Raw genomic sequence first — 288,358 nt, forward strand, 5'->3', positions numbered from 1 at the left:
GCGATCAGTATAAATTGCGCGACTGAGATTCGGCAGCCTGTGCGTGCGTTTATGCGCAATTGCTTACAGAGGGCGAACGAAGCGGACGCAAATGTTCCATCGTGTTTCATCTGCCTTGAGTAATCTATAACGCAAGTCGCGGGTCTCTATTTACACTGTCCTCACTCTGCACCCCTTCGGCCAGTTTCGTTTCAGTTATCTCGGCAGCGCGTTTTGTCGGCGCAGCATGCGTCGCCCTAAAGCATGTTCCGCGTCACGAGACAAACTCATTTCGAGACATGTAAATTGTTGTGCTTGGCAGCTTTGAATCGATGAAAAGAAAAAAAAAAGAAGAAGGCAGCTCCAACAACGGCTTCGGAGAGCCGGCGGCATTGTTTGCTCCCGCTTTTCGCACGGTTAGGCAAAGAACGAGGCACGCCCTCTCGACAAACTGGGACCGAGACTACCCCAAGCGAATGCGAGTACGTTTTCCGGCAGCTCAGCACCTAATTAAAGACACAAAGTGAAGCCTGAGCGGGCAAGCAAAGCAATCAAGACGAGTTCTGCTGCTCCGCGACACTGTACCACACTGTGCCATTGCGACTTTTACTATACCGAGCCAATTTATCTGTTAGCCACCAACTTGCATCATAGTGCGCTTGAAATTTTCGGGCCACAGGCCCAAGCTAATCGGCGAAAACGTGCTTTAGCACCACACGACCTTCCCTCATAGCCTGTGTGGTGTTTTGGGACGGTAAATCCCGTAGTTTGAACTTTTTTCCTTTACCGTTTGCCTCTCCCCCCTCGGCCCCCTTTTTCCCCCGCATTATTACAACAAAAAAAGACTGGTGCTCGCGTTCAATTTGTGCGAGAAGTTATTGTTTGTAGTGTATTAATCCTCTCCCAGCGTTCCTAGAAGTTTGTTGCCCAACGTTCCCAGCTATATATTAACTTGTTGATTAAATCTCTTTTGTTTGAGAGCACAGGACGGGATGACCATACTTGCTGACCTCGGGCATATCTAATGTCAAGAAGAACCGCCACTGCCTTAAGGCCAGAATACATGGAGCGAACTTTCACGACGAAGTTCGGGCGGCAGAAAATCTGCCACGCCGCGACGCCGTATGTTCGTCGGGCTGCGCTACATGGAGCGAAGACACGGCGGCCGCCGCCGGTGAGTCGCTGCGTTGTTATCGGTGTGGCTAGGCAGTTTAATTCGCGCTAAGCCACTACTTCAAATATAGACGAGGCAAATGCGCTGTAGTGAAACACATGAAACAAAAAAAAATAACTTTAACGACAACTATTATCGCTTTTGAATTGCGGAACACTCTAAAAACGCGTAAAATTTTGTTTAGAAATGATTTCTAATGTTTTTTATGTGTTTGAGACAGTCATGTGCCGATGTAGTTTTTAAAGAGAGCGGCGATGCTATGCGTTGTGGCAACACTGGGCGGGTAAACAACTTTCGCCTTTCGAACTCCGCGGCTCTGTTCTGTGGCTCAACGCGCGCGCGGCCGAAGCAAGCAGACCCGAAAGTAGCGCACGTGAGCTTGTCTAACCATGGCTGTTATTAACTTATTAACCGCTTTGGATGCCATGAATACGAAAAGCGGGAGACCGGCGTGAACGATAGAGCGGGATCGGGATACACGAACAAGCGGGGAAGCCTAGCCGGAAGTCGGGGCGGATAGTGAGACCTGATTGGCTCGCTTTGGGGCGCCGCTCGTTTGCCGCTTCCGGTATCGTCGCCGCCCGACGAACTTTTCTGCACCAACTGGATCGGCGGCGAACGACGTTTTCTTCGCCGCCGCGCGTCGCGCGTACGCCGCCGGGCGTCGAACGCCGACTATTCGTCGCATATTCGCTCCATGTATTCTGGCCTTTATACAGAAGACCTCCTCTCAGTGAACACATCCCATCGCGGGAAACAAATCGTCTCGAAGCGCTACGGCTGCATTTCGAAGTTTAGCGCATTCATTTCACGCAAATGCTGCCTTGGGGGAATCCGGCGCCTCTTCGTTATCTTTCCAATCGATAGAAGCCATCCAAGTGGAAACTATGCAGAAATGTATGCATTTCATTATTTTACTGCGTCGAGAAGTTTGTTGAACTAAGCGAAATTTCCGGTGAGCTAGAGCGCCGCAAAATGGAACTGCAGGTTTGCGCAAGCGTTTGCTCTTGCTCTACTTGTAAGACAGCACAAGTCTGTTCACCTAAGATGTTGCTACGCTCTGCTTTCTTTTCGTTTTCGCTTGGTAGAACGCCTGGATTTAAAGACGAGCAGTTCTGCACGCGTATTTTGAGATAGAAAACCAGGATTCATACACTCACAACTTCGGTTTTCTGTTTTTTCTCCTGCGTTTGCTTTGTTTGCACGAACTAGGCACATGTTTGTTCTTCTTTTTTTTTTTCGTTAGTGTGCGTCATTAGACCGCAGGTAATTTCTTAAGGAGAGAAAAAAAAAACATGGACAGACCCTGATAACACGTGTTGCAAGATCACAAGGCGATGGGAATAACTTCTCACGCTTTATCGTTATGTTTCCAGTACTCATTCGAGTAACGCTTTATTCATTTAAAACAACGGTCGCATGTGCACAGGAAGTATAGTCACTTCCTGCCTTCAGGCATAAAATTGTATGCTTGAAAGCCACTGATTTCCCCGTACTGATAACAACAATTTAAACTGACATGAACATATGCATTATTAAAATGATCTACAAATCATTTTATGCAGCATCTCCAACTCCATTTGATGTTCGCAAGTTGGCCCACGAACCTGTTTTCTATAATGAAAGACTCCTCTGGATCGCACTCTTTGCTCATTTATGCATTGGATCATCGCGGTAGACCATATTGCACTCAACGAAAGTCTTGCTGCATTGATGCATGCATGCGTACACCTTAGCGACGATGCGAGGTCCAAAGATTACAAGGCTGCCGGAATTCAAAGGAACCGTGGCAGGCAGCGATGTCGAAAGGCGGTGGAACGCCCAGCGAGGAAGTGCGCGCAGACCAACTGTCTGCAACACCGTGCCCTGCCTCAGGTCATGAAATATTCGCACAGTGTTCCGCCCCGAGCCTTGGTTCGCCAGCGAGACCTAATCAGCACGAGTCAGGAACTGCAACGCGGCTCGCATCGACGCTAGGTAAGCACTCCTCAGCGGCTATAGCCCCGCTTTTTCCATTAGTCGCGCTGCTGACTCAGGAATGCGGAATCCGAACGGCAGAACGAATGACCAGCCCGAGAATAACGGAGGCCCCGGAGGTAGTTGCACGCAGTGCGTGCAGGCGCGGCGTCCATTGCAACTCGTTCTGCCGGCGAACTGCGGCTGTTCCACGAGGACGCGAATTCTGGCAATCTCGGCCTCGTCGTATATCTGCGCGCAGGAAAGCCGAAGCTAACGGTCTCAGGTGGCGCTTTCGTGTATATGGCTGTCCCCCCCCCCCCCCCCTCCAGCAGTGGCTCAGTCACTGTGGCATTCTGCTGCTGAACGCGAGGTAGCGAGTTCGATACCCCGCCGGTGCGGCCGCGTTTCGATGACGTGAGACTGGGAAATGCTGAAAAGATTGAGGTGGGCGTTAACGAACTCGAGAAGGTCAAAATTGCTCCAGAGTTCGCACAAAAAACAGAATAAGAAAAAATATTCATGAAACAGGAAAGAAAGAAGGAAAGGAGAGAGGAAGCAAATGCGGCATGCATAAAAGCAATAACGGAGGGATGGAGGAAATCCTGGGGTAAGAGAAGGAATAAGTAATAAGGAAAAACAGGAAATGGTCGGGAGGCATTCAGAGGTGTGAAGTTTGGAAGAGGCGGCTGCGTTGATAGAGGTAGAAGACGGGAAACCAAAGTAAGGCTTCATTTGTATCTTTGTATCATACGTGCCTGCTATATCCTCCCGAGACCAACTGCCTACAATCTTTCTAAAAAATAACTATGAAGCGATTGCGTAACATGTTCACCGCTGATTATGATGTAAGATCAGACTTGTACACGTTACAGAAAAAAAAATGTTACCCATTACAATTACATAAACTTCATTCAAAATTGTATTCCACTGCACCGCCCAATCACTGCCCCACCAAAGTAATTGAGTAATCACTAAAATGTAATCGATTAATTTTGCACTACTTTCAACATTTGATAACATCGCACGAATGCAATAAACCCAACAAGCTGGCCTGGATCTTTCACTGAATCATCCGAAGCTGTTCACGTTTTTCAAGTGCACTAACAATTGCTTTTCAATATCTTCGTCGGTCATCTTCCCTCTGTTGCGGCTCGGGGTAGCGTTTAAGTCAGGAAACCACCGGGCACATTGATGAGTACGTCCGGTAGCAGGAATGAAGGGGGAAAAATGTTTATTGTACATTATTTACATTGGCTCTAAGTAGGGCAGCCCACTCCGTGTAGGGGCCTAATAGACGTCTGAGCTCACTTCAAGACACCTCAGAATCCCCTCACTGCACCAAAGGTATCCGCTTTTAAAACCGTCGTCTTTCCTAGGAGACTAGACTGGGGAATCTGATGACTGCATCTCAGCCACTCACAATTGCCGAATCGGTCGCAATCACCCTTCCCATGTTGTCGCACCATTCCGCCGGACTCCGCCTCCTAGACTGCACCCTCGCCCCCGCATAACGAGCCAACCACGTCACAACTGGGAAACTCAAGTCGACGCTGTTCCCGCGGTAGTCCTCGGCGTTGGCCCCTTTCATCAATTAGTTCAGCTTGTCAGGGTCAGGTAGAGAGGTCTCCGCGCTAATTACCGCCTCCACGGAGGACGGCAGTTGCTGTCGCGTCGAAGTGAGCGCCTTTGTTTACGTGTCGCAGTCCATGTTGGTCTTCGTCGCCGTCTGGGCGCGCGCTGATGAAAGGACGACCTCGTGGGAAACGTCCAAGGAATGCTCGTCGCCGTATTGAGACGCAACGCCTCCTTTTCTAGTGAAGGCGGCGGTAGCGACACTAAATGCTCGCTCAGTGCTCGCGGGAAGGGCGAGGTTGCAACTTACGGCCACCTTGCGCGCGAGGTGTCGGTGTGCTGCGATGCTCGCGTCTGGGTCCTCTATGGAGCTCGGGGCTTCATTGGTGCATGGGCTATGGGAAGACGCTTTCGATGGGACTAGCGAAAAACGAAAAAATCCTTCATCGGCGATTTCACGGCATCCAACGCCTTAAGTGGCCATGGCTATCGGCCCATAGAAGCGCCGTTTCAATTCCTTGGCCACAATATGGCGGATCTCGACCCTGGCAGCGCCCTTCAATAGTTAGCCGTTTAGACTTGAACGAGCAATCCTAACGTACGTCAGCAGACGCTCACCTTCCTCGAAAAGCTGGCCAAATCTGTAATTTAAAATAAAGCTGCAAATTGCTGAGTCACAAACATTGTGTTAGTGTATTACAATCGCAAAATTAGGTGTATATGAGTAATGCATGCGATAGGTAAGAGCACGCACATTTAACGGTCATAAACTTGTGTTTATATCAGAGAACTCATAAAATGCACTAAGCGAAGAATACACTAAGCCAGCCTTGTTCAGGTGATCACGAGGCGTACCTGCAGGACGCTAATTGCGGGAAGGACGTAGTCAATGTACTAGTTTCCATACCTTAGGACGATGCGATTGCAGACCGCGAGTATGTTGCTTAACTACTGTCGAATTCTGAGTACTTCCGCAGGAATCAATTTCAATAAATGTTTTAGGGCTCAAATGTGTGTTGTCTGTTACAGTTTGTTCCGTCAATAAAGTATAACCGCTTACATGCAATTAGCTATAGAAAAAAAAAGTAATTGGGTTACAGTGAGCATTACAGATTAAACAAATTAATTATCATATTACAAATTTACAAAGAAATATGTAATTGATTGCAATTAATTATTTAGGCGTAATTCGTTATGTAAAAGTCTGTAAGAGATGCATGCCGAACTGTATGAACGTGACTTAATCATGTTCTTGCCGTAATATTTCGAGAAAATTTATACTAATTTGATGCGGTGAATCCCGGATAAACGAAACGATCGAGAGCGCCAACATTGTTTTGCCAGCCATATGCACAGCGCTAATAAACTTCTGTTATAAACGAAGCGCTTCTTGCTGTGAACTACAGTTAAACAGAACTAGAACCGACAAACTACCGCCTATTTCATCGTACGTTACACCGCATATGAAACCGGAAAAGCCCGACAACGACGTCAAATAGTTATGCTAAATAAAATTCAGGAAATACAGTCCATCGCGCAGTTGCAGGTAATTTAAAGCAAATTAATAATAATAATAATAATATTTGGGGTTTTACGTGCCAAAACCACTTTCTGATTATGAGGCACGCCGTAGTGGAGGACTCCGGAAATTTTGACCACCTGGGGTTCTTTAACGTGCACCTAAATCTAAGCACACGGGTGTTTTCGCATTTCGCCCCCATCGAAATGCGGCCGCCGTGGCCGGGATTCGATCCCGCGACCTCGTGCTCAGCAGCCGAACACCATATCCACTGAGCAACCACGGGCAAATTAACATCGCTTGTTGAAAGTGCAAAGGAGTTCACACCATATGGCGAAGGCTTCGCTAAGCAAGAAGCGGTTCATTGGGAGGAAGAAAAAAAAAAACGCTGCAAATTCAGGTTGCCACTACTGCTTCGTTTCACGCCGCAAGAACACTCTACTTTAGACGTTGTCTTTGATACCTGCTCTGACAAGACCGCTGGGGTATTATCGCAGAAGTTGACCGCGAAGGATTCTAGCGACAATGACTTATTAGACATTTGTGTTCCAGTGCGCGTTACTGTTTTGGATCAGACGGCAAGAGATAAAAGATCGAAGTATTCGGGCTCATTAGAACGCGAAGGCTGCGCAGAACGGGTAAAAAAATATTTTGCACATGAACAGATGAATTGTAAATTGTGCACAAGCTGCGATATTCGAAGCATTGCAGAATAACGCCTCTTTTGTCCCACAGGCAGTAAAATTAGAACACTCAAAAGTTTTTTTCAAAAAATTAAACAGTTATTGGCGATATTTCGTGATCTTTGATTCCTTCGCTGAAACTAAACTTCAGATGCATGGAACACTTTTTTTTTTCTTCCCGTTGTGTCGCCGCTGACGATGAAAAGAAACCACGAAGCAGGTCTCCGATACCGCGAGATGACTTGAAGCTAAAGGATTGAGCGTCAACACGACAACCTACAAAACGTCGCGTTTATGCAAATATATCTGCGTTTATGCAAATAAAAGCATACCTTACCATATGAAACACGGCTGATTTGCCCACGTACATTGAGGTGCTGCTTCTGACATCTAACTGTGGAATGTGAAAGAAAAACAAAGTCCCCCCCACTTTTTTTTAACATTGGTAACACATCAGTTCGTAATAAGAACCGACGATAATGTCCCTGGACTGTTGTCTGGTCTCGGGAAGATATATTGCTACCGATATACAATAAAGGCTATCATTCAGCGACAGTGTATGTGGTTCAATCTTTATTTACGAAGACTTGATTCAGAGATGTGAACCCTTGTCACGTTGAAACATTACCCCCCCCCCCCTGGCCTCCCCAAAAAACACGCCTACTTTCTTCCCTGTCAGCTTATTATTTTTTCGTCGTGTGCACGCTTCAAATGCTTTCACAAAACATTCCTCGCAAATCATTCATTCCCGTTTGTCGGCACCTTCATCACATTTGCCTGCTGTTGTCTTTGGCAAGCGAACAAGAAACGTTCGCGCAAGCTCCTACAGCGTTTTTCCAACTCTTTTTCACCGAGAAGCTTACCACACAGTCAACGTTTGTTGATGACCACGCGTGGAATACAGGCGCGAAATTAATGCGCGCGGATGTGACAGGCGCGCGGCTTCCCAAAATTACTGCGCCGTTTATACCTGCGGGAAATCGGGTCTCGAGATGCACAAATAAGAGAAAGCCGTATCCGACTGGCTCAGTTCGTGTTGATCGACGAAGAGTTTATGCCGGCAAGCGCTTTCATCGAGAGAACTCGAGAGGCTATACCTGTCAGAACAGAACGCACGTCATTACTCACGAAGTATATTGCTACGCGTCACCGCGCCAAAATCGCCCGACGGTAAGTCTGCGAAATATTGCAGGCAGCGTGAATGGTAATGGGACGCGTGCCCCTGAGAGAGAGAGAGAGAGAGAGAGAGAGAGAGAGAGAGAGAGAGAGGAAAAAGCAGAGGGCTCCACCAGAAGCAAGTCTCCGGCTTGCTACCCTGCACGTGGCTTGGAGAAAGCGGTTAGAAAGAAGAGTGGAGAAAAAAAAGAATGAAAGTATCCTTGGTGATTGTCTATGTCATGCGAAGCATTTATGAATGGTGTAGACACAAATGTGTCGGCAGCCTTTTTATTCATTAAGTGCTATATTTTCTTTGATGCCTCTTCTTCCGCATAGGTACTACCCATTACACAGGTGCATTTCTCCCTCTCTCTTCTCTTTTTTTTTTTTTATTGCTGCACAGAACTTTAATAATTCGCCTGGGGCAGGTAGCAGAATTCTAGTCATTGAGCTGGATTACTTAAAGAGGCAGACATTACTTGCACGGGAAATCCGAATTCATTATAAACTAACTAAAAAATCAGTAATTACCTTTTTAACAAATAATTTTACGGCACATATTGCGATTTACGAATTGCAGCCCGTGAGTTCGGCAGGCGTATCCACTCGGAACGAATTTTCGGGATGTTCATTGCTTCACGATATTCGTTCCCAAAGTGTGCGACTAAATAGATGTGCGTTCCAGCTACTTATGCGCCTCACTGCATTAAACGGTGTTCTTTTTAAAAAAAAGCAAGTCGAACAACGCTGCATCTTTACCGCAAGTTTCACGGCGCATATCTCGAAACCCGTGCGATCGTTAGATTTAGTGCAAATAATAAATACAATTAAAATAAAATTTCGCCCACCGGGTGATATTGCGACTTGTTAGCGAACGAAACGAAACGGCATTTACGGCCAAAAATCTTCGTGAACTCGTCCTTTCATTATCAGGACCTGCGAGCAAAGCACTGTCTCGGTGTGAATAACGTATCACGTGTTTAAAAAGTTAAATATCAAAATTATCAAAATTCTTCAACACGCCTTCCGCAATCCCCACATATTTACGAGTACCAAATATTATCCAGAACTTGACCTTAATAATTCCAGTAGACGAACATTGCAATTGTGGAATTCAATGCAGTCATTAGAAATATGTACATATTGTTAGGATCGGCCTGCAGGGGTACTGCTCTGCAAAGCCATTTCAGCCCGCTGCACGTGCTTCGATCGACCCGCGGTGGTGGAGCCCTTCGGAGAACCAGCGAGGACGACAGCGCTAACCGACCATGAACTTCCTTCAGAGAACTGCGGACTACGGCATGCGCCTCGTTCGGAGAATCGGTGAAGGCAGCAGGGCGGGCCACGTTTGGCGCCCAACGTATTGTTGATTGATTTGCCGGGTCTTCATTGTCTCTCTCGGCAGCAAGAAGAGCTTCCCTAACAAAAGGGTGCTTTGCGGTACGTGGGCCCTAGGATTCGTCACAGCCTGCCGACACTCGTGGCGACTACAGGAGAAAGGCAGCTCTGGAATTTAGAGGCGCAAGACAATGGGCCACAGGCGGCCGCGCTGCGGGGGTCAGCTCGGGGAACCGACGCGCCTTTCAAGACTCAAGGTAATGGACAACCGGCGGGTCAACTGCGTTGAGGGTTGATGCTGCGAATCGGTGGTGAACTGCCGTTTTTCCCTCACCTAGGGATCTAGGAAGCACGGAGTGTTTATAAGCGGCTGTTTGTCGCTGCTAGTGTGTGCTCGTTATCGTGCTCTGTACTGCGTGTTTGAAGCTTCGTGCTCGCATGCTGCATGCTTCGTCTTGCGGGCTCCATTTGGGAGTCACGCTAGACTGTGTAAATGTATCCTATGTTCTAACGTAAATAACATGTAAATAAATCCTGCTCGCCTACTCCTGTCCTCCCAGGTTCCTCCCTACGACCTACAACCCTTACAAATGGTCGCAGCGGCGAGATCGTCCGGCAACTCCTACAACTGTATGCCAGCGGTGGGATCGTCCGACAAATCTTAGAACTGGTTGACAGCGGCAGGTCGACCTCTCAAGCTCTATTTGCCAGAAACCCACACATTAACACCCGTTTTGGAGACTTTCGTCACCAACGTGTACGGCGAAATGACGTAACGTTCTACGCATAGATATTACGCTCAATGCCAACAGTAAGCGCAAATTTATGTCACGGACTGTCACTCTCGCTCGATCGTTCGGGCTATTCGTTCACAATGACAATCATCGTCGATGGTTTCTGCAAACTTTTTTTTATTATTTTAATTTCCCACTTTCTAACATCTGTGCATAAAAAAGTGAAGGGCTAAATTGGAAATATGCTTCTTACATTCACTAGATTTTAGCTCATTTTACTTCAGTGCAATAGACCCAATTAATTTCGGCGCAGCAGTTGTTGCGGAGAAAAGCTATAAAACCTATTTCTCCGTGCTCACGTTTAAATATATACCCCCCGCTAAAGCTTCCAAAGTGATACGAGTGCCCGATGTACCGCTATAGCGCAAGGATAGAGCTGCGTCCTTTAGATTCGGCGCATTCGACGACGGTTTAATCTTCTTTAGTGAAGTCGTGCGGTCGAGGCAAGTCGACCACCGCAGACTGGTTGACTTCATTCAGTCGGTTTCTCTTGCTCGGTTTCTGCTGCAGAAAATAAAAGGCAGAGTCAAGAAGAAAGAGGGGGGCTAAATGAAAATGCACGATGCCGCGCTACTTACCTGCACAAAGTTGCACGCGAGTTGAAGGATGTGACCGACCTGAACGCGCAACGTGCCTATTGGGCGCCTTTTCTGCCGAAAGCAAGAAGGCTGGCTTACGCGCTCGCAAGTCTCGCAACGAGACGCGACGCCCTCGCGCGGGAAGAAGCGCGCCAGGCCTTACGTCGGCTGCGCGGTTGCTGCGGTCTCACGTTCCACAGGCGTGCGGAACCGGACACTGGCCAGACTGGCCGGTGAAACAATTACCTAGCCCGGGAACGTCAATTATCGATTAAGAATAGTGCTTCACGACATCTACAGACACACGCATAATGTAAAGCATGCACATGCGACACTGATGATTGCGTTCGTGACACATCATTTATTTCGCTGAGCGGAAAATACAGCTGCTCTTTCTTTTCTGATGTTGTTAAGAGTATCGATGAACAATAATATAGAGATTTAACAGTGCTTTTTGCTGGTTTCCTTTTCTGTTTCTCCGCGTTTTATGTGGTTTCCGAGCACTGCGATTTCGGCACAAGATTCCCGTGACGCTTGCCTTGTTAACTTCGCTGCGGTGTTGTCTTAACTAGCACGGAGAAGAATCGTAAAATACCATCATGTTCGGATTTTCAGCCAACGAGGGAGGGCGTAGCCGTAGACGACTTAATTTTGAACCAATTAAAGTTGCTAAGATAAAGGAATCGACAGCATGGCTACGTAGGCTGACATGGCGGAACGCGAGCACGCTGCACACATCGAACCCATTCTTTCGTCCGTCGCTCTGCGCTTCACCGCACGTGGCCTGCGAGGTCGGGCGGCGTGCTCGGAAGCCTTCCTTTAAATTCGCCACGGGATGAGTGAAAACCTCCTAGAAAAGTCTGGCTAAGAGTTGTTGAATGTTCAGGGTGTGGGCACGTGACCACCCCCCTCCTCTCTTCTAAATTTGTTAGCACGAAGCCTGCCCCAGCACCTCCGAAAAAATTCTATGGGCACCTTGCCGAGCTAAACCGCTATTGGCCTCGAGCTCCACCACTGGAAAAGCTGGCGCCACCATCGGCATGACGTGCTAGGAGGGATCACGTGGCATAGCGGCCGCGTCGGCTGGTTCGGGCGCGCCGAAGCGAGCTGAAAACGAGTTTAAATTCCCTCGTACGCGGCGGTCCTCATTTAGTGGCGAAATTTTCCCGCTTCGAGTGTCTCCTTTACAACGCTTGAAAAAAACACTACAATAGGTAGTGGCTGCCTTTGAAGGCGCGCAACATGGTAGGCTACTGCTCGGTGCCGCAGGGCCGGACGAACGTAACGGAGGCTGGTGTCAGCCTTATTCACACGTAACCGCAGGAGAAGCTGCGTGAAGCTTGGCTCGCGAAACATAAAACCAGCAAACAGTCATCGTCTACAACTCGGTTATGCAGCAAGCAAAGACGCGAGGAAGATTTCTGCTACGGCGCCCGGTCTGCGATGTTCTGAAAACGCGCACCGAGACGCTCGTTCGAGTCCGCTGCCCGACTAATGACATGGCGGTTTGGTCTATGAACTTGTCGATGCTATAGATACTGGCAAGTTCAGTGGAGTGGAAATGCAGCGGTAAGAAGCACATTTAAAAAAAACATGGCTTTCGGTCATGTTTGTGTTATGAATTAATGCACTGGATTACAAAAAAGGAGCAGCGGGAAACTGCACGCTGAGAATACCGATAAACATACAGTGCGACGCAACTCAAGAAATTATATTGAAAGGTCAAATAATTTAGAAGAAAAAAAAAGATTGAATCGTCGCGACGGCACATCACAGTCCCCGTAGGCGTCGAAGTCTCTACAATGAAATTATTTTTGAACAGGTCTGATAGCGCCCAAGCAACAATGGTTGCTTGTATACTGTCCAATGCACATATTATGCGGCCTAAAGCTCATGGCACTGAGCGAAAATGCGCACGCGGCGAAAGCGAAACAGTGCGCGGACAAGCATGCAGACGCGCAGTCGGTCGCTGCGAATCTGCGCGATCGTTCATTGAGGCTTCGTTCTATTACACTCCATTTAGTTATACAAACACTATAAGAACATATTTCACATAGTTTGCTCTCAGCGTATACCTACCATACGATGGAGACTCCATCGCGGCGACCGCGCGCAGTGGCGTTCACTGTACGTATTCGGTAAACAGATAGCGTCTGTAAACGATTGTGCGCTTTCAGTTTGCCCAAGATTATTATTTAGACAGTACAAAACTTCTCTCGTTTCGAAAGTACTTACAGAAATGTGCGGGAGAGCTCGCGCGTGGTGTTTTCAGTGAGCGCTGACAGCAAAACTTGTGAGGAGCGCGCCGCGTGATCCCTTACACTACGCCACCGAGGTGCTTCCGATAGATGGCGACTCCGTAACTCCTCGCCGCCAATAGGCGAAAGCCTATCTATGACTGCCTCTGTTGCGGTTGTCTGAACTGTTCTGCGAACGGACGCCGGGGTGGCCGCGAGCATTGGATGCAATTACAGCCATATGGCTGCAATGTTCGTCGCCTATGTGCGCGCACCCCCCACGCGCATGTCCGCGCTCTCCCACGCACCCACTTGCACAGCGCTACTGGCATGGCGCCTCCTCTCCTTGCTCCGCTGGCCGGCGATCACCGCTTTCCTGCGTCCACCACGGACTGTGCCCGGACAACCATGAGCCAGCCACTAAAGGCTTACGCCTTAAAAAAAAAAAAAAAAAATTCTGGCTAAGCCACTGCCCCTATTACCGCAATTACGCCGCCGCCTTCGACACGGGTCGTGGTGCGTGCGACTGCTACGCAGGGCCGACGGGAGCGCGCGTGCCAGCCGTTTGCGATACCACGTGATCACCACCTCAGACATCTATGATGTTGCAAGGAGATGCTTCAAGCCCAGAGCCACACTGTGACTGGCGCACGTTTTTGAAACAGTCTCGTTAATATACGATGCAACAAGTTGCTGTACTATCGAGAACTCAAGGCTTCATACATTAATTTTTGGGTCCATAGCTATTCATTTAAAGAATAATTCTGTGCCTGCACTCCCTTAAATTGTTGACAGAAAGCATCTGTTTTAGTGGCTTTACCAAGACCAGAAACAAATATACCACTTGATATACATGAGGGTCGATACTGCAAATTCCAAGATTAGGCATGCCTACATAAAGTTATGGGTTCTGACGTGGCTAAATTGCAGTTTATTTTCAAGAGGTTCGAATGCCACAAATGATTTAAAAGGCTGGAACATGCCTGTAAATAAAAACACGGTTTTATTAAAAGCATCACTACAATTTGTAAAGCACACACTTAATGTATATGTATAAAAATGTCAATTTCTGAGCAATATGCTTAGAGTCACTGTTCAACAATGCATAGTCCACACACATATGTACAGGAGGCAAGCAAACATGCACTGTAAGGTGACATTGTGGCTGACTGACTGGCTGCCACGAAAAGAAGCAAAAGAAAGATCATCTGCTCAATATTTCAATTAGTCATGTAACCGATAAACCAAAAGGGAATAAAGGTACTACAAGATAAATCAGAGCTCTGATATCACAAAGGTGTCCCACCTCTTTAAAAAATTGCACATAGTGAATACTGGCGGCATAAACCATTTCACATCTGTGATGTGCCACAATTGAGGACAATGCGTTCAGGCTTACAAATATTGCAATTCTGGTCAAAAAGTAGTCCGAAACACAGTGAGGTGGGCACATCCATGAACTTGGCATAATAACACAGTACCTAACCACTAAGGTTATCAGGTAGGGCACCTCTGTAATGCTACTTGTAATTTTGAGATCTCTCTGGAAAGAAAAATAACTATTTAACGCCTTAGGCGACTGACACCCAAGCAGTGTTTGGCATGTAACATCTAGCGACTTTGGTTCTAAAAGACTCGAGTACCAAATCTTTGAAACACGATCAGCTCAAATGAAAAAGAAACGTGAAAGAAGATAACTAGAAATTACAAAAAAAATGAACGGTGCCAAATTAGTTACGAGTCGTGCTAAATTCAAGCAAACATGCTGCACAATCATCAAATAAAAGTTAATAGAAAGATCTACATGCAGTCACTGTTCCTCCACAAATCACAGTAGCCAGCCAGCAAGCTGCTTCTAAAATAGGCTTGAAGAAAAGCATTTCTGACAAAAACACATACACACACACACCATTTAGCCACAGCAGAAAATGCTTCACAAGCTCTTCTAAAAAATTATAATCCATACATATTTGCATAAGTTGACGATAATGAAAGGAAGGCACTTTAAATTTGATTCAATCACCACAATAGTAAAAAAATTAAATGTCCCTGATGTAGGACATACAGTGGCATGGTTATCATCAGTGCATTCCATCGGAAAGGTTGCTTCATAACAGCCTATAGCGTTCACACAGTTCACAGCCTATAGCGTTCACACAGTTCAAAGCAATGCTATTACATCATGCACCGAGTTCCACAAAAGATTATCAACCACAAGTCAAATTGCACTGCACATTTACAAGCAGTAAGCTGCTAAACAACTTACACTGTTCATGCTCATGAACAAACACAAGCCTGAATCACCTGCCCTACAAATGTTTGGCAGAAATTTTAAAAATTATTACAATAGTTGTTACTCAGCTATAGGAGTCCAAAACAACATATGAGCACACTAAAGTGAGAACTGGCCATAGACAGTTCTGGACTTGGCAGTTATTTAGAAGCTGCAGTTGTGCAAGAGATCTGCAAAAGCAGCATGGATCTAAATTTATACATGGTGCAAAACACACATAGAAAATAGTGGCAAGCAAAGAGAGAAACCTGGAGCAATTTGCATGCCCCGTTGAAAACCGAGAATACTAAGAGCACTTTCCAATGTTGAGCAGGAGGCCTTGGAACTACTCTAAAACAACCTTGCACCATGGCCTCCGAGATTGCATAGCATGCACGCCACCAATCTCGCAGGCCAACCTTGCACAACAGTTTTCTAATGCAAGTACAAGAGGGAAACATTGCACTAGCATCTGCGTGTGCTGGCAGTATTGCGGATTTCCTGTTGCAACTTTTTGTATGGCAGTAATTAATCAGCCTCAGATTTGTACCATTTGAACGTTTGCAGCCATTAAAGATAAAAAACTATTTCAAGTACCAAAAGTAAGTACCTGCACTGAGCACAAACTGCCAAAGTATACTGCATATTTAGTACTCGTATATGTCGAGAGTTAAGCACTGAGAAATGAGTAATAAAATATGTGTAGTTTTATATTTAAAATAAAAGTTACCTGTTACACGGTTGTGAAGCCAGTATTAGGCATAATTTCACCATAAAAGTAACTAACAGAATGTGCAATGTGCTTTACGGTCTTGCAAGAACACTTTTAGTGCAGTTCAGAGTGTTTTTGTACACCCACTGGCAAGCACCTCAGTTATTTCAGTGAATCTCTCTAATACTTGTATATTTTTGCTTATTGTGTTTTCCCAAGTTGAACTAACTTGAGCAAGCATACAGCCCACAATTGACACAATTTCTCAATAAAACAAATAACAGCAAAAATCTATGTGGCCACACTCAAGCTAAAGAGACCAGTGAGGCCAAAAGGCCTTGTCATAGCCTTTCTTTAAGGCAGTGTAAAACATAAATAAATTTAATCCCTCCACAACAATAAGAAGGTGGGCGACAGGAAGCTACATAAACAAGTGTGAATTAGGACCAGGCTGGCCTGCATTGCCAAGCTTTGTTAGGTTGCTCGGGGCCATGGAGTGCACACAGTGGTACAAGCTTTGTTATGTGGCATTATAACAATGCTTGCAGATGCTGCACATTTCGTGGATTTAAAAATGGGCGCACTAAAATCTTCACAGTGCAAGAAAGAAAAAATGTTTTGATACATGCATCCAAAAACAACGGGAGACAGACATGGCCACAGCCTGCAGGGAACATGTGATCATAGAGTATGATACATAATGGTAAACTCTTTCAATAACAAGACAGGTGTGACCTCTCAGCACAGTTGGTGTAAGATTAAATCAATGGAAAGGAGCACATGGCGCATAAGAAATGTTTGGTTTATATAAACATTTATGTAAAAAAAAAATGGGTTAGGAGGGGGGTGGAGGGTGAAGCAGAGGCTACAAAGACCTGAATCATGATTTAGCTTACAACATGCAATAAACATACATCTTAAACATAAAGCAGCAAAAGTGTGCCCTTACACTGCAAGTGCTATATATGGGCCCAAACGAACATATGTTTAGAAAACATTTTTTTTTTCTTAAAATCTGCGCACTTGTTACATGCTGCAGAGATAGGCTGTTGAACAGAAGGCACCCTCCCCCCCCCCCCCCAACTCTCTTCATACCAAAATAAATTATTGAATTTCGGTATAAATTTGAAAGGAGAATTTTCTTGATCAGCTAGTGCAAATTTTGTTTCTTAAAATCGGGGTATCATTCTTTCAGCCTGGATGCTAGTCTTAGTTAATGAATACAATCAAAAAGTATTGCTGAGAAATAGGGTTCAGTGTTATCATTGCAAATCCACTGGTATTATCAGTGCTGTCAAAACCTCACTATTGGTTTTTGAGACCACTATGCTACCTTCCTTGAGAGAGGAATAAGCAGAAAACTTCCGTTATCATACACTTTCCTTTTCCAGCAGTTTTGTAAGTGCCAACATTACCCCAGCCAGCACAGTGCAAAAAAGAAACAATGCACAACTATTAACATGTACTCCTCGCGCCACTTCCCCTGAATATGCTACTTGTTGAATGTGTTACATGAATATACAAACTGGCAGGTTATTCTTATCAGCATCTGGATCCAAGTAAGCTGCACTTCCACCTTCAAGCTGAACTTGTCCCCGGCCATACTGGTACACCACGTTTAAGACAAGTTGCATGCTCTTTAACACACTTCTGATTAAACCCAGGCTGCAACATAAGTGCTGGAAGATGGGTATCATGCTGGCAAATGTGTGCAAAGAAAGAAAGAAAGAAAGAAAGAAGAAAACACAAGGCAGACAGATGTGTGCTTGTTGAAACTACAGTCAAATCTAGATAGTTCAAACTCAAAGGCACCCTAAAATTTGTTTGAATTACAGGAAGCTAATTGAATGGAGGACTTACTTGCAGCGGCGCATGCGAACTGAGCTAACACGTGAGTGGGAAGCTCCGGAAGATTTATCCACATGTATTTACAAATTACAGTCGACGTCCGAAAAAATTGGGTGGTCCGAAAAAAATAAAAATGCCTCTTACTGCCCAAGGGCTCAAATCGCCACAGGCACGGCCAAAATAGCTGTAAAAGCTTGTCAGTACACTTATTAGGCATATCGGTGCTTGTACTGCGATAGGATACGGCGGATGCACGCATGTATAATTATACGAAAGATACCGAGTCCCAGGAAAATTGCCCTCCTAACTTTGGGTATGCTTCAATGCGTACCATTGATGTAGTGGGGCAAACCTGACTTACAAGAACTGGCATTATGCAACGCGCCATATCTTCCTCGCTCCGAAACCAGTGGCGAGGATTACAAAGACAGAGTAGGCATCATTGCTAACAGCGGCGAATTGTTTCAAAGAAAAACACGGCGCCAAACAGTAAGAAGCTTAGCAAAAAAACGTCGAAGTAGCTCGGCCTAGTGTTGCCGCGGTGTGGCTACAGCTGCTAACGGATTTGCTAGTCTGAGGTGCCGCTGCATGATTTGGCGCGCTGCTGAAAATATTGTTGGAGCACAGTATGTTTGAATTAACCGTTGCAAATGCTAGCGCATTTGAATTACCAGGTGTTTTTGCTTATTGGAATAGATATACGTTTAACGGGACCACAGAGTCAGTTTGAATAAACAGAAAGTTCGAATTAAGCGTGTTCAAATTATCGAGATTTGACTGTACTAGTTGTGTAGTAATGCACCGAGATCTGCCCTTCTGTCTTTCTTTTTCTAGTAATTCATTGCATTGTGCAATTTTCTGAATATGGCAGAAGTCTTCCACGTACACTGCATTAAAAACACTCAACTTGATTACAATAATACCTAAAATGTATGTCAAGGTTCACGTGTAGATTATACATTATCAGAAGCATGAAAACTAAGACATTTTTGCTTCGGACTTCTGGTGCCTTTTCTTGACACTGGAGGCGAGCCGAAGAGGTTACAAAAGATTTTTAAGAGAAGGAATTAAATGGTGCTTGAAGGGGATATGTTATGTACAAAACAGTGCAACTTTTCATGGAATGACCAGGGAAAGTGTTCAGACACATTCATACATGCAAACAAGGTTTTGGCACTTACAGGTAATGTAGATACACGCATTCAAAACGTGCTAATTTTTATTTGAATATAATGCACTGCCTTAGATATATCAGTGTTTAATGAGCAGTGAAGCGTAATGCAAGTGCAACAATTCCAGAAATATGAGAACTAATGAATGATCATTAGAAAAAAGTACTATAGTAAAATACCACAACTTGGAAAGTCAGGTTTTTCACATACCGACAGCAACGTTTATGTCTTTTTGCTGGCCATCTCGATTTCACAACATATCAGTTCCGAGTTCCCACATGCTGACGGGATGCTTAAGCAATAGTAAGCCAGATTCTGACAACATGTTGGTGCATCATCATCTATTAGATAACAATGCTCCATGAACACTTTCCAATAAGACTGAACATTCCTACAAACTTGCACAGCTGCTTCTCTTAAGCGCACAGATTCCAGTTGTCATCACTGCAATGTCAATTTCTTTAAAGGGTGCTATAAGGTACGAGATGGTTTGTCTCCCAAGTCAAAGGACGCTAGAATCAGAAAACATGCATATCAAGGTATCATATTGCACCAGACGCCCATTAAAAAAAGTTTTTTGTAACAAGCCCACAAAATTTCACTCGGGACAGCGAATGGTGTGAAACTTTTTGATGCCCAAACTTCATATGCAAGCAATCTTAAGTGAAATATATATTTTTTCCCCCTTTTCAAAATTGGAATGCAAAAAATTATGAAATTAAGAAATTAAAGATTGCACTGCCTGGTGTGCAAAATGTTGTGTAACTGGTTCAAACACAGGAGCACAGCACTTAAGGTGGCTCAATTAGTGGAATGTAATTAAAACACAGCAGAGCATATAGAAACGGGGATGTGGGTCAGTGGCTGCCACAAAGAGTGCTTTGCCCTCCCTATGGCAGTCTCCCACTTAATGAAATAACATACAGTTGATAGTGGTACACAGGCTAACACCATATGCCATTCCCATAACCAAGAGGATGTTCTTTCATGGTCTAGAGCTTGATGAGAATGGTTGGGAAATACTTATACAAGGATTAAGAGAGATACATAAAAAAAAAAAATTAATGCGGCAAAGTGATATACCATGGACAGGGCAGACGCACGCAACACACCTTGAGCAAGGCTAAAATATGTCCCCTGACATTGCTGCTTTATATAATGTAGTTTCTGAGGATGAAATTGCTGTTGTAACATTTTTGCAGCCTGCAAACCACTCCCTCTGGTGGCACTGGTGCTTTGCACGTTTGTCAGCTGAATTTTGTACTGGCAGGTAAGAAGGCTACTGGTACTGGTGATAAAGGCTACTGGTGATAAGGCAGTAGTGCTCTATTTTAGGCTGCCCAAGCATGCAGCGTGACAGAAAGAGAACCAGGGGTGATATGCGTTAACTGACGATAAACAAACATTAGGACTATGTAAAGGAACAGGAACTGCCAGTGATTCACTAGTGAAATGTAAGACTCGTTTATCAAGCCTATTCATTTGAGAAAAGTGGCTGGTACTGAGAGCACATAATTGTGTCCTCTGATAATCAGTGACCGCACTTACCTTTTTGTGCCCCACACCAGTTGTAACTACAATGAAATCAAAGAATGCTAGTCACACAGCTTCACTCCAGCAACAAATGCGCATCACCTGTCACCACTGGCGGGCTTTGTGAAACTTGACTGATAACCTATGTGATCATATCAAGACAGTTCTGCAGGTAATGCTGACTACATACCGACCTGTTCCCCTTAAGATCCTACAGGTCTGAACAGCCATTTGTGCAGAGAAATGAAGTCGCTTTGCGGGTTACTGCAGCCGATCCGGGGCTGTTTAGTCAGCCTTGTACTCCTCCATTGGCACTGCCCAAGAGCACAGAACCTCATGAAGCGAGAAGTTGACGACACTCATGTTGAAAGTGGCTTCATTTCTTTTGACAAAGACTGTATAATGTCTGTCATTCATGGGACAGGCATGCAGTGCACATAGTGCAATTAGCCTGACGCCCCCCCCCCCCTCCCTTCTATCTCCACGCTGCTAAACCTGAAGCCTGAAATCCCTATCATGCAAAAATGCATGGATGACTGCCAGTTTGGACAGTTTGGATAAGTACATCTGTTCAAAACTTCATCTAATAAATGAAAATGCACTAGCTTAATAAATAAAATGATAAGGAAGCAAAAAGGTTGCATCTGAAGTTTTCATAAACACATGCACATTTCAACAGATCTCATGAAGCCAGTCATAAAACTGTGTAAAATGTGGGGGGGAAAAGAAAAAAAAAGAAAGCTTGAAAAGGAGGAATATTGCCAAAAAACTTTGTTAAGCTCCTCTCCTTATGCCCTTATATAGAAGGTTCAGGCAACATTAACGGCACCATTAACGGCACCACATAATTTGAATAGAAAATGCATTAAATAGGAGACTAACATTTCGGCTATCATTCGCAGCTCCTTTGGCACCATTGCAGTCATTTAAGATACTGCCCCTGTCAAAATGGCACAGTTCCTTTGGACAACTGAGCGCTAGCTAATAGGAAAGTTGTTGAGCAATTGCACTGAGCAGCTCACAGCACAAATGTCCAAACACAGCCATGTAGATTGGACCATGCTCAGTGGCCTTTCAAGATGATTCAAACAGTGACCCACCAAATTGCTGATCCAGGCCACCGACAGAGCACGACACAGTTAAACTGCACTGAATTGCTAGTTGTGGAAACGCATCACCCACCTAGCTTCTCGTGGCACGATTCGATGCAGCTGAGCCACATCACACTTGTTCCACAGACTGAATGAGCTGCTGTTTCCCCATGGGAATAGACTTTCAGCAGCAATACCTTGGAGGTTAGTCAAAGCAGTGCTGTTATTAATTACCAAAATATGGCAAGGTCAGTCAAGCAAAACAATGTTATGTCCTCGGAACAGCAAAGATGGCAAGCCTCTCTTTCAACTTCAGGGAATAAGCAGCTTGCCACATATTTTTTTTTTTAAATAAGTCGCTGCTTAACACTTACTTTCTATCACATGTGATCATCACGCAGAATGTGCACATGCTCAGGGCATGAGCTGATGTGCTTTGTGCACTTCCATAGTAATTCAGCTAGGTGAATCCAACAACTGGCAGCATTGACCGAACAGACCGGTCAATGATGACTTAAACAGAATTACAATGCGAGAATTTCAACTCGGGAACCTTTGGAAGCGCTTCCACCAAGTTGGAAAAGAAGTGGGAACAGATGAAAGCACTTCACATGAACAGGTGAACAGAATAGTAATGCCTGTATGCCAAGCTGCACATTGCTTGGGTCTTCCTTCACAATGCAACTATAGGCAAAATGAAGCAAACAAAAACAAAAAACAAAAAAACTATAGAATAGTCAGCTCTCCCTCGCTTGAGCAGCAGCCAACTTGTTGAGCACATACAGGATCCCCGAGTCATCGACAGTGACAAACGTATTGAAATCAGGTGATGCAAACAGGGCCACGGCCTTAGAGCTTTGCAGCTGGAATCTCTGCAGCTGACGGTGACAGCTGGGCTGAGCCAGTGACTCAAAGGACGCTATGCTACCGTCTTCCAAAGAGCTGAGCGCTGACGCAAACTCCAAGGAGTCCAGGGACCACCAGCAGATGGATTCTGAGAGCGATGCAAGCTGCTGGCCATCGGGGGAAAAGGCAAGGTCGTAGACCCAAAGCTTGTGCTGGCCTATCTTCTGGAGTAAGTCCTCTTCCAAGAGATAGACCTTTGAGCATAAAAGAGAATTTCAGTTCATTTCATTCACCCTTTGTGTCCTGGCAGAGTGTACTTAAACAAGTCCTTATGCATATGCAATTAGACTTTGATATAACGAAGTTGGCAAGATCGGCTATTTGCTTCATTGTACCGAAATCTCATTATACTGAAATCCAACCTTCTTTACAAATAAGTGAACTCGCAGATTGATTTTTCTTATATCAAGGGGGCCACAAAATTTTCTGTAATTAATAGGCAATCGGAAAAAGCAAATTTGAATGAAAAAGAAAATAATTTTGTTAAATTTGAGAGTCTGAGATGAAAAATACAGTTTTATGCCGTGTGGACGATACCTTCACATCGGCGGTACGAAGAGGACCCAGCTATGCTTTCACGTCCACTCCGCCCCCACGGCTTATAGTATTGCCAGCCGGGGGACAGACAACGCTGTTATGAAAATCACCGGTGGCAGGAAGCAAATGCTTCGTCTGCCGCTCACCTTCAACGCATCTCCAAAACTCGAGATTACGCAACCTCCAGTACTAAATGCACTGGAAGATCGTGAAACTTCATTACTACAAACACCACATTAACAAACTTTTCAGATCATGAGGAAGCTTTAGCTGGAGGAACAACTCAAATGCCGCAAATTCAAACAAGTGAAAAACAGAAACGCTTTTCCGAGATAACTTCAGGGGTGATTTTAATGAAATTTGTTGCATTTGAGAGAGGAAGTTAAATTCTAGTGATTGTTGGAAGCGGAATTGCGATTTAAGGCCTTCATTGCTTATAAGTAATTTTCAAAGATTGGCAAGCCTGAAAAAAATAGAAGCATTACGTTTACAATTTCGTAGCTCTACACCAAGAACAGATATCGCAGTTCTGTAAACTGCATCCTTTAGAGCACTCAAACTGGACAAATTTTGTATATCAATTTATATCTTAGGTGAATTTGTTACATTGTCTACAAAGGTTTTGCAAAAGTCCTACTCACACATTAGTGGTCTATTTGAAAGCCATGTGTAATACAACAATGTTGTTCGCTTTAGATGTGCTATTAGATGCTATCTGAACAATTGTGATATCAATTATCATTGCTAGGTTACACTATTGTAAACTTGATAGTATTCAGAAATCTGGGGATTTTTAGATCTCCGTGTATCCTTCATGGCAGCCAGAACAGTAGGCTAGCAGACATCAAGGCGCAGAAAGTGGACGCCGCAGCACTTGCGTTCAGAAGACCTCCCAAGGCAGCTGAGAAAAAAAGCACGAGAAATCTTTTTTTTTCTAAATTTATTGTGGAGGCGACAAAGCTTCAGGTTTCACGAGCGCATGCTCTGCCCAGGCAAGTGTCGCCTAGCAATGCAGGCGCGTCTCTTCCTTCTTTCTGCGGCCGTACATCTTCCTATCCCCCCCACTCCTTCCCCAAGGCACTGAGCCGTGCTTCCTAAAGGGTTGAAAAAAAAATAACACCTCTTCCTCTTCCCAATCACTCTCTCTCATACCAGCTATGCACGCGGAAAAATGCAACGTCTGTACTCGCAGCAATGCCGCACAGGAACTTGGCACTTTCCGGAGGATGTCGTTTACGCGCACTTGCGCTTTGGAATAATTCAGGCGCCTGCCTTGAGCGAGACAATTGTGGTGCACACGACAAGGATTGTGAAAAACAAACAAACAATTAGAAACATTGCACTTTCGAGGTGACAGGGTGCTTGCTTGTTAGTGGTAGTTCTCTCAGTGTCAGTGTCTGTTTTGCGCACGTCATTCTTATTATACGGTGCTTCGGTGGTGAGGTGGCGTAATCTATGAAGAATAGCAAGAGTGGGAGCCAAGAGCCAACAGCAACATTTTTATGGATAGCTTATGGTGATAACTTGCCCATATTTTCGAGACTCTAAGCAGCTCTCTCTTACTCATGGGTGAATTATAAAGCAGAGATAAATAAATGTACTTACATAGACAGATCCTTCATCAGTGCCAGCTGCTATCGTAACACTTTGGGTGTCTGGACCAAACCGGCAGCAACGAACGCATTCGTTAAGTGTCTGGACCTTCAGCAGCTCGCCTGTTTCAGCATTCCACAACTGTGAAATGGAAAAAGAACCTTTGTGCAAACTTGAAAATGTTTACATGAAAACTAGATGAAGGAAGTAAATGAAACTTTATTTGAGTAACAGCACATGAGACAGGACGAACAGAAGGAAACAAACAAAGCACTGTGTACGTTTTATTCTGTTCGCACATAATAGCAGTAGTTGTTTAACATTATTTACAGTTGAACCTCACAATAACGAAATCGACGGGGAACACGAAAAAGTTCCCTTTTGCGAGGAATTCAATTGTTGTAAAATGAGACAGTACAGCTAGGTAATGGGTCACAGAACAAAACTTTACTGTCAAAATTCTGTTAGTCTATGTTGGCAAGCTTTACTCAAGGATATAGAACCACAATGCTGACAGTACAAAGTGCACCGCATGTGTCGATCAGCAGTGTCAGCACTGCCGTGGAGCAGTATTCCGATGCGTTGGGTGCCGAGCATGAAAGTGATCGTATCTTGTATACTGGAAGGCAATCGACTGAGATGACAGCCCCTTCACGCAAATTCACATCCGGCACGAATTTGCATGCAATGCCCGTCGTGTGGCACTAAAACCAGCACTCTTGAACCAAGGGATGCATATTCCCGGACGACTGCTCAATCATGGCCCAATGCGTGGCCTTGAGATGGCGACTGCCATTTCAAGCGCCATAAACAATTCCATGTTGGTGGGACGTGGATTTCCTTGCTTTTGCTGCCTTTTTCCCACTGAGGCACACATTATGCATTGCACTAGGTGTGCAAAGACTGTCGTCACATGTCAGTAGCAACATGAATGCCACTTCAAATAGCCAATCAACAAACAAGATGGCGGCCATGACGCGTTTCCAGCACCTGCGATCGCTTCCGGTGCTTGGCTGTTTTACAGCGAAGCTGCATATGCCTAGGCGAAACACTCGTGGTCCAACCACAGAAAGCCTACTGCTGGGTTATAAGCCATTGTTTAGGGGAGTATGAGTCATTGCATTTGTCTTAGGTGACGGACGGACAAGTTTCTCGTTGGGTAGGCATAGAAATGCTTACGCATTTAGAACATATACATTTAACAACGTATTATTGCAGAGAAGGGACACAAAGGGTGACGGGGTTAAGACAATATCGTGATGACATAATTATCTCTCAGCAAAGGTGTGGCACACCATTGGCTTCGCCAATAGTGGCATCGTTTCTCTCTCACAGTAGAGCGCGCATGCAGCAGTCTCTTTCTGACTTCGCAATAGGTTCAAAAATGTGTCCCTGTGTTTAAATGAAATGTGCAGCTCCAGTGTGTCACTTGTTAACTACAGTGCATAACTGAGTCAAACACCATGATTAATACATTATGAAACACAAATGCGCAAGATAATTCAGAAAGACATTGATGAACTCACTAGATTAACACAATGAACCGCTCATTGCACCCTTCCATGATGGTGATTATGTGAAGTGCAATGTGTGGCATTTCAAATAAACAATTTGATAAATACAAGTCAAATGTGTGTAACTTTATTAAGAAACATAAAGATGTAACTAATATTCGAGAAAGAGTTTAATAAACCATCATAATTAACCCAGCAATAAACACCGGGGCCACACATTTCAGCTTTGCTGGTTTACCATCTGTACGGGGTGCATGGGTGGTAATTTTTGTAAAACAAGAATGGCGGTGCCAATGCAAGTTTAATGTGGTGGTATTTTACGCAATTTTAGCACAAAGCAATTCATACCTGCCAACCTGGCGAGATCAAAAATCGGCAGACTTTATTCGCACCAACGGGGGAGGGGGGGGGGGGGTTGCATCACTGTTTCAACTTCTGGTGGCCTTAGCAATTTGGTGAAACATGTTTTCCATCAGTGTTTTTCATTTTTCCAACCATAGACACTGCATGTCCCACCTTTCTTCATTAAGAATTTCCTCTGGAAGACTGTATGCCTGTGGTGTGGCAAATTCAGCTTCGAGAGCACCTGACGCGTCGTCTTCAGTAGATTCACTGGCGTCTCGGGGCAGCAGCTGAGGGAAACTCTGAATAAAGAAACGAAGCCTCGAGAGCGATGCCTGTGAAATTTCAGGTTGGCCACCTCCGCATTCTTCATAGTTGCTTTTCAGAGTTGCATCTACATCCATAGCGCTTCGCCTTGTCTCGTTTCGGAAATATTTTCCGTGGAAGAGGCCCAACGTAGTCGCTGACACTAAGGGGTAGGTTGTGCTCGACGCGGAATCCCGTAAACAGGCACTCCACACGTATGACACTGTCGTTGCACTTGTTCCCGAGAAAGTTCACTATGTTGCTTTGCTGCTCAGCGGTATTCAGAAGTTTGTAATAACTTCTGCAAATACCTTTTCCTCAACTTTGGTAGCGCCATGCCATCAAGCACACGAGAAATCTAACTTTACACAGTGCACCACACACACGGCCTAACCAACACTAATCATATACAAAAGCAGCAGCAACAAGATGCACCATGGAGGAAGACATGCATGGAATTCAAGAACTACATTGGCTCTGGCTTTGGTCGGCTTACTAGGCGCTGTAGTCGGCTGCTTGGTCGATGATACCGATGGGGCTAGTGCTGCCGTTGTTGGTGATGCTGACAATTACGATGCGGCTGCAGCTTCCGCGGTGCCGGTTTCGCAAAAACCATTATTGCACGAACAGAGACCACTTTTCGGGAGATATAGGATAGTGATTGTACAATCGGAAAGTTCAGTCAAAAATCGGGAGTCTCCCGGGCGAATAGGGAGGGTTGGCAGGTATGGCAATTGCATTTGAGTACATTTTGGAGTCTGCGAGCCTTGCGCAAGTAGGCAATACAGTAGAACCCCGCTGTTACGTTCCTCACTGCTGCGTTTTCCCGGCTGCTACGTCGTTTTCATCCGGTCCCGGCATAGCTTTCGTAGGATCCAATGTATAAGGAACCCCGCTTTTACGTAGTAGCTGTGAAAACGTTCCCGCATGATGCGTTGCAACCCGAACCCGCCTGGGCTAAAGTCGGCAACGCGCTCCAACCGCCATTTTGGTTTTTGATGAGTTTTGACCGGGCTTGGCCGGGCTTGGCTATGGAACTGGCTGCAAGAAGCCGTACGCCAGTTTGAGAGGCTGCCAATAGATGGCCATACGTGAAAAATGCTCTCACTATCACTGTGATTACGGTCACCACATGGTTTGTTGGACGCGTCGACTCACGGAGGAAGGAAACTCAGGAGAGGCCCTGACGTCACTCTTTGTGAAGCTATAGCTAAAGGGAAGCCGGAAGTTGGCGTTGCTCATGGCGTTGCTCCGCCTATCGGGCCAGCTCTCCTCTCTTGTTTACATTTCTCGCGAAACCACGCCGCGCTGCGCACAACCGGGCTGCTCGGATGCGCGCGCTTCGCAGCAATACTAAACAATCGTTAGCACGTTAGCATGATTACGCTAAAGAGGGCAAAATTTCCCGCGGATATTCCTTCGTCCGTTGCCATTGCCGTGGCGCGGTGACGACGAGGAGCACGAGCCGCATGATGCCGGGGAGTTGCCAAACCCTAGCTTTGGAGAAGCCGTCGCGGCCCTTGACCGCCTCCGCAGGTACGTCGCACCTCACAGCGACGCTGACAGCAATGCGGCCTTCCAGGCTATTGAGAAACGTGTGGTGATTTCTAGCGAGCGAAAGAAACGGCAGGTAACCATTCTAGACTTTTGTTAAGTTCTAAACGCACTCTGTGGAAATAAATTGTCTATAGTTGAAGCTGCACTTTTTTCATTCATTTTCGGAGTTTTCCTCACTGTTGTGTTTTCCCGGCTGTTACGTTTTTTTTCCTCAATCCGGTGAAAAACGTATGAACGGGGTTCCACTGTACACGGGCTTACGCTCCAGTAACTTTCGTTGATGCGGGATGGTAGCACAGCAAGGTACAATATGGTACAAGAGGTACGAAGTGCATTGAATACTATGGGCGTTAGTCGGGGATACGAAAATATATCGTTGTCATGAGAATTTCCTTGTCGTGGGATTTCGTTATTATGGCTTTCAAATATATAATGAGAGGAGACAGTTGCATAAACAGATCACATAGGCAGCTACACACTGCAAACAAATAGCTCAGCGGGCTACTAAAGCAACCAACATACGACACAAGACGATGAAAGTGTAGTCACTGAAAAAAATTATCATAGTTTGGCCATAAGGGCGAAGCAATGGATGTGATAACAACATGTTAGAATATTACATGAAGTGCAAGACTCATAGCTGCAGTGGCACTATGAATTGAAAGTAAAACGTAAGCTGACTAAGTAAAATTGAGATGTTATGCTAGGGGTCCTGTTTGAATCCTCCTATCGGACAATTTCGTTTACGTATATTATTTATAGCCAACATATTTCTTAGCGAATTTATGCCCCCTTTTCCATATCGGATATGTTTCAAACCCCTTCTGGGCCAATCCCAGAGGTAGTGCACAGCCGTGTCAATAAAGTTACACCATTCTCACGTTTAAGCTCCGTTATTGTTTCGCACTTTTAATATTTAAGTCTGAGGTCATTTAAGATAAAAGGCACATACTGTCGATGTTTTGTTTCGTGAGATTTGTTTGTGGACTGCCATTCTCAATGTTCTGAGGAATAACTTTGTCAATAGTGTAACACCTGGTGTGAGAACTTTTAGTGATAGAATGGTGTAGCAATACAACCCGCATATACTGCATGACACATAGCATGGTATGGCGTATACCGTACACATACCTAAATATATACAGAACCTCACGGCAGCACCACCGATGGCAAAAATTCGCTTGGTGTCCATAGGATTGCTATCACTATAAACAAAATGAAGGCACTGATTCATGCTCTGCAGGAAACTACTTTAACTTGGCATGTGAAACTGCACTTGGCAGATAGGCATCTGAGTGTTTTAGTTGAGCATCTTTACGGTCCGCTCCCTTCCGAATTGTCCCGAAAGTCCACAGCGGGGCGGTGGGCAATTTTCACATTTTAGTTATACGTTTAGCGGAGCGGAGCGGACCTTTCGTAGTTGCAGCACCCCCTGGCCAAATTCAGGGTAATGAAATAAAATAATAACACCCATTGATCACTTTTATAAAGTAAAACGAATATATGTAACTTATTTGTCCATGAAGTATCTAGACATGCACTTGTAATGTGTTACCGGTCCATTTTATCCAGAAGACTGAAAATTTTACATTTTCAGTCTTTTGACCTAAACTTCTGAGAAAGCTGGTGCCGCATCACTCCATAATGCTAGCCTTGGACAAAAGCTTCTTGAACAGTCACCAAAACTTTATTTACACCATATAGCCTACACATTGTCTAAAAGGTTTGCATATTCCAAGAAGATATCGAGAGAGCCTATCAACCATTATGTTACAAAATATGCACGAGAAAGATGACGTTTAATGATAAATGATAACTGGAGAGCTTAGCAACGAGACAAGCTTGGCACACTACTCGAAGTATAATCGACAATGACGGATGAAAGAAAGAAAGTAAAAAGAAGAAGTGCATGCGCATTAGCTCAAGAATGTGAGTCACACTGAGCACCATGATATGACCAAAGCAGAAAGAGGAGCTATGGCAGTGGCAGTAAACAAAATGTCTTATCATAATACCCCTCGTGGTGGCGGGGAAGAGGGAGTTTATATCTTAGAAAGAGGTTTGGGTATCCAAAGGGACCTGTGTGTATGCAAAGCACTGCACCCAGCTTCCATCCTTTTGTACATTTTTGGGTGTTTTTTGCTATAGCTCCTTGCATTCTTTTGTAAGCCTGGCAGTTTGCACGCCCTAACTTTGCCTACACGAAAGCTAAAGCTCCCTAATATCCTGTATGACATAAAAAAAAAGGAAAACAAAAACCTGCAGCTTAGAAATATACTAGGTAATGAATTCTTTGTACAAAACCACAATGATACTTTTTTTAGTGTTCGCTGCTGTATGTGTCGAATGCTGACACATGTGAATCAGTACAGCAAGCTTTATTACAGCCAGAGTGCAAATGTGAGGCAACACTATCTTCACAACCTTCCCATAATCACAACAGTGCAAGGCAATATAAGACTAAAAGCAATTTACCTGAATGGTCTTGTCAGTAGATCCAGAGAGGAGCCACTGTCCATCGGACGATACATCACAGCACAACACTGGGTTTCTATTGTGAGCCTCAATCTGGACAGACGGATGGCTGCACTGCTTCAAGTTCCACACCTAGGGGAAATAAAAAACAAACAATGGCAGTTGATCAACCAGGTTCAACATCCTACAGTGATACAGAGGCACAGCAGTGGAGAGCTCCCAATTATTTCTCAATTCTGACTGCTTGGGCTTTTTTAACATGCACCTTAATTTAAGCGCACTCTTGGATTCTGCACCCAATAAGATGTGACCCTCATGGGCATGAATTGGAACTCTCAACCTTGAGCTCGGCAGCCAACCACCATAACCACTGAGCTGCTGCAGTGGGGTGGACATGGTTTACATCACGCACACTAATAGTTGAATATAAATAGTTGCCATATTTAAATAACTTTGCTTTGCAAACACAATACTAAAGGTTGTCTTTCTATAAGTGTTTCAATTTCTCCGAAAAATGAACAGTGAAAAACACTATGAATGCACAGAAAGCAGCCTTCCTTATCTATGGAGCTTCCACTGGGGCAGCACATAAAGCAGGCTTCAAGACTTCCAATTAAAAGAGAAGAAAGAAGCAAATGCCGATAAACATCTATTCAAAACTTGTGTGAAATCAGTTTATTAAACTAAAGAAAATGGTGGTATTGTGGACGCTTTTGGCACCTGCAAATTTTGATTTTGTTCGCCAAGGCCAGTTAACATGACAGAGACACTTGCAAGCAAAAGTGTGAAGTGGCAAGTGTACGGGCTGCATAGCTGGGGCATTTCACTAAACTGTATGTGATGAAGTGGGTGGAGAGCTCCCTTACCATGAGCTCGCCCTTGTCTGATGAGGATAGAAGCTTGAAGCCACCTCCAAACAGGCGGCATGGTGCTGTGATTTGACCCCTATGGCCAATGAGCGTGCTGTGAGAACCGTCGCCATGCCAGATCTGGAAAGAAGCCAGCCACCAGTCAATGTGGGAGAATCTTCATCCAAAGCAAAACTCAAGAGCGAGGACCATGCAACAATCAATGCAACAAGATGGAAGTTCCCACGCATAGTATTGGCAAGCCGAAGGGCATGATGTCACAAAGATGCAGCAGCACTCTGTGACGAAAATTTTTTTTTACAAGCTCTACTGGGCTAAATTTTCTCAGTAGGCAAAATAAATAGGCATGGCAAGTTTACAAATGTTAGCAAGAATTGACTAGCAGGCTATCTGGTTCGTGATTACAGAAACGCTGAGCTAGAAGACAGTATACCGTAAAAACCCGCGTATAGTACGAGGTTTTTTTCCTGTTATTAGCGTCCCAAATTTCCGCCTCGTACTATATGCGGATCCGGAAAAAAATTTCAAAGTTCGGCTCGAAGTTTTGGTTTCGTTATTGCTCTGTGGCTACGGCTTGGCTTCGTGATATTTGCATGGCTACGACTTGGCTTTGTTATTGCTGCCTGGCAACGGTTTGCCTTCGCTATTGCAGCGTGGCTACGGCATTGTTTCTTTCTTTGTTGAGTGCAGACCTTGGCAGTTCACGTGTTAACCGCGCTTCGCGAAGTGCATCGTTTTTAGTGAAGGAGCACGATGTCGGGGGCACGGAAGCAGTACTCGGCAGCTTTCAAGCGAAATGTGATTTTAGCGGCAGAGGAAATCGGCAACAGTGCGGCTGGGAGGCAGTTTGGCGTCACCGTGGGAAGCATCCGCGGATGGCGACGGCAAAAAGAAGCACTTTTTGAGTGCAGCGGAACGCGAAGAAACTTTCGCGGCCCGAAGACTGGGACATTCCCGGAAATTGAACTCAAACTGACGGAATTCGTCCGAGAACAACGAGCCGCGCATCTTGCTGTGAGCGTGGAGCTCATGCAGGCAAAAGCTAGGGAGCTTGCGAGCGAAAAAGGCCTAACGAGCTCCACCTTCAAAGCACGCAAGCATTGGATTTATCGGTATATGTGCCGTGCAGGATTTTCATTGCGCCAGAGAACTTCAATTTCGCAAAAGCTGCCGGAATCGTTTGAAGAGTTACTGGTGGCTTTCCAGCGCCACATTATTTCGTTGCGCAAGTTGAAGAAGAACTTTCAGCTAGGGCAAATCGGCAATGCTGACCAAACACCAGTTTATCTGGACATGCCATCGCCCCTCACCGTGCACGAAAAGGGCTCGAAACAAGTTTGTGTCCGGTCCACTGGGAACGAGAAGACGCGTGTTACCGTCATGTTGTCATGCACGGCAGACGGCCGCAAGCTCCCGCCCTATGTCGTCTTCAAGCGCAAGACAATGCCGAAAGGTGAGCTGCCGAAAAATGTCATAGTTAAATGCCATGAGAAAGGGTGGATGAATGAGAGTCTTGTGCTCGACTGGATAAAGTCCGTTTGGTGTAGGCGGCCCGGTGCACTGTTGTCGTTCCCGTCCATCATCGTGCTGGACGCGTTTCGTGGCCATTTGGCCGACTCGGTGAAGAACCTGTTGCGTGATTGTAATACTGAACTCGTCGTTATCCCGGGTGGGATGACGTCTCAGCTGCAGCCTCTAGATGTTTGCGTTAACAAGCCTTTCAAGGACGCGGTGAATCGGTGCTACGCAGAGTGGATGCGGTCAGGTGAACCTGCAGTGACGCCGACTGGGCGGCTGAAGCGGGCATCGCCAGCCACGCTGTGCAAGTGGATCGTGGACGCATGGGCGAGCATCCCAGAAGACCTTGTGCGTTGCGCTTTCAAGAAGTGCGGGATCTCGAACGCGCTCGATGGCACCGAGGACGAGTACCTCTGGGCGGATATGTCAGACAAGGAATTGCCCGATGAAAGCGCAGCGGAGGACGACAGTGAATGAAGTGCTGAGTCCGATTTAAATAAATGTTTTCCCCGAGTTTCTCTCACTCGTATTATACACGGGTAAAACTTTTTTTTTCCATTTCTCGTCCCAGAAATTTCACCTCGTATTATATTCGGGTTCGTATTATACACGGGTTTTTACGGTAAGACGGGAAGGGTTTCAGGAAAGAGTGCATGTGGGGTTCTCCTCCGTGCTCTTGGGACAAAGGAACGACAACACAGTAGTGCAAACAATCACAAGAGCATTTATTGCACCTTTCATAGATCAATGCCTGCTAGCAGAGTTGCTATCCACAAAACATGCCGATGGGCGCGCGACAAATCTAGAAGTCCGACTTACCGCGACCTGATAGCGAGCGAATATGTTCGCCCCATGCTGGATCCCAACGCCTGGTCGTTCACGCGTTTACTGTCACGCGAACGGTGTCCAAGGCGGCCACGCGAGACGGTCTCACAGAAGCATGGGTCGGCGCATGCGCAGCACGGCACGTCCGTCCCGCTTGCTTCCCGAACCCAAAGAAAGAGCGCCTTCCGCTCCTGCACCCAAGTAACCCCGCCGGTAACAGCGCAACGCTCGCGCCATCTCTCGCGCTGCGCTTCAACCAACTCGACCGCCGCGGGTGTCACGCAGGCCACGCGGCGAAGCGGGATTGCAGGAGATGGGGGAAAACAAGATATCTGGGGACGCGCGTGAGTCGCGCATCCCCACATGCAGTGTCCGCGTCCTTCCTATCATCTTGTCCCCTCTTCCAGCACTGCTTTTCTGTGGTTACAAATGTTACTGTGCAAAGACTATTATTGTTCAATGTGTCAAAGAGCGATGAAAAGAAATGCCAATGTAGTCGTCTGCTCGTTTTGCCTGTACTATGTTTGTTTGTTTGCAAACATGCACCATGTCCAAAAAAGCCAGCTAATTCAGGAAAGTGGTAACAGGCAATTGCCAGGGGAGGTCTCCATACTGCCTGGGTGAAAGGATGGGATGACGACAACACAACTCACTTCGGCCAAAGACGTCCAGGAGTTCGTACCATCGCGAAATTCGTACCAACACTGATTGCATAGAGACACAACTGTATTCTTTTGGAGCACATCTCCATCTAAAGTGCCAGCTGTGGCATGAAGCTCTGGTGTCAATCGGTACCTCTAATGTTGTCCCTTGAGGAATGTTCACAAGCCAAGGTGTAAAAATGAGGAAAGGCCATAGAAGTTAACTGCTTTTCAATCAGAAAACAATGCCTACCTTCACTGTTGTATCCAGGGATGCTGAAATTGCCACACCTTCTGGCCATGCCTGTAGTGATGTGACACTGTCATTATGGTTGCCCAAAGCACTACACTTCGTTGTGTCCAAATGAAACAGCTGCAAACCAGAAAAAAAAAAAAATATTCAGTGAACAAGGAAGCTACTACATAAATTGGGATATAGGTTTAAACAAAACAGGTTGACTCCTGCTTTTAGACAAAAAAGCAGGTGTAAGCTTTCCACGAAAGCGCACACAGAAAAATGAAATATAGTTTAGTTTTCTCTTTAGTTCATATAATCATTTACTCATAAAAACTAGGAGCAAAATAAGTGATCCACCGCAGCAACCTACGACAGTTGCAGCGATTATACATTCACATAGACATGCTTCCGGCGGCTCTATGCAAAACCACACTAGGAACATTAAAGGGACACTGTAAGGAGAAACACTTTTCAGTTTTGTGGTATTAGGTAGATTATTAGAACAGCAAATGAAGGTCACAGTCCTCAATACCAGCGCTAGCTTGACGACACGGATTTTGAAGTACTTTTTCGTATGTGGGCCAGTGTGGGACTGTAAAAGCTATTGAAATTTACTAAGTAGTGTGCTACTCTTTTAGGATGGAATGTAGTACAACTCTACCAAAGAACAGCTAACTGGGTCTGAGCAGTTGCCATCAAAATCTATGGCATCATGGTGAGCTGGGGTGGGAAATCCAAGGTAGGGTGACCACTTGCTTTCATTCTAGTCTCTTCTTTCTGGTTACGAAGCCTGTTTTCAGGCTAAGGGGAGTCTCTTGTTATTTATATAAGTAATTTAGAAGTGCAGCTGAAATTAGTTTTCTTTTATTTTTCCATTAAGCAAGGACCACTTCGTAGGTTTGATATTGTGCATTTAAATTTTGTTTTACGAATCTTATCATGGCAGTGTGAGCATGTAATGTTCTTTATTGCAACACTGATTTGCACTCGCAGGAAAGGCGTATGGGCTAGATTACTTGCCGTTAGCGTTCAACGTTTTCACCCCGACCTTTACCAAAGGCACATGTATTACCAAAGACATAGTTGACAAAGAGCATGAACCGTGGTCTAGTATCTGATCACCGTGCATTTAGTTGTAATGCCAAATGCTCAATTCAACGACCTCAATTTCTCTAGAAAAAAAATAATAATCGTACAGTGAAACTAACAAAGTTGCAAGCAAGCAAAACAAATAAGTACTGTGGACACTGATTAGCTTTTTATCTACAAAGCGTTATCACTCATCAGCCCTCGATGCGTAAAACTACTGCACTGATCATGCTATCCCAAGGCTAGCATGGCCACCCAACTCATTATAGCCTCATACATGCCTCACGGTTGGCGCATAAAAATAGGGATCAATTCTATCACCTGTCACAGCGCCAGTCTCGCTGGCTGGAATGATCCTAAACGAATGCAGTCAATGAATGCAATGGCACCAGGACTTCTTTTGTATTGCGTGGTAGCTTCCCATTTTTCACACCACCGAAACTACACTGTGGCACAGCAGTGTCGCAACTTAGGTGAAAAAGACCCTTTTGGAGCGGTATGGAGCCACTAATTCCAGTCGGCGCAGATTGGCACAATTGGCGCAACTGCCATTGTGTCTGTCTTTCTTTCTCTCTCTCTCTCTTTAATAAAAAAGGTTTGTCCCCCCTTCAAGAGCTGTGAAGACCACTAGCTGCCAGGTGCCACAGGCGTAAGCAAGTAAGCAACACTGTGTCAAAAGTAACGAGGGTGGAGATGGTGCGAGGAAAGCACCCGATCTTGCAAATGCTCATCATTCTGCAGTTATTTCTATTAAAGGATGCGATAGAAAAAAATGACACCACTGTTCAAAGTGAAGGCATAAACAATGGTCACTCACGCTGACACAACCATTCTTGGTACCCAAGACGACACCCTTTCTGTCGTGAGTGAAACAGCAGCACGACACTTCTTCGCACCTGTTCTCAGTGCCAACAAAGGCATGCTCGACTTCCTGCTTGGTCTTGAGCCCTGATGAAATCTGTTCAACAAAGTCACAGCCTCTCTTAGTCACAGTTCATGGAAGAATAACCAAAGGGCAATGATGTGCAAAGGCATTGGGAATGAAGTACAACTGCATCAGTCATTAACTTTTTGAGGGCAAATGCCGTAAATATACGGCACTGCAAGGAAGTCCCAAATGGTCGGTGCTGTATATTTATGACGCCATCTGTATGTTTGAAAAATGCACCAATTTTTTAACCCTTTGTTGCCCAGCAAGTGCTGCCACCCTGTGTGGACACAAGAAAATTTTTTTTCACTCCGTAGTCTCTTAGTTTTCATGCCACAGCTTCTTTACATTGGCATTTCAGCGACTGCTTGCGTATTCGCGCATGCGGGGGTACAAGACGGTTAGTTTTGGTTTCATCTTGCAAGCTGTTTACGTTCCTTGCGCTCGTAAAAACTGATATTTACCTATTTTGTGACCTCTCAAAAGGTCACCACTAGATGCTTCGCTTGTCTGTTGCTCACAGGGATGCTATTACACGTGGTGACAGGTGATCGGCTGGCATATTACAAGCGATGCTGCCCTATACAAACGATGCTGCCATGCCTGCGTTTCTTTCCTCGAGACTTGGCTCGTGAAAACTGACTGCCCCTCATTGGCGACGGAACAAAGGATTCATCATTTCTGACGGGTTCACAACCATACTTTTCTTGCATGCACTCACACACATGGTTCGATTACATTATGGGAATGTGCGCTGGTTGCTCTGGTGCAAGTGAGTCGAGTGGCAATTCCTTCGATGTGGACTACTACCCAAGTGCCAAATCAGAATATATCTATTCCAGTGTATCTACCTTTTCATTCTTATTACAGTTAAACCTCAATGTAACACAGTCGGTAAAATCTGCAATTTACTTCATTATATCAAAATTTCATTGTATAGAAATGCAACCTTTTATGCAAATAAGTACAGTCGCCGATCGAGTTTTCTTACATGGAATGGGTCTGCAGAATTTTATGAATTATCGGGCAATCAATAAAAGCAAATTTGAATGAGAAAACAATATATTTTGATTAATTTAGGAGTTGACGACGAATGATACGGTTTCATGCCATGTTGACGATATCTTCACATCAGCGGTACAAATAAAGCGAAGCCAGCCATGCTTTCGCATGCACTCCGCCACCGCAGATGATAGCGCCGCCCACATTTGCACGACGCTATCATGAAAAGCGTTGGCAGCGGGGACCGAATGGTTCGTCTCTCGCTCCAACAAGTCACTGAAACTCGAGATTATGCAACCTCCAACAGTAAAAGCACAAGAAGACTGCTTACATAATGCCCCGTCGTTCAAAGACTGGACGTGCTGAGACATGTGGCAGATTACCTCTAAAACAGGGTGTCGGGTGCATACGAGCTCTGCCGCGCTTACAGCCATGCGCAGCCACTCCCGCGCTTGAGTGCATTACCACGAGCTTACTCCCCTCCCCCTCTTTCCCTTTGCTCGTGCAGGAAGGTGGCACTAGTGAAGCCGCCATCTTTCTTGTCTCACCCTCGCACGATAGGATCTTGCCACAGTTGGACTTTATACGGGACATGATGCGGCTCCAATATGGCGGTCGCTCTTGATGCACGGGGCGCAATTTAAGAGGTGTGTTTGCAAGCAGCCGCATCTTGGCGTGATCTCGGTGAACAGCTTCTCTCTGTTATCGTGCACTTGGGCCGCCTCGCAACGGCACAGCTGGCTATGCAGCTTCGGCACAGTACATTTAACTCTCAGTAAAGCTGACTTATATAATGCAAAAAAGTGTATCTTTCCTTTTTATGCTGATCTAACAGCTCTAAATATATAACAATTATGTTTGTAGATATGGAAGCATTTTGAAACATTGTCAATAACGAAGTACGAAGTGGCGCCTTCCAAGGCATCTATGAGTGAGCCCAGTGAGTGCGCGCTGTCGCATGTGCATCCACCATTTCTCGCGGGGCGCGGCAAACGTCAAGCACGTAGACGCGGGCATGCACGCATCCAAAAGCGTATCTGTGGTCTGGGTTTTACACGTTTCTAAAACATCCGTAATGCATTGTATAGCACAAAACGGTTTTCATTTTCTTCAGTTACTATTATGCCACCAAACATACTGCACTCCAAACACGCCAATGCTGAAACGGATTGCTTAAGCTTCATTATGCAAAAAAAAAAAGAGGTGAGGCGTGCAGAACAGGACACAAGAGAAGTGGACAACATGAACGCCGACGATCAATTGAAGGGAGCACTGAAGCAAAAAAAAAAAAAAAAAAAAGACACTAAAATTAACCGGGCAAGCTCTGGAATGGTATCACCATGCGTCAGTCGAGCACATGTGCCGATCTATGTGAGATTTTCTTTTTTTTTTTTTTTTGCATAACGAATCCTTACCAACTAGCTCAGCTTTCTGTCTTTCTATGCTTAAGCTTGGATTGCAGGGCTAAGCGCTACCCAATGCATGCCTATGGCTGTGTGGTTGCCACTGACCACGCACATCCTGCTAAATTTGGCAACTTAATTTTTAAATTAGTGTTTTGGCGCAGGTTGGCGCAGCTCTATGGTTTGGTGTAAGATGGCACAATGGGCACAGTACTTCCATCCCTGTCTTCAGGATTAATGTGTACCTCTCCACTGTATACATTAAGCAGTTATTGGATAATTTCACCATGGTGGAATACGGACAATTTCATGAGCTTTCCAACATTAGTTTAGACCTAGCTTAAATGGATGGTGCACAAAAGAAAATGCAAGCTTGGCCTACCTGTATCACACCACTTTCATCGAAAGTGGCCACCAGAGGGCTCTGGTCCTCAAAGGCTACGGCAAGTATTGGCATGAGTGCCACTCGAGAGCATCTACGGTAATTGTCCACGTCCCAAATGACGACCGTGCCATCTGATGAAGAGGACACCAGCTGGCTGCCATTGTGGGAGAAGCGCACAGACTTCACATCTTCAGCATCCCCTGTGTATGGCATACAAGAAAATTAATTAGCCACTATAAAGCCTTGATGTCAGGTTCAGTGCAGATCACTTTTAAAGATACCACTTATGCCAATGACCAACTGTAATGACGGGGCTTCGCGTACACCATTTATCAAAGGTGTGCAAAAGCAATCTGGATGCAATGGGATATTATCACATGACTGACTAGGCTCAATAGTTAAAATTATCTGAGAATTCCAAGTTACACTATCTTGAATTAACTGGACTGCCCCACTTTTCACCTGCATAATCTCGTCTTCCCAGTATTCATCCAGCACACATAGGCTCTCTATGGCGCCCATACGAACTGTACAACAAAGCTGTTTAATTTTTTTTCTTATGCTGGCCACCAACTTTTGTTTGCCCAAAGAGAGTTTTACTGCAATGCTCTTTTTTCTTCCGCATACCGTATTTACTCGAATCTAGGCAGACTCCGATTCTAAGCCGATCCCCTAAAGTCCGAAGCCAACAACAAAGAAATATATTACCTAGAATGTAGGCCAAACAAAAAAAGCGAGGACAGCATTCACAAAATGCAAACAGCATTTATTCAATTTGAATGTGCAGAGCTCATTGAACGTCGTCGCCACTGCTAGACTCGTCGCTGTGTTCCTTGTCACTGTCTCCTTCAAACAGTGCACTATCTTCGGTACCGTCAAGTGCATTAGATATGCTGCACTTTTTAAAGACGCACACAATCAAAGTACCTGGGATGTCGTCCCACGCTGCAGCTACCCAGCCCGCCAGCTGCGATAGCGATGCACGTTTGATGCGGCCCGTTGCCGTTAGCATGTGGTCTTCGTCAGTCAACCAGTCCGTGTAATATTTCCGCAGACTATCCTTGAAAGGTTTGTTGATGCAGACATCAAGTGGCTGCAACTGGCCTGTCATGCCGCCCTGTATGACAGCGAAGTCCGTGTTCGCTTGGGCGAGCGCAGCCTTCACGTTGTAGGTCAAGTGTCCACGGTAAGAGTCGATGACAAGGAGCGAGTTCTTTGTCAAAAGGGCTCCTGGATGCCATCGCCACACAATCTTAACCCACTCTTCCACCATCGCACCCGTCATCCACCTGTTCTCATTTGCCCGCACAATGACATTTCTTGGGAAAGTTTCTCGAGCAGGCAGTGTCTTCCTTTTAAATATCGTATAAGAAGGGAGTTCATGTCCATCAGCTGTGCAGCCCAGCATCACAGTTGCGCGCTGCTTCTCGTAGCCCGCAGAGCGCACCTTAACCTCCTTGGCACTCTTTTCATTTACGGTGTACGCCACTGGCATATAAAAATACACAGCCGTCTGGTCGGCGCTGCCAATCTGCCCAAGGTTGTAGCCTGCCACTTCTCTCTTTCGCAGCACATAGCACTGAAAAGCTATCAGCTTTTCTTCAAAATCGCTTGGCAGCTTCTGGGTGACTGAAGTGCGACGTCGGAGGCTGAAGCCGAAGAGCTTCATGAATTTCTGAAGCCTGCCCTGGCTTTGAAATCCTTTGGCGTTAGGCCTCGCTCCCTCGGAAGTTCCTTAGCTTTCACTTGGAGCACTTCTGTTGTCACTGGAAGGGCAGCTGCTCTCTGCGTCCAAACAAAGTTGGCCAAAACTGTCTCCATTTCGTGGTGACGGCCTTTCTTTGGTCTGCTAAATGCCATCCTCGTTGAGGCACACGCAAAAAGCTGCTTTCGTCCCCTCCAATGAAGGACGTTTTTCTTGTCGATGCCGGAGTCCAGCCCGGCTTGAAGGTTCGACGATGCCTCTGCAGCTATCAGAGCTTTCCACTTGAAAGCGCCACTGTAGTGGCATCTCCTGCTTGGTGCCATCGCGATAACACCACGCCGCACACCGATACTGGCTACACGACACAGGTCAAAATGGCGACCTCGCTTGTCCACGGTTGGCTACTGGCATGGTTAGTAGAGGCTGCGATACTGACTTTTCTAGATGGAACTAGCTATGCACCATATTTAGCAGTTTCAATGAAAAACTGGCGATTTTTTAAAATCCTCGAATCTAAGCCGACCCTAGAGTTTGGAATATGATTATTTGAAAAGAACTATCGGCATAGATTTGAATAAATACAGTAGTGATGCACCACGTTCCTTTTCCACAAACTTAAATGCAATGCTGGTGCTGCCTGCATTATGTCACAATGCCTTGTGTGTGCTAGCTTGGCAAGCTGCCTGCGCATGAACTGATGGTGAAGGAATAGTCCCTGCTGCTAATAGAAAGATGCACAGAGAAGCTGGCTTCTAAGTTATAAAAGGAGTCTCACACTATGTTGCCATTCGGCTGTAAAAATGAAAGAATGCAAAAATTAAGGAAAGGTCCCAACATCCCTCATCATGATGCTGCACTGAAGCGTCTTGCTTTAACAAAATCCTATCTATGTCCACTGCACGACAAAGGCCCCTTCCAGTGATCTCCAATTACCCTTGTCTTGTGTCGACTGACTATCTTATGCTTGCAAATTTCCCAATTTGATTACAACACCTACTTCTCTCCTCTCTTGAACTGCAGTTCCCTTCCCTAGGCACCCATTTAACTAACAAAACTACTGGTTATCTGCCCCATGCATTACATGGCCAGCCCTACTCCACAAGTTACTTTTAATTTCAACTAGAATATAAACTAGTGCCGTTTGCTCTTTAATCCGCACCGCTGTCTTCCGGTCTCTTAATTTTTTCTGCCTATCATTTTTCGTTCCATCGCTCAAAGTGTGCTTCTTAGCTTCTGCTCAAGCTTCTTCAGTAACCTCTTAAATTTCTGCCCCATATGTTAGTACCAGTAGAATGCATGAGTGCACACTTTTCTGTCTCTGCTTGTGGGACAGCTATTCACCTCTGCCTCAACAATTTCTTTGCGCAGCTAGGGAGAGCAGACCTCAGTGTCTTGGATGCGTAACGTTGGCACACCAAGCCGATGCTCCCTCTTACTCATTGGCCAATATTTCGCGGACTATGTACTCACACTTATCGACACTCACTCACACCTACTCATACTCGTCAGCACACTCACACAGTAGAACCTCGTTGATATGATCCCATTTTGTACGATTTTATGGCATCAACGTTCGCGGTCAAGAACACAATAAATGACCCAATACAGCTTCTTTTATACAGATTAATATGTTCCCGGAAAACACCAACATTCAGCACATTGCCAAACTGCAATCATATGATACGTTTTCTGGCCACTAGATCCAATGTGAAAAAGAAACAGCGTGAGGCATGCGCAACTGGGAGCAGTAGGTGCCTGTCATGGCAGCTTTCCTGCAGTACTTGCCTACCTGTGCGACGTGAAAATGCCGGCACACATCCATAGTTTCCTGTTTCAGTACCAGTAAATTTCCTTGTGGGTCGCCAAACGTTGCATTCACAGCTACCTTCCAACCCTACTGCAATAAGCATCTTCACCTATCTGTTTCAGAGCAATACTGTTAGAAGCATACTGCGTGCCTTTGATAAGCAATAACCCAAACACACCACCTGCAGCAGGGAATGGTGACGTGTTTGGATTATTGCCTATTTCCTGCTGCAGGCAGCACAATGTGAGTGACATACTTCGTTATGGCAGCATTGTATTCCAGCATTGCCCAGTAGCTTGATCTCGTTTAGTTTTCTTGTCAATCTTAAAACACCAGGCAAAAAAAAATAATTAAATTCTGGGGTTTTAAGTGCCAAAACCACTTTCTGATTATGAGGCACGCTGTAGTGGAGGAATCTGGAAATTTCGACCACCTGGGGTCCTTTAACGTGCACCTAAATCTAAGTACACGGGTGTTTTCGCATTTAGCCCCCATCGAAATGTGGCTGCCGCGGCCGGGATTCGATCCTGCGATCTGATGCTCAGCAGCCCAACACCATAGCCCCTGAGCAATCACAGCACTGTTAAAACACTATGCAATAGGAAAGCAAAAAAGCTCGTCTTGGGCCGCTCGAGCCCTACCAGCTTGACATGTGTCGGCGTCTTGTGCTGCAACAATTTTCACCAATAAACCATATCAAGTGGTAAGGAGGCTGCGCCTGAGCACGCCGAGGCTGCACAGCACAGGGGGAGGGCGGCAGGAGGCAGCCGATAACACAGCGGCAACTGCACACACTGTACGGAGTGGAAATGGTCTGGCAGTGGCAGTCTCTCCCACGTCTTGCTGTTTTCAAGGCTTGCACTCTGTGCTGCATCCAACATTCTCGCGAAGCCGATTTTGTTAAGTTTGCATAAAACTTCCAGAATAAACTGCTAGTTGACCTGACAAAGGAAAAAGACAACAAGGGCATCCAGGACTTCTTCCATTGTGAATAAATTTCTAAAAATGAGTTTCTGGCTCTTCAACAAGCTGATTTCAGTTGGTTTTTGGTGATACGAATTTCGGGTGATACCAATATTTTACGCAACCCCTTGAGATTTGTATCACCGAGGTTTTACTCTATTAGGTCCAAAATAGCATGCAACTACCGCCACATTTTCTGCAAGGCACCTGTGATTGTTAAAGGGACACTAAAGGTTACTATTAAGTCAACGTGGACTGTTGAAATACCATCACAGAAACCTCGAAACGCTTGTTTCGTGCCAAGGAGAGACTTATTTTAAGAGAAAATGCGTTCTGAAGCGTCCGCGTACCTCTAGCGCAGTTCAAATCACCCGCCCTCCGATCGAGGAGTACTGACATCATGGTCTCATAGTGATGTTGCGCCATCGGTGAGTAGAACGGCGTCCGCAGACGGCGCTACGGCTTTTCTGCGCAAAACGCGAACGCGCGGCCAGAAACAGAGCCAAGACAGAGCCGACAGCAGAGCGAAAGCGGGAGTATGGTGGCTAGCAGAAGGAGAAACGAATTACGTCCCACATTACGTCCCACGGCACACGGAGAGTCCGTTTTCGTTAAACTATAGGCTGCGGCGAGCTCGCAGCGTGGTCAGCGTGGTCTATGAGAAGCGACGAGCCTTTTCGCACTCGCAACAGGGCATAAAAATGTGCGAATCGACGCAAAACTCGGTCTAGAAACGTGCTTCGCCACAGCCAGGGCTCAATACGACCCAAGCTGGCACGACCCAGATGTCGTTTCCCGCACCGCCACCAGGCGCCGCTACTATACCTCAAACTCCAGCGCAAGACGCCCATAAGCTGGTACTTCATTCTATGACGCTAACTTCGACGCTCGTCGCAATGGACCCTGACACCGACAGATTGGGCCGCGATGGTGGGCTCAACTTCAGCGATTTGAGCACCGACGAGCGCGACCTGCTGCTGAGGGCTCGCACTGCCGGCGTCGTTGCGTACTACGACGGCGGCCTCGACACCGGCTCTCCGGAGCGGGAAAGCAACGAGGGCTTCCCACTACATCACATGGACGTGGCATTCTCGCTGCTTGTTCCAAATGAAAGTTTCGCGAGCCAGCAGAACCCTCACAGCACGACGCGATAACGAAACTATTGAAACTCCAAAGCATGCGCGGCGCAGAGTCGAGCGCGCAGAGTCGAGCGAAAACGAAACCTTTCAAACACCCATATTACTGAAGGGTAACGTCAAAATTTTATTTTTTCTTAGAATCGAATAGACGTAGACAAATAACATTTTTTTCCGTCTTATAATCGAATGAAATGATATTTTTAATACGAGTAGTTGAGTATTAGTAACACAAATTATGAGGAGTCCTTTCGTCATCGGGCTAGTACCGGAATGTCGCTGGGGGGTCTCAAATTGTGTCATGCATTTACCTCAATTTCTCGGTTACTAAAGCTCTGTTCACGCTTATATTGACGCCTTAGACGTTCTAGGACATTGCTCTACCACTTTAACTTGAGTTTCTGGTAACCTTTAGTGTCCCTTTAAGCCCTCTATTTTAGTTTTCCCTCCCATGTGGCTGTGAACGTGCATCCACAGTGGTGCAAGAAAATTTAAAGTCTAAAAGCACACCTTTGAAGCTGCCCAAAGTTGCTCCAGTGTCTGCATTCCAGAGCAAGATGGCATGCAGTGACGTCCCAGCTGCAATCAGAGTTTTGTCTGGCGAGACTGCGCAGCATGTCAAGTTGTAGCTCATCCAGAAGCCGTTGTAGCGTTTGACACTTTCTGCTGATGGGTTACGCAGGTCCCAGGTCCATATGTGCTGCCCAGCGGCTGATATAGCTTGCTGTCTCACACCAAGAGCGCCCCGGTGGACATGCGTGAGGCAGCAATCCACAACAGCATTGTCAAGGTGGTCAAGAACTTGTGGCTTTTCCAGCGGCTCTGTCTGAGCTGTCAGGCAGAAAAGGTTTGAGAAAAACAGAATAATGCTATGAGATTGGGGGCACCAGTAGTGACTGCACAAGACCAGCCTTTTGCTTCAAATGTCTTCGAAAGCATGGTTTATAATAGGTGGTGTTTATATCCATACCCAAGCAACAGCTCTCTCTGGGTAATAAACAGGTCTCAAAGGCTATGTTTATGCTAACTGCATGCGCTGGAGGCAATTACGGAAGTCAGAAACGCTTCATAGATGCCACATTTATCACCTACTATGGCACAAGCCACCATAGACTTCATATCTAAGTTTTCAGAGATTAAAGGTGCTGCAACATCATTGTCGAACTATCTTCAGTTTATCATAGGGGTGGGAGTGGCCAAAGTAATTTCGTAGCAATTTTTGGACCAGATAAAGTTTCCTTTCGGAGCAGTCAAATTCTAATTTTGGAGCAGTCTGTAGCCCATATATCTCATTATTGGAGCAGTCTCGGACATTCAAATTTTAAATTAGAGCCTTATTATAAACAAGGGGGGTAACCAGTCACAAAATTATTGTGCAGCATTAAAAAAATGTTTTAAGAGCAGCAAGACTGCATTTCTCATACTATTTTTGTATTAAGCGCTCGCAAAGTGACTACTTTCCAAGAGAAGTTTTTGAAAAAGCTAGGTTTAGTGAACACCACAGTGGTCTATTCAAACACATTTCTAGGTAATGTGACGGCACCAACTATTTGAAACCAAGATTCTTCAGGTGATTGACTTCACTTTGACACTCACTAGACAACCCAGAAGCCCCCTGAATAGGCTTAAGGAAGCGATATTCCTCCTCTCTTGGGCTCCTCTATTGCTAGTCCTGCACGATGTGCACCTTACTTTGCCGCTCACCCTCTCAGTTTACACTTTTTGATCGCAGCAATCATGCTGCGCAACAATGCGATCGATGTGGTATCATGATCGTGAGATTGTGCACTGCGATTATGAGCAACTGCCATGGTGCAGGCATGATTCAAAAGAAAAAAAAAAGGAAACAAAAGGCATGGCCAGCAGTGCACGAACAACTGCATGCAGGTTTCTACAAAAACAGCGCCAGCACAACCATGCGACTCTGCTCCACCTACAGGGAGGCACAGATAAGCCCTGGAGTTCTTTGCTCGCCAGCTCAAGTGGCAAGATAAGAGAATGTTGCTATCTTTAGTTTTGTTCAGAGGGATTAGGTGCGGTTGTCCACGCCCACTAGCTGCAAGAATAAAAAAAAATACTTTTACATGCCTTCCGAGACCAAAGACACAATGCCCTACAACATATTGGTGATTTTTCGTTGATTACTGCCAATGATAAAGCGCCAAAGATGTTCTGGCACAGCATGGAACAATTTCAGACATTTTTCCAATTTCGGCACAATTTGGTGCAGCAATTTGCTTGGGTATCAAAATGACACAAGTGGCACAGGATTCCCAACCCTATTATCACTGTAACAGAGTAGGGACACCAATATGGTTATACACACTAATTATGCTCACAGCACACATTTTAATGCGAAATTACAATTTAAAATCACTGCCTCTAAGCCCCTGTCACCAACATTGACTGCCACTTTGGCATGGCCTGTGTGGTGTCAAGAAGTGTGGGGTGCGATCCAAGCATTAAAAACCCATCTTTGTGCGGTGCCAGACTCTCCTTGGTTTGCAAACTCTGTCACCCAACGGTGCAGCAAGGGCATCATGGTTGCATTGTGCTCACAATTCTTTCACTTTCACAAAAAGAACAGTACATACAAGAGAAAACATGCAGAAACTATTTTCAGCTAACCACTTAGAGACACATGAAACTGGGCATATACAGCACACATCGACCATGCAGAATACACTTCGTTTCATCAACCATCAGCCTTACCAGACGGCTGTATATCGTTCCATTGCAATATAAAAAATTTAAATTATCTTGAGCTAACCACTTATAGACTCATGAAACTGGGCATATACAGCATACATAGACCATGCAGAAGGCACTTCATTTCACCAACCATCAGCGCTACCAGAGAGCTGTATGGTGCAATATAAAAAATTCAAATAGAAATTTTATATCACACAGAATATGTTCAAATTTTGGCAAATTGCTGCACACCTGCGGTTTAACATGCAATGCATACAGTAAAACCTTGTTACTTCGACCTTGGTTAATTCGCACTTGTCCTCTTGTCCCAGCAGGCATATGCATTAATTAATGCAATCAAACACGTTAATTTTGATATATTTGTCCGCACATCGGCTAATTCGTACAACCCTCGGAGCTCGGCACGCGCAGGAAATGTGCGACGCAAGCGAGCAAGAACGGCGCTAACATCCAACTGAAACAAAGTAGGGAGGAGTCTGCGGAATTCATATGCGAACGACAAGAACACCGGAGCGTTTCTTGCTTATTTGCGCATTTATATCCTTTACTTTTGTGTTTACCACCATGCATAACACCTCTTTGGTCATGTGCCTTCATAACTGCGTAATCTCCAATCATGATCACGTTGATGGCGGCGGCAGTTTTGTCCGTAACGGTTGCTGCAAACAGTAGTTTCACTTTGACTCAGTCCAACGGCTGCGTATGCAATGCCACAAACACAGCGGAAGCTGTTGAGGATGAAGAGTATTGGCTTCACCATGATGGTAGGATGATGTCACAAAAGTGCGCGTAATCAAAGCACATGCCACGTATCACCCAAGCCAGCAAAGCAGCACCATGGCCCCACGACAGCTTCGACGAAGGGAGAGAGCACATACGCCACAGACAACCAACGTGATCAACGGCGACTAGAAGTTTCGAAGAGAGAGAGGGCGTGTGCCTAAACACCCTCTCACATCTCGACACATGGCGAGTAAGGCGAGAAAGAGAGGGACAGCCTGAGCGTGCGCCGACGGACGAGTCACTGCGGCCGCGACTGAAAAGGCGAGGAATGTCTAAGATTCCCAGGCTTTGTTCATGCTATGGGAGCACGACTCCGTCAGAAAGTTCCGAGAAACGCCAGCGGAGGATATAAAAGCGCTGTACTGGGATCAGAGAAGAGATCAAATCACAATGTGCCGGTGAAGAGATGTGACGCGTGGACTGACCGTCTGCAGAAGAAAGGGATTTCCCGACAAGCTGGCCGACGAGTTTCTTGACCATTTGCATTTCTGGAAGAAGTTCCTTCTTCGAGATTTGCCATGAGCTACGCTGAGGACGTCTGGCTTAACACCAACACAGGTGAATATGAGAGGACAGTTGGTGTTCCTATTCATTCTGTACTGTACATGTTGAACTCTTAGTAGTTGTCGCTCATTATTTGCCAGAGTTTTGTTAACCCTTTCAAGGTCGATTTGTTTTATTGCAGATTTAAATTCTTCAGAGGGACCTATTTCAGAAATAGTGGCTAGCCGGGCTTGTTGGTATGAACACATTCTTTTGCAAACAGCGTGAATACCGGGAATGTCGTGTGCCTTTTTCTGTGTCCTGTTATTCGCACTGTTTGGAAAAGAATGTATTTAAAAAGAATTTACCGTAATTGTTCTAGGGTGACCGTAAAGTGAGAAAAAAATATTTTGCATTTGTATATATGTACTGTTTATTCATGAATAAAAAGAACAAAAAAAGGAAATAAACTTATAAGAATTCGAAATTTGATGCATTATTATACACATCGTTGAAGGCTTAGAAAATGCACACACGAGCAAACAAACTAGCTCTAAAACAAACCATGCAACGAAAACCGAGAAAGGGAGGCACGAGAAAAAAATTCTGTGTATTCCCACATAGTGGCAGCACAGGCCAGGAAAGAAAAAAGTTAGGAAATTGGCGCACTTTTTAAATGTACAGATGGCGCCGTAAATATACAGCATCGACCATTTTGGAATTGTTCGCAGCGCCGTATATTTACGTCATTGACCCTGAAAGGGTTGATACCCATCTGAATTGCACTGTGATGTACCGAGCCGAAGTGTGCACGTGTGACCGTAACTGCCTTATTTGAAGAACATTTTTTGTTGAGTTTTGACAACTCTGAGCTCTGACTCTGTCCTTTAGACCACAGCTGGCATTCACTGGCGTGCCAGAAGGCCTCTTATTAATTGTCCGTGCTCTTGTGAGCTTATTTTTGAAGGCTGATAAGACAGCTTTGGAATTTGGCCCGGCATTGGCGCCTCATTCACGAGGTGCGCAACAATATTTCTGGCGTCCGTGACAGGACCTTCTGGTGCAGTGTGTTCATAGTAGGGAGAACGAGCCTTGGGTCGTTTACATTGCCATTGTACATGATTTTGAGTGTTGCACTAAGTTTCGCTGACTTGTGTGCAGAAAGCAGTTCAATAATTGAAATCTAGGCAGATATTTTTTGTAGGCAGCTAGATTTTGAAGGGCATCATAGATCTCAAGAAATTAGTCGGCCTCGGTGAGAAGATGGGTCTTTCCGGAGCTGAACTATGGCAGTGGGTTAGCCAGAAGGAAAAAGAAGCTGCAGTAAGAGAAGAACGAGAGGCAAAGGAATGACAGATAAAAGAACAAAGAGAGGCTGAAACAACTGAGAGGGAAAGACAAAGGCAGCACAAGTTAGAACTCAAACGACTTCGTTTGCAGCAGCGCACAGATGCTCACGCTCAGGCAAGAGTCGATAGCACTGAAAGGGAAAAAACTAGCTTCCGTCTGAACACAAGCAAGCTACTTGTGGCATTTTATGAAAGAAAAGATGACCTGGATGTTTACTTGCACAGACCTGAGACAGTTGCTAAAAGCCAGAATCGGCCAAAGGATCAATGGGCCACTGCATTGAGCATGTGTTTGAGTGGCGAAGCACTTAGTGTGTATGGTAAGCTGATGCCAACAAATGCTTCTAATTACGGAAGGGTGAAAGCCACTATACTAAAAAGATTTAGGTTCACCGTAGAAGGCTTCCGAGACAAGTTTAGGACCGGAAAGCCCGCCAATGGCGGGACTGCTACGCAATTTGCCGCGCGGCTCAGCCACTATTTTGATAGGTGGACTGAAATTTCAGAAACTGCATCGGAGTACAGAGCGCTTAGAGACCTTCTGATCAAGGAGCAATTCCTCATCAATTGTCACCCGAGCCTTTCACTCTACCACAGAGAAAGGAAAGCTATGTTACTTCAAGATATTCTGGAATTGGCCGACCAATTTTTGGAAATGCAGAGAGGCACCAAGCTCTCCAAGATCAAACAAGAGGGGCCAGAAGACGCAAAGAAACCGGTATCCAACGGAAGGAGAAATCATCAGAAGGCTGTTCCGAGGTGTTGGCTTTGTAACAGACTGGGCCACCATGCTATCAATTGCCGGGGAAATTTTATGCGCCCCAATGAAATAAAATGTTTTAATTGTGGGCGAACTGGTCACAAAGCCGACACGTGTCACAACGGACGGAAGGAAGCTCCCCAGGCCTCGTGTGTATGCTCCGACAAAAACCTAAGTAGAAGACGCAGGTGGCGGCTTTGTAGAACTCTGAAACAGGAAAAGCATTCTGGTCATTAATGCTGTGATGACACCACGCCCAGAATTGCTCGTTAAGGGAATGCCTGTACGTGCCAGAAAAATGGCAGGAAAATAAATCAGGGTGTTGAGAGATACCAGCAAAAGCACAGTGATTGTGTGAAGGGACTTGGTCAACGACAATGAGCTCACAGGCGAAACCAGTTTAGTTTACCTGGTCGATGGTACGACTAGGAAGCTAACCGATTTCCAAGATCGTTCAAACTTTCAGGCAGTGTTCGATGAGTCCTTTTGCAGGAACCTTGCAGTAGCAGACTTTGCTCACTTCAAAAATTTGTTCGCGTAGCTTTGCTCAAAACATGGTCCAGACTGACGGCCCTCCACTAGCAGCAGGTGTTTGAGGGTTGTGTTGCACATTGACGAGCGGAATTCAGTCCTAGTTTTTCGTGCCGTGCTAAAAATCCTCTCACACTCTGCCTTGCTATGCAGTATCACGAGTAAATCAAGCATCACCATAGCAACACAGTGAAATATGTTTTCCATCAGTGTTTTTCATTTTTCTAACCATAAACCACTGCACATCCCACCTTTCTTCATTCAGAACGTCCTCTTGAAGACTGTATGCCTGTAGTGTGGCAAACTCAGCTTCAAGAGCATTTAAAGCATCTTCAGCAGATTCATTGGAATCTCGAGGCAGCAGCTGAGGGAAACTGAAGAAAGAAACAAAGACTCGAGAGCGATACCTGTGAAATAAATTTCAGGCTTCAGAGTTGCATTTCAGAGTTGCATCCACATCCGTAACGCTCCACCTCGTCGCATTTCGGAAACATTTTCCGCAGAAGAGGCCCAACGTGGTCGCTGACACTAAGGGGTAAGTCGTGTTCGACGAGGAATCCTGTAAACAGGCACTCCACACATATGACACTGTCGCCGCAGTTTTTCCAGATAAAGTTCACTATGTTGTCTTGCTGCTCAGCGGTGCGAACATAGCTTTGATGCTTCGCAGTGGAAATGGAGTTTCAAGTCACCTTTGCCATAGTGAGACACGCTGACGTCGCATCCACACGTTGTACAGAATGCAAAATGTTCTCCTTTTCTTGATGTCAAAAAGCATAAAAATTCAGAAGTATAAGATCGCAAAAACTTCTGCAAATACCTTTTCTTGGGCTTTGATAGTGCCATGGCATCAAGCACACGAGGACTGTAACTTTACATGTTGCACCGCACACACACGGCCTAGCCAACACCCATCATACACACAAGCAGCAGCAACAAGGTGCACCATGGTGGAAGGCATGCCTGAAATGCAATAGCTACATTGGCTCTGGCTTAGGTCGGCTTACTAGGCACCGTAGTCGGCTGCTTAGTCGATGATACCGATGGCACCAATGTGGCCGTTGTTGGTGATGCTGACGATTACGATGTGGCTGTAGATTCCGTGGTGCCGGTTTCGCAAAAACCATTATTGCGTGAACAGAGACCACTTTTCAGAAGATATAAGACAGTGATCGTACAATCGGACAGTTCAGTAAAAAATCGGGAGACTCCCGGGCGAATCGGGAGGGTTGGCAGGTATGCAATATTCTTAAAGTGCGGGGCAGCGTCTCAAAAGTGAGTGGAATCAAAGCACACACCACGTATCACCCAAGCCAGCAAAGCAGCACCTCGGCCCCATGACAGCTTAGACGGAGGGAGAGAGCACATACGCCACAGACAACTGATGTTATCAAGGCCAACTAGAAGTTTCGAAGAGAGAGAGGGAGTGTGCCTAAACACCCTGTCATATCTCAACAGATGGCGGAGAATGAGAAAGAGGGACAGCCGGAGTGTGCACCAAAGGGTAAGTCACTGTGGCCGCGGCTGAAAACGCAAGAAATGTCTAGAAGATTCCGAGGCTTTGTTCATGCTGTGGGAGCACAACTCCATCAGAAAGTTCGAGAAATGCCGGTGGAGGATATAAAATTGCCATACTGGGATCAGAGAAGAGATCAGATAAGAACGCGCCAGTAAAGAGATGTGACATGTAGACGAACCTTCTGCAGAAGACGGGGATTCCCTGACAAGCTGGTTGACGAGTTTCTCGAGCGTCTGCAAGAAGTTCCGGAAGAAGTTTCTTCTTAGAGATTTACCACAAGCTATGCAGAGGACATCTGGCTCAAGACCAACACGGGTGAATACGAGTGGACACTTGGTGCTCCATTGATTCTGTACCATATTTGTTGCACTCTTAGTGCTTGTCGTTAATTATTTTCAATAGTTTTGTTAATACCCATTTGAACTGCATTGTGATGTGCCTAGCCGAGGTATGCATGTGTGAACGGAACTGCCTTATTTGAAGAATATATTTTGTTGAGTTTTGACAGCTCTGGGTACTGACTTAATCTTTGGACCCCAACCGGCATTCACTGGCGCACCAGAAGGCCTCTTATTAATTGTCCATGCTTTTGTGGGATTATTTTCGGATGCTAAGTCAGCTCTGGAATTTAGCCTGGCATCGGCACCTCATTCACAAAGTGTGCGACAGATGATCTGTTGGTGAACAGCTGACTGACAAAAAAATAATTGGGATGTGCGCATGGTAGTGAAAAGCATGTCTTAAATGGAGGCGCGCACTGTGGCCATGCTGCGAAAGAAGTCGCGAGGCTAATTTGTCAGGCAATTTGTCAGGTGGTTTGATCAGGTGTGATCAAATCAGGTGTGATCAGGTGATTTGAATTTGTAAAGCACTAATTTATCAGGAGATGATGAGAAGGGCAGCTTCTGTATTGCTTTTGTATAAAATATAAATGCGATTTGTTAATTCATACAGTAAATAAAAGCGTGTCGATGCAGTAAGAATTTTTTGTTTTCTTGATACTCTTGATAATTGGGAATTCAGTTAACTCAGACTATATTCAGTCCCGTGAAATCTGAATTAAAGAGGTTTTACAATACCTTGAGCTCTAAAGCTTGGTGTATAACCCCTATACTGAAACAGAATCCCAATAAAAGCTGAATCCCCTCTCAACTCAAGTAACCAGAACAGCTCACATGATTTTTAACAAGAGAACTGCTTTTGTTCATTTATAAATTACAAGTCGTAATTCTTCCTGTTAGGGTTAAGACTTTTCTATTTAAACTGGAAAAAATAATTGAAAAGGTATGCCAGTTTTCTCGCCCTGCATTTGGTTTTAATAAAGAAGTAAAAGTAAGTCAGAGAAAGTAAACTGACGCGAGAGCTAAGTCAGTGAATGGCACACACCTGCAAGCCAAAACTAGTCCTAAAGAATTATTCACTGCAGCTTCATCTGAAAAATCACCAGAAAAAACACTTTCGGGGGGGAAATAAAAGCTGGTAACGCTGACCTGCATTTGTAACCAATCGCTCCAACCAACCATCCAAACGCTCTCCCTACCGTGACTGCGCTGCATCGGGCGAGCCGTCGGCACCACCCTGCAAAAAATGATCCTGGCCCACCCTCAACGCTCGCTCAGACAGTCAATCAGAAGCTCTTGTGCCCTCGTCGTGCAAGATGTGCTTGTTGTCTCACTGCTTTTCTGGTTCATTGCTTTTGCACCTCAAGGGCCTTCTCCCGCAGTGTTGCCGTGATGAAGCGGGAGAATTTGATTTTCGCCGTGAAGCTTGAAATCGTAAATCGGGTTGAACGCGGTGAGAAGTTGGATGACCGCGCAACATGCAAGATTCCGAGGAGCACTCTCAGCACGATCTTGTATAAGGGGGAGATTAAGGTTAAAGCAGACAAACTCGCGACCTGGTGCCCGTGGCGCCTGACACGTACGCACGGTCATGTACAAGTGGTGCAGCCCAAATTGCTTCAGACATGCCGGCTTTTGCGTGCCCGGTGGTGACTGTAAATTCTGATGAGTGCGAAGAAGCTGTTGCCAGTGTTGCTTAAGTTTGGAGCAAGCTGTCAGAATTTCCAGAAGCTGCTGACGAGTCAACGGTCAATAAGTTTGTGAGTGCAGATGATGGTGTTACAACCATGGGAGAGCCTGAAAACGAAGACTACATTGCCGACATCGTACCAAGTACAAGTGAAAGTGGGCACAATAAAGAAAGCAACGATGGTCCTTTGCCCACATCCTCTGAGGTGATTGGTGCACTCGCACTAGTCCGGTGCTTCTGCGGGAATGTGGAAGGCTGCGGCCTCAGCCGCTCAGACTCTTTAGACAACGTGGAGAAGTGCGTGCGTCGCAGGCAGCGAAATTGCCCAAGCAGAAGAAAATGCAGGAATATCATGCGAAACTAAGCTAGTTTCGTCAAAAAAGTGGGTTTATAAATATATACGCTTTTATGATGTTCAATTATTTAGCAGGCTTATATTGAATTATGCTCTATATCGAACTGACAAGTGTTTTTTTTTTGCCGGTTCGATATAGCCGGGTTCGACTACACTACTACAGTAAAAGCTTATTAATTCGGATCTCACGGGACCGGGAAAAATGGCCGGATTATCTGAATGCCGAATTAACGAATGAACAAGAAAAAAAATTTAAAATAAAGTTGGAGAAGCATACCTTTATTTACTGAAGTATTTCGCAATAGTCCTGCTTTTTCGCGCAGATTCCGGCTGACATCACAATTTTTCTTAACTCTTCCAAGTGGCCAACAGCCCGCAAACTGTCGGAAGTGCTCAGGCAAACGTCCTCCAATATCAAAAGCGCCTCCACGACTTCTCGTGAGGTGCGATGAGGTCGCGGATGCATCTCCTCGCATGACTCTTCGTCTGAATCACGGTCTTCCTGGGCACCCGTGACATCATTAATAATTTCTTCATCGGTCAGGAGACCAGTCGTGGCGACACAATCATCAATTGCGATGTAGTACTGAAGGGTCACATCTGTGGGAAGGACAGCATCGAAGGTCGGGCAGTCATCATCGGTGGACTCGGCTAACACCTCGTCGGCTACTGCCGCATACTCGGACCTCACAATACCGCTCTGCCAAAATCAGTTGGCGATGACTTGCGGAGGTGTATTTTTCCACACGTGGGCGATGATGTGCACTGCACAGAGTAAGTCTACTTCATACAGCTTTCCAACTTCTGAGCATACGATCATTCGCTGTCGTAGGTGCTTTCAGTACTTCGACTTCACCTAGTGAATGAAACCCTGGTCTATCGGCTAAAGGGCAGATGTAGTGTTGGGCGGCCAAAAAACTACCTTGACGCTCTTCAGTTCGACTGTACAGTTATGTGCACTGCAGTTGTCAACAACCATAATTAACTTGCAGTCCTTAGACGTGAAGTGCCGGTCTAACTGCTGCAGCCAGCGTAGAAAAATGTCCGAGGTCATCCAAGCCTTCCTGTTCGCTATGTACTCGAAAGGAAGGCTTTTGATGTTTTTAAAACAACGTGGCTTATGCGCGCGCCTTCCCGATGACAAGTGGCAAGCGCTCCGTGCCAGTCGTATTGGCGGCAAGAAGCACAGTTATCCTTTGCTTGCACTTCTTGCCACCAATGCACGGGTCCCCTCTGAAGGTCATCGTCTTATCGGGCAGAGCTCTGAAAAATAGAGCAGTTTCGTCTGCATTGAACATGTCACTTGGTTTATATGCGGCGATGTGCTCAAGCAGCTTCACATTTTTCCACTGGGTGGTCATGCTTTCGTCAACGCTGGCCTTTTTGCCACACACACTTCTGAAGACGAGTTCGTGTCTTTCCCGAAACCTCACAAACCACCCTTCTGAAGCTCTGAACAATTCAATGTTCATCACTGCAGCGTACTTCTCACCTTGTGCCATGATGAGAGGCCCGCTCAAAGGCAGATGCGCGTTGCGACAGTCAGTAACGCACTGGAGCAAAGCTTCTTCGTGCTGGGGACTAGCTGCGGTTCGCAACCACTTTCTTGATGCATGAAACTTCTCGCTTTCGAAGGCTTGAACAACATGTTGTTCATTTTTCACGTACGTTCCCAACGTGCTCCGCTTCACGTTGTACTTGGTCATAACGTGCTGTCGCGATTCACCATTCTTCAAAGCCTGCAAAATTTCCACCTTAGTCGGCATGTTCTTGGCTTCCTACTTCTGCCGCTTCGCCGGCGATGCCATCACTGTAGTGCACGATGGTTGTGGCATGCAAAATACGGTCACAACGAAAAAAGAAAATTCCGCAATAGATGATGCTGACTTGACAACACAAGAGAAAATGGTGTTGAAGGCGCAGTGAAGCGAAGAAAGAAGACACCGACGTTCACTGACGCTGCTAATGCCCCCAATAATTGATGACGATGGCGATGCCTCTCAGGTTTCGGTTTCACTCCAGTGGTGCCAGCGCTGCTTTACCACACTTTCGCGTAGCGGCAGCCATCAGCATTTGTCCGAATTGAGCGGTGCGGGGCCAAAATCTGACGAATTAACGAAGGTTTGGTCCCATAGACTAACATGCACTTTGGCTGGGACCAATAGAGCCGTCCGTATTATCCTAATTTCCTAATTAACGGGTGTCAAATTAACGAGCTTTTACTGTAGTCACTTGTTCTTGCCTTTTTCCTAGATTGCCACTCAAAGTAAGACTGATTGATACTATTCATGGTATTCCAGAAGAGTAATTCATTCACCAATACAGCTTAACCTAATGTTCCTCTTTACTATCCCTTTAATATAATGTTCCCTATTTGATCTGAAAATTTCACTACCTGTACACCCTTACAGGTGAATCTGAAGGCACCATACAAACAGCCTGGCTCAGCTCACCTGTGCGAGTATCAGATGGCACCTTCCATATCACTACATACTGGGAGTTCAGGGCCAACACAAGGCGACGAGAGTCACTTGTGAATGAGCAGCTGCGGATGGCCTTCTCCTGTTGTGGGATCGCCTGCATAATCTCTTCCCCAAGCTCACCTTTGAAGATACGGTGGATCTGAAAGGCAGAAAGGTACAATTTGATGCAAGTGTTCTAAGTTACCTATTCTGTGTTCAAGATTGCACAGCTTGTTTCTCTTACTTAACAGCATAAGTTTCTAAGTATGCCCCCATTAGAACAAACTCATTTAGACAGCAAACTTCTTTGAAGAAGTTGTTCCATGCAGATGATGAGACCAGTGCATTCAATAAAACTTTATCACAAGTTTCAAACAACCTGAAAATCGCTAACTTTTCTTTGTGCATTCCCAATGACAGGGGACCCCAACCCACGAATGTACACACTGCACCAGCAGGGTGTCTACCAAGCTGACATTTGCAAATTCCCTGAGTTTTCCAGGCTTTCGCTGAGCACCTTTGCAAAATTCCCTGAATGAGCCAGAACTTTGTTTTATGTCAAGATGGGCTGACACCATGTTGCCCGATACTGTCGCTCTCTAGTAAGCATGTTGAAACAAAAAATTATTTAATCCAGTTTCAATAGTAAGGAGTAATATCTATTTTATTCAAAAAGAAAACAGAAAGAAGGTGATAGTAAAATGCACAGTGGAAAGAATGGCAAAACCCATTCTGAATCGAGTCAAACACCTTCAAATACGCATGAAAAGGAGATGCATACAGAAGTAAAAATTTTCAAATATGAGCTATTTCTATCAACTGATAGCAAGCTCATCGGTATGAGGCCTGAACTTTGTCACAATTAAGATTCTCTCTCAGCAGCTGGGAAGTCAACCTCAACTGTCCTGACATACTCTCAGCCCGTACACAATATCTGAGTGTTGGGTTTCACTGCTTTAAAGACTTTAGTTTGGTTTGTATGAGGGACACCTGCATCTCGGTGTCAGCCAACACTTTTTTTTTTTTAGCTCAAGCAGCTTCAAAGAGGTGGTGGCGGCAGTGAAATTTCATTATACAGTCAAAGCTCGTTAATTCGAACATGCTTAATTTAAACTGCCGGTTTCTTCGAACTTACGCTGTGATTCCATCAAAGTTATGTGTATTCCAACAGGCAAAAGCAAAACGCCTGGTAATGAGGGCAAAAACGCCCGGTAATTCAAACGCGCAAGCATTTGCGATGGTTGATTCGAACATACTGCCGTCCGACAATGCTCTCAGCAGCACGCCGAATCACGCGGCGGCGCCTCCAACCAGAATTGCTCTGACCTTGCCATAGACCACTCAATGCCACACAAGAGAAAAAGAAAAAAAAGAACAGTGGTGGAAACTTTACCTTCTCTCAAATGGCAAGGTCGCCGTTTCTGCATCGCGCCGTAATGCCTCAGCCACACTAGTAGTAAAACGCGTGCTGCGATAAGGATCGGTCCTGGGCCGATTTTTCACGGCTTGCCGCAGCGGCAAGTGAGCCGCGAGTGGAGGAGACCAATAAGAGTGGCCCCTACAGTGATGTACGCACAGGAAACTAGTACCATGCAGACCCACCTGACCGCTCTATTCACACTCGCGTCTGGTTCAGCTGGACCACTTGTTTCACACTATCGTCTGCCCGCGTCAGCTCTCACTCGCGCTTGTTTTGGTTGGCTTGGTTGGTCTCGTTCCTCATCATCATCATCATCATCATCATCAACATCAACAACTTATTTTAAGTCCAATGCAGGACGAAGACCTCTAACTCTGATCTCCAATTAGCCCCTGTGCTGCGCCAACCAATTCCAACTTCCACCTGCGAATTTCTTGATTTCATCACCCCTAGTCTTTTGCTGTCCTTGACTGCATTTCCCTTCTCTTGGCACCCATTCTGTAACCCTAACAGTCCACCAGTTATCTAACCTACACATTACATGACCTGCCCAGTTCCATTTCTTTCTCTTAATGTCGATTAGAATATCGGCTATGCCTGTTTGCTCTCTGATCATGATCACGGTCGCGTTTACGCTTGTTTTTTTTACAATGACGCATCTAAACCGAGATGTCCTGATGGAAAGGCTGTTGGAGACAGTGCGCCCTATCCGATTCTGTATGACAAGAAAGACCCTGAATACAAGGCCGCAAAGATGACACCTATTACCTGATTCTCCTTGTCTTTTGAATGCAGTAACGCCGCAACAGAAGGGAGCACACCAACATGATTATGATCAGCAGCAACAACTTCATCATCTTGATAAGTAGGTCATATGACTCACATTAAGAATGCAGGACGAACGTAAACACAGCGCCGATCTGCCAGCAGATGAAGGAAAAAACACATGACCACGCAGAGGGAAGCAGCAACGGAGGCCCAGTCTGGCCTCGGCAACTCCGCTGCTTTGATTGCAGTAGGTGGCAGAGGTAATTAGCACCATCCAGCAAGCTGGCAGGAAAGCAAATCTGCTTCCCTCCCGCCTTTCCTCATGACTACGCTCCCCTCGCCCTTCCTCTCAACTCCTTCGTAACCTCCCTCCTTTTTGAAGGTCTCCGCGCGTGCGTGCCCCTACACCGGCACCGCCAGCCCCGCCGGCTCGGCACCAGCTTAGCCCGCTGTTTTCTGCCGTTATCAGGAAGTGAGTATTGGCTGGCGTGGGCAGTTTCGTGGTCCTCACTCGCCCCGTGCTTGCACGCTGCGATATTTCACGACTCACACCATATCGTGCTATGGTGCACGAATACTTTAAAAGTAAGTCATTCTTTTAATTAGAACTTTTAACTTGAACTAATTTTCAGGCCCCTTAGGGTTCAAATTGTCGAGATTTGACTGTATTTCAGAAAATTATTGGCCGAAAATACCACTCAATAACGTAGATCAGGACAAGATGAACCAACAGCAGCCTTAACTAAATCATGCTCTGTTGGCACATCGTGACAGCAGTGACACTAGGTCTGACGGCTCTGATGGTAGTCTGTTGCTGATGCAGTGAACTCGGTTCTAGTTTCCTATCCGATTATAATGTGCAGGTCATTTTTGGACTCATTTTCTAGTAAAGACGGTGCACATTGGATTCGGGTATGTAGAGTACAGCAAAACCTTGTTGATGTGTTCCTCTTACGTACGTTTTCCTGGGGTCAACGTTCGCAATCGAGAACATAAAAAATGACCCAAAAAGTTTTGCTCATTTTCTACCGGTTCATACGTTCCTGGAATACACGATTTTTTAGCACCAACGTTCAGTACGTCGCCAAACTGAGATCGCATGAACGATAAGTTTTCCGGCTGCCAGATGCCAGATCCCATGTAAACAAGCAAATGGGCAAGGCATGAGCGATTGAGAACGGTATATAGCTCCTCATTGTGGCAGCATCACCGCAATACTCACCCACCCGTCTCACGCGAAAACAGCAGCACGCAGTGAGTTTCTAATTTCAGTACCAGCAAATCTCCGCCTGGGTGGTTGCATGCTGCATTCACAGCTATCACCGCAAGAACTACTGCGATAAGCATCTTCACCTATCTGTTTTACAGCGCATGGTGCGTGTGCCATTGGTAGCGTACTGCACACTTTTAGTAGGTGATAATCCAAATGTGCCGCCGTTCCCTGCTGCAGGCAGCGCGATAAGGGCATAACGTTTCGCTTTGGTGGCATCTGGCATTACCCACCAGCTCAATTTTGTCTCAGTTTCCCATTGCCCTCTTAAAACACCACACAAGAGGAAAACAAAACACCCGCCAGAGCACCATCAGCTCGACATATGTCGGCGTCTCACGCGGCAACGATCCAATCGTATTACGTAAATATCATCGAGGTTCTACTGTATATTGAACTACAACACTGAGCAAAAGTTTTTAAATGGATTTTGTGCACTGCTGGCTCTACTGCTGGCATCTAAAAAGGAATTGCGCTTTTGCATGAAGATATCTCAATAACAGCACTGAAAAACTGCTTCTCGAGATGCCACTGCTTCCAAGTTTGCAAGTGACATGCACGTGATGGGAGGAGTTGATGCCGTAGTTAGTTATGCAGATGCTGTGGTGTGAGTGTTCCGATGCGAGTCTAAACGGTAGTACTGCTTAACCGAAATTGCATGAGATCGCCCACTTACCTGCCAAAAACAGAAGAGAGAGTTCGATTAAAGGGGAATAAACATGCAGTATTTATTTACTTCGCGCGACAAAAGTTATTTTCGTTTGATGCCGCGGCAGCCTTAGCAGCGACGACAGAGGCCTCAAACTTACTGAAGCTGCAAGCCAGTTTTTCAACCAGCCACCTCTTCTCGGCAAACACTCGCATTGCAGATTCCTCGTTAGCGTTGCAGATTCTCCGTGCACAGGCGCGGTAGCGTTGCAGAAGTCGCGGGGCACCTTTTCATTGCGGGGTGCTGTTCTAGTTCCGACGATTGCATTCATGAGGCTGATGTAACCCGCAGCTTCTGCCACTTTTGGGCCTGAATCGCCCATGCTATCGCTTTCCGTGTCATCCTTATCACTGTCGCTAGGCGACACTTGGGCAAAATAGAGGCAACGATGGCGAAAAGTCGAACACCGCAGCTGACATCTCTAAGTGTCGCAGCAGTACTGCCGAGCAACTTCTTCGCTTTGCAAATGCCACACACTGTAGTCAACAGTAGACCCATGCCGCATGCCAGCACAGACTTCTTCGTGTCACGTTCAACAGCACGAACAATGTCTAATTTTTCTTCTATGCTGAGCACTCGGCGTCTTTTTTTATCCAAGCTTCGGCATGATGCGAGTCCTCGCTTACACGACGCCACAATGCTCTCTGGGACGGCGCCGAAATGATGTTGATGTTGATTTGGCGTCAGGCACAAATGTACAGGGCACTTGGAGGCCGTTGTTCAGATCACTGAGGTTTGTTATTCTGCCGAGCCGCTCTATGGAGACGAAGCACCACCGTGTTTGCGTGACGAAAAGTAGAAACACTAAGTGTTAACTGATACGTACACAATAGGCTGGTACGGTTTATGCGGATACAAAACACATTATGGTCAATGGCCGCTGAGTCGGGGATTTGACTACTTTTAAAACGGAACTGCTGTTTAAGCAGGTACAGTTTAACGAGGTTTTACTGTACTATACTCGCTTCCTCTACACCTGCGGGACGTAGGCGCATGGACCAACCGTGCACTTGTTGGGCTTCGCTGGACTGTCCCACGAAAAGCTTTCTAGTGAACTCTGGAGACCAGCACCAGCGCGGGCTACAGGCAAACAAGATCATTTGGATGCACTTCCAGTGGTGGGACCACACTCGAAAACGACTTAGGCGTCGTTGTTGGGCATGGGGGAACATTCGCTCGATAAAATTGCAAGGTGAATGGGTTGGTTTGCGGTTACGGTGTTAATTACGGCAGTGTTAGGTGAAGCTTAGGAAAGTGAACTTTGTTTTCCATTGGTGTTCCCACTACAGTTTACTGTGTCCTTTCTTTATCAGACTCTATAATTGCAAAATGACAAAGCAAGTTACCTTGACGAACCCATGTGCATCCCCAGAAGCCAGCAGCTTGCCATCAAGTGAGAACGTACAGCAAAGAACAGCAGCATCATGTGTCACAGAGGCAGATTTAGTGCAGCGAGAGCTCCGGCGCCCATTCAGCCGGCCGGCTTTGGATGATGCACTCAAGGGAGATGCTGAAAGATACAAAGCAAGGATTTCCACATAATTTAAGATTCAAGGTCAAGTGATGGACTTGAGGATACTCAAGGTGAAAGTCCAAAAGAGCGAAGCAGGCTATGCAGGGTGTTTCACTTAACTTCAGCCAAACTTTTAAAATATGCAAATGCTACGTAGTTGGACAGAACCAAGGTAATGTTATTTGCCATCGCTTGAAGATACTTCGATTATTTTTACATTCCACCTAATTCGTTAATCAGTCTTAATTAATCAACTTCTAGATGAAAAGTGTCAATGAGAAAATTGTAGAGCAACATGAGAAACTCCCAGTACAGCTTTCTGTTACTCAATATGTGCTACATAAGAGTGTTTTTCCAAGCGTGAAAGCCCATGAATACATGCCAAGTGCCTCGAGCGGACAGTCCCACAGCAACAGCGGCTTGCAGGATATTCATGGTGATAACAGCAGCAGGCTCGAGGCTTTGGTTTTAGATTTGCTGCCGAGGCATCATCAATGAAAGGCGGCTTTCGTTCTCATGCTTTCTTTAAACCAGGACAGTGCAAAGGCCCTTTGCACAATTTCCGCAGCTGTTTTACCACTACAGTAAAATATTTGGCTTCGCATGACTCCTTTTAAGACAGCCTTCATGATAGCTGCCTTCTGTTCCAATGTGATGGTCTTTCTCCTCCCCTTTCCACTTGGCTCTTCCCTATTGCCATGAATCCAGTTTAACAGTTTAACAGTGGCACGGCTGAAGATAACAGCTTGTAAATGCAAAGTGAATGAAATCCATCATGGTAGAGCAGCACGTGGCACTCAATATGGTGCACTGACTACGGCTAATCCAGGCTGATAAGCCACTCTCACATGGGTCACACTGTGTGATTTAGGAGGCCTGTAGGCTTCACTTAGTTTGGCCAGCCGACGTGGTTTCGGTGACCACACCTACCTGCAACAAGCCCTCATTGCGCGCTGCATGCAAGCACTGTTCACCATTGCACTTATCTCTCCACTGCTGAGCACAGCACAGATTGGTGCAGGTGGGGCGCAGCTATGTGTAGCCTCCGAGATTGCGCCTGAGTAATTTCGGAGGCCACGTTTCGGCCATGCTCCAGCCTCACCCAGCTGCGCGCTGCAATGAGAGAGAAAAGGCCAATGGCAGTGCGCATAGAGGAAGACGGTGAGCTGCTGCTTGAGTGTGGTGGGAATAAAGACCAGTGTTGCTTGGCAGAATATTCGACAAAAGGATGCAAGAGTTTTGAACTGCCACGCCAAACGAGTGCTGAACCCTGTGGAAAGTGGTATATCTGGCATGTGATGGTAGGGCATTTTTTTGCTTCAAAGACAAATATAGTTCATTATATTCATTCGCAAGACAATATTTCTTCCTTAAATCAAGGATGCATGGATACCTTGGAGGAATTCGAGGGCAACTGCATTTACTTCGTTATATTATTCATTGTCATATCCTGTTTCGTTACAAGGTCCGAGTGTACATACTTCACGTTCCCAAGGTTTTTTAATGAAATGCAGTAAAACTTCGTTAATTTGGAAAACCAGATAATTCAGAATCGTTAAGTTCCGGCAGGAGTATGCATTATCTAATGCAATGAAACTCTTGTTAATTTGGACGTATCTGGCCACACATCGGTTAATTCGAACAACTCTTGTAGCTTGGCGAGCGCTAGAGTGTCGCAAATGTACGCCGCAAAAGAGCAGAAATTGCATTAGCACAGCGCTAGTCTGGATCGCCATAGTCACAGGTCAAAATCTCACGTGAATGACAGCAATGTACGAACGCTTTGTGTCTATTTGTGTGTTTAAAGCCTTTATTCCACCGCGCAGAGCACTGCATTTGCCGCGTGCCTTCATGATTGCGTAGTTGCCATGCATGATCACGTCGATAGCGGCTGCGGTTTCGTCCGCGGCAGTTGTGGCAAACAGTAGTTTTGCTTCGACTGAGTGCGCCCGTCGGCCGCGTGCTTTTATGACTGCGTAATCGCCATTCGTGATCGCATCGATAGCGGCCACGGTTTCACCTGCAGTGATGGCGGCAAACAGTGGTTTCGTTTTGACTCAGTACGCACATCAGTCATGTGTCTTCATAACTGCGTAGTAGCCATCCATGATTGCATCAATAGCAACCGTGGCTTCGTCCGCAATTGAACCCAGGCCACACCTAGCTGTGCCTGGAAAAGCTGACCCTGAAGTGCAAGCGTTAACAGTGATGGAACAGACATTTCACCTTTCGGCACATGTCCTGGCGCAGGCAAAAAGCCAATATGGTGCAGCAGCAAGCACTTTTGGCACAGGGTCAGACGCACGTATGCTTACCATATACCATGCAAATTTGAACTGATATAGTCGATATGTTGTGGAAATAGGTTTGTGCAAGGCTTACCTTGAGAGTGCGGTCATAAAAGGATGCGACGCTTATTCACACCGCGATGCACAATGGGCGCTGTGGCCAGGTTCATCAACTTTCCGATATGGCGCAAAAGTACCACAGACAGACCGAAACAAATGCAGGTTTATGAACTGAGGATGCAAAGCAGTGCGACAGTCACGTCTTGTGAGCAAAGGCTCAATGCAAGACTGATCGACAATGTGCGCTTGCGTTGAACATGGCATCATGCAATACACTCAAGTGCAATGGCAGTGAGCATAGGCATTAGGGAGTTTTTGAACAAAGAAATAGCACCAGTGAAACTGCGCATGCATGAGATGCGAAGAGGGTTTTGCATTTGCATCGGCTATGCTATTTCGTTGACATAGCGGAGCAACCCAAACTAGAGACAATAGTTTTGAGTCAACAAATACAGCACCCATCAAAGTGGCAGCTCTCGCAATGTAACACATTCAACCTCTGTCCTCGTAAATCTGCAGCTGTCAAAAGCAATAAACAGCGTCATAGGTTCTCACTTTCTCTCATTTGATTCAATAAAGCACGGCACAACATAAAAAAGTAGTGCAAACAAATTTTATTTTTGCACCTTTGCAATTTTTGCATTAAAAGCGTTCTTGCATCAAGTATAAACCCCATGCAAGCCGATCTTGCACGCGACAGTGACAAGTGACACGATGGAGATGGCTGTCGCATTCGCTTGCCGCCTAAAGGTTGCACTCTACTCGAGCGATGACTTTGAGTGACGTCTTCCCAGTGTTGCTGGTATGAGGGCAGAAAATACGCGCCGAAACTGGTGTGATGCGTGCTTTATTAATTTACGTTGATGTGTTTTAGTGTAAACAGCAGCATAAAATATTTCTGAAGGTCTTGCAGTAGGTTCTAATCCTTGCATGTATCACAATTTAGTCCTTTGCTTATTCCGTATGACAATCAGTAGTACTTGACGGATGCACATCTGGTCCCCACTTTTACTTAATTGACTAGTCGCTCATAACAGTTCCAGGCTAAGAACCGAGCGATCGAGCGACAAGAACAAGCTATCTGTTCAAGTGACGGCCCATTTCGGCACTCAAAGCCGTCGCTCGTAGCCATTGCGCACAAAATTGTTCTCATGGGGTTTGGGCTACTCCCTCATTAATGTGTGACCGCCGCAGCCGCAAGCAAGCCTGCAATCTCAAGCTCAGCAGTGCAACACCATAGCCATTGTAAAGGCTACCCCTATGGGTCACGAAGTTCGGGGCGCACTGATAGCTAAGACGCAAATGCGAAATGACGTTGCGAAAATCGTCGCAATACCTGGTCATAAGAAATAAGTTCAAGAATACATACAAAATGTCACTGTACCACACATTTAAGCCAGCGACGAATACTCACATGGTCCTCTTTTTCTGTTTTCTTTCTCAATGGCCTTCCCGTGTTCACGCTGAGTGCTTATAAGTAATGCCAAAATTAACAACCTGGCCCATATCCATGCGAGAAGTATGCCCATATCTATGCGAGAAGCACACGCTGTCACCTGTAGGCACCAACACGTCTGGTGCCAAGTGCGAAAGTTATCTTGTATACCTTATCTCGTATACCTTAAGCTATCTCCTAAATCCGCACACACTGCCTGTTGGGCAGCACCAAAACCAGCGTTTTTGAAGCAAGGAATGCGTATTTCTGGACGATCGCTTAATCACAGCCCGATGCGTGGCACTCCATGCTGCAACTGCCATCTCAAGCGCCATAAACAATTCCACATCGGTGGGACGCAAATTTCCTTGCTTGTGCTGCATTTTTTCCTCCAAGGCGCACATTACGCACTGCACTAGATGTGCAAAAACTGTCTTCACATGCCAGTAGCAACATGTTGTCACTTCAAACGGGCAATCAATAAACGAGATGGTGGCCATGACGTGTTTCCGGCGCGATCGCTTCCCGTGCTTGGTTGTTTTTGCAAACAAAAATGTCGATGCCCAAGCAAGTGTAATGTGGTGGTATTTTACGCAATTTTAGTGCAAAGTAATCGCACTTGAGCACATTTTGAAACCTGTTAACCTTGCACGAGTAGCTAATATGCGGGGCTATGTTCCGGCAAATTTTGTTGATGCGGGATTGTAGTACAGTGACATTTCGTTGTCGAAAGGTACGAAATGCATTGAATCCTATGGGCATTCGCCGGGGATACGAAAATATTTCGTAGCTGCGGGATTTTGTTATTGCAGGTTTCAACTGTATCATAAATCATAATCTGTTCACTAAATCAGACATGCGGAAGCCGACATGTGCTCGTTAATATCATTCTATTCCCCACATGTGATTCAGATAACAGAGGCTCTTTTACAAAACCCCGTTAGCACACAAACACCTAAAAAGCTAACGTTTAATCCTAGAATGTGATATCCTCTTTCATCAAACTCCACGGTACCACGCGGGTTCAATGAACACCGAAATAAAGCGCTTGCAAGACGGTAGAGCGGCAATGCATTGTGCAGTAAACCCTCGTTAACTCGAAGTTGTAAAATCCAGGAAAAATTTCGAGATAAGCAGAGTTTCGAGTTAAGCAAAATGCCAAAAATTTCAGTGACCGGGTCACTTAAAGAGCCAGTGACTAACTGCACTGCTAACAAAGGCTCCACAGCACGAGGGGAGCTTTTGCAGTAAATGCAGAATTCCCAGGAAAAACTGAATTTTATTGTTTTGGAAAGAACTGGGTGATGCTTGCTTGCTTGGCGTTGGCATTCGGCTCGAGAAAAGCATCTTCGAGCTGCTGAACGCACCACATGAGCCGCTGTTCGCCGCCGCTGCATTCAACTTTCTTGCGGAGCAAACGTAGCAAGTTCCTTGTTTCTGCAGTTGTCGGCACTTCTCTAGGTGGTTCTTCGTCAGCGTGATCACCGTCGTTCACTGCCATTTCAACAATGTCGACATCGGACAACATTCCGGTAACGGGCACGTCCGACTCGTAGAGCGCGTACTCTTCAAAAGTGATTTCGCCGTCTTCGGCATCGCTGGCGCAGCTGGCAGCTTTGAGGACTACGTCGCAAAGTTCATCGCAATCACTGAACTCGTCAGTGTCTGGCTCGAGCGATTTCTCGGCGCGCGAAAATCCTGCGTGCGCGAAACTGGCAATCGTCAATGGACGCACTTGACGACAGGCTTCGGCGATCAGGTGGACTGCACCCAGTAAATCTATTTCGTACTTCTTACCACTGTCATATTAGCAGGCAGGAACTCTAGCGTGACTGCCTCCAAGTTGTTGATTTTTCCGTGGCCGGGGCAATTGTCCACAACAAACAACACTTTCCGGCCGTCCCTTGCCTTTTTTCGGTCAAGAGCACGTACATACTCTTCAAAGAGTGCTGCAGTCATCCAGGCCGTTTTATTGGCGCGGTAAGTCGCATCTCTCGGGAGCCATGCATTTCGGATGCACCTTGGATTGAGCGACTTACCGATAACAAGCTGCGGCAGTTTTTCATCGCCGGTGGAGTTGGCTCCGAACAGTATCGTCACTCAGTCTTTGCGCTGCTTAGCGCCTGAGCACGCTTCTCCCTTCGGCGTGTATGTGCGGCTAGGCAGCATCTTATAGAACAGTGCTGCTTCATCGAGGTTGAAAATGTCCTTGTCCGCGTAAGCCTTTTGCAGCTCAGCGAGGCGGTGGTTGCGCCAGGTGTCTGCAGCCCCTTCATTAACAGTGCCGCTTTCGCCGTGGATAGGCTTCGAGGCCACGTTATTTCTTTTTTTAAATCGTTCAAACCAGCCATTGCTGCAACTGAAGTCTGTGTGGCCCATCTGCAACGCCAGAGCGTCTGCCTTCTCCATCATAATTTGGGTTGTCACGGGAAGGTTGGCTGCCCTGACATTCCGGAGCCACAGCATGAGTGCAGCTTCGACGTCTGGGAATTTCGAGGCCCGAATCCGCTTCCGCTCGCTGGAAAAACTTTGCTCGAAGCCATCGAAGACCTTCGGCCAATTTTTTAAAACTGTAGAAAGCGTCGACAAGGGGATGCCGAATTCTTTGGCGATGCTTGTTTTGGATCTTCCCGCTTTCTCCACTTCCTTGATTAACGCGACTTTTTTCTCCAGCGTCAGAGACTTACACTGCTTGAGGCGGGACATCGTTGTCGTCCTTTGACCACACACCACACACACAAAAAAAAATCGCAGTCAATGCGTCGTGCGCACAGCACGACGAAACAAAGAACTAACAGAATCACACACGCACAATAACGTTCGCACGTGCGAAATGCGGTGGCGCGACTACCCAATAAAACCCATGAGCCCCCTCGCGCAAGCGGCGCACACCACGTGACTGCTTCCAAGGTTACTTGACGTGGCTGACGGAAAACGGCTGCATCCGCGGGAATTATGTATTCGCCCTTAGATCGTGACCGCGTTCGGCACTTTAGTAGGAACCAAGCGCTCGCTCGGAGCCTGTATCACCTTTTGGTAACGGCCTTTGCCTTCAGCCGTCCTGGTCGAAATTTCGAGATATCCGTATTACGCCCGAAAAATGCTTCGAGATAAATGGGCGCGAATACATAACACCTATGGGTGGGGAAGGTGCGGCGTGGAAAACTTTCAACTTAACCGATATTTCGAGATATGCGAGTTCGTGTTAACGAGGGTTTACTGTACATCCGCCAAGAAAAATGCGGGACTAACGAACCGGATGACTCCGAGGGGCCTCTGCTCTCTTCTATGATGATGATGGTAGAGTGCTGTTGGTCTTGATATAAGTTTTGATAGCTGCGAAGCATCAACGGAAAAAGAGTTTCGCTTGTATGCTTGCTTTGCCACAGGTAAGGCGCAATTTCTCGCTAAAATGCCGTTTTCACACAGGATAACGCAAAGGCCCACTCTCTGCGCAGTTTGGCACGAATGGTACAGCTGTTCCACCAATGCATTAACCTTTCAATGTTTGCAAATTTAAAAGGATACAAAACTCTTGTTGAACGCTTCGATTGTCAGATACACGTGGGTGCTTTGTCTATATGTCCTGCAACTGTACATACTTTGAAAAGTGTGCTTTAATTGTAGCTTAGTACTGCTTACAGTCCGGATATTCGCAACTACAGCAACTTAAGTTATATGTAGTGTGCCTGCACTAATGCCTTTTGCCTTAATAACATGCCTTTTGCTTCTGTCCCTTTTTTTGTGTGTATGCAAGAAAGAAATGAAGATACTGCCACTACTAACTACTGTACTCTTCTGCTTATAATGCAACCCCTACACAACCAGCCGACTGACTAATTTGCAGCTTGCCGTTTACAAAACAGGGAAATCTGTTGACTAGGAACATGAGGAGAGCTAATTATAAGATACACATATATTGCAGAACCTTACCTGGAGTTGCCTGGAAGCTTTCGCAAACATTCCACAGAAATACTTGGTGGTCAGAAGAAGCTGATGCAAGCACACGGCCATCAGGGCTGAAGGTGCAGTAGTTGACAGCCTTTCTGTGGCCAGCCAATGCTTGTAGCTCATTGCCAGAGTGCGTCTCCCACAGCTACACATAAAAATTTTGAAAAGAAGAGCAGAGGTGCAGAAACGAATTGTAAAAGTGAAGTTGCAAAAAAAAGTTTGAACTAAAGCAAGTATGTTTGAACAGAAATACAGCCAACACCACATTTCCAGACACACAATGTTTCAGACATGCCTGATAATTTGGATGCCTGCGCAGCACTGCCATATATCCCATAGAGCCAATGTATAAGGATGTGTGAAATTACATACATTGAAGGTCTTCACAGTCCCGGCTTTCCCGACGTTTTGCCCTGACTGCAGGTTTAAAACGCCGTGAATTGAAGCCACCACTGCCACCATTTTCATTATCTTGCAGTGTCGAACTAACGCTCTTCTTTGCTGATCCACTGGTAGCCGCGGCAACGCTAGGCCTATCTTTGACATTCACTACCTTAATTGAAAGAATTCGTCGCTGTCAGCAATGGTACCAACTCCACCTTTCCCATCCTTGCGAACAGCTTCAAAGCACGGCAAGGGTCAGGCATAGCATAATGATGGATTCCAAGAGTCAGCTTCTCTGTAATACAGTTGTGTTAAGCGGTAAAGCATAGTGTAGTGTGGTGAAGCATACCATGACTGGAAAGGCGCCACTGTCACGAGCAGGCAGTCGGAACAAAATGTTTTTCGTTCTGGTTTTAGTTTCGTTCCACTGAAAAACATTCCGTTCCAGTTCTGCTCCGGAACAAAAAAAAATAATGATCCATAATGGTTCATAACGATCTTCGTTCGCATGCAAAAATTTTCAAAGCAATGTAACAATAAAAAATTTAGAGGACACTTAAATTTTGCCTTTAAGGGTGTAACACAATAGCATTCAAAGAACCCTGACTGCTTCTCATGCTTCCTGGCAACTGCAGCTTATGTAACCGTAATGTTTTCCTGAAAATGCTGGTGGTGAACACTATGTACAAAGGTGAGCTTTCTGGGGCGCATCACTCCTATTAAGACAAACGTCAAACGGCAGCTGGAAAAGGGGTTTATGGAAATTATGTTTTCTCGTTTATTCAAATTACAATCTGATGCTATCATGTCTGGAGGTAGCATGTAAGTCATACTATATGAAATTTCTGATGGATTTTGAGAAATTCAATTAGATCAGTAATGCCTATGAGCAATGCGGAAGGCCTTCGTGGATAGGGATGATTTTTGTCATAAAGACAATGTCGCCGCCATCAATGCCAACGCTAGATTTTCTGCGACACGGGACCCTTAATGCTGTAGCATTAAAGCATGGTGTTTATTTTTGTCAATAAGTGAATTATGGATTCTGCGATCATGCTCAGTGCCTTGACTTAAGGCACTGAGTGTGATATCAGAAGCAGAACTTTATAGTCTACTCGGCGAAATGAGACCGCTGTTCCGATAAAACAAACTTCAACAAACATAAACGAACGGTAAAACTTCAGTAACAAAGCGTTGCAGCCATAGAAAACGAAACAATAAGCTCTTCAGCGTACAATCCCTGGGTTTTGCAATGAGCAGAATGAGTGGAGCGCTCGACAGGCTATCACTTGCACTTTACCTGCTTGAGATACGCACCTATGTGGACCCCTGAGATACACGCTAGTTCTAACGCTGCCCGAGATCGGCTGTTTCAGATTGCAGACTTTCCCTTTGAATCGAAAAGTGATCAAAAATGTTTAAGTTTTGCTAGGAAACGAAATTATAAATATAATGTTTCGGCTACGTTCTCGTTCGGGACAAAAATATACATATTATATATATATATATATATATATATATATATATATATATATATATATATATATATATATATATATATATATATATTTATTTATTTATTTATTTATTTATTTATTTGCCCCCCCCCACCGTTTCTGTTTTTGTTATGTTCTGACATACTGGTCACGAGACACTATGTTAGTTATTCTTCTTTAATTATACACACTTGCAGCCGCCATCATCTATTGCAATACAAGCACCAATATGCCTAATACGTGTACCGGCAGGCTTTCACAGCTATTTCAGACATGCCTGTGGTGATTTGAGAGCTGAGGGGCAGTAAAAAGCATGCATTCATTTTTCCCAGACAATCCATTTTTTAAAATTTTTTTTTACATTTCTGGGGTACCTAGGGAGTCTGAAAAATTCTGCACTGACAGTACCCACTTCAGCCGTAAGAAACTCAACTAAATCACAGCTAAAGTTTAATTTCTATCTAGCCCAGGGTTTAACAGTATGGCCTTAGGGAACCCTGCCAGCCTACCAAAACTGCTGCCATGCTGATTCGTGAAATCTTGAAGAAAATTTTTTCACTGCTTTGTCAACTTGCCAACAAATTGACTTGGTAGCCAATGCAGGTGTCTATTTAGCAGACAGCAAATAACAGCAAACAGTTCAGACTTTCAAAGTGCCTATGTAGCACCACACTTATAAGTACTGAAAGTTGGTTGAGTTGGTAGCTATTCATTACGCACAACAAACGAGACACAAAGCAAAGGCAACACACAAGCACTGACTTGCAACTCAGTTTATTTTTGGAAAGGAAGTTACACATATATATACAGTAGAACTGCGTTCATACGTTCTGGAAAAAGAAAAGGACGAAGAAACATACTAACGGGGAAAACGTACAATCTGAAGTAACTAAAACATTTTGACAGACACAACTATTGTTGACATCTATGTAATGCGAAGCATCGCACGGATCATTGTGGCATGAGATGCCGACACGCGCCTAGTGGTGCTTCGGCAGCCTGAGATGTGTTTTGTTGTTTTCCTGTTACGTGGTGTGGTTCACATGGTGTTTTAAGAGGGCTACAGGAAACCGAAACGAAGTCGAGCTGGTGGGCGACGCGGGATCCAGTATGCCACCAATGGCACTATGCACCACGCACTTTCAAACATATAGGTGGAGATGCTTATCATAATAGGTTTGGCGGTGATAGCTGTGAATAGGGCATGCAACGACCCGGGTGGAGATTTGCTACTGGAGAAAGAAACTGTGCGTGCAGTTGTCTTCACGTGAGATAGGTGGCTATATACTGTTCACGATAGTGGGTGCCTTGCACCTTTTCTTGTTCACATGGGTAGATGTAGCGACCGGAAAATGTATATGATGGCAGTCTGCAGCAGGAAACGGCGGCGTGTTTTGGTTACTACCTGCGCTACACTTCCAACGCCACCAGGCGCTGTGAAACAGGTAGGGAAAGATGCTTATCACAACAGAATTGCCAGTAATAGCTGTGAATACCGTGTGCGACTACCCCGGAGAAGATTTGCTGGTACGGAAATAAGAAACTGAGTGCGCGCCGCCATTTTCAAATGACACAGGCAGGCGAGTATTGCAGCGAAGCTGCCGTGGCGGGCAGGTATATTTAGTAAAACCTCGTTAATTCGAACTCGGTTAATTCGACATCCCGGATAATTTGAAGGTTTTCTGCAGTCCCGTATTTTCCAATGTAAATTTGACCAGATAATTAGAACCGGCCGCCTAGGCCAACCCGGTTAATACGAAGATTTGGGGTGCTATGCGGCGATTCCCGATCCCCATTTCAAGGCAACACCACATAGCAATTGCGATTATTTATAGATGAAGCGCCCAATCCATAGTACTGCTAGCACAAAAATCGGTCTACGTTACGCCCCGCACACAGCCAAAACGCGTGCCTGCAGAGAAGACGTGCTTCCTGCAATGCAACAGGCATACTGGTTTTTGTCACGTGCTCTCGTCCCCCACTCGCAGCGGTCGCAGCCTCAGCGCATTTTCCGTGCCACTGCCCCTGGCTGCCGTTTGCCCATTCTCTCTCTACACCTGCGGAGACGTGTGTGCGTTCAATGCTGGTCTGCGCCGTTTCTTTGTGCGCGGTGGTTAGGGGTGTTGCAGCTAGTGTGTTGTTCTTCTTCTTTTTTTTCCTGAACTGTGCAGAAGTGCCAGTGAAGGAAGATGCCAAAGTATAAGACTGCAGCAGAAGTTCTGCTTGATCCATGAAGCGGGTAAGAACACGTGTTCCAAGACCGAGTTGGCTGAAAGGCACAGCGTGCCCCTCTTGACGTCCACAAAATTGAAGATTAAGTCCAACATACTGGAGGCCTACAGCAAGACATATTCTACGAAGCGGCCGCGAGTAGGGGGCTCCCACGTACCAAGATGTGGAATCACCTTTACTTCGCTGGCTGCAGAAAGCAAACGCAGCCCACCTTCCCATCAATGAAACGATACTGCGGGAGAAGGCCTACGACTTGGCTCTACAACTTGGGCACGAAGAGTCCAAGTGTAGCAATGGATGGCTCAGTCGTTTTAAGAGCGCAATAATTTTACCTTTGTAGCCGTCTGTGGCGAGAGCAGCAGTGGAAACGAGAGCGTCGACGATGACTGGAAGAAACACACACGCTGGCTCCCTTGCTTATGATGGATCCACACGACCGACGGCTCTGCCAAAATCTGTTCCACGGATGCCTATTCCGCCGCCCGTCAGGCTGCGAAGCGCATCCAGATGACGGGCGGAATGAGCAAACCGTGCCGGAAAAATAAAGATGACGGCACCGCCCGAAGCGACTGCCATCCGCCTCGAACCTGTCAAGTCGTCGTCCACTGTGTGGCCTTAACTTTCAAACTGAGGTTTGTATTTGGTTTAAATTTGTGTCCAAAAGGCTTCGACAGCAAAGTATTCGTGATGAGTGGGCACCGTTTCCAAAAGCCATACTCAGATTCTCGGCGTGTAGACTTAGAGTGGCTGTATTGGCTGAACATGACCTCGAAGATGTTGCGGCGGCCCAGGCAGATCTCAGTGGCCGTAAGTTACAAATGTTTGCTCGTTTCTACTCACTCTAGATGGCGCCATTGGTGTAATAAAGACTTTGTCATACTTTTTTTTCACTCTGAATGAAGATGGAGATCGAAAGGAAACGACGGTTGGCCAAATTTGTTTTGTCCGAATTAGATGATGAGTACTTGTTTCATCGAAAAAGGTCTTGTTGGCAAAAGGGCTATATCGCCAACAAGCACCTCGGTACGCAAAACCACTTGTACCGAGAGCTGTTGGTCAGAGACATTGAAGAATACCGGAGGCTGCTTCGAGTGACAAGAGAGCAGTTTCTTCAGTTGCTGCCAAATTGTCTCTTTCACTGTCGTGTCCGCGTAATCGGCGTAATCGGTGAAAGTCATGTCCCACAACGCTGGGAACTGCTCCACGAGATACAAGAAGAAACTTGCCTCGTCGCTCAAGTTCATTGCAGTTGCTCTTGTGCGAGTCACGCGCGCAAACAAGCATGAATGGTGTCAATAGTGACGAAGCTGTTTCAGAAAGATCCCAAAGGCACGCTTGTTGCCAGACTGAAGAGCATGCTAGGCTAAATCTGCAGCATTCAAACCCCAGAATCCGGATGCGAAAAATAGCTCGGCATTTTCCGTCCAAGGGGGTCACAGACGACGCGCAGAGGCATGAATTCGTGACGCGTAGTCACGGGATACGTCGTCCGTCGTGGAAAATATGGATTTAGTCCATCGTGTGGATCCACCATTAGCGAGTACAGTGCAGACGATGTGTACAACTTTGACGAGTCAGCCCTTTTTTAAGATGCTGCCCACAAAAACGTTTGCAGCGAAGGACACTGCGATCAAGGGTCGAAAGCAGGGCAAGGAAATAACTACCGCTCTGTTCAGCACGAACATGTACGGTAAACACCACCTGCCGCTACTCGTAGTTGGAAAGAGTGGAAAGCCTAGCTGCTTTAAATATGCACGGCTGCCGCCAAAGGATGAGCTTACCTACCGGCACAACAAGAAAGCCTGGGTCACAGGCGCAATATTTGAAGATTACGTTCGGGAGCTAGACCGCAACTTCGCGGCCACAGGCAGGAATGTACTCTTTGTTGTTGTTAATTACCCGGCGCATGGTGACATCCCACACCTGAAAGCTATCAGGATGGTATTTCTTCCTCAGAACACCACGTTGATCTCGCAGCCAATGGACCAAGGCGTCATTCACCCCACAAGGAAGATTTACCGCCACCACCTGCTCAAGCGCATGCTCCTTTGCTACGACAATGGCAAGGAGTACTCCATGGACCTCCTCAAGGACATATGTCTTATTGTGTATGCATGGAAGCAAGTGGAACTCACTTTGATCATGCGGTGTTTTGAGCATGCTGGCTTCTCAAAGGAAAGCACCGTCGATGCTGATGCTGACTATTCATGTGCACCTGATGAAGAAGGAGCCAAGTATTGTGACCGCATCAATGCACTCTGGGCAGAGGATAGCGAATCCAGTGCAATCGGCTTCGCCGAGTATCTGAACTTTGAAAATGATCAACAAACGTGCTACTCAGACTTGGAGAGTGAAGCTACCGCTGATGCGACCACGGTGCGATGACGGCGATGACGACAACGCTAACGAGCCCTCCCGAGCATCCGCTCTCAGGGAAGTTATCGGATTGCTGAACGTTATCCACAGTTTTGCTGAGTGCCACGGTGGAAATTCTCAAATGCTGCATATAGTTGGCCAACTAGAAAACATAACCCTTGGAGCCTCGAACTACAGGACGCGGCAAGCGAGCATCTCTGATTACTGTAAGTAATCCAAAAATCTCCGAATAAAGGTAGCGCATTCTTGCAGCGAAATTCTTTCCTGGGTTGCATTTTTTTGAGTGTTTGGTTAATTTGAAAACTTGCTTAATTCGAAGATTTTTTTTCGGTCCCAATGACTTCAAATTAACGAGGTTTTACTGCATTGTTCTCGATCATGCGTGCCTCAAGCATTTTCTTGTTTGCATGAGATCTAGTGGCCGGAAAACGTATCACACGATCGCAGTTTGGCGACGTGCTGAACGTTGGTGGCAGAAAATCGTGTTTTCCAGGAACAATATGATCCGGTCCAAAACGAGCGTAACTCTATTGGGTCATTTTCTGTGCTCTTGATTGCGAACCTTTGCGCCGGGAAAACGTGTGTAAAGGGAGCGTATCAACAAGCTTCTACTGTATACCCAGGATAACTAAAGTGAGCATGCGCAAGAGAATATAGAATAACACACACACACACTATTTACACAACTGTAAGTCGACCTATTTTAATTTTTAAATCTGAAGTGGGGGGGTTGACTTACAATCGAAACTAAAACATGGCACCGCCAAAAAAGCGAGACCAACGAGATATCAGGGGAGCTACAACATAGTTACAATTTTATGTTTGCTCTATGGCCCTACCCGTAGGTTTTCACTATCCCGCACGTTCATTCGCTTTTCGGAAGGGTTTTTCAACATTTTTGAGTTTTACAGTGCACACAACACTCATGGGGGGAGGGGTAGTTGATGGAAGTGCCGTTGTTCCATTCGCGGCGGCACCCTCAGAACGGTGGCACTTGCGGGGAGTATCGATAGTTCATGGAAGAGCAGACACCGCTCACGTGTTTCTCTGTCCCTGTAGCTCTTAGTTTGAAGAGTACGACTTGAGTGCCGGCTACATGCTACTAGCATGCTTCCTCAGTCGTCACGAGTGCTCCAGGCCCACTAAACATTCGGTGCTCGTTCACAGCAGCATTCAAGAGGGCTGCCATCCTTTACGTTGAAGAAACAAATCACTGCGCAGCGGGCCGTAAGTTCGATGTTTCTGAACGGGTGGCGTGATAGTGGCGAATGCAGCACAAAGAAAAATTTTCACCTGTGAAGGCAAGTGAAGAATTTCCCTTGGGCCGAAGTCTGAACATGCTTTCCAGAGCTGTAGGCTAAGCTTGCGGCAACGGCGCTGAAATGCGTGATCGGTCCCTGCCAGTGAAGTGTGACATGGTCATGAAACAAACCCGGATCTTCGCCTTTTAAGGACCTGCTCCACCGTAAGTATGAGTGGCTGGCAGCAGAAGACTGCAAACTTACGCCAGCCAGACCTGTCAAAAGAGCCTCCCTGACAACTGCATGTGGTTGGGTGCATTCGGCGTGGGCTGCTGTTCCACAAGATGTTGTGGTGCAGTCATTCGCCAAATGTGGAATTTCACTGGACAACGACGTGCTGTGGGACCATAGCAGTGAGGACGATGGCACAAGTGAAGACGAGTAGTCCAGTGACCATGTCAGCTACTAATAAATTTTCGTTATCGAATGTGCATTCGGGTATGCTTTTCTTTTTTTTTTTTTTCCGTGTCACATGCGATATGGGGGGTCGACTTACACTCGAGTCGACTTACAATCGTGTACATACAGTATGTATAAAAAACACAGTGCTTGTACACATTTTAAAAACTCACGTGGCATTCAAAAAGGCAAATTCCTTGTCAGTTAGTAACACAGTTGGCTCACTTATGCACAGTTGCAAGTTAGCGCTTGAGTGTTTGCTTTGCGTCTCGTTTGTTGTGGATGCTGCAGTTTCATAATGAACACTTATAAGACAACCCTTTACCTCTCATTGACGAGTATAGTCGCCATAAAATTTTGTACCAATATAACCAATGACGACTATAGTCCTCATAAACAAAAAATTGTCACACAGTGAACCTATGGTGACTATACTCGTCCTATTGCATCTTGTTGAGATTGCTGGCACTAGATGGCCACACTTGTCCATGCTGTGCCATTTGTGCCTCGCCTTTCATCATATTGCTGCCCCTGACACCCTGCATAAAGCATGGCTGCCTCCACGAAGCAAGGCAATGAAAGCATGCATGAAAGGTAGTATTTTGACGACTCCTCATTACACCACAGCTCTGTAGAGTTTTCTTGGAAAGGGAAGGTGATGTGTTCTTATCTGAGGAGTGTGATGGCAACTATTTTATGGATGGCCCGGAGGACCGTGCACCTGCCCGTGAGTCTACCATACTAAGATGGCCTACTAATTGCTTTAGAAGCTGTGTAAAAGTAGCCACTATTCATGTGCATGTTTTTGCAATATTAAGGTTATTTTTTCTTCGTATTCTCTTTTTTCAGCGTATCAAGCCCTGCAAAACCCTTTTTTGCAAGACACCACGGCCATGCAGTGAAGCCGTCTTCAAAGTATCTTTTTGCGCAATTTGTGAAATAAAGAAACCCTATTGAATTGAAATAATGGTGCCGTATCATTTAGAAAAGAAAGCTCTACAAACTGAGTGAAAAAAAAATTCCGGTATATTTGGTAAAATTTTCTTTTTTCACGGTAGGGAAAGGGTTAAAATTTGATATCTTAAATCCACCATTTAATGCTAATAATGTGGTGTACATTAAAGCTCCTTAGATTCTGCATGAAGCAGTCTCGTAGGATCAGCACTCACCCTGACGATGCTGTCATTCCCAGCTGAGGCAATGATGGTGTCATCTGGACTGAACTCTGCATGGTTCACACCGCTGTTCAGAGTTTTCATCCTGACTTCAGCCTGGGACCAGTTGTCTGGCATATTCCTGACAATACAGGAAGAGTCATATTGCATTTGCTTTTAGAAGCAGACCACGCAACACTTTGGATCATATTTAATAATACAGATAGACTGCACCAAAGTTGCAAGCGAGAAACCAGTTGGTGACAGGGCGAGTTATATCTGGACTCGCAAGGTTGCAGTGTTTAATTTTAGTAAAATTTAGTAAACGAGATGCGTGACGTCCCAGGAATCATTGCACTTGACCTCACTAATGCCTTTGATAAGGTGGCTCACGAATACATATTGAACAAAATTTCCTCTCTCAACCTAGGGCAGAAATTCTTTCATTTCCCTCTCTCATTCCTATTGGAAAGGAAAGCGTTCGTTCAGCTGGGCACGATCTCAGGCGGTCCTTACAAACTGGGCAACTGCGGAACCCCTCAGGGCTCAGTCCTATCCCCGTTACTATTTAATATCGCCATGCATAAACTCTCCGAAAGGCTGGCCAAACTCCCAAAAATAGGCCACGCAATTTATGCAGACGACATCACAATCTGGTTCCCTGGGGGATCTCTGGCCGATCTAGAGCAGTCCCTCCAGGCAGCCATAGAGGTAACGGAAGAATTTCTTACATGCACGAGTCTAAAGCTTTCACCAACCAAATCCGAACTTCTAATCTACAGGCAGTCGAGGCAAGGCGTTAAGAATCTCGAGCCTCTGGAAATGCTGCCATTCGAAATTACGACATGAGAAGAGCGCCCCATTCCAAGGGTGAACTCCATCAAAATTTAGGACTTTTAATCAATGCCAAAGGCTATAATGCAGATGCTCTAAACAAGCTAGGCGCGCAGGTGAACAATATACTAAGGCTCATCACTAGAATCACAAGCGAAAGGGGAGGACTCAAGAACAACCTACTCAGGGTCTTCCAAGCTTTTATTTTCATGTCATATTACTTACACGGCACCATTCCTCAAATGGAGCAAAGTCGAAAAGAATAAACTCGACATGCTCATCAGGTCCAGTGTCAAAAGAACACTCGGTTTTTTGCAGTCCACTAGCACGGTAAAACTACTCAAACACGGAATTCACAACACCAATGACGAATTAATCGAAGCACGGTTTATTGCAGATCTCCAGGCTTTTGTGAACTAAACCGGGCATTAAGATGAAGCTGGTATGCTCCCTATACAGGCACTGCTTTACAGATACCCCCCGGTCTAAATTAGCCCAGGAGGGTATAAAGATAGAGCCCATACCGAGGAACGTCCACCTGATACTTAACGAAGGTCGCAAAAGAGCACGGGCTAGAACTGTTCTTCAATGAATCGATCCTTACGGGGCAGATACATTCTTCATTGACGATGCCAAATACGGCAGCAAAGACAGGTTTGCAATCTCGGTCGATGCGCATGGAGCACTTATCAGCGCCGCGTCAATCTACGCTGAACAAGCAAACGAGGCAGAGGAAACTGCGATAGCCTTGGCTCTTCAGGCTGCAATAGGCCCGATGACCATTTTCACCAACTCGGGCACGGCAGTCAGGGTTTTCTCACGCACTCTAGTTTCTAAACATGCAGCCTGCATCGTCAACAGATCCTTTTGTAGTACTACGGGCAAAGAAACTGGAGGTCATAGCATAGCGTAGTTCCCGGCCCACATGGACAATATAACTAACCAAGCGGTTAGTGCCTGAAGCGGGTTGCAACCCTAATGAACAGGCCAACTGCCTGGCACACGAATTCACAAACCGCACCCAAGCTAACGGTTCGGGTCTCCCACAGGATTGCCCCTTCAAAGATCCTCTTACCACCTATCATGAAATTACGTCGCATTACAGACAAGGCAGGAAAACATTCCCTCCCCCCAGTCTGAAACTGAACAGGGGCTCAGACATTACTTTCAGGCTCTTACAGACGAGATCATACCTCACCACCAGAGCGCTTAGTTGGATATACCCACACTTCTCGCAGTCATGCTCCAATTGCGGTCACGCATGCTGCTCCTTCGACCACATGCTCTGGCTGTGCCCCTACAACGCGGGCTCCGAACTTCAACATAAATCCAAGTGGGATGCCTTGCTGAAGAGTTCGGAATTCACACACCGACTACAGGCCATCCAGAGGGCCCGCAACGTCACAGAGAGTTACCTCCTCCCACTCCCGTCGCGGGCGGAGCCACCAACTTGATTGGGGTGCCGAACATGTTCATCAGGACACTTCAATAAAGTTCTTGTCAATTGTCAATGCCTTTTACTGACCCTAAGGGCTCCAATCGCCACAGGCACATGCAAAATAATTCTGGAAGTTTGCCACTACACTTATTATGCATAGTGGTGCTCATAATATGACAAGAGACAGTGGGCACATTTGTATAATTAAGGACTACATACTGTGTCCTGTGACACTAGCCCCTTTCCACTCTTGATACGCTTTGCAGCAATCCACTGTGTACGCTTCACTGCATAACGACGCTCTATTGCGGCGAAGATAACTTTTGAGAACCAGCATTACTCAACGCTCGACTTCTTGTACTTTCTGCACTTCTAAGCCATTGGCAAGGATGACAAAGGTGAAGTCGGCACTACTGCTGACAGCAGAGAATTTTTCAATTAAGAACACGGCACCTAACAGCAAGAAGCTTGGCAGCGAACGTCAAAAGCCTCTAGGCCTAGCGTTGCCGTGGCAGTAGATATGGCTTAAATCGAATCAGCATGCAAGAGCGCTAGTTCAAGGCTGCAAGATAATAAAAATGGCGGCAGTGGTGGCTTCTATTAGTGCCATTTTAGACCTGTGCTCACACCAAAATGTCCGGAAAATTGAACAGTGAAGGGTTTCAGGGTCCTAAATTTCAGACGTTCTTATATACTGAATCTCACCCATTCAGGGTCAATGACATAAATATACAGCGCCGCGAACAAGTCCACAATGGTCGAAGCTGTATATTCACAGCACCATCTGTATGTTCAAAAAGCGCGCCAATTTCCCAATTTTTTCTTTCCTGGCATGTGCTGCCACTATGTGGGAATACAGGAAATTTTTTTCTCGCACCTCCCTCCCTCGGTTTTCGTTGCATGGTTTGTTTTAGAACTAGTTTGCTCCGGCAAGTCTATAGACCGTTTTTTCGTAGGCGCCGCCATATTGTGAGCGCAGTGGCGCCGCCTATGAGCAGCGCCATACTGGCTTGGGTGAAAGCGGTCTTTTGCGTGGCAGATATACGCTCGGCAGTAGGTTCTGGCGTTTGTTTTCGCGGTCGTGCGGTCTGTTTAGTATGACGTGCGTATTCTACGTGGTAAACGGATTTGTGAGACGTGCTGAAGTGGTTTAAGGCGTCATGGCCGGAATTTCTGCTGGCGTTGAGGTGCACGGAACACGCAGCGCGATGTGTGCGCGCGTATTCGAGTCTACAATCAGCCTCGGAGATCAATTGTGCATTTCTGAATGTTCCAATCACTAATGTGACCGTATTGCAGTATTAGCCTCTATTTCTAAGCTGAGGTTTAGGAGCCATGAAACATAAGCGACGATCGTAACAGCGTGAGCGTGGGTACCGTTCTGCTACGATAGGAGCTGTGATGTTATACTTTGACAAGCGTTCAAACTGTTCGCTGCAGGTTACATTGCGTGACTACTTGGTTCGATGGATGAGGTTTCTGCCCCTGAATAAAATAGTTTTGGTAAGTAATAGCAGCATACCTTACAGTCTGAATTAAGCTTGTCCAGCAAAGGGACTGTTTACGAACTGCGCGAGCGTCCTAAGCAGTGGTAGGTGCTGGATTACATATATCTTTGTTCTATATACTGCATGGTCCAAGCATACGGCATCAGCGGTTATATATTTATAAATGTTGTGCGGCGTGACTATGCGAGGCCCTATTGAGGCGTTAGCCCGTTTTCTCTTGCTTTTTCGAGAAGGAGGATGATAACCGATTTTTTTTTTTCAGTTGTGTTCGTTCCGTTCTTTGCGACGCACTCACACGTATTACGGAAATTTTGTCCTCAAAAATAGGCATCGCATTCTTTTTATGAGATCTCTCATATATTATGGCTGTATGCAAGCCAAAAAGGCAATGCCGAAGCGCACAGCTTACATATGTACCTTGCTGGTTCACCAACCGCAGTTATCGCTGTGTTGAGCAGCGCCATCGGCCTCATGCAGGAAGGCTAGCGTAGACATGTGGTAATTTGGAGCCTACTAGACTTGAAATGCGCGAGAATGATGCCGGTGCATCACAAATATTTGATAGCGCCTGCCGCTTAAATGCTTCGTGGTTGCCTTAGGTTGGCCGTGCACTAGCATTCGCTCTTATGCTTTGTTTTACTCCCTACGCCAAGCGATCAGATATTGAGCAGATTTACCATTTCATGCTGCTAATACAGTCACCGGTTTTCTTTGCTGAATTTTAAACCGATATAAGCAACACATACACACACCGTGACTGATAATGTGCGTACACCGCGGTTGATAAAACGCGTTACATTTTTGCGCCCCCAAGAGATATTTTCGCCTACTGTAGTTACCGATGCACCGAAAGGCTTCCCTGACGACCTTATATGAACAGACATGGCGTAAATTTCACAAAGTACCATCTAAAATATCTCGAAATCGTTCCGCTGCACGCGACAGCAATACTTTCAAGCAGCGCCGCGCCGGATCACCCAAGCCAGAGAGGAGGAAAGGCTCTCCGCGCGCCCTATCCTCCTCGCCCGATGAAACGGTCTATATACTACCGCTCGCGCATTGGCGCGCACCCGGGCGGGCAGTGGTTTGGGTTTCGTTCCGTGGGCGTTTTCAGCTTCTTGTCTCTCAAAACTGATGGCTATTTCGTTACTAATCGCTCAAAGGGCTGCCTGTTTCTCACTCGTTTAGTGCTCACAGGGGTGAGCATAGGAAGGATGCCGCCGTGCATGCGTTTCCTTTTCTTTTTTGGGGGAAGACTCGCGATATCTAATTGTGTCTGGTTGGTGATAAGATGAAGATTAGCGGAAGTTTGTCATACGTTTTGCTTTTTGGCGGGCACGCCACCACACAATTTTCTTGGGCTATGGACGTAAATATTAGTATAAGACCAGGAACATTTGAGACTTGCGAAATATTTGCGTGTGCGCATATTCTAAGTCTTGAACTATAACAATGCATCAAAAATTTTAATTATAAGTTTATTTCCTTTTTTATTGTTATTTATGAATAAAGAGTGCATATATACCAATGCAAAATAATTTTTTCTCCCTTTACGGTCATCCTAGAACAATTACGGTAAATTTTTTTCGAAACAGGTCTCTAGAAGAACCGGAATCTGCAATAAAAAAAATCGACCCTGGGCAGTCGCATATGGCGAAAAAAATCTACCCTGATAGGGCAAATGGAGATGTTCGAAAATTGGTCACTGACTGAATAGTCTCTCTGCACAGCAGACGCAACCACACACAAAGTAAAAGGCAGCGAAATACTGCTCCCCTGAACAAGCCTTACATCCACTCGAAGTAAGGAGTCTGATGGTCCGCTTCAGCAGCACGTTCCCTAGCGAGGGCCAAGGCCTTCTGATGTACCGTGGAGCTCCGTGGTTGACTCAGGGCAAGCTGGATGACATCTGTGTCTCTATCAGACAGCAAATGAGCGTTGGGCTGCAAGAACCTCAGCATGTCCAGCCTTTCTTTTGCAACCTGGGTATATTAGATGCAGCCACAGTTTCTTATGTAGCACAGTACAGACTGCATAGCAGACTAGCAGCAATATAGGGGTGTGCATATACAGAATAGTAGATTTCGAATCGAATATTGAATCGAATAAAAAAAAAAAAAAGAGTACTGAATCGAATATCAGAAAATTATCACAAAATTGATTACAAATTTTGTGCACGAAAAGACAGTGCTGTACATGCTCAGGGGTCTCCTAGCATTGCATAACACATTGCATAACAAGCTATTAATAACTTGGGTGAACAGAAATCAAGATATACAGTACAATCTATTCTTATTAAAAGGAACTCCAAAGTCTGGAAAATACTTTTTTAACAATGGAATGTCTGTTGAATAGAGTGGTGTTCAATTCCCTTTGTATGAGGTTCTCAGTTTAATAGTGGGCATGTGTTTTGTGGCAATCTCTGTTTTTATGTTCTACTGTACATCAATGAAGTTCTCAGTTTATTAGTGGGCCTGTATTTTATGGCAATTTTTTATTACATAGAAAGTCTTGCTTTTCAGTTTTCACCCAAAATACAAAAGGGCTTTTCCATCTTTACGGCAGGTCAGTTATCATAAAACCAAAGCACGGACCGAACATCAAGTGACTTGATTACTGTTCTATGTGTTGGAGCTGTGCGGGGTCGACCACAGTCAGTGCTGATGGTAAACAGCAAGCGCCACTTCATTCTTAGGTTTGGCGTAATTTGTCACCTATCAAAGATTTTGAAATCAAGAGTCACGGCAAGTTTGCACGACGCAAGTTGTTGCCACATATCTAATACGATCTGCGTGCCTTCCGGATTCGCAAGCACCATGTGAAAATAGCCTATAGTAACTCGCAGTGTCATGCAAAAGTCACTGTATGCTTGCATGAAGCACTCAACATTGCTGTGATCGAGGTGTAGGAATGAAAAGCTACAGTCAAACCCCACCATAACGAAATGTTTGGGCTTGTAAAGAAATGTCATCACGGAACATCGTAGACGAGAACTCTACCAATAATTGAAACATATGGTTGAGTGATACAGAAAAGAACGTCTAATTCCAAAAGTATAATATTGGGTTGCTTGAACTTATTGGCAAGCAGCATTGTGATGCTGCTTTTGCGTTCCATCAGCTGAGCCACTGTGATACTGACATGAACTCTGACGAAACTTTCGATTGCATCAAAGGCGTCCACTACACGAGCCGCCATCAAAATGCACTCATATTCTGTGGCGGCACCTTCACCATCTGTTGAAGTAAAACTATTGTGAACTCTCCAGGTGATGCCATCATTGCTCACTCCTTCATGATCAATAACGTCAGAGTTGGCCTCAATGGTCCCGGGGTTGCAAGTACAGTGATCGCATGACAACAAATTTAGTTACTTTCTGAAGTACGAATGTCTCCAGAACACAGATAAAAAGTGATACGCTGTTGCCGGTAGCTTAGCAAGTAAAATCATTTATCTTTTGAATGAAATTTGTTGTCATTGCAAACGACAGAGAGTACGTGAAAAACTGTTCTGTCACCATCTTGTGATGACATGAAAATAGCTATGACACTGGCTCTGCCACTCAGCTGTTACAGTTTTTTACTAAAATTAAAGGTAAATTTGATTTTCCTGCACTTTCTGAGCTAGTTCCTGAAGTGCTGCACTTTGCTATTTGTTTCACTAGTTCATCATAACGGCATCTGCATATCGCGATTTGTTTCACTGAATGCAGGCTTAATGCAGTAAGAGTTCACAGCATTCCCTGCACTCGTGAGAAATGTAGCACAAGGTTTGTGCAGGAAAAGTGTCATGCCAGTTTCGCACCTGCAAAAACTGAAACTGAACTGGCGGAACTAGCTGCTGAAGTGCAGCGCCAGTCGAATGAACCTTACATGCGAGAACTCTGGCACTGCAATTGTTCAGCTATTACGAAAATGACGGATGGTGTACTAGAGGTTGTCTAAAGATGTTTTTCACTGGTCGATCTGGAGTGGCCGCCGAAATCCTCGAGCGAGCACTCGGGTTTCACAAATCCGAATCGGCTAGCAGAGCGCAAAAACGCTCGACGGGGGATCACACAGAAAGTCTGCGTACATGTGACACAAACCGGTTCCAGAAACCATGCCCAACTTCCGCTCTGTACGTTTCCACGGCAACCAAAGTCGCCGGCCCCCATGCGTAATTTCACCGCAGCAGCCTACATCAAGGGTCTGAATAAGCAGGGTGCCTACCAAGTTGACATTTCCAAATTCCCTGAGGTTTCCAAGTTTTCCCTGAGTGCCTTTCCAAAATTCTCTGAGTGACCCAGAAATTTGTTTTATGTAAAGATGGGCTGACACCATGTCACCCAATGCTCTCACTCTCTAGCAAGCATGTTAAAAAAAATGACTTAGTCCAGTTTGAATAGTAAGGAGCAGCATTTATTTTGCTCCAAAAGAAAACAGAAGGCAGGTGTTAGCAAAATGCACAGCGAATAAAATATCTTCGAAAAATGGTAAAACCCATTGCAAATTGAGTCAAGTATTCTCAAATACGAATAAAAAGGAGATGCATACAGAAGCAAATATTTTCAAATATGAGCAATTTCTATCAACTTATAGCAAGCTCATTGGTATGAGGCCCAAACTTCGTAACAAGTGAGATTCTCCCTCAGCAGCTGGAAAGTCAACCTCAACTGTCTTGGCATACTCTCAGCCCGCATACAATGCCTCACTGTTGCGTTTCACTGCTTTTTAAGTGTTTATTTGGTTTGGATGACGGTCACCTGCATCTCGGCGTCAGCCACCACTTTGTTTTTTGAGCTCAAGCTCCTTGAAAGAAGCGATGGCATGCTTCCTTTCTCGTTCATTCCTCAATGCATAGGTCCTTTGTGTTCTCGTCCTCCTTGTTGTACAGTCAAAGTCTGATTTTTCGAACTCCCTAGGGGTCGCGAAAACGTCCGAAAAATCGGGCAGTTCGAAAAAAAGAATGCATGTATTTTATTGCCCTTATGGGTTTAGATTGCCACAAGCACATCCGGAAAAGCTCTGAAGGCCTGCCAGTACACTTATTAGGCATATCGGTGCTCCTACTGTGACAGGAGATGACGGGTGCATGCGTGTTAAGGAATACATCATGTGTTCAAGAGAACAGACTCATGGGCTAGTTGGTACTACATAACTAGCGCTGCGTCTTCGTTTCCTTCTCTTGTCCTCGTGTTGCTGTTTTTTTTTGCGCTTTGTCTCAACACAATGTGTCCCGTAAGAATTGCCCCTTCCCAAACTTGTTATGCTTCATCACAATACATCTGCAAATGCTTCACCGCATGGCACAATTGTACTAAGGTAAAACTAACTTTCAGAAACTGGCTTTATGCAACGCATTGTGCTTTCCGAACGTTGAAGCCATGGAATTGCAATGGCCACAAAGGCAGAATCAGTGCCATTGCTGACAGCAGTAATTCTTTCAATAAAAAACATGGCATCGAACGGCCAGAAGCTTAATAGTGAACGTCGAAGCAGCTGGGCCTAGTGTTGCGGCAGTGGTGGCTACGGCTGCCATTGGATCTGCGTGCGACAGCGCCGGTTCGAGGCGGCGAGGCAATCAAAACGGCAGCGATGGTGGCTTTGATTAGTGTCGTTTCGAACCTTCGGTCATGGCAAAAAGTCCGGAAAATCGGACGACGAAGGGTTCTTGCATCCGAAATTTCAGACACATTTTCAGTAACATTCTATAGGGTGCGCATTGGTGCTGCGAATCCATCCGAATTATCGGGCATCCGGAAAGTCGGCAGTTTGACTGTAAACTGGCAACTCCTCCAGCCGATGACACAGCGTCAAAGACAATTCATTGCGATTCCCTCTTACTCGAGCCAGCATTACAGCGACTTTCATTCCCTTCCAATAAAGTTACAGCTAATTTTCCCTGACAGAAGCACAAATTCCCCGAGTTTTCCCTGAGTATTTCCAGGCTACTCAAAATCCCTGAGAATTCCCAGTTTTCCTGGTTTTCTCCGTTGGTAGACACCCTGATAAGTCTTATGATGAAAAACGAAGTGACGAAGTGCATGGCAGCAACTGAAGTTAAGTCTGTTATAAATGGCTGCAGTGCAATAAATGTATACTGCCATTCTTGTGCCTATTCTAATGCACTGTGTTAATTTTTGAATTAATGTACAAATAAGAAATTGGTTTTGAATAATGCGAATGTTTCCATAATAATGTTTCCACGTCTGATGGGAGAAATGGGAAACAGCTGGGAGAAATGGGAAACAATATGTGTATAGTAAAGTTGTATTTCTTCAATGCCACCCGTAAACCGAAGGTAGAGTGAGCTCCCAAACATTCAAATGGTGTATTGGCAAAAGCAATTATGTATTCAAAACTAGTCTATCTTGTCGCATCTGCGATGCGACAAGTTGTCATACTAGGGCAGCAGTGACTGCAAAGTAGCAGCCACTAAAAGCTGGAAGAGAAAGAGTGATCACGTAATAGCTGCCTACTAAGTATACATGGAAGTGAGCTACAGTTTTTAACATGTTGACATGTAAATTTAAAGCGATGCTAAGATTTTTTTTGATCGAATAGTGTTTTACATGCCAGCCCGGCCAGTTGCGTGCACAGAACTGCTGAAATAAAGGGATGGTACAGTGTGCACGTAGTCAAGTCATTTTGCACAAAGAACAGAAAACTTGAGAAAAAGAATGGGTGCAAGGAAATATGATAGAATGTCTGGTGGCTGCATGGCAATGACCACCCGGCCATTCATACGTGAATGGCTGTTAATGGTGCCGGTTACTGTAACAGCCCCATTTGCGTATAGCATTGAAGAAATCAGCCAAGCTGCTTTAAATATACTTCAGGCACCTCGCATTAACGAGCGCATCCGTGCAGATGCACTTTCCTTACAAACAGCTGAACTATAGCTGAAGTACAGTGAACTCGCTAAACCAACGCACCCCGTTTTTGTTCCTAGCTTAGAACTGATACAAGGGACACGGAAACATTTCATCGTTTTGTGTGTGTATATGAACATTTTCTTTTGTTGTTTCCTTCCGAAGTACCGGTTAGCGAGTTTCTCGCAAGAAACCCCCTTCAGTATAATGCTGTGCCACTGCAGGCTGCAGTGCAGCCGGCGGCATTTGTCAAGAGTGGTCGACTCCAGCGCTGCCACATCATTCCACACTGAAAGGCCCGTTCCCAGGAAGCTGCTCGGGCCACTAGAAAGACTTCGAGTTCACTGTAACAGAACGCAGCCATTTTGCAAAGCAACACAATGTTGTGTGTACGAACTGGGTACCGATTTCGCTTGAAGACGGAAGTGACGCAAGCTATTTCTGCTCAAATATGTGCCTCGGTGGCAGAGCAAGTGCGAGCAATCCGGCGCGGAGCGACTTGATGCAAAACAACCAGCGGAAAGCGCGAACCCGCTCCAGATCGACCAGTGAAAAACGCCATAATCCCCGTGCTTATTTTTCAAAATTGGGAGTGAGAGAAAAACAGCCATACCTGTGGGTCACAGCGGAAGTGGTGCTCATAACGGTGCAAGTCAGTCACGAGGTCACTATGACAGTTGCATTGAACTTTGCGCTCAACAAAGCGCAGGTTGAGGAAGATGTCCCGAAACTTCTGATCCATTCCGGCTTCATCCAGATGGTAGCCCAGGTACCAGTAGAAGTAGCCACGGCTACAGGGCATTGTCCAAGGCTCCCAGCGCTCGAGCAGCTTTTCTACAAACTGCCGGTGGAGATCCTGATGGCACAAGACCAGATCCAGCAAGGGATAAATCACTAAATTTGCAACCTTCCTCTTTCAGTCAGAAAAATCTGTTCTACTGGCTTTGAAACCTACTACATTCTAAAACACTGAGAAAGGCAGATAAAACATTTTTTTAAGATAGTGCTAGCTTAGAATATCTTATAATGGTGAAATTTCACTGATGGATCTAGACATAGTCATGGCTAAACACAATTGTAGAAGACATACACTCAGTCATCATAGAAACTGCTCTATTGTATAACCACTTGGGGGTTGCAATGGATGCTCGCTAATGTGTACTATACAGTTAAACCTGGATATAACGAAATTGACAAATGCTCGAAAAGTTTCATTACAAAGAGGTTATCGTTATATGCAGTTTCGGCATGAAAATCTGAAAAAGAAATGCACAAATTGAACAAAGTGGAAAGTGGAGGTATTTACCCAAAACACATTTATTTAGCAGCAAAAAAATTGTTATTTTGCTCGGTTGCTTGTTCGTGAGAGATGACAACGCTGAATGCTCATAAGACATCAAGGAACACCACGCTGCGCCATCATCGTCTAGCAAGCCTGTGACGCAGCGCAATATGTCAATGGCATCCAGTGCTTCCTTTGCAGAAGGCAAAGCACATGATGAATAGACTTCTGAAGATTCATTGTTGTCACTGTGATATCGGACAATTTCCACCAGCACCTCAGATCTCTTCAGAATGCGCAGTCGTCCGCATACAAAAAAATTGCAAAGCTGCATGTCATCCGGGGCTGCTTCATTCGTACGCAGTGAAACCCAAGCTTCAGCGAGATCAGGCGGGCCTGAAAGCTCCTCCTCTCCGCTGTCAGTTTCCACACCCTGAACCAGTTTCCGAGCCTGAACTAGCTGGGATGCCAAATTTGGGAGCTACATCCTTTTTTTTTCGCCTTCAGAAACAGCGTCCAAGATGACCATTTTGTCTTCAAGAGTGAATATATTATGTTTCTTCATAGAGCACTCATCCTTGGAGTGATACACCGAAGTGACTGGATGCATGGACACAGGAGCCAACTCGAGCGCACGCACGGCGCCAAAAATGAAGAAAGAGACAAAGAGAGACCACAAGCCCACAAGACACAAAAAGCTACAGTCCTTTTCTTCTTAGTAGTGTCACTTGGTGTCAGGTTAACGAAGTGAAGTACAGAGACTTCTGCAGCTATCAAAGAGTGGAGTGGCATTGCTGCAGCACCGCTGGAAATAATCAAGGGGCTTTAGCTGCAGGCGAGCCACAAGTGGCAGCTTGTTCTGAGTAACGTTGCTGCCACTTGCGGCTCGCCGGCAGCTAAAGCCCCTTGATTATTTCCAGCGGTGCTTCAGCAAGCGGCGGGAAGTTTGAAGGGAGGAGGAAACAAGGACACGGCCGCAGCAGCAAGAATTGCATTGCCGACTGGTGCAAGGGCCACAGGGGATGCCTCAATGCGTACACGCAGACACGCGTGGACAAACATCGTCACTCCTTACTCTCTGCGCCGGCGGCACTCCGCGGAAGCCTCGCTATCGCCATAGTGTGTTGCGCCATGCTTTCGTGCATGCTGCGAGAATGCATGCTTTGGCACTCTGCCAAAGCCTTGCCGTTGTGCGTGCCAAGCGCGATGAAACCACTTTATACTATGTCAGCAGCGGGGCAACCGCAGGAGCTGCATGCAGCTGCTGCTCGCGCTAAAATAACAAAATTTGGGCTAAAATCACTAGGTGGTCAGCAGGGGGAATTCGTTATTTCCAGGGTGTCTCCCACCGCCACTTTGTTACAAGAGGTCACAAATATATGTGCTTTTATGGAGTGACGGCAGGGAATAGAAAAACTTCGGAATATTGAGGAATTCATCGTATGGAGGCTCGTTATAGGCGGGTTTAACTGTATTCACTTTTTGTTGTGTACAGGTTAAATACACTACCTTGACTAACAACGCGGTTGATGTGGCAGCGTGCCAGAAAACATACTTCTGCCTTTTCGTAATGTGCACTCGAAGCAGACACCAGTGATTAAGGTAAATTATTCTGACTACTTGAGGGTGGCAACACCTATATCAATGAAAAAAACAAAAGTGTGTACTTTTTACATGTATAAATATCCCTTGGATACTGTAAATGTTTACTCGCAAATTGAATGTACTTCATTTTTTCTTCAAAACCCCCAATCCAAAGTCAGGGGCGCGTTCATTATGTGGGTTAATTTTTATGGGAACTTTTTCGAGAAAGCAAAAATTGAAGAGCAAGAGAAACAGTCAAGCACAAGGAGAGAGAGGAGAAGCAGGGTGCAAGGTAGCCTTCTCCAGACAGCCTGCACCCAATCAGCTATTAAATCAGCAGGCATCCAACTTTTCCTGTTGGGCTCATACATGTGTGCCTGCTGGGAAGTTGGCCTTCAGTATAATCTTCCTCAAGAAAAGAAAAGAAAATGTAGATTCCATGCACTGAGGGAACCAGTTTAGGCGAAGCTTTTATTGGTGTTTGCAAGGATGCGTCTCTTCTACAGCGACCATTGAGAAGTACAAAGCACACAAGTAAGTTGGACGCATTTTCAACGGGAAACAGCTGCCTCAATGTGAACTTGTGGCACTCTAACATGAAGATCCCGCACATGAAGATGAAGGAACGACGATGATGATAAAATGATGATGACACAACAATTGCATAATGGCAAATGCATGACAACAATGGAATGATGACTTAACCCTTTCAGGGTTCATTTTTTTCACCATATGCGACTGCCCAGGGTTGATTTTTTTTTATTGCAGATTCCAATTCTTCTGAGGGACCTATTTCAAAAAAAAATTACCGTAATTCTTCTAGGGCGACTGCAAAGTGAGAAAAAAATATTTTGCATTGGTATACATGTACTGTTCATTCATGAATAACAACAATAAAAGAAGGAAATAAACTTATAAGAATTACAAATTTTATGCGTTGTTATACACATAGTTCAAGGCTTAGAAAATGCGCACGAGAACATTTCACAAGTCTCAAATGTTCCTGCTCTTACACTAATATTTACGTCCATAGTGTAATGAAATTACGTAGGTGAGTGCACTCAAGAAAACTGTGGTTGTGTGCCCGTCAAGAAAGCAAAACATGTGACAAACTTCCGCTAATCTTCATCTTATCGCCAACCAGAGACAATCAGTTTTCGCACAACAAAAAAGAAAAAAGAAAAGGAAACGCATGCACAGCGGCATCCTCCCTATCCACACCCCTGTGAGCACTAATGGAGCGAGAAACTGGCGGTCACCCTTTGAGCGATTAGTAAAGAGATAGCCATCAGTTTTGCGAGCGCAAGAAACTGAAACTGCCTGCAGAACAAAACATAAACCGCCGGCCGGCCGCCCGCGTGCCAATGTGAAGAACTGGAAGACAAAGTTGCGGAGTTCGTCCGGGAGTTTCGTGTAAGATCGTTGCCTGTTACTGAAAATGCATCCGTTTGAAAGCAGTAGAGATTGCGCGCGCCTCTGGACTGGGCAGCGAGAAGCCCTCGTCATCCGACTCTAGTTCGGACGACTCTGATCAAAGGCGTTGCTCCGATTCGAAGTAGCCCTTGCGCACTTCGTGCCCTTCTGTGTACTGTACACCCGGCCAATTTTTAACAGTATCGCGTGACCATCGACCCGCGTGTTTGTCAGCACCTTATCATCACGGCAGGAGCAGCGAAATAGCGAAAGTAAGCGCATGTGTATGTACACATGCGCATATCTCATTTGTTTTGCCGCTCAGTGCCATTAATAAGGTGCCGACAAGCGTGCGGGTCGATGGTCGCGCAATACTGTTAAAAACCTGGCGAAGTGCATGTGTTAGCAGCATTTAAATAAATAGTGTCACCATCGTGCAACCAGCTGAGTCGCATTTGTTTCAAGGTAAGGGTGTCTTTCGGTAGTTTGGCCTTTAAAAAAGATTTTTTCCATATTTAGAATTCAGTAGTTGGGGGATCGACCTATATTCTGGTCCGACCTATAGTCTGGTTTTTACGGTAGCATACACTGCACTATAGCGCACAGCGTACGCAAATATAACGTACACTATGCTTTGACTGTCTATTAAGAGTGACGCACGCAAAACAGAGGCCGACACCGAGAAAACTACCGACAAAAACATAGCTCCATGTCGCCTCCAAAGTGCAATGTTGGTTTTTTACATTTCTTGACATGGACACTGCAACCGTCTCGCTCGAGGCGGATACTTGAACTATGCCAAAGCGCAAGCGCACATAAACGACACCATCTGGAAAGTGCAAAGTGCAATCATGTGGCATCCCCGCATGTATGGAGGTTACATTTCACAGCATGTGTAGCTACAGTCAACGACTGAATTTTCGGACGGCCAAATTTTCGGACATGCCTAATATTTCGGACGTCTTTGCGGCACCGCCACAAGCCCCATAGAATCAATGTATAAGGACATCTGAAGTTTCGGACGCTCGAACCCCCCGCCGTCCAATTTTCCGGACTTTTTGACGCGACGGAAGGTTCTTTGGCTCCTCGCGCAGCGCCCTTGCGAAGGAAATCGACTTGCAGCCGAAGCATATCACCGCCATGAACCACAACTAGCCAAATCTAGCCGTCACACACCGATTTGGTCTGGCCACGCCGGCTGTGTTCATCGCCGCACTTCCGCCTCCGGCGGAGTTTCCGGAGCGGCACCATTTCGTTTGCGCAGGCCACGTTTTGGCGAGGGGGTTGTGTGGTTGTGCTAATGTGTCAAGTGTGCTCTGCGTCACTAGGCCTAGGTGCTTCGACGGTCGTCAGCGAACTCCACTGTTTGCAACTTGAGGATTACGCTTGCCTTCGATGGCTCCCACTCCGTCTTCGTCGTCCTCGCCGATGGCATCGAAGCGCGGAAAGCAGTACCGTCGGTTTGTTGTTGACAGTCTGTTGACGCTGACAACGAGCTCGACTTCTGCGCACAACTGACTGACGAGGAAATAGTCCGTCAGGTTGTGGGGGATTCAGAAGACACCGATGCTGAAAATGAGGAGCCAATGCCTGCGCCGCCTACAAGCGCCGAGCTGACGCGAGCACTGTTGACTCTTTCGTCGGTGTACAGTGCTGACATGACCCTTGCTCAGATCGAGGCGAATATGATCGCATGCAACCGGAACGCCGTGCAAACAACAATCAACAAGTTCAAGCCACTGCAGCAATAACACCGGCTGCCCGACGATGCACATGTACATAATAAACCGGCAGTCGGCTGCATACAGAGTTTTTGAATGCCTCTTTTTGTAGCCACTTCACTGATGCTTTGGCAGGGTTTGGGAAGCCTGGTACTTCGCCCTTTACCTCTAGATCCGAGAAAAAAAGAAAAAAGAAATGAGTTTTTTTGCATGCATTCATTTTTTCGGACTGCCTGTATTTTCTGACGTTTTTACGTTCCCTAGAGGGTCCGAAAAATCGGTCGTTGACTGTAGTATGACCACAGAAAGAAGTGCAAAAGAAAGAGGTGTGAGCAGAAAGAAGAGTGAAAGAAGGAAGATATGCACCTCTGTTGTTAGGCGACACTTTTCTGGGAGGAACATGCGCTCACAAAACTTGATGCGTCGTTGCCTCCCCTCACCCGCATTCTTTTTTTCTCGGGTGCTGTCTCAGGTTTTCCAAACCCATGTGCACCAACATCCGCTCTCTGTGCCTTGCCTGCTAGCCTACTGTTTTGGCTGCCGTGAAGGATACACGGAAATTTAAGAAACCCCAGATTTCGGAATATTAGCTCATAGTACTGAGGCATTGTTAACATCACAGGGAAACTACGATCGTTATTCTGAAACTTCATTATTCTGAAGTTTGTAGTACTGAAATATTTTTAGATTGAGACTATAAGCCAGCAGGGTATTTCTGAACATTTGTTAATCTGAAAAGTTCGTTAATGTGGTGTTCGTAGTAACAACGCTTCACTGTATAGCAGTTTACTGGTACTTGCTCACTGTTACCAATTTGTGACAGGATAAACTCTTTGCCCCGCCACAAACATGTCATAAATCAGTGACACCTTTTCAAAGCAAAACGGCAGCTGTTGGCAAGGTGATGTGCACCTTCTCAAACACAGTTTGCTGCACTGCATAAACCGTGTGGACCACCCACTGCTAGATTTGAAATCTGTGGAAGTGATGCCATGCTTTCTTGCAGTGGCTTGCATGTTTCCTGAACGTGTGAAATGACCCAGCCTTCCTTTTGCAAGTTCTCAACACAGAAAACTTTTCAGCCTTCAGTCCCTGGAATGCAACGCACCTGATTCATATTGAGCAGCTTGTTGTGCTGCTTCTACCAGTAGTGCACACTAACTTCTTCAACACCGAAATGCTCTCCAACTGCAAGATTCCCATGCTGCACCCCATACTCTGTGCCTTTTGACTTAAAACTGATCATGTAACTGAAATCAAGGCCCATAGCCCACAGCATAATGCAAGTCAGGAAGAAAAGTAGCAACAGACAACATTTACTGTATGGTCGCCTTCAAACAAAACATAAGTAGAGCTAATGTATGGCTCACAGGTTCACTTGCTTCTAGCTGTGCAATTGTCTAGGCTTCGTTTTGGTTGGCTGTAGCACTGGAATTACAGCAAAGAGTGTTCATTTTTCCGTAGAGAGAAGGCTCTAACCAGGGGTGCTATCCTGGATATTGTGTAATCACACCATATTGTAAGTCTGCCGTTGTGGCGTTCTGAACCAATCAGAGATACCGTAGCAGCACTCCAGCCAATCAGAGCTGACAATATGACAAATTCAGCAATATGGCAGAATTTAGCAATGTTCAGAATTAGCACACCCTGGGAAACTACAGCACGGCCGTTCATTCATGTGATTGCACAAGACCAAAGACGGGGCCGAGATTATTATGAGGAGGGAAAAGATCCTAATTTTGATGAAGACAGGGATGCATCTATTATGTGAGTGTGTTCATTGTGCAGTAAATGCGGGATAAAAAATTTCTTCAATCAAACAATAAAGTATATACATTTAACATAAGAACCACCAAAGAAGATTCAACAAGCACAACAGACCTTCAGGGAGGTGGCTTTTCTCTTGAGGAAGTTGAGGTAGAGGTCGTGTATCCCATAGGTGTAAGAATTGTGCACAGGCTCCATGCGCACAAGTGACTTCTGCACCAAGCCAGCCATGGCATGCTCCACATCGCCAGCATTCATATCCCACAACACCTCAAACACCTGCAAGACGGTTCAACTGTATTTCAAGCAAAACTTCAGAATGACAAAGGAAAAAGAAGCAAAAGTGGAACAACAGACTAGTTTGCTGGTGGTTAGAACCAAGAGTGCAATGATGAAGGTTTTACCCCAGAAGCACAGGAGCAGCACCTCACAGCCTCGGCCTTCATCAATAGGACTGTGGTAAAGCCCCTCCATGCACACTCTACTCTCCCTTTTGCTAAGTAAAGCCAACCTTTGATGTGCGCCGCTGTTCCCCGATTCCTACCTCGCACCAGTGCTGCTTTCGATTTTCACTTCCAGGGCTCTCATTTCTAGTAGTTCCACTTCCAAGATTTCCGATTCCTGAATTTTTGCTTCTTGCAGGCTCACACTTCTACGAAGGAGTACTTAACTGACAGCAGTAACATCATTTCGCTCAGAACCATAAGCTCACTCTTAAAACAGTTGCACCCTTTGAGCTGTATATATTGGTCCCACAATTATCGTGATCTGCCTTGATTGCATTTCCATTCTTGCAAAATGCTGGGCTCGCTACTTTCCTGTAGAGAATACTATGTCGCATTGATAACAAACATGCCGTTCGTGACTTGTACCGGGCTTGCAGCGTTAAAGAAATGAAATGAGTGCAAGACAGATGACAATTATTTGTCTGAGACGAGATACGTCCCAAAGGGCAAAAATTTTTTTTTAGGATTGTTGGGGCTATGTAAGGTTCCCCTTGAAGCCTGAAGCTGACGGGTTGAGTGAGAGAGAAGCATGGAGGAGGAGGGTAGGTTGGTGGTACTTAACCTGATCAGCGAAAGCGTTTTGAAGGAGCTTTAGGCTGTGGCAGAATAGAGCAAGTACAGGAATCACTCACTGAGCTTGGGATGTCGACGTCTTCGAGAAAGAGAGCGAAGCTTTGCAAGTATCCGAGCTGTTCGGAGTCCAGGCTACTGATGATGAGCTCCAAAGGTGCATCGTAGGTGCTGCCGGAACCATGCCTCACTCGACCTTTGACGCGGGCATCTTCGATGTATGGCCTCCACTTGTCAGGCCGCTTGGCATTGGGGATCAGCACTGCCGCTATGTTGGCCATCAAGAGGGGCAACCCTGTGCACACAAGATGATACAAAATAATAATAATATTTGGGGTTTTACGTGCCAAAACCACTTTCTGATTATGAGGCACGCCGTAGTGGAGGACTCCGGAAATTTTGACCACCTGGGGTTCTTTAACGTGCACCTAAATCTAAGCACACGGGTGTTTTCGCATTTCGCCCCCATCGAAATGCGGCCGCCGTGGCCGGGATTCGATCCCGCGACCTCGTGCTCAGCAGCCCAACACCATAGCCACTGAGCAACCACGGCGGGTCAAGATGATACAAAAGGCAAGTGTACTATAATCTAGACCTTGAAAGCTTCAATCAAGCTACAGCCTTCTTTGTTTTAGATGAGCTTAGCTTGTCAACACAATTTAACCAATACAGAAAAATCTCACTAATTTGAATTTCATGTCACCAGATAGAATGCCAGAATTAACAGAACGTCAAATGTACCAAGAAAGCAAAAAACAAATGCTTACTACATCAATGCACCTTTATTTGCCAAAGAAACCCACTACCCTCCTTCATATTTTGCACAATATCAGTGCAGAAACTGCAATTTATATCTTTTGTGGCTGACTGATAAGTAATCGCAGTGACACGAAATGCATGTCTTCAACTCAATAGATGCGATTTTCACTACTGCACGGCCATGCAGATAACAATCATTTTTCACCAGCGAGCCGGCCAGCAGTCAGTCGTTGATCGTGATGTAGACAGCAGATGTGAAATTAGCATGCGGTTCACAGTAAAACACTTTTTATCCTCAACGGCACCCTTGCCATTTGTGACATTGCATTCTCTTGCACCAAACCAAAACAAAACTCGCTGCAACCATTGCTGATGAATACGCGGCTGCTATTCTCACGAGCGCAAATAGCGACGACGCAGACCCAATGAAACGTGACCAATGTGGTGTCACGTGTGGCATTAAGCAAAATGCAGTAGAATCTCAGGGATAAAATCATGCTTGATACAAATGCTCAAAAGTCCTGGCTCAAGTCCATTAGCTTACAACACACTAAATTTCAAATGTTGCGAATTGCTTTTTCCGCCGTGGCGGAATATATGAACAACCAAGCCAACGTGCCGGTAGCACCATGTCAGGCTGTTATCAGGCTGATGAAGACGCTGAATTTCTCGAGACATGCTGTGGATGATCACAAAGCGCAATCGCCACTTCTGTCGAGAAGTAATGCTCCCTACTTTCTTGAGTCAAGGTGGAGTGTTGAGAGGAGGGACGTTCTAGAATGCGGGGGTTAGAGCACCTAAAACCTGCCTGGACAGTAGTCCTTTGCCAGTGAGGTCGTGCTTTTTTATATTTCTATGCAATCCTTGGTTTTCTTCAGCAGGTTCATGCAGCTTGCTGGCCGTTTTCCAACGCTCTGCAACTTCATTGCGAGCTGGCAATCACACGAGACCTAGTCTTGCCACATCAGCAAGATCGGTGGCACTCACTTCCATGGGTAGCCTTATCTCTGTATTCCACACCTTCCGTTGTCTTCAGCCACCGCAAAGGAAAGTAAATGGATTCCAGTACCTCATGCATATCATGCCCTTATCACCACTAAGCAGCAACTAGGATGCAGCAACAAAAACTCCAGATAACCAGGCAGATCTTAAAATGATGGCCTTGGAAAACAAACAGTGCATAGCTCACGGCTACCAAAATGTGCGCAAAACAAGCACGCGAATTATTCAAAGGGGCGTCAGCCAACAGATGCGCTCCCTGCATGCAATGTGACTGCAGTAACGAATCATAACATTAGTTTTCCCTTCTTGAACTAGCTTTTTTCCACATAAAGAAATATAGCACTGCAGCTAACTGAAGCTTTAATCTCTTGTGTTTATGGCAATATCAAGATGGTGATGCTGCATCAACGGAAAGCCGCACCATCATAGTGCGATATGCCCTCCTGAAGCCCAATTTTTTTTCCAATTTCAAAGCCAACACACTAAAAAAGTGCAATTTACTCAAATTATGCAACATGTTCTTTTATAATATTTCACCATGACATAAAAAAAGTATTGGGATTGCAGAAAAAATAAGAAATAAAACATTTTGACCACGTTGGCCATTTCATTGCCGTGTCCCCCTTATAGGGGCCTTGAACGACCTTTTCTTAAATTTTTTTAAAGCTTCAAAGATGCCATGGACCACATATGATGCTTCCCAGGAACACCTATATTACCGAAATAATTTTTCAGGAAGATCTGGTTCAAGGGGACATACTACGAGTGCAATATTTACCTTTCCCATTCCTGGTCGTAAGCAGCGGAGCAGAGCCAGTGGCGTTGCCTTGCTTCTTACGACCGTTGCCTTGCTTTTTACGAGCATTGCCTTGCTTCTTACGACCAGTCCTATTATCAACAACACTGGTCATATGACTGGGGCTGGGTGATCATGCGAAAGGTACAAAGCGATGTAGCTGCTTAGTACTGTCATTGACTAGGTGCCGTGGAACATGCAATTTTTTTTTTAATGACTTTCCCAATCTGGGTCTACTAAGGAGATATTCTTGAGCGGACACCACAGACAACTACTGAAGGGATTCTGATCCAACCCTCAGGCATGGTGAAAAAACACAGTACTCGGATTGCATACGCTGCTGTGAACATTTCAGCCAAATTTTGCGGCCTTGTACAACGCAATTTTTCCCCAAATGCTCTCTTTTAACAGAAGACTGCTCCTTACTCTTTCTGTGCTGCCATATTTTGTCATATCGCATTTTCCCAGCTGCTACTGGTCAATAGCCAACATCAAGAAGGGTGTTTGGATCAGTGAGCTTCTTCCTACTGTTACTGCGCTTATTTATTGACGCAGTTAAATAAACAGACAGTACTAAGCGAAAATCTGCATGTCGAATTCAATAGGAATTACATTCTTCCGGAAGTATGACTATCATTGGCTAACATTTGGCTACGCGCACCTTGTGTACGAATGAAACTTTCGCCACATTACTTATCAGTGTAGTAGCTGCCATGTCGCGCTAATTTCTGTTAGTTTTGAACACTCAACTAGCTTCGAACCACACTATACTTAAGCTCAGACCAGACATACATTTGAAAGTGCATACTCACTTCTCATCACTCCTGGCTAGATGCCTAGGCCAGACATCATTTTGTTTTGAGCTGTGCATGGGACTTGAAAATGCACAATTTATATATAGCTACTATCCAATGGTCAAACTAGTGCACAACAAAGCTGGTTTGCACCACATAGCATGGACAGACTGGAGCACATGAACGCGAGCATGCACTCCTGCCGTGTCGTGCACATAGTTGGCCACTACAGTTGCACATAGCTGCATCTGCAGTGTAGCATAAATACTGCAACCGCCGTGGGGTGCCGCGACGAGTCTGCTTGCCAAGCTCCTGTAGCTCGCTGAGGACAGCATTAATTGGTATCTGTGGGTGGCTCCGATTGGTATCTGTGGGTGATGCTGTGGTATCCTGTGTTGGCTTCCAGTTTTGGTTTCAAATCGTTTACGTCAGGACGCCACTCAGCGCTAAACGCTGCAAGTTGCCTGCTGTGTTTCTCCACGTTGAAATAAAATAATTCTTGGTCTGGTCCCCGATTTGAACAGTCCGGCTCTTTCTTGCGGCACTGTGCACACCGGCCGTTTAGACCTCATGCCGTAGGTCCTCCATCCAGCCGCCCCGTCGATGCTACAACAAACTGGCGACGAGGTAAACCGTTTACTCTTTTCCTACGTGCCCTGGTCGTTCTACTCCTGCTCTTGTCCTGCTTCGGGCATGCCAGACACTACGTCTACTTCTGCTCCGTCCACCTCAACTCCCACGCCTTTGTCCTCGGTGCCAAGCATGGCATTTGCACCCCCCATGCTGCCTTTCCTTGCATTACCCGGTACTCCTTCTGTACCGTGGCTTACATGGAGACGCTCCTTTTGCATGTTTCTCCAGGCAACCGGACACGAAGCACTACAAGACGACAGGAAGAAAGCCATTTTACTCAGTAACTTGGGCTTCGAGGGGCAGCGTCTCTACTACGATCTCGGGTCGCAACCGGACCTGACAACTACTACGTTTGAAGACATTCTTCGCATCTCCGACCAGCACTATGAAGAAAGCACCAATCCCCTGGTGCACCGCATTAGCTTCCGGGACAGGAAGCAACTACCCGGGACTTCGTCACCGCGCTACAAAGGCTGGCGCCTGCTTGTGCGTTCGGCGCGAGGAAATCGGACAAAGCATGGAGCAAGTTGACAGGAACTTCAAGTCTTCAACAGCTCGTCTGTTCAGCGAGTCTCGACGCAACGCCAAGATGGCGTCGACATTCATCACCTTTCTCGCCGAGGCGCGCAAGATGATGGTCCCCACCACCCTTCTCCCTCAACTCAGTGGCTTCAAGATGGGGCTCAACAGTATGGCGGACAGTCGCATCCTCCGGAGGCTGGCCAACGTGATGCCTGACCTGAACTCCGCGAAGCCAGTCGAGACATCGCAGTCCATTGCTACCGATGTGGTTCACCTCGCCACATCGCATCCGATCCAGCCTGTCCGGCAAAGCATGTTACTTTCCATGCTTGCGGAAAAGTGGGACATAACGCTTAGGTTTGCCGTTCGAGGAACCAAATACAGCGACCGTCTCCTGCTGGAGCGCAGCTTGCTTCCGCTACCGCTGATACAGAATCAGCCACTACAGTCCCATTTGTGCTTACAATTCAAGCACTGAATTTTCGTCCGACAACAATTCACGCCGAAGTGCTCATTGCGAATACTTCACTCATGTTGCTTGTGGATACGGGAACTATGGTGTCGCTGATGAACAGCTCCCTGTACAAAGCACATTTCAAGGTTTTTTCCTTATCTCTGAGTGTTCGACTCCATAATTATTTGCAGCAAGAAATTCTGCATTCAGGACATTTCTCCGTGCTCATCAAGTATCGCAACAAGGCTGCAGTACTGATATTTGACGTCACGAACCAAGGCACTTCTCTTCTGGGCTTAGATGCCATTCAAGCTTTGGGCATTGACATTTAAGGGTCTTTGCTCGGATGTCAACAAGTGTCAGGAGTTCCAGCTGACCCAAGCGTTCGGCTTCCGTCTCTTCCACACAACACTCCAACAGAGTTCGCCCATCTGTTCTCAGGACAATTGGGACTTGTAAAGGGCTTCATCCACGACATTCGTCTTCGAGCTTCAGTGCAACCAGTCTCGGCAAAACTGCGTCCTTTACCTCTGGTTCTCCGTGAGCAAGTCTCCGCCGAGCTGCAATGGCTGAAATCAACTGATATCATCAAACGAGTCTCAGCGTCCCAGTGGATTTCTCCGCTCGTCGTCATTCGGAAGAAGGACAATTCCATTCGACTTTGCGTCAATCTTCAAGACCCTAACAAGGCTATTGTCATCGACGCCTTTCCGCTAATGAGAGCTGACGAACTGTTGCATCAACTCGCTGGTGCTACTGTCTTTAGTAAGTTGGACTTGCAATCCATTTATCATCAGGTTTTATTGTCCGAGAAAAGCCGTGAGCTTACTACTTTTATTACTCATGACAGTCTCTTTCGCTTCAAGCTTGTGGTTTCGGTTTGGCATCTGCGCCATCTGCTTTCCAGCAGATCATGTCATCTGTTTTAAAAGACTGTCCAGGCACTTTATGCTACCTTGATGATGTTCTTGTATGGGAACACACTCAACGTGACCATGACAGAAATTTGCAAACCGTCCTGTCTAGAATAAGTAATGCAGGCATGCAGCTTAACCACAAGTGCGTATTCAGTATCCCAGAATTAACTTTCCTAGGACATAAAACTTCCGCAAACGGCATTTCCCCGATGGATAGCAAAATTCAGGCAATCGTGGAGGCACCACCGCCTAAGGACAAAAAGGCTCTAGATTTATTTCTGGGCCTCACGAGATATTATGCTAAATTTATCCCGCAGTATGCCGACGTAGTGGAACCGCTAAGGAAACTCCTAAGGCAAGGAAAAGCCTTTGTCTGGGATCGGGATACTGAATACAGCTTTCAGGCAATTAAAGACGTACTTGCATCACGCCCGGTGGTACGCATGTTTCAACCGCATCTTCCTATTGTTGTGACGGTTGATTCTTCTGACATTGGCATAGGAGCCATCCTACAGCAAAAATGCAGAAATGAGCTCTTTACAGTAGCTTTTGCTTCTCGTACATTATCTTCCACAGAACGATGGTATTCCATAGGCGAACAGGAAGCATTTGCATCTCTGTTTGCGTGTGAACACTGGCATGGTTACTTGTGGGGTCGACAGTTCACTCTACGAACAGATCACCAAGCTCTAGTCGCATTGCTATCTTCAAAAGGTCCTGGACAGCGACCATTAAGAATTTCAAGGTTGAGTGCAAGATTGCTATTGGGGGCGAGCTCCACCATTGGAAAAGCTGGCGCCACCGTCGGTGTGACGTGGCATGAGGGATCACGTGGACACAGCGAATGCGTCGCCTGCTTCAGAAGCACCGAAGCAAGCTGAAAATGAAAGTTCAATTCAATTCAATTATTAAGTACCAGTAATTTCCCCTATGTTGTCATTGGTGTCTTTGTAGGGTTCTTATGATATGATTAATAAAAATCGGGCCCCTCGGTTAACCCCCTTTCTTCTCGTTCATTACATAATGAGGGTCTCAAATCTGGCAATACTGATGCCTTCAGGTAGCATGTGCAGGTTTATTGACCAGTTGCCTTCACCCAGAAAGACCACATACTCGTGATGCCTGAGGTAGAAAAGGTTTGCAAGTGGTGGCGCTGGCTAACACTCCCAAGGTTAGTTCTAGTAGTAACACATAAATACCCAAGGAAGTAGATGGGGAAACTGCGCAACGGTAGCCCAATTGGTAGAGCACCGCGCGCGTATTGCAAAGACGTGGGATCGTTCCCCACCAGCGGCAAATTGTTTTTTCATCCACTTCCATTGCCATTAATTTATCATTTCTTTAATTCAATTTGTAAGTACAAGTAATTTCCCCTAAGTTTTTCTTGGCATCTTTGTTTATTGGCTTCTCGTGATATGTTTTTATCTACTGGTAGCAAAAATGGCGGTTTCTAGTATTTGTATGTTTTACCTAATTTTTTTTGTTTGGCAACATATCTTTTTGGAAAGAGCATGTCATTATGCACAATATGCTATGCTGCAATGTGTGCTGGAATATTATTTGTAGTGGCAAATAATTTTTTTTGTGAGACATATAAAAAATGACCATTTTCTAGCAGTCATGGAAAAGGAACAAATTTAATATTTAGTGACAGTGCCCACTTTGCACTCTTGGTATGCTTCACCGCAATACTTGCACATGCTTGACCATGTAACAAAGTTGTATTGCGGCAGGGCTGACTTTCGGAAACTGGCATTATGCAATGTTTCATAGGGGCCCTGAAACACATTTAGAACTATGGTAATCATAGAATGGCCTCACTATTTTAAAGTTTTGTCGTCCCGCGAATCTCATGCTGAAAAATTTTTTTGATCATTTAACTGAGTTATCGCACCGATGTACGGCTTTCTCTCTTTTTATCTCCACTAGCACAGTGGAAGCTACACAGCAGAGAAGCCAAGAGGGCAAAGCTCCGGCCAGAAGTTTAGTGTCGCAGCAGCAGAGGGGTTCTTCGTGGCACCCTGTGGTGGCCGCATTCAACTATGCTACACAGCACACCACTGCCATCTTCGAGGCCAAGTGCAGCAGACACAGCTGTGCGCAGTGCAAAGCTGAAATTATTTTTTTGTCTTTTTGAGATCACAGATATATAAATTTATAACTTACTGCTTTTGGCCGTTGCCCAACTGCTTTCAATTACATTTTCGATGCAAGACCAAGCGACTGTTCCCTGCTTTTGACACAAGATTGTAAATTCTCTGCTGCATGCATTGCAATAATATTTGGCTCACCTGTTCACAGAGTCTTGTTAACAGATTAGCAACGGTTTTTTACTATGTTCAAGAAGTGCTTCAGGGCCCCTTTAAGGTACCTCAGTGCTCATACTACAACAGGAGATTGTAAACGCACACATGTATAATTAAGGAACGAATTTTATGTTCAATGACACTTTGCACTCTTGGTAAGCTTCATCGCAATACACTGCATATGCTTGACCACATAGCACCACTGTATTGTGGCAAATCTGGCTTTCAGTAACCAGCATCATGCAACACTTTAGACCCTTGTTGTGCTTTTCGCGCTTCGACACCATTGGTAGCGACGACAAAGGCAGAGTCAGCACCATTGCCAACAGCAGGGTATCATTTACATGAAAAATACGGCATCGAACAGCAGGAGGCTTAACAGTGAACATCGAAGCAGCTGGGCCTATTGACAGCACAAGATGACTACCATAGCTGCCAGCGAATCAGCATGCGAGAGTGCAGGTTTGAGGTTGCAAGATAATCAATGTAGTGGCAGCTTCAATTAATGCCGTTTCGGACCCACGGTCATGTCAAAAAGTCATATAAATTCAATGACAAAGGGTTTCAGGATATTAAATTTCAAACGTGCTTATACATTGGCTCTGTGGGGCATGTAGCAGTGCTGCAAAGGCATCCGAAAAATCTGTCATTGATGGTAATTCTTATCGAAATTCTAAACAGATTTTTGCTTCAGCTTGTTTCATTCAATACATTAACTATTATACACAATAACTGAAGGAAGAAGCGCACTGATGAGTGCACCCTTGTTGACTGATGTCAAGTATTGGCTAATGGCAGCGCTTTATTAACAAGGGTTGAATTAACGAGGGTTGAATCGATGAGATCTTATTGAGTAACTAACTGTTTAGGCCAAGTACACCTCTTCCACTGCAACTAGCTTCATTTCACTGCTTCAGGCATGCCGGAGTTGCCTTATCACTTGAACACATGACGTTCCATGCGAACCACCTTGTTCTCTCTTGAGGATTGCCAAGGACCTGTAGACCAGTTTTAACACCCCTATAGAAAAACAAGCGCTGTGCCCTTTAACACAGCCTGAGGTCAACTGAGACACGATGCTTTCACAGCAGCTGCTGCAGGTGCCAGGGAAGAAAATCACACTTGCTGAAATGGAAAAGTAAGCACAGCAGCTGACAAGGTATGCGACGTACCTCGATGAGCCTTCCATATCTCTTCAACCTCTGGAGGCAGTTCTTGCTCAGGTATTTTCAGGACGCTGGCAAAAAGTTCCCGAGTTTCGTTGAGAGTGAGCCCTTCATCGATCTGAAGGGATTGCTTGTACATGTGCATGTCATTCACAACAGAGTCGTCCCGAGTGGTCACCAGCAGAGGACAGCCCACAGTAAATGCCTCCACAACTCGAGCGGACCAGACATCGTCAAGCACCAGCAAAGCCTACAAAAACCATGAAGAAATCTAAACTTTCACAAGAATTGACACAACCAATGCTGTGGTAAGACAGGCATAAAAACTAACAAGTGTTCATAAATTGTACATTAGTTGAGGTTTGAAAGAAAAAGATATTAACCAGGAGACTGCGATGCTGAATAGCAGATTTCAAATCAAATATCTAATCGAATCAAGAAAAAAAGAATTACACATAGAACCTCCTGTGGGAGTTACTTAAATGATGCATAAGCATTTGCTACTAACCACCTTATGTTTTGCCGTTGTAGGCTGCCATGTTTGGTATAATTGCGAGAAACACTGCGAAAGAATTGTGAAATGGAGAAGCATCGCTGCAACAGCAAATGTTGACTGAAACCAACATGAGACGATGAAGAGGCTAGTAGTAGCAATGTTCATTCATGTTATATGATGGTGCAGTTGGATGATACCACTGCTTCATGTAAGATGAGCACTGGCCAATGCATGCTTTAGAATGTGATGCAATTGAACAGTCACATTTAGTAGACCTTGTACGTAGGCATGATCGATGGCGCTGCCTCCTCTCGATGCGAATTATTATCAACTGTGGTCAACCATACTCCGGCGACGGCCGCGCGGGCCTTATCTTGAAAGCGATTTGCGATGGGGACAAAGTTTGCAGAGTGCTGATAGCTTCGTGCACACTCTGTTCTCGCCACTTACCGTATTTACTCGAATCCAACGCACACCTTTTTTTCGATGAAACGAGTCCAAAGATTGCATGCGCATTAGAATCGAGTTCGACCCTAAATCCGCTTTGCCATATCGCCATTGGCATTCGAAAAATGGCCGCCTCGTACGCGCTTCTAACCTAGCTGTCGTAGCTTCCTCCATGTGCATACCTCCATGTTGTACGTGTAACCAGGTGCTGGTGTAACCTAGTCTACTGCCTGTCTTCCCGTTTTCTGCGTTTATTCAATCAGCATGGAAACGCCGACTACGAAGACATGCCGAGGCCACCATGATGCCGCATTTAAAAGGAAAGTTATTGTGTGCGCGGAGACGGACGGAAATCGGGCCGCATCACAAGCATTCGCAGTTCCCAAAACTTGCGTGCGGGACTGGCGCAAACAGAAGGATAATATTTTCGCCAGTAATGCAAAGGAAGTGCTTCCGTGGACCGAAGCAGGGCCACTTCGCCGAAATAGAAGAGCTGCTCGCGGAATACGTGCAACAGCAGCGAGCGACCCGGCGGCATGTGAACCTCAAAGTATGTTCATTCAGCTCAAAGTATGGGCGATAAGAGCTCCTCGCGGAATACGTGCAAGAGCAGCGGGCGGCACAGCGTCAAAATACGCTCATTCTGCTCAAAGTACGGGCAATGCAGTTAGCCCTACAGAAAGGGCCAATGCAGAGTGACTTCAAAGCAAGCATGTGCTGGCTATCAAATTTTATGAAAAGAAAGGTTTTTCTCTTTGAAGGCGGACAGGGATATGCCAAAAATTTCCCAAAGAATATGAAGAGAAATTGCACAGTTTTCAGCGGTACGTTCTGAAGTTGCGCCATAGAAACAGCTACCACTTCGGACAGATTGGAAATGCCGATCAGACACCGCTCTACTTTGACATGTCTGCCACCACAACCTGCTGAAAAGAAGGAGGCGAAGCAAGTGCACATTTTGTCTTCTGGCCACGAAAAAAATTGAGTCGCCGCAATGCTTTGTTGCACTGCAGATGGGCACAAGCTGCCCCCTTATCTTATATTCAGACGGAAGACGCTCCCGAAAGGAATAGTGTTTCCGAGTGGCGTGATTGTGTGTGCAAATGAAAAAGGTTGGATGACCACGGACTTGGTCGCTGACTGGATTGATAACGTTTGGCGGAAGAGACCCAGTGGCAGTTTGGGTCTGCGTGGGATGCTTGTGTTCGACGTGTTCAGGTGCCACCTTGACCAGCGCATCAAGGACTGGCTGCATGCGACACTGACCTTGTTGTGATACCCGGCGGCATGACATTGCAGCTCCAGCCGCTCAATGTTTGTTTGAACAAGCCAGTGAAAGATAGAATTCGGGTGCTCTAGACCGAATGGCTTGTCAGTGGCTGCCACGAATTCACGCCCGCCAATAAAATGAAACGTGCCTCCCTGCAGGACTTTACTAGATGGATGAAAGATGCATGGTGCACGATCTTGTCTGCCATGGTCAACAATGCCTTTAAAAAGTGTGGGATTTCGAATGCCATGGAAAGCACGAAGGATGAACTGCTTTGGTCTGTTGATAGCGAGGAGTTGTCTGATAGCAAGAACGAGTGATATCTATTGCCCCACGCAACTCGTACCGGCGCAGTAAAAATCTTGGCGGCAAGGTATGCCGCTTCCATTTGTGTTTTTATTCATCGCAACTTTAGTGTATTGGGAAAATTTTTTTTCGGATTTTTTTCGAATTTTTTCGAATATCGAATTTTTTCGAAGTTTTTTTTCGAATGAGAGAAAACAGTATTTCTATATGAAAGCACAAGGTGCACGGTATTGTACTCTTTTTCTTTTTTTTGGTCACAGAAAACAGGTGTGCATTACAATTGAGGGTGCATTGGAATATAGTAAATACGGTAGTTTGCATTGAAGTGAGAGGCAGCAAGAAGGTCAATTTGCTCACAGCTGTGGGCCCTGTCATGGAAGCGATCGTCTTACATTACGGACGGACGTATTTTCTCGTTGGGTAGGCACAGAAATGATTAAGCATTTAAAGAAAGCAGAATATTGTCACGTGGTAGTGACGGTGAAGAAAGCAGCAATACGGTGGAATACAAACAAGTTCTTATTGGGCGAACCTGTGCCCACAAAAACAGGCTAGACTTATAGCACAACGATAGCGGCGAACACGGTCGGCGATTGTCGGAAATCTGATCAGCGGGTCAAGCGCGTTGGATTTTATAGAGCAGTCGTCGAATGTTCCAGACTAATCGTTGGGACCCGCGTGCCTTCCACAAAGTTCTACACCATTCGCGTCAGGCGATGAAATCAGATAACACAAGGTTCGGCGACAACAGACAGCCAGGTAGAAGCATTGATAACTTTCCAGAAACTTCGGATACATGCAGGCGCGTCCCGCGCTGTGCGATTACATTTGTTAGGCGGCAAAACGTGGTCGCCCGATAAAGATAAGTACACTTGTCAATATCAAATTGAATATTGAATATCAACATATTTTTCACCAAATTTAAAGCTTGCAAATTTTGGGCCAAGAGATACGATGCTGCACATGCTCGATGTCTCCTTGTATTGCATAACAAAAATGTATCAAGCTGTCAACAACATCGGTAGATAGAAATCCAAGATATAGTGTATGGACTACTATTATAAAAGGAAACACCAAATTAGTATGCCAGCACTGATTACAGCTCGTTTCTAGTATGTGTGTAAAGGTCTGGAAAATATCTTTTTATCAATAAAATTTCTGCTGAAGAGAATCAAGTGCTTTTTTCCTAGAAACTAATAAATTAGTGGCATTCTGTTGTACTCACTACCAATGGGGTTCTCAGTTTAATAGTGTCGCCATATTTATTTACTGCATAAAAAGTTTTGCTTTCCAGTTTTTCTCCGAAATACAGAAGGGTTATTCCAACTTTACGACAGGTGGGTTGTCTTCACTGAGGTATCTATTTGGGCCTGTTGGTATGCCGTAAGTATGTACAGAGTTGTGCATAAAGGACACGGACACAAGAAAGAACGATGGGACACACAAGGTGCATCCCATCATTGTTTCTTGTGTATGTGTCCTTTATGCACAACTCTGTACATACTTAGGTCGGTTTTCGTAAGGCCAATCTGCACAACAGATGAAGGCACCATGCATCACATGACTCGATCACAGCTCCGTGCGTAGCGTTCGCCGACAGTAAAAAGCAGGCATTCACACGGTTTCATTGTTAGGTTCGGCCTGATTTGCCACCTGTCAAAGATGCTGAAACCAGCAGGGTCACAGAAAGATCGCTCTACGCTCACGCTATGTTTACCAAATGCAGACATCCCAAATGCAGAAATTAAAAACACAGCCATAGCTAAATATACATGAAGCCATAATAAGAAAACCAACACAACACAATCTTTCAAGATTAACTATACTAATTTCACTCTACAAATTTTTTGTTTCGTCATCCCCAAGTACTTGATATTGACAATCCCTGCATGCTCTTGAGTGTGATTTCAAAAGGAGAAAAACATTTCCCCAGGGTTAAAAAATAAGCATATGCTCATACACCCATTATTTTTTCAGCCACGAACCACGGTTTGATTCTAAACACGTACTTAGTTACTTAAAGGAGTACCGAGAGAAACCCTTGTGACAGAAAATGTTTGCCTCATTTTTATTGCTCTATTAGATAGCCATCGACTTGATACTAATTGCACTATGAAGCCTTGGTTCCCCAAGAGTGCAACAAATAATTCATTACGTTACCTTTCAATGCGACGAGTTTAAAATGTGTACCAACAGCAATGCGGCTTTGGCAGTGAAAAACTCATGACATCACTGAAGCCTGTTGCGGTGGTTTCGTGGTACCAGATACCACTGACACGTAAACACACACACACACACTACGGCCGTGCTGCCAAAAGCCGAGTCCATTCTATACTCAAGGGGACAAGAAAGGAGAGCATGTCCCCCTGTGTTTCCAAGAGAAGTGCACAAATGGAAGGGCCAATTTGGCAGCTCTTGGCCACACAGTCACTGTATGGCCCCTCCAATCACCACACCAGGCAGACTAGTGAGCTCCGTTAAGTTGTTTGTGATACCACACGACTAGACAATCTCTGCTTTCAGTGGCATGATGAGCCTCCTTTTCCACATTCAAAGCAACGCTGTGCTCGACGAGCATTTTGAACGAGTCGTATAAAAGGTACTGTAAATATTTGGGGCGCTCTCGAGTAATTGATGCTTCGTATCATAATTATAGAGTCGATAGCTTAAGAAGAATGAAAGACGAGCTACGAAATTTTCGCATCCGCACACTCTTTTAAGGAAGTCCAGTTTTCAAACCATGTCTGTGTCACACTGATTTCACTCATGGCTGAGTGACATGGTGCTGGCTGTGGCACATTATTACTCAGAAGGTCATCTTTGTGTCGCCACGGATCCACGTGAAGAGCCCAGGTACACCTCTCATGTTTAACTAAAGCCTCACATAATGACGTGCCTGCAACAAGCAGTAGACGGGGCCATTACAGACAAGAAGGAGCGGGGATGAAAGACAGACGGAGTGGGTGAACTGAGCCCCTTAAAGGGTCGCTCACCAGGCCTCGACATTTTGAGCTGACAAGCGCAGTGCATACGATGTGCACTAACGATCGTGTCTACTAAGTATTACAGTGCTAAGCGTCACAGAAAGAGCTGAAATTTCACACTAAATGCCCTTTGCCCTTCTCCTCGCAGGTGCCACGTTCCCAGCCGGAGAGGTGAAGTATATGTGCAAGTGCACCTATGTACATGCATGTGCAGTGACGTTGCTCATGGAGACACGTGACTTCGAGAGTTATTCAGGGCAACATTTGTTATTTGTGTAATCTGTTGCTTCAAACGAATTAAAGTTTAGCACAATAATAAAACACACAAACCTAATGTCTGCATGCTTTTGTTTTACTTCATATCGTTGCAAGAGAGATGTACTTCCATTTCGTCTGCTTGTTCCCACATTGTGCAGTCACGTGCGCAGATAACGAAACTATGTAATTTTCTACCGGGTTCCAGCACACACTCATGCTCTGTGATCCGCTTGTGTCTGCATCAATGTTCATATATATATTTACCACTAGTCAGATGTTCTCGTGCACAGTGTGCAAAGTTGCGCGCTGCACAAAATTAGACAAATGCAACAGCTCGCACGCGGCACCAAGAGCAGAAGTGCACCGTGCAGCAAGAAAGGGAGGAAAAAAAAAAAACAAGACAGGGCCTTTGACGTATGCATCAGGCCATTCTCGAGCTCTGATATGGAGAACACAAGGAAGGAATTTCGCTTGCGGAGGCTAAACAGGGCAAGCGGAGAGAGTTTTATGTTGGCGGTGATGCTCACCTCCTAAAATCATGGGTCCGCAGCATTGAAATATTTTTAGCTCAGCTTTTAAAAAACCAATTTGAAAAATTCTTGATGTAGAACGCTCCCTAGAGGGCACATAACCTCCAGCGTATAACAAATTTTCTATGAATCCTGCCTGGTGAGGGGCCCTTTCAAAACATGACCATACCAGTTCTTACAATTCAGTTTGAAACCCCTGCGCAACAAAAATCATTTGCACTTGTCTCACACTCTCCAAACAAGCTGTCTTTGCATCACAAAACTCGCATCAAATCACTACCTTTGTACTTGAGCATCATATCCCCAAAACTGTTTTAATTTTTTTTAAGTGGAGCTCTTAGGCACCTGTTCCAGTGGTAAGCTTCAGTGGCAGCATTGTCCCTCATAACCAAGCGAACGAATATAGCGAAGGATGAAAGCGAATGCAGAACACAGCGGGAGATGAAAGATGCCAATAGCGAAGAGACTGCAAGTAGAAAAGCAGAGGAGGAGGGTTCAGCAAAACTATGAGGTGGAAAGCACAGAAGGAGGGTATGGCAAAAGCGAGAGAAGCGCGGTGCTGCGAAAAACAGGCTTTGCGGCGACGATGGCTACGAGATGGCACCAGAGTAGCACGGACTGTGTGTATGGAAACAAAGCGCTGCATGAGCGGAGGGCTGCTGTGAATCGCGCCCATACATAGCGCCACCTCTCAAGATCTCCTTATTAGCGAGGCAGTCATGCCACACATTGCTCTGTTTGCAAGATGCTGCACAATCAAGATTAAATTAAATTATGGGGTTCTACGTGCCAAAACGACTTTGATTATGAGGCACGCTGTAATGGGGGACTCCGGAAATTTCGACCACCTGGGGTTCTTTAACGTGCACCTAAATTTAAGTACACAGGTGTTTTCGCATTTCGCCCCCATCGAAATGCGGCCACCGTGGCCGGGATTCGATCCCACGACCTCGTGCTCAGCAGCCAAACACCATAGCCACTGAGCAACCACGGCGGGTACAATCAAGATTGTCCACACCAGCCAATATACTGCGAAATGAAAACATGTATACAGCTGCACTCAAATTTCGGATTACGGAGTATCGTAATCGTCAATGAATTTTTTTCCGCATGTGCAGATTCATGTTTGACACTCACTTTGACGTCGTTCAGACTCCATCGCTTCAACCGACAGGTCGCCATTTCAATGGTGCTGACATCCTTGTGCGAGCCAAGATTCAAGCGGTCGAGCTGAAGATGCATCTTGAGCAGCACATCGCTTTGCTCACGCAGTTTGCCAATTGGCAGCCAGTAGACCCCATCTGGGAAGCAGTCGACTAGCAGGCTATAGTCCCTCAGGGCCTCTGCGGCCAGGATCGACTTGCCGCAACCTATCATGCCATGCAGAACCACAGCTCCATTGCAACGGTACCCACTGGAGCAGAGAGACCGCAATGCATCTCTTATCTCTTGCACAGCTCTTCTTCGTTTCACCAGGTGCACGAGACGAAATGGCACTCCCCCATTTTGAAGTACCTGCAAAGTAAGGTAAATAAACGTGTTGATATTGATACACATACTTGTATATATTTTTTCGGCGACCATGTTTCATCGGCTAACAAATGTTAAACATTATTTGCTCACCACAAGGTGCATCTGCATATATCACAACATTCTCAATCATTCTTGCTGATTGTACCCGTCGTCCATGTTGTAGCAAAAGCTTTTGTAATCGAATTACATACACAACGTGAATAGTGTTGCACAATTTGGAAGACACGGAGGACCAGCGATTATGCTGGCATCTTCTACTAGACGTGTATAAGCAGCTGTCACGTTTGACCAGCAGATAAGATTTCGACGATTGATTCATGTGCTCGTTACTTTCGTTATGTCTAAGCGTAACTTGTTTTTGTGGGCATAGGTTCATTCAATAAAGAGTGTTTTGCGACTCATCATTCTGCCACATTTTGATTATTCACGGTCACAACGAGCCAATATTGTAGAAAAGTGACACTTGAATTGCAGCCTGGGCCCTTTGGTTTCAGAATGACATCTGTCTACTGACAAAACCATCACACTTAATGTAGTTTTGCTGATTGCTTTTGAGTGCTCTGGAGCACAATGAAAGGCAGCTGCATGTTGAGATGGTTGAAACCTCCCACAATACTCTCATTTTTGGGGTTAAAGTGAGCTTCAGAGATTTGGCCTGGGTCTGGTCAGCGGACACAGGCCTCTTTCATCATATGGAGGCATGTCCTGAGGTGGCAAAATCTGGTTGGGCAGATGGAGAAGTAGTTATCTCTTGGTGTTCATTTCTGTTGCTCACACCACTCTGCAAAGACTAACGGTACATTTGGCTGGTCATGTTTTAGCACTCCACTCTAGCAGCGAGCATCACATTCGGCTGGTCGAAATTGAGAACTCGAAACACATTTGGCTGGTTCTTTCAGAGTGCCGTGCTTCAGATCAGAGTGCTTGGAGGCACTCTCCACCTTCAACCAGGGAGCTCAACGAAGATTTGGTGGAGTTCTGGTCATGAGGCTACTGAAGCTTCCACTGCTGGCGTGGCATCTGCGTGTTAGCTTACAACATAAGATCCCATTAATATCAGGCTCTGCATCGTTGCAATCCGAGTCGTAGAGCAGCAGAGACCAGCCAAATGTACAGTCGCGATCTTTTCGAGCGTGAACATAGGAGCGTGTGACTATCCATACTGCCAGCACAGTTTAGAGGCGCCATCGAGAAGCAGTGCTCATGCACCGTGGGTCTGGCGTACAAGAATTTTACTTTCGCACACATTGCATCGTGCAAGCATGCACGTGTCGTCTGCTACACGCGTACTGCAATGAGGGAGGTATACACTTCAAGAGTGGTAACAATGTTGAACTTGCAATCATATTTCACACAATATATGGAAGTCTGAAACTATGCTACTATTTGCTGAAGTTCCCAAGATCAATGTTTGTATGTAGCTAGGCTATTGCCATGCATGTGTATTATACTTGTGGGCGTATTGTAGAAGCGACTCCCTCTGTGTTTGTGGGAGATATATATATATATATATATATATATATATATATATATATATTCGTTCAAATTACCATCTTGACCGGGGTAGCTGCTGAACCTCTCAGCATAACCAGTGTTTCTGAAGAAGAGAGGTGGGACATAGTCAAACTTTCGCTCAAGAAAGGGATATTCTCAGCGCTCCATCAGCGCCCTGATGCTGATGGCACTAAAGACTGTGAATTGGATTATCCAAGCATTCAGCAAGGAAGGCCACATTTTTTATGTCCCACATAGGCGTTGACTAAAGGCAACGACGGATGAAGAGCACGTGCTTGTGGTAGCTGCAACTGTGGAGAAATCATTTCAGACAGAAGTGCAGGAGCTGCTGGATGTGAATGCTTCCATTCTTAATATTGCGATTAACTCAAGTTGTGTGGCTGCGCTAAAGCCTGTCCTCACTGCTTCAAATAAGGCATCATGACTGTGATTTGGCGAAGTGCACGTCTCATGCAGATCTGTTGACTGGGGTCGAGTAATCTTCTAGGACGAGTTTACTTTTTCAACATGACAAAACCAACGCGTGCGAGTGTGGCGACAAGAGGAACATGGCAAGAGCTTTTTCTGAATGAACTTTATTTTAGATGAAGGACTGAAATTAATACGATTTCCATGCAGTTATGAGCCAGCCAATGTGCAGGGAGTCGCCGCAAGCCGATGCACCTGCGTGAACGTGTGGGCGCAGTGTCAAGGCATGGTCTCGGGCCTCTACACAGCATTGATGGCGCTCTTACTTTGCAGCGCTACTGTAGCGAAATTCTGGAGAAAGTGCTCCTCCCTTACACCCACATACACCCACACTGCTTCCCAGATGCTAATTTCGTGCTCAAGCATGACCTTGTGCCGGTGCATACTGCGAAGGTTCTGAATGAGCACTTAGAAACTCACAGGATCTATCTGCTGTCCTGGCCAGGCAAGGGCACTGACATGAACATCTGCGAAAATGTATAGCGGCGCATAAAAGCATTCATGTTGTGACAGCCTATTTATTCGGCTACTGTGGACGAGCTGTAGGAAGCTGTTTGCCGAGAATGGGATCATGTTAGAGCAAATAATAACTTTGTGCCTGCCGTGAACTCTTTCGCGTCATTAACGAAGCAGCCCAAGCCACAACCGTAGTGAACTCTTCACTACCATCTAGAATGGTAGTAGTGGTTGCTGCAAAAGGGCATATGACAAAATATTAACTGAAATCAAACAGCGAGTAATTGCAGTTTACCGTTGTTCCTTCTCTAAGTGTTTTAATATTTTGTTATGACAAGAACAAAAAAAAGTTCGGACATTTGTGTTTCTTAGCCTGTTTTCTGCATTGTGTGACTAAAGGCACGTTCACACTGAAGGCGGAGCGGCCAAAGCGGGCAAGCAGACAAGCGGAAAGCAGGCAAACCTCCTCGCCAGGAAGGTAATAGCGGACGGAAAATTAGGCGGCGAGCCCAATCGCTCGCAGACCATTTTTTTTCCGCCCGCCGGAGCTTTCCGCTTTCCCACGGCCAATCAAAATGCCAGACGACGGTGGCACGGTGACGACACTCACACACGCACGCATTGAGGACGGACAACCGGTGCCAAGAGATGGCGACACGCGAGTCACGAAAACGCTAGATGCTCCGCCTTCTCTGCGGTGTGGGCCGCCAGCCAAGCCGTCCAGTCTAAAGAGGCGCGCGCTCACCGCCTCGCCGCATTGAAAATCCGCTTGGCCGCTTCCACGCTCCACTTTCAGTGTGAATGTGCCTTAAGGGAACCCAGGAGAAAAGAAAAAGAGAAAAGAAACCTAGATAACGATTTTCAGGTAAGTAAGGTGGCTCTAAGCATGAGGAAGACAGCGTTTGAAGTGGAAGCATACCAATTTCGGTTACAGTAATAATGCGGTTACCATCGAGAAAAAAAAATCGGCTAGCAGATGACAACCCAGTGATCTGATCTGACAACCCAACGAGTAGCACTGGCCCAGTGGGCTGGAGCCTCACCAGGTCAGTCAGTGGGAGAAGACCCAGGCAGAAATGAGGCAACATACCAAAATAATAAAATTTTTAATTACACTGCTACGTAAAAAGCAGTAAGCTGGACAAGCTACTCTTATTGAAGAGGAAATGTGAACGCTGTCACTGGTGGTGGTGGTTGTCTTTTTATAGCTTTCCGGCAATACTCTCATCCAGGAGAGGGAGGAAATCATCACTGCCTACACTTGTGGCTTGGCGCGGCCAACTTGTCCAGGCATGTTGGCTAACTCCCGCCCCACGGCATGAGTCAAGAGAGAAGGGAAGAAGGCTTCGCATGGCATCGGAGCAAAACAGATACACTGATGCCAATGCACGCGGGCATGCCTGTTCATGTTTCACACTTGTTTCAAGCTCTGACTTTCAGTGTTTTTGACTGTCCCAATTGTCATCGTTGTTCAAGCAATAACTTGAAGACCTTGGCGTCAGTTTTGGCCATGTGACATGAATCTTCATCATAAAGCAAATTATAACAACAGTCACAATGACAGCAACCACGAATGACAACTACAGAGTCCTAAAAACAAAAAAACGCAATGTCATTTGTGAAGCTAAATGAAAGAATAAAAAGGTATGAAGCATTCCTACAGCTTCTTTATGGTTCCCTTTAATGGCTACGGCAATGTGGATTGTACTACCACTATATTTCAGTTGGATGCTATAGACCTTTTCATCGGGCAAGGAGGATAGGGCGCGCGGAAGCCTTTCCTCCTCTCTGGCTTGGGCAATCCGGCGCGGCGCTGCTTGCAAGTATTGCTGTCGCGTGTTGCGGAATGATTTTGAGATGTTTTAGATTGTACTTTGTGAAATTTATGCCATGTCCATTCATATAAGCTCGTCAGGGAAGCCTTTCGGTGCATCGGTAACTACAGTAGGTGGAAATATGTCTTGGGGGCGCAAAAATGTGACACGCTTTATCAGCCACAGGGTAGACACATTATCAGTCATGGTGTGTGTATGCGTTGTGAACTATTTTGCTTATATCTGTTTCAATTCAACAAAGAAAACCGTTGTCTCTGTATCACAAGCATTAAATGACAAATCAGCTCACTGTCTGATGGCTTGGCGTAGGGAGTAAAACAAAGCATAAGAATGCATGCTCGTGCACGGCCAACCTGAGGCAACCACGAAGCATGTAAGTGGCAGGCGCTATCAAATATTAATGATGCACCGGCATCGTTCTCACTCATTTCAAGTCTAGTAGGCTTGAAATTACTATATGTCTATGCTAGCCTTCCTGCATAAGGCTGATGGTGCTGCTCAACACAGCGATCACTGCGGTTGGTGAACCAGCACTATACATATGTAAGCTGTGCGCTTTGGCATTGCCTTTTTGGTCTGCATGCAGACGTAATATATGAGAGGGATCGCATAAAAAGAATGCGATGGCTATTCTTGAGGACAAAATTTCCGTAATACGTGTGAGTGCATCGTAGAGAATGGAACGAACACAACCAAAAAAAAAATTCGGTTATCATCCTCTTTCTCAAAAAAGCAAGAGAAAATGGGCTAACGCCGCAATACGACCTCGCATAGTCACGCCGCACAATGTTTATAGATACATAACCGCTGATGCCGTATGCTTGGACCATGCGGTATATGGAACAAAGATATCTGTAATCCGGCACATATATCACTGCTTAGGATGCTCGCGCAGTTCGTAAACAGTCCCTTTGCAGGACAAGCTTAATTCAGACTATAAGGTATGCTGCTATTACTTGCCAAAACTATTTTATTCAGGGGCAGAAACCTCATCCATCGAACCAAGTAGTCAAGCAATGTAACCTGCAGCTAACAGTTTGAACGCATGTCAAAGTATAACATCACAGCTCCTATTGTAGCAGAACGGTACCCACGCTGTTACGATCGGCGTATATGTTTCATGGCTCCTAAACCGCAGCTTAGAAATAGAGGATAATATTGCAATAAGGTCACATCAGTGAATGGAACATTCAGAACTACACAATTGATCTCCGAGGCTGATTGTAGGCTCAAATATGCGCACACATCGCGCTGCGTGTTCCGTCCACTTCAACGGCAGCAGAAACTCCGGCCTTGATGCCTTAAACCACTCCTTCACGGCTCACAGAACTATTTACCACATAGAAGGCGCACACATCATACTAAACAGACCGCACGACCGTGAAAACAAATGCCAGAACCTACCGCCGAGCGTATACCTGCCATGCAAAACACCACTTTCACCCAAGCCAGTATGGCGCTGCTCATAGGCAGCACCACTGCGTTCACAATATGGCGGCGCCTACGAAAAAACAGTGTACATTTGGGGCAACTTTCTGTGGTAATGAAAGGAAAGCTATGGGGGCGGAGCTTTTGCACATGTCTCACTGCAACAAGTGCCGATAGCATTTGGCAGCGCTTTTCACTTCTTGGAACACATAATGAATCAGTGTAGCTTCCACATGCAACTGTTTCACATTTGCCCAAATGCAGAAGAGGAAAGCAGACAAATAAGTCAAACTTAACACTGAGTGGTGCATTTCATCTTCTTTTGCTGTTGTTTGTTTTACGTTTACGTCATTTATGTGTTCTCTTCCCCTAGTCTAAACTAACACAGGAGTGTGAGACATCTTTCAGGAGCACTCTTGCTTATGAATGCTTTGCCTCTGTAGGTTTTCTTTCATTGACAAAGAAAGTGGTTCGTGACTACAGCACCGTCTTTTCTCTTTCGTGTTGCACATTTGAAGTGCTCCACACACACTGTGGGTTGTCTAAACAACCAGTGCACAGCACAATATTGCCCAATTAGCAAGCCTGAAGCCTTTAATTTAATGATTATGTTTTCCAGAACTAGAGCAAGAGTTCAAATGATTTAATTTACTAAAATGACGAGAGCAAAACTAATGAGATATTACTGTAGTTGCTCAAATGCAAAATACTGCTAGATTCAGCAACAGTGGTTACAGTACACTGGTTATGATGAAAAGAACAACGTACTGGTAGGCACAGTGACAATGAAGCAGCAAGTTCATTGGTTTTCAGTGGCTTCACCATCATGACCACTGCAGTTACAACTGTGCCTTGTAAAAATCTCATGTAAGCATACTTCCTTCCACTTCTCCACAAGGTCAGTAACCATATCAACTCAACTAAGCTCCTACTCAAAGGGTCCTTGAAACATCAGTAAGATCTGTGAATGTCGCCCAGTGCACACAAAAATGGCACAACTAACAATGTGCGCTGCCTGCAGGGTTCTTTACGTTTCACCCATCGACACCAGAGGCAGTGTTCCCAGTCAATCACTTTTAGAGGAATGACCACTTTCGCAAGATTTCGCATGACTTGGCAGCGCAAGCATCAGCGCCTATTGGCAACAGTGTTCCACATACAGTGCTGAAAGTGGTCTTGGCACTATGTGAGGAATGCTGTCGGCCGTAGAAATCAACGTCTCCGGTAACAAGTCCCGTCAAATTTTGCAAAAGTGATTGCATCTCAGGAAGTGGTCGACCAAGAGTATTAGTAGCCCCAGGCATGACAAGTGCTTACATCCTGCCAAGCTACAAGCACCACGAATCATCCCTGAAGTGATGGCAGCCTTACCTTGTGCACATGAACATTCTCTTTCTTGATGTTATTATGCTCCATGCGAAGCTTCTGTGCAATCCACCCGTAGGCATTGTCATGTTCTAGGGCCTTGATGAACACATTATAGCCAGCTTCACCTTTGCAACACAAAACGTCCAGAAGGCGTCTGACCTTGTTTTCGACAGAATCCTGCAGTATATATAAATGCATACATAATGAGTTATGCAATGCACTACGCTTGCTTGAGATGTCCGTCATGGGAGGATTCATAAGACAGTCAAACAATTGCTGGAAGCCTAATTACATGTGCTATGCCAATATGACAAAAGGGTGTATAAAGCATACATTACTGATCTAAACCAGTGCATGTGAGCGCACACGCACACAGCTTACTATGAGTATGCACCTATCTCATTCCTATTGCAGTACTATATGCTTTTCATATGGCTTTTCAATAAATTTCCATTTTGATAGTACTGCATATTTATGCAATTTTGATTCTACTATCTTTTACTGTGTTTCATTTTTACCATTAAAGCATACTTTTTTTTCTTTATTACTACTTTCCCTCTTAATCCTGTAGGTCTCCTATTTAATGCTGCAGGGGTATCCAGGTGTCCACTGAAACATGAGACAGTTACGATGCTTGCGGCCTTTCTTTCTGATCATTCCATTTCCATTTGAAATAACTATGCCATCAACATATCCCTACAACAGAGCTCAGATGGACTCAATGCATTAAAACTGCATTTGAAATCTACTTGGATCAACCAAATATTGTTGCAAATCTACTAAAAACATTTTAAAGAAACTTCTTCAATCAAAATTTGCAAACAAGATAAAATCTGTAATTCAGTAAAACGCATTTTCACCGCTGCAAAGGTTGAAGTTATACTAAAATGGCAACAGTGAAACTGACGGTGTCATTTTTCTCACCTGTTTCAGGATATCTTCATGCTCTTCCTTCGAGAAGATGTCTGCTGCTTCAATGTAGGGTAGCACAAACTTGACCTCCACATCTGCAACTATGGCGTCCCGAAGCTTTGTGAGGCATATCTTCTCTGCTGTGTCCAATTCATGCATAATGCTTCCAAGTTCTAGACCTAGTGCAACATAAAAATGCAAACACAGTCACACTCTAAAACACTCTGACGCACACAGCGATGCTGAAAATGCTTGCAGTGAACAAAGTTGGTAAGCTGGATCAATACAGTGTGTTAATATGCATTCATTTGTAATATCATTGATAGAAACAAGTCATGAAGCCAATGCAAATACAGACTTGCATAGCCATTTTTTATACCTTTCCGAGTCCCACCATATGTTTACCAATGTTCAGTCTTTGTTCTGTAATAAAGGGATAAACAACAAACGTCTGAAGCTGGGTTCCTCACAATTTAACTTGAAGCTTATACTAAAGGGCACAGAACAGCTAAACTAATTTTGACAACAAAAGAAAGAAAGCAATTTTTCCCGCTTATCAAAACACCACTCTCAGCCTGTGGAAGCCACAGTTTGTTTTGGGAGGATATAATGAGTCACAGCCACAACGGTAAGAAGGAATGCACAAACACCACTAACACAGATTAGCAACTATTTGTCATCACAATGGAGCCCATCACAACTCAAACATGCATTAAAGTTAAAGCACACACACTTTGCTTTTTATCTATGATGCAATACAATGAAGTCAAGGTGTAACAACACAGTGCACACAGTGGAAATTCGATGCCCAACATTAACGTCTGACAACACACACACACACGCGCATGCATGCACGCACACATGCACGCATGCACACATGCGCGCATGCACACACACATTCAAAACAAAAGTAACACTACTGTCATGCTAACAAGCCTCACATACATCTTTCTTTAGAGGGCTCATTCAGAGGCACCATAAATATTCAGAGATCTGAACAGCATCATGTTAGCTTATGTCTAAATCAACTGACTAGTATTTTTAAAAGCCTTGCTTCTTGGCAAAGAAACTGGTCACCATATGACCCAGCAAGCACAAGCATCATAGGTGGCTGGCTCTTTGCCTCCAATGCACTTGCAGATGGCAACCAGAAAAAAAAAAGATAAAGCCACAGAGCAGCTTTTGGAGGCATAATGCATTTAAAGAATATAAAAAGTTAAGACAAAAACTTGGTGCAAGACATGACATGTTGGTCATGACATGTTGGTCATGATAGTGGGGCATGGTGTCATGGGGCATGGTGTCATAGGGCCGCCTATGACACCACTTCCCAACACCCTAGATGGGAACATGAAACAATGTTTTCACTCTGCACTGATTTCAGCAACTGAGGTCCATGTAAAGAACCTTTCATATAAGGTTGAATTTTTCCAAGTTTAATATTACCAGAAAGTTCCTTTTTAACCTTTTGTTCACTCATGTAAGGAATCACAGCAATAACAATATTGAGTGTTGTCCATAATTAATGACGTGAAATTTAATGTGACAGTAAAAGAAGGTGTGATCTGCATACTGGCACTGAACCTATCTGCAGAAGCATGGCTAAGGCAGCCAACTAGAGGAGATAAACTCTGGTGCTGCCACGCTACCTTCTTTGCAATGCAACTACAAGAGGGAGTGCCAAAAGGACGGCCAGTTATGTGCAACAAATTCAGTAGCAGAGTTCCCTCAGTAGAGAATTTGTATGAACATACTTGGCAACCCTCGTGATTTGGGAGATTTGCCGGAGGGGGATTCGCTTTTCTTTTTCTGGGGCACAGTAATGTCACCAATAGCTTAAATGGCTAGCAGTAGAGTTTGATTGATTGATTTGTAGAGTTTATTGGCGCAAGGGCCAGATGTGGCCAAAGAGCGCCAAGTCGATGATCCGTGCTTCTCAATGATATACGAGTGTTAATTGCGGAGAGTAATGAAACACAGCTGTATAGTGGCCTAAAAATATTGCTAAAAAGTGCAAAATATACAATGTGGCTGTAAAAGGACCTAAAATTTATTCGCTCTAAAGTGCGTAAAATACAAGTATATACATATTAAAAATGACAGTGATTGGTCATTTCTGCGATGACAATAGATGTTTCACGAGATCAGTAAAATATGTAGTACTGTATCTGTAGCACTAGTGCCTCAGCAAGACCTTGAAAGCAAGGGCTGGGAGGCAGGTGCTCTAGAAAATGGTTTCATTGCAGCTACGACCTCCAGAAGGAGGCCGTGCTACAAATAGCCTGGCCAAATCACATTTAGGGTGTCAGTTTCAAATGAAAAGTTTAATGCTGATTGAAAAGTAAAAAGGGGTTCATTGCTCAGAAAGAATGCTGGATGTAACAGCATGTGTTGGAGATAAGCGGAGGGAAAGTATTTTTTTCTTTCTGCCTCTATTTTAGTGCATTGGATAAGGACATGAATAACTGTAAGCCTGTTGCCACATTTGGTACATGTCGGAGGTTCGCTTCCCGTCAAAAGGTAGGAGTGAGTGGAATATGTCCTATTCTTAATCTACAAAGAAGCACTTCCTTATGTCTTGCTGTTCTTTCAGATAACCAGTTCCCTAATTTTGTTTTGATAATGTGTAGCTTATTCACTACTGCATTATCCCACTGGCCCTGCCAGTACTTCTTCAGTTTGTGGCGTAAGAAGGGCTTAAGTTCTGTTGCTGGTATGGGTCTACTTATATCTGTTTCATTAAAGGCGACTGACGTTGCATTTTTGTCAGCAGTTACATTACCTTTTATGCCCCTATGGCCAGGTACCCAACATGGGACGATGTTTTGGTTGTACATTAAGGCTAAGCATAGTTGTGTGTATAGTTCATTAAAAACAGGGTTCTTATGTTTTCGAAAACTCATTAATGCCCTTATTACGCTTAATAAATCTGTGAAAATGATGGACTTATTGAGATTTCTCTGTCTGATGTGTTTTACAGCTGAGAGTATCGCGTATGCTTCAGCCGTGAAAATACTTGTGTTGGGATTTAGAGCACCGGATGTGGAAAAAAATGGCCCAAGAGCTGCACACGCAACACCAGCAGATGATTTGGAAGCATCGGTATAAAACTCGGCACAGCAGTACTTCGCTTGGAGTTCGAGGAAGTGTGATCGTACATGTGTCTCAGGTGCAAGTTTCATTATTTCGACAAAAGAGATATCGCACTCCATGGTCTGCCATTCCCAAGGCGGTGGAAGGCGAGTGGGAGGCATTAGAATATTTTCTGGGAAATGGATGTCTGTTTCTTCTGCCATTGCTTCCAAGCGCAGGCTCAAAGGAGTTCTAATAAGTGAGCGGTTACGGTAAAGTCTGGCAGCGGACAGGTCACTAACAATGGAATGACATGGATGCTCGGTGTCCAATTTTACCTTAGTGTAATATGTCCTGCATAGATGTAAGGACTATTCGTTGGACTCGACGTACAGAATTTCAACAGGGCTCGTTCTAAAGGCGCCTGTTGCCAGTCGCATACCGAGGTTGTGGACAGGTTCGAGAATTTTTAGCGCACTCTCAGTTGCGGAGTGGTACACCACGGCGCCGTAGTCGAGGCGTGATTGTACGAGACTCTTATATAAGCTAAGCAGACACTTCCTGTCAGTGCCCCAGTTTGTTCGAGAAAGCAGCTTGAGGAGGTTCATGGTCTTCAGGCACTTTTCTTTAAGAAATTTTAAGTGGGGAATGAAGTTAAGTTTTGCGTCCAGGATAACACCTAAGAGAGAGAGAGAAACTTTTATTGACAAACGATTTACGTGCAGTGGTCGGAGACCCTTTAGTCCAAGGCCCCGCTGGCCTCGGCCGCCAGCTTGACCTGTCTTATGAAGGACTGTTATCCCGCCAGGTCTGAGCTGGTTAGCTGTGCCTCCCATTGCTCCATTGTGTGGTGTGTTTTATCAAACGGGTGTGATTCACAATCCCAAGTAATGTGTTGTAGTGTTGGTATGCCTCCGCACCACGGGCAGTCGGGCCTGTAGCGAATGGGAAACATGGCATTCTGTAATTTAAGGTGGGGGAATACCCCAGTCTGAATTTTGCGCCAGCTGGCGGCTTCCTCTCCACTGAGTTGTGGGTGAGGGGGAGGGTACTTTTTTCTGGTTGCACGCTGATGAGCGAGAATCTCCCGGGCATTCGTTGGATTGGGGTCATTACAGCGGCTACTTGGGACCGCCCCAGTCGAGTCGGCCCGGTTAATAATACCTTGGGCTAGCGAATCGGCCAGTTCGTTACCCTCAAGGCCTGTATGACCTGGACACCATAGGATCCGGTGATGATGGGCAAATTTCGTCGGTATTATTGAGTGACATGTTTTGGTCACGTGGCCCTTGAGAAAAAGGCGACATGCTTCTTGTGAATCTGTTATTATGGTGACGCTCTTTTGCGTGCGTTCCGCGTGAGCGAGGGCCATTGCCACGGCAAAAGTTTCGGCAGCCGCGGGAGTACCTGCCCTAACGGAAGCCGTAAATTGTTGCTGTGCTTTCGTGTCGACGATTGCCACTGCGTACCTCCTGATGTTCATTTGGGCATCACTGGCGTTCGAGTGCACGTTCGAATACGCGGCTGCGTCTGTGTATATTGTGTTGTACGTGGGATTATTTTCATACATTGTTCTAATATGTTGTACACGTGCTTTTCGCCTTGCTTTATTGTATTCAGGGTGCATGTTTTTGGGTATGGGTGCCACTGTTATTCGAGCTCGTGTTGAGGTTGGTAGTGGTAATAACTGTTCGCTGATAAATTGTGGGTGTGGGGAAATACGTACCCTTGTCAGTAGGGCCCGTCCTGCGTGAGTGTAGCTCAAGCGTTCCCTCTGGGAGATTAGTGTGGCTTGTTTTAGTTCTTCGAATGTGTTGTGTACTCCTAAGGCTAGCAGGCGATCTGTGGGCGTCCCCTTGGGTAGTCCGAGGGCCGCTTTATATGCTGATCTTATTATGATGTCGACCTGCCTTTCCTCCTCGCGACTAAGGAAGTGGTAGGGCAGGCCGTACGTGACTCTGCTTATTACTAGTGCTTGGACGAGCCTCAGCGTGTCGTGTTCTTGCATGCCCACTTTCCTATAAGTTACACGACGGATCATTTGCGCAATGTTATTTGCGGTGGTTTTCAATGTTTTGATGGTGTGGGATGCGTTTCCGCTACTTTGGAGCCAGAAACCCATGATACGCATCGCTTTAACTTCTTGGACCGTGTGTCCTTCCACAACGATGTTGACAGGTCCGTTGGATATGTAGCCCCTCGAGTGCACCCGAATGACCTGCGATTTTTCGGGGGCACATTTGAGGCCACTACTCCTCGAGAATTTGTCTACTTCCTCGGCTGCTTGTTGTAGCACTTGTTCTTTGTGTCCCAGAGAGCCCCCTGCTGCCCATAGCGTTATGTCGTCTGCGTACAGTGTGTAACCCAAATCGGGGATTTAGTCCAGCTGTCGCGCAAGGCGACACATCGCTATATTGAACAGCAAAGGTGAGATTATCGCCCCTTGGGGTGTTCCTCTACCGGGCATATTGAACTTTTGGGAAGCGAGTTGACCGATTCCTATCGTGGCGGTGCGGTTGGCGAGAAAAGCCCGCACGTAGTTGTACGTTCGTTCTCCACATCCCGTCAATTCGAGTTCCTCCAATATTGTTTTGTGTGAAACGTTATCAAATGCTCCCTTGAGGTCTAGTGCGAGCACTAGTCTTTCCTCTCCGCGGGCGATGTTAGCTATAACTTCTTCTCTGATCAGTAAGAATGCGTCTTGACAGGATAGCCCCATACGGAACCCTATCATGGTGTTTGGAAACCATCTTATTTCTTCGAGGTACCGCTGCAGTCTTGTTTGTACTACTCGTTCGTACAGTTTACCCAGGCAGGACGTGAGAGAAATGGGCCTCAGAGCGCCTATTGAAGGGGTCTTTTTAGGTTTGGGGATCATGATAATTTTAGCGTGTTTCCATTCCGGGGGCAATTGGCCTTTGAGCCAGCTCTCGCCGTTGAACACTTCTGTGATTTTAGTCAGGACTCCAGCGTCCAGGTTCCAAAGCATCGCGTTCGTGATGGCATCAGGGCCAGGAGCCGAGTTTCTGGCGGCTGTTTGAGCTGCCTCAAAGACTTCTGCATATGTGAAAGGTTCATCTAATTTGGAATTCGCCTTTCCAAGGTATGGTCGCATATCGTTTGGGGCGCCTGTGTTTAGTGGTGGTCCTATGTATCGTTCTTTCAGTTTCTCTAGTAGTTCCGCGTCTGTGCCTGGAAAACTGTCCGATATGATTTGGATTCGTTTATTGTTTTCCGTGCGTGTGCTATCCGGGTCAAGCATTCCACGAAGGATGCGCCACGTGCCAGCCGTTCCCAAGGTCCCCGAGAGGGACCCGCAGAACGTAGCCCACTCGTTTTTCGCTAATTCGTCAGCGTGTCGTTGCGCCTCTTCCGCCAGAAGTGTTATGCGGGCACGTAGCTGTTTGTTAAGGCGTTGCTTTTTCCAACGCTTAACTAATCTGTGTCTTTCGTCCCACAAGTTTACTAGGTGGGAATCTACCACGGGGGCGTCCGACGTACGCTCTATGGTTTTGGTAGTGTCCTTGTGTGTTGATTGGATGAGTTTTGTCCATTCTTGTATGTTGTCGGGAGTCGTTGCTGTGTCAAGGTTCCGTTGGAGCTCCCTGTATTTTGACCAGTCGGTTAATTTCGTTGTGCCAATCGTTCTACGCAATTTGGGGGTCGAGAGTGAAATACGAATCAGATCATGATCACTTCCCAAGTTTTCGTTTAGCGATGCCCACTGTGCGTCTTTGATGTTTAGCGAGTACGCGCGATCGGGTGTTGTGTCCCTGCTCACGCTGTTACCTGTGCGTGTGGGCGTGCCTATGTGGTTTGCTGTCTGCATGCCGAGGTTCTCAACCGATTGCTCAAGTAGGGCTCCTTTAGGGGATGTGGACGCGTAGCCCCACATTGTATGTGGCGCGTTGAAATCGCCCAATATCACCATCCTGTCTTTGGTTCCCGCTATGGTTTTAGTGTCCGATAAAATTTGGGGTAGGTCCAGACCTTTGCTTTTAGGAGGGCTGTAAATGTTTGTTATGATGCTGTGTGCTTTGCCTCTTTTCCGCGGTAGCACGCTGATAGTTACGGAATTTGTTTCCCCGGTACGTTGGGGGAGGAATATCATTTGTGCCGTGATTGTCTTGCTCACCAGCGTGGCAACTTTAGGATTTTGGGGGTCGCTCAGAACATAATAGCCCTGTAGTCGGGCCGGTTTGGGCCCAACCTCCTGAAGACATATTATGTCCGGAGCTACCCGAGAGCTTTTAATAAATTGCTGGAGGGCTGCCGCCTTTCTAGCGAAGGATCGGCAGTTCCATTGCCAGATCTCTAATTGTTCCGGGTTGTTTGGTTTTGTTTTATCTTTAAGTGTAGTAGCCATGGTTCCCACTCGTTATTTATGCTTTTGACATCTCGGTGTCCGAGCCGTCCGTATCAATTATGCGGTGGGCCGTCTTGGTCTTGGCCGATCCGGCTCCGACAGCTATGGCACGTTTCTTAGTGGTTGTGGTTTTGGCTGCGGTCTTTAGCTGCTCCGTCACTTGTTGTTTGTGCTAAGAATTTTTGTTCAAGGCTGGCAGTTAGTCTTCCTCCATTAAGGTTAATATCTGGTTCTAGTAGTACACCTCTTTTGTTTGAGAACAGGACACATGTGCTTTTTTGAGGGTTCAATCTAACACCATTCTTGTCCGCCCACATTGAGAATCTATTCAAGCCAAGCTGTAGCTGCCTCTCTCAAATGCTAAGTTACACGACCTGAACCCTATCTGTACATCGTCCACATAGACGGAGTAGAAGAATGTGCGAGGTAATATGGTGCGTAGGGAGTTCATTTTAACAATAAATAGCGTTGTGGGGATGCGCGACTCTCGCGCGTCCCCTGATATGTTTTTCCCGCATGGCGCGTCTCCTGTAATCCGGCTTCGCCGCGTGGCCTGCGTGATGCCCGCGGCGGTCGATGTGGTTGGGGCGCAGTGCGAGAGTTGGCGCGAGTGTTGCGTTGCTAACGCCGCCTCACGGCAGGGTTACTTGGGGGCGCAGGGGAGGACGGGCTGCCTCTTCCCTGGCGGGTCGGCGAAGAGCGTGGACATCCCGCGCGCCGCCGACCCATGCTTCTGCGAGACCGCCTCGCGTGGCCACCTTGGAACGCGCCACCGTCCGCGTGACCGTACGCGCAAATGACCAGGCGTTGGGATCCAGCATGGGGCGAACATATTCGCTCGTTTTCCGGTCGCGGTGAGTCGGACTTCTAGATTTGTCGCGCGCCCATCGGCATGTTTTGTGGATAGCAACTCGGCTAGCAGGCATTGATCTATGAAAGGTGCAATAAATTCCCTTGTGATTGTTTGCACTACTGTGTTTCGTTCCTTTGTCCCAAGAGCATGAGTGTGAGAGACCCGGATCTGGCTGCCCAACGTGGGGCTCTTGGGGCATCGGACGATAGATTTAACAGTTTTGCTTCGTTCGAGACCTTTGTTTGAACCGAAGCGTAGGCCTAGCGTGAATTTTGATCGCTAGCGTCGGCGGCGTGCTTTCTTGAGCGAGGTGACGGTGGCTGTAGTGTGTTTGAACATGTCAACATGCTAAGCCTTTTCGCAAGTGTTTTTTTAATGCCATTCGTCAGTACGAGAGCCACGTGGTCTGCATCCTGGGAGAGCGAGGCTGAGCGCCCGCGGAGCAGTGGCAAGCCTGAAGCGAGCGAGTACGGAAGCCTCGTGGGTGGTCCGAATTTCTTATGTAAATAGCTTCTTCTATCTCTTTGACTTGGATGAAGTCGCGGCTCTGGGAGACGGGTGGCCGCGGGCCACGGGTGCCACTACGGGCTGTCTGGTATTGCGGCCTGGCACCGGGCGCTCCGACACCGTCTAGGACGGTGGGCGCCGTCAACTCGGATGCTGTGTGCACCGAGCGGAGTAGGACCACCTCACAGAGCTGACGTCTCCTCGCGGCTGCCTGTTTTGCGCTCATTTTGGGTGTTGTTTTTGGATGCCGGTTGTTGTCAGGGTAGCGACGCTTTAGGCCTAAGGCTTTACGAAGCTGCCTGTCGCACGTGGAGGGACACAACCTGGTGGACCGTGGCGTTGAGGGGTTGCAATTTGCTTTCCTCATTCTATTTCGCCTCGTACGAATTGAAATTACTCGTTCGACTCAAGGAAGCGAGCTTCGTTCACGTGAACTTAGCATGTGAGTATCTGCCTGATATTTTGCTAGCAGAGTTGAACATCGTACCACGTGGGCGATGCGCATGCAGACTTCCTCTCCCTTGCACTACTTTAGTGTTTGCCGTGTGTGTTGAGTGTATGCAGCGTGAGTGGAGTCACCCCTGGTTTGCTGCCACCTGCACATCGCCTGCGCTGTTGCCCTGGACTACGATCGAGCCACCCCGGGCGATGGTGATGCTGTGGCCAGTTCGGCGCAGCGACTTCGGCGGGCACCTGTCTCCAGCTCACAACCCTCGGCGGCGGACAAAAGAGCCGGCGGTCACCGACGGCTACGGCGGCTCTTGCCAGCAGGGCGCGTCGGCGCGAGCGACGCTTGCTCGTACCGACTACTGTGTCGTCGTTTCCGGAGTCCTGGCCTGGCATCGTGCCGTCGATTCTGCAAAGCTGCTGCTGTGACCGGCGGACGCCAGCGGTGTACCCAGGGACAATGTCGGCTCGCATGCTATGGACAGCGTGGACAATTCCTCGGCGCGGCCACTGTTGCGTTGATGTTAGACCGTGGGACATGTCTCGCCGGAATATGTGGTGATTTAAGGTTGGGGGGATGTGGGGATGCGCGACTCTCGCGCGTCCCCTGATATGTTTTTCCCGCATGGCGCGTCTCCTGTAATCCGGCTTCGCCGCGTGGCCTGCGTGATGCCCGCGGCGGTCGATGTGGTTGGGGCGCAGTGCGAGAGTTGGCGCGAGTGTTGCGTTGCTAACGCCGCCTCACGGCAGGGTTACTTGGGGGCGCAGGGGAGGACGGGCTGCCTCTTCCCTGGCGGGTCGGCGAAGAGCGTGGACATCCCGCGCGCCGCCGACCCATGCTTCTGCGAGACCGCCTCGCGTGGCCACCTTGGAACGCGCCACCGTCCGCGTGACCGTACACGCAAATGACCAGGCGTTGGGATCCAGCATGGGGCGAACATATTCGCTCGTTTTCCGGTCGCGGTGAGTCGGACTTCTAGATTTGTCGCGCGCCCATCGGCATGTTTTGTGGATAGCAACTGGGCTAGCAGGCATTGATCTATGAAAGGTGCAATAAATGCCCTTGTGATTGTTTGCACTACTGTGTTGTCGTTCCTTTGTCCCAAGAGCATGGGTGTGAGAGACCCCACAGCGTACAGCTCATTACTCCACCCTGCGGTACACCTGTCTCCTGTATGAATGGCCGAGACTGCACGTTTAACACGAAATGTCCTGCCAGAGAGATAACTTTCAATTATTCTCAGCAGGTTGCCGCGAATGCCCACTGCAGAAAGATCCTGAAGGATCCCGAAGTGCCACGTAGTATCATACGCCTTCTCCATGTCAAGAAACACTGATAATACAAGCTGTTTGTGGACAAAGGCATCACTAATGTACATTTCCACGTGCACAAGCTGATCTGTCGTCGATCTGCCTTCTCTGGAACCGCATTGATATGGGTATAATTTCTTGTTTATTTCTAGATAGTGGACCAGGTGGCTCTTTACCATCTTCTCAAAAACTTTGCATAAGCAGCTTGTCAATGCTATAGGCCTATAATTATTTGCCAAAGAAGGGTCCTTACCCTGTTTCAATATGGGAATTATGATGGCCTCTTTCCAAGCAGAAGGAATTTGGCCGGAAGACTATATAGAATTCTAGAGACAAAGAAGGGCTTTTCTGTATTTCAGACGGCAAGTGTTTTAGCATTTCATATAGGATGCGGTCAGAACCTGGGGCAGATTTGTTGCAGCTATTTAGTGCTGCCTGAAGCTTTGCCATGCAAAAAGATCTACTGTATGCCTTGCATTTTGTGCTTTTCCGTTCTAATGGTTGTCTTTCTACTTGCCTTTTGTATCTTTGGAATGTTTCAGAGTAGTGCGATGAGCTGGATATCTGTTCGAAATGTGCGCCAAGAAAGTTTGCCTGATCTTCCATGCTGTCGCCTTGAGTATTCAGCAAAGGCAGCGAGTAAGGCTGTCGACCCTTTATTCTCTTCACTCTATTCCAAACCTTTCTTTCATCAGTGTAAAAGTTAATACCCGATACGTATATACTTTCTCCAACTCTCTCTTATAGCTTGTCGCAGCGTTCTCCGACTGTGGGATTTGACCTGCTTGAAATTGACTAGATTTTCTGCCGTCGGAGAATCTCGAAGTAAACCCCATGCGTTGTTCTGCTTCTTACGCGCTATTCAACACTCAACGTTCCACCATGGAAGACGGCATTTTGTGGACAATCCACTTGTTACAGGGATACATTTGGAGGAGGTGTCAAGGAGAAAAACCGTAAAATATTTAACCGCAGCGTCTATGCTTAAAGCACACGTCGTCCTAGGATAACGAAGCAAGATTATTGAACTTTTCCCAGTCAGCTGAGTCAGTTTTCCAGCGAGGTGTGGAAGGCATTCATTAGACATTGGTATGCTTAGAACTATAGGGAAATGGTCACTCCTGTAAGGGTTTTTAATAACTTTCCATTTAAAGTAAAGTAGAAGAGTAGGAGATGCAATGCTAAGATCTATTGAGGAGTATGTTTTGTTTGCCAGATTATAGTATGTGGGCTCCTTCCCATTCAAAAGACATGCACCTGAAGAAAAAAAGGAACTGTTCAATCAAACGACCTCTCGCATCGCAGCGCGAGTCGCCCCATAGGTTGTTGTGTGCATTTAAATCTCCAAGCACAACATATGGTTCAGGTAACTGATCTATTGATGTTTGGAATTCTTGTTTGTGAAGCTGGAAATGCGGTGGTATATATAAAGAGCAGATGGTTATCAGTTTATCTAAAAGTATAGCTCGAACGGCCACTGCCTCAAGGAATGTTTGTAGCTGTAAGTGTTGACAGGCTATAGATTTGTCAGCTATGATGGTTATGCTGCCAGATGATGCGAGGGCATCATTACAATCCTTCTGAAATATAACATAGCGATGAAGGAAGTGTTTATGTTTAGATTTCAAATGAGTCTCTTGGACACACAGCACTTTTGGAGTTAGTTCATTAAAGATTTCTTGGACATCATCAAGGTTGCAAAACAGGCCTCTGATATTCCAGTGAATAATAAGTGTATCCATATTAAAATAAATGTTGTGCTATGTGTCAAAGAGAACGAACTTGGTTTAGCTTACAGTGCCCTTTTGGGGTCCTGTAATTGGAGTTTTGTCTTTCCTGGAGCGGTTGACAAAATCGCGCCGCTCCTTAGGCATCAACTGCGCCTTCTGACTGGGTGTTGTGTCCATGGCCTCTTGCGAGGCACTGGACATGCACTCTTGCGAGCGGTCTGTTTTCCGGGAAGGCCTTGTCTCGGAAGACAAGGCCTTGGAGCCCACCATCCTGGTAGTTGATCGGCTTGTCTTGACCTCTGAGCTGCGCTGACTGGTGCCAGCACTAGCAGAGGCCTCCGCTGTGGTCAAATTCGGGAAAGGTAGGGCAGCCTTCGCTGCTCCCATCATGGGGGCGGGTGGCATTGCCGCACACTCGCTATGCGTGGCGCTGGCGTCCACCAAGTGCCGTTGTGGTACTGCCCCCCCCCCGACATACCGCTTCGGCGAAAGATTCTCTCTGTGCAAATGTTGGTGAGATGCGTTGCCTTGCTTCTCTGAAAGTTATGTTTTCTTTTACCTTTATCACAATTATCTTTTTTCTTTTTTCCAGACTGTGCATGATCGAGAATATGCAGGGTGGTCACCATTACAATTGCTACAACAGGGCTCAGCCTTAAAGTCATCTGCAGAGTGATCATTGATGCCACATTTCACACATGTTAGCTGCCCTCGGCAGCTCTGGGAAGCGTGACCAAACCTCTGGCATTTAAAACAATGTCGCGGGTCTGGGATGTACGGTCGTACTCTGATTTTGGTATATCCAGTTTCTAATGTCTCTGGTAACGTGCTAGAGCCAAAGGTAACTATCAGGCGCTTAGTTGTCACGTCTGATCTTTATTCGTTGTACACTTATTACGTTTTCATCCTTCCAGGAGTCCTTCTTCGGTGAAGTACATCAAATCAATGTCAGAGATTACGCCTTTGGCCGTATTCATGGTTCGGTGTGCTGTTACACTGACAGCGATGTCCCCATGTTGTACAAGGTTTGTTAGCTTTTCATGTTGTGCTTTGTCTTTCAGTTCAAGTAATAGGTCCCCAGTGGCCAGCTTGGTGATCTTATAGCCACCTCCAATGGTCTCTGTGAGATACTTCGCCACAACGAATTGTGAAATCGTTTTTGCTTTCTTGTCAGGTTTATCACTGTGGACAACGTGAACTTTCGGCAAAGTCTGAGTGCCTTTTAGAAAAAACTGAACTGTAGCATCGGTGCGCCCCCTTTTAGAGGGACGATCGATTGAGAAGGGGTAGGAAGTTCCCATGAAATATGTTGAGTATTCAGCGACGATGCCAGTCACTCACCACCGAGCCCAACAAGGGGACAAGGCAGGGTATGTGGTGAAACAAGCCCTACCATGCCAACTGTACATCGTCACTATAACCACATATGTTAGAACCAAGGTAGGTCATAGCACACCAGGTTAATCCTCACCGCCAGGAATGTTGGAAGTTGTCAGAAGAAAAAAGAAGAAAGGAAAGACTAAAAGTGAGAGGGAAAGATGAAGGTGTGTGAAGAGAGAGACAGGAAAAGGCGACTGCCGATTTTCTCCGGGTGGGTCAGTCCGGAGGTGCCGTCTACGTGAAGCGGAGGCCAAAGAGGTGTGTTGCTTCGGCTGAGGGGCCTTAAAGGTCCAAACACTCGGCATCGGCTCAACCCCCAGGACCCTCTTTTCCCCGGACACGGCTAAGCCGTGCACAGCTACACGCGGGGGGGTCCAACCCTCATGTGTTCGGGTATGTGGTGTCGCAACACACCAAACACCTGCTGACACCCCTGTGAAGTAGCAGTTTAGTTATCAGATGTCCCAGGAGACTGTGCATGTTCACTTGTACAATTAAGGAACACATACTATGACCTGTGACAGTGGCCCCTTTCCACTCTAATATACTTGCTGTGTAGCAGCGAAGCTATCTTAAAGAAGCCGGCCATTATCTAATGAATATTATACCTTTGCCTCACACCACTCCTTAACGCTCGTCTCGATCTGAAGCAAAAATCTACTTTGCCTACATACAAATGGCATGGACTTAAATTTGACTCTGGCTAGCTACTTAGTGCATAATGTCAATTATGATTCAGCTGTGCTACATGACTCCCCCACCCAACCTCCGATTCCGCAGTGGGGTCAAGGCAGTTTTTCAGATTTATGACCGTGTCCATATACAGTTGGGATTGGTCAGAAATCAGGAGTCTCACAGACAAATCAGTAGAGTTGGCAGGTAGGTATACATGTGCCAGCTAGCTGCCTTTGCTGTCAGCATGGCAAAGTGTGGACGAAGAATGTACAGAGGCAAACAGTACAGCTTTGCATGTATCTCATGTCCTGTCTGTGGTGCTTGCCACATTGCCAAACTTAGTACTCTTGTGTCTTTTCCATCCAACCCCTTGGAATTCATCTCTATACCTTTTTATAAGAGGGCAATGACATGAACCTTACAAAACAGAAGATTATTTATTTAATAGGCACGAATGGGCACTGCCGCTCGGTGTTAAGTAGTGCACCTCCTTAGTGGCTGCATGAGTGAATGACGATATTGTCCGGAAAACGAAGAGCGGGTTCTCTAAAACTGGTTAAGGATAATCACTCCCCAGATTCATCTAGATTTTTCCGTGTGGCTCCTGTAGCAAGTTGGCCACCTTCTCCGAAGCTTTTCATCCATGCATTGCCTGCACTTGTGGCTTAACCATGCTACCTCACTTGTAAATTCACATGAGCTGGTGGTCAATTCAAAAGTGACATCACCACTAGTGTGCTTTTCAATGTGTCACTTCAGCAGGCAGCCATAATTAATAACACACTTGTCAGCATTTGAAACTGGTGACTGTCAAATAGTTATCATGTGGTGGGCAACTTTTACAGTATAATAACTGAAATGAAGTGCTCCATTGCCGAGTAGTCGCTTTTGATTATACTGCTATACAAACCGAAGTAGGTGTGACATATAACATACTGCTTCTGAGGTGTGCTTCTATATGACTTCTTTTTGTATGTACGTCTGACTTGAAGAACAGCACGCATACTTTTTATGTCTCTATGCAGTTCAGGAGCATAGCTGAGCTTTCGTGAAAAACAAATTTATGATGCTTTTCTGTAATTGTTCTCAGGTTATATGCAAGACAGCATGAGCGAGCACGAGCTTGCTCTAAACCACTTCAAACCATTATTTATTTTTTTTTCTTTTGCTCCACAATTGAACAGAAAGTGAACCATTTTTGCTGAACCAGAATGCAAAGGTTTTGGTTCAACACTGACCACTACGACACCTCCTCTAATTGTGCTTTGACTCTTATTCTAATTTTACTCTGCAATTCTAATCTTATCATTTGTTGTAATAGCATTGTATCTCATTGTCTGGTTGACTTAATGTGCTAATCACTGTGAATCAGTGGTTTCAGTTTATATATATTTTCTTTCTTTCTTTTTGTTTGCTCTTACTTCTAAAGTAATGAATGCTTCTGCTTTTCCTTCTACTGCTATTACTGTGCATAATTATAACGCCAAAAATTTAGTTCTTCATTGTATTCACTTTATTTCAATTAGTGTGTCTAATTCATTCATTTTTCAAATTTCCCCGACATTTGCATGTTTCCCATGCCTTACCGCATAGAAATTCCATGATAGAAGAAAAAAAACTTTAGAAGGGAGCTACCCTTCTTTCAACACAATTTTCTTTATTTCTAAAATATTGGGCAATACTGACGAAACAAAACTGTGGAAAAAATTTCAGCTCACACTTGCATCAGGGAAAATCGAAGTATAGTAGACTTCCATTAATTCGACTCCGGCTAATTCAATTTATTTGTTAATTCGCAGTGTCACAGTGGCACATACCTATTATGGAGGATTAACAAAGAATGGGCACATACACAGTCACTATCAAATATAAGGAATGTCAGAAAACTAAAGAAGCAGTTGAACATCATGTGTCTGTGGACTTCACAAGAAAGCTATAAGCCAGCATTTATGCACAGGTTAAGTCGTGCTTTAATGTGCGATTATGCTTCTAGAACAGAGAGGCCCTCACTGGTCCTAGTTAAACTGTTAAAATTCCATGCTATATAAGCCAGAGCATCCAGTGCTACATACCAAAATGGTGTACCCCAAATACTGGAAATCAATATCACGCGCTATTCCATGAAGAGGTCTCGGTGCCTTGGAGATGCCTATGAGCTGACATCATATAGGTGTTAAATTTATTGAATTGATTATATTGAAATGAGTTGCTAGGGTTCGCACTAAGTCTGTCGATCATACTACTCAGAATGCAGCAAAATTCGAGACATGTAACCGTGTGAAAGAACTCAAGAACAGAGCCCAATAGCATTCCGTCATAAAACGGGAGGTTCACAAAATATATAACATATCTAAACAGCTCGAACACCAAATGTGCGCGCGCGCGCACACACACGCAATGTAGCACAAACACACAGATGAAGTAGGGATAAAAAGAAGGCCTTGACAATGCACTTGTACCGGAAAACACTGGTGAGCGACCGCGTTCCCGATCCCAGTCACCTTGCTAATGAAAACAGACAAAGCATCACTGCTTCCAAGTACGCTTGTTTTTCCCCTACGGGTATTACGGTGACTAAACTAGCGTTTTTTCTTTCTCCGATCTGGACCTGATAATACGATAACTATAGTATTATCTTCATTAAGACCAATGGACGTCAAAAATGTCATAAGAGCGCGAGCGTGTTTTCCTGCTTGGCAACTTCGAAAAATTTTGAACAAAGCCAGAAAACCAAGCAGAAACGGTCATTACAAAAACCTTTCGACGTCACGGCAATCTGTTCGAATAATCAGTTGTATGGCTCGCAATATTTGAAGTTGTGATATGAACACATCAATGCCACAACGATGACTAAACCTTGCACGCACGCTTTATTTAGTTTTTACACCGTGACTGCTATTTACACCGTGACTACGCTGCGACCATTGGAATCAGATGGTTGGCGAAGCCTTCGAATAAGAAGGTCAATGGCAGCTCGAAATAATCATAACAAAACGGAATGCGCGCAAGTGAAAGCACGACCTTTCTCTTAACAAAATGCGCAACCTGGGTTGCGAGAACGAATTACGCGCCTTTAATTAAGCCTTTCGAGACAGCGCAGAGGTGTTCTGCGGCAGCCCTTTGTAAGAACAGCGGTGGATGAAGATGTGTTTTTATCCGTTTCACAATACAGCGCAATGACCACCGTTATACGAGTGGGAAAACGGAATACACTCGTTCACTTACCTGTTGTCATAGGTGAACCACTGCAAAGATGCAAACCATAGCAGTTGCTCGGATTTTCATAATTCTCGTACTCCCATTTGCAAGTCTCAACATGCACTGGCTAACTTGTCACGCGCACGGACAACTACAGCAGCCTACCACGGCAAAAGCACAGAGCACATACACACAACCGCACACAACTCAAGTTTGGTGCGATTGGTACGAATTGTAGCGTAGCCAGCGGAGTGTGGCACTGGTCGTGCGCGCAATATCGATAGGATATCAACAGGTGTCGCTTACATCGCATTCGATTTGAAGGCATTAACGGTACATTTTTACCATTGACTCTATGTTTTTTACTCACCATGAAGGTTTACCTGGTAGTTATCTCACAATGAAACTTGTTCGCGGCTGGCTTTCTGCAGAAATCATAGAGTTTGAAACTCTATGGCAGAAATATACGACCCGTATGCGATCATACTCTAGCCAGACATATATGGCTCGTGTCAGAGTTTTATCATTTAATTTCATACAATGGTTCATGATGTAGCTTTCACAAGATTCTTACCCGCACAAAAGGATCTTCAAAACTACAGTAACAGTTTTCTCATTGGCCCATAATCTACTATTAAATAAACGCAGAAACATTTTTAACCTTTGAATTAAATTTTTGTATAAGTAAGAACTATGGGTTCATGTTTTTGTTTTCTGTTATCTTTAGCAGAGTTTTAGCGAACACTTTACAGAATTGACGACCACTACGAACAGCTCAAGGGTCCAAATAAAGCCACGACCGCTCGATGAAACTCTTTTTTTTTTTTTCGGAGCTTCCCACAAAAGCAGGAAACGCTGTGGTTTTCATCGAGTGGTCGTGCCGCAGTTCCTTGCTCGCGGTCACGTCCACCAGCGTGACACGCGCAGCATTCTCGACAAGAAAGTAAGGAGCGCCCAGTTTTCGAGAAACGCACGCAAGACCGACGACGATTATTGTTGTGGCACAAAATAAGCCGCCAAGGAGTGCAAACTCTAAAAAACTTAAAACATTTCACACCCCTCTGGGCTTACACTCTACACTCTAAAAACAGTTGCACCCTTTGGAGTGTATATTTGTCCCACAACGATAATCGTCATCTGTCTTGGCCGCGTTTCCTTTCTTTAACGCTGCGAGCCCGGTAATTCCCAGTCACGAACGGCATGCGCGTTATCAGTGTGACGCAGCATTCTCGACAGGAAAGTAGCGAGCGCCGAGTTTTCAATAAGGAAACGCAAGCAAGGCAGATGACGATTATTGTTGTGGGACAAATATACACCCCAAAGGGTGCAAACTGTTTATAAGAGTGTAAAGCAAAATTACCCCCTTTGGGTTGTACCTTGCCACACAACACTCTAAAAGCAGTTGTACCCTTTGACGTGTATATTTGCCACGCAACGATAATCGCCATCTGTCTTGTCCGCATTTCCTTTCTTTAACGCGGCTAGCCCGGCACTTTCCAGTAACGAACGGCATGCGCGTTATCAGCATGACATAGCATTCCCGACAGGAAAGTAACGATCGCAGCGTTCTCAAGAAAGGAAACGCAAGCAAGGCAAATGACGATTATCGTTGTGTGGTAAATATACACCCCAACGGGTGTACTTGTAAGAGCTAGTGCACTCTTAAAAAATTACACCCTTTGGGGCGTATCCTGTCCCACAACACTCTTAAACGGTTGCACCCTTTGGGGTGTATATTTGTCCCACAACGATAATCGTCATTTGCCCTGCTTGCGTTTCCTGTCCTGAAAACTCGGCGCTCGCTACTTTCCTGTCGATAATGCTGCGTCACACTGATAACGCGCATCCATTCGTGACTGGAAAGTGCCGGTCTCGCAGCATTAAAGAAAGGAAACGCAGGCAGCATGGATGACGATTATTGTTGTGGGACAAGATACGCCCCAAAGGGTGTACATTTTTCTAAGAGTGCACTCTAAAAACAGTTTACACCCTTTGGGTTGTATATTTGTCCCACAACAATAATCGTCATCTGCCTTGCTTGCGTTTCCTTTCTTGAAAACTCGGCGCTCGCTACTTTCCTGTCGAGAATGCTGCGTCACACTCACTCTAAGGACAGTTTACACCCTTTGGCTTGCCCCTTCTGCCACACAAGAATAATCGTCATCTGCTTGATGCGTTTCCTTTCTTTATCGCTGCAAGCCCGGAACTTTCCAGTGACGAACGGCACGCGCGTTATCAGAAAGGCCCTCCAAAGGGTGTAAACTGTTCTATGCTGATAACGCGCGTGCCATTCGTTACTGGAAAGTTCTGGGCTCGCAGCGATAAAAAAAGGAAACGCATCAAGGCAGATGGCAGATGATTATTTTTGTGTGGCAGAAGGGGCAAGCCAAAGGGTGTAAACTGTTCTTATAGTGCTGATAACGCGCATCCCGTTCGTGACTGGGAAGTACCGGGTTCGCAGCGTTAAAGAAAGGAAACGCGGGCAAGACAGATGACGATTATTGTTGTGGGACAAATATACACCCCAAAGGGTGCAATTGTTTTTAGAGTGTGAACAATAATCGTCACCTGTCTTGCCCGCGTTTCCTTTCTTTAACGCTGCGAGCCCGGTACTTCCTAGTCACGAACGGCATGCGCGTTATCAGTGTGACGCAGCATTCTCGACAGGAAAGTAGCCAGAGCCGAGTTTTCAAGAAAGGAAACACCAGCAAGGTAGATGATTATTGTTGTGGGACAAATACACACCCCAAAGGGTGCAACCGTTTTAAGAGTGCGCACTCTAAAAACAGTAGCACACTTTGGGGTGTATATTTGCCACACAACAATCGTCATCTGTCTTGCCCGCATTTCCTTTCTTTAACGCTGCTATCCCGGTACTTCGAAGTCACGAACAGCATGCGCGTTATCAACATGACTGGGCATGCATGCTGATAACGCCCATGCATTATCACGATTATTGTTGTGTGGTACACTCTTAAAACGGTTGCACCCTTTGGGGTGTATATTTGTCCCACAACGATAATCGTCATCTGCCTTTTGATGAGTTTCCTTTCTTGAAAACGCCGCGCACGCTACTTTCCTTACGAGAATGCTACACTCTAAGAACAGTTTACACCCTTTGGCTTGCCCCTTCTGCCACACAAAAATAATCGTCATCTGCCTTGATGCGTTTCCTTTCTTTATCGCTGCGAGCCCAGAACTTTCCAGTAACAAATGGCACGCGAGTTATCAGCATAGAACAGTTGACACCCTTTGAAGTGCCCCTTCTGATAAGGCGCGTGCCGTTCGTCACTGGAAATTTCCGGGCTTGCAGCGATAAAGAAAGGAAATGCATCAAGGCAGATGACGATTATTCTTGTGTGGCAGAAGGGGCAAGCCAAAGGGTGTAAACTGTTCTTAGAGTGTATCATGCTGATAACGCGCATGCCGTTCGTTACTGGAAAGTACCGGGCTCGCAGCGTTAAAGGAAATGCATCAAGGCAGATGACGATTATCGTTGTGTGGCAGAAGGGGCACTCCAAAGGGTGTAAAGTTTTCTTAGAGTGTATTGTTGTGGGACAAGATAAGCCCCAAAGGGTGTAAATTTTTCTAAGAGTAGAGATATTGTTGTGACAGAGATACATCCCAAGGGTGTAGCTTTGCCTAAGAGTGTAGAGTGCAATAATCGTCATCTGTCTTGCCCGCATTTCCCTTCTTGAAAACGCTGCGCTCGTTACTTTCCGAAAGGAAAGTAACGAGCGCAGCGTTTTCAAGGAGATGCGGGCAAGACAGATGAGGATTACAACGATAATTGTCATCTGCCTTGATGCGTTTTCTTTCTTGAAAACGCCACGCCCGCTACTTTCCAATCGGGAATGATATGTCATACTGATAACGCGCATGCCGTTCGTTCTACTGGGAAGTACCGGGCTCGCAGCGTTAAAGGAAACGCATCAAGGCAGATGACGATTATCGTTGTGGCGAATATACACCCCAAGGGGTGCAACAGTTTTTAGACTGTACATTTTTTAATGAAAAAAGAGAGCGCTACGAAGACAAGGACGAAAGAACAACATGTACGACAGACAAGGCCTTGTCTGTCGTACATGTTGTTCTTTCGTCCTTGTCTTCGTAGCGCTCTCTTTTTTCATTAAGTATGCTCAACCAACTCGCCCACATCAAGCTTCTGCTAGACTGTACACTTTGTACAAACAGTTGCACCCTTTGGGGTGTATATTTGCCACACAACGATAATCGCCATCGGTCTTGCCCGTATTTCCTTTGTTAAACGCTGCGAGCCCGGTACTGCCGGTACTTCCAAATCACGAACGGCATGCGCGTTATCAGCATGACAGAGCATTCTCGACAGGAAAGTAACGAGCGCAGCGTTTTCAAGAAAGGAAATGCGGGCAAGACAGCTGACGATTATCGTTTTGTGGCAAATATACATTTCAAAAAGTGCAAACCTTTTTTAAAGTGTACTTCCCAGTCACGAACGAGTTATTACGCGTTATCAGTGCGACACAGCATTCGCGACAGGAAAGAGCGAGCGCCGAATTTTGAAGAAAGGAAACTCAAGCAAGGCAGATGACAATTATCGTTGTGGGACAAATATACACCCGGTTGCACCCAAAGGGTGCAACCACTTTGAGAGTGTGGGGTCGAAGTGTTACACTCTTAAAACGGTGGCACCCTTTGGGGTGCATATTTGTCCCACAACAATAATCGTCATCTGCCTTGCTTGCGTTTCCTTTCCTGAAAACTCGATGCTCGCTACTTTCCTGTCGAGAATGCTGCGTCACACTGATAACGCGCATGTCGATCGTGACTGGGAAGTACCGGGCTCGCAGCATTAAAGAAAGGAAACGCGGATGACGATTATTGTTGTGGGACAAGATAAGCCCCAAAGGGTGTGTTAAAGAAGTTAACACCCTTTGGGGCGTTCCTTGTCCCACAACGATAATCGTCATTTGTATTGCTCGCGTTTCCTTTAACGCTGAGAGCCCGGTACTTCCCAGTCATGAACGGCAGGCGCGTTATCAGCGTGACATAGCATTCTCGACTGGAAAGTAGCGAGCGCAACATTTTCGAGAAAGGAAACGCAAGCAGGACAGATGGCGATTATCGTTGTGTGACAAATATACACCTCAAAGGGTGCAACCGTTCTCTGTCACAGAACGATAATCATCTGCCTTGCTTGCGTTTCCTTTCTTGAAAGCGTCGCGCCCGCTACTTTCCTGTCGGGAATGCTGCGTCATGCTGATAACGCGCATGCGGTTGAAGTACCGGGCTCGCCGCGTTAGAGAAATGAAATGCGGACAAGACGGATTACGATTACCGTTGTGTGGCAAAAGGGTGCAATTTTGCTTAAGTGTGTGTGACATAGCATTCTCGACAGGAAAGTAGCGAGTGCAGAGTTTTCAAAAAAGGAAATGCAAGCAAGAAAGGTGACGATTATTGTTGTGGGACAAATATACACCTCAAAGGGTGCAATCGTTTTAAGAGTATACAACGCAGGCCATCATGGAGGAAGGAAAAAGGAGGGAGTATCGTGCAACGCGATTGAAGGCAAGTGTGTCGTTTCAACACGTGATCACGAGATACAGGCAGAGCAGCCGAGCAACTGCTGGCCGAGCACACATCGATTAAAAACTACCCATAGAATAAAGAACCAACTAACAGGCACCAAACGTCTTGGTAAATCTCCATTCTTGCACCGTGATTTCGATGCAAGAGGTCCCGTGTTGGGCCGACACTGCGCAAAGGGACTGGCGTCACAGAGCGTTAGTTTGCCAAGGCCGGCTGCATGACGAAATACTTTCTCCCACCTTTTCCTTCCTCCATGCAAGTAAGCCGGTCTCGACTTGGAAGTACGTGGCTCACAGCCTTAAAGGAAGGAAATGCGGGTAAGAAAGATGATTATCGCTGCGGGACAAGAGCCCCAGAGGGTGTACTGTATTAAGAGCGAATAATCGTTACATATCTTGCCCTAGCGCTGTGCACCTGGTATTTCCACGCATGGAGGAAGGAATCTTCCAGGTCGCGAACGGCATGTGAATTAACAGAAAAGTAGAGAGCACAGGGTTTTCAAGAAAGGAAACGCAAGTATGGCAGATGACGATTATCGTTGTGGGACATTAGTTAAGTCCCAAAGGATGCAAGCGTTTTGAAGAGGCTAAAGTAATACATGCACATTTCTGAAAAAAATTTTTTCAGTGCCTGGACTCTGAAAGTTTGAATATTCTTAAAGGAAGCCCCCAACAACTTATACACAACACTTCACGAATCATGTGCGATCTACAATCACATATGTTGCCGTGCTGCCATGTCCTCACTGCCTTCCACTTGATCATTGTTGTCGTTTGCACTCAGACAGCCAGGAGCTCCGTGACCACCGCGACATTCCTTCTTTTTATATTCCCCAAGGCAACGAGTTGTGCTCCCTAAAGGGTTGCAGAAAATAGAGTCTCTTCCTCTCCACTCTCTTTCTCAAAGCTGCAGCAGCATCATTCTGCCCAATCGGATGGCGCCACTAGCACCAACCTACCAGTGGTAGCAAGAAAGAAATTATGGCATTTTGAAGTCTAAGGCAGGTAGCCTTTCAATCAAATTGTGAGCGTTACATTTATTGAAGACATTAAATAACATCTGAACTAAATATTCCTACATTTGCATTGCTTCACAGCCCTTGCTTCATAAGTTACAGAACACTAGTGGCTGTGCCAAGATACAACTGGATGTAATTATCACATTTGAATTAATCAGATGTCACTTCATTTTCGTCAGACTTTTGCAACCATAAAATTAGTGTGCTGAGGCCAACTGACATGGAGCAAATAATGCTTTTAAGTGTACTACTAAATACTAAATATCATGGGCTGGGTTATCACACAGCAGCAAACTAATGAAAAAAGAAAGAAAAGAAACCCCACCCTGGAAAAGAGAAAGGGTTTATTTTATTTTGCAGCGGCACATAATTTGATTCCACCAGCCATTCTGCATTCGATGACAAAACAGCACACCAGATAAACACAAAAGTTCATATGACAACTGCCTTTTCCCTCACCCTGTGTGATTGCTCTGAAGATTGCTGGCCATGGAAGGAGTTGGTTGAAACAAGTTTTACACAGGACAGAGAGCACACCACTCGTCACTGAGAAGAAAGGCTTTTGCTGTAAAGGAGCAAACATAGCTTTACGAGTCCAAGGTTGGCATAGCATGCATGCTGACTGACAGACAGCACAAGTTTTTACTTAGCTGATAGACATACACACTTCTGTCTAGAGTGCTCAAGCAGCACAACACAAGAAAACATTGAGATAGCAGCTGCTGAGTGTGAGGTACCAGGCGTGAGATACATGGTTTGTGCGTCTGTCTTGCTGCCCACGCATACAGCTGCACTCAAATATCGCTCCTTTTGTCCACATGTGCATCACTCGGATGCCCTAGATAGAAGTGTGGATGCCTGTACAACACAATACTTATGCAGTAGCACCTGATGTGCAAGAAAATTGAAAATTGATCAGGCTTTTCTTTTTTTCGAGTTGATGCCAAGTGTGAGCACAGGGGGCAGCACTCAAGATACATGCGGGCGTCAATATGAAAGGGAACACCCCATTTACATTCAAGGTTGTAACTTGTTCTTGTTTTTGTACTGAAGTGAAAGGAAGAACAAGGGAGCAAATTCTTTGGGAAAGGAGCTGCTTAGCTAGTACAAGTGAGCAAGGTCTGACGTGACAGTTGAGTAATTATCTTAGCTAGATAACCAACTAGGTGTTCCCATCCATTCTGGAGAACCTTATACAGTGTCTGAAGTGACGACCACATGAAACCCATTTTGGCTGCTCTTTCAGGCATGGACATTGTTTCACATATCTTGTGCCATGGAACTCCCACACTGAAATTAAGGGCGAACTGAGTTTCGTGTTGTAGGTGCTTAATTAAGACTAGTAAATAATTTCTGGTGACGATGAATACCTAGAACAAGGACAACATAAATGTTGACACCTGATCTCAGCTGTGTTACGATGGTGAACTGTTCAAGCAACAAAACACAGAAGTGGTGGTCTGGGGCAAGAGTGCCTGTGGCCTCAATATTTACCGATAAGGTGCTGGCCCCAGTGCTTATTTACTGCCCTAGAAAGTTATCGCTGAAAGCTTGTACACGACAGAATCTGTGCAGGTGTTCATGATTAAGAATGTTACAAGCCAACAATCACCCAGCAACAAAGTAAAAGCAGAAATGCAAATTAGCATATCTTGCACACACCCTACTGCAAGACTTATGCTAACCAGATCTTGTAGTAGCCTGTAGAAATTGTAGCACTTGTCTACCAATGTTTAAATGCCAATGTCGAATAAATGCGAAAATAAACAAAACTGTGCTCTGGCCAAGTATTACTCGCCTAATACTGTCCTTGCAGCTTGAAGCACTTAAAAAAAGCTGCAGGACTCCCATATGCATAAGTGAAATGCAATTGCAGTCAGGTGACAAGCGAAACGACGAGTATACAGTACTCCTAAAAAGCCCTCGGCTTCTTTGAAGTAACGTGCGTGATAGTATATACTATGTATTGTTCTCTCTGAAGAGCCGTAACGGTGGTTCAGATCCACGCATGCATAATAATCCACAAAGTTGCAACATGTGCACCGTATTGCGTACATCGCGAAGCCCCTAGCGAGAGATCCCTCAGCCGATATCACAGTTCGTGAAGCAGTGCGTCAAGCACCACACACCAGGTGCAGCAACGCTCATCCCCAACTTCTAAAGCACAGTGTCCATTTGACGGGCTTGAAGCAAAGGACAGGGTGGGTGCCACATGGATAACTCACATAACAGGTCACATACATTCACACACAAGATTACAAGGTCTGGCCCAAGTGGCCAACATCCAAAATAGAAAAAAAAACTCTCCAAAAAACTTTACATGATGGAACTGTTACCAAGGACACACATAGAATACGGAATACACTGGTTACTGATAGTTGACACTTATGAGAAAACCTTTCAGAAGTTGGGCAACAGCTATACACGTTGGTCTTTCACTCCCCTTTTATATCGAGCACTGGTTAGCCATATGCTTGAATGGCTGGCCTGTCACATGATTAAACTTGGCAAGCTTTCTGTGAAAGATGGAAGAAATCATTTCAGACCTGGATAGACGGGTTACAAGGCTACACGTTTCCAAGGTTTAGATAAAGCAGCTACTATAGGGATTACCCAAGCCCACCGTAGCTATGGTCAACTGGCAACATGACTAAATTTTGAAAACGGTTAAACTTAACAACTCCGAACAGTACATCTATGATCTAGTAAAGCCGGACTTCATTAAAAAGAAGATTACAATTCTCGATGACAAATTCTGATTCAACAATCACCACGAGCCCCTTGCAGATGTAGAGTCGGTACTCGCATCTAACCATGCCTACAGAATCCGACTGCTGTAATGACATCAAAAGTTTAACTTGAATACTTATTCGTCAAGGGAAGTGATGTACCTAACCCAGTTGGTAATCTGTAGAAGCTCAGCTTAAAATAAACACCCAATAAGAAAGGTTACTACCAGTGCCTAGTGACAATCCTCACCAAGAAAAATCAAAGTAAAAGATTTCATTGCAATTAGTCACATGCAAGGAAGCTTTGTAAAGACAAAACAGTTTTAAGGAAAAATGCCAGCAGCACTCAGATATGCTTGCAAATCATAACAATAAGAAAAGTGCTCTGTTAGAGCATTTATTCTGTTTTAGTTATGGAGCAAAAGCCCATCAAAACTGCTTACAAATCACAATACCGAAGGACAGCCAATCCTCTTGACATCCAAAAGGACAGCAATGGGAGTCACCAACAAGAACACAGAAAATGAATGGACATGCAAAGTGAATCACTAAATATGCCTGCCGACACATTTCTGGGTGATGGCTTCTGGCAGAAAGAATAGTCCATGTGCCTTACCAAAAATATAAGTTAGAAAAATACAGTTCTTGATGTACCACACGCTTCTCCTCCTGCACAACAAGCAGCCATTACCAAAAAAAGAAAGAAAAAGAACCTGTGCCATCAGAAATTGCAGGCACACGTATATGGTAACAGAGGAGACCATCTCTCAAAAACAAGTCCATAAACAAGATTCAACATAGGTGAAAGCCACTTGGACGTGCACAACTGCAAGGTGACGAACGACGACAGCTGATAAAACAAGGAAAGAAAGAAGAAAAAGTTCATTCACTCTCAGTGTGCCTTAGTAGCTTACGTTGCTTTAAAATATGAACAAATAAAAAAATAAAAAAAGAAGGAAAGGAAGAAAAAGAAAGAACCAGTAATGAAGCACATTACAATGCAGTCACTTTTTCTTAACTACGGGGAGATAATTCGAGCTTGCTCATGTTGCTTCAAACTGCCTGCCTATTAACAAAAAATTAGGCTAAAATGGTGACAGAGCCCTGTTGGCCTCCTAACAAAATGCAGGGAGAGGCGAAAATTGTCAAGCCCATCAGATATTCTGTCGGGCACTTCGTGCTCAGTGGTGTACCAGAAAAAGAAAGATAAACAAAAAAAGGACCACTGCGGATGCTAGCTGACTGCAAGATTAGCCTCTGGATGTGGCACCAAGGCAGGAATACAAGAAAACAAAGTGGGGCTTTGCCCACACAGAGTCACAATGCTTTCGGCTTCTTCTTCTTGAGTGGCTGGAAGATGGAGGACGCCTTGGCCTTTTTCTTTTCTTTCAAACTGTCATCGTCTGCTGTTGAGTTAGAGTCTGTTGAGTTTTCTTCATCTACGACTGCGCCGGAAAAGTTTCCCTTCAGAGCAGCCACCAGAATGTTGCCCGCTTTCTTGCGTCGTTCTATCGAAGACATTGATGTCAGCGGTGGCCGCGGAAGAAGCAGTGGTTCGGAGGTGGTGGTGGGGCCTGCACTCTCTGGCGTCATTGGTGAAGACGGCTCAGTCTGCACCATGAGCTCAGTGGATGTCAGGATTCGGCGAGGTGGTGCATCATCTGCACTCGCTGCTTTATTGAGCAGCTGGCTGCTCTTGGGTCGAACAAGCTGTGGAGGTTCTGGTGGGCTGCCAATGAAAAGAGAGATGCGGCAGTTTGGTCTGAAACACTAGTGTAGAGCTTTGCACTCCAAGAGAACAGAACTCTCACGCAAGGACACAAAAAAAGAAACGAGTCAGACTGGCTTGGCTGGTTGTACTTTTGGTATAACCAAGGGATCACCCAGGTCAACGACAAACACTTGACCAGAAAATGGATGCACATTTATGTAAAAGCGAAGGCAAGTGATGACACCAGTTCGGAATCGCCACTCTGGCTTACTGCTGTTATACATCACAGGTTGTAGCAGTGGATGGTAGTGCATTGTTGATACCGAATGAGGAATTAAGGATGACTCACAAGCAGCACTGCATACACGTCTGGCTGTACTTTTCAAAGCCCCTACCACTGGTTGGCATACTCGCTCCTAAGTAAACTGACTCTTACTCACTACACACCTATTTTACAGGATCAGATAACACTTTACTGATAACACTTTATTGAGAGTCACTGACTTATCAGTGAGCTTAGGCCTAGCGGATGCGATGGCTTGAGGCACGTTATGTATGATCTGAAGAAGCACACCACTGCATGGTTCATGTGTGACAGTTGGTGCAAACTCAAAAATCTCCATGTCCTGATCGCTGTTGCCCTGCAGCATAAAGTTTCATCCTGCTGCAGAAAGAACATGCACGGAAGTGTGGCGCATACCATATTTACTTGAATCTAATGCACTCTTTCTTTACCGATAAAACGGGTTCAAGAATTGTGTGCACGTTAGAATCGAGTACGATCCTAAATCTGCATTGCCATATCGCCATCAGCATTTCAAAATGGCTACCACATACGCGCTTCGAGCCTAGCTGCCGTAGCTTTCTCCATGTGCTGTATGTAGTACGTGTGCTTAGGCAATGCTTCCTTTGGCTTAGGTTAGTGCACCATCCATCTTCCCATTTTCTGCATTAACTCTGTCAGCATGGAAGTGCTGACTGCAAAGACATGCTGAGTTCACCACGATGCCGCAATTAAAATGAAGGCGATTACGTGTGCGGAGACGGACGGATATCGGGCTGCATCACGGGCGTTCGGAGTTCCCGAAACTTGAGTGCGGGACTGGCACAAACAGGGGAAGCGTTCTACACCTTAGGCTGCTATGTATGGCGTGGCCACGCAGTCCCTATCTTGAAAGCGATCTGCGGCGGAGACAAGAGTCTACGCATCTAGGCGCACCGCTCTGTGTTCTCGTCGCTTAGTTCGTGTTGAAGCAAGAGGCTGCACAAAAGTCAATTCCCTCGCTCCTGCTACCACACTTCCTCACTCCAGCGTTTAAAGAGTTTCCGCGGTCATTGAGTTACACATGTTCTTGCTTATGTGTGTGTGACACCATGCTTGTTAATTTAGTTAATAAGCGAATGTTTATACAACTTATAAAACTACGATCTTTACTTTTCGTATAGCTGTCTACTAATTTGTTATCGTAATCGATGCTTTGCCTTTCGTGCGAAACTGCGTCTTTTTTTATTATTTATCACAACTTTAGTGCATTGGGAGTAAATTTTTATTTTTCTCAAATGAGAGAAAGTTGGAATTTTGTATGAAAGAATGAAGCATGTGGTACTGTAGAGGGCTTTTCTTTCTTTAGGTCATGGCACACGGGTGCGCGTTACATTCGAGGGCGTTCTTCTCTTTCCTTTTTTTGGTCATGAAAAATGGGTGCATGTTACAATTGAGGGCGCGTTAGAATCGAGTAAATATGGTAATCTCTCTGTTGGTACTGTGTACATACATACAGAGGGACACATGCACACTTGTTTTGTGATAACAGATTCAAGGTTTACAAGCTGTGTGCACACCAGGCAATGAAAACTACACGTAAATGTTCATTCTCACTCCTATTCCATAGAGCCCTTGTCATTGGCATGAACGCATTCATGGATGTAGTGCTTTCACATGTAGGCGATTCCTTTGGTTGAATTTATTTTTTACTACCTATTTGCATGTTCTCGATACAACAATATTTCAAAATACCTAATGATCTTCACTGTACCCATAAGATTCGTTGTAATGAAATTTTACTGTAGCGACAGCAGGAAACTTAAATAAGGCCAGACTGGTATCCAACAAGTCTAGCTTAATGTAAGGGTTTGTACACCACTGCATGATGACAATTATTTTGTCCTGTGCCGAAATGTGCTCCACGTTTTTATAAGACTACAGCCGATATCCCATGGTAGGTCTTTCGGTTATGGTAATGGCATGATCATCACATGCTACTGAAATGGATGCTCTGACGCTATCCTGAAAATCTATAAATGCATTCCATGTGCCTTAATGCTTTAGAAATACCAATTGCCAAAGTAACCAGCACCACTGCTTGAAGCAGGCAGGCAAGTGACATTGAGCTCCTAGGAGTGGTGTATATACTTCATGCACAAGATCCCACCATGCTTAACCTTGAGGGCAGTGTGAAAGAATGATAAGCAGTGGCATGCGAATATTAAGATTTTCGAATACGAATCGAATGTGAGTACTTAGCTTCGAATATCAAATAATGATAAGCACTTGCATTTATTAGCAAGTTGGGCTAATTTGTTATTTTGGAACATTGTAATTACCTTGTCAATGTTAAAAAGCTAGGCTAGTAAGCCGTTATCTTAAAACATGGTGTATTTGGCTTATGTTAGCTTGAAAAATTTAGTGATTCCCATTAGCTGTCCTCACCAGCCTGTGCCTTATTATACCGCATCAAATGCCAATAAAATCGGAGACATTTGACTGTGTGCAAGTCTTCACTCATCGCGCTTGCTGTCAAGCAATAAGCTCAGAATTGAGGGTGGCGTTGAAAAAAAAAAAAAAAAAAAAAAAGAGCACCCTTGCTGTCCGCAAACCTGTGACCCTTGCTACCAAGAGGCTAGCTTTCTCGCAATGTTCAAATGTTTAGTGGCTAAGTATACTTTATAGGCAATTTCGCTAGCAGCACGAAATCATTGCCAAATTCGGCCCAAAATCGCCCCAATATTCTTACATTAGATAGAAAGAAATGCTAAGAACTGCATTTAATCCCTCACATCCAGCAACATATTTAATTTGATTCGCATATTCGTATCCAACCGAATATTTGAATATTTACAAATATCTATTCTTCAAGTCTAATAAAAATAATAAAAATATAATATTCAAACTTTTTGAATATTCGCACACCCGTAATGATAAGCATGCTCAAAAGTATATGAGCACTTTGTTTTTCTGTTCGCAAAGGTATGCTGAACATTATCAACACAAGAATGCATGATCAGTCCCTTGGCAGTCTTATCTTTTCTTTTTTACAAAGTCAAATACTGCCTAAACATGTTTTTTGCTACTTCCTCAACCTCTGAGCTGCTATAGTATCTACAACACTAGACAGGGGGCCTGAAAGCATGTTGCCATCAAGCTGTACTAATGATGTCGAATATTGCATGACACTAATGCACAGTTGTAGACTGCAAGGGAACATATCTGACAAAAGTTCCCGTCAGCCTGAAGTACTAAGCAATGAAAGATTGGTTTGGTTTTCGATTGACCACATTTACCAACACCTACACTTTCATGTAATGCATTGTCCAGTATAGTGGCTCAGTTTAGCAACAGGCAGAATGGTAATCTGGGTTAGCGATTGCTAGCTTACCCTATTAGTATTCAAACTGGTAAACAGCTCAAAAACACAAGAGGACAAATATGCATGGTGTTTACATCTATTGGTCACTGTATACCACTTATATCACTACTAACAGGCATTCTATTAAGAAAAAACCAGCCAAAGAAAGATGCGCACAGGAAACATACAAGACAGGAAAGGCCCAGCCTCTTTCCTGTCTTTCCTTCATGTTTCCTGTGTGCATTCTTATTTGGCTGGTTTTTTTTCTTAATACAATGCACCAACTAGCCCAACAATGTGTTTTACTATAACAGGCATTCACCAAGGCGGCACCACTTTTGATCCAATTAGTGCAACTTGGATAATTTTTTATGTCGTCCCTCCATTTGCCCCTAATCTCGGTAAAGCAAACTTCTTTTTTAATTTGACCCTTACGTGTAGCTGACATTGGTCAAATGATCCAGCAGGTCAAGTTAAACAAAAGGCAGAAAAAATGCAGAAAGACGTCGCTGATTCATTGGCAATGCTTGCCCTGATTCTAAAACAACCCCTAACCATATGTCCATACACTTTTTATCGGTTCAATGTAGAAAAGAAACATAGAATTGACATTAGAGTTCCTAAACGAAGTGAAAATCGAACATGCACTTAATATATTAGTGAGAAAAAAATAGCCAGTCCCAATTCTGGCAATAAGAAAAAGACAAAACCAGTAAACCTTCACATAACAGAACGGAAATTTAGTTACCTAATGTTCACTTTCACGACCCTTGAACCACAATTTATCGCTGTGGGTTAGAAGCCACAACATGTCCTTTGTAGTCTGTAACGCGTTTGACATAGTCTGCATTTATCAAACAACTCTGCGACAATTGCAAACGAGATTGTGGCTCACACCTTGGCTAATCACTTCAATAGCTGGTCCTGCAACGTGTACAATTACAATTTTCCGGAACGCCAAGAAAATGAGATGCGACTTGATGGCACCATCTTAACATTTAAAAAACTTATTGTTGGAATATGCTGTAGCAACCAGACTGAAAGTGGCACGTCGACATTGCTACGCTATGCGAGGAAACTAGATTTGTCACCATCCATGGGCGCCATGTTACGATGGCAATGCCAATGATGGTGGCTAGGCTGGCTGTGACGGTAGAAAGCTGCAAATGCAGCTTTAGTTTTGCATTGTATTGCACCGCTCAATCAATTTGGCACACATTGGAATCACGTAAACACTAATTCTTTGTAAGCTATCGTTTTCACTTGAAAATGTTCCTAAGGTACGCTGAAAATAGGCATTTTTAACGAGAGACAACCTGTTCGACACATTCACTGCACCTTAAGTGCCACCAATATGGATGCTGCTGCTAGGAGCGTCACAAACTGTGGTCACACCAACTGTATCTAATTAAACAGAAGGGTATGCGGCGCCTCTCACCTTGTCGAAGCACTATGCGAAGTGGTGCTTGCCACCATGCTAATCAAAAGGGAGGGCGCTATCATCACTGGTACTGCTGCTACTATGATGCCATACCAGCCGGCCATATGGCGCTCGGTACATACCAAGAACTCTACCTTTTTATTTAGTAGCGTTGACGAAGTCTGTGTTGGCGATTTTGTTATGCTAGCGTGTGGCATGCCATCGCAATGTCGAAGTTACAAGGGTACAAGGACAGATTCCCGATGGTTTGGTTTGTGGAAATCAGTGGTGAGCTGCAATGCATTTGTGCAGTGAAGTGTGCACAAAGCTCGCTCTTGACAACCAAGCTAGCCAGCCACCTCTGGATAAAGCACCGAGCCTATCAAGACAACAATCTCGACATCTTTGAAGTGAAGAAATGGAATCTGGAGTCCCAGAAACTGAATAAACCAAGCAAAGATGGTATTGTTAAGCAGTTTTGTAAGAGGCCACCAAATAACCTTGCTTTATTTGTCGATCGGCAGTGGCACATCTGCTAGTTTCCCGCATGCTGCGATTGTGACAGTCGGCCCATTAGGAGGTGCAGAACTGTAAAATGAGGTTTTGTTGGTACCTACATTGCATGCCATTATCAATGTTGATATACATAGACTGTTTTATTTCATGTTGCCAAATTTGACCCTAGCCGTTTTTGTAGATTTTACTTTATGTAACTTCGTTCCAGCTGATCCGCTCCTCAGCGGCAGTAAAACTGAGCTACGTCATTAGCTACCACGTAAACAAACAGATGAAGCTCTACCCCAAATGCGAGATACTGAATTTGCCTTGCATGAAGGAATTTGTTGGCACCGTCACTGGTAATGAGCTTGAGAAAAAAATTGGAAAAAATAGCAAGCTCAAATGACACGCTTGCATGAAGAGAGAGAAGAGGTATGTTATGTGCAAAGCCAGATAAATGACAAACTGAAATCCACCGCGAAGCTTTTTCTTGCCGTGGATGAGAGCTGCAACGTGTCTGGCAGCCCACAGCTTATCATGTTAGTGCATGTTGTGGATAGCTTGGCCATTGTCCAAGAGTAGCTATCGTGCAGAAAGCTCGAAACAAAAGCGAAGTGTCAACTTCTTCAATTCTATCAACAGTTTTTTGTCTGCATGGACTCTAATGGGATATGTGTATGGGAAGGCACACTGATGGTGCCCGTGCATTCATAAGCAAATTGGCAGGTTTGCTAGGCTTTGTCAAGCAAGTAAACAGTTCAGTTGTATTTATACATTTTATGCTTCCCAGGGAGGCTTTGGAATAAAGGGAACTGAGCCAACAGCTAGCAAGCATGGTTGAGTGTGTTGTCTGAACAGCATCAAAGCAAGGCCTAAGGCCAGTTGCCTTTTCAAAGTGCTTTGCCAAGAGATGGATTCAGATGGATTCACCTACTTATGGAGGTGAGCTGGCTGTCACACAGAAAAGTGCGACAGGATGAAGTGAGCATTATTGTGGCAAAAGAGGCTGGCAGATCCTTTCAAAGATCCCTTATATTCCTCACTAAGCTTGCCTATCTGTATGACATGTTAGCAGCTCAATCAACTAAGCTCCAGCATGCAAGGAGTTGGGAGTAATGTTGTACTATCATCTGGTGACAAAGTGAAGGGCTTCTGCAGGAAACTTCAAGGTTGGCTGAGCCGGGCGGGAAGGAATTATTATTCTCCATTTAAGTTGCTGAATGACTTAACATCTGGGACAGTATTCGCAGCTGACAAGGGAAACATCTGGGACGGTATTTGCAGCTCACAAAGAGACAGTAATAACAGATTTGAGCATGCTCATGTGCCACATAATGAGTTACCTCCTAGAATCGGCCTGCCACCCCCTTTACAGGCAAATATAATTTGCTTCACTCATGAAATTCTTGATGCTAAAGATAAGCTAGAGCTTCTAGAAAACACTACAACAAAGGCAAAGTTTGCACACTGTGGACCTCAAAACATTTTAGTTAGGGACAGCTCTAAAAAAGACTAAGATTGTTGTTACAGCCTTTGACACCAAATGCATGTGAACATGCTTTTTCAAGACTTCCTTACTTGAAAAGCAAGTATTGCAACCAACTGAACGTCAATGCAGACATGCAACTATGTATAAGTTCAACAATGCCACAAATTGACGAGCTAGCAAAAGCAAAGAAGGCCATTTGATGTGTTACTTACACATGCCAATAAATAGTATCCCTTTCATGTCTGAATACTTTCGTTTTCTGGTGCAGTATTCTACACAATGTATGGCTTGTGCAATCAATAAACAGTGTTCACTTCACATTGCAAATGCTTCCATTCTTTGTTGTGACATCATACACAAGTTATTATTTCTATTATTCCTAGCAGCTCTACCATAAAACAATGGTGTGGAGAACTAAGTTCGCTGCATTAAGTTCACTCCAACTGGATTAGCCACGTGGCACGCGTTGATACTGAAGTGGCATACTTTTAAAGTGACCAAATAAAGACACAACCCTGGTTACGCTTACTTGGTGCTGATGATGTACAAGCAATGAAAGATCCAGAGTCTACGAAAAGTGCACACAATCGTGGAGTTACCTTCTAAACACCATTGCTAACCTGCTGTCCCCGACCATGAAAGATACAGCACTGGGTGCAGGGGTTCCTGCCGACAGTACTGTGGGCAGAGAAGAGTCTGTGAACTCTTCTGCGTCATCATCAGTCTCATCCAGGAGAGCAAGCCTTTGAGAGGAGGCCCCGTTGGACTTGGTTGCACTGATTGGCAGAGTGCTCGGCCGCTCGGGACACCTCAAACTCAGCAGCGAAGCTACACTTGATACTGAGCCTGCGAAAATGCAGCAGCAATACTCCAGTGTTACAACCAGAGTGTTGAACAGAAACTTGTTTCGTTATGGTTTTCGTTACAGTTCAACAACGGAGCAAAAAAAATAATTCACATCAGTTCAAACTAGTTCACGTTTGTTTGCATAACTAAAGAATATGCACAAGTTACCTCAGACTTACCATGGCATCTTGCAGGATGTTTCAGGTTTCTATAAGACAAGATATCTTACCTTAAAGACAAGTGGGTTATATTTTGATACCAAGCATAGATTCGAAAAGTAATGGTGACGCAGCGACAGAAAGATAAGTGTACTAAGAAGCAGAAAGGAAGCAGCTGCTGGCTCCAGCACTCATGCTTGCGTTTTCCATTAGTAAACAGTGAAATATGTGCTTTGAGCCTGTGTGGTCATGCCACCTATTTGCACTTCTTGTATCTGTTGTGTCTCTCAAGCCCTGCGTACACACGGTATAACTCCCTGCACCTCCTAGCAACGACACTACAGTTGTTGGTTGGCTTCACTGCAGTGCACCATGCAGTTTGAGTTAGCAAAGTAAATTTTTTTTCTTGAACAATCATCTTAACTTTTTCAGTAGCTAGACATGTCATATGCTTTATACAATCAGACATGAAAGAATGAGCAAGCAAGGAAAGGAGGTACCATGCTAGAAGTGGCGGAAATTATATGGGTTATGCCTTTGTCACATCTCAATTTAGCCCCTGCCATTGTAGCAACAAGTAAACCTTAGCTGGTGCATACGGAGAGTTAAAATTTTCAGCGGTAAAGGTGGGGTTGCAGGTTATATGTGCATTTCACCTTATGGTATCGCTTTGCGGCAGCGCACGCCAAGCCGCCAGAAGTTGTACCTTCAGGCAAATTTTGCATGTAACCTACACCGATTATTCAGGGGGCTTCGGCTTGTTCAGTATATTGAGCAATCCCCACCAATTCTGAATAATCTGTCGGCTACTCTATACAGAGTAATATTCACGTGTATACCACAGTTATCTCTCTCGGGTCCCCCAAGAGCACCTTCACCTTATAATTATGACCACCTTATAATCGAATAAATATGGTCATTTCTAATGATACCCCCAGATCTTAGTGTCATTTCCCCAGACAAGTCTTTAAATGACAGCTAATGTCCTTTGCAAATGAGGGTGATGGGACGGATGTTAAGGAACACTTCACAGAAGTCAGTGTTTAGGATGACGATGTATTGGCACCAATTAAGCGACCCTCTTAGGGAATACCCATCGTCATCTTGATTTATGTCCACTCCAGGATGAAGGCCTCTCCAAGCAATCCGATCTCCAAGTACTCATCTTGGTTAGGCTGACTTCATCCTATGTCTCAATATTGCGCAATTTCATCGCACCACTGAATCCTGTGCTCTCAATTGTGCTGCCCTTGCCTTAGCACTGATTGTGTCACTGTAATACTTTTCTGTAAATCACTGCTTTTAATAGTCGCCAATAGTGGCTAATAGTGTTCTTAATAGTGCTAATAATGCTTATTAATAATTGATGAGCCTAAAGCCCCTCCATACATGATTCCACTGCCTAGCTTAAGTACCGCCAACCTACCCTCCTCCACTGTGTTCCTTTCGTTCATCCTCTCAGCTTCTGGCAGCAAGTGGAACTTACCATCATCTCGGCTTCTGGTTCTGAGCGGAAGCAAAATCGTCAGCTGTCTGCTACTGCTGCGCAGGTGTGCAAGCACAGAAAAACAATGAAGGGTGAAATTCTGGAAGCAAAATCGGTCTTGGCAATGAATCGGGGAAGGGTGGTGCGCATGAAAGGTTGGCGCTACCTAACAAAAGCAGTGGTGGTGCGTGGGTGGAAGGGCTTTAGGTGAGTCAGCTGTCATCACAACTGTAATTTCACGTCTTTCATAAAAACTACAAATAGTTCATTTGCCTTCCAATGCTAAAACAGCATTTCCACAAAGTCCCACGTGACGGGACACTCACCATTGAGGCTGGCCAAAGAAGCGGGCACAGTGGTGCTAGCGGCGGTGGAGACAGCGGCAGCAGCAGACTGAGGAAGGTTAGCGCTGTTAAGAGGCACAACACGGAAAGGAGGGAAGCCTGCAGCTGCGGCTAGCGTGCACTTGGTGAGGTCACAAGCCGGTGGCACAGAGGCAAGAAACAGAGCAGCTGAATTGTGCACCAGTTGCTGCACTATTTAGGAGCCAGAAATTCAAGGAGGGGAAGAAAAGGAAGTGGGTGGGTGGAAGGAAGGAGGAAAGCGGCAATCAGAGCAGTGGCCACAGCAAAACAACAGGAAAGAGAAAAGATGAGGTCAGTGAGACAAGAAGGTTATCTGAATAGAAACGTCAATGATGCAGAACAAGGACGAGGGCAGGATTAACAGGAGTCACACAGAAAACACACATAGATGGGTCATAACAACTGTACATTTTTTTTTTTCAGAGGGCAATTGTATATCCTGCAGCCGCTGCAAAGATACAAGGGTGACCTTCAGCGGTTAGGATTTATTTCAATAAGATATGGTCATTTCCAATGATGCCCACAGGTCTTAGTGCCATTTCGCCAGACAAGTTTTCACATCACGACAGCTAGTGTCCTTCGCAAACGATGGTGATGGGAAGGGTGTTAAGAAACAGCAGTTAGGTTTTATCCTTCAGTGGTTAGGTTTTATCACAATAAATCCTAACCACTGAAGGTCATCCTTGTACATTTGCAGTGCCAGTAGGAAACAATGAATCTTGGCACCGCTGTCACGATGAATCTTTCTGCAAAGGGTGGTGATGGGGCATGCCATGCTTTTGTTAATTCGAACTAATGTAAAGATTTGTCCAAGTCGGAGTTGAGGTAACATTTGTTTGCGCCGCTTGCTGAACCCTTAACCCTTTGAGGGTCGATTAATCCAGTTTGAATAGTAAGGAGTAGCACTTATTTTATTCAAAAAAGGAAACAGAAGGAATAAGGGGTTAGTAGACTGCACAGTGAATAAAATACCTTCGAAAAGAATGGTAAAATCCGCTGCAAATCGAGTTGAACATTCTCAAATACGAATAAGGAGGAGATGCATACCAAATGAAATATTTTCGTATATTAACTATTTCTATCAACTGATAGCAAGGTCATTGGTATGAGGCCCGAACTTTGTCAGAAATAGGAGTCTCACTCAACAGCTGGTAATTAAGTCAACCTCAACTGTCCTGACATACTCTCAGCCCCGCACAATGCCTCAGCATTGCACTTCACTGATTTAAACATTTGATTTTGGTTTGGATGAGGAAAACCTGCATCTCAGCGTCAGCCAACACTTTTTTTTTTTTTTTTGAACTCAAGCTGCTTCAAAGAAGTGGTGGCACGCTTCCTTCCCGGTTCATTCCTCAATGTGTAGGTCCTTTCCGTTCTCGTTGTCTTTCCAACACGCGTTTTCCCCACGGACCACTTGAAGCATACTCTTGGTTAGTAGTACAGTCAACGTACAATTTTTCGCACTCCCTAAGGGCCGCGGAAACGTCCAAAAAACCGGGCATTTCGAAAAAGGGGGATGACAAAAAATTGAATGCATGCCTTTTACTGATCTTGAGGGCTCAAAATTGCCACAGACTCTGAAGCTCGAAAAAGCTCTGAAGGACTGCCAGTACACTTATTAGGCATATCGGTGCTCGTACTGTGACAGGAGATGGCGGCTGCACGCGTGTATAAATAAGGAATGCGTACTGTGTCCCGTGAAAGTTGCCCCTTCCCAGGCTTGTTATGCTTCACTGCGTAACATTTTTGTGATGAGGCAAAGCTGACTTTCGGGACCCGGCATTATGCAACGCATTGTGCTTTCCGAGCTCCGAGGCTAATCGCCAGCAGCAGAAAGGCGGAGTCAGTGCCATTGCTGACAGCGGCGAATCCTTTCAATAAAAAACACGGCACCAAACGGCAAGAAACTTAATAGCGAACGTCGAAGCAGCTACGATTGGCGTTTCTGCGGCGATGGCTACGGCTGCCAGCGGATCTGCGTGAGAGCGCCGGTTCGAGGCGGCGAGATACTCGAAATCGAAGGTGGTTTCGGATCTGCGGTCACGGCAAAATGTACGGACAATCGGATAGCGAAAGGTTCTTGCGTCCGAAATTTCAGACGTTCTTATACAGTGACCCTATGGTATACGTGGTGGTGCCGCGAAGCTGTCGGACGTCCGGAAGTCGGTCGTTGACTGTACAATGGTAACTCCTCCAGCAGTCGACACGGCGTCGACGACGATTCGTTACGATTCCTCTGTGTTTTACTCGAGTCAGCTAGCATTATCGCGACCTTCGTTCCCTTTCGATAAAACTACAGCAAATTTTCCCTGATAGAAGCGAAAACTCCCCGAGTTTTCCCTGAGTATTTCCAGACTATTCAAAATCCCTGAGAATTCCCGGTTTTCCCGGTTGGTAGACATCCTGTGCATACATACCTTGCTCGTTTGACATCCATGGCATGTACTGCTCTCAAGATTTGATGCCTTGTTTGACAGCATCTGTCGAAACTGCGCCGTTTTGTCGGCATGAATATTTCCGATGCGATAAAGAATCGCACTTCTATTAGGAGGTGCGAACTTGCAGGGGCATGGTGCGGCACAGCGTTCAATATATCGAACATGATGGTGAATGGGACTTACATATATGCGCAGTACAGTGCTATACACTTGCATGTGATTTTCAAGGGGAAGTTACAACTCTTCGATGTAGACAATAATTCGATATATCGAAGGTTGATATATCCAGGATTGCCTGCATTAAAAATATAATTTTCTATGATATTTGACATTTTCAAATATTCAAACACCGCTTATAGTACGTTTTAATGATCAAGCCGGCGCACAAAACAGGAGACACTGAATGAATTCGTCTTTGCTTTGTCTTGGCTATGAGCTATGCGATGCGACTTATTCACCAATACTGAAGCTATAGATTATGTTTTAAAATTTACCATTTGTTTGCACGTATAACACACCAAAATATTTTTAAATTTAACATTAGAATTGGGGGTACTTTATATGCAAATTTTGACTTGAGGTGTGGCTTTATGGCATGAAGTTGGCCTCAAGGTGTGGTTTCATAGCACCATGGGCTGTGCTATCGTGAAACCACTTTTAGGGCAATGTTCTCTGAAGAAGTGGGGAGCAGAGCCACTGAAGATACGTGGGTGATTCATGCATATGCAAATGGGGACTGCATTACAAAGATTCAGACGTTGTATGGAGTGTTTCCGCAAGTTATACAGGCAGACTTTTTTTTTTATTTCCGGGGAGCTGTAACTGGGGATATGGCTTTACAGAAAAATACATATATTTGTTCATTCAGAATACTTCAAAGGTATTAAAATTTGAGCCATAGTGGACATTCGAAAATAGTGAACATTCGCACAATACATTTGAAGCATTTACATTTGCAGAAAAAGCAAAATCTCACCAGCGCTGATCCCATAGGCAGATTCTTCCTCAGCCAATGTACCCTCGCTACCTGAACGGGTCATTTGCTTGCCTGCAAAAAAGGGATCAGCTTGTCAATCTGAAGTTAACACAGCAGACGAAATTACAACTTTGCAGGGCACCTTTCGGGTTGCTTCTTGTTCCGAGGTAAAATTACTGCCTTATTTATGCGTGATAAATGGCACTTCTTGCGCTACATTGCAATGTGTTTCATTTTTGTTCTTTTCTGATATACACTTACTGCCTCAACTCCAATTGTGTCTGAACTGTAGCAGGCATATGCATAAAGACAGGCTTGTTTTATCAAACTGTACCTGGTACATGCAAGTTTCAAAGTTATAGCAATCATAACCCCTGGTTAGCCTAGAATGCCTTATAATCTCAGCCTAAATAAAGGCCAATCGCATGCTAGTTCATTCAATTAAACGTGCAGTGATCGTGATAACATGCCAACCATGGTATCGCAACGACAACAAGCTCTGCTTCAACGGGGCTGTGTGCCATACACAGTAACTGGATGAGGACATGTGATGAGAAATTGTATTAGAATCAACTGAAACTCACTAATAATGCTTAATGTGCATTAAACTAGAACAATATTATTCCGCTACTTTTGATTGAATTCCCACATTAATTATTCTGCCCTAACAGTTCAGACCCCGTACATGCTGCTATATTATATAAAGCCCAGCTGTGTTGACAGTTAAGAGGGACACCAAAGAGAAACGCTAAATCAGTTAACACAGATAATGTATTCTTGAAGAACTCAATTTTCTTTAATTTCACAGCAATAGGTTGATTATTTGATGAGAAAATGAAGCTCAAAATTCAATTGTTCAAATTTCATGCCCTAAGCCCAAGGGCCGGTGCATCAGTGTGATGACATGTATTTCCAAGTACATGTATTTTATTGTATTTGAGCTATTGTGGCCCAAGTGCAATGGGCCACAATACAGTCAAACCCACTTAAAACGATACTGGTTTTAAAAAATAATGAGAAGCTTCTGCACTATCAACTTTTGTATGTTTTCTATGGGAAAATAACCTGCTTACTACAATGCTTTAAAAATTAAATTATGGGGTTTTACATTCCAAAACCACGATCTGATTATGAGGCAGGCCATAGTGGGGCACTCTGGAAACTTGGATGACCTGGGGTTCTTTAAGGTGCACCTAAAACTAAGTACACGGGTGTTTTTGCATTTTGCTCCCATTAAAATGTGGCCACCGTGGCTGGGATTCGATCCCGTGACCTCGTGCTTAGCAGCCCAACACCATAGCCACTAAGCAACCACAGCAGGTTACTACAGTGCTCTCACGCCACATTATCGTTTATAACAATGAAGTCTGGCTGCTGGGTGTTCATGCTAAAAGGTAATCAAATGCGAAATCCTTGAAAAGAAATAAAGAAAGTGAAATGCGAGCTGTTGCACGGTCATCCGCCACCCCAACTGCCGCAGCATGCTTCTCTGCCTTGCCAGCCCACCTCTCTCGTCGCCCTTCCACCCCTCTGAACATGTATGAGTTGTGCTAATAGCTCCCCATGCCACACCACCCTACTAAACACAAATGGACCGAGCTAACTGTGCTGACAACGCACTGCTGGTGCTGCTCCCAGATTGCTCCCTGGGCCCTCATTCTGTGCAATTCTGCTGACGGATTAAGTTGCTTGTGCCTATCTTTGTTGCATCGAAGTCGTTCCTGGCCACGTGGTTTCTCAGCTTTGTTTGAGTCGCCGCCAAAACGAAAGATGGCTGATCATCCTGCTGATCATAGGCAGCGCACAACATTGCCGGTAAAATAAAATGCACTGCTACAGATTTGAAAATGAGATACTTCTAACCGATAAGGCTATCATTGCGAACATGCTTGCATCGTATAGACAGTGATGGCCACGACGGCAGCATTGATGCAGTAAGGCAGGCTGCCTCAGCATTGTCCCCATGGGAGGCCCTATAGACGATTCAGTCCCTCAAGGGCTTGTTTCCGCGAGGGACCTTCTGCTGCACTACATGGAGCACCTGGCTGCCTTGGAGAAGGATGTTGGCAAGCTTTGCGTAAAGCAAGCAAGGCTGATGGACATGGGGTTTTCTTGTTGCAAGTCTGTGGGAAGTGCGTGGCAAGATGCTTTTGGCGATCCCATCCCAGCATTTCTTCTGGATTTCTCAAGCTGAGATGCTGCCGTGGCAACCTTCCTGCATTGTTTAAAAGGCGCCTTTTGGGGCCACCAAAACGATGCCTTAGCAGAGTTTGCATGTCACACGCCACCTGCAACCCCTCTTTACAGTTGTTATAGAAGTGCCATTTTGGAATGCTGACAGCCGTGGCTTGTTAACACATGATCGGAACGTGCAGGAAGCAAAGTTAAATAGTTAAACGAGTCAATACAATCAGAAGCAGCATGGGGGAAGGTGGTAGGGAGGAGAATTGGCCTCCCCCATTTTGATTTTTTTTTCATGCAACCTGCTTATTACAATTATTGGTTATAACAATGGAATTTTCGTGGCACTTGATTATTGTTATAAGTGGGTTCAACTGTAGCTCAAGTAAATTCTTTTTAAGCTTTTTAAGTTCAGTCTTTGGCTTTTTTAGAATAAAGACACCATCAAAGCCCATGCCATCACGGCAAGCTGATGTGGAAACTTCAATGCAGCATCCTTACCCCTCTTTCGTTTTTCTGTCTTTTCTGACTTACCTAGCCTCCTCTCATAGTAAGCATGCAGCTATTGTGATTCTAGGAGCCTAATTTACTTACACATCTGAAACAATTTTTCTCTTTAGTGTCCCTTTAATGCAGATAACGGCACAAAAAGTAAAAAAAAAGAAACATAGTTACGGGTGAACACAAATACAGCTAAGCCTTGTCGTAATGAAATCACACCCAACATGAAAATAACTTCACTATATACAATATTCATCATAACCATATGTATATACTTGTTACATGCCGATATTGGCGATGAACATTTAGGTTTACTTAGATACTTGTTCATGACAAGTTCAATTATAGCACAGTAAAGTGTGGTAACGAAAAGAAAGGGGTTAACCGAGGGGCTTGATTTTTATTATAATCACGTCATGAGAAGCCAACAAATAAGGACACTGAGGTAAACATAGGGAAATTAATTGTACTTGCTAATTGAAATAAAGAAATGATAAATTAATGGCAATGAAAGTGGATGAAAAAACAACTTGCCACAGGTACGGAAAGATCCCACGTCTTCGCAGAGCATCGCACGTGTAATACGATGACGTGGGATCGTTCCCTACCTGCGGCAAGTTGTTTTCTCATCCACTTTCAATGTCATTAATTTATCATTTCTTTATTTCAGTTAGTAAGTACAAGTAATTTCCCCTATGTTTTCCTCAGTGTCTTTATTTGTTGGCTTCTCATGATATTAGTAAAGTGTGGTGGTACAATTTACAGCGCAGACACATTCTATATGTGAAAACAGAGGACACCATGCAGGCCAAGTATTAATATAATTGTTATAAGTAACATTTTGTTTGCATGCAGTTAAAACTGTTGGACATTCCCCGCAGCTTACCTCTATGTTCTACCTTGTCTATAGACTTCTTTAAATGTTCTGAACTGGGTGCCTTACTGCATCAGTCTGTAGAACTTCGCTGTCTATAACGATAAACTCGTAGATAAACAAAATTCTTAAAAATCACCTGTTTTACCTGTGTGCAGTAAAAGGTTGAAGAAATATTGTTTGTACTATCTAAAGTTCTCAAGAACACACATTGACCTGCCTTGACTTCTCAAATTCAGCTTGAAGAATCCATCCAATTAGGTCCCTTTTGATGAATGGCAGTTCCTATCTTGGTTTACAATGCCTAGCAATACATTTGTAGCATACAGCCTCATTTGAAAATGTTCTGTCGGCAACCCAGAGAAAAAACATGTACGTAAGATCCAAGTTTCTTCCACTGTACCTGCTTCACTACTGTGCCCCATCACAAAAACAAATTCTAGCACCTTGTAGCAAGGGGTTTTGAAGCGGTGAACGAACCCTGTCTGAAACTGCCACAGTAAGCGCCAAACGCACCAACGGAATAGGAGTGGGGCAAAAAGGAGGCAGCACTGCCATTGAGGAAAGAACCTCGTAGCATGTTCTCCAGGGAGCCCAGCCCCTGGTTGTTGACGATGGAGAAGCCGCAGAGTCGCTCGATCTGCTTCCAACGTTGCAGTCGCTCCTGAAGGTCCTTCGTCACCTCTGACAACGCAGCCCTGCATAGCACGGTTCGCTCACTCAAACACTACTACAGTAAAACCTCAATACAGCTGAACCTCGCAATAACAAAATTGGCGGGGAACACAAACAAATTCGCTTTCGCGAGAATTTCGTTGTTGCGGAGTGAGACAGCACAAGTAACGCGTTGCAGAATGAAACTTTGCTGTCAAAATTCTGCTAGCCTAATTTTGCAAGCTTGCCGACAGTACAAAGTGCGCCGCATGTGTCTCTCAGCAGTGGCACCACCACCGTGGAGTAATATTTTCGGTCAATTGCTTTCTGAGATATACTCACTTCTGCGAGATCTCGCGTAGCTCGGCACCGGACACAGGGCAACAGTGTTACACGCACGCAGCAACATTTCTACAGCGCACGCTGTTGCCTGTACGCACAGACATGTCCGGTGCCGAGCAGGAAAGTTATAGTATCTCACATTCCCAAAGGCAAGCAACCGAGATTCTGGCCCGTCTGTGCAAATCTATGTCCGGCATCAAATCCGCACGCAATGCTTGTTGAGTGGCACCAAAACGTGTGTTCTTAAAGCAAGGGATGCATATTCCCAGACAATCGCTCAATAATGGCGTGATGCGTGGCACTCTATGGTGTGACCACCATCTGAAGCCCCATAAACAATTCCAGGATTCTGGACTACTGACTGCTGAACATATTCAGCATGACTGCTGAGGATTCTGTCGAAACCTCAGCAGTCATGGACGCATTACGGAATCAAGGTGTAGACGAGCCGTATGTAAAAATAGTGAAAGATATCTATAGCGGCTCCACAGCCACCATAGTCCTCCATAAAGAAAGCAACAAAATCCCAATAAAGAAAGGCGTCAGGCAGGGAGATACGATCTCTCCAATGCTATTCACAGCGTGTTTACAGGAGGTATTCAGAGACATGGATTGGGAAGAATTGGGGATAAATGTTAATGGAGAATACCTTAGTAACTTGCGATTCGCTGATGACATTGCCTTGCTTAGTAACTCAGGGGACCAACTGCAATGCATGCTCACTGGCCCGGAGGGGCAAAGCCGAAGGGTCGGTTTAAAATTAATCTGCAGAAAACTAAAGTAATCTCTAACAGTCTCGGAAGAGAACAGCACTTTACGATAGCTAGCGAGGCAATGGAAGTGGTAAGGGAATACATCTACTTAGGACAGGTAGTGACTGCGGATCCGGATCATGAGACTGAAATAATCAGAAGAATAAGAATGGGCTGGGGTGCGTTTGGCAGGAATTCTCAGATCATGAACAGCAGGCTGCCATTATCCCTCAAGAGAAAAGTATATAACCCCCAGCTGTGTCTTACCAGTACTCACGTACGGGGCAGAAACCTGGAGGCTTACGAAAAGGGTTCTGCTTAAATTGAGGACGACGCAACGAGCTATGGAAAGAAGAATGATAAGTGCAACGTTAAGGGTTAAGAAAAGAACAGATTGGGTGAGAGAACAAACGCGAGTTAATGATATCTTAGTTGAAATCAAGAAAAAGAAATGGGCATGGGCAGGACATGTAATGAGGAGGGAAGATAACCGATGGTCATTAAGGGTTACGGACTGGATTCCAAGGGAAGGGAAGCGTAGCAGGGGGCGGCAGAAAGTTAGGTGGGCGGATGAGATTAAGAAGTTGCTTCATTTTTCTCACCGAGGCGCACAATACGCACTACACTATAAAGGCTGCAAGCTGCACTCAAACAGAGAAAAAACTATACACTATACGGCTGTATTTCACAGATGCTCATAGTTTTTTTTATTTTTCAGCTTCAAGCCACCCTTCACAAGACTAGCGTTAGATTTACACGGCAGGTGTGAAAGTGAAATGTGAACAAAGCACTGGCCCAGCTGAGTGGGCTACGGATGGACACAAAGAGGTGTGTGTGTGTGTGTGTGCGTGTGTGTGTGTGTGTCTCCCCTGCGCGCGCGTGCGGCAGCAGGGGAGACGTGAAGGGGAGGGAGGGGGGTGTTGCAAGAACTTGTCGTGGCCCTCCCAATTTCAGAACCTTTGAAAAGTGGCAAGCGATGCTGCAACTGACAATGAAAAGGCCCCTGCTCTTTACCATTGGCATGGCCGCAGTCGATATACTCAGCGCCAACTAAGGCTATGCCGAAGTAATTGTGTCATGTGGCGCACGGCCCACACTTTCGCCTGTCGTGCAAATTAACCTTCATGCGCTGATGATAACCTGCACAACTCACCTGCCCCTAAAGCTAGGAGAAACCTGTCTGTGTTTTGGAGGAAGACTAGAAAGGAAAGCTTTCTATGCAATAAAAGTCACCTCGTCAAGCTGCTTGTAGCTTTTAGCGACTGCCCCATCCATTTTTGTAACAAAAGGAAAAATAAGTTACAGCAGACCATCGTTGATACAATCCCTTTCCGCATCTTTCGTGATCGAGAACACAAATAATAGCCCAATATAGTTCCACTTACGTTTTACTGCTTCCCACGTTCCCGGAAAATGCAATTTTTTTTGCACCAACCTTCAGTACATCGCAAGACTGCACTTGTATAATACTTCTTCGGGCTGCTAGATCCCACGTAAACAAGCAAAGGTGTGCGGAGTGCACAATCGAGAATAGTAGCTAGCTGCCACAGCAGCTTCCCCGCAATATTTGCCCACCTTTCAAGTGAAAACGTAGGCATGCACACAGTTTCTTATACTAATACCCGTAAATGTACTCCCAGGTTGTCACACAACTAGTCAGAGCTATTGCCACCAACCTATTAGATAAGCATCTTATCTGTTTCACAGTGTGTGGGCAGTAATGATGTTAGAAGAGCACTGCATGCTTTTGATCAGCAATAACCCAAATACACCGCCATTCCCTGCGGCAGGCAGTGCAAAGGAAGCGGCGTGCATCACTCTGGTGCATGGAGCAAGAAATATTTAGGAGTGGCAACTCCGCTGTTTGCGGCGACCAGAGAAAGTCACAAGCCCGCGGAGCCGTTATCGTGCTGGCGGCGTCTGGCGGCCTGGAAAGAAATTACCGCCGTTGAGAGCGCGCCGGAGCCGCCTGCCCGGGCGCTGCATTTTTTTTTTCGCTGCGGCTTCTCTGATGCGCCGCATGGCCCTGCCACTGTATACAGCCCCGTCGGCGCATACAACAATTGTGACCTTATCTGGTCGCCCGCGCTCGCTCGCGCTGACGGGAGTTTCACCTCATAATGTCTTACTCCAAGCTCTGGTGGCACCATAGGTATCATATTCTAATGTTGCCCACCAGCTTGATTTAGTTTCTATTTCCAGTCTTAAAACACTATGCAATAGGAAATCAATTTGTGCCTAGAGTCGCTTGGGCCCTACCATCTCGACGCGCGCCCATGTTTTGTGGTGCAACGGTTCGCGCTGAGTGGGTCCATGAAAACTTCCCACCAAAATTCCCCGCCCAAAGAAGCTGTTGACTCAGGCCAGATTTGAGAAGCACAAATGCAAGGATACGTTCGATTCTCCTACACCACCATAACCAGTTCACGAGGTGCTGCACCCTGCCATTCGTTTCAGCGATGCGGCAATGGCACTTTCTGAACCATGACGTTTGTCTAAAAAAGTGCAGGAATGGTGCAGGGCTGGTTCACGATTTTGCTGCACCCACTCAACTGTTGGTGCTGATTTGGTGCAGGCGTATAGGTGCGAAGCAGCGCTGCAGCAGACGACATAGCACACGGGCATGAGCCGACACATAAGTCTGACATAACATAATGCCTGCACCATGTCTGCGCCTTTGCATTCGTTTCAAGTGTCTCGCTGGGCCTGCACCTCAGGAATAGAGCTGCACAATTTCTGAACTTCTTGTGAACTGCCGTGAACTGGCTAACAGCGGTGCAGGCGAATTGAACAGACCCAAAGTTTGCTGAAGCTGTAAAAACAACAGCCGTTTCAGGGCCGCTCGAGCCACACCAGCTTGGCACATGTCAGCGTCTCGTATTGTGCTGTAACGATTCACGCAACTTCCTATTGCATGTTTTTTCTACCCTTTTGTGCCATAACATATGAACGAGGTTCTATTGTATTTGTACAGTTAAATGTCGATATACAGAACTTCAATATAATGAAATTCTCAATGTAACAAAATATTTAACTTTTCTTTATCTCTTGTCCATGAACACTGTGTATTTAGAACCTCAATATAACGAAGTGGGTTTGTATGCAATTTCAATATAATGAAATTTCACTGCTGCCACAAACTACTGCCTTGAGGATAAACAGAAACTTCCATGGATTCAGATGGTCAAAGGATTGAATTACAGTTAAACCTGCCTATAATGAACCTCCATACAATGAATTTCTTGATATTCCGAAGTTTTTCTATTCTCTGCCATCACTCCACAGAAGCACATGTATCTGTGACCTGTATGTAACAATGTGGCGATGGGAGACACAGTGATTTTACCCCAAATTTTGTTATTTTAACGCGAGAAGCAGCCACTTGCATCGCCTACAGTTTCCCCACCACTGATAGAGCGCAAAACTATGTCATCGTGCTTGGCGCACATGTGGTAACTCCGGCGACAGCGACGCTTCCGCAGAGTGCCACCGGCACAAAGAGTAGGGAGCGATGATGCTTGTTCGGGTGTGTTTGCGCATGCGTTGAGGCACCCCCTGCATCCCTTGAGCTGGCTGGAAACGTAATTCTTGCTGCCGCGGCTGTGTCATTATTTCCTTCTCCTTCAAACATCCTGCCGCTCGTCGTGAGTAACGTTGCTGCCGCTTTCAGGTTGCTGGTGGCTAAAGCCCCTTGATAATTTCTGGTGGTGCGTTGGCAGCGCTACTTTTTGGTACCTGCAGAAGTCCCTGCACTTCACTTTGTTAACCTGACAACAGGTGACACTACTAAGAAGCAAAGGACTGTAGCGCTCTGTGTCTCGTGGACGCGTGGTCTCTCTTTGTCTCTTCCTTCGTTTTTGAGGCTGTGCGCGCGTGCGAGTCGGCTCCTGTGGCCATACATGCAGTCACTTCGGTGTATCATTCCAAAGATGGGTGCCTTGACGAAGAAACGAAAAATATTGACTCTTGAAGACAAAATGGCCATCTCAGACGCTGTTTCTGGAGGGAAAAAAAAAAAAAGAAAGATGTAGCTGTCAAATTTGGCGTCCCAACTAGTTCAGGCTTGAAAACTGATTCAGGCCGCAGAAACCGACAGTGGAGAGGAGGAGCTTCCAGGGCTACCCGATCTCGCTGAAGCTTGGGTTTCAATGCGCACGAATGGAGCAGCCCCGGACGACATGCAGCTTTGCAATTTTTTGTATGCAGATGACTGCACCGTCACTACCAAAGAGATCTAGGATGAGGCGCTAGTGGAAAGTGTCCGATATCACAGTGTTGACGACAGATCTTCGGAGGTCGACTCATCACGTGCTTGGCCTTCCGCGAAGGAAGTGCTGGATGCCATTGTAGTTTCGCGCCATGTCGCAGGCTTGCTAGACGATGATGGTGCAGCGTGGTGTTCCTTGATGTCTTACGAGTGTTCAGTGTTGTCATCCCTTACGAACAAGCAACAGAGCAAAACAAGTTTCTTGCTGCTAAATAAATGCATTTTGGGCGAGTACCTCCAGTTCCCTCTTTGTATAATTTGTGCATCTCTTTTTCGGATTTTCATGCCGAAACTGCATATAACGAAAGCCTTTTTGTAATGAAAATTTCAAGCATTTTTCCATTTCGTTATATCCTGGTTTAACTGCACGAGCTGCTGTTCGGAAGCACACCTCTCAGATCGCGCACTGTGCGACAAGAGCGACCACGGAAGTGGAGTCGCAACATGTTCTGTATAAAGGCCAATTGTGTTAAGATCCTATCGCGCCTCGCGTGCTATGTGCTTTATGTGCAAGTGGAAGTGTGCAAGGGTGAGACAAGAAAGATGGTGGCTTCACGAGTGCTGCCTTCCCGCGCGAGCAAAGGGAAAGAGGGGAGGGAAGCAAGCTCGCGGTAATGTGATCGAGTGTGCGTGAGGGCGCAGAGTGAGGGACAAGTTGGCGCACGTCTCAGTTCCTGATGCGCGTTTTGGCCGTGGCTGCGCATGGGTGTAAGTGCGGCTGAGTGCATATGCAGCCAAGCACCCTGCTTTAGAGGTAACCTGCCGCATATGAAAAGAGCGGTCACGTTGAGACGGCGTGGCATCATGTAAGCTGTCTACCCATGAATTTAGTATTGGAGGTTGCATAATCTAGAGTTTCAGTGAACCACTGAAGAAAGAGGCAGACGAAGCATTCGCTCTCCGCTGCCGACACTTTCATGGGCGATGCTATCAGCCACTTGGGCGGACTGCGTGCAAAAGCGTGGCTGGCTTTACTTAATTCGTACTGCCGCCACGAAGATATCGTCGACGTAGTATGAAACCGTACCATTCATCACCGACTCCCAAATTCATCAAAAAGAACTGTTTCCTCATTCAAATTTGCTTTTTGCGATTGTCCAATAATTTGAAAAATTATGCGGCTCCTTTTTGTGTAAGAAAAATCGACTGGTGCATGTACTTACTCTATTTACACGACTGTAAGTCGACTTGAATATAGGTCAACACCCCCAAAATCGCATGTCTCAACAAAAGAAAAAGAGGAAAAAAAAACATGCAAGCGCATTTCACACAAAGGAAATTTATTGACGCGGCTGCTGAAGACTACTCGTCGTCACTGGAGTCGTAATCACTGGTGCTGCTGCCGTCCTAGCTGCTGCGGTCCCACAGCATGTCGTCATCAAGTGCGAGTCCACACTTGGCGAATGTGCACACCACGCCATTGCGCAGTACTGCCGCCCACGCAGAGAGGACCCACCCACACATAGTAGCCACAGAGGCCCTCCTCACATACCCAGTTGGGGTAAGTTCATGGTTTTCTGTAGATATCCACTCGTTGTATTCGTGGTGCAAGAGGTCAAAGGCTTCCCCCACATCGAGAGGCTCAACCTGCCCTGTCAGGCCACCGGGAATTACGAGCATGTCAGTGTGCTCCTTCTGAAGCACCGCTTTCGCCTTGGCTGTGAGGTGGCTCTGGACTGAGTCTAACACTAGCAGCTTGGGGATGTCTCTATTGAGGGACGCCCCCGGCCTTAGGAGCCACACCAGATGGTACCACTCCACTACCATGTCACCCGTCGTAAAGCCCTTTGCATTTGCCTGTACCACAACGCCTTTAGGAAGTACTTCTTCAGGCATAGTCTTCCTTTTGAACACGATGTACGGGCGAAGCTTGGTGCCATCCGCCAAGCATGACAGCATGACAGTAAAACGCAGCTTTTCATTGCCCGCTGCGAGTAGGTTCACATCACGTGCTCCCTTAATGCTCACTTTCGTATTGCTGGCCATGTCAAAGTATACAGGAGTTTGGTCAGTATTGCCGATTTGGCTGAGCAAATACCGTCGGGAGTCGCGGAGTTTCAGAAAGTGCCTATGGATAACGAGGACCTCCTCCTATGCAGCCGGCAACTTTTGGCACATGCTGGTGCGTCTATGTAGGGAGAAGCCACCCCTCTTCATAAATTTAGATGCTCAGGCCCTGCTAGATTTGAACTGGATCCTTGGTATCCCTGCTTCCGAAGCGAAGACATGGGCTTGTTGCGCGATCATTTCACATGTGACCAACAGTGATTGATCATGTAGATCAGTCACGTATGCCGCAAGCTTTGTCTCCAGCTCAGAGAGAGAGAGAGAGAGAGAGAGAGAGAGAAAACTTCATGTAGTCGCCTGCAGAACGACACCATGACTAAATGGCGCCGTGACGCGGGCCCTGACTTCTTCTCAGCGGGTGGTCTCTACTCAACTCCAGCGCGTGTTACTCCCGCGGTCGGTCGCCCTGAGGGGCAACGTTCCGTCGGTTTCGCTCGGCCTTTGTCTTTCAAGAGCCGCCGAGAACTGCTGGACGGCCTAGGTTTGACTTTCGTGGTCGTAGCATTCCCCCGCAGCCGCGAGTCGCGGCGGAATCGTTGTACTTGTCGAAGCCTCATTGGGGAACTTGGTGCAATCCCATAGGATGTGAGTCATGGTGGCCCTCTCCCGCTGGCACACGTGGCACACATCACTCACATATAATTTAGGGTATAGATGAGTCATTAACACTGGGGTGGGTAAAGAACCAGTTTGCAATTGTCTGAACAGCACCGCCTCCGCTCGGCTCAGGCCCGGGTGCGGGGGTGGGAAAGTCCTTCGAGCCAGGCGGTGGAACTGTGTAAGTTCGTTGAACGTCATCATGCGGTCCTTGGCACTACACCACGTTGGACGGTCGGTTGCAGCGGCGTGGTTGGTTAGCGTTCGCGCCACTGCGTGTGCCGTCTCGTTGTGGTTATCGTGCTTCTCGGACGCATCGTTGACCGCGTGCGCCGGGAACCACTTGATTCTAACATACCGATTCTGTCGTTGCAGGTCGGCCGAGCACAGAACACGCACAGCCTCACCACACACTTTGCCCTTTGCATAATTCCGCACTGCACTTCGCGAATCGCACAACACCGTCCGGCACCCGGGGTCGGCAATGGCCAGGGCAATGGCCACCTCCTCCGCCTGACACGCCTCGCAGACCCGTAAGCTCGCCGCTGCCCTCGTCGCGCCGGACGACGCCTCGATGACGGTAGCTACGAACGCCGTGCAGTCTCCCTGGTATTCTGCCGCATCCACGAACCTTGCGTGCTCGTCCTTGGCGTGAAAGTCGATGAGGGCCTTGGCCCTCGCCGCTCTTCTCTCCTTGTTATATTCCGGGTTCACGTATCTCGGGATGAGGTTCACCCGAATCCGGCGCCGGGTTCCGTCCGGGACAGAAACGTCGCTACTCGCCGCTTTCGCTCCGGGCGTGAAGCCCAAGTATCGAAGTATGCGCCTGCCGGCTTCGGTCATAGAGAGCCGCTCCAGCTGGGCGGTCCGTTGCGCTTCCGCAATTTCGTCGAGGGTATTGTGTATCCCCAGGCTCGCCGCTCACCAACCTCAAGCCAAAAAGAGTAGAGCCTACTCATTTTTGCGCCCTAGTAACCCCTCCGTTAGGTGGCATCAGCAGTGCAACACTCGCGCCATTTCTCACAATATGCTGCAACCACAATGACCACCACCAGCACTTAGCTATGCAAAGAAGCCAGATTACAGGAGACGAAGAGCCATTCGGGGAAAACATCAGTGGATGCGCGAGAGCTGAGCGTTCCCACAGCTTTCATGCTGTAATTTATACTGAGCGTGATAGTACACTGTACTGTACACCTTTATCAGTAGGTACCTAAATTATGGACAACTGGCAACATTCCTGCTATGCCATGCTAGTGGACTCTTGAGCATGTCCAGCAGCACATTTTGCATAATATTTGTAAACATTAAATTCATGATAAATTGCTTGATATTCTATTTGATATCCAGCTTTTCTTTTTCTCGATTCGATTTAGTACAGTAAAACCTCGTTATACCGTACCCGCTTAAACAGTATTTTCGTTTTAAAAGTAGTAAAGTCAAATCCCTGACTCAGTGGCTATTGAACATAATGTGTTTTGTATCCGCATAAACCGTACCAGCTTATTGCGTATGTATCAGTTGACACGTAGTGTTTCCACTTTTCGTCGCGCAAACACGGCGGTGCGTCGTCTCCATCAGGTGGCCCGGCAGAACAACAAGCCTCAGAGATCAGCACAGCGGCCTCCAAGCGTACTGTGCGTTTGCGCGTGAAGCCACATCAACATCGTTTCGGTGCTGTGCCAGAAAGCGTTGTGGCGCCGTGCAAGCGGGAGCTCGCGTCATGCCGAAACTCGGATAAAAAAGACGCCGGGTGCTTAGCATAGAAGGAAAATTAGGCATCGTTCGTGCTATCGAACGTGACACGATAAGTTGGCGCTGGCACGCGACATGGGTCTACTGTTGACTACGGTGTGTGGCATTTGGAATGCGAAGAAGTTGCTCGGCAGCGCTGCCGTGACCGCGAAGAGATGTGGGCTGTGAGGTTCGACTTTTCGCCATGGTTGCCTCTGTTTTGCCGAAGTGTCGCCTAGCGGCAGCGATAAGGACGACACAGAAAGCGACAGCATGGGCAATTCAGGCCCGACAGTGGCAGAAGCTGCGCGTTACATTAGCTTCATGAATGCAATCATCGCGACGAGAACAGCACCCCGCAATGAAAAGGTGCCCTGCAACTTCTGCAACGCTACCGCGCCTGTGCACGGAGATTATGCAATGCCAACGAGGAATCTGCCATGTGAGTGTTTGCCGAGAAGAGGGTGCTGGCTGAAAAGCTGGCCCACAGCTTCAGCAAGTTTGAGGCCACTGCCGCCGCTGCTAGGCCGCTGCAGCATCAAACGAAAATAACACGTTTGTTGCGCGAAGTAAATAAATACTGCATGTTTTTTTCCCCTTTCATCACACTCTCTCCGAGTTCTGTTTTTGAGAGGTAAGTGGGTGATCTCATGCTATTTCAGTTAAGCAGTACTACCGTTTAGTACATACTTTTTCTGAACTCCAGCCAACTACAGTTTAACGAGGTTTCACTGTATTCAATTTGAAGTTTACTATTTGGTATTCACAGACCCCGAAATTGATAAATGAACACAATTAGCCTATTTCGTATCTATAGCTATTGCTTGTACTAGAAAGACCTGTCTGCCTGTCAGTGCTTAGAGAGTCACATGTTCAAAAAGTAACGCCCCCAATGTTGTCATTTCTTTGCTTCTGAAGCTCGTTATCCAAAAGCCTATCGATGATATGCAGCATCCAAAGTGATGCTGCCAGTTATATACAGATATATAGTAGAAGAACAACATTAAAGCAGTTTTACTTGGCCTGAAGGATTCGGTTGTCGATGTCATCGATGGAACTCCCATGCGCAATGCGAAAGGACCCCATGAAGCTTCCACGTTTTTTGCGAAGTTTTTCACACTGTGAGAAAAAAGGCAAAATGGACAGCATAAGAACCTGCTTACATATTATAGCTAAATACAGCACACATAGTACTAAATGGTTCTATGCAAAGTATCTAGAAAATTCATGTGATGCAAAAGTCATCTAAAGCTAAAAGCAAAGAAAAGGTATGTTGACAAGTAAAATTATTGCTCAGTACAACAAGTTTGCTTGCACACATAGCTTAACATACATTTTACTGCTACAGCAGTTTAAGTGTTGAAAACAAGGTTTATTGTTTGTACATCTGTGTTTCCTGTCATGCTGTCGCCAACAACTATTGTCGTCGCCCTCATCATTGTCACCGCATTGTTGTTATGCCATAACACCCTGAACACCTCAGCCTCAGGTTGATCCTTCCATGCAACGGTAAGAGAGCAATGACAATTGCCATCGTAACTAAAAGGATTTATCAATGAACACAGAAAACCCAGTTTCAAGCTTTAAGTGGTGTCGCAGTAAGATCATGAGGTTGCTATGCCACATGTGTAATCTTCAGCTGATTCAATTATTCTTTGCTCATCAACAGATAGGACAAATTTTTTTTAACACAATTGTCATGCTCTGCACCGGAAAGCACTGCACTACCAGCCACGCAGTGAACGAGAAAAATGCAAAAATGTAACCTACTAAAAAAACTGCCTCTGCTCTAAGGCTGAATAAATTACCCTGTAGCTGCACTGAAATCAAATCAAATCAAATCAAATCAAAGTTTATTTCATCTCTCAACAAAGAGAGAAAGGGGGTGGTGGGAAAAAGCTGCATTACTCCAGCTTGACTAAGCCCGGCACCCTATGGTACAATTCGACAGTGTGCAGCAGTAATATAGGTACATAGCATAAGTCAAGGCACTCTACAGGAAATGTGAAAAAAAAAATTAGAACATGGACGTACAGGCAGTAATTTTTCCCCCTTTTCCTTTTCTCCCTTTTTTATTGTGCAGAAAAAAAAATGAAGAAAAGAGAGGTACACACGAAATAATTTCAGAAAATAAGCTGTGACAATGCAGCTAAAAAATGAAAACAAAATTGAATACATCAGATGCATCAAACTCGATATACATAGACGACATACGCATAATGTGCATACACACATATACATACACTAATACTAATGTATACCAATACCAATGTATGTACTAATATGTATACAATAATTAAATACAAGTACGGAATCACACAGCGGGATTTTGCAAGAGGAAATAAGTGAAAGAAGAATGAGGAGACATAGTATCCTGGTTTAATCCACTTGTAGTTAGGGTGTTTAGTAGATCAGCTATGCAGTAGGACACAGATTGCTGTCCGTAATTAGTACGACAAAAGCTTGTTAACCAAATGTCGGCATGCCTCGTGTTACAGGGAATTTCGCGACGATTCAGGTTAAACAAATTTACATAATCAACATTTCCACTTCTTCTGTACAGGCATGCTTTACACCAAATATTTAGACGTGTGTTCTTTGGAGGAAAGGTTAGCTACAGCACGAATTGCTCGTTTTTGACATAATTTTAGTTTAGCGATGTTTTGTTTTGATGTCGTTGCCCAGACTAGGCGACAGTAATTTAGTGTAAAAAGAAAAAGTGAGTTATATACAGTTCGTTTCACAGTGGCAGGCAAGACATGTTGGTGTCTATGTAACAGTTCCATTATTCTGTTTAGCTTTCCGCAAAGAGATTCCACATGTTTGTTCCAAATCAGATTTTCTGAAAATATAACTCCTAGTGTTTTAACGTCTTTTAAAATTTTAATTTCCTCACTTTTTAAACACAACCTGTCATCAAGATTTAGGGCCTTACGCTTTGGACGAAACCTGATCGCTTGCGTTTTTTTAGCATTAATTCTTAAATAGTTTCTATCACACCAATTTGCGATATCCTGGAGCACAATGTTTGCATAATTGACCAGAGTGTCCGGATTTGTGCCCCTGAAAAAAATGGTGGTACTATCGTCTGCATAGCCTATCCAATTGATATTTTCAGTGGTCGAAAAAAGATCATTCATGTAAACAAGGAAAAGAAGTGGTCCAAGAATGCTCCCTTGTGGTACACCATGCGAGATAGATTTTATTTTTGAGTTTGAATGATTATGGCAAATGTACTGACACCAATGTTGCAGATACGAAGACAAGAGCTAGTTTGCGTGACCACATACTCCGTGTTGTTCAAGCTTAGCTAAAAGTGTAATATGATGAACAGTATCGAATGCTTTTGTAAAATCTAAATATATACCTAAGACTAGTTCTTTTGCATCAAATGCTGTAACTATAATTTCTTTTTGTGTTAGTAAAGCCAATTCTGTTGATCTGCCTTTGAGAAAATCATACTGCGATGTCGAGATGAGTGAGTGTTTGTCTAACAAACCATACAATTGCTTGTGTAGAATTTTTTTCTAAGCCCTTCGAAAAGAAAGGAAAAATGGAAATCTGCCTAAAGTTGTTTGGGTCGTTTTTATTTCCACCTTTGTGGATTGCTACCACTTTTGCAATCTGCATCTCCCCCAGAAAGCAGCTCTTTTCTAAGCATAAGTTGTAGATTTCAACTAAAATGGGCGCAATCATGTCTATAACAAATTTGACTGGCCTAACTTGCACATCATTTACATCACGTGATTTGGAATTTTTTAGGCAATAAAACACATTTTTCACTTCATTTTCACTTGTGGGAAAAAACACCATACTACCAGAAAATTGTGCTGTTTTATGAATCGAGGGTACGTCTGTTCTGTTGCAACTTGTAGGCTCTCCAACAGCTATGAAATGATCATTCAAAACATTTGAAAGATCTGCTCCGTGGACAACGCGGTCGTTCACAAGCATGCTGTCAACATTAGAAACATTGGTCTGTTTTATAAAACTGTTTAGTTGCTTCCAGAACCGAGCAGAGTTGCTCACCAGAGCAAGTTGAGCAGAGCAGAGTTGCTCAGAGTTGCTCACAAAACAGCACTGTGTCATGCTCTGGTTCTCTAGCACTAAACACAACAGACTTGTACTGGTAAACACTGCCTCCTCCAAAACACCGGTTGATTGATTAATCAACTTATTCATTTATTTACTTAATGATATGAGAGGTGCTGCAGTGGAGGTTTCTATCTTACTACTGAATGTTAGGAGTTTGTTATGCACAACCATTTCTTGGTACATGAGTGTTTTTAAATTCCACATCCACTGGAATGCAACCGCTTAGGTCAAGAAGCGAACCCACAACGCTATACTGAGTAGTCACAACAACGGATGCCAGAACAATAATGTTAAACCATGTTAACTCATTGTTAAAGGACTGAAGAAAACCAGCAAAATATGCTTATAGGTGATGAGCATAACTGTCTTTTCAAACATAGGGTTGATTATCATTTCAATGGTCTCATAAACACAGTCGAAATCCATGAGCTGCTTTCAGAACTTGTCAGGTTCAGCAAACCAGTAGCCTGTGCCTCTGTACGGCTTGCAAACAACACTGGTTATAATGAACTCTATTATTGATTACATCAAGGTCTGTTGCAGATGTATTTGAATTCTGCATAATCAGGTCGGTTACAATGAGAGCACACTGTATACAATTTACTAGAAAAATTAAAACAGCTGCACACATTGCCAAGTTTTAGTCAATGAAGTGTAGGTAAAGCTCAGACTGACCCCTTCCTTAGCCGCCACAAGCTGCTTCTCAGCGGCCGCCTTCTTGGCATTGTAGTGGCGCAACTCCAGCTCGTGCGTCAGCTGCAACCAGTGCTGCAAAGATGGTGGGGGCATCCAGCCACCCGTACCTCCAGACCTCACTGCCGAGCTCAGTGCTGCCTGTGCCGTGGCCAGCTGTTCCCGCAATGTCCGCACTTCCTCTTGCAGGCACTCTACGATGGTCCGCGTCTGTTCAGGGTCCGCTGAGCTCCAAAACTCTCGTTCTTGCTGTAGTAAAGTGAAAGGGGAAAATAAATAAATACTTAAATAAATAAATAAATAAAAATAAATAAATAAATAAAAAAGAAAAAAGAGAAAGAAGAAAGGACATGGCAATTGAACGGAGAAATAAAAGACTGTTATAATAAAAGTGCACAGAAGAAATGACACTATGCCTACCACTCAACTGTTATCGATGAGGTTACGTAAAGAACCTCATCAACAAGAAAGTCAAAGAAAGTGGTCCATGATTGTGCAAGTAGTCACAGAAACTGCATTGTCTGATGCAAAAAAGAGATGCCCAGACTATTAAAAATGTAGTGAAAGGTCCTGCATTCATCTCTCAACCATTTGGTGCTTTCCAACTTCTCAAATTGTCATCTCGGTGTTCCAACACAGGTACAGTTCAATTCTCACACAGAAAACAGGAGCTAATAAAATGTTGCACATTCAATCACAGTGATGTTTAAAAAGAAGAAAAGTGAATCACACTCTACAATGAGGAAATGGTACCATGTGATCATGGTACAATGAATTCCTGCTTCTGGTAACCCTCACAATAACTGAAAGACGATGTTACAATGGGAATTACAGTTAAGCCTCCATATAATATAGGTGGCGAAATCGACAGTTTGCTTTGTGATATCGAAGCTTTCTTGTATTGAAAATCAACCTTCTATGCAAATAAGTACAATCACCAATTTATAATTTTTTTGCATGGAAAGGACCGTAAAATTTTCCAAATTATTGGGCAAACGTAAAAAAACGAATTTCAATAAGCAAAATAATTCATTTTGTTGAACTTGAGATTCAGACACGAAAGATACTTTCATGCAGAGTTGACAATATCTTCACATCAGCAGTATGAAGCAAAGCGAGCCACGCTTTCGTATCCACTCTGCCCCACGGCTGATAGTGTCGCCCTCAGTGGGCCAACACTGTCATGAAAAGTGCCAAAAGGGGGCACCGAATGCTGCATTTCCTTCTCGCTTCAACGCATCTCCGAAATTTGAGATTATGCAGCCCCCAATACTAAACGGGGGCTGATGATCATGAAAGATAGCGTGCATGCTGCCACACAATTTTGCCCTGCTCACTCTTTGTACATGTGGCAGATTACCTTTAAAACAGGATGCAGGCTGCATACGCGCTGACAGCCATGTGCAGCCGTGGGCGCACTAGCAAAGGATGCGCACCAAGCTGCACCCTCCGCACCCTCTCCCGCGTGCTTGCCGTGCCCCCTCATATCCCCATGCTCATATGGAAAGACAGTGCTTGTCAAACCATGATCCTTTTTGGCTCCCCCTTGCACTCTTTCACTCACGCCCAAAGCACACAGTGCGTGGGGCGCAATAGGATCTTATCGCACTTGGCCACCCAGTTTGCTTCTACTGCCGCCACATCGATCATGTGGCCCACTATTGTAATAATCGCTGGTCTGCTTCAGTAGTCACTCTTGGTCACACGGCATGCAATTTGAAAGTTGCACTCGCAAGCAGCTGCTTGTAATTCATCCATTTCACAATCAGCGTCCACAGAAGTTTCCATTTATTGTCTCAGTATTCTTATGAAGCAGCTGCGAAATTTTGTTGTAATGAAATTGTGTTTATTTGATGTTCTAAATACATAATGTTCTATTGTCAAGAAGTTATAAAAAGTTAAATAATTTGTTCTCCTATAAATTTTGTTATATTGAAGGTCATTATGTCGAGGTTTAACTATACAATGCTTCTGACATGTAGAGTCACCGACTGATTTTTCAGACTCCAAAAATTCGGACATGCTCGATTATTCAGTCTGCTTCATGGCACTGCCCCTTCTCCCCACAGACCATAAGTTATAACAACTGCCGAAAGTTCAGACACCTTGCAACCTCTTGTCTGATTTTTTTGAACACTCCTTGAGCCAACTCGATCAAGAGCACCCTACACCGACTCTGACCGGTGCACGGTTCGACTTGCTGAACACCATTTTTGTTTTGAATGGAGCCTCCTTGCTGCCCCACGAAGTGGCGCTACTGCAAATCCCCGCTCATCATCATCGCTTCTACCTGGTTCAATAGAGTGGCTACAGCAGTTCTGCTTAGTAAGCCATGTCAAGGCAATCCAGCAGTTGATGTTTCTTTTTTTGTGCATGAAGCTGCGAGTAGGCCACGTTTTTCGTTTGTGCGACTGGTGTTGGCATGGCGGCATGGCGACATGGTGGTGTTTGCTTTGTGTGCTGTGTCGAGGTTGCGGTGATCCAACGCGGCATACGAAAACATTGCGTCAAGTGTCTAATGGCGCCGACAGTGCCCGCGCAGACTGTGCTGGAGAATGCCAGCAAGTGAGTGCCGGGAGGCCTAGGATTTGTCGCCTTCCGATGTGTTCCCTACTGACTCCGAAAATGTTCCGCCAAGACCTGCACAGTAGTTGCATACGATTCCGGGCACAGTCTCATTTGACAGTTTCACAGGTGCCGACACTGCTGTACTGACATGCGCAGAACTCGACGACGGCGAGATCATTCGTCAGGTTTCTGCTGCAACGCCGGACGATGACTCCAACTTGGAAGATGATGCACCATTTGCTATGCTGCCGTCGCATGCAGAGCGTGTACAAGCAGTGACTGTGTTTTCAGCCGCCTATAGTGACCGTATGACCCTCTCCAAGATTCAGGCTTATCTGATTGTGCGTAAACGAAACAGCGTGCAACGGCGCATTCACGATTTCTTCGAGCCTACTGCCGAGCCTGAATAAGTTTGTGGAAATAAGGGATTTATTTTTTCTTCTTAATCTGCTTTTTCGGACACCTGTTTATTCGGGCATTTCCGCAGTCCCCGTGAGGTCCGAATAAATGGTCGGCGACTGTATTGTTGCAAATAATACCGGTGTCACATGGCCACTTTCAGTTGCTATCGAGCCCGATCCAGATCGAAAATTCGTGACTGTGATTGGCTCCCTCCCACAGGTTGCACAAAGGAGCCAATCGCGACTGAGAAATTCAATCCCGATCAGGTTCGATTGCAATCAAAAGTGCACCGTGTGACACCCGTATAAGATTTGCAGAACATTTCTGCTATGTAGGCGACACTAAACACAAAAAGCTCTGCCCTGTCAAGCAATATGACTAATACGTCTCATCTGGAATACCTTGCAGGATAGATGTGACATTTGGGGCTAATATTAAATGATAAGGGTCTGTAAAAGGAGTGCTGCATTGCTAATCAATTCATTAGCAACATTTTTAATTTGCTAATCAGCCTTGCAAGCGTGGCTTTCCATGATGAAAAATCATAATGCGAAGAAGAGAAAGAAATGATGTTTCAAACCTTAGCAGCAAGGATTTCATCCTCCAGTCTCTGCTTTAGTATGACTGCAGTTTCCTGTTCCATCTTGGCTTTGTCCAACCTTCAGACCCAAAATATGACAAAATATAAACTGGTGAGCACACAATGTGTACAAATCAGGGTGAATGAGAACAGTGCACCATACATGGCCATGGCACAACCAAGGCAAGTGCGATAACACTCTTCTGTTAAGGCATTACCATATCTTTGTATCATCATGTCAGAATGACACACAAATGAGGGAAAAGAAAAGCTAAATAGAACACTTATTGTTTCCCAGAGCTTACACGCTGCAGAATGTGCAGACATCAACTGCACAGAAAGACAGCATTGAGTTCTTAAATAACTACACACAGATTCGTCATTAGTATTTCTTCCCCCATTTGCAATCTTGGTCTCACGTACTGTTGTTGAAACTTGGGACTTGTTGTATTTATTTTCTTCAAATGAGGACTCCCAGTCCAACGATAGCACATGCTCCTCATTGATTACGTGTTATACATCTATAATTGCAAAACAACTGAACTCAATTGAGTCCCCGAGTTCAGAGCATTGAGAGACAAAATATGGCCTCCCCTGTTGAAGCCTCGGAGCACTGGAGAGCCACATTCAAAGGCACAGCAGTGAATCTTACTCTCGCTGCAGCTCGGACAGCTGCTCCTCAGCTCTCTGTAGGCTATCCATGTCCTTCATCATCTTCTTCAGATGGCGCTGAGAGTAGTTGTGCTGCACGTATGCAAACCAGCAGCCGCCTATGGCAATCACCAGCGACAGCACCAGCAGCACATCCTTGACGTAGTTGTGATCTGCATGTGCACAAGAGGAGGAGGACAGGGTGTTTCTTCACTCAAGGACACAATTTGTTCAATCAGCAACATATAGAGGAATGTCACTATTCTTAGGTATCACTGACTAATGCAATACAGGCACCTCTTTTAGGTGTCACATGCACTATATTCCATCAGGTACTAGGATATCGATGTTTTAAAGTTTACAGTACAACCAAGCACACAGTGCGAGCTACACAATGTTTTCTGCAACTGCCAAGAGAACTAATTCAGGTGAGGTACTGACGTTTTGGAGGCCCAAAGAGCACAACATCCATGGCCTTGAGGGTAAGTTTCTGTTTGTGGATAACATCCTTGATGCCAAGCACGCTGCTCAGATAGTTGTTGTTGGCCACGGCCATTCTGGGAAAAAAATGACGTTTTCACACACGGTAAGTGTGTCCCTCCTCACACCTCAATAGCAATGAACAGAAAGCAATGCAAGAAAAGAAAGGAGAGACTGGCATATATGTGATGCCTCTTGCAAAACAGTTTTTGTAGCAACTAAAACAAGTCGCAACTGACTATTTCACTTCCAGATCAATTTATGTGGCTGCAACGGTTGGCTTCTGCGACTAGACTTAGTAGGACAGTAATATTAAATACTTGGTCTTATAAGTTCAGAATAAATAATACCGTATTTGCATAGATATAATGTGAGATTCTTTTTTCGAAATTTCCAGTCTGAGAACGCACCTAGCGTTATATTCGGGACTATCGCATGTATAATCATAATATATATATTTCGTTTTCGTAGAGACCAACAGCCTCACTCACATTATATTTTTGGTCGCATTATTTATGTGCAAATACGGTACACACAAAAACATACAATTCAGCAACTTGGTCCTACCAGATAATAAATTAAAAATGTAAAGAAAATACAAGCAAACAAACAAATACACAAATGAATAAATAAGAAAATGTCAGTGCCTAGTGGAAGTACGGCTGGCACATGAAACAAGAGAAACCTGACAGGCAATCATGTTAGCAGGCATGCAATGCACTGTCTACAATTGGATATTTTTAAATGGACTGACAACCAATTTTCATGGTACCCATCTTTTTTTAGTGCAATGGCAAGCTTACCGGTCAGAGTGAAGCGGTAACGCATAAAACATTGTGAACACTTTTTTATCAAAACTCTTTGATCTGCAGTGAGGACATAGTCAAGCCCTGGAAGCATACTGAAAACAGCGATAGATGGGCGCAATAGTGATTATACACTGTCATTGGTGGTAGGCAGATGACAAGTGTAGCCACAGCAGTGAGAAAGTATTATTTTGTTTATGAAGTCAATTTTCCAGTGATTCACCTTTTCCCAAGTGTTAAATTATTTCTACAATAACACCTTCGGGTTTTCATGGTTTCCTGTTCAACTGCTTTGGTGATTAACCAGTCAAGAGTTATTTAGCCAAGCCAAGTTCTTCAAAGCGAAATGACGCTTTTACACGTGATACGCAGTTCAGAGTGTTGCCGTAGCCATACATGCTAATGCTGTAGTGCTGGCACCCATTTACGATACAACTAGTCAATGGCCTTTTGTATCTCACAGGGAGACCACACAACTTTGGGTACTCACTCGCGAAATCGCACGTGTACAATGGCATGTGTGGGGCCACGCAATGTGGGATGCATTAAGACACTCGTTAGTGCAGACTTTCTTTACTTCGCAACATGCATATAATAAAGCGCAACCATCAAATAATATACTGTGACATTTCAGTGATGGTGAAAACACAGTAGTAAAATTGCGAATCCAGAAACGAATTCTTTATTGGGTAAACCTGTGCCCACAGAAAAAGGCCACACTCAAAGTACAACAATAGTGGCGAGCACAGTCGGTGATCATCAAAATCTGATCAGCGAGTCAGCTGTGTCCGCATTTGGTATACATGAGTCATCGAAGGTCCCAGCGTAATCGCTGGTGTCCGTGTGCCTTCCGGAAAGCACTACATAATTCACGTCATGCATACAATCAGATTACACAAGGTTCGGTGTTAACACACAATAGATAGAACCATTGACAACATTAGAAAAACTTCCAATACATGCAGGTGCGCCTTGCACCGAATGATACCGCTTGACATTTGGTAGCTGGTGAAAGTGGTCACCAGAGAAAGATGAACAGGTACACGTGTCAATACATGCTGCAATTTTAAGCCATAAGTGTGCTGTACTTAATACACCGCAATGACCACCGCAATGTAGACTGTGCTCTTCGTTCTCGACAGCTTTGCACTGGGTAAAAACGAAACTACTGTTTGCTGCAACCGCTGAGGTTGAAACCACAGCTGCTGTCAATACAATCATGGACGGTGACTTTGCAGTTATGAAGGCGCATGGCCGATGCATGCACCGAGTCAAAACGAAACTACCATTTGCTAAATCTACAGACGAAACCACGGTCACTATCGGCACGATCAAGGGTGGCGAACCCAGTTACGAAGGCACGCAACCGACGTGCGTACCGAGTCAAGATGAAACTACTGTTTGCACAACTACTGCGGACGAAAGTGCAGCCGCTATTGACGCACTCATGGATGACTACACAGTCATGAACACACGCCACTAACGCAATGCTATGCGCGGTGTTAAACGCAAGAATAAAGGCTTTAAAGGCAGAAATAGGCACGATGCGTTCTGGCGTTGCTGTCATTCGCATAAGATTTCCATTGACGACTATGGCAATGTGAACTCTGCTGCTTTGTTTTTATGGACACTAACACCATTTTTGCTCTTTCGCGTTGCACCTTTGTGCTGCTCCGTGCTTGCCAAGCTCTGAGAGTCATCCGAGTAAACCGATGGGTGCCCAAATGCATTCGAATGAGAGTTTCATTGCATTAAATAATGCACATGCCTGTTGGGATCAAAGAGCGAGCCTGGATTATCTGATTTTCTGCACTAAAGAGTTTTTACTGTACCAAGATTTCACCACCAGGCTGCGCCACCTTTTGGTTTTTGAGACTTCCTTCGCCAATTTAAAACTATAATTCCTACTTAAATTGAGAACAGCATGCTGGATTCTACCACCATGAATCATGGTCATTTATTTACATCAACCTCTCACAACACATGGTGGCCCCTTTTAAGAAAATTACAAAGGAAAATAATCGTTTAAAATATAAATGACTCATATTGAATGTTATTTGCCAATCACCATCTAGATTTAGAAAAAGGCATACTTGAATGTTCCACAGTTTACTTAAGTGCAGGATATTACATCATAAAATGAATTGCTAACTTAAAGCACAGCTGCTTCACAGAGGCATTGCGATGCTTGCACAGAACAAAAATTAAACATGAACAATAAAGAAGTTGCAATGTGCCTTCTTGACGCATGTTAAACTGTACAAAAATCCACATATTACCTACAATCTCCATAATGAGTGAGACTGCAATGCTAGTATGGAATGCTGCGACCAGAATGAATTAAAGTTACCTGGGCAGAGTTGAGCCATCCACCGCATTTTCTTCAAAGGTCTTTGAATACTGCGGCAGCTCAACGCAGCTGACCAGCCACTCGATCGTCTCTTCCACCGTCCAGTTGTGGACTACAGGGTTGCACAGGTTGTATAGGAGAGAAGAAAAATAGGTATGAGCACATTGGTGTCAGAAAGGGTGCACATTGTTAAGCAGCTAGATAGCTTTATTGACTTGGTATTCAGTAGCCTGAGCTTTAGCAGGCTTTGTAGCCTTTAAGTACCTATGACAGATAAAGCTTTTCATTTGGCAGCATGAAAAATGCAATGCTAGCCATTAAGCCTCAAGGCTGCTTCTCACATTGTGGAAAAGCTGAAGAGTTCCTTTAAAATAAGTCTGGAGAGTTGAAGGGAAGCTTTAGTTCAGGCCCAGCTCAAATCTTTTTATTGAGATACATGCAAAATGCATAGATTTTCAGATTAACTTAGTGCATTAAAGAAAAAGCATCATTCTAGTAATCGATGCTCTCAGAATATTGATTTTATTCTTAGAATCTTTAATATGAACTGATGCAAATCAATTGTCTTATGTGAAACAACAAGTACACATTTCTCTAACTCCACAATGAAAATGTGCACTGTAATTCTGTAAGTTGCGCCTCAAAGTGCATTCAAAGCAGAAGAGAGATTTAGAGCGCCTGGCTTGAAATGGATGCTAAAAAGCAGCACTGAATTAGTTCAGAATGGAACTATATTTTTCAAGAACTATATCTTCATTTGGATGGAAAAGAGTAATTATTACAGGACAAAATTAAAACAAAACTTTCATTTTCTCAACTGCTACAATTTCCTTTTTTTTTTCTTTCTTTTTAGATGCAACAAATTTTACTCAAATTGGTGATCAGTTTTCTAAATTGGACTTAAGCTTAAGTTTTCATTCAGTATACTTGGGTTTACAGGGGTTTAAGAAAAGATGCATTACAAGACCCACAAAATATGCAAGCAGACACCATGTCCTGAAGCATTTACAATGAATAATATATAGACAAAAACGTGGTTACACAAGGCAAGCCTTTTATGCATAGTTAAGTGGTATCATTCCATCGCCATTTCAGCCTGCCTAACTCTACCTCAGCAGGGACGAAGAAACAAGGGCAAGCACAAATTTTAAGAGCACAGAAGGAGACAGGACAAGACAGGACGTACCATTTTTTTTTTGCTCCTACTAGAAGTGTCCAAATATGACCTGCAATATATGCTCAGTGATGCGTGCAGTATTTATGCTGACTATACAGAATTTGTTAACACTAGCTTGTTAGAACTTTAAGTTTGCAAGGAAATGAGATATTGAAACCTTGTATATGCGTAGCTGCTTCTGGCAACAGAAATGTTCTTGGTTTGTCCAAAACAAGAGTTCAGCATCGCCAGTCAGCCTCTAGGGTCTGTGAAGGAGTATGTTTACCTAGGTCAATTACTCACAGAGAACCCTGATCATGAGAAGGAAATTTACAGAAGAACGGCAGACATTGTCAGCTCCTGACTGGAAGCTTACCATTATCATTGAAAAGGAAGGTGTACAGTCAGTGCATTCTACCAGTGCTGACATATGGGGCAGAAATTTGGAGTACGACAAAGAAGCTTGGGAGAACAAGTTAAGGACCACGCAAAGAGTGATGGAACAAAGAATGCTAGGCATAATGTTAGGAGACAAAAAGAGCGGTTTGGATCAGAGAGCGAACGAGTATAGCTGATATTCTAATTGACATTAAGAGAAAAGAATGGAGCTGGGCATGTCATGTAATGCGTAGGTTAGATAACTGGTGGACCATTAGGGTTACAGAATGGGTGCCAAGAGAAGGGAAGTGCAGTCGAGGATGGCAGAAGACTACGTGGGGCGATGAAATTAGGAAATTCGCGGGCACTAGCTAGAATCGGTTGGCACAGGACAGGGGTAATTGGAGATCACTGGGAGAGGCCTTCATCCTGTAGTGGACATAAAATAGGCTGATGATTATGATGACTAGTAATAAGAAACCCAAATCACCTACTGCCTTGGAGCTCATCGTAGCTCATCATACTGAGAAAACTGGTCTCTGCACTTCTCAGTTGAATTCTTTTTGCTGCTGCTTGCACACTGCTGGTTTAGTTTATTCTTTGGGGAATAGAAAGGTGGGGATGAAGGCTGAGATAGAGGCGAAAAATCAAGTAACACAATATCAGTGGCAAGGGGTTTTGGAGGTTCTGAGACCAGCTATCTTGACATGCTGTAACCACTTTATTGAATTCCAGGGCCATTAGTGATGATGGGTTTTCATATCTATTGGATGAATAAGGGAGGCAAATACTGGTGCCAAATGTACAGCTGTGCAATCTAGACCATGAAATATGTTCTCTGTGCAAGATCTGAGTGCCAATGATCCAGGGCTAAACTTGAGAAAGAACTCCTTAAAGTTGTAGAGATAAATGCACTGGCCATTGCTTGTTGTAGGTGCCGCAATTAACTTGCAATATTTCAAGCTCGGACAATTCAAAGTTTTAGTTAATTCAGATCTAAAAATCTTGGCCAGCCAATATCTTCCCAATGCAAACTAAACTGAAACATTATATTCGGCCTTTTTATACTTTTTAGACTTCTTGGCTATGCATACAAAAATTACTGATGCGGGGATGAGTAAGTAGAATGTGCCCATGTTTGGTGATTACGTTACTCTCCGTGTAGACAGGCTACATGAAAGGAACAATTCTCAGCATTTGCAGGCACCAATGTGCCTCACTTCTCGTCTCAGAGGCAAAGCATGAACTTCTTGGTAGTGCTACTAGATGGTGCAGTGTATCCAGAAAGAAGCGCGATAAAAGAGCCCAGTTGCCACATGACATGTTTCTCAGTGCTCGCACACACTGGCATGCCATGCATTTCGGAGGGCATGTGCAGACTTCACGGCAGCGGCGCCGGATGGTGCTGAGTGTTCTCAGAAAAGCGCGAAAGAGGAGTCTCACTGCAGCACACACCTCATACATAACTCGTTTCGATGGTGGCAATACATTGTGTCACTATGTTGATTAAATGCTAATGCATTACCATCGATGGTCATCGTATGACAAGTTCTGCTACTTATTTTTTTTTTTCTGACAGGGAGTCGCGTGAAACAAGAACAGTTCGAATTTGATATAAATGAACATATTTCTCCAGACATCGCCACAAGTACTCCCATACACAGCTCGGGCATGATGTAATGTTACCGGTGGCATTGAGAGCTCTCTAGGCTGCCTGGCTTAGTCTTGGTTACAATGCTCTCTTTGTTTTTTTGTACAAGCTGGACCATGTGATGCAAGAGAGGCGATGCACAGAAATTTAAGCAAGCAATCATGACATTGTAAAAGAAAAATCACAGGATTTGTTTTTTACTGCAAATCGACCATATCTGCATGGCAAAAGAAAAAAAAAAAGAGAATATTGCTGCAGAACTTGCAGAGAGCATAACGATGAATTCATGGCAGGCAAGAACTGGTTTAAGTGCAGGCCAACTCGAGATGGCAACAAACCTTCAGAGACCTGCCAGGATTGCCATAATTCCTCGAGGGAAATGTACTTGTCATTGCCGTGAAATTTCTTCTGCCGCTCATAGCCGTTCTCGTACTGCAGCTCGTCTCTAAGAAACTGGACACAGAAACAGCACAGTCACAACAGAGAGAATGCAAAACAGGACATGCTGCAAGTACACTGCAACAAGACAAGGCTCTTCACGACTTCAACCGCTCATGCTGTGTAACCCCAAAAAGTATTGCACTCATGTTTTCTCTGAATAGACATTCCCCCCCCCCCCCATTTATTATAAAGCTAGCTCTCATGCAGTTCACCGAGTTGATGGCGGGCATTTGACAGTCTTTTTACCATCACATGTGCACAGTTTGTGCATTTCTAAATGACTGGAGATGCAGGTATAGCTCCAGTGATAAAGACATGCAACAGCCATGGGCTAGAGCGCACAGATGAAACATTAGAATGATGACTGGTGCCTCCATTAGTGGGCCAAAGGAGCAATGTGACGAAATGAACTCGAAAGTGAGAGAAACTCTTGTGACTAACATGTATTCTTCAATTAGTAACATATATGTAATTTGGTGGAAACTTTCAAGGCCATTTATGTTATGTCACTTTGTGATATAAATTATAAGACTACACAGGAAATAACAAAAAGCAAGAGCTTACAATCACAGGACTCTCAGACATTTCAACACTACTGCAACCAAGAAGCATGTGGAAGACAGCAATAGTACAGTGTATCCAGTTATATAGACACATATTATATGCAAAGACAAAGGACTTACAAATAGCTTCTTAAATGATAATTGCTCCAATCCATACATAAAAATAAAGCATATCACAATGCCTCCATTATTTATATGCCAGTAAGTACACTGCCTAGTAAAATTTTCCTGCCTATTTTTCTTTTTTCTGGCTTTCTGCGCTGACTTCAGTTACAAACTCATAACTGAAGAACATGATCTGACAAGGATCAATAGAAATATAGGTGTATTGAAAGTTTTCAGGATACGGTATACAAGGTAAACCTTACTGCTAGGCAGCCCCCAGACCTTTATGAATATATTTTGGCAGGCTAGTTGGTTCGAGATTATTATGTAGGTTATACAGTGCGTACGAGCTACAGATGTCTTCTCATCCTGCATTCATAGCTTGTACACACTGAACAACACAGGTAATCATTCTTCCATCTACACATTTCATTTCCGCAGTATCACATGCTGCCGATACCTATTCATTACTGGGCCGAGTAAAGAATGGTGGCTCATGCAGGTTATGTTGAGCAGCAATGAATAATTTAATCCATTGCTGCTCAACATGTCAGACAGCTTCCACGATAACTCACCTAGCCAACTTCCTAGAAATGACCACTGCTCACGGAAAAATGGGTTATGTCACTCACAAGGCAGAATGCTATTAATATTCACGAGAAGCCACAAATTCAGAAAAAAGTACAGATAGGTTTTCAAGTCTCACAAGTAGGAAAACTCTGCAAATGCATTTCCAGGAAAAAGAAAAGAGGGAGGGGGAGTGGCAAATTCTAAAAGTAGAGAAAAACACCTGTTTCAATTTGTTCCAGAAGTAACTAAAGAAAGGTGCCCTGCAGTCCAAATAGCAGCAGAACATGTCAAGCATTTTAACAACAGCCTGGCCAAAAAGGGCTCACAACAAGGAATTGTTTTTTTCCTGACCTCCCCCCACCCCCTACCATATGCACTCTGATTGCAAATCACTTCTAATACTAGATCTCACTGTTCTTTTTATGCCAAAGAACTTTAACCTTGGTAATAAGTGTAAACTCATGTTTCACTCTTTGTGGCGACATGCGCAGCAGATAAGTTGCAGTGAGACCTTGTATTCTTTATTTTCTCTTCACATGCTTTGACAATGGCTAAAACAGCAGTGATAGGATCAGAATCAAGCACAAAAAGTCATCTTGAAATACTGACCCTGCATTCTGCATCAATGGCCTTCTAACTAAACCCAACAGTCCGTCCTTCTTAAGTATACTTTCACAACATCCTTCATAATGGTCATTCATTGGCAGCTCTTAGCCATGTTACTCAGCTCATTTCAATCCTCACTAAAGCTGACGTGCAGAGTATTTATTTTTTAGTGCAATTAATTCATAAAGCTCCAAGCATATTATAGAAGGACTGAAACCATGTCCAGTTGAAAATGACATTAGGCAGTGCATTGATTCAGGCATGCCTGAAGGCACCTGTGTGACACAGATGCTTGCCAGAAGCTGACAGTTATGTACACCCGTGAGGAAAAGTATATGGATTAGGGATCACAAGGTAAAGCTGGTTTTCTCCTCTGCCAGTACATTCAAGTTGAAATTAAGGACTGCAATCCAAACTTGTCATTGAAATCATTTTACTGCATTCGCCAATTTCAGGTTTTGCCTCGACCCTGGGGTCCATATATTTTTGCTCACTCATGTACCTTCAGCTCTAGCTTTCTATTAAAGCCAGTTTAAATGCAGTTAGAACTGGTTGCAAGAATAGCAAAAGGTACACCCTCCCGAAGTGAATTAAAAAAACACTTGTTCAGCATGTTGAAGGCTTTACCCAGAAAGAATTAGCATGTTAAAAAGAATGTCTATTTGTTTTTCATGTGACAGTTCTTAAAACTTAAACTTAAAGCTTTACGCAGAATGGGCGCATTGTTGAGACATATGGAACATGTCAGTGCACATCTGGTTTTTCTGACAAAAGACTGAAGACAGAAAGGGGAAATCTTCTGTGCTGGCTTTCTGATGAGCTGTGTAAAGATTTTATAAAGGGGGCGATGATGTGGGATTTGGCAGGATTTAATCCCTTCTTGCTGCAGCCAATGTCATGTTTACCTTTACTGTAGTGATCGAGCTTTGTCTCAAAAAGAAAACATACCAAGCATAAATGCAAAGCAAAACAAACTCTTTACAATTTTTATAATGCCATCTTTCGAACATGAATACTACATCTGAATTCAAGTATTGTACTACTTGACCTTCCATGCACCAACTGCCACATCTTAATGCTACAAGTTCAGAATGATGCCCAGCTGTGAGAAAGTTATACAAAAGGCAAACCTCATCTGTCTCTGCAATGTCAACGCTTCCATTGTCATCATCATCCAGCTGTTGATGCAGGGCTCGAATTGCTTCATAGCCCAGCAGGTCGTCGCATGCCTTCACTTTCTCACACGTTGCTGTGCTCCCTGAAAGTGTGAGGCTTGGTATTTAAACACATGGCAACCAAACTCAGTTCTGAATAATTCATAAGCATGAGTGAAGAAATCTATACAGAGTGACAGCACTGAGGCACAATGGATATGGAAAGCGACAGTTTGTTTGCGACATAACATAAACAAGCAAGATACGTGTACTGAGGATGCACAGATTAATAAATAAGTGTGCTGATTAAATTATGTACCTCGTTGAATCCTGATACTTGAAGATTAATCGCACTCTGTGCAATCATTTTGAACAATCTTTCATGTTGCAATGTAAAATATAAAGTGCCATCCTGGAAAATTATTAAGTAGGTACAAGATCTCCATTACAAAGGAGATCTGTTTATTTATGACTGGGTTCAAATGCACTTAGAGAACTCAAACATCACTCACGTAGCCAAAGATGAGGCTAGATAAGACAGAATTTTTAAAACTTTACTTGCACTGCTCACACAATTGTTTCACAAAATTGTTTTGCAACTGTGAAAGCGAGCTTTCAGATAATACTCAATAATGCTGCTTGCACTATCACTGCTACTATGAATAAATATGACTAACAACTTTTGTAACTCCAAATGCTTATTTCAGCAATTCATCTCTCCATACGCTGAGCCACGTCCAAGGTGCAGACTTTAATTCACGACCACAAACATCATGCATGGAAGTTCAATGCCGCAAGACTAATTAAAGCTAGCCCCTATAGAGCTATGCGAAACCCACTCCAAATCAAACTCATTCAGGCGATTCCCTGGCGACTGCCAGTCAAAGTAAAACTGAAACCCTACAGAAGCGCGGCAACTCGGCTGGCCTTCACAACGCATAAACGCGGCCTAAAGTGCGCGTGACACGCAGCCAGCCGCTGCGGATCTGGGCCTTGACAGACGGTCGCGTTTCTGAGGCTTCGCATTTTTTAAAAATTGCTGTTGTTGCTTCAACAATTTGGTGACGTCACACGCCAATGGACTGGTGGCCTAAGCGGAATGTGTCACCGCGTCGCACCAGACGGAGCGCTCACTCTTCCCAAACGACGACCAAGGCGTCACGACAAAAAAACGCTGGGGTCCGGCAGCGATTCACGAAAACGCCACGATATATTTTCAAGGCCACGCGTGAAACGGCGCCTATAGTCTGACACTGTTAGGGCCGATGCCGGAAACAACAAGGAGACAATCCTGTGTTTCCTTCTTTTTCGCTATCAGCCGTGACATTTTACTTGCACCTATACGTCGCGTCAAACGCCCCGCGAGCAGCCTTTCAACCAAAGCTTCACAACTTGGGGCGAGTGCCGGAATCACGCTTTCGTTCACACGTGTTGCCTTCGCTTTGTTGGTGTGTATTTGTTGACAGAGCAGCAGTCAAAACGAAGCCTCGAAAGAAGGCAGCGAGGTTGTCGCGATCGCTTATTTGCGCGCCGTCGTGCAAGTTTCGCAAAATGACCACATGCATCCGAACGCGAACCACTTGCTGAGCTAAAGGGGGGCGTGATGAACCTCTCACACGGTAGAAAGCAATTCTTCAAGATGTTACACAAAACAACCAGCGCGCTGGTCAAAAGCAACTGAATGAACATTGTGAACGGCGTTTCAACGAAATGAGCTCCGTAGCAATATTTATTATGCGAAAACAGACAAATAAAATAAGAAAAGCTGATGCTTAAAAAGCGGCTGCAACCTGCTTCGCTTCGTGGAGAAGCATACATGTCGGCGTGATTAGCTCACAAGCGTATGTCGCGATGCTGCTCAAAACACTTCTGTAGGTGATTTGATCGGAGTTTTAAATCTGCTTATTAGGCCAGCAGGAGCAAAGGCGTCGCGCGGAGCTGTGTCGTTTGTCAGACACTGTGACGCTACGCCGCAGACACTTGCTATTCAACAGTGGCTTGACTTGTGCGCCCCACACGGAACAATGCGGTGCGATGTATCAATATTTATAGAGACTTTTAAGTGCTGCAATTTCGCGCGCCGGCCGGTGGGGCAACGTAGCAACGGGTGAAACGCTCGGCTGACTTCGCGAGTACGCCGAGAAAGGTGCAGTGGGTCGTCCTTGCTCGGGCCTCGGACCCGTAGCCTCGACGTTTCCGAATGTCGCAGAACGGGCTCTCGCTAACGAGCGCACGGAAAACGGTAGAGGTGAACTCTTCCGTTTACCTTTGTCGTCGGCCGTAGGCGCACTGCCTTGCGCGGGATCCGATGCATCCTTGTCGCCTGTGAGTGCATTAGTCCAGCGGTCCTGAACGAGTACGCCGCTGCCGAGAACCACCTCTGAGAATAGGAACACGGCTATGATGTAGCGCGGGCGCAGCCAGTTCATGTTTTTATCGACGTGGACGTCCGGCGACCGTGACGCGCGCCTACATAAGCTCGCGTTAACTTTGAATCCGTGCGGCACCGACACATGAGTTATTTTGATGACTAAATTCACGGAGAGCCAACAAATACGAGTACATTCCAGCTAACACAGTGAAACTTCGTGTCAGCCGTATACGGCCCCCAGCGTCAGCTCCGCAGAATGTGCAGCAGTTTTCTAACAATATATAAATATATTTAGAAACATTTAAGTTTGCACATATTTTAATGTACTCCAATACATTTAAAAAATTTTAATTTATTTAAAAGCAGTATATATTTAGTGCAGGATTTCAATTCATTAATCAGTTGGTAGAATGGCGGTAAGTTCAAAATAGTACGGCTGCTCTGAAGCCGCTTTGGTTCTATGTGTACCGTGACTACCGTGACTCGCTGAATCCAAGCAATACTTAACACAATTGCTGCAATACACTGTGCGACCTCCGAAGTTCTTAAGACTGCAAAAACTGGTTTAACCGCTCCTAGTACGCAAAAGTACGCGCGGAAGACACTTCGGGGTAACGATTGAAATGTGGCCACTTGGTGCACCCTTTTAGGCGTATGATTCAATACCAACTGCACCAGCTCGGGCTGTTATCAACCTACAAATTCGCGTCGCGCAATGTACCCTCGTGTGCTTTATGCTAGAACACGACCGTTAATTTATTCGTCTTGTATGAATGAGTAACCGCGAGTGTTGCCTCTTCTCGAAACCTTGGCACCGAGTTGAGCTTTCCTCTTCGCTCGTAAATATTGACATGTAGAAACCATTAAGCTTTGGAAAAGAAACGTGAAATGTTGACAGGCCCGAAAAGCCGTCATCAGCTCCGCAAATCGGTAACTGCTATTCTAGCTATTCTACAGCGGTACAGATTCATGGAAATGCGGCCCATTGTATGCTGCTCTTCAACCGTGAGAAAGGGACACTAGAGAGAAAATGTAAGTTGATATATTTTAGTAAGTTACCCCTCAGCAATATACACACACAAAAAAAGAAAACACTCTCACCGCATTAGGAAGCTTAGTAACCTAGAAAAAATGCGCAGATAACGAAATAGGGGTGGGGACGCCATCTTGAAGTTCCCACGCCAGTTCGCCGTGACTATACCAGAACACGATACCGTGACATCATGCATTTTGACGCCCTCTGCTCGGGTCTAGGTAAACTTTTTACCAGTAAAGAAATGGACTGCATTGTACTTTAAAATAACTGACACGTGAGGTTAGGAAGTTTCAAGGAAGCTTCAAGAACTATTACTGAACCACAACGAGCCCAAATGCGAAAAACATTGAAATCCATGACGTCACACTTATAAACCTTCTCTAGGGGTCTGCTGCGAAATTCAAATAATCGAAATTTGATCTCCATTTTGTCATATGATAATCAAGCTGTTCCCATGAAATCAACAAAGTAGAGTTATTCAAAAAACTTTATCAATATAAACCGGGTGTCCATTAAGAAGCTACTATTGAAAGATTTCAACCAGAGCGATATCCAGCTGCCACAACAAAATTTAAAAAAAGAGCTCTTCATATGGGTGGACTAATTTTGAGCGAAAACATCACGTGCTCATGAAACTAAGAATAATATTGTCGCAGTCACAGATAGCATAATAGCTGAGGAGTTTCTAACTTATTTAATTAGCTCACGGAATATTGGACCGAAAGACCACAAGCAGAAGGTACTTTGCGCCGTCAGTATTCGGTGGCCCCTCGTAGTTTATCATCTGCGATATGAATATGCCCTATTCGCAATATGGGAAGTGTTGAACCAAATTCACTTTAATTTTTCAAGGACGCAGCATGCAAAGGTTGTACAGCTTCAAAAAAAAAATACTGATTATACGGATGATGATCACGATGACGTCAATAAAGCCTCTTGTAGTACACTGGTCCTATGTTTGTGGAAAGCTTGATTAAGTTAAATATAACATAAATATTCTCAGGAGACGTTCATAAAGTCAAGTGCAGCCTTTGATTTTTCAGAATAATATTCCGTTATTTCACCTAACCCGGTCATCATGAATAAAATTAATCCGGATTGCGGGGTTTCAGTCTATTGTAGTCAGTGTGGGGGTTTGCTCGATTTACAACACATGCTGTGGCGCTGCTTGGCGTTGGCCGGTGATGGTTCTCGAGGTGAACAGTGGTGGCAGCGAATGCTGCACAGTGAAGTGCTGGCGGACCAACTCAGGGCTGTCCAGAGGGCCCGTGTGCTGGCAGAGGGGCTCGGCCTCTCTGTACCGACGTGGGAGCGGCCCGCATCAGTCCCAGACTGATCCCTCAGGCCTAAATAAAGTTCTTCATACCATACCATACCTCCAAGTAAGTGAAGGTAGGATTTTGCAGTAATACATTATCAGCATAAAACTGAATTATCGTTGCTCTTCAGTGTCCGTAACTGCAACAACATTTCGCTTTGGATAAATTGGTTAAAATTAGCGCATACCCATGCCATCGAATCGACATCGGCAAAGCTGCAGGAGTGGTAATCGTTTAATTTTCTTATTAAGGGCTTTTCAACAGCGTCGTAGCAGACGACGCGTGCGCTTAATGGTTCCCGGATGTGACGCAAGTCCCAGCGCACCGTCTCCGAGACTTTCAGCCCATCTCGGGCGCCACCGATTCCCGGAGGAGCCGCTCGCCGCGCTGGTTCACAAGGTGCAGATATATGGGAGCATATACAGGGCATATATCCCCGCTTCGCATATACAGGAAATACAATCCCTTCGCACATATACAGGGACACTAGGCCCTGCATAATTAGCGGCAAGCAGAAATGGCGGCGTTATTATTTTTTTTCCCCTCAATATCTTTGTACCGAAAGGGACTACTTTTGCGAGTTTTTTGTGAAGCATCCACTCATATATCAAACGAAAAATTTGCACGGCGCATGCTGTATATCTACAGTATATGAAACTGGACTTTTTACGTGCTCCACATTATTACTTTTTTTTCTTTCTTTTTTTGCAGTTGGCCTTTAAGCTGCAACTGACCTTCATCCCTCTCCGCAAGCGGGCAAGCGCGTCTGTATGGGTTGAAGTCTGCGTTATTTTTCCTTGTCATTCCCGGCCTGTTCGAAGAAGAGCGCTCGGGTTTGTTTGCAAGGCTATGTTTATGCTGTGTCCAGCAAGGCACACGAGTCTAAACACGGAATGGCGGAAAGGGTAAAACACGAAGCGTCCGCGTGCGTAGTGAGTTTCTCCGCCGACTTTAGCGGCCGACTGCGGGTGTGGGGAGGATCTCCCGAGCAAAGTGAACCGTCACACTGTGGATTTAGAAACGGCACGCTCTCGTAACGGCGACGTCTCACGCGTCGGGAAGGCGTATAGCCTTGAACTGCGTCAGTGTGCCGAGGGGCGTACTGCAGATAGAAGTCGCCGTTGTGTACTTTTTGCTTTTGAAGCGACTATAATGTATTCGAAGGTTCGTCGGGGCTCGACCGCAGGCATCTTATGCATCGAGAATTCCCTCCATCAGTTTCTCTCAGCAAATGAAATACGATTGATTTCTTTTCATTTGGCTGACTGATTAACTATAGTTAGCCGCACGGGTGAACAGTTATCTAGCTATAGCTTGTTAGTTAGTTACGATATTGTTAAAGTAAATTGGTACATATATAGGAAATCGGCGAGCAGCGAAAATGCAAGAACTGAATCGATGACGCAGTTCAAGACTGTAAACACACTGCTGTATACGTGCGTGTGTGTGTGTTTGCGTATATCGGTGCGCTTGTGGGTGCGTGTGTATCTGTTTGCGTTGTAGAGCGTGTTAACTAAAAAATTCTCTTAGATGTTCTCTTTTACTTGCTCCTAATTTTTCCTCTCTTTAGTCAGGCTCTGAATTAATTGCAATGTAAACAAAACAAAACAATTGAAAAAATAAATAGCGATGACGTTACCACCCGCTATAGCGTGTCTGGATGTTTGTGTTCTCAGGCGATATCAAATTGCTCACAATTTTCTTTTTACTTAGTTTCCTCTTCTTGCTGATAGTGCTGAACTTTCCGGCCAGTACAGAACAGAACATAGCGAACTAAACGTTGATCGCTTTCGCGTACTTATTTTATTTATTTATTTATTTATTTATTTATTATACATACTTTCAAGGCCCTAAGGCACTACAGAAAGGAGTGGTACATACAAAGCAATGTAATATGCAGACAGTGGTATGTAGGCAACGTTAAGCGATAGCGTGGTAGACTGCTGTTTTGAATGAAGTTACATCTGTGATCTGAATGATGGAAGCAGGAAGGTGGTTCCAGTCGACACTTGTGCGGGGTAAAAAAGAATCATGATACTTGTTCGTTCGGGAGGATGGGACGGCAACTTTATATCTGTGGTCTGAACGGGATGAAGTGTAGGAAGGTGGGTTGATGAGTTGATTCTTGAGCACCTGGTTTGAGTGATAAACCTTGTGAAATAGGCAAAGACGAGCACATTTGCGGCGTAAAGAAAGATCTGGCAGATTCAGGGTTATTTTCATACATGTAACACTGGAATGGCGGGAATAGTTAGATAAAATAAAGCGAGCTGCTCGATTTTGAATTGCTTCAAGCGTTACGGTTAGTGATGCTTGATTGTTATCCCAAATGGCAGATGCGTATTCAAGTTTTGAGCGAACTAGGGTTTTGTAGAGCGTTAGTTTTACCGAAGTAGGAACGGTAGAAAAGTTACGACGAAGATATCCTAACATACGATTAGCATTTGCAGTAATATAATTAGTATGCAAATTCCATGAAAGATCATTAGTTATGTGAAGGCCAAGATATTTGTGAGCGTTAACGGATGCTAATGAAGTGTCATTCAGTACATATCGACACTGATTGCTATTGCTGGTTTTACGTGATATGCGCATTGATTTACACTTGTTAGCGTTAAGTTTCATGAGCCATTTTTTAGACCAGAGTGATATATTGTGAAGATCTCCTTGCAGTTTATCTGAATCATCAGGGTTAGTAATCTTTCGGTATATTACGCAATCGTCTGCGAACAAATTAATTGATGATGACTTTACACAGTTAAGGAGATCATTAATATAAATCAAGAAGAGTAGAGGCCCCAAGAAGGAGCCTTGTGGCACTCCGGGTGTAACTGTTAACAATGCAGATGAAGAGTTATTGGTTGTGACATACTGAGTTCGATTAGAAAGAAACTGTTTAATCCAAGACAACACATTTGGGTCAATATTAAGCTGATTAACTTTATGGATAAGTAGGTTATGACATACGGTATCGAAAGCTTTGGCAAAATCTAAAAAAATACAGTCAATATTGAATCCTTGATCTAAGGTGGCAAACAAATCGTTAGTGAAGCAAAGAAGTTGAGTATCGCATGAAAAAGTTTTTCTAAAACCGTGTTGAGATGGATGGAAGAACGAGTTGCTTTCCAGGAAATCGATGAGGTGAGAATAGATTACGTGTTCTAAGAGTTTGCATGGAATGCTGGTTAATGAGATGGGTCGGTAGTTCTCAGGACATAATGCGTTACCTGATTTATGGATTGGAACCACCCTCGCTGTTTTCCAGTCTGAAGGAAGCGATGAGCACTGTACTGACTGAGTATACAGTTTAGATAGAATAATAGATGAAAATAATGCAGTACATTTTAACATTTCTGAATTAATAAGATCAGGACCTGCAGAAGCTGAGATCTTTTGATTATCAATCAAACGGTTAATACCAACCCAATCAAATAACATGGGATCCATAGCACAGAACAAGGAATCAGGAATATTTGGTAAATCGGCAAAGTTATCATCACAAAAGAATGAGGCAAACACTTCATTTAACACAGTGCAACACTCGTTTTCGTCAACATCACTGCCATCTACATGAACTAAATGAATGGAGTCAGCTTTCTTGTCGCCAACAATACTCCAGAATTTACGTGGGTTAGTAAGAGGGATGGCAATGTGACATTAAAATAGGTTTTTTTTTGGCATTGCTAGCCGCATAAACGTACTCGGCTTCTGCACGATGGTAAGCATCCCAGCGATCGGCAAAATTGGTTTCTCTGGCACGACGGAAGATACGTTTCTTTCTGTTGCGAAGTCGCTTAAGGTAATTATTGAACCAAGGTGAGCATGAGTCATAAGGAATCTGCCTTCGAGGTACATATCGGTTAATTAAATGGAGCAATTTATTTTTGTAGAGCTGCCAGTTTTCTTCGACAGATCGTTCATCGAATTTGATAAGGTAGTTGCTGGTAAACGTTTCCAGTTCACTGGTCATTGAGGGTATGTCAGCGCGGTTATAGTCAACAATAATTTTAGATCGTCTCTTGGTAGATACATGCATTTTCAACGTGAAGTTAATAATGGAGTGATCACTTACACCTTGGAGGTAAGTTAGTTTACAAACAAGGTCAGGCACAGTGGTGAAAATAAGGTCCAGGAGGTTAGATGACGTAGAAGTTTTACGGGTGTGTTCATGTACTAACTGTGACAAGTTAAAGTCTGAACAGATATTCAGAAATTGTGCGTCCTCGGATGAGCTTTTTGCCAGGGTATGGAACCTGAAATCACTTCTCCACAAAATATTAGGAAAATTGAAGCCCCAGAATAAACAAAGGTGACGTAGTGTACCGAACAGTTAGATTGTTGAGAACATCATGTAAATCATCGCAGAAAGATTTAGGTGCTGTTGGGGGTCTATAGCAAGCGCAAAAAATGCAGTCACGATTATCAATAACAACACGTACGCACACAAGTTCTAAAGCAGACGCTACTGGAACATTAGATGAAGAAAGTTGATCATTCACAGCAATTAAAACACCCCCGCCAGCACGAACATCACGGTCGTAGCGGTAGATCTTGTAGCTTTTTTCACATTCGAAAATCTCAGCGTTTCTTATTTTTGCCGAAAGCCAGGTTTCTGAAAGTACAACTATGTCAGCTGAGCATGCGTCAATGCGAGATGATAAAGTTGTTCGTTTATTGAGAATACTGCGTGCATTGGTGAAAAAGATTGAAGCACCATTTGGAGATAGGGGAGATAGCTACGCCGATCTGTCATGCGCTGGGTTAGCAGGTGCTTTGCGAGTGGAAGCTGCACGCGCCTCTCCAGGGGATACCAGTTCACAAACAGTGTCAGTGACTGCGCTGTATATTTTCCTAACTACTATATTTTCCTAACTGCTATTGTTATCATAGGAGGAGATCCAGACGCTGACCAAAATGGTTTAAAAATATATTTATGATTCCGATCTCTTCTTTTAAGTATGCATCATCCCGATCAGACGGGCTTCCTTCATACTCTCGACTTCATTTATTGTTACCATCACACTAAACGTGATCGTTTGTTACTTCTTCATTTGACTATTAGTTTACTTGTTTAAAAAGCTACACACTATCATAGACAGAACTTTCATCTGCACATGCCATTACAGCTCCTTTAGAACAAAAAACTAGAGAGAGAAAAAGAGAGATCTTTACTCTATTTTCTACTGGATGCATTTTTCCCTCGAATATTTGAATTCCGTTCGAATAAAAAAAATCTCACTATTTGAACACGGCTGAAGAACGCAAAGTTTCCTGCAACGCCTAGTCAACCACATTGGCAAAGCGACAGCATATACGAGGGGAAAAAAGAAAAGAAGAATGGAGAACTGTAATTGATGGGGCATTCCCCAGTCCCATACTGCATGATGTGTTTCAAACATTTTGTTAAGGCACCGAAGCCGAACCGGACGGCCCGCAGCAGCTGCATTGAGTGTTGCACTGCCACCTCCAAAAGCCTTTGCAGCTGTGTGTCCAGCAGCGGAAACGCGGTTTCGCGAATGCAGTGCCTGCTTCTTTCCGTTTTTTTTTCTTTCTTTCTTTTTTTTGCTTTGCTCTTACCGAAACGTGTATTAGTCATGTACGGGGAGGCTCGCAAAATTAATCGTGACATTCACTTACCGTGAACAACACAATGCGAAGAAGAGGCACTGACCGAGCACCATCTGTGCATATAAGGCGGCCAGCTTAGGATTTTTAATGATAATTAAAAAACATAATTAAGTAGTTTAAATGTTGTGGAAGCTGCACAGCGGTATAAACGAGGCACCGGAGTAATTTTGACCACCTGGGGTTCTTATATCGTGCATATAAAAGCATCGAACTCGTGGCTCAGTGGTAACGTCTCCGTGTCACACTCCGGACACCCTGGTTCGATTCCCATCTTGGAAGTTGCTTTTTATTTATGAAGTGCCTGCCGTGATTTATCGCTAACGGCCAACGCCGCGGACGCCGACACCAGCTTTTCTGCGACACGAGCTCCTTAACGCTATCGCGTTAAAACCGAAGTACACCAGCGTCTTGGCAAGTTCGCGGGTTTCGAACCCGCGGCCTTCCTGGTCAGCAGCGCAACGCCATAGCAAACTTAGTTGCGGCGACGGGAGGCTTTCGTTAACTTCGCCAGACATTTTCTTCGTTGAGGCGTCTTTGCTGCTGAGTTTCAGCCGCAGGGACGCCTGTATTGCTATTTGCAACATTATTATAGTGGCACAAAACGATTACCTCGTTTAATTGGCACTATAAAGACAAGCACTAAATCAGTTTAAACTGATAAGCCATATTCTTTCAAAACACTATTTTTACCAATTTCGCGACTATAAGCTCATTATTAGAGGAGCAAAAAAATGAAGGTCAACAGTTTCATTTTTTTTTAATTTTCGCGCCAGAAGTCAGCGATAGTATACGCAACGTTACCAGGTGTACTTTAGCGTGACGTCGTGGGTTTTAAAATATTTTTTTTCTCCGCAATCGACCCGTTTCGCCTATTGGCCCAATGTTCAGTCTTTGGCTCTTTTAAAATTTCGAATGTAAGTTACAGTTATCGATATTAGTTAAGTGCGCCCAAGCAGACTACGTCAGAACACATCACGTCACGACACGCTCGTGCGGGCAGTTCAAAACGGCACTGCCGCCCGTCTTTTGTTTTCGCATCCGTTCTAGCCATTGAGGCATGCATGGAGGAAAGAAAAAAAAAAAAGAAAGGAGAGGCCCTGACGTCACGTTTTTGAAGCCGGAAATGCAGCCATGTTCGTGTGCCATCTCCCTTCGCGCCTCCAATCAGCTTGCCGGAGCAGTTAGGCGCGAGCTTTGAACTTGCATTGCTACGAGCTGCCTAGCTAGCCTCGCGAATAGAATGCGCTGCGAGAAAGGCACGGGCCGAATAATCTTATCTCACTTTTTAGAGGCTGAGCGCAGCAGCGAGAGCTTCAGGAGCGCGGTTGCTATGGCAAGGTTGACGTTTGGAACACCAGTCCCAGTGCTCCTTGGCGAAAAAATACCAGGTCACTTCCGCCACACACAGTTCAACTCATGCGGGCTAGCCGGGGCCTCTCCTTCGCTTTCCTTCCTCCATGGTTCTAGCTTACTAAGCCGCGTCTAACGGTGACAATGGAAATTTCGTATTGCAGAATGGTAATTTACTAACACAGCCTAAGGTTATTTTTCTCTTTAGTGCCCCCTCGAATTTCTAAACTTGTCTATTGCTAATTATTTCATTTTATTTCTTCATTTGAAACTACCTTTTCTAAAAATTTATTCTAGCTTTTTTCTTTCTCATTTCTACAACTTTCTTTTTTTCATTTTCTACCCATTCTTTAGTATTATAAGTTGTAATTTGATAATAATATTATTCATTAAAAAAAGGTAAACACTTGTAAAGCTGCCTGCCTATTGGCCAATCTCCCGTCAGTATGCTAAAATTGCTTGAAAACAAAACAAAATATGACGGTCCCGCGCCTAGGGAGGGTGGATACTGCACGCAGGAAAAAAAAAAAAAAGCACGCCTCTCAGTGTGCGTCACTGGTCCACCGGTATTCTATGTGGCGAAGTCCAGAACAAGGCTTGCAATCGCGACGCATTGCAACTGATAAAGAAATAAACTCTCATTCCTTACGCTCCAGAACCATTATATGACAATGAGGCACGCCGTAGCGTGGGGCTGCGGGTACATTTTGATCACTTGGGTTTCTTTGATGTGCACGCATTGCGGCACCGTTCACGACGTTTTTTTCCCCCCCTCTTCTGCCTCCATCTAAATGCGCCGACGCGTGGCCGACAGGGAATCGACCCCGCGACCTCACGCTCAGCAGCGCAACGTCATAGTCACTGAGCTGCCGCGGCGTGTTCGCAAATGAATGAATGGCACAAACGTAGTGCTCAAGTTGCACAATCGATACGCCGCTCTGCCTTGTGTGCGCTTATTGTTTACGTGCGTATATGCCGTGGCAGTCGGAACTGCCGCGGGCTCGGCTTAGGTCACTGTTATTTTGTTGTAGCCCAATTAGGTAGGCAATTTTTGCACCTGCTAACTGCGTGTCTCTTTGTACTGTTCATTCTCATGATTATTTCTGTGCGCGGAGCACAGGCCGGCATACTCACTAACGAGCTGATTTAACCCGTGCCACACGGGCGAGGTTAGTGCCATTAAAAGTTTAAGACCTTAAGTTTCTTAATGGCATTACATTTCGATCGCCGCTACACGCGCATTCTTATTGACATTAAACGTCGCGATGGCGATAGCGGCAGTGAAACGGTTAAGTTTGCTTGACAAGCGTAATACAACAAAAGACAGTTATCTAGGGAGCAGATCATTAAGAAATGGCGCGAGAGACATCAATAGGCGTGCTTTATGTAGTTTACTTCAGGAATTTCACTGTTGCACCCAGCCGTATACTGGTTGAAGCCAAAGCTCGCTCGACGGCCAATCCATAGCGTAGCCAAAAAGCATTGAAATTGGAAAAATGGTGCTCACAGCACTAAAGCTCTCAAAGAGCGATCCTGAAGAATTTAACCGCGTTCTCCAGTTTGTCGTGGCGCATATGCTTCGAGCCAAACGCTGTTGAGAAATTCGAAGGCTTCAGTATGAGGCCAACAAGGCAAGGAGCCACCGCCTTGCTATCGAACAGCTTCTCCTGGTTAACGCGTTCACGATTAGTGCTGTAGCCGTGAGTATAGCGGCAAGCTCGCCTCCTGATCTCTACGAAAATAAAGAGCTCCTTTAAAAAAAAAAGTGAAGAATCTATTAGTTGCTTTTATCTACAAGTTTGCTCAGTATATATCGTCAGAATGTGGTCACCACGGCCACGGCGGGGACATTGGAAACGAGAGTACGCATTCGACGGCCAAGTGAGTTGTAATAACTGTAAGAACGCACTACGCCGCAATAAAGAGCACTTTTTAATAGAAAGTGAAGAATATATTAATTGTTATTCACTAAGGATTCCTTTAGTCTCGTCAGAATATGGAGACATTGGGAACGAGAGCACGCATGTGACGGCCAAATGAGTTATACCGGAACGCACTACGTCGCGAATGGCATTGAGCTTTAATGCCATTAAGCATGTCCGTGTGGCACCCCGCGAATGACATTAAAGTTTAAGGCATTAGCCATTTAATGTCATTTTCTGTGCATGCCCGTGTAGCAGGGGTATTAATACTCGCTTGCGCCCTTTCTATTCTATTTTTTTTTTCGGGGAGTATTTGCCGCAAGGCATGTTCGTGGGTGATAAAAGAAAACCAAATAAAAGCTTGAAGCTCTCCATCCCCAGAACTACACTCATCGTGTAATTATCATATACTCGTCTCTACACTCATCATACAGGTATATAGTCATGTAACTGCGTCATTTCGCAGCCGTGAGACAGTCAGTGAGGAAGGGCGGGCGTGGGACGTGAATATGAACGGGGGTGAGTGACGGTTAACGTGAGCATCAACGTGACCTGACACTCGGCGAGTGGTTATGAGCGGACGTGAGTATGTATACGTGGGTGAGAGGCGGTGACGTTTACTGTGAATGGAAGCGACTCAGTGAACGCGAGCGAGAGCCGACGAGTGCGAGTGCACATGTGTAAGATTGGGCACATAGCCTACAAAAAAAAAAAAAGAGTTGTTGGTGAGTGAGTGTCCGCTTGCTGTACCGACCCATGACGCACATGCAGTGTCGCATCCGCAGCGGCGAGTAAGGTTGAAATTCGCAAATGTTGCCAAACGTCGAATCTGAGGGGCAGAACATGAGTAATCGCGTCCAAATCTCAAGTGCAGGTTGCCGCAGGGCATAAACAAACGTGTTGCTTTCTGTTAACGATTCTATAAACGGTTACATTAAAATGCTGTCCCAGTATAAATCGCACGAACGATTCCAAGGTTAATTGTCACAAGGAAGAATACTCAATGGATTAGGTGCGCTATTTGTGAGAAAAAAAATAATACGCTGCATGATTGGTTCGTATAAGCGAGAAAAAGCTAACGATTAGTTACGGCAATGATGAATATTTCGTGTGGTATTGCGCTAGCAAGTCGGAAGTGGTCGCAAGAATGGGTGCGACGATGCCTTGGTAAGGAGATCAGCGCATCGGCAAGCGCGGCGAAAGAACTTTCTGCGAACGAGGCGAGCAAAAGATAAGCCGCTCTACATAGGCGCGGAATTCCTGCAGCTAAGTGGAGCGGATGGGATCGGGCTTCGTTGCTCGACAGAGTGCAAACCATTCGTTTCCACTTCACGAATTATCTTTGCAGCGATGGAAACGTGCCGACAACACGAAGCGTATACCAAGAGTCGCCTGCTTAGATCTGTCCCTGTATCTCCTCGTTTCCAGCTCGAATGCCTAGAAGGAGCCCTCCGTATAGTTTGACCAGCCGCGGCGGCCGCATTGTGATGGCGTCGAAAAAAAACAAACCATAAACTCGCGTACTGATGTTACGTTAGAGAAGCCCCGGTGACTCAAACTAATCCGGAGACCCCTGGAACGTCTGTTACAACCCCGTGTGGCTTTGGGACACGATAAATTAATCAAACAATAAACCGATCAATCAATTATTACTTCCGAATTATATGACCAAATAATAAATCAATCAATCGACTTGATTAGTATAGCGCGATGCAAACCCTGGGAACCCCGACTGGGTTTTCGCGGTGAGTTCCGGTAGTACATATATGTTCAGGGTGTCCCAACTATCATGCACCAATATTTAAATGTATGCATATGCCACCCACCAAACCAAGGTAATGTTGTTTGCCGTTGCTTGGAGATACTGAGATTATTTCTTAAATTCCACCAAATTAGATAATTAGTCTTAATTAATTGTTCACCTTCTCAAATACTGTAACTAAATGAAAAGTGTCAATGAGAAAATTGTAGAGCAACATGATAAAATCACGATACAGTTTTCTGTTGCTCAATACGTGTTACATAAAAGTGTTTTTCCGAGTGTGAAAGAAGCCCGCAAATATACGAAAAATTGCCGCGCGACTGGCCGCTCGAGGCACTTTGCGTGTATTCGCGAGCTTTCTACAAGCTCGGAAAAACACTCTTAAAGCACGTATCGAGCAACAGAAAGCTGTATCGCGAGTTTTTCATGTTGCTCTACAATTTTCTCACTGACACCTTTAGTCGAATTATAACATTTGAAAAGCTCATTAATTAATGAGGGCTGATTATCGAATTAGGCGGAATGAAAAAATAAATAATCTGGGTACCTCCCAGCGACGGCAAACAACATTACCTAGGTTCTCTCCAGCTACGTGTCATTTGCATATTTGTAATGTTCGGCTCAAGTTACGTGTCACACCCTGCATAAGGCACGTGCTGTGCTTGCGTTGCTATGCGACAGAAGTGCAGGTGCTGGGTTGTGCAGGCCGCGGGCTGGACTGGGATAGTGTAAGCGTTGCAATCGTTCATAGCCCGAAGAGAGCGCTTGGAGTTGGCGTCTCAATGGCGTGCTGGCCACGTATGCAGAAGGAGCACGCAAACACGCGCCAGCGAAATGGCTCCAAAACGCGTGCCCTCAGCGTCGAGGACACCCAGGCCCGAAAGAAGCGTCGCGCGGAACAGGAGCGTCTTCGCTACGCAGCGAAACCTGGTGCAGACCGCTGCTGCCACGATGCGGTGTACCATCTGAGGCAATGGCAATGCTCAACCCTCTCAGAGATTATGAAAAGTGACGCACAACAGCGCCTCGAGCAAACACGTCTAGCTCCCTGTGTGTTCTGTGGACTACGCGCGCAGACAAACAGCAGTGGCAGACGCGAGGAAACGTTTAACACCAACTCGCCACTCTCGTATTGGACTAAACGCTGAAGAAATTACACATTCGCCGCCAACATCACCGCTAATCATCGCCAATTAAAGCAAACAGCGTACAAAGCTTCGCTTATACGTCAATTCCCACAGTGCATGGGATCCGCAGATCTTTTTTATTGTCCTGTTTTCTTTTTTAGGCGAATGGATTGCCTGGGCCCATTTTTTTTTATCTAACGGAGCTTACTCAGTTGTTTTGACGGTTGGTGTTTGCTTTCCAGTATTGGGCACACAGAACAGCCCTTCGAGGACACGATAACTTAAGTCATTCGCGACAACAATATTACCGTTACCGACGACACTACGATAGGCGAACGGTGGTTATCTCGTGCAACAAACGATGTTTTCCAATACGTGAGGAGGGGAAGCAGTTTTGTGGCCGCTCCAACTGAGGAGACGCGTGCTCCACAAGTGCATGCTTGTACACGCATATGCTTATCGATATAAGCGCGGCCAAAATATGGGGCGACAAGCGCCGCAGCAATACCATAGGTTTCCGCGACGATTTTCCCTAGTTATTGAGAACGACATAGGTGATTCGAGACCAAATGATAATTTTTTTTTTTGCTGTGCAAGCACGATAGCAGCGGCGGAGCTAATAACTTGTGTGGTAAACGCAAATGCAGCCATTTATTAATAATGATGATTAACCTCATTAATAAATTTAGGACCCATGCTGTAATTGTGGAATTGAAGGCCACCAGTACACTCAAGGCTTCATCGTTTGGCATGAAGTGTGTGTCACGCACTGGTCTCGAGAAATACAAAATGCACTGCACTTCCAATTAACATTCCTTCCGTGCTGCCGTACTGCGTTTTTTCAGTAGTGGGATGAGATGCTGCCATGGAAACGCCGCCTTTTGAAGCAGTAAGTGAACCATAGGAAAAGAAATATGAAGAACCAAAACGCAGCTGTTGCCTATATTGGTCCCAGCCATTGCTGGTAACGCTTCTCACTGTGGATGAGACATGTCACGATATTATTATTATTATTATTATTATTATTATTATTATTATTATTATTATTATTATTATTATTATTATTATTATTATTATTATTGATGTTGTTAATGTTGTTATAATTGCTTATATCATGTGTTATAAATACGAAGCTTTTATAACACTTATTTTGTTGATCTCGACATTTTATAAGTCACTTTTACCCGCTGCGGTTGCTCAGTGGCTATGGTGTTAGGCTGCTGAGCACGAGGTCGCGGGATCGAATCCCGGCCACGGCGGCCGCATTTCGATGGGGGCGAAATGCGGAAACACTTAGATTTAGGTGCACGTTAAAGAACCCCAGGTGGTCGAAGTTTCCGGAGTCCTCCACTACGGCGTGCCTCAGAATGTGGTTTTGGCACGTAAAATCCCATAATTTAATTTTATAAGTCACTTTCATTGTTGTATTTTCATGCTTTGCATTGTATCATAACTAATCTCACACATTGTTCAAATCCTTGTGTACTCGTTTGTCTGTTCTCTCGTAATGGTTCTTTTATATTCACTGTGTTAGGTTTCACACATTCTGCCCAGCCTTTCTCACTTTTTGTTCGCCTGCCACTCTTCTTATTGCGATAGCAATTGCGTGCTCACTCCAGGCGAATTTTCACCGCTGTCGTAGACGTGAGTTTCCGTACAAATTCAAAGCGCAATGGGATCTTATCGCCTGCGCACGCCGCGTGCTGTGGGTGGGTGCGAGGGGAATGATGCGAGAGGGAGCTGAGAAGGAGGGTGGCTTGGTGCGTGCCCAATGTCGGAGGTCACGTGATAAAGCGTGCGCAAGGCGATGGGTGGGAGGTGGAGGTGAGCGAGCGGTATCGTGATCAAGCGCGAGCGAGGGGGAAGATGAGGCAAGCTAGCACGCGTCTCCTTCTCTATAGTCCGATCGTGCCTTATCTTGGAGGCAATCTCCAGCGGGGGCAAAGGTTACGCGAGTTAAGATGGCTGGTGGCTGCATGTGCGCTGTCTTTTCCAGCGCCAAGTGTCGGACGTCGCGCAAGCTCCAGTTTCAAAGACGCGTTGAAGGGAGAGGCAGCACTTCCGTTTGCACTCTTCACCTCGTCAGCGTTGTGACGGCGAATGTTTGCAGTCATCGAGTGAGATTTGCTCGTGTTTTCCAGTGCGTGCGTGAACCCATGCTTGCTAATTTAGTTAGTAAATTAATGTTTACTAAGTACACGGCCGATAAGACTACAACCCTTACTTCGCGTACGCATATATAGTTCTGTAATACTTTGTTATCACCAAAAATACTTGGCATACATAGCATTCTTTAAAACTTAAATGCTCTTGTAGTCTTTTTACTGTATGCGTGTGCCAGCTTAGGTTTGGTCCTGGGCAAGTTAAATAAATAAATAAATAAATAAATAAGAGAATATAAAATAAAAAATAACATTATTATTATTCGACTTCTGAAATTATTTGCGCTTGTGACAGCGAATTATTTAGCTGGTGTCTACTGTATGGACTTATGTATAATTTCGCGCACATCTCTCTCTCTCTCTCTCTCTGTGCCTTCTTTCTATTCCTCTTCTCCCTTACCCCAGCGTAGGGCGGCCAACCAAACTCTTCACTGGGTAACATCCCTGCCTTCCTTTTATATCTCTCTGTCTCATCATTTCTGTATAATTTGTGAATAAATCTAATTATATCGTGGAGTAGTGTCCAGGCATATAGTTTGCAAGAGACTACGTGCGTAGGAACTTCGAACAGCAGCCATCGCCTGCTCCCTCTGTCGAACGCTTGAGCGAATATACTGTGCAATTTTTGTTCAGCGTAAAACGCACCCACCTATGCTTATGGTTGACTCGTAAGAGTGAGTTGACTCACAATGTCGACAGAAGAAACTGATTGGAACACTGGGACTTCGCTTCGAATTCTGAAGTGTACAGAAGCGACATTTTAGGCAAAGCAAAAAAAAAAAAAAAACCCCTTCGTGTTCATTGACGTTGATGGGCTGAGTGGGAAGGATACTAAATGTAATGAATGCTCGTCCGGATTTTTCGTCTTCGCCTAAAACTTTCGTAGGAGGCACTCGTATTAATTATTTGTTTCTTTTTTTCTTGCAGGTTACCGGGAATCTTGACCATCATCGCATTCGATTCACGGCTTCTAAACAACGTGCCGATCATTGCTTCCACGGTTAGCTGTTGATAACTGCGGCATTACCAGCGGCCACAGACTGATTATTATTGTTATTTAAAGTAGCTACACAGAGGCAAAGAGTTGACGAGCATGACTCGTTTGAACTTCTGAACTTCCAGACGTGACAGGAGGTCAATTGCAAGTACTTGCTATACCATTTCTTTTCAAGCTGGCAGCACCGCATTGCATTAATGGACGCAGTGAAGCAATTTTTGAGAGGTCTTACAACAGACATATGTATAGTACAGGGGTTTAATATATTCTGCCACGTGTCAAACTTGCCTCGAAAAAAAAAGAAGCAGAAGGGCTGGCATTCGGGACTGCTTTTTTAAGGTGATTTAATACAGAGGAAGGGACTAAAAAAATTGACTCGCCATTCCGGCCGTGCGAAAGTGGATGCCCAGAAAAGCTGTTGCAAAGCCACCACAACTGCTGAGGGTGGTATCCAATGAAGAAAAGCATGTTGTTGGGCTAGTCTATTCATAGATTCAGCAAATTTTAAAATTAGAGTAGAAAACAAGATGTGAACAGAAACACAAACGCAAACACTGGGCTTTGTGTGTGCGCCTGTGTTTCTGTTCCCGTCTTGTCTTTGCGCAGTTTAAAAATTTTCCCGAATGTACGCAATGCTTTATTGATGGTTCGGATGCTTGTTTTGAACTTGTTTTTTATTGAAACGCATGCTGTTCTGCGTGTTGTATGGGCGATTTCAATGAATCTATGCACTGTTCGCTTCACTTGGCTGAACGCTGGTAGCTGCTGCCTTACGGGGGTATGAGCCATTGCATTTTTGCTTGCTTACAGTGGTGTGAGATATTGCTGATGATGAGAGATGCTTGTTTTGAGCTTGTTTTTATTCAAACGTACGCTGTTCTGTACGTTGTATGCGTGATTCCAATGAATGTATACACTGTTCGCTTTCTTTGCTGAATGCTTGTAACCTCTGCATTACGGGGGGGGATGAGCCATTGCTGACGATGACAATTTTTGTTCGCGGACGGACACGACAAATGACGATCATCGGTAGGCTAACAGCTTCGCTGTAAAATGTTTCAAGGATGATTTTATTCTCAGAATAGGGGATGGAAAAGTAGTTAAGGCAACCCCTCCCCTCCCCCCCCCCCCAAATAAAAAGAAGAAAGGACAGAAGAAGAATGAGAAAGAAAAAGAGAGAAAGAAAAAGAGAAACACCCCGTCAACTACGTTGAACTACGTTGAACTACGTTGAAGGGATGTTTATGTGGCTGGACCTCAGGGAAGCCCGGGAGCAAGAGGGCGTGTTCAACATTATCGAATGCCTTGTGTTGCCATAGACCTGACAAAGACACAATTACGTGAAAGCCACAAGAAGATACACGCTGTCGAAGGCACTATAAAGGTGTTATCGCAATATAATTACAAGGAAAAAAAGAAGAAAGTAATACCATCGGCAGTTCCAAATTCAGAATCACTAATTGAAGGGTAACAGCAAGAATAACAGCGCCAAGTGCTTAGCAGAAAATGCTACTCACATAACAAACGCTGTGATGTCGATAATTGTGCTAATCTTTGAATATTAATTCACATTACAAAATGCGAAGCTACGTTGACAGACTACTGCTACTTATGGAAAGGTATGCTTCTTTCACTGAAACTGACCTGGAATAAAAACATTAAAAGAAGGTCACAGTTACGCCCGACAGGTGAAGCATTGATTGCGACAGCAAATTATTAGACATATATACGAAGTAAGGTTAGTCGTTTGATCAGCCACATAAACGGCTGTAAACATTCGCTTACTACCTAAATTAACACGGATGTTGTCACGCGCGCACAGCCAAACAAGACCACATATCTCACTCGATGGCTGCGGACGCTCGCTGTTAGAGCGCTGGCGTGAAGAAGTGCGGCAGCAGCGGCGAGCGAATTTCCCTTTTGTGTTGCCTCTCGCTTCAACGCGGACGAGGCACGCGAGAACATAACGCACACGAAGTCATCAGCTACATCCTGTCGGCTAGCATTCGAACCCAGCGCAGATCGCCCCCAAGACATGACGCGCGCGGCCACGCTCAGCCGCCGCGGCTGGAATGGAGGAGGAGATGCGCGCTAACCTGCCCCCTCCGCTTCCTCCTAAGGTGTGCGCATCTCCCCGCTCCACCCCTACCTCCTTGTGCGTGTGAGAAGACGGCGCACACCCTCCTCACCTTCCTTCCTTGCGAGTGCGAGGAGACACAGCTGCGTAAAGCCGCCATACTTCCCGGCTCACCCTCGCAAGCTTTCGCTATAGCACCCACAGCATACGGGGCGGGGCCGCGAGTGTACTTGGAATTCGTACGGAACATCACGGCGACGGCGACGGCGGAAATTCGCCTGGAATGTCCATATAATTTCTATCGCAATAAAAATAAGGTTAATGCAAAATACAGATGGCGCGGGCATGATTTAATTCTCTCGATTGCTCGCTTTGATGTGGCAAGTTATGGAAGCGAGCGCAAGTCGCTATTAGAGAAAACTTATAATGAATACAAAAATAATAGAAGATGGAACTTTTCAACTTTTACCCGGATGGCCTTTACTTGCGTTGTTACCTGTCGAGACCCGAAAATTTAATAACTGACTGTATTCAAAGGTTAATATACTGCTATTATGATATGCGCACGCACAGGAGCTATACTGTATGTGAACTGGTAGAGGCATTCTAGCGTTTTCTCCTTAATAAACCCCCCGAGTTATCAGAAGCAGAAACAAGACTACACGGATTTTTCTGATGAAAGACCGCATTACAGCAGGCCAGAAGCGCGTGCATTGGAGTGGTTTCTGGGAAAGTGCTGATGATTAAGAATAGAAGGAAGGTGATAAGGAAGAGATGAAAGGTACGGGATACATTAATACGAAAATAAAAAGGAAGAGCACAAAGGAATAAGTGTTACGGGAGAAATTTAATAATAGGGCGCCATGCAGGACAGACAGTGAAAAAAGAACACCGTCGAAAATATCGCTATTCCACTCAATGGGTATAAGATAAGGGAACAAAAGAAAAACTGGTCATCAGGAGTCCGAAACTCAGAAGCACTAAAGATTAGATTAAGGATAACAGTCAAGTGTAGAACCTCTACTTCGCCTGTGCTTCGGATACATGAGGCTTATAATGAGCAGGGTAAATCATATCTTTAATTGTCCTGAAGGGGCACAAAGCGGAAGACCAAAGCGAATCTTTCTAGACATTTTAGCCTTGCGTAGGCTGTGCGCCGACTTGTTCGAACACTGAGCGAGTGCAACAGGTTGAATGAAGAGCAAGTGACTTGTGTAATTGGAGGCGTAGTGTATTCGTTGCCGCAAATTCTTGCTGTAACGCCTTCTTGTACTGTGGGGTGATTCTAGAATAACGAATAAAGAATAAGACTAAGGACAGAGTGGCACAGGTTTATTTATTTATTTATTTATTTATTTATTTATTTATTTATTTCCCCCTGAGGATCAACAGACACTACGGAGGAGAGTGGTTAACAATGATATGCAAAACATGATAATATTAATGAATTAAAAAGAAAGCATAAAAGGTTTCCTGATTTATACAATGTTAAATGGAACAAAATAATTGCATGACGGAAAATGTTACAAAATATTGACTAACAATGCAATATTAACTAGAAAAGAAACAGAAGCGCGACAAAAAAGTGTTGCAAAATATTCATTAACGCGCTCACCAATTTGTCATGGTTTTGGGCTGCTACTAATGGTGCGGGTAGACAGTTGCAATCACTAGACGTTCGCGGTATGTAAAAGTGCAAAAATGAATTGGTCTCGCAAACCGGAAGGCCAACCTTATGGCATGGCCTTCACGAAAAGAAATATAATGGCGAGGAAGGACAAGTAGATCGCATAGGCAAGGATGATAGTATAGTTTGCGAAAGAGGCTTAGGCAGCTCATCACATGGCGCGAAGCAAGGTAAGGTAGTTGAAGGTAAGCTTTCACATAACGTGATGCTTGTGGTTCGGTTGTACTTGGACAGTATCAAAAGAACAGAGTTATTTTGTACCATTTCTAAATATCTTATCAAGTTAGCTGGATGCGGATCCCAAACTGGCACAGCATATTCAAGTTTTTTGTGGATGAGTAATTTACATAACATTAATTTGACAGATGAAGGTGATTTGGCTAAGTACGACGAATGTATCCCAGCATACAATTTATTATTGTTATTGATGACGTAAAATTTATGTGTATCTCATGTCAGACCGTTACTAACGTGAACGACTACGTATCTATACGAGGACACACTGTCTAACTGCGCAATGATTATTTAATAAGCAGGTAAAACAATAACTTTCCTAGACACGCTCATGAATCTACACTTGTTACTCTTAGCTTATATATGCCGAGTGTTACGTTACTCAAACACAAGAACTAGGTCAGATTGAAGAAGCGAAACATCGTTAGGATTTTACATACATCTGAAAATTACTCAATCAAAAGCAAGAAAATGAATGCTGGAGAAAACTCATGATGGCAAATCGTTAATGTGGATAAGGAAAAGAAGATGAACAAGGATCAACTCTGGGGTACACCATAATTTACTGCAAATTCGTCCTAGTCAGTGAAATTAGCTGAAACAAACTCGGAACGGTTGCTAGGAAAAACTTTAATCAAAGCTAAGAGGTTGCAATCAAGTTTCAACAGTCTTAGTTTATACTCGAGCAGCTTGTGGTATGCCTTATCAAATGCTTTAGAGAAGTCAAAGAACATGTAATCGGTCAAGAACCTTTCGTCAAAAATAAAACTGAGTTTCTGTAGAAAGAGTGTTGAGTTTCGCATGAGTATGATTTGCAAAATCCATGCTGCGATATTGTGAAAAAAAGAATGTGATTCCGATTCCCCCCTTTAAAGCGCATCTCGGCGAGGCCGAGATGCGCTTTAGTATTTTACAGGGCATGCTAGTCAGTGAAATTGGTCTGTAATTAAAAGGAAAATGCTTGTTACCTGATTTATTAATTGGGACAACCTTCCCGCCATTCCACTTGGATGGCAGAACGCTGTCGTTAAGGGTATGGCTCGAAAACTTTTGTCAGGATGATAGATAAATAGCAAAATGTGCCTCACAGGAATTTTACGTTGATCTGGTCGCAACCCGGCGTATAGACTTTATAATATTTAAAACACCGTCATAACCAGTATTAACAGGGAACATCACAGTATAGCCATGAGGTCGTAGCTCAGGCAGAGTAATATGAGTAGTTAAGGGAAAAAAAAACTTCGGGAGGACTAAGGTGAGCAAGGCAGGACATTCGTCTGTATGTATGATACTATCGCTGTGGTCGATGAGTGAGGTTAAGTTGTGTTTTTGAAAGTTTACTACACGCCAAAATTTTATAGGATCGGGTTTAAGTGAGCTGTATACGTGAACTCCCGTGATCTGTATATCATTTGTGTAAACATTGTTGTTATATCGTGTATTAATTATAGTTGTATTGTAATCAAGTTTACATTTTTCATAATCGTCTACCTTATGTCAAAAGAATTTGCGTGAAAAACGTGTTGCACGTACACTTGTTTCATCCTGTTCTTTTGTATATGTAATCTTTTGTTTCTGCTCACCGTACTTGGGCTTGTCCGCAGTACTTTAGAAATAAATAAATAAATAAATAAATAAATAAATAAATAAATAAATAGTATGGAAGACAAGCTAATATGTGTGAACGTATGTTTAGCTTCGTTAAAGGCATACGTGTATCCAGCAGCGCACTGTTTGTAAGCCGACCAACAAGTTAACCTGCGGATTAGCTTAGCAAATTTGAACAGACGCTTCTTCTTAATAGAAAGATGTTTTAAATTTCGGTTATACCACGAGTTTCTTACGTTAGAGGTCATTGTGCAAACAGGAATGTACTTTTCCGTCGATTCAGTGATCTTATAAGCAAAATTGTTCCAGTTAGTCTGAACGCTACGACACTGAAAGTCATGCAGACATTCATTTAGGAATTCTGAGTTTTTTGGTTATAGCATCAAAGTCAGCCTTGCTGTACTTTTTAACGCGATAGCGTTAAGGAGCTCGTGTCGCAGAAAAGCCGGTGTCGTCTGCGTCGGCGGCGTTGGCCGTAAGCGAAAAATGGCAGAAGGCAACTCATAAATAAAAACAACTTGCAAGATGGGCTGGGTGAGAATCGAACCAGGGTCGGAATGTGAGACGGAGACGCTACCACTCAGCCATGAATTCTCATTTTTGTATTGCCTGATTTTTGGTACATCATTTTCCACAAGAGACAACAATCACCGTAACGAACCCCAAAGTAGAATATAAATTTGATGTGTTTGCACGTATTCAACCAGCACCGTACTGGCTCAGTCTAATCAAAATTCGCACAAATCGCACAAATCACCACAAATCACCAACGCACAAATCACAACGGCACAAATCAATTCGCACAAATCAACCAACGGCTCTACTCTTGGGAGCCACTCGGGTGGTTCCTCTATCGCTTTATGGAGAGAGACAAACCAGTGCATCTGTTCCCTGAAATACATTCGTGCAGGCCGCGCATCTTTATCAACACGGTATCCTGCCATTCTCACGCGCCAAATACAGTGGATGCCCAAGAGCATAATTAGATCAAAAGGCACCCCATCCTCATTATCTATGCTTAAGTAACGAATGCCATGCGGGTCTAGAGGAAATTATTCGATGCTTCAAAGCGGGACAAAAGCGCCTCTACTGTATGCGGTGTTGCCTTAGAAACGTGCCGTAGAAAGTTATACTGCGGTGTATATCGGTAATTATGAGCATGTAAATTACAGAAGTCGCAGTTAAACGCGTAGCGAAGTACGTTTCCGCTACATTTCTTCTGCGCTTGGCGCGCACGCAGAGCCATCTTGCGGCAAACACAGAAGACCCCCTCCTCGCAATGTACCGCGCTGCCCCGACAGGTGGCGCGCCACTCGCCCGCCCAACGCGGCTCGTCTTTCCGCTCACAGCGTGATTCCTAGGTGCAGCGTCCGATGCGGGACGCCTCTGACGTGATCGCTGCGCTTAGCGCGTCTGGTGAGAAAGCATCCCCTGTGATGTGTGTCGGGCTGCTGGCGAGGAGTCATGCGTCTGCGTGGTGCTCCCAAGCGAGATAGAGGACGATCCCACCGAGGCGGCAGCCCCATGATCGCGTCCGCCTTCATGGCGCGTCGCGGCCCGGCTGTCTGTGCCGATCACGACGTTTGGCTTGCGTAGATCGTTTCTACCTTCGAGACACCGAGTTCTTTGGTTCGTTCCGCTTGCTCAGGCGCACGTTTCGCTTTGTGTGACTCAAGAGCATGCCGAGCGAATGAGTGGGCGGTGCGAACGGGGTGCGATAACGCTATCGCGTTCCACTTTTGAAGGCGAAGCTTAAGCGCCCTCCAGTTTTTTTTAATGCTTTAGTGGACTTTAGTCATTTAGGTCGATCAAGGAACACTTTAAGCACGAATAGGGAATGATCGCTATTACCCGATAAGTAGGCTATTTCAGTAACTAGATCAGATCGAGACGTTAAAATTGTCAAGTGGATCGTAAGCTGATGAAGTAATTCTAGTCAGTTCCGTCACAATTTGTGTCAGTGAAAAAATGCTGCATAGTTCTAAGAAATTATTCACCAATGAAGAGTTAGGTTACTGCAGAGTGAGGGTAGCATCTTTCCACACAATGTTAAGACATGTTAATATCGCCTAATAAAATAACTGACATGTTTAACAAGGAGAAACACTGTGCATTGCATGGTACAGATAATTCACAAATGTTTGACAGGAATCATGAAGGCGACAAAAAAATGGCCACGATCATTTTACGGTTTATTTCTTTTGCTTAGTTTGCTTATAATTATTACTTATTTTGCCTGAATAATTTGCATTTTATATACGCCCTCTCCCGCACCGCTCTCGCTTGCGGTAGTGAGGATAACGTCTCGTTTCTTCCTGTTTCTATTTCCCCTCCTTCAGCGCGAGGACTTTCCTTCATTCACGCATAGCGCATACAATGCCTGCGTGGCGGTGGATGTTAAGCAAAATGTGAACAAAGTAAATACCTCTAAATCAATGCGTGACACAAGTATAATTACACGTCATGTGCACTCAGTGGCGCTGGTATTTCTATTGCTGAGCACCAGCTTACGGGTTCGATTCCCGACCACCGTGGCTACGCTCTGACGGGAGAGACATGCAATACGGTTCGTGTTTCGAGCTTTGGGTGTCCTTGAAGAACCCCAGGTAGTCAATATTGTTCCAGGGCACTTCTATACGGTGGCTCACATAGCCGAAGTGTTGCTTTGGGACACATACACTAAGCTACAACTTTTGCCCGGTTTTGCTAAACTGAGAAGACAAACAAACAAACAAACAAACAAACAAACAAACAAACAAACAAACAAACAAACAAACAAACAAACAAACAAACAAACAAACAAACAAACAAACAAACACAAAAAACAAACAAACAAACAAACAAACAAATCCATGCTACGTCGTCAGCGAGTAGGTGTTTCTTTTACGAATGCCTGTTCATTCCCAATTGAAATGGCAAACAGTGCCAATTGCAACACATGCGGGGTAGAAGCCTTAAAACACCTCGTGCGTGACTGACCATCATACGAAAAAGAGAAGTTCGCCCTTCCAACAGCTTTAGGGCACTTAGATGACAGGCCTTTTATAGAAGCGAAGATCCTGGGACCTTGTCCTTGTGCATCTGCAAGGCGCAAAGCCACAGAAAAGTGTTGCCGCGTTTCTTAAGATGTAGCAACCCGTACGACCGCTTGGCGTGATGAACTGAACGATGAACGTTTCGTTGCGTCCGTGTTCGTGCCTACTGTCATTTTCTCTCCTTATCCTCATCTTTTAGTCCCCTTTCTAAAACTTAGTTCCAGTAATGCAGGGTAGCCAACCGGGTTCATCTTGGTTAACCTCCTTGCCCTTCCTTTATCGCTTCTCTATCTCGAGTCCTTAAACCGTATTGGTTTAATCCACAATACAAGGGTCAAATTGCACAACCATAAACGACAAAAAAAAGCTTTCATATAAGAACCGACACTTGGATCGAGATCGGGCGTTCCGAGTTTCGGCGCCATGTTGTGAATCGATCTTCAGAATTCCGAGGATGTTTAGTCAGCAAGAAACGCAGCTGCTTTAGTTGGCGAGAAAAAATGCAAAGGTATTGCTTGTCAGCGATTTTATAACTTGTGAAAAGGAACCTTGGAAACATCGTTCCCTCTTCTTAGATTAGATTTGAATGTTCTAAATTTGGTATCATACCTTAAGGGCATCGGCTCTTGGGCACAACGACACGGATGTTTGCAATATTATCCGGGGTTTCCTTGTAAGGTCAATGATATATTGACTATAATATCAGACCTTAAGGTATGAATTTAATTTTCCCAAGTTAGTTTCGATGAGTTGTATTTTTGTTTTCGTTTATGGTCATATATAATTGTTATCCCAAATCTATTTCTTGATTCTAATCTACGTATTCTTAAATTTTGCTTGAATTCTTTTGCATTTCTTCTTTCTTAAGTTATATTGAAGTGCATGGTTCTTGGCCAATCCGCCAGAGTGGGTGTGCCACTAACTTCTAGGCTCTACATCTAAATATATAAAAGCGGGCGCAGCGCAAGCGGAAAAACCCTTGTTATCTTACACGTTGACATGGACTCCTTTGTCAATCTGGAAAAGGCAAGGACAGCCTTTCAAGTGGTCAGGCAGCAGGCATTCATTGTTCTTGCGCTAATTAGGTCTTTGGGACGACCGAATGGCGTTATCTAATGAGTGACTGTGAGACTGACGGAGTACGTGGTGACCTGTAGTAGTTGATTCACAACATGTATTTGCAAGACAATGAAGAAAAAAAGAAGGGGGTGGGGGGAGTGGTAAACCGGCATTAAACAGCGACATAAAGTCAGTTTAGAGCAGCTTTATGTTTCTCTTAAGCACTATTTTTGTGTATTCGGGCCACTTTTGCAGAGGAAAGGTTCCCAGAAGTGCTGGGCTGGGGACGCTTTGTTTACATTTGAATGCAACGTCATTATATTTTTCGCGGCTAACTAGCCAGCCTCGAGCAGAAACAGAAACGTCGTGGAGAGCAGCTGCGGTAACGTCAAGTTCATGTCCCTAACCCGACCATCTATCATTCTCGCACCCATTCAAGCTTACGAAATTCTTGCTCACGTTAAGACTATGTGACATTCCACGTTGGCGTTATTTTCATTACATTTGGAAATTTAGATTAGCGTATTGTTCCTTTCAGTGTCTCGTCAAATGTGTAAGTTAGGGACTGATTGACTGGTTGATTGGTTGATCGATCGATCGATCGATCGATCGATCGATTCATTCATTCATTCATTCATTCATTCATTCATTCATTCATTCATTCATTCATTCATTCATTCAGCGGATTGAGCTTTCGAAGGAAACACCGGAGCCATAAAAGAAATGGCGGATCCAGAGCACCCCCTCAAGTACAGGAAATATATTGACTCACACTGGAGAAAAAGAAGAAGCTTGCCAGCAAGTATCCGACCGGTGTAGTAAGCAACATGGCCATAAAAAACGTTAAACGCAAAGTCAGAGAGGCTGACAATATCTCCTGGGTGGCGACCACGGAAATGAAACTGGCTATGAGCGACTACCTAAGAGGTGAAAACAAAATCGGGAGGGAAAAAAGATATGATAACTCAAAGGGAAGCTCTCTAGTTTTCGAAGCGAGATCAGGACGCCTTAACGCGCAGTTATAAAACGAGGTACACCAAGGAAAAAGAAGCATGTGATTGCTGTGTAAAAGTCAGGGAAGCGATAGAACACGTTTTATTAGACTCCGCTGGCCTCTTTGAAGCCCTTGGGTTCAGGGATAGCAGGAGGAAAGTAAGCATGTATACAACAGAGACTAGTAAAAGGCGGTTGTAGGTTTGGTGGCAGAAAAGTAGGGAGACCACAAAGAACGGAGGCTGGCTGTGGTAACAAAAGCGATATTTCCAATTATGGCTCAGAAAGACTGATGCTGGGAATTTCTTAGGTAAGACATTCGGTAAAATAAAGAGCTTGGTGGTGCAAGTCGCCGCTCACGGTTTCAAAGGCGACGCTCATAGCATCCATCCATCCAGCTCAATGTACAGCGCAACAGCGGGCTGCAGACGGACGAACAAGAGGGAGACAAGCAGACAAGCGTTCGTCTCCGTCGTGTCTGTCCATCTGTAGTCCGTCGTTGTTCAGTACACAGATGCCTTGACACGGAGGCAACCACATTATCTAACCATAGGTAAGCGCAGTGCTCGTTAACGTAAGTATTAACGTCAATCAGTGACGCTAATTTGAGTGGAAGTCAGAACGCACGTGAGCGACTATCGGCCAGCTTGAACGGACGTGAGTGTGCATGTGAGTGAGTGCTGGTGAGGGGGAGTGGATACGAGTGTGAGCGTGAAAGGGGGCCGGTAGGCACGAAAGGAAGCGACTATGATGAATGCGTGTGAAGGTTTGTGAGTACCACGTGAGCGCGAGTTTACGAACGCGAGTGAATGCCGGCGATTGTGAGCACACGTGAGTGTGAGTGAGCTATAGCCTGCGATAATATTGGTGAGGGTGTACGGGACAGTGCACACATTAGGCCGACCTATAACGCTGGAAAAATCGAACTCGATACTAGCTCGGATGACAACCGAAGTATTTATCTTCTCGGGAAGCAGATTGCGTTCCTTCGCAAACTACTCGTCCGCACTTTATTTATGACATTTCTTACTTCGCGTGATCTTTCTTTTAAGGGTATACGGGCTGCCAACTCTGTTCTCATGCAAGCAAAATTTTCCTCCACATACTTAACAAGGGTCTCCTCCGCATACCTAACGACGCTATGTCAGTTCACTTTGTGTTGAGCTTCCATACACACCATCAGAATTTTTTAACATCTAGACTTACAATTTAACAATTTAACATCTAACAATTTTAACATCTAGGCTGCAGCGGGACTGAGTTACTATGGCGCGCGCGTTTTTCTACCGAAATCTTACTAGGGCGCTGAATATATATATATATATATATATATATATATATATATATATATAACGGGTAGGCTATATTGGGTACGAAGACGCAGCGGGGTTCGTGAAACGCCTTGTGCGTGCTTCTGAGGGAGTGTATGGGCTCCAGGATACGGAAATGACGTAACCAAGTGCACAAGTGACATTTATTAATGCATTACAAAGGTTGCATGCTTAACTTGTAATAGAGCTATTGGGGGTCCTACGGTGAAACCTTGCAATACCATGCACGTTTCCTATTCGTAATAGGCCCACCATGGTCAAAAGTGGTGGGCGCGAATTAGCATTGCTCTGTGTTGCTGCCCGAGTATCTTCGGGCTATTTCTGAACCTTATACGTGTCGAACGAGTGGTGGCCACAGCCGAGAAACCGTGTAATTTCTGCATGCACACTTGTAAGCCTTGTAACTTCTGATGAGAACAGTAGTGAGATTGATGAAGTGTGCCTATAGTATACGGCTGAGTGAGCTCTCTCAAGCGCAACTACTTCCGCTCGGATCGACAGCCGTACTGCCGAGCTATAGGCCTCTCTGAACATCGAGCGAAATACTAAATTGAGCTCTGATTAAGTCACGCGTTGTGAGACGACTAGCCGTTCTGTGCACGGGACACATGCATGATCGAGCAATGGCTCCTTTCCTCCGCACAGCGACACCAAAGTAAGGTGCGTAGGCAGTACGGTTGCAAATATATAAGCAATATTAGTACTACATATTTTCGCTACATGCATGTCACGGCATATGCGGTTTTAGTAAGCGACCGCCTTATGCTGACCAAAATGACAAACGTTTCACGCAAAAAAAGAAAAAGAATAAAAACAACCATGCTTATAGCTAGTGACACATTAAGGAACCTCAGACGGTCGAAACAACCCAAGCTTCCGCTACGATATTCCACGTAGACCATCATGCAACTTCGCTGCGTAAGAAGCTTCACATTTTCTTTCTAATCTTGAAAATTGTACCTTTCTTGAAAGAATGTCATAACGTAATTTCGCCTACAGATACCAAATTTCGTTTGAATCAGTTTTCCAACACTTACTTTTACTCCTCTCGCTGTATATTGCAATCATTCTTCACTAAATTCCACTAGCCTTCCTTCAAAGGTGACTCAAAGAAGCCGCATTTTATTTGCTTCATCATTTGCTACGTGTTTATTAACTGCAGCCTAGGTGTTCTTTAATGCACCCTATGGGTGCGTATATGTCCAGCTGTGTTTCGGTCGTACGCTGTTGAAATGTTTTTTATCGTATCCTGCAACAGCCTCCACATGAAGGCTGGCAGTATGTATAAAATAAATGCAGTCCGCACTGGACTTAGTGCACGCAATTCCATCGGATGAAAGGCGCCACCGACACGGCATCACGGGTTAGCTTTTTATCGTGCACGCCAGGCGAGGGCTTCTTTCTGCTCGTTCTTTTCTTTCTTTTTTTCGAGCTTAGACTTCCGGTCTCGTAAATGGGTCCGAGTGCTATCTCTGCTTGCGCAGCGGCGTCCTGACGGAGTAAAAACGAGTGAGGTCTTTCTTCGGTGCCCAGCTCTGCCGGCGATAGACGTTCGCGCTTTGCGTGAAAGCCCACCGTGGCCGCGCAGGCATTTGCCGCCAGAATCAAAGACGCTGAGGTTCGATCAGCGAGAGGCGATTGGAGGTTTGGTGGCAGAAAAGTAGGGAGACCACTCCAGTAGCCATCGTCGTCTTCCTTGGCCGCCTTTTATATACGGCGCGCTCCGGCGCGTGTGTCATGCCTCGTGCCGCGAGCTGCGAGGTTAGAAAAAAAAAAAAGGGGGGGGGGGAAGAAGAACAGGAAAAGAGCATCTGCTCCTTCCATCGGTCCGAAAGGTTCTCAGGCCTTTCGCTCGCTGACTCGCACATTGTTGTGGTGGACCTAACCTCAGTCCCTATAACCACAAGCAACGGAGGCGTACAAAAGCCAAGTTTCCAGTAGTGGTCCAGAAAGTTTGATGCTGGGAATTCTTTGTATCTATTTTTTTTATTTTTAAAGGTAAGTAGGCATTAGGCAATATAAGCACGATAGCTTGCTGGCACAACCTACACGCCGTTTCAAAGGAGACGCTCATAGCGTCCATCCAGCCATCAGCTGCCGTGGGTGATGCGCGCCAATGATGACGCGGGTCGTACTCTCTGCGAGCGCACGTTGGCGAGCGAGTACGCTAAGGTCGGCAAATGTTAGCCGCTTGCGCAGTTGGAGTACGCGTATGTGACCCGCACGAAGGCAATTAGTCGTTTGGCTAGTATTAAATGGAAAAGCGGTGCAACCACAGCCTATTCGCACTTTCCAGATACGGCGGCGCCACCATGAGGATTTTCCGGGAAGTCGTAGAGCGGTGATGGGCATCCGTCCCGTGATTTCCGCAGCGTTTCAGCGCTCGCATTGCATTGGCGACAATCGATAGATGGGCGAAAAAATAAGCGCGTGTGCAATGTGGCACACTACAAACATGTTGCAACCCAGTGGCTCTGAACTCGAGGTCGCTGGTTCGACCTCTGCCGCAGCGGCGGCTCATTCCAATAAGGGTGAAAAAAAAAAAGACGCTCGCGTACTGTGCACTGGGTGCACGTAAAGAACTCCAGGTTCTTATATTTTGCAGGACGCAAAACAACTATTTTAATGCAAGTCAGTGCTGTGTTTATATACTTCATTCCTTGGCTCGTTCGTGTGTGATGTTTTTCAATTTAATGAGTGACATCACCTGCATCAAATGGGAATTTATAGGCCAGGAAAATGGCACGAAAGACAAACGGGGAAGCTCAGGGAAATACCTATCGCGAAGTTTGAAAAATTTGAGGGCATGCCCGGCGCGGGACGTCGGCATGAATGGAACAAACACGTGCGGTACGAATTAAGTGCGGACTTTAACACCGTCGAGCTTGGTTGACAAGCAATGCAGTCGGTTTCAACTTGCGAACAGCCAACATCGCACGCCGCAACTTAACTTACAATGTCACTTACATAAGCTAACCGATTAGGTGCATCTTAAGGAAGCCGGGCAGTCCGACGCTAATCCTGCGCCCTTCTTTACGGTACTTATAGTTTCGGGGCATCGATTCTTATCATTTGTTCTAATTTAAGAAGAGGGGGGGAGAAGGTTGAATTGAATTGGATTGAATTCTGGGGTTTTACGTGCCAAAGGCACGATTACTCCGGGTTAATTTTGACCACCTGGGGTTCTTTTACGTGCACCCAAAGCGCGGCACCAGGTGATTTCTGCATTTCACCCCCATCGAAATGCAGCCGCTGTGGCCGGGATTCGATCCCCGCGCCATCGGGCTGGAGGAGAAGGTAGACGTTGTCCACTAATGGTATGATCTCTCTTTGCAATGCCTGAGGACAATAGCTCAGCATATCCTAGCTCAGCGCAAACTCTCTCTCTCTATTTGTTTTTTAACTTTGAATCTTACTCTTCTGATTTATTTAATTACGACGGCTCGTTCGTGTGAATAGCCAGCATGCGCTTTCTCGGCAAGATTCTCGTACAATGCTCATTGTCCGGCATTCTGCCAGACATCTGCTGATTGTCTAGCACAGCAGTGACCCGGCTCGGGTAATTCTAACTATCCCTTTGTTGCTCGTCGTACGCTCGAGGGGCTGGAAATTCCACGACCTCCGATTGAGGGAGAGTGCCTGGCCCTGATAGTGCTGCCGATGCACGTGTCGTTCAACCGGATGTTCTGAACACGTGAAGTAAACATATAACAATGCCTTCGGATACTAACTCACGCTAACTATAAGCATTCACTTAGTGTCGAAGGACGCAGTACTTCTTTTGCGGTAAACGTTATAAGTGCTGCTAATGGGAATGTTTTCTGTATTACCGAAACAACACAATCTGTGATAAAATGACTGACTGTTTCTAGTAAACATACAGAGGCTGAACACTTGAGGTCGAATGTTGCGACCTGAGATTTAGAACAAAGCTGTAACCTCTATTGGGCCTGTTTTATCAGAGGTCCGTGCTGATTGTGACTTGGTGGGAAACTAATGCACTCTTTCAAGCAACCTCAATTGATTCACTCGATGCGCATCGCTCCCCATGCGTTCTTCCACGATGTTTTGTGCAGATGCATAAACAATTTGGCTCTACGTTAGCAGCGTATCAGAAAAAATTAGGAAACGAGATGAGGCTACGTCGGGGTCAGGTACTATAACGTGTCCCCCAAAGGTGACGCGCTTGTCCTGCACTAACACACAGGTGCGAGCTCTGCGTTTCAACTGTAAGACCAATTTCGATAAAATCTCAACATTGTCGCAAGACCGGGCGCGGAGGTTAGCAATGATTTAAGATAATACTCAGCCTGGAGCCAACGTTGCTGCAAGAAGACTTGTCTTCATCCGGGACACTTGTTTCTCTTGATGAAGTCACATTGCGAATTCTTTATCACGTTCGGATTTATGCAAAATGCGTAAAGGTGAATGATATCATTATTATGCAAAGCAACAGCTTATAAGTGGGCATATATTAGTGCACTGAGCGCACGTGCAGGCATGGTTACCATGACTAAGCGCGAAATTCGCTGCTGTTGCACAGTATAGACCCGTTTCGTAATTTCAAAGCGAGCTTTACTGCGAGCTAGTTCGCCCAGCTAATGGCACCGTAAGTAATCTTCGCGAACAGCGTGTGCAAGGAGAGTTTGCTTGCGTTTTGACACGGAAAACGTGGACGCGGCTCTCGTGATGAAACCATGCGCGAGAGACAAGCCTCAGCACGTGCAGCTAGCCCTTCACCATCATCTGTATGATCATCGGTGTCCCCATTAGTTAGACAAATGCGCAAGTGCAGAGAACAGCACTTGCGCATTTTGGCAAGAATCTATAGTCGTTACTCAAGAGACGCTTATAGTAGAGGTATTAAATCTCCACGTCGGCATAGTAATAGCTCAGTCGGATTAATTTTGCTTCCAGCCAGTCCCACGCTGCTTTTAGATGGTATCAGCGCATGGCTTAGGATGCAGAAAAAAAAAAAACTGGTGTTCTCGACATGAGTGCATACATTCTGTTGCATGCGGTGTCCTCTTGTGCACGCTGTACTGGGCGTTAATAAAACGAAACTGTAGTATACAGCGAGAGCGCACAAATTCTTGTAGTGGAAGACGAACCGTAGCGGATTTTCATCTAGAGAAGTGAATGATATTGAGTTAGACAATCGGCCCGGCTTGGCTAACATTGATGTTCAAGTGTCTGCGCTAGCAGTGTAAGTCCAAGGACGAAAACTTGACCTAAGCGGATGTGTTGCCCCAGCTTTTTGGATTCCTTAAGGACGTTGTCTTGCACGTAGTATTAGGAAAACTACAATCCGGACAATTTTGCGTGTAAAGTAAAAAAAAGAAAAACGCCGCCTACCTCACCAAATATTCCCATCCCAGGTCCACCTCTACAAAGCCACGCGTAGAGCAAGAATGATTCGTAGCTCGTTTGCTCAAATTGCTGGCTAGGTATGCAAATACCTAGCCAATACCGATATCATTGTCACAATGTTACAAACATGTATTTCTTAGGCAAGATATTGTATTTGTATTTGGTTATTTGTTTTGGTGGTTAATGCATTGTATTTCCAACATTCATTGCTTCATGTCCTATATACATTTGTAAGGTGTTTACATTTTTTACGCTATGCGCAAACTTGCTGTACCCACCCTGCTATGGCCAAAACGGCCCATAGTATTCGAAAATAAAAAAAAAAATAAATAAATACGAACCATCTTTTTGGGCTTCACCGGCACCCGCCGATGAATTTCGCGAGCAAGGCTTTCGCACAGTGGAGCGAGCTTTCTTTTCGTGAGGTACCGGAGCGCGAGAATAAGACGTTCAGTTATTCATCGCCGTTGTTGTTGCGTGGCGTACGACAACATGTCGCGTACACATTTCTGCGCAGACTGCACCGCGTTTTAAAGTGCTCAATAAAAAACATACAAAAACACCTGCCACTTCTTGACGCGTAGGGATAGCGCGAGCACACAGACACACAGCGCTAGCACTTTGCTCCCGTTGTTTTCATCTACGAGCTGTGGATTTGCATAACTTCCGGTAACCGGAAGCAGCCAGGCGCTGGTTGGACATCGTATGTCATCTTATTGTGACAACGTAGCCACAGAAGCCAATGCAATGGCAGTCCTCCTCGTGGTCTCATGCGTACTAGAACGAGTGTAGCTGTGTCATCTAAATCGGTAGCAGACGTAGTAGGGTTATCTTTCACGAAGAATACAATGGAAGCAAAAAAACAAAGAAACACTGGCGAGTATTGATGAAGATAGCATACTGGAAGCTGATAGTATACACCCGTGCGACGCGTTCAGCCCCGTTATCTACATGCGACAATTGGAGAGAACAACAGGCTGCGGTATAAATATCGGTAGTATCCTCGGGAAGCCTCAACGTTCATTTGTAGCAGCGGCTCCTGGCGTAAACATGCGTGCTCTTCTTCTCTGTGCTGCTCTACTGGTTTGCTCGGCCACCGCTCACCACGTCGGTAAGCCTATGAGAATTCCCTCTTAGTTCATCGTGGGTGCTGTGTCGAGATGCCGAAGAACAGCACGAAAAATGAATGTGCGGTTGTTTTACCGAACTAAAAGCAACTGTATGGTATACATCGTATTTTTTTTTTACTTCCTTACCTTTTATAGACAAATTTCATGCGTTGTCGCAATAGTGATCATCAGATGCCGAACAAGAAAAGCCTCAGCCGGCCGGAGCCAATGTTTAGACAAAGTGTCCTTTTTGTCTTCCTATAGGGTCCTGACGAATACAAGAAGGCTTGTTAAAACGTTGGTCATGACAAAGGCAAATTCCTTTGTCGAAACGTCGGCTTTAGGCCGAGGGTAACATTGCTCGTCCTCTCGTGATCCTTTCAAGTCTGCACTATTCCGTGAACTTTTGTCATGTGCTGTCACTCCTGTTATATCAGTTTCTTGCTGTCGTGCAAATGGGGTTCCAATTCAGTTTCTAACTAGGAAACCTCATTCAGTATACACATTGTATTGTAGTTTCTACTTTAATACTGACTTGATTTTTATTTTTGTTTCCAGGCCCACACCCCATACCTCACGCTTAAACCACGCGTAGGTCATGACTTACTCACGTGACCGATACACCAGAGCTCATAAGCCGCTATCATACCTTACGCATCATTTATCTAAAGCGTACCTGTGACCGAAAACGTATACAGCTAGCCCATGATCACGACTTCACCAGAATTGCCCAGGTGGCCTTCTCGCCTTGTGCAGCTTTCAAGCCTGGTAGAATGAGATGTGTTTAGAGAGTCAAGGAGCTTTTCCGTCGGTTATCTTGAGAATAGGAACTCGACGCTGTCCCGTCAACTAAAAAAAGTACAAATAGCGGCTACTCGCTAGTCATCACCTTCTGAAACAATATGGAAACAAAGTTCTAACGATGTAAACAAAAAAAAGAAAGAGAGATATGGTAATAATAACATGTACTAGTGAAAACACTTTTCTTATAAAGTCACCATATAGAGCATCCCCCGCCTGCCATATTCCAGATATGGATAATATTATTGGAAAGTTAAAAAGAAAGATAAATAAAGGAAACTTCTTAGCGCTGTGAATTATTGTGACGTTCCTTTTCATGTTATACCTTCCTTATTTTAGTTCACTGTCGCGTGAGAATGCTTAGTTGTCGCGACTGCATAGTGATTAAAGCTACCTTCTTTAGTGTGGATTCAAAAAGAAAAAGCCAAGCCGAAGGTACGAGATTAACTTTAGCACAATCTTATGCCGTTGTTGTTTGAATCAGTGTTAGTCTGCTCAATGTTTTTTTTTTTCTCTTGTCAGCATCAATGTTTGTGAAATTGGGTAGACAAAATACTTCCTAGATCAGAAAGCCAGACGGCGCGCATTTTCGTCTATAAACCTTTCTTGTAAAGTCCCCATATAGAGCCCTCCCGGCCTGGCGTACACCAGATGTGGATAATATTTTTGGAAAGTTAAAAAGAAAGATCAATAAAGAAAACTTCTTAGCGCCATGTATAATTGCGACGTTCCTTTGCATTCAACTTCGCGCAGGTGAGTGCGGTGTGCCTCGCATTCAGCCTCACCTGGAAGCCGAGGACCGCATCGAAGGCGGCAAGGAGGCGGTACCCGGCAGCTGGCCCTGGCACGTGCAGGTCAACACGCGTTCGGGCCACCACCGCTGTAGCGGGGCGCTCATCGATGACGAACACGTGGTCACGGCGGCCTCTTGCATCTGGTAATTTATAGGATGCTTCTGGTATAACTATATGCAGCATATGAACAGAGCACATGCTGCGAGAGCCAGGGAGTGCTTACAGTCGGGAATAGCTGTTTACTGCATAGTAGATAATTTTAATAGGTTCCTGAATGAGATGGAAAGAGAGAGAGAGAGAGAAGTGCTATCCTAAATCAAGAGTTGGATATGTACGCCTGACTGACAGTCACACATGCTATAGGCTCTGGGTTTTGGGTGAAAAACATGACATACGCTGTGATCACAACGATCACAAAAGCGGCAAATACACTCAGAGGCGCTCACACACTCAAACTCTTCGTATTATAAGGTCTCATTAGGCCTGTAGTCTTAAACATTCTTTTGAAAGGTTTCTGAAGAGGCAATCGTTTACTGTACGATGTTCCTGCGAGAGTACAGCACACCAACATCAGCTAACTATAATCTAAAGGTAATGTATTTTTATCAGGATTTGCTTATCATTTAGAGCGCTGCGAGATGGTGGTTTCCCTCGCCCCATCTGGAAGGTTCGGCGGTGTTGATTACGGAGAAGGGTGCGTTAGCCCATATACTGGATACCTCTTAACGTTGTCGTGTACTTTGAACGATGACAGAATAATAGGCCGTCTCACCGATCGAGCATGTACAGTAGTGGACAAAGAGATATGATATTTTGCATTTGGGGACTGTGAGCTAAACTGTTCAGAAGGTTGGTGCTACATTATGCCAGACCAGTCTCTTGAACACGCACTGTAGTTTATCCACAGTGCATGGCCCACCCACCGTGTGCATAATCCTCCAATAATGCATCACAAGGAAAACCGTAATATCAACCAGCAGTGAAAATACGTGTCCGCTGGTGAAAGAATATTTAAAAACTAGAGGACGCTTAAGCTTCACCTTTAAGAATTCAACTCGACAGCATTTAAAGATTCCTGACTGCTTCTCACGCTCCCCGGCAACTGCAGCTTATGTAACCGTAATGTTTACCAGGAAACGCTGGCGGCGAACGCTATGCGAAAGGGGAGCTTTCTGGCAGAGATGCGGCCTCTTGCGTGGGCCGATTCCGGAGGTAGTGCACAGCCGCGACAAAATATTACACCATTTTTACGTTTCTCTCATTGTTCCACACCTCTAATATTTCAGTCTGAGAAGATTCAACATAAAATGCATGCGTTGTCGGTGTTTTGTTTCATGACATTTGTTTGCAGGCTGTCATTCTCAAAATTCCGAGAAATAACTTTCTGAAGGATGTAAGCCAAGGTATGAGCAACTTTAGTGATAGAATGGTGTGGCAATATAATCCGCATATACCGCATGTCATATAGCAAGGTGTGGCATATTCATATACACGGGGCCCTTAAAGGGACACTAAATGTTACTACGAAGTCAAGTTCTCTAGAATGTTCTAGAACGTCTAAGGCGTCAAGATAATCGCGAATGGAGCTTTGGTAACTGAGAAATTGAGGTAAATGCATGACACGATTTGAGACCCCCCAGCGACATTCCGGTACTAGCCCGATGACGAAGGCACTCCTCATCATAATTTATGTCACTAGTACTCAACTACTCGTATTAAAAAGATAATTTCATCAGGTTATAAGACGGAAGAAAATGCTACTTGTCTATTTCTGTTTGATTCTAAGAAAAAATAACATTTTGACGTTACCCTTCAGGTGTACGGTTGGTTGAAAGGTTTCATTTTCGCTCGGCTCTGCGCGCTCGACTCTGCGCCGCGCGCGCTTTGGAGTTTCAGTTGTTTCGTCATCGCGTCGTGCTGCGCTGGTTCTGCTGGCTCGTGAAACCTGCATCTGGAACAAGCAGCGAGAATGCCACCTCCATGCATGTAATGTCGTGTGATGCGCGAACGGTCCGCGGAACTTGGCCAATAAGGGCAGTTGCAGCGGTGAATCAAACGTTACTTATCAATGTGTGCCAACGAGTGAACCTCTCCGTTCGAAGTGGTTAAGTGCCGTACCTCTGCCACAGCACGTTGGCAAAGAGTCGAAAATCGCATAGTGTGCTCGCTGCACTTTCGTCCAGAGGATTACGAGTTCAACGCCGACTTACTGAAGTCGTGTCGAGTGCCTTTCAAAGCAATTGCTTTCCCGTAGCACTGTTCCGTCTGTCTTGCCGGCATTCTCCGAAGCGCAAGAACAACTGCAGGTCGAAGACGGGGCGATGAGTGCGGTATTTGGTTTTCACGAAGGAAAGCTACAAATGTGCGAATATGTACAGCCATGGCATACAGTTGCCGTCATAGTAGTACGCAACCACGCCGGCAGCGCAAGGCCTCAGCAGCCGGTCACGTTCATCAGTGCTTAAAGGGATAGTTAATAAAAAATTTGACGCCGAGATTTCTGTCTCCAGTGATAGCTGTCGCACCGAGAGCGACCAAAACGTCGAGCCCAGCATCGCGAGCCAATGTGTCGTTGTCAGGGTCGTCCATTGTAACGAGCGCCAAAGTTGGCGTCATAAAATAAAGAACCAGCTTATCGCCGGGCGCGTTCCCTTCCGCTAGCCACCATAGTTCCGCTTTCACGCTGCTGTAGGCTCTGTCTAGGCTCTGTTTCTGGCCGCGCGTTTGCGTTTTGCGCAGAAAAGCCGTAGCGCCATCTGCTGGCGCCGTTTTACTCACCAACGGCGTAACGTCACTATGAGACCATGACGCCACCACTCCTCGATCGGAGGGCGGTCGATTAGAACTGCACTAGAGGTATGCGGACGCTTCAGAACACATTTCCTCTTAAAATAAGTCTCTTCTTCGCATGAAGTATTTCAACAGTCCACGTTGACTTAATATTAACCTTTAGTGTCCCTTTAACGCTATCGCGTTAATAATGGGTGCGAAGATTAGCCACGCAAGCTGTTTTCGTGTGCTATTACAGGTTTAACGTATAACAATAGTTTAAAGGGTGAAAGAAAAGAAAAACACGCGGATACATCTACTCGCACAAGAACTCGCAAACGGGCAGCAGGGAGCAGCATGAAATGAACGAAGTACGAAGTCCACATTCATGGCATCGTCAATAAGCAAAGTGTTATCCACCTACGTTCTTTTGGCTCCGCGACAGTTCTAACAATTCACGACAGAAAGAAAGAACTCCTTTGATCATACAACGCATATAGCTTATTCATTCTTGTTTATATGCATGCCTGCGGTTAAAGCTTGGTGGTATATTTGTCAGCAAAAGTGTTTTACTGCCAGTGTTGCCTCCGTGCCCAGCCATCGTGAAGGGGTACGTGGACGCAGCAGGAAACATCAGCGCAAACGTTAGTCGTTGCTCGCTATTTCAGGAAGTTGAAGGACATCGGCGTTCTGAAGGTGCTCGCCGGCGCGCATTCAAGAGACGCAGTCGCCGAAGGAGAAAGGAGCGCTGACGTAGTGGAGGCTTGCGTCTTCAAAGGCTACCAGGGAAGTCACGAGGTAAGCACTCGCACCGATTTTCATATGACAACGAGTTATAAGTTTGCTGGAAAATTTTAATCAAAATGCAGCGCTTTGTGACTAGCGGACAATCGCACAAGAATTTATGTGCCGGCAGAAAAATTTAAACTGGCACAGTCCCGTGAGCCCCGTGCCTTGTGTTTTGTCATAGCTGATTAAGGACCCTGCCGACATTTCGCTTAACATTTTTACAGCGCAGATACTTATAGGTGAGGTTCCGTGCATTTTTGTTCTGCGTGAGCGAGAATAGTGGGCCGATTCCGAAGATTGTGCAATACCAGGCCGACCCGCGGCGGAGGTGAAGCAGGCCTCAAGCGCCACGCCAACTTGCAAAGTTTAATATCTTGGCTCTAAATACAACCCGTATCAGAGATTAATCCGACAACAACATGTACTACACTTTGACCCGCATCGGCCATGTATACGTTCACACCGCCCTCTCGTTGTCGACGTTCCAAGCGCTTGCGTATCTGGTTTCCTTCCGCTCTCCCGTGGTGGCGGTCCCGTCGAAACGTCACGTGTGTGCACCTTCCTCCGGCTTCTTAGGACGGCGGTCCTATCGTTCACGCGAATATATATATATATATATATATATATATATATATATATATATATATATATATATATATATATATATATATATATATATATATATATATATATCATGAGAAGCCAACAAACAAATACGCCAAGGACAACAACATACGGGAACTTATTTGTACTTACTCATTGAATTAAATAAATGCTAAATTAATGGCAATGAAAGTGGCTGTTGGCTTCTCATGATATGATTAATAAAAATCGGGTCCCTCGGTTAACCCCTTTTCTTTAGAATAAAAAAAAAACAGAAAGTGTGCTTCGCGAGTGGAATGGCTCATGATTTTTGTAAGCGTTTACTTGTCATTAGGCATCAAAAATTTGCTACATGTGCTTTGAACTAGAGATATCTTGCAAGCATGTGAGTGACACTGCACTTTCAACTTCGTTAAGAACAACGTCGCCATCCTGAAGCTGAAGAAGCCGCTGAGCCGCACCGACACCATCCAGCCCATCTGCCTGCCTGACGCGCCCGTCGTCGGAGGATGGAATGTGTACGCCACCGGCTACGGACACACTCATCGTGAGTACTCTTTTACTCTCATACGTTTGTTTCTTAAGATACATAGTTTTAAACCATGCTGGCCTGCCCGTCCGCGGTATAGCTTAATGGCTATGGCGTTCTGCGGCATAGGACGAAGTCGGGGGTTCGATTCCTGTGCATTATGGCCGCATTTCTATAAGAGTGGAATGCAAGAAGGCTCGTGTACCGTGCTTTAGGTGCTCGTTAAAAAATCCAAAGTGGTCTCGTTACACCAAGTCGATGCGCCATGTACAAAGTATACACAGTTTAAGCCACGGCCCAGCTTGTCTCGCTTTTATGTGAACGAGAGACCCGTAGGGGACTCAAATAGTCATAAACTCTGTTTTTTTTTTCAAACTTTGGCGAGTGTTTGTTTGCTGTCGAGAAGAAAATGTACGCTCCTCGCCAGACGGTGTTCCGTCGAACTCTGGACTGAGTGCAGTTAATTGAATTAGCAACGGCTTGCCCAACAAAGCGCTAAAATCTCGTGCTACAACCTTTCGTCGCTTGCTTTATTAAGGAGCAGCTGCACATGTAGCGCAATATTTTCTGGGAATCTAAGCATCGTATTCACACGGTTATTAGGTCCACCTTCATACAACTACGCTTTGCCAATCTTGCACACGCTGCTCAATTTTTAATGAACTTGTAGTATGCGCTTACTTAATTGGTCAGAACTAAGGCGTATTTAAGTTTATTCCGTTGAGTTGCTTTCAGTGACGTTTCTATGCCAACCGTCAAAGGTACAACTCCATTTCTTTCCTCACAGACGACCACGACTCTCCAGTGAAGGGCCTGAGCCAGGCTCGTGTCAAGACGGTGGCCAACAACGTGTGCTACGACGAGAACGACACAGAGGTGCCCAAGAGCGTCTTCTGCACTGTCTACGATCATGGCTCCCCCTGCATGGTCAGTGCACACAATGAGCTTGACCATAACTTCAACACTGGCCAGCCAAGCTCTTACTGAGTTAGCGAGAGATACAATAATGAAGGTTGGGAAATGGAGAGCAGGTAAAAGAAAAGGAGATAAATTTAGTTAGGTGCATCAGGTTTGATACCGTACACGAAAGGTATTGAATTAAACAAGAGACGAAAAGAGAACAATAGTTGCGCGCACATTATGAACTACACGTCAAGCCTACTGGCGGTCACGTGGGTCAGTCGGCTTCTGAAGTAGCGAGAATGACTGCATTGCCTTCTGAACTCGCGACGCACGTGGCCATCGTCAATGTGATTGCGGCACCAAGAAAACTGTCGAGTTCACGTGGTCTAAGGCAGAAGTCGCTAATCGTTGTAGCGGGGACAGACGCAGTAAAAGTGTTAAACGGAGGAGCTGAAAAAATTAAACATGGAAGGGTACACAAATTACATAACTTATAATTAGAACGTTTACCAAGAATGCATGTTACAGAAACCACGAACCTCTGTATTGCGCTTCTCTCCAGCGTGAAGAGATACTAATACGTATAAGATACTTAAGTATAATACGTATACGTAAGTTCGTCAGACTGTCAAGATGACACATTTAGCCCACCTTTCGCAGTGATAAGGCATATTTCGTTGGAACTCACAAACTATGCAAACGTAATCTTGAGGTCACGTGCAGTGGTTCCAGTTATGACTTGACCCACGCCAGATGAAACGACAACGCGCTGCGCAAAGTAAAATTTGTGGTAGCGACAACACACATGCTTCACATACAGTATCGTAAAGAGATGTTCCGACTTTGCAGCGACACTTAAATAAAAAAAAAAAAAGGTCCTGGAACACAGAGTCCTTCAATCACAGCTTTTCCAATGCTCTGCTTCAAACTCCAGGCATCCTGTTGGAGCCGTATGCAAATGAGATTTCTCATAAGTATCACACTACAAGAAAGAACACTCACAAACATGGACACGCGAACCAAGAGGAAGCGCCAATAGGACCAGCCAAATTTAGCTTCATCTTCTTCATTCGTGCAGGACCCGTTTCTGTTAGACCATCAAAAATGAATTTTTTAAACGAGACTTAGTTTAAACTGAACGAGACAGCTTAAAACTGATTAAAGTGTTGTTCTTTTAGTGCCCCGCGTTTAAGATGAACTGGGTTCACATGCATGTTGCAAACACTTAATCTCGATTCAATTTCCCACTCAGCACGACATCGGCGGTCCTGTGATGAGCAAGGTGGACGGTGCGTGGACGCTCCACGGCGTGGTATCTGGCGGTGCCAAAGGATGCAAGGTGGGCGAGCACCCGATGCTTCACACCCGGGTGGCGCTGTTCGCCGACTTCATCGACAAGTACACGCACGCTACAGGGGCGTCTGGCAAGGGACAGTGCGATCTCAGAACGACCTCGGCGTGATCGCGTTCTCGACGCCGTGCAACAAGGATCCAAATGAAATGCTCATAGAAACTTTGTTTTATGCAAAAAAACAATAAATAACTTTATTACCTGTTATAGTAATTGAATTTTATTTTGGCCGCAGAAGAACAAATTAGAATTTTACTTCGAAGTGCACGTATGTGATGCTATAAAACAATCAAAATTAGTTCCACACCATATGTTATCCCACTGCGAAATTGTTTGGCTTATCATGAAAAAAAAAACAATACAGGTGTACAGTGCGAGGCAATGCCTTTAATGTCTAAGTTTTCTTCTGAAGTGAACAGTGAACAGTGAAGTTCTGAAGTGAACATCACTTCATAACTCAGTTAATTCAATTAGTAAATTGCAATATGTTCCTTAACGCAATTAGTTTATAAGTCTATAGTTTTTATTTGTGAATTATGCTTCTCGGTTTCTTTTGTAGGTAATGTCCGCCTCTTAGATTGATTCAACTTAACAACTGGTAGGTGGTATCTGGTACTTTAGAGCGTGCTACACGTACATTCATCAGTGGTGTGTCTATTTCAACAATTTGAAGGGATCACGGAAGAGCATGGGGCGGCAGATAGGGCAGCTGCGAAGCAGCGCGCAGCCAGCGCACTGGATGCCTGCTGCTGGATGACGTAAGCAGGACGTCGCCTCGAGGAGCGCGGCTTTGCGCTCGCTGCAGCTTCCCAGTTTCGGTTTCGCACGCCCTGATAGCCGAAATTCGTCGTGCCACAGTTCCGTGGGTAATATAATTCTGCCAGATCCAAAAGTTCATATATATGGCTTGTACATAACTTGGTTCAATTTCCGAATTACAATGAGCGCGCTGAAATAAAGGTATAACAGTTAATAATTGATTTTTGTTAAATAGCGACTAATTAACACGCATCTCCCGGCACCCCATGTCGCCACCACTGACACCATGTGTCCGAAATAACGTTACTTTTACTTAATGAAATGGCTATATATTTAAAATATTACCTAATGTCTTCGTAGAAACGTCCAGTATTGCCTCTTTATTTTTGTCTGCTTCCTCTGCATGGCTATTTCGTCCGCTAGCGTACCACAGCTGTAGAGTGCCACTTATGAGGAGCAAATATCCTACGCAGAACTGCTACAACGTAATATTGTTTAACTTATAAAGAAAATTAGTTTGAACAATGAAATCACGTCTTTATTGCTGAAGAACTATCTTGACATGCATTTTCTTTTACGTTTACCTTGCAGCCCTCGTCAAAGATAACGTCGAGCTTGCGGTATCTTGCGCATGAATTATTAAACATAGACCGACACTCTACTGGCATTCCGCTGCTTACGACTGAACTCGTGAGGAGAACCATGCATCCATTTCCTGGAAAAAATTGAAACAAAACAAATAAACAAACAATCTGATAACAAGGGCATAAACAGGTGCTTCATATTATAAAAGTCTTGTTACCTCGAAACATTTATACCGCATCATTTAAGGAATCCTTATTGCAGTGTTTAAAGCAGAGTTTATAACTACACCGTGAAGTTCTCAGTGGAGTTGTCACTTTGCAAGCACAAAAAATGCCATAAGATGTGCATCTGGAATCTACACTTATTACGGTTACTTTCGCGACCAATGTTATCGAACTGCGCGATCGCGACTGCTATAGCGTAGTAAAAGAGCGAGTTCTGAAGTCTGTCTGTGTGAGTTTATATGCCCAAAGGCTTCAGAGGCTGATGAAGACTTTTTCATCACCGGTGAATTTCTCCTGCACGCATGGCGGGGAAAGAGTCGTTCGCGTTCCTCGCGCATCCAGTTTGGAAGTTGGAAGAAAAGGAACAATTTTATCGACCAGAATCTCGGGACCTATATTTGAGTAAAGATTATCTCTGTATGCCACGACGGTCGCCTCTTGAAATCAAAACAAAAACTATAAAATCATCAATGATTGAAGAGGTAATTAAGGTAGCTCAAAGAACTACCACATATGCTCCATTACTTGACACTATTGCGCGGAGCGACGAAGGGACAGGACTTAAGCGAGAAAACAACACACGACACTTGAGCGCAATGGTGGCGTGTGTTGTTTCCTCGTTTAAGTCCTGTCCTTTCGTCGCTCTGCGCAACAGTGTTAATTATGTCGAACCAAATAGCCAACTGCGTAATTTTGCTCTATTGTCCTTTTAGTGCCTCTAGGCGAAAAAGAAAAATAACAAAAAATGAAGAAGACAGCACCAAGGTAACAATGCGCTGCCTATGTTGAATATTTGGTTTGCGTAAAATAACCTTGCCAGACAATGAGACAATATTATTTTTTCCTCGTTCAAGCGTCTCAGCACTCATTCGGAGGTAGAGGTATGAAATTGGTAAGTCGTTAACCATGGAGTATTACTCCCAATGCCTTTCAAAGCTTTGCTTTCTGTGTGCGGTATCAAAAGGCATGACGTTTTCTTCTACTGTTTCTTTTGGATCAGGTGGTGTTCATCAGTGAAATTTGGGATCTCAGACGGAAAACCGCCTACAGTACTGCTATACCAGGTTTCGACCAGCTTCCAGTGAAAGCGCTACATGACAAACGCAGCCACACCATAACCTATGGATTAACCGATGATTTTTCCAGATGACAGCAGATTGGACTAACCCGATAGTGCAACAACCTACCAGGCAATGTAAAAAGTGTCATTGCAAAGGTTCTGTCTGATCTTTGCAGAGGCCAGACTCGCACCGCTGCGGCAGCAGCAGCACCTAACTTCCAGACAAACAACATTCAGGTAGTGAACGCGGCCCACTAGAGTCTAACATCAGCTGAAAGAACCGCTCGACATACTCGTGACTTACATTGGAGAGACAGGTATGAAGGCCTAACGCTAGAGTGGCAACAACATTTCCACTTTAACCCGTGATTACAGTAGTCGAGACGAACGGCGAATTGTCGTGTTTGAATTAGAACGACGAGAAGCACTACTGTTGTAACGGTTCAAAACGCACTAGACCCTGCGATATTTGTTGTCCACTGATACAGCCGAATTGACTGACAGAACAATCTGGAAGGTATTGAAGGTCGCGTCCTGCGCACAGAATCACGAGCACAGCGTGGATCGAGACAAATAAGCGCGCACGCTGGAGTGCCGTAATACGGGTCGTTGTGGTTGACCGACTCTGGTTACTGTTGCAACTTGCCAACTGAAATTCAATTAGACGCTGGTTCTACGTTTTGTCAGTAATATAGATAAGCTTTTCGTTCGCAAAACAGAACGCTGGGGATCGTGAGCTTTGAATACATCAAGACAAACTGCGTTATTTAGGCCTCGATCAATCCGAGCTACCACCGACAGTGACAATTGCACAGCCGAAGCGTAAGTCATATTTGTTGCAGAGGGAAGAAAGGAGAAAGAAAAAAGAGGAAATTACTTTTGTTCAGTCAGAAAAATCACAGCATTAGAGATGGTCTAAGTATTGCGCATAAAGAGAATAATGGGCATCGGCAATTACTATGCTGTTACGTCATCCGCGATAAAACAAATGCAGGGCTGCCTTCAAGATGCTGTTACGGGATGCAGGACATGATAAACTTAAAAGAGTAATCTAAAGCTCAAGTTGACCGAGGACGAGTTCGAGCAAAATATTGCGCATGGAGTTAAGGCGAAGAGGGACCGTGTCCCTTTATCTTCTCTTTCTCTTCTTCTCTTCGTCCTTTTCAAGCAGGTGGGCATTGTGTCTCTTTCAGGAGACGGCTTCTAACCTCTACATCTTTCCATTTGTGTTGTGCTTATACATGTTCACATTATCAAAAAGTTACCATATTACCCGCAACGTATTACCGCCAACATATACGAATAAACCCAAATATATATTGGGACACTCTTACGTGTGTAGTAGGTTTACGCCTCAACAGTATGTGGGGCACCCAAGACAGGTGAAGGAAGAACACGACGTGTGGCTGACTGGCTGAATCTCGATAGGCGCGCAGCTGATCAAGGCCATCGCGTATAACTCCACCTGGCTTGACAATAAACGCCTTTCGTAGGCGTAACAATATTTTACAAATATATGTTTGATTTCTGTCACAGCTGTGTACCGAGGATGCACCATCATTGTGGGCGGTTGTTTGCGCCGCGTACGATCCTTGCCATGATCTTACGCGGAAGGGAAACAGGAAGATGTTATTGGCTACAGGCTGACCTCGCTGAATTCCGGTCATTGTCATGAAAACAAAAGAAGTGCAGAGACAAAAAAAAATCGATAGAGTAGGTAGAGCGCTCTACATTTTCTGTCGTCTTTTTTGTCGCTGTAGCTCTTTTCCTTCTTTCTCACGTGTTCAGAAGTGTCCTTGTCTCAATTCCAACAAGCCCAAGACTCATCCTTAAATCCAGTCATTGAGCATATTTAAATGGCCAGTTGCAAGATTATCTCGCTCGCGTGCTAGTAAAGAAGCAACGTTACAGCTGTCGATGTTTCATTGTGTGCAGAGAAGGCTGGGGTAGGCGTCTTTCTGCCCTTCATCTTGCTGATGTTTTTGTTTGCAGATTTCACTTCCATTTATCAAGCTGAGCTTTTTGGCGATTACTCTTGCACTATGCAAACTATCTCGGAATGCTCGGAAAGCTCTAATCACTGATTCGCTTTCAGCTTGTTCGCTTGTGGCCTTGTCGAATTCGAGTCTTGAGAACGCCCCGCTCAATTCTTCCCTTGAGCTTGCGTCCTGTTAGGTTACCATGGATACAGAAAGGTTCAAGTGTGTAGGTTATTATGGCATTATGTGCCTCGAAAATAATCGCCCAGTACTCATTTCCTTCTTATTTTCATGCGTCCATGCGATACGCAGTTTGTTTTCCAAATGTCATCAGTGAACTAAATGGGGCACGTTGTCTATATTTCGTTGATACAGAAAGCTCGTTGTGGGTAATGTAAGAAGTTAATAATATGCAGGTTTTTTACAGCATTCCGGACGCTTACTTACATAATAGTCTCAGAGCTTAAAAATTTATCTTACAAACCGCACTGGAGGTCTGCCTGATGCAGAAATTTCGAGGGAAAGGAGGGGATGTTGTGGGTGATGCCAACAATGTTACAAGAGAGTCAGGTAAATACAAGCTTCTCAGAAAATTTCTTATGCAAGCGCTCGATATTCATATACGACAGTCATCTGCAGCGCCTTTCAATGTACTCATCATCAGCTAGGCTACGCCCACTGCAGAGCAAAGGCCTCTCCCATACTCCTCCAACTACCCCGGTCATGAGCTAATTGTGGCCATGTTGTCCCTGCAAACTTCTTAATCTCATCCGCCAGCCTAACTTTCTGCCGTCCCCTGCTACGCTTCCCTTCTCTTGGAATCCAGTCCGTAACCCTCACTGGCCATCGGTTATCTTCCCTCCTCATTACATGTCCTGCCCATGCCCCATTTAGTTTTCTTGATTTCAACTAAGATATCACTAACTCGCATTTGTTCCCTCACCCGATCTGCTCTTTTCTTATCCCTTAACGTTACATTCATCATTATACTTTCCATAGCTCGTTGCGTCGCCCTCAATTTAAGTAGAACCCTTTACGTAAGCCTCCAGGTTTCTGCCCCGTACGTGAGTACTGGTAAGACACAGCTGTTATACATTTTTCTCTTGAGGGATAATGGCAGCCTGCTGTTCATGATCTGAGAATGCCTGCCTAACGCACCCCAGCCCATTCTTATTCTTCTGATTATTTCAGTCTGATGATCCGGATCCGCGGTCACTACCTGCCCTAAGTAGATGTATTCCCTTACCACTTCCAGTGCCTCAATACCTATAGTAAACTGCGGTTCTCTTCCGAGACTGTTAAACATTACTTTCGTTTTCTGCAGATTAATTTTTAGACCCACCCTTCTGCTTTGCGTCTTCAGGTCAGTGAGCATACATTGCAATTGATCCCCTGAGTTACTAAGCAAGGCAATATCATCAGCGAATAAGGTATTCTCCATTAACTCTTATCCCCAATTCTTCCAAATTCAGGTCTCTGAATACCTCCTGTAAACGCACTGTGAATAGCATTGAAGAGATCGTATCTCCCCGCCTAACACCTTTCTTTATTGGGATTTTGTTGCTTGCTTTATGGAGGACTACGGTGGCTGTGGAGCCGCTATAGATGTCTTTCAGTATTTTTACATACTCCGTAATGCCTCCATGACTGCTGAGGTTTCGACTGAATCAAACGCTTTCTCGTAATCAATGAAAGCTATATATAAGGGTTGGCTCTATTCCGCACATTTCTCTATCACCTGATTGATAGTGTGAATATGGTGTATTATTGAGTAGCCTTTACGAAATCCTGCCTGGTTCTTTGGTTGACAGAAGTCTAAGGTGTTCCTGATTCTATTTGCGATTACCTTAGTAAATACTTTGTAGGCCACGGACAGTAAGCTAATCGGTCTTTTTTTTTCATGTCAATTGGCGTCCCATTTCTTATGGATTAAGATTATGTTGGCGTAGGATTCCGGTACGCTCGAGGTCATGAGGAATTGCGTATACAGGGTGGCCAGTTCTTCTAGAACAATCTGCCCACCATCCTTCAACAAATCTGCTGTTATCTGATTTTCCCCAGCTGCCTTCCCCATTTGCATAGCTCCCAAGGCTTTCGTTAGTTCTTCTAGCTTTACTTGTGGGATGTCAAATTCCTCTACACTATTCTCTCTTCCATAATCGTCGTGGGTGCCATTGGTACTGTATAAATTTCTATAGAACTCCTCAGCCACTTGAACTATCTCAGTCTTATTAGTAATGATATTGCCGGCTTTGTCTCCTAACGCATACATCTGATTCGTGCCTATTCTTAGTTTCTTCTTCCCTCCTTTTAGGCTTCCTCCGTTGCTGAGAGCATGTTCAATTCTATCCGTATTATACTTCCATATGTCAGCTGTCTTACGCTAGTTGATTAAGTTGGAAAGTTCTGCCACTTCTATTCTAGCTGCAGGGTTAGAGACTTTCATACATTGGCGTTTCTTAATCAGATCTCTTGCGATATAGCTTACCGGTATTCTGTCTAACGAAGTAACCAAAGACTTCTATCGCACACTCCTTAATGATGCCCATAAGATTGTTGTTCATTGCTTCAACACTAAGGTACTCTTTCTGAGTTAAAGCCGAATACCTGTTCTGTAGCTTGATCCGGAATTCCTCGATTTTCCCTCTTACCGCTAACTCATTGATCGGCTTCCTATTTACCATTTTCTTCCGTTCCCTCCTCAAGTCTAGGCCAATTCGAGTTTTTACCATTCTGTGATCCCCATTTGTAACCCTATTATTATGCATAATAAAGAACTCTCAGCTGCAGCGCAACTTGCCGAGCACGTCCACATCTTGTACGATGCCAGGGTTAGCGCAGAGTATAAAGTCTATTTCATTCCTAGACGCCATTCGGGCTCCTCCATGTCCGCTTTCGGCTATCTTGCTTGCGGAAGAAGGTATTCATTATCCGCATATTATTCCGTTCTGCTAACTCTACTAATAACTCTTCCCTGCTTTTCCTAGAACCTATGCCATATTCCTCTACTGACTTGTCTGCAGCCTGCTTTTTGCCTACTCTGGCATTGAAGTCGGCCACCAGTATAGTGTATTTTGTTTTGACTTTACCCATCGCCGATTGCACGTCTTCATAGAAGCTTTCGACTTCTTGGTCATCATGACTGGATGTAGGGGCGTAGACCTGTACGACCTTCAATTTGTACCTCTTATTAAGTTTCACAGCAAGACCTGCCACCCTCTCGTTAATTCTATAGAATTCCTGCGTTACCAACTATATCTTTATTGATCAGGAATCCGACTCCTAGTTCTCGTCTCTTCGTTAAGCCCCGGTAGCACAGGATGTGCCCGCTTTTTAGCACTGCATATGCTTCTTTTGTACTTCTACCTTCACTGAGCCCTATTATATCCCATTTACTACCCTCTAATTCCTCCAATAACACTGCAAGATTCGCCTCACTAGATAACGTTCTAGTGTTAAACGTTGCCAGGTTCAGATTCCAATCCTGTCCGGAACCAGATATTCGTAGCACCCTCTGCTGCGTCACAGGTCTGACCGCCGCCGTGTTCATTGTGTACGATGAGATAAATGCGCGTGCATGAATTACGGCCTTTATGAAAATTTTCTTTTGCAAGTGGCCGAAAGTGCGTTACGGCCGTTATTCGCTATGTTTCTGAGTGTCATAGCAACAAGCTTAACAAAGTTGACTTCAATAGTTTCTCGCATTACACATGTAGACAAACATGTGACTGCTCTCCCCAGTTCAAACATACGCTCACGTTAGGTAAAAGTATCTTAGAAAAGATACAATTACTCATACAAGCGGAATATTTCAGCTCTTTTGCTCTGACCAGTGCATCTACAAACCGTCAATATCCCTGCATCTTAAAAGAAATTTAAACACCATCGCGTGCCTGCACGAACCAAGTGCGCCGCGTGAAATTCATCGCAAGACATTTGGTCGTTTTCAAGTTTTTGTTAGGTTTTTGTAAGTTCTTCGTTTTTAGTATCTTTGCTGAAAAGATATAATTGGCACATGTACTATTGACGCAGTGGCTATTGCGTAAATACAGCTGATCCCGAAATCCAACTCCGTTGTTGAACGTAGCCAGTTTGTGTCTGTCGTTCTTTTAGCGTTCTTCTCCCCTTGTAACGCTGCACTTGATCCCGATATGGTGTGAGTGCTGAAAAAGCGCACATTGCCACCTCCTTTATGGATTCCCCCACGTGGTGTTGAAGCGCCAGCTGACCCTACGGTCAAATGACAAATAATAAACTTTTTGGTTGCATCCGTCAAGCTGGCGGAATCTCGATGTAAAGCAGCGTGGCGTTACATGTGTTTTCAACTTGCTGTCCGATGAACTCGACGTAGAGGCGCATGCGTATATCCTAGCTTGTATTTGCCGTTTTTCATCGTGAACTAGTGCTCATGCCACAGCCCTAAGCCTGACTGCTTGGAAAAGCTATTTTAAGCCCTGGTGTAAGTGGTACTTGTACATATAGCTACATTCATTTCTCCCACCTAAATTTTGCTGTTTACACTTGCGCACACATGATTTATATATGACGCTCAGTAATTGGTCGCGTCGTCGAATGGAGCGGTATGCTATAATTTCACGCAATGTATATCTAGCCCACAGTATTACCTAGACCTTCTCCATGCAGACTTGATTGCAGACAGTCTAGAAAGGCGTTAATACACCGTTATATGTTGTCTAGATTTGAAACTGCGAGAGAAGTATACGAAGTGGCACAGTACTGGCCGTGCTATAAGCACCACGTGACGAAAACAATGTAAGAGCACTTTTTAATGCTACGCAAAAAAAAAAGACACATTTAGTCAACTTTCATACATACCTGCATCTCCACGTGGGCCTAATATACGGAAAATCGAGCAATTATCATAATTTGAGAATATCAATTTATAATTCATTCGAGGCAACGCATCTTGAACACCTGTGAAAAAATACTTGACGTCAACGAATGACGCCTGCCGAAATGGTCAACGCGCGGCAAGGAAGCGCCGAGAGTGACGTGACATGAATAAACACCGTGTGGCAGTTTATACAACGAATCTATGTTATGATGTAAAGCAGTCATGACGCCTCTTTAAACCTAATTTTTCTAATTTCTCTAGCAAGACGAGGCATAGGCCTCGTCTCAGACATAGGGCCTGGTCGGCTTGAATACAACCGTAGTCTGATCTATGTTCTGCTCGAGAGTCCAGAGAATACATTGGTAGACTGCGCAACACACACAAAAATATAAACAAAAAGAAATAAGCAATCGGGTTAACCTACGCATTCGCGCAGGAAGAAGTATGTGGCCCCAGCTGGCATTGCACTGCTATTTTCCTCTGCTTTTAAATAACTAAGCAGCTATTCCCCACCCTCCCACCTCGACTTCTCTCGCTTCGTGCAAAGCACGAATGCACTCCCTCAGGAGGTATTAGTGGGCTAGTTGGCTGGTCATTATCATTTCAATGGCAGCGCAGGTGTTGAGACGTGGACGAAGGCTAAATCGCACGAGCGAAGGCTAAAAAACACGAGCGCCGAACCACATCTTAAGGCTCGCTAGACACGTTGGGACACTTCACTGTAAATCCTATGTACCAAACTGTTGTGGCGTCAACTGCTTCCTCGACTGTGCCAAAGTCTACCAAGAAGAGTCCCGAAAGGGGAAAGCCTTGTCCACTGTATCGGTGACATTGAACTGCATGAATGGGTGCAGCAAGTCTCAATTTGTGATTCAGCGCGCGTGTTTGTGCGATTTAGCGTTCGTCTATATATCTCACCAAGTGCGTTGCTTTTGCCGATGAATACAGTCAATTCGGCGAATTGAAATTTACAGTCGCGAGGAATAGACACGTCTGCATGAGCTCGATGGCGCAGGCTTCGCCAACTCTGCAGGTGGCCTTGTCACGCCTGTGTCGGTTTCGCTTGCGATCTCCGAGTAGCAGAGCCTACTGGCTGCATTCTCGCAAGCGTTGGCTGGCTTTGACTCGGCGGTGCTGTAAAACGTAAATCGCTAGCTAGGTGCGCCGCCATTTTTCTTTTGATAAATTCAGCAGCAAGCTCTCATTTTGCAGGCGTTCTTTGGTCTAGCTGGGTCTAGCTAGTCTAGGTTGGCAGCGTGTCGGCGAGTGAACAAGTGCTGCCGCAGCGCATCTGTTCACGCGAGGCACGCGCGACCGCCTGCTTCTCGAAGAATACTTCGGCTCTTTTAACGCGATAGCGTCAAAACAGCCGGAGCTAGTGTCTGAGACAGTGTCGCAGAAATCCGGCTTCGGTGTCCCGCGTCGGACGTCGCTTCGGCAAGAGAACCTTTTTGAACCACGCATATGCAACCACGCAGGGCCTCCATGTGGCGCAAGGAAATTACTGAACTAATGAAAATTTTCAAGGTAATATACGTAGACAGATCGTAAAGTACTACTTACACAGAACCTACAGACTTGATAGCGTCCGACTGTAATTTGAATATACGAGAAAAAATAATTCGGTTCCGTGGAAATTCAAACAAAAACTCCTTTTAACGCGATAGCGTTTCCCAGCTGCCGTTTGAGGTCTGTCTTAGTAGGAGCGGCGAGGCCCTCTCGGTTCCTTGCACACCATCAGAAAAAGAACCACAAAGCTCGCCTTCGTGCAGAGCGTTCGCCGCCAGCGTTTTACGGTGGACATTACGGTCACATAAGCTGCAGTTGCCAGGAAGCGCGAGAAGCACTCAGGAATCTTTGAATGCTATCGCGTTCCACTCTTATAGGTGAAGCTTAATCGTCCTTTAAATTTTCTTTCTCCTCCTGTTTTCCATCGCAGCGTTGCTGTCTGTTCCCTCCAGAGTAGACACGTGTTCTCACCTCGTTCAGGTGGCAAGTGCCAGCATTTCCCCACTCTCATTGTCCTATACGTCTGTCTTTCTCTGAACAACAATGGCGACTACGACGATGACAACAGCAACAGCGACAGTAATAAGCAGAAGAAGAATAAGAAGGAATACGCAGAAGAAACAACAGGCCCCAATATGCCAGCCATGTACTTTATGGCATGTGTTCCCCTTGCATTCATACTGTCTACATTTGCTTCCTCAAGTTCTTACTTGAGATCTCTCATCTCAGGATCGCGCAAGAAAGGTTATCACGGCGCATTGCCTAAAACTACAATAAAAATAAAAATGAACGGATGTCCTGCTCACATACATACATACATCACATACATCCCGCCATGATGGCAAAGTGTGATTAATTTGACCCAATGATGGGAATTTAATCGTGGCATTTGTTTAGGCTCAATTTACGCTGAAACATAGCCCGCATTCTGCAATTCTCAATTTGATTTTCCATTTTTTGGTTATCATGCATCGCGCCGAGTCACCGATACCAGCAGTGTCGGAGGCGCGGAGGTATCCGAAGCACATGCGAGCCACTCAGGAATGATGAAAACAATGAAAAATAACATTATTTGTTAAAAAGGATGTCCCTGCATGAAATCTAGTGCTGAAACATCTGCCTTGTATATCGTCTATTCCACAACCGCCTGTTCATCAGACTTACACACATCTCATTTTTTTGTGAAATCCCAACTGCCATGTAACAGCGAAATCTATTAAGAACCAACATAATTCGCCATATAAGAAAAATAAATAATTTCTAATTTTAGAAAGCTATCATGGTGATTAGAATTGCTTAACAACGCAAACTTCGGTGACAAACGTGTTAAAGCTGAAAGGGCAATGTCTGAATTTGGTTATACATTTATCCTCAAGATCCAAAACTATAGTACTGTGTTGAAAATTTTTAGAGTAGGAGAGTGTGATTAAAAGGCTGATTTGTGATCAAGTTAGGTGCGTGGTAGGAAATGATCAAATTTGTTTTTATTAATTATTAGCTCGAGCTATTTCGAGGTTTCAAAGGAGCGCTAGTTTTTGCAAATTAGCATGTCAGATTATAATCCACGCATCCCTGCATCATGACTGAAAGACAAGTTCAGTGTTCTATCGCACATTGCTTCCGATAATACGGAATAGCCAGTACTCGGTTTGAGTCACCTGATCAAAGAAATGAGTCTAGTCATCGCCACTCGGCACTGCCTATGTTATCGACTCTCCGAAAAATGTGTCATGAAGGCGAAAGCGAGACAGAGAGAGAGCAAACATAATGTTTTAGACCGCACAGCCAAGCAGTATAACACATTAATCCAATTTACAAAACCTCCAACCACTCTATTGTGAAAACAAGAAAAAAAGTGAGTAAGTAAGACACCTACTCTGATCTGTGGTCGCTGTGATGCAGTTTGGCTTCGTCCGCTTCTGCTGGGGCCTTGACATATTGGTGTACGTAGTCGAATAGAAAGTTCCGTGGTAATCAAACGAGCCTCTACGAAAAGTAACAGTTTGCAAATTCCGGCTAAACAGTAATTATTGCGCGTATATTAGCACTCTATACGTTTCTTTTAATTTGAACACATTCCTTAAAGATTACTTGTGGCAGGTAATTCAATTCCGCCTGGACAGGTAGATCGCTTTAGAAGGCAGGCATACTTGCACGACAAAACGCAAGGTTTAGTTAGCTAACTTCCAAAATTTGTGGAAGTACCTATGTAAGATTATGCCTTAGGGCAAGTATTCATCGCAACAAAAAAGAATTTAGTTATTGCAGAACTGATCCTGGACTGGGATGAAGTCATATATATACATAGCAGAAACGTTTATGCCAATTTTAAGATATTCGCAAATAAAATATCCGACCAACTTCCTGACGTTTCAATTTTGCTACGCAGACTCTGCCTGTTAAAGGAATTTTTTCTTCATTCTCAAGTTGCAAGTGACTCCCTCGAATTTGCGAGAGAACTGCTCAACAGCTGAAAGGTTTCACTTCACTTATCGTCATCCTACATTCATAAATTTAACGTTGTGGGAAAAAAATAAGAACAGCGACATACTGTATTTGTAGCCGCGTTTTTCAAACGGGAATAGATAAGTAAGTCGTTCAAGGACACCGGGTAAATTGTAGCTGCAAAGTCAGTGTATTGCGCAGGACATCCTTAGGATGGATAGCTCCAAACCGGTACGCTACATAACGGACTTGACTGTGTTAATACAGGGTTCCAGAAATAGTTTTGGTCGTACCTAAGAGTACCACCTAGACGTAGAGCATACCTCTGAAGAGATGACCAAGTCTCGATCAGTGCTGACGAACGGAATCTCAATGACGCACACCTCTTCTGGTTGGAGGGCCCTCCCGCCCCCGATTTTCGTGAGGATTGCCGAGAACGCGGCGTCTTTTTGACGAACAACCTGCCACAGCCGGAAGTAGGAGAGTTGATGCCACTTCAGCTCCGGGCTGAACACCTTGTTGTGACCGCGTGCACACCTAAGGACCTCGTTAGCACGAACCGGAGGCAGTTGTAGCAGATTGCCGCACACTATGATGTCCAGACCTCCGAACAGCTCGTCGTATTTGTACGTGTTCTGTACGTCGTTCGCCTATAGAGTCATACCCCCCTACAGGCTCATACCCCCTTAAGCAAGGGTTCATGCCCCCCGAAAACGCGGCCCACATGACGATAGTTTTTGCACATGCACACGCTAGAACTAGCCTAAGACAGCTCTGCTGTAATACTAGGCCAAGTGTTTCGTGTCATGCCAGTAAAAAAGATACCTTAATATACACAAAAATTAGCATTTCATTTATTATTTATTGTTTTGTACTACTGCGTTTCAAATATGGGCCATAGCAGGCGGAACAGAACAATGTGATAAGGGACAGTCAAATGCAATAAAACGAGGTGCGCAGCACTAATATTTAATAGATTTTAGAAACTGAATAAGTGGAAATTTGCGGACACAGTCAGACAACAAATTCCAGTGGTCTATACTGTACGGGAAAAAAAAAACTGTACTTAAAGAAGTCTGTACGAGGCTGATATGCCGAAATGATCAGGTAGTGGTGATGCCTTGTTATTGAAGGTTTTGAAAATTTGGCATAATCTAGGGAAGAGCAACTTGGCGAGTGTAGGGAAATGTACAATTATATTAAGGGTTCGGTGTGGCGTCGGGATTAAAGCAAGGTTAGACATAGATGATAAGGACTGAACAAAGATGATCATTCTTCGTCGCATCTTTTACATATAAATTGTAGGGCTCTTCCTTGCTCCTATTCTGACCTGTTGATGTTTTTTTGTTTATATGGGCTCCGAAGAGAGGATGTGTACTAAAAAAAAAAATTGGGCGAACTAGAGTTTTATAGGTCAAAAATTTTGTTTCTTTAAGAGCAGTGCGTAGCGTACGCCGAGTATAGCCATGTTAGTCCTAACTACCTCCTTGCACGTTAAATCTATATGTCTGGACCAAGACATGTGACAAAACAGAATTCCTTAATACGTGTATTGTAATACTTTTTGCGAAGGAGAACCGTCAAATGAGTAGGAAAATTAGGAAGGACATACAAACAGTTTTACTAAAATTGGTGTTCTTTTGCCGCTTTCTGCACCCATTACAGAAATTTAAAGAATGCCATTTTTTAGCATGACATAATTGACAGGAGATTGAATAACATGGGAAATTACACAATCGTCAGCACATAGACATATTTTTGGTATCTGGCTATTCATTCATAAAGATACTTACTTTGTGCCATTCATGTAAAAGTTGCTCGAGTAATTCATTCCCTCCGGCCACAGACTTTCTTTCTTCAAATAAATACAGCTTCTGCCTACACTATGTTTGCTGAGAAAGTTGAAAGCATATATCCAATATATATCACAATCGCTGAATGCCTGAAAGTAAGTTCACGGAAGTTTCGGAGCAAAACGAATGCATTAGTGCCGTCAAGGAACAGTTTTCGCACTTACAGAGGCAAATTTCTTAAATGCAAACTGCAGATGCTGGTCGATTCAGAGGCCTAGCACCTCACACCGGATAAATTGTGAATATTCACATTCTTATGGCGAACTCTTGCGCACGACAGACACAAACATACGTTGATGCCCCAAAGCTTATCCACTAAGTTTCTCCTCATGTCTGCGTGCCCTCGGGAAAGTCAAAAACAGTCAAAAGCTAGTTAGCGCTCGTACTGTTTTGATCCCACCGATGGCAACGGTTTTTGTGGTCGCACCTGGTGGGATCGGTTGGGAACTCGGCGCTGACGCCCGTTGTTGCACCTGGGTCGCAAGCCCCAAGGGTAGCGTTGGCCTGGCGGCCTGGGGTACAACTGGAAGCATCCGAAGGTCCCAGCAAAGCATGAGTCGACTGGTAACAACAAAACAACTTGTTTATTTTAACATCGCAAAGAGTTGGCGGTCAGGTTGACCGAAGTAGAGAGACGGGAGAGCACTTTACTCAACAGAAGAAATCGGAGCCCTCCTCTTTGGCGTCCGGGGCAGCTGTTTTTATACTCTCGCAGTTGAGGGCAAGAAGGAACCCCTCAATAGACGAGCACGTGATTGTACAATGGGATAAGGTGACGCATACTGTCGTAGCGCCGTTGGTCGGGCACAAAGACTGGGAGGAGAAGGTAACCTCTACTCTCGTAGCGCCTCTGGTCGGGCACAATGACTGGGAGGAGAAGGTAACTTCTACTCTCGTAGCGCCTCTGGTCGGGCACAATGGCTGGGAGGAGAAGGTGACTTCTATTCTCGTAGCGCCTCCAGTCGGGCACAATGGCACATACACTCACACACGCACATGAAGACACGTGGCATCGGAACATGCCTGGACGCGCTTGGCGGGGAGCGTAGCGGCGACGCCGAACGGGCCAAAATGTCTGCCGCTTTGTTGCAGTCGCGCCGGCTAAACCGCGCGTCGTAGGCGAAACGTAACAGTACTCGTAAAGCCGCAACCCGAGGTATTCAGCGTGATATATATATATATATATATATATATATATATATATATATATATATATATATATATATATATATATATATATATATATATATATATATATATATATATATATATATATATATATGAACTAGATGCGAAAGGCAGGGAGGTTAACCGAAATATAGATCTGCATCATAAATGGCTGTACCGGGTGGTTCACGAACAATTAAAAAGAAACAGTGCCACACCTTCGGCAAATGAGGCCCACGGAAGATTGTTCGGCGAGCTCCACTGCCAAGCGAGGCGCTCTCTGCACTTGGCCCGTCTAGCCTCTGCAAACGAAATTCCTTCCCTGCGTTCTCCCATACCGGAGCTCGAGGATCGCGCGCGTGACGCATATGCCATGGGCCCTGCCTTCATTTCTTTTTCATTTTCGCTGTTTTGCTGCCCGGCGCACTTCCACTGAAGGCGTCGCATGCGATCTGTTGCGGTTGTCTCGTTTCGCGCCGCGAACGAGGACACCTGACTAGCGGGATAAGTCAGTTCTACACGAATACTGAGGCAGACACAAGGGGATCACAGAGCATGATCCTGCGCTGTAACGCTGTAGAAAATGACATAGTTGCGGTCTCAGCGCGAGCGACTGCACGACGTGGGAACAAGCAGACGAAACCGAAGCACATCTCCATTGCTGCGTAGCGAACACACGCAGATATTCGGTTTGTGTGTTTTATTAGTTTCTAAACCTTAATTCGTCTATCGATGCAACAGCTTACACAAGTAACAGATCTTGCCTTTAATAATTCTCGAAGTCACGAGTCGCTAAGAGTGACGTCACAGCAAATTCACATGTACGCAGGCGCACGAGCACGTATACGTCATCCTCCGGCTTGGAGCGCGGCGCCCGCGAGGAGAAGGGCAAACGGAGTTCGGTTTGTAATTTCAGCTCTTTTCGTGGCCCGTAGCGATGTAATACTTAGCAGACACGATCGTTAGCGCAGATTCTATGCACGGGTCTTGTCAGCTCAATATGGCCAGACCAGGTGAGGGGCCCTTTAAGGGCTGAACCCAGCAAAAGTTGGTCATAGAAGAGGTCTGCCTTCTTTTACGTATTGTGTGAACACAACCTCATGCAGAACAAGTGGAAGCAATGTTAACATATCTAGAAAGTGTCGCGTGCGTCTGCGCTGGCTTAGCATTTCTAGACAAATTCACCAACTCCTTGCTCAATGGAACAATATCTCATAAACCGAAGCACAGCAAAAAAAAAAAAAAAGAAAACAATTGCGCCTACGACATAACAGCAAGGTCCTGCATATTCCTTATGCAAATTCACTCAACACATGCGCTTTTAGATATGTGCCCCATTTCTTTAACTATGTCGGCTAAAAAGGCAAAAAAAAACTTAGAAAACGTTTTTTTATTTATCTCACTTTCCACTCTCTGTATTCGGTCCTCACAGCCCGTATAGTATGAAAAGGCGAGAATTTCAACTAGTTTAGCAAAGAAGGATGTAGCGGACTGGCTTTTTGAATGTCTGGTTTCGGTTTTCACGCCACCGGTGCCGCCACCGCTGCCGCTGACTAGAAACAACCACCACGCCGCCGCCGCCGGTTGAAACCGACACGGCGCACACCACTAGCCATCGCGTAGGGCTACGCGTGGGTAACGCGTGGGCGCGATTTATGGAAGCCGTTGCCGACGAACCTCCCAGACGACGCGGGCTACTCTGGCGCCACCTCGTAGCCACCGTCACCGCATTACGCTTTTCTTCTCACGCTTTCGCCATACCCTCCTCCACTTTCCGCCTCATGGTTCCGTTGCACCCTCCTCTCCACTTAACTACTAGCGCGTCTTCGCACTCGGAGCTTTTTTTTTCATCCCCCCTCTGCGCCGCGTTCGCTCTCATCTTTCGCTGTGCTCGTTCGCTCGGTTACGCCGGGAACGGCGCCGCTTGCAGCAGGAACGGGCGCCTAAGAGCTGAGCTCTAAAGGTTGTTGTCTTACCTCCATAGCTCGTTGAGTCGTCCTCAATTTAAGTAGAACCCTTTTCGTAAGCCTCCAGGTTTCTGCCCCGTACGTGAGTACTGGTAAGACACAGCTCTTATACACTTTTATTTAGGGATAATGGCAGCCTGCTGTTCATGATTTGAGAATGCCTGCCAAACGCACCCCAGCCCATTCCATTCTTATTCTTCTGATTAGTTCAGTCTCATGATCCGGATCCGCGGTCACTACCGGTCCTAAGTAGATTTATTCCCTTACCACTTCCAGTGCCTCGCTACCTATCGTAAACTGTTGTTCTCTTCCGAGACTGTTAAACGTTACTTTAGTTTTCTGCAGATTAACTTTTAGACCCACCCTTCTGCTTTGGCTCTCCAGGTCAGTGAGCATGCATTGTAATTGGTCCCTTGAGTTACTAAGCAAGGCACTATCATCAGTGAATCGCAAGTTACTAAGGTATTCTCCATTAACTCTTATTTCCAATTCTTCTCAATCCAGGTCTCTGAATACCTCCTGTAAACAGGCTGTGAATAGCATTGGACAGATCGTATCTCCCTGCCTGACGCCTTCCTTTATTGGGATTTTGTTGCTTTCTTTATGGAGGACTACGGTGGCTATGGAGCCGCTATATATATCTTTCAGTATTTTTACATACGGCTCGGCTACACCCTGATTCCGTAATGCTTCCATGACTGCTGAGGTTTCTACTTTATCAAACGCTTTCTCGTAATCGATGAAAGCTATATATTAGGGTTGGTTATATTCCGCACATTTCTCTACCACCTCATTGATAGTGTCAATATGGCATATTGTTGAGTAATCTTTGACTGAATCCTGCCTTGGTCCTTTGGTTGACAGATGTCTAAAGTGTTCCTGATTCTATTTGAGATTACCTTAGTAAATACTTTGTAGGCAACTGACAGTAAGCTGATCGGTCTATAATTTTTCAAGTCTTTGGCGTCCCCTTTCTTATGGATTAGTATTATGTTAGCGTTCTTCCAAGATTCCGGTACGCTCGAAGTCATGAGGCATTGCGTATACAGGGTGGCCAGTTTTTATTGAACAATCTGCCCACTATCCTTCAATAAATCTGGTGTTACCTGATCCTCCCCAGCTGTCTTTCCCCTTTGCATATCTCCCAAGGCTTTCTTTACTTCTGCCGGCGTTACCTGTGGGTTTCAAATTCCTCTAGACTATTCTGTCTTCCATTATCGTCGTGGGTGCCACTGGTACTGCAGAAATCTCTATAGAACTCCTCAGATACTTGAGCTATCTCATCCATATTAGTAATGATATTGCCGGCTTTGTCTCTTAATGCATACATCTGATTATTGCCTATTCCTAGTTTCTTCTTTACTGCTTTTAGGCTTCCCCCTTTCCTGAGAGCATGTTCAATTCTATCCATATTACACTTCCTTATGTCAGCTGTCTTACGCTTGTTGATTAACTTGGAAAGTTCTGCCAGTTCTATTCTAGCTATAGTGTTAGAGGCTTTCATATATTGCCGTTTCTTGATCGGATCTTTCGTCTCCTGCAATAGCTTACTGGCATCCTGTCTAACGGAGTTACCACCGACTCCTACTGCACATTCCTTAATGATGCCCATAAGATTGTCGTTCATGTCTTCAACACTAAGGTCCTCTTCCTGAGTTAAAGCTGAATACCTGTTCTGTAGCTTGATCTGGAATTCCTCTATTTTCCTCTATTTCCTCTATTAGTCTCGCCATTCGGGCTCCTCCACGTCCACTTTCGGCTATCCCGCCTGAGGAAGAAGGTATTCATTATTCGCATATTATTCTGTTCTCCAAACTCTACTAATAACTCTCCCCTGTTATTCCTAGAGCCTATATGCCATATTTCCCCACTGACTTGTCTCCAGCCTGCTTCTTGCCTACCCTGGCATTGAAGTCGCCCATCAGTATAGTGTATTTTGTTTTAACTTTACCCATCGCCGATGCCACGTCTTCGTAAAAGCTTTCGACTTCCTGGTCATCGTGACTGGATGTAGGGGCGTAGACCTGTACGATGTTCAATTTGTACCTCGTATTAAGTTTCACAACAAGACCTGCCACCCTCTCGTTAATGCTATAGATTTCCTGTATGTTACCGGCTATATCCTTATTAATCAGGAATCCGACTCCTAGTTCTCGTCTCTCCGCTAAGCCCCGGTAGCACAGGACGTGCCCTCTTTTTAGCACTGTATATGCTTCTTTTTGCCTCATAACTTCACTGAGCCCTATTATATCCCATTTACTGCCCTCTAATTCCTCCAATAGCACTGATAGACTTGCCTCACTAGATAACGTTCTACCGTTAAACGTTGCTAGGTTCAGATTCCCATGGCGGCCTGTCCGGAACCAGGGATTATTAACACCCTCTGCTGCGTCGCAGGTCTGGCCGCCGCCGTAGTCAGTTGCTTCGCAGCTGCTGGGAACTGAGGGCCGGGGCTTGATTGTTGTGTTCATATAGGAGGTTGTGGCCAAGTACTGCACCAGGGTGGCCAATCCTGCTCTGGTGAGGGAGTGCGTTACCGTTTCTGGTCACCGGGATCAGGCCGCACTCCAGGCCTGTTTATGCAATTTTATCAACACGCGGATTCTTTTTTATTCAGGTTGAAAATTGTCTACCTCTAGGCTGCCGCTGCAAGGGTTACCCAGATTAAATTTTCAGATTGATAACTTACACAATTAATTATTTTTTAGGGCATAAGCTCGAATTGTAAAGTTACTGACTGCGCGCAGAAACACCCAATAAGCTTGTTGCCATGGACTTATTTTCTATACATGGTTCTTTCTTAAAAAAACTGGCTCTAGATATAAACCTAGATATATAAAAAAAACTCTAGATATAAAAAAGGACGTCACTGCATGCGCGCTTGGGGGTTTGGATTGGAGTGGTTTCCACGGTGTTTCCAAAAAAGCGATGAGCAAGAACTTTCCCACCTTGTTCTTCTTTTTTGCCATCTTTACGTTAATCGTGGTAACAACTTCGTTGGGTGTTCTGATCATGTTCTACAACATTTTCAAGCTCATGTCCTACATCCTACCTAGCTATAACCTAGGTTTAACTTAGCTAATTAGCTGACTAGTGACAGTTCAGAAAAAATGTGTAACCAAGGACAAGCGTGAAAAAAATGCTGTTGGTCGCAAGCGCTTATAAGGTCTGCTATTAAATAAGCTGTGTTGAAGTTTCGTCAAGCACTAAGTACATTACGCTAGCTGCTGCCCTTAGTTTGCAATTCTAAGGAGATAACTTCATGAACACGTCATCGGATGACGTCCCGTCATGATGCCAGACTCCCATTACCACCAGTAAGGCTACAAATCGTCGCAGAAGTAAACAGTCATCTCCTGCACCGAGGGTGTCGATATATGCTCAAGATGGGGCATACACAAACGCAGCGGTTCCGAAGAATGGAGTACGGGTTACATTCGTCAGTCCTTCATTCTCTGTATTCAAGGTACTTGCAGATCATTGGTAATGTTTTATTACTTGAGCTGCAAACCTTATACGGTGCGACCAGAGCTGTTTGTGCCTTGACGAACGTTGACGTGGTTCACATCCAGACCGACTCTCTCAACCATGTCAAGCACATGAAACTGGTTTGAGAAAATGTGCGTCTTTGAAGAAATTCACAGCGTCTCCGCGTCCCCGTTCACACTCAAAGTCCAGTGGGCGAAGAGGTGCGATCACGACCGGTACACCATACTAACGACGACGTCACACACTATCCTTCTTTACCTGATGGCGAACTTACTTCCGTTCCTTTCAATCGCCGCTTCATTTATCAGCCAGAAAATTACTTCTCATATTGGAAACACGTGTCCTAATCCTTCGCCTTCTCCGTAATATCATTCGGGTGCAGGAAGTTTCTATGAGGACACTTCGTGCTGGAGCTTCCCTTCCATCTTCCGTAATATGGGCCTGGGGCCTACCATTGGAATATCCTGTGATGTGCCCAAAGTCCGCTAGCCCCACGCCTGGAGCTGCGGCTCGCCATCTGATGCTGCTGTGCCCAGGGAGAAAGGTCCCGTTACACGTGCCGGGATACTGATGGACCAGACTACGAAACTAACTGGTAACTACGGGAACTGTGTTCCACGGGGTACTTACGCGGTTTCTTCACAAACACTTTAGGGAGTTTTACAAATAGAAGACTGAATGTTAGGCAACGATATCGGCCCTGTGGTTACAAAAGAATGCAAGAGTAGCACAAAAGAACCCAAGAGGGTTTGGGTTTTTGTGCCCGATAAGTCTGCTGGGTAGACTATTCTAAAACTCTAATTTCAGCCGCTGTTGGTGCGAAGAATGACCTTGGTACACATCTGCAAACAGTTCTTACAATAGAACTGTTCAAATGAGGAGGCGCAAGGGAATCGTGATGTTATCGATATTAACATATTAGCGACGGCAGCTGGCGAATTACAAACAGCTCTTACGAATGAAAATGATTCATTATTTGGCTCATAATTCTTTTCACTAATAAAATCCCGTTGCTTTCGGGAATTCTACGTTTTGTTCTGCTTGAGAATTATGGGCAAACAATATACTACTTGACCATCGTGTAGCTTACCTGATAGATATCTTGGTACTGAACATAGTTGGCGTCATCGTCAATGCGTTTTTCCTAGTCCGGTACCGTTTCGGTAAGAGCATATGTGTTCATGAAAGCAATCGCGGCCAAGATATAGAAATATTTTGTATAGTTGCCCTGAATTTTCTCTGTTGGTTCTTTCATGTCTTGCTCTTCTTTTCGACCTCCGCTAGACGATGTGCCTGCGACACCTCGATGTTCATAAACGGCGGGTTAGCTCAAATCTTACGAAGCTTATATACAAAGTTGCGACGTTTATGTGACATTCAAAGCGAGGAGGATGAACGATACAACGTCAGAGCAGTATGTTCGGTTGCCGACTTACTAAAACGAGCGCAAAGGTCGCGAGTCGCGCAGAACTAAATCGCGATAATTGTTATATTGGACAACCGATAACAAATCCAAGATCAGGCGAAATTTCAGTTTACAGATGACGATGTTTTATTGCATTATTTGTGTGTAAATAAAAGAAAGATGTCGTAATGCAAAGGTCGCTTTTGTGCAAAGGAATGTGTCTGCTAAAGATCAGTCAGCAGCGGCATATGTATACACGCAACAAATAAAGCGTTTGTTAAAAAGGTCACCCCACGATCGAAGACCAATAGGGAGACGTTCTGCAAACGAATTTCAAAAACATTTAACAGAAGCCTATATTGTAATAAATACAAAATATCACGACACTGTACGAAAAAAATGAAAGTACAAAATAGAAGAAATATCTACTAGGCCTCACGATATTAACGTTCATAAGACTTAAACGTCGAAACGTGAGATTTAACATTAGTAGTAATAATAAGTTAACCTTCATTTAAAAAAATGAAGTAGTAGCGTCTTTTACCAAACTAAATGAGAGTCTCTAAGTGAGAGTCATTAAGTGAGAGCCTCTGTAATATACAAGAAAGGTGACAGAAACGATGTTTCCAATTAACTTCCTACTTCGATGTTCGCAGTGTTTTCAAAAGGACTAGTGAAAATTTTACTTAAACGTTTCATGTCCTTCGTTGGCTGTTACAAAATTTTAAACCCACCATAATGTTGCTTTCAAAAAAATAAATCAACAAAGCCTTCTATCCTTGCACAGAAAAAATATACACTCGAAAATTTTGAAAATCATAACTTTGTTTTAGGTGTGTTTCTCGACTTGACAAAAGCTTTCGACAGCCTTAGTTTTTAACTTCTTCTCCAAAATCTTTGTCACTATGGTACAAAGGATAATGCCCACTCTTTAATATCATCGTACTTACGACAGCGTACACCTTGTGTAGAGATTAACGGCTTCGTATCTTCCTTGAAACGGGTGAGTCTAGGAGTGCCTCAGGAAGGTATTCTAGGCCCGTTTTTATTTCTTTTATATATCCAAGATACCGTTACCATTAATGAAGCGGTGAATTGCGTCATTTACGCTGATGACCCGAGCCTCTATTTCTCTGGTAACTCTACAGCTGATTTAGCAAATCATGCCAACATTACTCTAGATTTAATTCAACTATGGTGTACACAATATCGCCTAAAACTAAATGTCAGTAAAACAATACAAGTAATATTTCACCCGCGCCACAAAGAGATTCCCCTGTGCCCTCTATTTATCAATGACATATCGGTTGAATACGTTGAGTCCTTCAAAACTCCTGGCATCTATATTTCTGCAACTATGTCGTGGAATGCACACGTTGACTTCTTGGTTGGCAAGCTCTCACGCACTATTGGTCTGTTGCAGCGGGATTGTGCAACGTTCCCAATATCTGTTAATGTAATAATATATAACTCATTATTTTCTTCTATTCTTAATTACGGTGCTTTAGTTTGGGACACAACTACAAACATCAATATTCCGAAGCTATTGTCACTACCAAAGCGAATCATTAGATTGGTTTACAAAAAGCCTTTTTTGTCTCACACAGCCAGATTATTTGCGAATTAACGTAGTTAAAGTTTGTTAACTTTATGAATTTAGGCTCTCTCGCTGCTATAAGACATGCGTAAAGGAGAGAGACACTGCATTGCAAAGTCTGGCCAATCTTTAGAAAAAAAGGGACAGTCAGATAAGCAACTTGCAATCCGGAAATATGGCATGTGACACGCTGTCGCACAAACTAGGCAAAACAAATGATTCGATACCGGTTGCCTTCGCTCTTAAATAACTTGCACCAACAAAATGGCGAGGACTTTGCAAACATATCACTGCAAGAAGTTCGTGACATGCTCGTGTAAGAAATCTCTTATGTTTCCTTGGTTTTTTTATCGAACATTACTTTGCAATTTTTTTTTCTTTCATTCGTTTCACTCTTGAAATGTTTCATATGTTAATATATGACATTGCCGGGTTATATATTTCTGTAGAATTACTTTCATCCTCCTAAAATTGCTTGCTAGACATAAAGGTTGTCTCTCAGGTCTAAATATTTCAACCATCTTTGCAATACCTTTCCTATGTATACTGTTTCGTTCTGCGAACTGCCGGTCATGGTCGTTCGGAGGGGGCCGCCACTTCGTCAAGCTACTCGCTGGGGTAGCTTTTTGTGAGTGCTCCTCTCTTTCACCGAAAGATAAATAAAGCATTGAATTGCTGTGAATCGAGCAGTGCACGGAGAATTCAGCTAGTCATTAGTCACGACGAAATTAGCCGTAAATTTTGTGCGGATGAAGGTGCGTCCCGTCGCCTTTGCACGGTTAATTCACCTGTTCTCTTTAAAGCACATACGGCGAGCGCCCCTGGTTTTGCTCCCTTTTCGGAACGCTAAGCTGAAGCACGGTGTCTAGTGCTCGCGCGAGGTCATACTGCGCCGAACCGCACTTATCGGAGGTCAAAGCAGACCGATACTGCCCGAGCTCCCGCCAGTGTGCCCATTGGTTATCGCGAGAGCTAACAGCACAGCCGCGGGAACTTTTCTATAGCGGCCTGTCGCGAGGAGCTATCCTGCCGCAGCGACGTGCTAGCGAATTTTAATGTGAAATCATTATATGCCCCCCAATTTTACAAACTAGAAATATCGCAGCTTAGCTCGAAAGGCGAAGCATCGATTGCGATAGCACATTATTGAGCTACACGAAGTAAGGATAGTAGTTTTATCGGCCATATAAAATTGTAACTGTCACTTTACCAACGAAATTAACAAGCATGGTATCACGCGCGCGCAGGCAAACATAAACACATCTCGCTCGACGACCACAGACACTCGCTGTCAAAACGCTGGAGTAAGAAATCGCGGCGGCAGCAGCGATTGAATTGACCTTCGTGCTGCCTCTCGCTTCAAACCGAACTAAGCGATGAGAACACAGTGCACGCGAAGCGATCAGCCGTTGGCTGAGCTACACTCTGTACCCATCTGTCACGCGTACGGCAGCGCCTGCTACGTTCACTTGGGAAGGTGGAATGAAAACATGAACGCAAGGTGCGATGCCTAGGCAACAGTCATTTCCAGAGTCGTTTAAATTGCACGCACGTTAAAAATACGACACTGATTGTACACGGAATGTGTATTCCCTAACTAGGCTTTGTGTTAACTCCCCGCCCCCCTGTGTTAACCAACGTCTGTGGGGCGATGGTTACGCTAGCGTCAGGGCGCTTACAGTACCGGTTAGGCCCGTCGCGTATGCCTTCGTCACCCGGTCTGTAGTCCATCGTTGCAACCCGGTCGCGGTCAGTCGTCGCTGCGTGTCCGGCGTCACTGGTGCCGCCGCTGACGTTACGAAGGCACCATTGCTTGAGAACTGTCCCGCTCCGGCAGCGCGGGATCACGCGTGCCGGCCGGCGCTCCTGGTGCGCACCGGCCCAGCTGAGGTCCGTAGACTGGACGGTGACTGGCTGCAGTCAGCCTTCGCGCGTCCACGTTGAGCGGCGTGAACGCTGACGCGTCTCGGTTCGGGCCAGCGGTAGTTCCGGATCTAAAGAATACATTGTTGCGCCAAAAAAGGAAAATAAAGACTTGGGAAGGAAGAGTACGAAAAGACAGATTGACAGTTCCGGAGCCGGCGATCAGCTGCTCGCCGAGCCTGGTATTCGGTCGGGGACGTCCCTGGATCACCACGGCACTGGGGCAGGACCCAGAGTGGCGCTCTTGGGCCATCTTCTCGCGGAACGCGGCCCCCCGGCCACCACGTCCTTAGATTCGGGCGCCCCGACTCTAAGATGGCGTCTCCGCGCGCTCTCTCCACTTCTTTTTTTCCAGTGTCTTCTTGTCTGTTTTCGTTCATATCACATCTTTTCCTTCCTGTTTCTTAAATTGCATTTATCGCACCTGACCCCATCGTCGATTGCTTTCGAGATAGGTCCCCGCGTGGCCGGGCCATACGCAGCCGCCGCCGGAGTTGAAAGAACCTCCCCCACCGCTGTTGCCTTGCGCGCGACGGAAGACAGCGCGCTGCCTCTCAGCTTTCCTCTCTTACGCGCGCTAGATGGAGCCACCATAATCGGCTCACTCTGGAACGCTTTCTCTCGCAGCCACAGCATGCGGCGCACGGACACAATGTTATCGCATTTGGACTTTATACGGAACATCAGGGCGACGCCGCCGCCGACAACGACGGCAGAAACGCGCCTGGAGTGTCCATATATTTCCTATCGCAATAAAAAAAATCTCATGGCTTCAATAAAAAAAGAAGACGTGCTGCCTACTGCACTAGATTTTAACTTTTTCCTTTATATGCAAGAAACCTCGTAAAAATTGGCGCGGTGGCTGATGAAAAAAAGAAAGATTTCTCTGTTCCCACGTATTTAGATAAAAACTTTCGAACTCAAGCTTCCTCATTAAGTTGTGTGCGCATCGCAGCATTGCCGCTGTCTTATTGGCAAAAGGGATCGTTAACAAAAATGTTGAATGGTGCCAGTAATAACTGCCGGGCGCGTCCGCAACGCTGCATAAGCGTTAGGCATAACACCATTAACACGGATAAAAACTTCTTGTTCAGATATGTGGCTTCTAACAAATTGCCTCTAGGTAGAACTAACACTGCACGCCAGTCGTCTATCCGCAAGTGAACAGTGATTGACTGAGTGAAACACTCTTGAAAAATATAAAAAAATAGAACAAACGCAATCAATGTGCCCTTTGTTATCTAATTAGAGCTGTGGGAACGAGGGACGGAACTCGATTAAATTTACCGGCCTTCGATGAAACAGTGTTGAACAACAATTTTTTTTTTAAATTTAAGAAGACAGAGATGCTGAAGGAACCTCAACGCAATGAACGGGAAGGATAAGGGAATCCGCTGGGCTCGATTTTTCGTTAGTTACGGTCACATAAAGTTACGGTCACATGAAGTCAGAGACACAAGAATGGACACACACAAGCGCTTGCGTGTGTACCTTAATGTGGCCGTGTGAAAAAAAGTCTTCCGCACTAATGCACTACATCAAAGATGCTTTCAGACGTTTTAGCAGGAGGTGGAGTCACGTGAGGTTGAGTAAACCTAAACAAAATAAGTGCCCTCAGCACACGGTCGATCTATGAGCGATGCTATTTTCTGAGAAACGCACCTGTATAGAGCCGGGAAGTATATGCAGATAAGCATTTTGAATGTCACCAAAAACAAATAATCATTGAATATCGCATGTTGGCTACGTCTACCTATGAAATTATAATTTTATCTGCCAGGAAACATATCCTAGCGAGGCGTGCTTTGACGGTCCCCCTAGGAGTTAGTATTGTTTAAGTTCTGGAAAAAAAAAAAGTGGCAACAGTGCCGACCCTCAATTTTAAAGGGCTATACAATGAACGCCACATCCCTGCAGGACATTCAGGGCTGAGTGGAAACTATCGCTGTGTTTCGCTTGCGTACTTCGTGACCTTTGCAGATATAGTTACTGAAGAATAGAATACTTCTCAGCCTTCTGACAGTCTGAATGTCAAGAAATGGCTCCTTCACACTTTACATGCTGGAATGACGTCAAGATTCTGCTCGTAGCGCGCAGTAATTACTTCGCGCCATACGAGCAGAATCTTGACGTCATTTAATTACTTTTTTTACCGTTAAATTGGGCCCCGTTTTCTTCATATAAGAAATATATGCCCTTTCATGTCTTTCAATAGAAGCGGAAGAACCTTTTAAGCGTTTCATATGGCGCCTCTAAACGGGCCGGAGACGAGGGTTTAGCAATTTTTACTTAATCCCCAATTGACGAATACACTTCGATGTTTGCCTGCGTAATGCCCTGGACGTTCCTCGCATCAAATTGCAAACTTAGTAATATTTTTTTTTTCTAGAAAACTAAAAAGAACACAACGTTTTTGAGTGTTTCTAGCGGCATTAACAGCTTCGCTGTAATAACACCGTAGAAACACTCATAAAGGAACTGCGATCCTCCGGCGCGATTTATAATGGGCAACTTTCTGAGGCAATTAAAATCAAGCTGTGAGGAATGACACGGCTCGTTAGTCACCTTGCCAACTAGTCCGGCAGCATTTGACAGATGTTTTGGTTTCTTGGAACAGATGCTTAATCATCGTAGCGTGTAAGTGCAACGATTTTGCCATTTGGCCCAACCCAGAAGAAAGAAGAAGAAGAAGAAGCGACAGAGAAAGTCAGACTGAAAATGCAGTGGTTAATTTTGTCTCGTTTTGTTGTTGCAAATAAGGTTTTTATGTTTACTGTTCGCCAGGTTAAGCTAACGCGTATTATATTATAAGATTTCTTTCAGGAGCGCTCTTATCTGAGCGCGCTGGGCCTCCGCAGCTTTGCCTTCGTCGTGACAGAATGTTGTCCCTGAGTATAGGCATCACCATCACACTTAACGAAACCTTTTGCCCCTCTTATTAAACTATTACTGAAAGCGTGATCCTATTTTGGTAGATCAACTCTGCTTACGCTCTACTGCGCATTTACATAAAGCCACAATAATTACTGCATAACAACGTGGCGTAACACCTATTTAGCTCCACTACAACATTTACAGAAACAAACCGTCTGAATTTTACCTTTTAGCCCGTTCTGTAGTCATGGCTTTGTGCTTCTTCATGATCATAGATTACTGTTATTTAATTATATCGTTAAATATAACCCTTACTAACACTGTTCAAGGCACTTAAGCTTCACCGTGAAATAATTATTCTGGGGCTGCCCTTACTAACACAAATCCTACCAGATTCGCCGCCCAACAGAATTCCACTTTACCGATGATGCCAGCTAATTACGGAAAGCAAACACTCCATACTTCTCAGCACTGTCATAACTATATATCATCACATTATCTGCACTATATATATATATATATATATATATATATATATATATATATATATATATATATATATATATATATATATAGTGCTGATAGAGAAAGAGGGGGAGAGAGAGAATATCCCTCTTTCCCCTTGCTATTGCTGCCACAGTGTAACCAGACCTGTGGCTTGTTTGGCCCTGTGTGTCGAACCCGAACTGTACGAAACATTAATAAAAAGTAGAAGCGCCACTTTGTCCCAATCACTATTCCGTCGTTATCGTGAGATACACGGCGACAGGTTGGGTAAAAGCAAACGAACATGACATCGGTATTCTTAGGCTCTAAATAGGGAAGATGTGTTCAGCTAGAAGCTCATTAACCTTCGTGTTGAAGACTTAGGCAACGTCCGCGAGCGCTGATTTCAGTTCAATGGCGTACAAGTGCAGTCGAAGCTGCTAAATGCTTTGTCAGCGCTTCACAAGTCTAATGCCATCAACCTACCTCATTCCTTTGAATGCTCCGCTCTCGCCCTCTAGTCTGAAGTACGGCATTTACAAATGCTGACCTATTCGTTAGCGCACACAAGAAGCGTAACCTTCCCACACGGGGCAGCAGAATTAATAAATGTCACTGGCGCAGGCCCTCTACCCCGCTTCGCGGAATGTGTCCCGTAAACTCTCCACTCACATACCTAGAACGGAATTTTCGAGCTCTCACGCCACACTCCAAACACAAGTTGTCTATCGAACGGAATTTGGGTCGAAAAAGTCCCGGGTCGGAAACTCTTATCTCGTTTTTGGGAGCCCGAGAGCGTGGAGAGCTTCATGGGCGTGGTTGCTATGGAAACTAGGATGTTTGAATTCCAACACAGTCGGACCATGGCCTAGGTTTCCCGTAAGCTTTCTCAGCTCCATGTGCTTCTTCTTTCGTCATCCAGCTTCAGATTGCTTTTGGAGAGCGGCTGAACGTTCAAAGATTATCATGGATAGCCGGGCAAGGGAACAAGTGTTCAGGATCGCCAGTCAGCCTCTAGAGTTTGTGAAGGATTACGCTTACCTAGGTCAATTAATCACAGGCAACCGCGATCACGAGAAGGAAACTCATGGAAGAATAAAAATGGATTGGATCGCTTACGGCAGACACGGTGAGCTCCTGACTAGAAGTTTACCATTATCATTGAAAAAGCAGGTGTACAATCAGTGCATTTTACCGGTGCTGACACATGGGGCAGAAACTCGGAGGCTGAGAAAGAAGCTTGAGAACAAGTTAAGGGCCGCGCAAAGAGCGATGGAACAAAGAATGCTAGGCATAACGTTAAGTGACAAAAAGAGAGCGGTTCGAGTCAGAGAGCAAGCGAGTATAGCCGATATTCTAATTGACATTAAGAGAGAAAAAAATGAAGCTGGGCTTGTCATGTAATGCGTAGCTTAGGTAACTGGTGGACCACTAGGTTTACAGAACGGGTGCCAAGAGAAGGGAAGCACAGTCGAGCACGGCAGAAGATTAGTTGGGGTAATGAAATTAGGAAATTAGGAAACAGGGAGAGGCCTTCGCCCTGCAGTGGACGTAAAATAGGCTGCTGCTGATGAGGAACGTTCGGCTAGCGCGCTTTCCGTGGCTCCGATCCCGAGCGGGCTCAGTATAGCCGCGAGCCCAGTAGGAGCAAACCAAGTTCTCCATTATATTAAGCGAAAGTTAAAAGCCACATGCTGTTGGTCAAAGCTAACCCGAAGTTCTGGCCTCCACAACGACGTCTCATATACATTTAAGTGTTGCTCCGGAACGCGAAGCGCCGTCAGTCTGCGGATGCATGCCGGAATGCTTGCCAAATGGCTAAGACAGCTTCGCGCCAACAGCACGCAGGATCGCCAGTATTTTCGCAGAAACTCCGCAGATGGCACCACCACTCCGCTACAGCAGGGTACCGTCATCGGGCTCCGGGCGCCGGCGGGTTTTCAAGCACTGACACAACTAAACTCGGAGAGTGCTGGGAAGTACAACTGAAGAAAACTAAACTGGAAAGGCTATCACTTACCCTATGATCAAAAGTTAAGCATTAGCGCTTGCTCTATTATTAGGATTTCGAAATCAGGGTCCAGGGGAGAAAGTGTTTACGGTTTCAGCACTTTAATTCAGTACTTCACTATCTCCAATTTTCTTGCTCTCTTGCGTTTTTTGTTCTTTTCATTGCTTGTTTGTTTGTTTTTGAAGTACTACCGTGAAAATGGGAGGGGTGGTTGTGCTGAATGGGCGTATAGAAGGGAGCAGTGCTTAATTTCGCGTTAACATGGTGTCCATGCAGCAACCACGGCGTGATTTAGTGAGCTATACTGCCGAGTGGAGTACACGATACAGTACGGTTATACATCGGGTTTTTCAGCGAACACAATAAAATATTTTATTAAAGCTTGCCTGTGGCAGATAGGACAATTCTAGTTCATGAGGTGGTCTATACTTGAAGAGGCGGACATTACCTGCAGACAAAATCGAAATGAATAATCGACTAATTAACAGAAATTCCCTAATTAAGTGTGTAACTAATTACCTTGTGGTCCATATTGCGATTTACAAGTTCTAGCTGTGGAGTTCGTAAGGCGGATCCACTTGGAACGAATTTCGAGATATTAACTCCCGAACTTTGCGGATAAATCCATCGGCGTTCCAGTTACTTTTGTGATTCAGCGACTAACGCGACGTTTTGTTAATTTATTTACAAATACTGCTATCTCATTTTAGAGACATAGCAGAGGTGGGTTACATAACTTATGAACACGACATGTCAACCAACGTGGTGAGGCAGTTCTTTCTGAAATTGATTAGTCGGCAATGAACGCAGAGAACCATCTAAGTTATTCCATAATTCAACAGTGTGTGGAAAAAAAGAAAACTTGTAGCAATCTATTTTTGGAACGAAGGGATCTATGTTTAATGGGTGAGTACGTCTGGTTACTCGCGCAGTAGGTGTGGTTAGCGAGATAGGCGCTTCAATGTTAGATGACCCGTGAACGATTTTGTGCAGCAGGATTAGGCGGTCACACGTGCGACGAAACGACAATGGGTCCAGTGATAAAGCGTGTGCATGGGATGACGGTGAAAACATACGGTCGTAACGGCCACAAATAAATCTAACAGCTTTTTTCTGGATGGATTCTAATTTGGAAATATCCTGTATGCGATAAGGCAACCACACTACAGAAACTGGAACAAGTAACTGGAACGCCAATGAATTTCTCCGCAAAGTTCGGGAATTAATTTCTCAAAACTGGTGTCATCCTGAGAATTAGTTCCAAGTGGATCCAGCTTGCGAACTCCACGGCTAGAATTCGTAAATTGTAATATGGTAATTAGTTGAAACATAATTAGTAATTTTTTGGTAATTAGTCGATTATGCATTTCAATTTTCTTTTTGCAAGTAATGACCGCTTCTTCGAGTATATACCACATCAATAAAGAGAATCGTGCTATCTGCCACAAGCAACCTTTAGAAATTTTTGAAAGTGTTCGCTGAAACATCCTGTATATGTAAGAATCCAAGACTGCCCACATTAACTCGGTGCCATCCACAACGACGCCTCTCACAGTGCTCTCAGTGTTGATGTGGGTCGTAGAATACAACTGAAAAAGCCAATTTATGGTACAGCGAGCGGTACGTGTTGACACTGCTGTGTCCCCTTATATTCTTCGTTTTGATCGCGCAAGTTGTTTCTCGCCTTCTGGATGTGTCAACGGCACGGGAATGCGGATGTATTGAGTATATGAGAGTACTCACATTATGACATAACTGATGTATTAAAACAGCGACAAGCACAAATTTTGAATGCGTAAGCATTTCCACGTCTACCCAACGAAAAACCTGTCGTCATGTAAGACGAATGCAATGGCTCATATAACGTAAAACTATTCCAATATATTTCTTATTCCAATCTCCTGATGTCAAATTTGCGTAACCGCCGACGCAAGCATCGGGCGCTCACCCGCAGGGTTGTCTGAATAGACAAATCAAACGCTCTCCTTGTTCATAGGAGGTAACATTTGCTTGCTTGAAAAATGAATAACATTGGCTACACAGATCGGCTTGTCTTATCTAATTCGCTGAAAAGAGGCGAGGAGTACGTTCAAGTGGAGAGGGATTCGATGGCGCCGAGCCACTGCACTAAATATCGATAACTGGATGAAGAGGGTGGTGGCGGCATCTGCGACTGGTCCGCTTTTCCTTTCTTAGCTTGCGGTGGTTGGTCGAAAATCACGGCGGCATGCAACGGAAGCTTAAGATTGACGCTAAAACGGATCCTCAGCAAAAAAGAGTTGGCATAACGAAATCGTAAACGTGCCGAAAGTGCTCAAAAACGTTACCCGACCACGCAAAAATCTTTATTATACGCAATTAAACCCATGCTCTCCGGCAGGTGCGAGTAGCCAGTGCCTGAGCGATCGGTGGCAGCCATCTTTTATTCCTTTCGGAACGTGGCAGCCTGCGGCTATTCAGAAGAAAATTCAGTTTTCTTCGGCATATTAATGCATCTTTATCGCGAACACGTCACTTTGATGCGTGAGTTTTTGCGGTATTGTGAAGTTTCGTGATAGGCAGGTGAAGTGGGCGCAGCCTGATAAATTTTGACCAGTAGCCGAGGGCTAACGGCGAGAAGGCGTTGAATCAGAAATAGCAATTTTGATGGGGAGCTATTGCGGTTTTTGTTACGTCGCATGACCGACAGGTGAAGTGGGGGTGGTCCAAAAAGGTTTTTGACCAATCGCGGAGGGCTGATGGCAGAATTCGAATAGAAAAGTTTGGAATAGTTTTACGTTATAGCACCCATAGCTAGGCAAATGTGACACAACCTACCTCCTCCTTTCTTCACGTAGTATTATGCTCCAGGAATAAGTAAGTCAGGTAGCGGATGACAGTTTTTTTTTTAGTTTCAGCAAGAGCGATGCTGATGCCCAGATAAGAAATGTAAAAAAAAGGAAACGAAGCCTACATAGCAACAGACGCTTCGTAAACTATGCGCTGCTTTCTCGGGAACACTAATGCGATTAGGCAGCTAGAATTCCGGGTATATTGGTTGCGGCGCGTACGCGCTCCACCTCACGTCACTGCGCCCGCAGCCCGCGCACTGTCAGCCATATTTCGGTCGTGTCACAGAACCATTAATATGCGCTGTCGCCTACCGTGTACTCGCGACGCTCGTCTTGTGACGGTGCGCGGTGCTGGTGGGGGGAGAGGGGGGAGTAAGAGACACGTCACTGCTCTCGTTTCTAATGAGATTTATGGACGTGACGACACGACCTGATATTGATTGAGGCTGCACATCGACACTAGGACATGGCGACAACGGAAGGTTCTCGTATACTCGGCAGAACGGCGCTACAGAAACACGCGAGGAAATTAAGGAATGTCTAAACACGAGCGCCGACTCAGATCCACAAGTTTATTTGTGAAAAACAAATGTGCTATGCATGCACTGAACAACTTCAGAAAGAAAAGTTTCAGGTAGAAAGTCACGCATGCACACAGAGCCTGCCGCGTACATCAGCGAAGAAAAGCGAAAGCTAAACATTGTTACGTAAACAAGTAGAACACTAGAAAAAAAAGAAAGCTTAAGGACCTGCGCGTCATAAACAAGAAAACAGAAAGATTTATCCGAGGAGCGTTAACGGGTAAATAAAACCGCACTTTTTTCCCAATAAGCGCGGCAGACGACATGTTGATGCGCTTAACTCCTTCGCTTGCATTATGTAAGACCTCAATTATTTAAGGGTTAGGCTAAGGTGACAAGGTTAACTGCGTCAGGGAGCGCAGGACTTTGGGTCGCTCGACAGGTTCCTCGGAACGGATACGCCAGCGAGTGATAAAGAATGCTCATCGATTCCATGTTTTCCTCATTCAAGCTCATCTTCTTCATAAATCACTTTCCAATAGAATAATCGGCCAACTAACATTTCTTCATGGCCGGAGACCCTTAGGTCTCTTGCTATGTTGAAGCTATTCGCAAAATTTGTTTGACTAAACTTGCGTCCTTCGCGGTGTATAAACGTAAACAGTGCACGATATTACACGTTGCATAGGATGGACGTAAATGCGAGTGAACGCTTCGCCATTAGTTACGTAACATTTATTTGAACTCTTCACTAAAGCTTCACCTCACATAGACTTCAACATGTTCGTTGGATCCGCATGATCTTTCTTTCTGTTGTTGTTGGCGTTTCCTTTTTCTTTTTCAAGAAAGCTAAGCAAGATTTCCTCATGATACAAAGTCAGTTCACCGTTTAATCACACTGTCGGAGCGTTCGTGCACATAGACCTTTTCAAACGTAAGTGTTTTTGATTTCACAACCCCATAATATACACTCGCCCGTAAAGCACAATATTATGAATTATGCTCGCACTGATGCTGGTTACCACAATTAAAGTCTCCATGTTGCATTCAATCCTTTTTGATTCATTCAACGATTTGTTGTTGTGTAAACACACGCATATTGTCAACACTCAAAATTTTACGAAAATCAGTCAACTAAGTTATCATGCAACCAAATGACCTAATAGTTTTCCCAGCGAGTCGGCAACCATGATCTGTTTGTCCGGGAAATAGCATCGGCGTATGGTTCCTTTCATTTCTAGTAGTGAATAAAAAAATGAATGGAATAAATGAAGCAGAGACTCGAAGAGGTCGACAAGAGTACTTCGGGAGAAGCTATAAGCCACACATCCCCTTGCGTCAGCAGTTGGCAGCATCGACCGGCAAGTTGCAATAACCGTGGGACATCCGCGGCTCTAGGGCCGGAAAGACGATAAGCAAGCAGGTTCCTTGGCCGCAGCCACCGAGCGCTAATGAGCATCCGCGAATAGTGCGTAGGACGAGTCTACCACTGCGGTCATCAAAGATGTCGTTACTTCTTTCCAACGGCTGTGCTTCGTGCTTACTTTGCGACAATCGGTGTCTGAAGTGGCCCTGTATACTGAAAGGCCAACTGCAAGTGAATTTCGCCCTTGATTAAAATTGATTATCGACAAGTAATCTCAAACTATTGAAGCAATCTTGGCAAAGTTGCGGATCTGGTAATTGTATAAGCTTTTTATTAGCAGCATTTAATCAGCATCTAAGCAAACGACGCCTGCATCTGGTGGTTAGCGGATGGGAACCACCGCCTAATCTCTGATGTTATGCAGAGTAGGGGCACCTCCCGCGAGGAGTGATTGTGGCGTTTTTTTCAGCTTCGATAGAAGAGCGTGTATTATCGCGAACTTTCTCTGATGGATCAACCTGTTTTTTAAACCTAAAATATTGCATAGAGGCTGCTCCATATTTACGCCGTGTGAACTTGGGCATTTTACGCGTTCAAGATATTGTTGCAGTTGGCATTTAATCACACAAGGCGGTAATCTTAAATACAATATCCGTTACGCTGCAGCAAGCTGACAAGAATTCGAGCGTAAGGCTGGTGCAAGACAGGGGTGATTGATGACTGCTGGGGAGGGGCTGTGGTGGGTGTTGAAACCTTTCACCCCAATGCGGCGGCAGCTGATAAGACGGGAGGGGACCAGTCAGGTTGGCTCAGTGGCTGTGTAATTTCGCCACTGAGCTACAAGGCCGCGGGTTCGATACCTTACAGCGGCGCTCACATGTCGATGGGGACTTAATTCGACAACATTTGCGTGTCGTCCTTTCGGTTGAAGTTTAAAAGAAAAAAAACTCACGTGGTTACCGATCAGGACGAACTACCGGCGAAATTTCTTTCAAGCGACTCTGCTCGCTGCCGGCACAATATTCACTCCCTTAAAATTATTCAGCAGCACATTACTACGGCGTTTATCTTAGCCCACCATGGAGCCTCGGGCCGTTGAACTCAATTTTTGTTGTTTAGGTGCCGGGTTACGCTTAATACCGCTTAGGTGACGCAGTAGGTCACCATTTTTTTTCGTGGAAACCTTTCACGATAAGTCACACTAGGTCGGACTGTCAGAAATACGAGCTCGATCACTCATGGAGATCACTGACTCGACAACAAAACAGCGCGAGGTCAGAACCCACAGTACAGAACACGGGAACTTCAGAGAACGCAATGCAGCGAGCAAGCGTGTGGTCTGTTTCCTGTCCAATCCACTCGCAGCTTTTGTTTTCTTTGTTTGATTTCGTTTTCTGTCGTGAGAGGGTGCCAGCTAAATCCACTTTTCCGAGACTACTAACTAACTACGAGTGTCAAATAAGCTCAGGCAACTGTTTCTTGATTGCGCCACTTTTTTTTTTTTTGAAAGCTAGAGTTTTGTCAGAAGAGTCCCGCTTTACGCAAGCCGCTTTACACGTTCCAGCGCTCACTGACGTGACGGCAAGCCATCTGCCTGATTAAACTGATTCTCAGCTTACAAAAGCAAAAGTAGCTTCGTGACTGTATTCGCTATAGCATCGCCAATCTGCTGGTTATAGATGCACAATTTTCTTTACATGTTCACGATTCCATCCTGCATACTCTCGTAGCTTCAAATCCACTCTCGCATATCCACAAAGTGTTCTAACTACATCGCAAAGGTCACTGGACCTGGTTTCTAGATGATCCCGGATCCAGGAGAGTGAGCGAGGAGCGTTGCGGCATGCGGGAAGCGTGCGTGAACGCGAGAGGCTGCCACCAGGAGTGTTGCCTGGCTCTCTGTTGTGGTGATTTTGCAGTTACAACCTTGGCTCATAAGGGCGGTGTTTGCGTATTGCACGAAAGTAGGAAAGGACGCACAGAGACGAGTAAAGGGCGCTAACTTAGGCATATGTCACAGTTAACCCGAGAAATAATAGAAGCGGAGTACATTCACAGTCCAGGTGACCGCTGCGTAAGCACCCCTTCCATTGTTCTGTCACGACCCGAGCGAGATTACCTGGCCGAGCGCAGGGAAATCGTGGACACGTGAAGTGATTTGATTTGATACGCTGGTTCGGCGTATCCCCCTTTTTTATGTGTGTTTTCCTGTTTGCCGCGCATGCTGTTACGACTTTGAGGTGGTCCCGTAGCGCTCGTCACCCGTTTCGTGACAGAGCGTTGGTAGCGAAGACTCCGAGTCAGGCGTCGGTGAGAATAACAAAAGGGACTTTATACACTATATACAGGTCATTATACAGGACATGAAGGGATCGGCACTGGGGCCGAGAGCTCACAGCAAACGCGACTGTTCTCGCACGGCGACGTCCGGCGAAAACGCGTGACACATCTCACTCCAGTCGAGAGCGGCACTCTGCTCCCGGTGGGTCGGCGGATCCGGTTTTCCAGGCGGCGCGCCGCGGCTTATAAGCCCCCAGAAACCATTGTCACTCAAACGGCCCAATCCAAAGTGAGCACTCGACGGTCGTCGGGGGGGGGGGGGGGGGGGGTCCAATCAGCGACCACGCTGGCCACCCCGTTCAAAACTGGCGGGCGCGGTGACCTCCAGGGAAGGGGAGGTACGGCGCCGGGCTGTCTGGCACTTGGCGACACGTTTGAACATGTTGCCCGCCGATGCTTCTCCGGAGGACACCCCTGCCTGACGGCTCAGCATCTTGACTTGTCAAGGGAGAATTAGGGCGCTGTGCCTTTCGGCGCAGCCCCGGGTTAGTCCAAAGGGCGCTCGCAGGATAAATTCTGCACCTTGCAGATTCGGAATCCGGGCTTGTGGTAATGGCACAACAGCATCCCCGCCCTCAGATAAGGCGCCGGGAAGACGAGCTGCCTCCACGTGGCTCGGATGCCAGGCGCGCACGTTCGTCAGGCTCGTCCAAGTTTACGTCCAGTGTCTGGACGCCAGGTCACTTCACGTGCCCAGGTCCCACTCGCCAGGACAGGAGCTCGGCTCACCGCGTTGTCGCCAAGGCACCTCAACCAGCTCCGCTCGGGTCGTTCCTAAGCCCTTGCTTCTCGCCACTGGTCCCGATTGGTCGTTCTGCAGCTTGCAAAACCGACCGGCAAAAGGCAACACCCAACACGAGCAAGTGCCCTCTGTCTCCCGTCAAACACCAGACAAGGCTATAATCCAAATCAACCTAACTGAATTGCTATCCCCCTTTTTGCTCCCGCTGCAACAAGAGGCAGGTGTACGATCTAGTATACAAGGCTCAAACAACCCTTTTTCAAATGAACAACACACCAAAAGATTAGGAACAATTAATAATCAGCAATAACAATGACAAATAGAATGGTCCCCTTGAAATCACTTGGACCGAAAACATACTACTGAGGAAGCCAATGAGGTCATTCATTTTTCCCCCGATCTCCCTGTGAACAGGACAGGTCGTCGCGAAGCAAGAGAAGGTAAGTAACGAGTAGGAACGAGTAGGCCACTGAAAGAAGCGAGGCCTAGAATGCACGACTTAGAGCGTCAGCGTTCGCGTTCAACCTTCCCTTCTTATAACGGACAACGAGGCTGTGCTGCTGGAGGGTCATGCTCCATCTCAGCAAACGGCCGCTTTTAGAGGACATGCTACTTAACCAAGTTAGAGGGCAATGGTCTGTTTCCACAACAAACTTAGAACCGGAGACATAACAAGCCAGCTTCTGAACGGCCCACACAACGCAGGCGCACTCTTTCTCAGAGGTACTGTATGCCTCTTCTCTACAACTTAGTTTGCGACTTAAATACAAAATTGGTCGTTCATGACCACTAGCATCTTCTTGGCATAGTACCGCTCCCATGCCGCGATCACTCGCGTC

General features: G+C 45.1%; 3 protein-coding genes and 1 pseudogene across 16 annotated transcripts; 1 reads left to right on the forward strand and 3 right to left on the reverse strand.

The window, feature by feature from the left end:
* Positions 1–13,975: 13,975 nt before the first annotated feature.
* On the reverse strand, positions 13,976–143,729 carry LOC142579037 (apoptotic protease-activating factor 1-like). 3 transcript variants are annotated; one of them, XM_075688843.1, is made up of 22 exons: positions 143,640–143,729; positions 126,110–126,153; positions 125,743–125,909; positions 124,822–124,995; positions 117,353–117,730; positions 109,931–110,174; positions 100,638–100,870; positions 99,614–99,778; positions 92,346–92,588; positions 86,671–86,861; positions 81,115–81,241; positions 71,740–71,902; positions 63,857–64,020; positions 58,335–58,503; positions 45,869–46,189; positions 39,745–39,947; positions 36,847–36,987; positions 34,956–35,075; positions 31,716–31,838; positions 30,850–30,981; positions 24,668–24,796; positions 13,976–22,719 (listed from the first exon to the last, which is right to left on the reverse strand). In XM_075688843.1, the coding sequence occupies exons 3-22, from the start codon at positions 125,887–125,889 to the stop codon at positions 22,357–22,359; spliced, it is 3,930 nt and encodes a 1,309-aa protein (XP_075544958.1). In that variant the 5' UTR covers positions 125,890–125,909; positions 126,110–126,153; positions 143,640–143,729; the 3' UTR covers positions 13,976–22,356. The 3 variants fall into 3 exon arrangements, with proteins under 3 accessions (XP_075544958.1, XP_075544957.1, XP_075544955.1); XM_075688842.1 differs by lacking the exon at positions 143,640–143,729 and adding an exon at positions 143,297–143,524; XM_075688840.1 differs by lacking the exons at positions 126,110–126,153; positions 143,640–143,729 and adding an exon at positions 143,297–143,524.
* A 6,453-nt stretch (positions 143,730–150,182) lies between these two features.
* Stim (stromal interaction molecule) lies at positions 150,183–203,423 on the reverse strand. Of its 12 annotated transcripts, none has more exons than XM_075688852.1 (14): positions 203,082–203,423; positions 200,792–200,919; positions 197,715–197,829; positions 194,192–194,303; positions 190,997–191,112; positions 190,557–190,728; positions 189,905–189,983; positions 186,337–186,603; positions 182,585–182,685; positions 171,724–171,851; positions 167,598–167,669; positions 164,145–164,354; positions 161,928–162,174; positions 150,183–154,313 (listed from the first exon to the last, which is right to left on the reverse strand). In XM_075688852.1, exons 1-14 carry the CDS (start codon positions 203,242–203,244, stop codon positions 153,902–153,904), a joined length of 2,322 nt encoding a protein of 773 aa, XP_075544967.1. In that variant the 5' UTR covers positions 203,245–203,423; the 3' UTR covers positions 150,183–153,901. The 12 variants fall into 12 exon arrangements, with proteins under 12 accessions (XP_075544967.1, XP_075544975.1, XP_075544965.1 ...); XM_075688860.1 differs by having other exon boundaries at positions 161,949–162,174; positions 171,670–171,851; XM_075688850.1 differs by having other exon boundaries at positions 171,670–171,851.
* Positions 203,424–238,886: 35,463 nt separating this feature from the next.
* Positions 238,887–247,738, forward strand: LOC142579042 (chymotrypsinogen A-like). Its single transcript, XM_075688861.1, has 6 exons — positions 238,887–238,994; positions 240,547–240,730; positions 244,025–244,154; positions 245,166–245,295; positions 246,065–246,204; positions 247,433–247,738. The coding sequence occupies exons 1-6, from the start codon at positions 238,934–238,936 to the stop codon at positions 247,640–247,642; spliced, it is 855 nt and encodes a 284-aa protein (XP_075544976.1). The 5' UTR covers positions 238,887–238,933; the 3' UTR covers positions 247,643–247,738.
* Positions 244,420–244,598, reverse strand: LOC142580609 (U2 spliceosomal RNA; annotated as a pseudogene).
* Positions 247,739–288,358: the final 40,620 nt, after the last annotated feature.

Source organism: Dermacentor variabilis, chromosome 4, assembly GCF_050947875.1.
Source record: "Dermacentor variabilis isolate Ectoservices chromosome 4, ASM5094787v1, whole genome shotgun sequence".
NCBI lineage: Eukaryota > Metazoa > Arthropoda > Arachnida > Ixodida > Ixodidae > Dermacentor > Dermacentor variabilis.

Excerpts from the sequence above, each read along its gene's own strand:
- Stim (XM_075688848.1), bottom strand. The coding sequence starts at position 203,244 with ATGAACTGGCTGCGCCCGCGCTACATCATAGCCGTGTTCCTATTCTCA. Across the intron at positions 186,604-189,904 it reads ATGAAATCCTTGCTGCTAAG|CAAGAACGAGAGTTTTGGAG; the intron begins GTTTGAAACATC and ends ACTTTACTACAG. Across the intron at positions 167,670-171,633 it reads CTGTGGCAGTTTCAGACAGG|GCAAGCAAATGACCCGTTCA; the intron begins GTTCGTTCACCG and ends CCTTTTTTGCAG.
- LOC142579042 (XM_075688861.1), top strand. The coding sequence starts at position 238,934 with ATGCGTGCTCTTCTTCTCTGTGCTGCTCTACTGGTTTGCTCGGCCACC. Across the intron at positions 244,155-245,165 it reads GCTACCAGGGAAGTCACGAG|AACAACGTCGCCATCCTGAA; the intron begins GTAAGCACTCGC and ends AACTTCGTTAAG. Across the intron at positions 246,205-247,432 it reads ATCATGGCTCCCCCTGCATG|CACGACATCGGCGGTCCTGT; the intron begins GTCAGTGCACAC and ends TTTCCCACTCAG.
- LOC142579037 (XM_075688840.1), bottom strand. Across the intron at positions 81,242-86,670 it reads ACTCCTTACTTCGAGTGGAT|GAATATGCCAGACAACTGGT; the intron begins GTAAGGCTTGTT and ends CTGTATTGTCAG. Across the intron at positions 39,948-45,868 it reads AACTTTGGGCAGCTTCAAAG|GGGATGCTGAAGATGTGAAG; the intron begins GTGTGCTTTTAG and ends TGCCATACACAG.